Source organism: Anser cygnoides, chromosome 3 (assembly GCF_040182565.1).
Source record: "Anser cygnoides isolate HZ-2024a breed goose chromosome 3, Taihu_goose_T2T_genome, whole genome shotgun sequence".
Lineage (NCBI taxonomy): Eukaryota > Metazoa > Chordata > Aves > Anseriformes > Anatidae > Anser > Anser cygnoides.
This window is the reverse complement of record NC_089875.1, coordinates 24,917,859-25,159,797: the sequence shown is the minus strand read 5'-3', so window position 1 is coordinate 25,159,797 and position 241,939 is coordinate 24,917,859. Positions and strand designations below refer to the sequence as shown.

The 241,939-nt window shown below is 42.5% G+C and overlaps 6 protein-coding genes and 1 long non-coding RNA gene across 19 annotated transcripts; 3 read left to right on the top strand and 4 right to left on the bottom strand.

The window, feature by feature from the left end:
- Nucleotides 1-31,129: 31,129 nt before the first annotated feature.
- Nucleotides 31,130-40,186, bottom strand: SLC30A1 (solute carrier family 30 member 1). The gene is made up of 2 exons (XM_013174086.3): nucleotides 38,981-40,186; nucleotides 31,130-35,525 (listed from the first exon to the last, which is right to left on the bottom strand). Exons 1-2 carry the CDS (start codon nucleotides 39,624-39,626, stop codon nucleotides 34,609-34,611), a joined length of 1,563 nt encoding a protein of 520 aa, XP_013029540.3. The 5' UTR covers nucleotides 39,627-40,186; the 3' UTR covers nucleotides 31,130-34,608.
- Nucleotides 40,187-59,021: 18,835 nt separating this feature from the next.
- On the bottom strand, nucleotides 59,022-68,269 carry NEK2 (NIMA related kinase 2). The gene is made up of 9 exons (XM_013173921.3): nucleotides 68,095-68,269; nucleotides 67,754-67,971; nucleotides 66,797-67,034; nucleotides 66,008-66,090; nucleotides 65,647-65,773; nucleotides 64,779-64,998; nucleotides 63,742-63,796; nucleotides 63,589-63,659; nucleotides 59,022-61,079 (listed from the first exon to the last, which is right to left on the bottom strand). Exons 1-9 carry the CDS (start codon nucleotides 68,188-68,190, stop codon nucleotides 60,853-60,855), a joined length of 1,335 nt encoding a protein of 444 aa, XP_013029375.3. The 5' UTR covers nucleotides 68,191-68,269; the 3' UTR covers nucleotides 59,022-60,852.
- A 72-nt stretch (nucleotides 68,270-68,341) lies between these two features.
- On the top strand, nucleotides 68,342-105,662 carry LOC106031531 (uncharacterized). 2 transcript variants are annotated; one of them, XR_010830126.1, is made up of 5 exons: nucleotides 68,342-68,679; nucleotides 70,501-70,585; nucleotides 81,660-81,763; nucleotides 102,677-102,812; nucleotides 105,539-105,662. It is a non-coding gene; the product is annotated as an uncharacterized lncRNA (long non-coding RNA). The 2 variants fall into 2 exon arrangements; XR_007160866.2 differs by lacking the exon at nucleotides 105,539-105,662 and having other exon boundaries at nucleotides 68,345-68,679; nucleotides 102,677-103,272.
- On the bottom strand, nucleotides 94,917-161,050 carry LPGAT1 (lysophosphatidylglycerol acyltransferase 1). Of its 4 annotated transcripts, none has more exons than XM_066993727.1 (8): nucleotides 160,916-161,050; nucleotides 160,360-160,618; nucleotides 134,352-134,470; nucleotides 128,100-128,195; nucleotides 124,458-124,731; nucleotides 116,696-116,822; nucleotides 103,282-103,388; nucleotides 94,917-99,090 (listed from the first exon to the last, which is right to left on the bottom strand). In XM_066993727.1, exons 2-8 carry the CDS (start codon nucleotides 160,595-160,597, stop codon nucleotides 98,939-98,941), a joined length of 1,113 nt encoding a protein of 370 aa, XP_066849828.1. In that variant the 5' UTR covers nucleotides 160,598-160,618; nucleotides 160,916-161,050; the 3' UTR covers nucleotides 94,917-98,938. The 4 variants fall into 4 exon arrangements, with proteins under 4 accessions (XP_066849828.1, XP_066849830.1, XP_066849831.1 ...); XM_066993729.1 differs by lacking the exon at nucleotides 160,916-161,050 and adding an exon at nucleotides 159,200-159,420 and having other exon boundaries at nucleotides 160,360-160,498; XM_066993730.1 differs by lacking the exons at nucleotides 160,360-160,618; nucleotides 160,916-161,050 and adding exons at nucleotides 159,200-159,420; nucleotides 159,516-160,199.
- On the top strand, nucleotides 160,625-161,900 carry LOC125182031 (serine/arginine repetitive matrix protein 3-like). Its single transcript, XM_066993732.1, has 2 exons — nucleotides 160,625-161,363; nucleotides 161,575-161,900. Exons 1-2 carry the CDS (start codon nucleotides 161,018-161,020, stop codon nucleotides 161,898-161,900), a joined length of 672 nt encoding a protein of 223 aa, XP_066849833.1. The 5' UTR covers nucleotides 160,625-161,017.
- A 562-nt stretch (nucleotides 161,901-162,462) lies between these two features.
- On the bottom strand, nucleotides 162,463-205,366 carry INTS7 (integrator complex subunit 7). 9 transcript variants are annotated; one of them, XM_066993719.1, is made up of 23 exons: nucleotides 205,242-205,366; nucleotides 205,036-205,165; nucleotides 204,432-204,578; nucleotides 203,723-203,860; nucleotides 203,173-203,219; nucleotides 202,464-202,663; nucleotides 200,807-200,929; nucleotides 198,283-198,400; nucleotides 197,437-197,571; nucleotides 196,803-196,900; nucleotides 195,844-196,083; nucleotides 195,097-195,234; nucleotides 193,990-194,196; nucleotides 190,196-190,390; nucleotides 189,383-189,486; nucleotides 188,920-188,988; nucleotides 187,666-187,798; nucleotides 186,270-186,368; nucleotides 185,235-185,420; nucleotides 177,271-184,335; nucleotides 163,394-163,597; nucleotides 162,918-163,080; nucleotides 162,463-162,531 (listed from the first exon to the last, which is right to left on the bottom strand). In XM_066993719.1, exons 1-20 carry the CDS (start codon nucleotides 205,333-205,335, stop codon nucleotides 184,048-184,050), a joined length of 2,889 nt encoding a protein of 962 aa, XP_066849820.1. In that variant the 5' UTR covers nucleotides 205,336-205,366; the 3' UTR covers nucleotides 162,463-162,531; nucleotides 162,918-163,080; nucleotides 163,394-163,597; nucleotides 177,271-184,047. The 9 variants fall into 9 exon arrangements, with proteins under 9 accessions (XP_066849820.1, XP_066849821.1, XP_066849824.1 ...); XM_066993720.1 differs by having other exon boundaries at nucleotides 163,508-163,597; XM_066993723.1 differs by having other exon boundaries at nucleotides 163,508-163,597; nucleotides 178,021-184,335.
- Nucleotides 205,367-215,195: 9,829 nt separating this feature from the next.
- On the top strand, nucleotides 215,196-232,134 carry DTL (denticleless E3 ubiquitin protein ligase homolog; the record flags this gene model as incomplete). Its single annotated transcript, XM_066993731.1, has 6 exons — nucleotides 215,196-215,214; nucleotides 215,439-215,551; nucleotides 219,930-220,019; nucleotides 221,807-221,942; nucleotides 225,958-226,802; nucleotides 228,339-232,134. Coding segments are annotated over 6 exons (1,272 nt in total), but the record flags the coding sequence as incomplete, so codon positions are not given.
- Nucleotides 232,135-241,939: the final 9,805 nt, after the last annotated feature.

Here is a 241,939-nt window from a genome sequence, read left to right as displayed (position 1 = left end):
CTGAGCAAATATTAGTTCCATGTTTTTAGCGGAATGAGTGAAAATGATGAAGTGTCATGAAATATTCAGCCAAAAAACAGACGTAGAAAGGCAAGCTGAGCAGCAAAAATTACAACACAGATGGTCATGGTAAATTAATTGAAGACACCAGGCTGCAGGGTGGGAAATGCAAAAAAAAAAAATTAAAAAATGCCATGGAGCCTACAAGTAGACAGATGTCAAAAATATCTGCGATTATGTGCTTAATTGCACTCTGTCTGATTGCTTGGTTCTTAATGTAAACTATTAACATATAATAATCTCCAAAGGACATTATCAAGGTTGTTAGCTTTTAAAATGACCATGTCTGAAAAGTTGACGCAGTCCATAATGTCACACTTATATGCGTAGTAGTTTTCTGAGCAATGATTTTTGTTACATGATGAAAATTCTTCCAGTACAAAAGACATTAACTCCTTTCACACCATATTTGCAGATTTCTCCTTTGTCTTACTGAAATGCACATTATTTTATCTTACACTGTTTGAAGCAGATCTGACAGCAATTGACAAATTTTTCAGTAGCCGCAATGGGCTTTGAATCATTCTCTTTAGGAACTGCTCAGTACAAGAGGAATTTCGCCATTCAATTCTACAGGACCAAGACCTTGCCCTTACTCTGAGCTTGTTCCAAAATCTGCTGAAATCAATGGATGGATTTGAGATGACTTGGAAGGGAGTCTGACAAAATAAAGAAAAGAAAAAAAAAAGGAAAAAGATGATAAGTTTCTTTTAATCCAAATGCAAAGCATATAGGGATTCTAACTTTTGCTCCACACAGTGTTTGAACTAATTATATCTCTGAAATGTTAGGGGATGTATTGTGTAAGAAATATTAACCTTCTCAGATACATGTCCTGCAGGAGGGACCAGTAGGAGGAAAGAAGACAAGGATCCTTACAAAACTGTTTTAGGGATTTGAGACTGGAGGACACAACAGTGGAAAGGTCCTCTGGAGGCAAGAACTGAAAATCTGAACAAGCCCCAGCAGGATGACACTCTGTGCAGTGCCTCCTAGAGAGAGATGTGCACACTCTTCTGAGCTCCAGAGCATGCCCGTGTGCTTGTGGGTTTAGCAGGTGCCTCTTTTAAATGTTTAGGAAAAGATACCGAGTATAAAGTCTCCCTGTCACTACATCCTAAGATCTTAAAGCCTACATCCCACAGTTAGGGAAGTAGGACCACCACTTTCCAATGCCAACAGCCACTTAAGAATAACTTTTCTGAAATGGTGATGCTCCAGAGAGGAGTACCCGGTGTGCATTTGAATTAAGCCCCCATTCCATGGGATATTTGTTATATCCACAGTCCCAGGTCATCCGTGGTATCAACACAGATTTCAACCCACCATTTGAGGTGCCCCTTGTGCTGCTCCACTGACCTGCCAAGCACTTGAACACTGGCCAAGCACACCAAATACCTTTTGGCTCAGCCCTGAGAAGGCCTTTCCTTTCGGGGCACTGCTCCCTGCTCTCCCCATATTTTCACTAATTTCACCAGGAGACAGAGGAGTCTGCTGCTGCAGAAGCTGCAAGAACTGCTCCAGCTCGGCTGGGCTGGGAAAAACAGAGCACAACCACAACAATTTACGCGTTTCTGCACATCAGGTTTTTGACAAGTGAACTGAGTGCGTTGCATCTGCTGCCTCCTGACTGCATGTTTAAGGCCGGGAGAGACTGAGTGTTGCAGGGGTGAGGGGGGACCTCAGTTGCCACTTGTGGGTCACCAACAAGCCTTATTGATTACACAATGAGGGTAGGAACTGGGGAACCCCAGTGCTAGTTCAGTTTTTCAGATCATGGCAAACTTGATCTCTTCAGAATATGAATTCTTACGGGTAAATCCTAAGATAAATGTCCTGAGCATTATTCCTTCAGTTAAACACCCATTTTCCAAAGGAAATGTAGCATTACCCACCCACGGACCTGTATTTCTTTCAGTGTGGGAGGTCAACATTTGAAACTCTAATCCCACAAATGATGAGATTTATTCTAAATCTGGAGCCTGTGATTTCTTTTTCTGTTTTCTTCCTTTTCCTTTTCTTTTTCTTTTTCCTTTTCTTTTTCTTTTTCTTTTTCTTTTTCTTTTTCTTTTTCTTTTTCTTTTTCTTTTTCTTTTTCTTTTTCTTTTTCTTTTTTTTCTTTTTTTTCTTTTTTTTCTTTTTTCTTTTTTTTCTTTTTCTTTTTCTTTTTCTTTTTTTTCTTTTTCTTTTTCTTTTTCTTTTTCTTTTTCTTTTTCTTTTTCTTTTTCTTTTCCTTTTCCTTTTTCCTTTTCCTTTTCCTTTTCCTTTTCCTTTTTCCTTTTCCTTTTCCTTTTCCTTTTCCTTTTCCTTTTCCTTTTCCTTTTCCTTTTCCTTTTTTTTTCTTTTTTTCTTTTCCTTTTTCTTTTTTTCTTTTCCTTTTTCTTTTTCTTTCTTTTCCTTCTCCTTCTCCTTCTCCTTCTCCTTCTCCTTCTCCTTCTCCTTCTCCTTCTCCTTCTCCTTCTCCTTCTCCTTCTCCTTCTCCTTCTCCTTCTCCTTCTCCTTCTCCTTCTCCTTCTCCTTCTCCTTCTCCTTCTCCTTCTCCTTCTCCTTCTCCTTCTCCTTCTCCTTCTCCTTCTCCTTCTCCTTCTCCTTCTCCTTCTCCTTTTCCTTTTCCTTTTCCTTTTCCTTTTCCTTTTCCTTTCTTTTTTGTCCCATTTAAATTCAACTGAACATTTGCTCTTTCCTTATGGCCAGCCCCAGGCCACCCCAACTACCCATTACCCAGCACTACGCTGAGACTATCAGCAACCAAAGACTGCACATGCTGCAGGGGAGCTTCACTAGGGAAAGTGTTAAATGCAGTGATTTAGCAACAGCACATGTTTTCAGTCTCCTAAACAGACGGTGATCTATGGAAGCAGATGCATCTAGTAAATTGTATTCACAACACGTAGACATTCAGCTCAACCAGTCCCAAGCCTCTGAGTTGCAGTATCTCACTGCAGCATGGTCCTGTACACCACTGGAAGGCAAAACTTCATACCTGTGGCATGAGGCAGCAAGTGCAAGAGCACGCACAGAGGCTGGCGGGCAGCAGCTATCAAGATGTATTTGAAATAACTCAGGCTCAGCCCAGATGAGATCTTCTAGTTTGATGGTTATCCACCACCCCTCCCTTCTGTATGACAGAAGTGCTTTTGAGCCTGCCAATAAATGTTCTACATCATAACTCAAAATATTAATTATTTGACAAGCTACCAGTGCTCATTTTCGTATCGCTGCAGCCATCAGTTTTCTGTTGTGATTCTAAATGGTTAAGCAAGCTGTATGCCAGGAGGAGTAATCTGCTGTAATACGCCGTGGTCTGATGCACGCACCTAGATTGGAGTGTTACTTAAGCCTTAATCCCCGAGAAATCAGTGATTACCCACAGGAGACAAATGGAGGGCTGTTTATAGTAGAGTTGCTAGACAACAGCGCGCTGTTTAAAGTCTATTTGTCCGAAGATTAACCACATTTTGGAGGCTAACAACTTTTCCAACAACCTGCTTATGGAAAAAAAAAAAGAAGTTTAAAACATGTACTTTTTAAAAGAGAAGAGAGTATCACCATTGTTACTTGGCATTTGCAATGACACGAGGGAAGGGTGAGTGTGCTGCAGAATGCAGAGGAAGGGGCTCTTCGGGCTCAGTGTGCAGAGAGGAAATGAAGGAGCAGCACGGCGGGGACTGCGCGCAGGTCCCTGCCACCCCCCTGCACACACAGTGTCTGCACGTCCCCAGCATTTACATGGCAGTGCCAGGCAGCTGCTTGAAAGCCTTTCATTCACTGGCTCCCTCAGAGAAATAAGTGGAACAAAAAATAGCAAAAAAAATGACAAAAAGTATCCTATTAAATCCATCTCTTTTTTAAACCGTATTGTTTTCTCCTTTGTACCCAATACAGAAAATGAAGCCGGGGAAGTGTGGGGGCAGGAGAGGGGTCCTGTGTGAGAGGAGAAGCAGGATGAAAAACCCAACAGAGGATCAGAAAAGCAAGATGTTCCTGATCTGGCCCTCAGATCCCTTTTTCATTTTTTAAGGAGCAAGTGTCTGGATTATATAGACTTTACAATATATGGCCCCTCTGTTGCTTGGCAACTTTCTGAAATAATCTTGGTTTTAGCAGAGAAGGAGCTGTTCAAAGTGTACATGAGTGCTTCAAAATCCAATCCTCTTAAATTATTTTCTCAAAGTCTGGTCAGCTCTCCTTTTTCTCTTCTTAGCATATGTCAACAAGACTGTCACTTTCCCTTTTCTTTTTGCAAAGTCCACACAGGACTTCAGGAGCACGTGGTTACTGAAATGCCCTCTTATGACCTCTTCTTCCACGTGGAGAAATTCAGCAACTTTGCGCAATTGTCCCACAATTTGTGCAGAACAAAAATCCTGTCCCTCCGGGCCTTATTCTTGCTGCCCGTAGACATTAGGGGACTATTTCTGTGGTGGAAGTATATTCCCTCAAACGAGGATTTCAGGATAAGGTCCATGGTGCTTCCAAATGAAGGCAGGAGCAGCTCCAGGCCTAGCAGCAAAGCAGCAAGGAGGGACCAGCAAAACAGTGACCGAGGTGGTCATGTCAACAACCACCCGTGCTGAGGCAGCATGAAGCACGTGGAGGATGTCCCTGACACATCTTCATCTAATCTGTTCTTAAATTGCCAGTGTCGGGGTCCTGTGGCCTCCCTTGGCTACTAGCTGTGCTTCACGGGTTTCACAATAACAGCATTTTTCTTCATATCTAGGAAAAGTTCCCCTCAACTTAAACAAAGTCAACGGGGAGAACAGCTGCCACAGTATCATACCAGTGACTTGTATTTATCTCGTGACCTGCTGTGGCCTCCAGGTCTTATTTTGCAGTACTTCTGCTGCTTTTATAGTTGTGCATTCCTAAATATACCATTTTGCCTTCAACATTATTGAATTTCATTCTGGTCAGTTTCCCCTGTTAGTCCAGAGCATTTCTATCTCAGGCCCTCACTCCAGGTGCTTTCAGTCTTTCCTGGCAAGAAAGTAATTGCAAAATGATATAAATATATTCTCCAGTCAGTCCCACTGGATGCTAATAAAAATATCCAGCCAAGCCAGGCTAGTAGCAAATCCCCGTGAGGCCTTATTTGAATTATGCTGAGATAAAGGAACCAGAGAGAGCTCTGAGAGTGGTTTTTCAGCCAGCACTTCTTTGTTACAGTACTCCATCTACACCACAGTGTCCCTTGTGCACCATTAGCTTACAAGTAGCTGCACAGAAGTCTGTGCCACTAAGAGCAGGATTTGGCCTGCACATTACTATGATTTGCTGATCTGGTCCATGCAGTTTCAACAGCCATCAAGATGAAGGCAAGCTATTCTTAGATTGAGGAACAGCATTAGTGCTCAGAGTTGCAAGAAAAGCAGATAAATATGTCCCCAAACACGGCCTTTTTGTGAGACGAAGGCAGTCAGGGCCAACCCCAACTATCAGGCCAGCCATTTAGACATCTATACACAAAGCCTCCGAGGCACACGACACGTGTCTTCTCAAGACAAAGCTATAACCTGCTTTCAAATTCAGAGGAAGATTTGATCCTGGATTTTCTTCAGGAACTTGAAGGGAAAAAGGGGAACCAATGTTAACGTCACTGAAGATTTCTTCCCTATAAGTGGGCCAGGCAAATCACAGCCACTGTACCAGAGAAGTCTAGTCTCAGGAAGAAAATTCATAAAACGCAGACTCTGATTCTGAGATGTGCTGAGCTCCCTGTGCACCTTACCTATGAGGAAATCCCATAACCTGAGGGATCTCTGTACCTTTTTCCCCACTGTAGAAAATAACAGTTTGGTAGGTGGGATCATTTATTGAGATAAGGGGGTTGAACCTGCCGAAAACCTGAGGACTGGGTGATAGGAGCTCTGCAAGCAAGAGCAGAGGCAGTCTGGAGAGAAAATGCAGAAGCAAGACATTCTTTTCACATGCAAAAGCTGTCCACCCCCTTATATCAAAAAAAAGACAAGCCATTCCCTCGTGCAAGTTAGCAAAAGAAATACTGAACATCTCTGTTCAATGTTGCACTCAAGTAATTCTCTGTGAAAAGACAGTCTCTGTCCCAATGTACTCAGCCTCTCCAGACTTACAGAGGAAAAACGTTCGAAGTGCAGCAGTGGGTGCCATTCCCAGCCCAGTCTCTGAGGGGGACACGCTTTGTACCCCCTGTTTATAGTGCAGGGACTTGCCTTGTTTGTGGTCTGCAGAGAAAGGCTACCTGCTGGGTTGGGCATGAAGACTGAGCCATGCTCCAGGGTGGGACCTGCGAGGAAAGCAGGACTTCACCAGTCTGGGCAGGATGCTGCTGAGCAAAGCCCTGAGGCAAGGAATGGTTTTAAAAAGAAAGCCCCCCTTTCCTTCCTGGCATTGCAGTGACATGGTAGTCTGCTCAGAGTTCGCCTACCAGAAGGAAGAGACTGTCTCATTTCAGAGCAGCCTCTGTGAGAACACTTTTTCTGCTGTAAGACTGCTTTTTCCTAAATAATTCTCCTAAATAATATATTCCATAATACTCAATGCTTGCTTATTTATTATTATTTTTGTGTGTGTAGATAACCCTCAAGTGCTAGCAAAAGATGAAATGGAAACCTCTGTGACCAAGCTAGTGTCTTGAAGAGGGACTGCCAGATGCTGCTGCTGCTGAAGGACCCCCGCTTTAGCAGCAGGTAGCACAATTAGAAAGATCATCCTGGAAAATTACAGACAAAAAGCAAAATGCAAAAGAAATAATCCATTCCACCTTCAGCTATATATTGCTAAAGCAAAATTGCAGCGGGCCTGACTGCCATCTTACCTTTCCCTCCTGCCGCTGTCAGGCCTCAAACCCTCCTGGTGGTGGTCTCCAGAGGAGCTGTGCAAACTCTGAGGAGTGGGCTGCATTTTGGTAGTGGCAGATCAACTTCTTGGGTTTTGATGTGCAGCAGCTGGCAGTCTGCCTTCTTGGAAAGTGGCATGTCTTCCTCACTGCCCCAGAACATGCTCACCATACAGCTTGCGAAGCTGGCCTTCCTCCTCTTCCTGGGGGTGTAAGCATACATCCTCCTACCCAGGCCCCCAACAGGTTCCTGAGCTGGAGAAATGGGACTTTGATCTGCCTGTCTTGCCCTGTTTTTCTGATACGCTTATGAACTTATGGCTGTCACAAGTGGCAGTCTTGGTGGCTTGTATAGAAACCCAACCTCTTCAACATTTTTATGGGGACAGTGCTCCTCAGTCGCTGTGCCTTCCTCCGTCATGGTCTTTCATAGACTAAGACTCATGAAAGGCTTCCAAGCCCAGAGAGTGACCACAGTGACCTTGGGATCTGCACTGAGTTAATATGTGCATGGCTCTGGTTCCTCCTCAGAGCTCAGCCCAACATGAACCATGGTGTGGAGAGGCTCTGGGGCTGGACTGTGGTGCCCACACAGGCCGTCCACCTCATGGGATCAACGGGCCTGTACAGCTATGAAGCTGCCCCATTTCACAAAGGGCTGTGCTGCCCTCCACAGAAGAAGCAGGTGGAGAAACGGTCTTCTTAATGTTTTGTTGCTGATCTAGTGATTGTGGAGCAGCAGACTGGCTAAAAGAAACAGCACAGTAGTAGTTAACACTGTGTCATGAAAGCCAGCTTGTGTGCATGTGAGAGAGACTGAGCCCCGCTCTAGCAGATCTGGTGCCTTAACAGCTCACTTGTTTATTTTACCTTTTAATGAAGTAAATTTCTGATGGCTGCAGTTAAGTAACTTCTATCCTGAAAGACTTGATATTCAGCTTAAGGTAAGTCACCACAGTTGTGTTGACTCCACTCTCCTCACACCACCATGGGATATAACACATGGGTACATCAGAGCAATCTCTGGCTTGGGATGCCTTCCCCACATCTTTACTCTCATTCCAGCCCTGCTTGGAGCAAATCATCTGTGTCTGTCATACAGTCTGGCTTTTGACTGGAACTGGGCTCTGAGCAAAAGGTCAGATTTTAATTCTGCTCAGCCACAGGGGGCTTGAGGCCTAGACAGGAATTTAGACTTGCCTCTTTCTGCTACAAATATTTACCCAGCACATTCCTGATGCTTTGGGAGATAATGGCAGAAGATTAGAATGATTATCATCTCTGCAAAGGGCAGCTTGCCATGATTCATGAAACACAGCTCTGTCAGAATGAGCCCGGTCCCATACCAGTAGCTCAAAGGCAAAGAAGCTGAAGGGGAGAAATGCTGATGTGTTTTCGTTGACGGAGCTACAGGTGGATTAGCTCTGTAATGTCTGAGTCCAGCGTTCCAGAAACTGCAGAATAATTCATTGGCTCTAGTGAAAGGCTTTGTAAGGGTTTGAAAAGGGCCCCAGAGAGTGGCCAAAACATCGCACTGACACATGGGGCCCAATCCTTGGTATTGAACTGATGCGCTTTATGTGCTATCAGGAGAAAGCTGGAAGGTGGGGGAAAATAGGCAAGGAACGAGTGCTGGTGCTCCTCAGCGTGGTAACAGAAGGTCTCATTTCATGTGGCACCCCATAGCCGTCCAGAGCATGTCTTTGGTGACTGAAACTCATGTGTAGGGAGCAATCAGGGAAAACATCTGTGTGCTTCTCTCCTCTGGACTGGGAAAGCTTTCCTGTTGACTCCAGCAGGCATTAGTACAGGCTCTTCCAGTTCTGTAACTGGAGCAGAACCAGCTCATGACAACCGCAGCACTGCGAGTCTTGGCTTCAAAACCCTCTGGGCCCATGCCAGGCCGATGACCCGCTCAGGGCCTCATGGGCACGTACAGCAAGTCCTTCAGCCCAACGCAGCGCCTGCTGGGCCTCAACGCCAGCCGTGAGGCCCTGTGTCGCCCTGGTAGGTGATGCTGTTGGGAACGTGGGCAACACGAGCCCAAGAGACCTGGGAATGGGGTGGTGGAGGGGGTGCTGGCTCCGCGAGCAGCTTCCGCAGGACTCCTTGCTCCGGCACCACTGCCAGCTGTGTGATAGCTACGGGCGTTACAGCGCTTTAGAAAGTAGTAGGGGCAGCTCTCAAAAACAGCTGAGGCAGTAACGTGAAGGAAAGGAGACGAAGGAAACACTGAGTTGTGGTAAGCTGAAGCTTGTACAACAGCACTTTGTTTGTTTGTTTTAGCTCTTATGCGTAGTGGTGCCTGATGAACAAAGACAAACAAATGTGTTTTTGAGTTATGATACCAAAATGACAGCATAACACCAGCCAGGAATGCTGTTTTCAACAGAAACACTGGTCAGCCCCTACAGGGGTTCGCAGCATCCTCATTCAGATGACTGTCAGGATTTACCTGCACATTTATTCCTTATGGTGTTCCCTGGCTATTGGAGCTATTATTCGGGTCCGTGGGTGGCTTATTTATTCTTAATAGAAGCTGTAAGCATCCTGAAGACCTGCTTTCCTTTCAGTGTCAGATCAGGGAGAGCTTCACGCCTGCCATCTGCTCTGCCCTGGCTGGGGGGGGATCAGCTGTGCAGGCACTGGTCATTCGATTTCCAGTGACACTTAGTCCTCGAGGTCTCTGCTGGTTGCCAGCAGTGGCCCAGTAAGCCTTACTTGTGTAGTAAGAGTGTAGTCTCATCACTGCAGATTGCACTTTATAGCTGTGAAACACCTCGTTTTAGAGGTATCTGAAAGCAACAGAAATAGCAGGAAACTGCGAGCTCCTGCTGTCCTCTATTACCAGGTCTCACTCCTGCCTGCCCTTCCATGCAGAAAGCTGCACACCTGGGTCTTTCTGAGCACATATTTAGCAGTCATCTTGAAGGAGATGGAATATAAGGGCCGCAGGCAGGTGAGTTTAATAAGCGTGCAAATAGGAAACTTAAAAAGAGGAAGCTACTGACTGCAGTAAAAGATGCTCAGCTAGAAGATGGCCCAATGCCATAAAGTTCAGAAACAGTGCTCCTGCTGTTTTAGCAACAGGTTTTGGATCAGGCATCTCCTCCTGTGTTGCCCCAGGGGAGCGTGTGGCCACACACTGCCCCAGGCACCGCTGCCGCAGAGAAGTGTGATGCTGCACAGCTGGTCAGAGCAGGGCTTGGTAACCTGCAAGTCACAGGCCTGCAAATTCCAGCTCCTGCCGCATCAAGCCACAAAAAAAAATCACACTATTTATTTCTTCAAAATATTTCTGACAGCGTATCAAAACAGTTTCACCTAACGTTGGAAAATGCTGGTGCCACATTCATCAGTAGCATAGCCATCCGGAGCTTTGTGCAGCACCAGTAATGCTGCCTTCACTGAGTCAACAAACTGTTATTCCCACTGGAGCGTAATTCTAAAAACACCGGCAGATGTGTGGAGGTGTACAAAGCTGAACGAGGAGGGGTGAGTCACGGCTGGGGCACCCCAGACCAACTGCAGCAATAGATGAAGCGTTTTTCATGCATTTGGAACATCGCCGCGTCTGCTTCCTGTGACTCCAGCAGGAGTTTCAAGGCTCACCGAGGAAGAGCTAATAACTGGAAAATATAGGAATGTTTTCAAAAAGGGGCGGGGGGGGGGGGGTATTTGGACACCAGGTCCTTTCAATTGCAGTCACTGCTGTCTCTGCAAGGAAAGTAGCTTTCAAACCAAAGAGGAGCAGATCTCCTACACTCCGAAGGAGTTTGGGATCAGTGTGGGCTGGTGTCTGAAAGCAGAGGTGGGCTGCTGGCAGACCGACATCTCTTCTGGATACGAGCCTGGAGGGGCCCAGGAGAGAGCAGCCTTTCCTGAGCTGGTTAGAGGTGACAATAAGCAGAACAGCTCCCAGATCTGGATGATCTTTGCTTATCAGTAGAGCACATGTCATTCACGTTGCTTAATGTGACTGAGGGTTTCTGCTGAAAAAAGCCCACCAAATACTACAGGTCAAAAGCAAACCACCACATGTTGCTGGAGAAAGGATTTGGCTTCAGCCAGCATTCACTGGAGGCAGCACCAAAGGCACACAACAGCTTTTAAGTAACTGGGAACATTTACTGCATTTTTAATGGGCAGTTTTACTGCGAGATGGTGCACCCCCACACAATCGACAGTCTTCAACCTGGGGAGGAAAAGCAAGGCCAAGCCAGGTCTAGAAGCTACAGGTGACATCTTAAAGTTAGCAGTAAGCAGAGGGGCTGTCTGAAAAAGCAGAATGGCAGCTGGTGGGTTTAGGACAAAGCTGAAAGTCCAAGAATTTCTATCAGATGGAGTACTTCATCTGGCTTTGGGCAGGACTGAGCATCAGCTGCACGCCAGATGACACATGCACTGATTTCTCCAGCTAAAACTAGAAGTGAAGTCACTTCCAGACTCTCCTTAGGCTTTTAAAATTCCTCCCTTTGATCCTGGTGGCTTGAAGTTAAAACTGAGATGTTCAGGACAAGCAAAGCACCAAAGCAACAAAATCTCTGAGGAGTTTTGCTGCTCTGCCTGCCTGGTCAGTCGGTGGCACTCACTGTTTGAACAGATAGGAGCAGTACAAGCCTCTTCATGAATCATTAGAGACAAAATTTCCTCCAGCACCAAAATAGCCCGATCACATGTGAATGGGAAGACTCCCAGCTGCCTTAATGCAGAGGTACTCGCTGCCTATCACAAAGGGGCCAGCTTCTCGCATTTTCTCAGGTGATGGTGAATGATGTTGTGCTGGGCCATGACGACTTTAGCTCACCCCTTCTTTTCCACTGTTCTCTCAGCCCTTTATAGTCTCCTAGAAGCGATGTGGAGCTAATTCCTCCTACCCACACAAGGCCTCCATCACATCCACCACAGTCGGGCCTCCCTGCCCATTCCCTCTTGCCTGCTGTGATCTTCACACTGCCTCACTCCAGTCTATGCCATTGCTGAGTTAGGTTCAACATTCACTAATATGTCCTCAGCTTTTTCTCAGATCCTTTTTGCCAACCTAACTGGCTACTTGGGTTTTGGAGCCTGTATTGCCACCCAAATAACACTGCCTCCCATCCATTAGATAAGGCACGCTGTGCTGCAAAATCCTGTAGGACTCTGCCCACAGCTGAAATCCCAGCGGTGTGTCTCCGGAGGCTGGTGCTGCTTTAACTGGCCTGAAGAAGCAGCTTTTGCTGGAAGAAGCAGCCAAATTTCAAGAAGTGGTGAGCAGGACGGCCCTCGCCAGGCAGGGCGTGCTTGGAGGTGGCGAGAGGCCGGACCAGTATGGAGTTGGTTGCTGCTGCTGAAAATCCTTGCACCCACCCACTGCCAAGGTGTTTTAATGGAAATTAAAAGCTTTGCAGAAGGGCAGCTCGAATCTCATGTGAGCGACAGCACAATGACAGGCTAATTTTATGTTTCATTTTTAGCAGCATTATTCTGAAGTGTAGGATAATAGTTAACTGATTTAACCAGGTTCTTGCTTCGGGTAAGAAAAGCAGAACAAAGAGAGAGGTGTTATTTTTTTTTTAAATTTATCATTATAGTCAAGAAGCAAAATTCATATTTTTAGCTAGATCCTATATATAAACTTTTAATTGTCAATGTGATTATAAGAATAACTCCTCTTGAACACAATACATAGCACAACAAATGCAATTTTAGTGAGGTTTGTGTGGTAACACATCATTTTACTTTTAAATCCCATGCAATTTCAGTCACCCTCAGAAGGGGTGAACACGCTGGCGTGCGGTCCTGAAGGATGCCCAAAAATGTGTAGAGGGGTCCCCGAAGCGGGCAGGAGTGCAGGAAGGTGGCTCCTGCTCGGGTCGTGGAGCTGTCCTCTGTGTGGAGGGGAGCTGAGCTCTGTGTGAGGAATAACCCTGTGTATGGGGTCAGGCTGTGCTTCTCTTGCTCAGAGATTCATGCTCGGAGCAGGAACGCCCAGTGACCCAGGGACTTGTTGTCCTTAGCCCCAGTCAGGGCGGAGGCGCAGCTGCAGGGTGGCAGTCCCCTCCCATCCCCTCCAGCCACCTCAGGGTGCGGAAGGCAGGCCTCCGCAGTCCCTGCGGCCCCTCCTCAGCTGGGAAAGCCCCGGAGAGCTCTCAGGGTGCGAAGATGCTCCTTTCCTGCCACCCCACGTCTATACCCCGTCAGGGTCTCTGCTCGACTCGTGACACAGGCCTGACTTCCGTAATTCCTCTCAGCGGGGCCGTTCCCCTTGGGCACGAGGGGCCGGTGCGGCCCACAGCCCTGGCAGGAGCTGGGCCCTGTCGCTCTTTGGTCACCTCAGGGATGCCGACAGCTCTCCGAACAACATTTTAAACCTCTGAAAATCTGTGGTGGTGATGTTGCTCACCTGTTCTGCTTTCCTTCCCTCTCCTCCGTGGGTGTGGTCTCACTGCTTGCAGAGAGCAGTGGGTTTAGGACGTTGTTCAATAACATTTGTTCTTTTACACCAGCATGGTCTTTATTAGTGTGCCAGCGAGTGATGATTATTATCCCGACTACCACTTTTTGTCCTTCCTGGCCGCCTTGCCCCGAGTGCTAATCCGAAGCAGACGTTTATTAGCCACATGAGCAAACCAGCACTGTGTGGGCTGCGCTGGGCAGGAACGTCACCTGCTGAATTACAAGGGCAGGGGGATCTAATACGGATACTCGAGCCTGTGTGACCTCCACAGGCAGGTCTGCCGGGGCGAGGAGCACACCCCTGTGAGCTCCGTTGTGGTGGCACCGCGATGGCTGGGCGATTGGCAGCGAGGGCAGCATCCCTCCCTCCGCTGATCCCCCGTAATCCTGCCGCTCGCCTCCTGCAGCAATCTCCTCCCGGCCCACCAGGCACAGCGTGCCCGCACTGCCCTGGGCCCGCTTAACCGGAGTTACATAAATTACTTACCCGCTAATGACGCCTCTCTTAAGTAAGCAAATGGGATGACATCACCCCCCCGCAGCATGCCGGCTGCTCGGGGTGGGAGGGAAGGGGTGAGCGGGTGTCTGTGGGGGTGTGCAAGGTGCTGAGCCCTGTCCTTCCAGGAAGGGAGATGGGAACAGGGACAGCCCAGGTGGGAAGGGGCCGTGGAGTCTTGGCCCCTGCTCACAGCAGGGCCAGCAGTGAGGCCGCGTTGTGCAGGGCTTTGGACAGCTGGGTCTCGGATGCTCCTGAGGATGGAGGCTGCACAGCGTCTCTGGACACCCTGCCCCACCGCTCACCTGTCCTCACCTGGAAAAGCTGTTTCCCTACATCCAGCCTGACTTCTTTTTCCAACTTAAGGCAACGCTGCCAATTACAAAGCTGGTTTAAAATACCCCTGTACACAAAAATATCACGTAGAGGCATTCAAATCAATCCACATCTCTACCCACATCTTTGTTCATCGCAGCCCAAGCTTTCTCCAGCCTTTATTAAGCTCGTTATACAATATTTGTTGTATGCAGCATCATGTAATTTATCTGTGGGAGTGCAGGAATTCGTTCCTCTTTTCCATACAGAAGCAAGTAGGACCATACACCTGAATGCAGCTAGAGTGACTGCGTAGCCTGTGTTTTGCCCGGGTGCTGTGTTACTCCCTTCATGCTACAGAAACCCAGCTGGTGACAGAGGTGTCACCTGTGTTAGACGCCACCCAAAATCTCCTGAGCTCTCGGGGCCAGGTGCTGGCCTCAAGCACGTATGGGCTGTGTTCCGGCAGGCAGATGCTCAGTCCCCTCAAAGCCACTGCTGCTCTGCAGGACTGTGCCCACCAGTGCCTGATTTCACACCTCCCGAAGGGGAGGTAAGCAGGTATAAATACACCCGTATTTTCCTTGAGGGCTGGGTTTCCACCACATCTGCCTAAGAGGTGAGGCTGAGGACAGCATGGAGCCCCCCTGACGTGACTTGGTGGCACTGTGCACAGCCAGGACCGTGCCACATCGCATCTCTGGGCCCAAATGTCTCCGGAAAAAATTCAGGTGAGAGGGGCCCTGCCCCACCTCGGCTCTGGTCAGTGCCTGAGTGGTTTCGCACAGGGGCCAGATCCACAATAGGTGTGTGGTGGGAGCAAATCCCTCCACCTGCTCTGAGACTGCTATGCCCAACCCCAGAGTCAAGGAGTGAATCCAAATCCCGTCATTCCCCACCCCTGCACACGCAACGAGCTTTCAAAGTTGTCAGATTTAAAATAAAATTGGATGTGGGATACTTTAATTTCCCTTCACATTTTCAGCCTCTTGGGTGCATGCCAGTTACGCTGGGAAGCTTCCTTCCAGAAAGACGAGTGCTGGGACTTATTTTTTCCACCCGAAAGGCAAGGCTGCCACACGGCTCCCTAATTTCAGCATGAGACCGGGGACACACCTGTACCTGGGCTGGGAAAGGACCGGTGGAGGAAGCAAAAACCAAGAAGCTGGAGGAACGGTGAAACCAGAGGAGGCAGGGACAGCTGCTGAAAGCTGCTCTAGGGACAATGAACTGGAGCTTGCTTGAAAACGGAGCCCGGTTCAGCGCACCGGGAGGGCCGGCTGGCCGCCTCGGGCTCCCCATCCCTCCCGGGGGGCGGCCGGGGGCTGGCCCCGCTCCCTGCTCGCCCCGGTCCCGCACCCGGGCCGGGCAGGGCCCTCCCTCTGCTGCCTGCGGGACCGCAGTGACACCGCGCGGCGGCCGCCCGCACCCGCACCCGCACGCCGTGGCGTTTCCCGGAGGACATTTCCCCCGGACACCCCACGCGCCGGATTTCTCCCGGTTCTACCGTCACTGAGCACGCTGTCTCTCCGCTGGGAGACAGGGCGGTGGAGAAGTCTCCCCTCTGCCTCCAGGTGAGCATACGTCGAGCCAAGCTGGTCGCGCCAGCCCTACAGAACAGACACGCCGGCACTTCCCAAACTGCCGATTTGCGGCCACGGATCCCTACCTGTGGCCAGGCTGCCCCACAGGAGTGATGCTCCGGGACCACCAGCGTCCCTGATGAGCACACGGGGGCCTGCAGGCACAGGGAGCTGCACCACGGACACAAATGTCTGCAGAGATCGGGAGCTCAGGTTTTCCCCAGAGTGATCTGGTTAAAAGGCTTTAGCTGTGGAGAGAGGACCAAAAATGTCCCCATCTGCTCATGAGCCGTTGGCAGCTCACTCAGGGAAGGCCTGGGGACCCTGGCCCGTGCAGAGGGAGGACAGCCCTCCTTGGCAGTCCCTGTCAGAGCACCGAGACCAATGGGGCTGCACATCCCGGCGCCTGAGCCCCCTTGGTGTGGTCACCCCAAGCCTGGAGGTGGGTCACCGTCACACATCCAGAGCAAAAACTCAAGACAACATCCCTTCCTTCTGCCTGCTCTTCTGAAAGCTAACATTTTCTTCCTAACTCTCTGCAGGGACCTCAGATGCTCATCCTCAGTTCCCCTCAAACTCATGGCTTGGATAAATGCAGAGCACGCCCACACCTGGCATCACGCAGGTGCCCACCTGGGTGCTGGAGACAGCTGCAGGAGAGGCTGTTCCCTGAGCATCACCAAGATCAGAGGGAGCTGGGCCTCTCAGCTGCTGAGCAAACAGCAGTTGCATAAATTGAAACTGCCTCGGGCTCGCTGGAGTAAACTCGCACGCCCAGTGCGTCCTGGAGTTCAGGTGCTTTAGAGAAGAAAAGCGTGGAAATCTCCTTGTCTGCTAGGGCCAGTTCACTGCTCCACCTTGCTCGTCCCTGCCCTGGCAGGCTGTCATCACTCCCTGCCTCTCGCGCCGTCCTCCCCGGGCAGGTTTCCAGGCTCCAGCTGGAGAACACTGACTTGATTAGATTTGATTCACAAAGGCGTTTCACAACACTTGTTCACCTAAACAAAATAAAAGTCCTGGATCTAAGCATCATAATTAAGGGCAGGGTAGAGCCTTTTGAAGCAAACTTTTGGTAAGTCACCAAATTTTAAATAGCATGGTTTCCTGCCAGAGTCCCCCGCTGAGGAAAAAGTTCATAGAAGTTCAGCTGCTCAACCCACGACTTCCTGAAATAGCAGGTGACATCTTTTTGGCTTTTGTATCCCTTAAACATAAAGGCTCCTGTTCCGATTTTATTGAACTGAGTACTCGTGAGGTATGCAGGAGGCTTTTGCCATCTCCTCAGGCTTCAGACAAACGCAGCAATACGTTACAGAGGATGCCACTGAGGATGAGGAGGACTTTGTGTCTCCAACTACTTTGCTTCTGGTTCTCTTTGCTTGGACTCCCAGTTAAAAAGCCAGCAAAACTGTGCAGTGGTGAAGACTGGGGAGTGCTGTTTGCAGGCCACTGGCTGTCCTGTGGAGGGGTTACGTCTCCCACCACAGTGGCTCAGCCTCGAATCCCTCCTTCAGCACCCATGGGTGCCAAGTCCAGGCCAGAGTTGGCTCAAGCACTTCTGGCAGCGCCACGCTGAAAGGAAATTGCTGAGGGGACATGTTCAGTTTCCTCTCACATGCCCACCCGAACCGTTCCCAGAAATAATCTCTACCAAGTGTACTTTCCTCAGAAACAGCACTAAGCCCGCTCTGTGAATCTGAACAACATTGTGCCATCTAAAAACTTCTGTCCTGCTGTGCTGCAATGAAAGTGCTCTTGAGGAACGGGGCAGCAAAAGGAGGTAGAGTCAGGAGCACGAATATATGTTGATGGAGAAACCACTCCGCAGGCAGACACGCCACTCCTTCAGGGGATGGAGGTGTTTCGGTCTTGCTGGAAAATGTGCGAAGGCAAAGAGGCAGAAGAGGAAAGAGCTCAGGCATATACATTTCACCAGCCTGTGGACACTCCTCATGTAATGGAAAGGCAGCCCAAGAGCCGCATGATGTGTCCGCAGGAGAAGACCAAGGCTGGGCACCTCTGGGAAGCAGGGAGCCTGGGCAGAAGCCCAGCCCAGCTCCTGTCCGTTTCCACCATTGCCGAAGGCAGAGGTACTTCACTCAGCGCCACACGCAACACAGTGGCTGCCAGGTAGGTCCAGTGCACCACGCTGCAATGCCAGGCCTGAGGAAGCGCTTTGAATGTGGCAAAATGAGGCACTTTGACCAGTACGTTAACTGGAAATATAAGCAAGATCGAGACCACTGTACGTAGTGTTTCCATGAATCAGCTTCTTCCAAAGGGAAAGCTGTGCCACGTGAAATAGGTTAGCCCGTTACACACACCGAGCCCTTCCCCAGAGACCTCGCAGGTCAGGGCCGAGACAAGCTGAAGCAGGCAGGCAAAATAAACCCCGGGTGTGGAGGTGCCCATAAAGAGAGCAGAGCAGAAATTGAATTTGCCACAGGGCTGACTGATGCCAGAGGAGAAGAGTTTGTTGGCAAATTTCAAAATGAGACTTAAAAGAAGAAGTGCTGGTTCATACAAACTAAGCAGCCTTGCTAGGCTGAAAAAATGATGAAATAGCCCTTTGTGTGTTCCTGCCTTCCCCTTTATGCGTATGTCATAAATAATTAACTGGCTCTTTGTCTTCAGCCCTTGATGAACCTGGGGTGTAATAACAGGAGTAGACGATGGTATCTCGGCTGTCCTCCCTTCAGACAACACCAGGCTCTCGCATGCAATCCTGCGGCGGCACCGAGCATCTTCTCCTTATCCTCCCGATCAGGTTTCCGTCCTGTCCTCCCGCTGTGCACGTAGCCGCCCTCCAGAGCCACCTCCAGCAGGCACAAAGGCCCGGCAGCGCCGCGCAGACAGGCGGGCCTGCTCCTGCTGGGCTGTAATTACGGAGCGGGTGGCCTCCAGCAGCAGCCACCAGGCCTGGACAGCAGCGGTGAGCAAGTAACGCCCACCGGCCAGCCTCCCCGTGACTGGTTTTTGTTGTGTTTGTGGTCGTGAGTCAGATGGGAGCACCTAGCAGCTTGCGTGACACGTGTAGGAGCCGGGCCTGCAGAGCAGCACCTGACAGAGCAGACAAAAACACCTTTCCTGTGCCTGCGCCCTGAGCCACCTGCGAGAGACCAAGCAAGGTGTCAGGCCTGTGGTAGGTAGCCATCCCGGTTGGAGATGCCAACCCTGCATATCCCTGGGCATCACGAGCCCGTATTTGAGAGAGAAAAATGGCTCCATGGGCTTTCATTGGAGAAAGCTGTGGCTCAGGGGCCTGCAGCAGGTCGGTGCCCCCTGACTGCAGGCGCGTGTCCCAGCTCCACATGGGGCCGGGCGCCCATGGGGTGGCCGGAGGTTTGAGGTCTCGCCCTGTGCCATGAATCAGCAAGGCCACAGCTGGCTGAGGAGCCCCATCCTGCCATGCCCAGCGTGGCTGCTGGGGCCAGACGTGTTCCTGCCTGAAGTGAGGGACACCACCAGTTCCCGCTGAGTGCCTTTCCCCTGTGCCCCGGTGCCCCATCCTCTGTCCTTAGGGGCATTACACCTGTGAGATGCCTGGGGGTGATCTCCATGTGTCCCAGCAGTGGTGGTGCCCCAACAGGGGTCCAAGAGCTGCCAAAGCTGCCCCAACATGAGACAGGAGACATGGGGCTAAGCCCAACCCACCACCACCATGGGCAAGCACATCCCTGCTGAGAACAACAGGGAATGAGGGACACCACAACAACCCACTGAGGGGTTGTCTGGGCCCCCATGAGCAGCAGCTCCCTTCTGGAGGACAAGAACATCTAGTCCTTCCTTCCGACACCCCCGTTTGCTCTGGATACACGCAGCACCAACACATATGTGATTTTACACGGCTGCCCTGAGTCTCCGAGGACACACAGAGCGCTCACCTGTGCAGGCGAGTTTACGGGAGATCTCGGGGCTGATTAAAAACTGCAGCACACAGGAAGACCTGACGAGCTGCCCGAGCAGTCACAGGTGAAGCAGCACGAAACAGGTATCTCCGGTCCGCAGCTCCCTCTCTCTCACACCCCTCGTCCTTCCCCCAGCGCCGGCTCCGCCACGCTTTCCTCCCCCTGCCACCGCTCCCATCTGCGCCGGGCGGGCGTCCGTCCCCCCGCGTGCCTCTCAGCGTCCTCCCAGCGCCAGCCTGGCTCCTCCTGAGCCCTGAGGTTGCTGCGGGGCGGGCACCCACCTCCCAGCCCTGCTGGCTGCAGGCGTGCCAAGAACTGTGTCACCTCTGTGGAGAGACGTGTACCTAGCGATGTCTGATTCAGATCGCTGTTAATCCCTCTGGCGGAGTCGTTAGTGCTTTCTGCCTCGGAGCGCCAAGGACCACTGGAGAGGCGGGATGCGCCCCGCGGTGATTTCTGCTGCTCACCCCAGCATGGGTGCTTCGGTTCGTCATTGCCTTTCCTCTCGAAAGGGGTACAGCTCCTACCAGCCCCGAGCACCCCCAGCCGGGTATTCACTGCTCCCCCATCAACCTCTTAATGAAAACGTCGAAAGCTAGCGGGTCTGTGATACTGAGCCGTGCATTGCTGCTCTTGGAGCATGGGTTTTCTCCCCGTTGCGCGGCTGCCTGACAGCAAATTCATCCGGGAGCCGAGGGAAAGCCATGATGTGAGCTGTGCACTGAGGAAGGAAGAGGCAGGATGCCAGCTCTGCCCCTCTGTCCATGCAGAGCGGCTCCATGCAAGACAAAGCAAGGAAGAGCAGGCCAAGAAGCACTGATGGACGTGAAAGGCAAATACTGCTAAATACCAGGGGGAAAACACGGTATTGATGTTTTCGAGTTGGCACCTTAGCATTGCGTTGCATCCCTCAGCACCGGTATTTGCAGCGGCAGGAGGTCCAAGCCAAGCCATTCAACCAAAATAGGGTCACTAGGACAAAGCACTTACTGTCACCAAAACCCACCCCATGACTGCCCAGCAAAAGGCCCTGAACTCAAAGTTAACAAGGGATGAAGTGCTGGAGGCCGCAGCGTGCATTTCTCACGAGCTGCCCCACGGACCCCGCTGCCCAGCAGCCCCGACAATTCCCACTCCACCAGGCTCTCCTCTTTCTCCTCCACCCCAGTGCAAGGCTCCCACAGCCTGCCAGCCTCACAAGGGGCTGGAAAAGCTGGTGTCAGCTCTGGAAGTGAAATATTCCTGGTTAAGAGATGATCAGCAGCAGTTCAGACCGATATGGGATTTGGCATTTCAGCTGCAGAAGCCACACTAAGGCAGTGTTCTCCCATCCCATCACTCACATATCTGTTTTCAAACCTTTTTTCCTAGAAGGAAAGCAGAATTTATTTTTTCCCTTAGGTTTTCTTTTAAAAAAAAAAAAAAGGAAAAAAAAAAAGCATCTTAGTGTTACTTGTGACAGAAGTAACCATTTGGGACCTTGAAAAGAAACCCACAGGTTGGAGTGAGAGAGAAAGGAAAATCCTTTGGGCACCTCAAAGCTGTCCCAGACCTCTGAGCTGGACTCTCGCCAGCTGTTTTTCTGGGGCAGGTGATGCCACAGGTGCACTGAAAGCTGGAAAACGGAGGTTCAGGGCAGGACAGTTCACCCGTGATAAATCATGATGTCATGTGTCTTTGCGCAAGACCAGGAAGTTTTTCTTTCTCGAGTGTACCTAGGTCTTCAGGAGGAAATGGTTGCACACACAGCCTCTGAGTCTGTCACAGATGATTACATCTGTCTCTCTTCTCAGCTAATCTCCTGCTCCTCCTCAGCTCGGCGGGACCCACGGCTTTCCACACCCCCTCACCTCCATCACCAGGAGCGCCCAAAGCCCTGCAGGGGCAGGAGAGGTGAGCGTGGGGCCGGGGCCCGATCCTGCCTGCCAGCACCGCTGGCGCCCGGTGGGAGACGCCTGGCGCCCGGCCCGGCCTGGGGCAGCATTTGGGAAGCCCCAGCCCGCACACGCGCCCGAGCGCCGGCCGGGCGAAGCTGCCAGGTGCCTCGGGGAAGCGAGGAGGCATTTCTCTGGCACTGCCAGCCCCGCGTGTTTCCCTCCACATCCAGCCCCTGCCTTCCTCTCTGGCTGGCAGCGCTCATCTCGCGCCGTAGCAGAGTGTCGCCAGCATCTAAGAAAAGCAAACAGCAATGTTTTCTCACCTGTCAACGGAAAGCAGCCCAGATTCAAAGAGAATGGTGTTTTGCATCCTACTTACTCAAACATAAAATCCTATTTTCCCTCCAATATGAAAGCAGGAAAGCTACGGACAAAGGGTTTCTCGCTTCAGGAAGAGGAAATACCAAAGAGAGTTCTCCAAAGACCATTTGCAGGCTGAACTTTGTAATTAAAAAAATAGGGCACAGGTAGGAATTGATACGCCCTAACAAACGCTTCAGCTGCGACCGCGTCTGGATACTTCAGGCAGGCGATCCGTCGAGTTTGGGCACCCTGGCACTTCTGCAGCCGCGTGCGGATGAACGCCATAGGCGGCACCGCCAGCTGGGCGGTGCGGGCAGAGCCGTGTACCTGACCCGAAAGCAGCCAGGACAAGGAGGTGCTGCAAGGAGTGACCCAGCCAGAGGCATACGGGGTGGGGTGGGTGCAAAGCACACAAAGCTCTGTCAGGGGCCCACCACCAAGGGTGCCACCAGGGCGGCAGCACAGCAGGCAGCGGGAGTGCTCAAGGAAAATGGTTCAGTTGTCTAAACACACCCAGACACACAAAACCCTGTGAAGATGCCAGCAGAGGAGAGACAGGCTTGCAGCCATGAACGCGAAGATGCTGGCTCTGTCAGCCTGTTGTTGCACATCATCATTTAAAAGCCAGGAATATTTATTGCTGGCAAGCGGATATCGATCGCCTGACCACAGTCATCGACACGTGGTTTTTGGCACCTCCTGAGCAATTTGTCCCCCTCCTGCCACGGGACATAACATGCGGCCCCGGGCCCAAACCCACACGGGCAGACCCCAGGCACAGAACAGTGCTCGCTGAGGGCTGCCCAACGGGAGAACTGCTCCCCTAGAAAACAGCTAAGTGCCCGCTGTGCGGCTTGGAAAAGATGAATTTCCGCGCTAGCAGCAGCCGCTCGGGCACTTCCATCAGGTGCATGTGGCGGCAGCGGTTTCATTTGCCCAAAGTGCATTTTACAACACGAGGGCAATTCCTCGATTAGTCATCCACCGGCAGCAGCGTGCGGCCGGCTCCTGGCAGCTCTTCCCCGGCCTGTGCCGGCATCAAACCGTGAGCAACGCCCTGGGGCAGCTGCAACCCCGCCACCCTGAAAGCAGCCCCTCTGCAGGAGGGACAGGGAGGTGAACCAGCACCCCCCGGGCTTTCTGCAGCCAGCCTTTGGAAGCGGGTAGGCGCTCCTCAAGGTCTTGGTTAGTCTCATTTTTGCCCGGCTTGAAAGGGAAGAGCGCACAGCGTGCCACCTGTACGGCAAAGAGAAGCAGTGTTGCTTAACCTGGCCATTCAGTCGCAGGGAACAATTTGGTGTGTTTTCAGCAAGCTGTAGTCTTATTTGTACTTTGCAGAAGAAAAGCGTTGTATTTCACCAGCCTAGCCTTAATGTTTGTCCCTTCCCAGAAGCTTTAGATAATTATTTGGTTCGATGTTTATCATTTAAAGAGTAATTCATGTGCTAATATGCATAATCCTACAGCACAGTTTAATTGCAAGATTTTAGCGCTACCATTGAGCTGCATTGTTGGGATTCACTTCTCTCGTTCTTGGATGGGCTCTAATTAGCGCAGTGCCAGGAACTGATTTTCTTGCCTGTTCACAGCTTGGAAAGTCTTTAGCAAAAGCTACCAGGGGCAAAATGTTTTGTTCCTCTCAAAATGCTGAGAGAATTTGATCCTGGAATTTCACTGATGAAAGGGGGGAAAAATGCAAAATGAAACGTGGTTCGGAGGCAGGTTTTCAGGAAATATTTCTGAAAGTTAAAGCATTTTCCACACACACACACACACACACACACACACAAAGCCCCCCCCCCCCCCCCCAGAGTCATCACTTCAGTGAAAGCACCACAAGCTAGCGACATGTTTGCACTGGGAATTTCAAAATTTGGGGGAGGATGCAGATTCCCTTTCTTGCTCTTGCTTTAATGACATTAAAGGGAACAGAATTTGAAAGCACGCAAAGCAAAGCGGCTGCTTATTCACGGCCTGAGACAGGGCTTTGTACACCCAAGATCACGGCTGCGCTTTCCAGTCATGCCACAGAAGATGCGATCTCCCTAAAAACCCGGCCTTACTTGTTTTTAAGTTGTTGGGTTTTTCTCCCAAGCAGAGACATGGCCAGGACAGTCCCCATCCTGCCCGAAGCAAGCAGACACAGGCATATGAAGGAGCCTACCTACACCACAGCCCTCCCTTGCACCTCACGTGGCGGGGGTCTCTCCTTCCACCACCCGACACGCAAAAGCAAAAAATAACAGAGTCAGAAACATTATCGCCACCGAGCCATTTTGGACGAGCTTCGTCCGAGACCAGAACCAAACCAGGAGCATTTTCAGCGTGGCAGACATTTTCCTTAGCTTCCAGAAAAGAAAAATATGAGTCAACAGGCTAAAGAAATCACAGAAACAGGTGGTGGGACATGCTGTGTGGGGTTCAGTATTCGTGCAGTTGCTGTGCTCCTCACATAGGCCTGTTTTAAAATGAACCAAAATACCGCTGGCTGCTTGCGGTTCGTGTAAGCTCACTGCCTTAAAGACAGTGGAAATCTGTAGGTTTTCCCCCGTGATTTTTACTCATTTTGAGACAGTCACTTAAATCTCCTCTCTACAGCCAGTAGATAGCCAGTAGTGGTTCTCTAACCAAAGCATGGCCAAATAAAATAAAATAAAATAAAATTTATATTTTTTCCTGTCTTTTGGGCCTCACAGACAACAAAATGAGGAAGACTTCTGTAGCCCTCCTCGCTGACCCACACAAGAGCCTCTCGGTATCACTTTCAGCCTGCTTTAGCGGAAGAGCTGCAGGATAGAAGAGGTTAAAGCATCCTGCCACGTGGAAGGCTTTTGCTTGAAAGGTCCAGCAGCCTCTCCCTTAATCTGCAGCGCGTAGCTGCCATCATACAGCAGCTAAAGGCATGAGCTTGTTAATGCTAAAATGACAGATGTTGTAACAACGGGGTATTTATTAAGTTTCCCATTGCCCTGCTGTGTTCTCGGACCCCGGGTTTTTTCCAGGACTGCTCTTTGGATTCATAGTAATCAAAAGTTAATGGAAGCTCGTTTCCAGCTGCCTAATGAGAAGTCATGTAAAGCGGGAAAGGAAAACAACTAAACAGCAAACATGTAAACTCTCCCTCTGCATCTCGGCCTGGCTCCTGCTAAAGAAGGAAGCCGTATAATTCTCTTATTGCAGGGCACAGCGTTTTCTGTCTTTCTGCTTGCATGTGTAGGTTTGGTTAATAGAAAGTATATCACTTAGCTAGCGAAGTGCCACTTTGGGTAGGGTGTTCTCCTTCGGAACCAATCCGTCAGCACTAAGGTGTTCAAAACCCAGGATGATCAGATCTGGGTAAAACCCCAAGCACACTTTCATGAAAAAAAAAGTAATAATAAAAAAATGCCTGTGCTCCAGAAATGCATCTATCATGCTCTCCACTCCTCTCTACCACATTTTCACCACCTGGACAAACCATCGATGGGACTGACCTGGTATTTCTGGAATAAAGTGATGAGCACACAGTCAGCACCATGGCAGGTTACTTTTGCAGGATGTATAACAGAAGCAAAAATGCCACTTAGGATCAGCTGAGCAGTTACCTTCATAACTCTGCAGTGGTTTCTTCTTTGTAAAACTAAGGAAAACGTTTTCCAAGCCTGTTTTGTTGCTCTGGTCCCTGGTCTCACGACATGCTCCGCAGCCACTCGGAGCTCTGCACGCTGCTGAAGCGCTTGTTAGTGGCGAGTGACCTCCTGCCGAGGTTGTGGAGTTGCCTCAGGTGTTATGACCCAAACCTACTTTCTTTACAGCTGACGTTTAAAGAAATACTGTGCTCACAAAAGTTGGACAGGTTTTTGAAAACGAAGTTTATTTCTGTGTTTTGTGAACTACTTGGATTAGAAACAAGGATACAGAATTTGTGAATCATTTTCTGGTTGATTATGAAACGCTGTATCAGGAGAAATAATTATTTAATTTGAAAACATTCTTAGTAATACATAAAATATTTGCATTTGAACTTTAAAAGCTTGGAAGCATTTCTGTCAGCTAGAGAACCTTACAAGCCTTCATCATTGTTGTAGTAAGTAAGATCTATTAAAATTTAGCTGGTTTTGGAGTTGCAGATGCACTGCACTGAGTAAACCTCAGATTTGTAATTTAAGGTTAAGGTTTAGAGATAAAGGGGAAGGGAAAGATGGCAGCAGTCCACCCTTGTTTATCTTGTGTAAGCAATTTTTGTCCTAGCCCCGACCAATGGGCTTCTCTCTCCAAACCACTCTTTCGAAAGGGGAACTTCACATTGCATAAGGAGTCTCTGCATTTTACTTTACCTTAAGTTATGTGGAGAAATACTGCTTCGTCAGGATTTTAAGTGTTGCCAGCAAGAAGACATCAGCACGAAGACATCGCTTTTGCCAGGCTGCCATCTCTTCACGGAGGCTACTTCCCACACAGCGAGGTGTGACACCAGACTTCTGCTACCTGATTTTCTGCACCATTTGTAGAGCAGGGTGCTGAGGTCGGTGCACCGCGCTATCCTTTCCTGATGCAGCAGCTGAGGCCATGCTGGCTGCCTTCTCAGTCCTGCAAAGCTGAAGGTCTTGGTTTCACCTGTGATCAGTTTAAGGATTTTTCCCCTACTGGCCACGATCTTTGATTTCCGCAGACACCACCTGTAGGTCTCACAGAGAGAAGCCGTGGGCACTGCAGAGCTAGAGGGGAAGAGCAGAGAACATCGCTTCTTCACCAAAACAGCTGCAGGGAAAAACAAAAACAAAACAAATAAACAAAAAAGATAGCTGGTCCAAAAGGAAAATCCACACACACGGAGTTGCTCATTTTTCTCCACTGATGCCACAATTTCCTTTGCTCCCCCTAACCACAGTCACCACTCCAGTGAAGCGTTCTGCCTCCATTCCTTAAAAAAAAAGGCTAAAAAAAAGGCTCAAACCTCCAGTCCCTCTCCCCTTCTCGTTCTGGGTGATGCTGGTTATGGTAACACCATCCCAGCAGAAGCTGGCCATCAGGAGCACCGGAGATGGTGGTCTCACTGCGCTCCTGCAAGCAGAGCAGCTGGCAGCATGCTGGCAGCAGCCGCTGCACGGGCCCTGGGCTTCATTATCCCCACAGCTTCCAGCAGATGGACGTTATTTTGACATTACCTGGCATCCACAGATAATTTTGGAAAGGTCGCACAAGGACAACGGCATTCAGCTCTGGGTTCAATGGGACGTTTTCAGCTCGAGCTGCTGACCGTGGTCTAAAGCCCTCTGGCTACCCTTGTGCATCGTTAGTCAGGTGTTTAAGTGGCACAGCTAAACCCCTCCAAATACATCAAGGAAAATCCAAACCTGCGAGTCTTCAGCAAATACCGTCGAGGTTTCCAGCAATGTGTCTGCCTTCGGGGCACCACCAGCACCGCCCCGCAGCCAGCCCGACGTAAGCGGTCCCCACGCAGGGGCTCTGCCCACGGAGTTTGCCTCAATATTTGCCTCTGCCGCTTTCCTGGTGCTTGGGAAAAGAAAACTGGGACGTTGTGGTGCCGGGTGTCACTCCACCCCCGGGCTGCAGCATATGGACCAAACACCTCCTTTTTCGTGATAGCTTGCCAGCTAACTCGTCTAAGTCTCTGCTGTGCGCTTACCGTGTGCGGGGAGATTTTCAGGGAAACCAAACCCACGGCTACTGAGGCTGGCTAATAGCGCTCGTGATAATTAAACACAATCCTTTATTTTTTTTAACAGTGTGAGAAGAAGAGCAAATTCCCTCCCATGGCATAAAAGTGCAAGACCCGCCCCCCACGATGAGTATTTAGAACAGGAACTGCTGGAGCCTGGATTTTACCTGGTGTTTTAACCCAGACCCTGTGCTCAGCAGGAAGCAATCCCATTCATTTGGGTCAGAACCTTCCCACGTGGCCACAAAAATACAAGCAGAAATTATCACCCCAATTTTGTTAATTCCCGTAATCCCTTTCTCAAGGGAAAACAGGCTCATCTGCAGCGGGCTGGGGAGGAGTCCTGGAACGTCCCGGGACACAGATGCTGTGCCTCTAGTCGATGCTGGCTAACGCCAAAATCTCGAGGCTCTAGCGACACGTGCAGCACTTCTCTTCGGGAGCCCCGTCCCCAGGGCACGAGCTGCGGGGTCAGGTAAGCGCCGAAGGCCCCGTGGCTTGCTCAGGCTTCCCGGGCGGCACTCGCGGTATGCGCCACTACTGCGCTGCACCCTCCGCTGGGAGGGCGACACGGCCATCAAACAAACGAGCAGAGCCAAATCCAGGCCCTAACGAATTCACCCAGCGGCTCCAGCAGGGCAGAGGGAGCCGCACGGGCCAGCAACACAAGTACAAACGCAGGAAACCCAGCAGGTTGCACGTCCTGTTCCACAGCATCACCGCGGCTATTCTTAGCTGCGCGGGCTGGCGTGAGGAAAGCCGTGGGGGGCCTACAGCGCGGCGACCAGAAACGGGGCTGCCTTGAGGTGAGGGGGGAATAAACCGCAGCCACACACGGTCCCCTGGGGCATCAGCTCCTCGGGTGGGAAAGCAGCAAGGGGGAGATGTTCTGGGAGCTGCGTCTGGTCCCCGAGGTGGCCATGAAACCATCCAGGGGAGCAGGTTACGGTCTAGGAGCGGCGCGGGTAAAGGCAAACGTAAGCTATAGGCCTGAGGCTTCCCTTCCCATCCTATTAATTAAAAATCCCCTCATTAGCATGTCTTACAGGGGATGTTCGTATTAAGGCTAAATCGCTTCTCATGGCGAGGTAGAAATAGCTGTGGAAAATGGCAAAATTCATACTCATGTGCAATGCTTACAGTACGAGCAAACACACCTTGCTGGTGCGTGACGAGTAACAGGGAAACACATACTGAGGAGAGGAGAGGAGAGGAGAGGAGAGGAGAGGAGAGGAGAGGAGAGGAGAGGAGAGGAGAGGAGAGGAGAGGAGAGGAGAGGAGAGGAGAGGAGAGGAGAGGAGAGGAGAGGAGAGGAGAGGAGAGGAGAGGAGAGGAGAGGAGAGGAGAGGAGAGGAGAGGAGAGGAGAGGAGAGGAGAGGAGAGGAGAGGAGAGGAGAGGAGAGGAGAGGAGAGGAGAGGAGAGGAGAGGAGAGGAGAGGAGAGGAGAGGAGAGGAGAGGAGAGGAGAGGAGAGGAGAGGAGAGGAGAGGAGAGGAGAGGAGAGGAGAGGAGAGGAGAGGAGAGGAGAGGAGAGAGGAGAGTTGCTGAAGTTGCACCAAGCTCTCGAGCAGCTCACGGCAGATAGAACGGTCCTGCCCCCCTCAGTAGTATTACTGGCAGCTGCATTTTTCTGCAGTCGGTACTTTTCCCCCAACAAATGTGATCAAGCTGCAGTGTTTCCAAACTGAAGCAAATGAAGCCGAAAAACACCAAAGCATCTTCTGTCCTTGGGCAGCTATGTCCCAAAGATTTTGAAATCAAATAAAGCAGGACAGGCACCTGTTAGCAAAGCTGCTTTATTGACCTGTGTGTTAGGTAATTAACAACTGCCAACTAACAGGACAGGACGATTTTTTCATTCCTTTCAAAGGCTATTCTTCTTAGGAAAAAAGTGCATTTTGCATAATTGCAATTAACTCTTCACGTATCAGAACTCAGCAATTATTCATTTAATTGCACCTGGAATCCAGACAGTTGGAGGGCACCATCTGACATCCAATTTTTTAATTCCTCTTCTACTCGTGCTCCTTGTACTTGTTTCTGAGATTTCGGGTGACCATGAAAGTGCACTGTGACTTGTCAAATTTCTTCCTAGGGACTGAGCTAAGAAAGAAACCCCAACTAACAGTACTTGCCATTCAAGAGCTCCATTTATTTTCTCAGGACTTCCAGTACTTCATAAAGTTAGAACATTAGCATTTATTTAAAAGGAAGCCAAAATGTAATTTCAGCAATGAAATACGGCTACGCCAATTATGTTTCAGCATTGTTCAGAAACAAGATCCAGGACATGGAAAAAAAAAAAAAGCGAAATTAATCCCACGTGCTTTTGGGAGACATGGATGAAATGTATTTTTCAGTGTTGTGGTTTTGCTGTTAAACCACTGAGATAACGTAGCGAATGCGAAAAAATCTAAACGTGAGCCTGCTAAAACATGGTGCTGTACCTCAAAGGCAGTTAACTGCACAGAGCAAAGGTCACAGGGAATCAGACCTCCTGTTATCAGCAGAGCCGCATTTGATTTGGAAAATTGTCAAGACTGGCTTTAGCTCAGGCAAACGGAGCATCCGCCTCTTTCCGTCCAGCAAGGAAAAAGCCAAAATTAATACAGAGCCGAACAACTAAAACACATATCTGAAAAGGGAGTAACTGACGCCTTGCTATGAAACTAAAATAGTCTGAGCATATTTATCTGCCTTTAAAAATAGTTGGCAGTGCTCCCCATGCCGTCCGCGTGGAACTTGGAACATCTAGCTGCACGGCTCGCCCCCTCGGTCCCCCGGGCTCTCCATAGCTGAAGAGATTAGAAGGTGCAGCCCAAGAGGGGGCAGGGGAAGGAGAATGGCAAGAATCTTTATCCCTCCTCCCCAACCCCACCAGCCGGCGTTTAATAAACCCAGACGGCCGGATTGCAGAAGCACAAAGCAGCATCAGTTTAGCTCAACTTGTTAACTAGCCTTGGGACACTCGGTGGGTTTTTTCTTTCTTTTGGGAGAGTGGGTGAAAGGAATAAGCCCTGGTACAACCCTGGAAGTTAAAACGAAGTGAGTTCAGCACTTTCAGAAACACCAAAATGCTGTTGATTGTAAAATACCCATAAAATCCAGGTACTTCCAGTCGTTCTTCAAAAGACGGGCTGTACTGGCAGAGGAGCTTTGGACTCATTCCTGCGAGTAATTCCTTGCATGCAAGTAACTACTCGTCAGCCCAATGAAACGATTCATGAAAGCAGAAATTTGCAGGACTGAGCCCTTGCCATGACTTTTGGGGAGTCACAAGTTGGAGCTAGTCTTGCGTTTTACATAACTACGTGTGCACCCGTGCTGAATACCATGAGGCAGCAATAAAAGATATTACCAAAAGCCTAGAGTGGATGCTGCACGCCGTTGAGCCTAAAATTATAAGGAGCTCCACAGAAGCGAGTTACTCTGCTGAAAAGAGTAAGTTTCACAGAACTGTGACGAGCACAGTCAGTGCCCAAATTAGTTCTGCCCCACAGGCAGCAGGTTTCCGGATGAGACATGAACTAAACACAAAATATTTCACCCGGTGATGTTTGGCACATCTCCGACACATTTAATCAGAAGCATAAACAATCTAGACACCGAAATACAAACTGATTTTTCCTTAAAATCAGCGTTCCATTTCTTTTTATTTTAAAAATTCAGGAATGTGATACACAATATAATCAGCTCCCCACCGCTGCAGTGTTCACTTACATGAGATTCACTAGTTTCATGCTTTGTGGAAAAAAAAAGACAGATTGCGCAGTGGTTTTGAACGCTCCCGGTACGCTGGAACCACGATCTTCGGGATAAATCCGGTCTGTGTAACCACACACAGGTCAGGTTAAAAAATCAAGCTGTACTGCAAGGTAGGAGGCTGAGGCTGGGTCAAATACAGCCAGGACGAACCCCAACATTGCGTTGCTGCTGCTGCACAGCCACCTGACCTGACTATTTGCCTTCGGTGCATTGACCATTGAGGGCTGAGGAGGCTGGAGGGCCCCGTTAACACCAGCTGGTGCTGCGCTCGCAACACGCCGCAGGACAAAGAGGCCGCACGGCTCCCCCTCCTGCCCCCCTCATCGGCATCATCACCATCACCACCACCATCATCACATTCGTATCCTGTCCCGATAATAAAAATAACGCGGGGGAGAGCTTCTTGTCTTTTAAGCTAGCCATTGCCTGCAATGGACACAGTAATAGAAAAATATGACTTCTGGCACAAAAAAGATTAAATAGTTACAGTGGAATTCGTGAGCACAATTCCATCTATGCAGACGCATTTACAGAGACTGTCAGCCAATGGTGGCAACTGCCACGACTTAAGGGTTGCTCTCTTTTTGTAAAAGCAACAGGAGAGAAGTAAGTCAGGCTTGTCAGTGCTACAATGGGGATTTTTGGTAATTTTTTTTTTTAAATAAACTAAAGAGCAGTAGTATTTATATGGCGCATTAGTGATATACAGCAGGACCTCAAAGATTCATACTAATGACTGAGACCAATTTTAAACTAGCAAGCAAAATAATTAGTGAAAGTTTACCATAAAAAGCAAGGACACATTTCAAAAAAAAAAAAATAGTACTTTGTTCATTTCAAAATTTACTTGGATAATACTTTGTAGTATACTAGCAGTGGTAGCATATTTTGCAAATGTAGTCTCATACAAGATCTCAGTTAACAGTCAACTCTAGATCATATACAGGTAACAGGAGAAAGAGTTAAGGTAATTCAGACAAAACAAACCCACATATAAATAGCATATTAACACATTTAAGTTAGTTCAGGAGACTGTACAACGAGCGTGACCACGGAAGCGGCTCCGCAACGCTGATGCTGGCGGGGCACAGCGCTGAGCCGAGGGGACGCAGTCGCGCGCCCTGCGGATGCACCTCTCCAGTGAGAGGTGGGGGGCACCTCAACAGCACCAGCCCCGAGCTAACAAAGCCCCCGAGAGCCCGCTGGGGCCGAGCCCCGCAGGGCTCAGCCCCGCTATTCCTCCCCCTTGGCACGCAGTGCTTGGCCAACGCGTCGGCATAGGGCACGGAGCGAGGCCGGGCAGCCCGCACGGTTAACGCACAACACTGGTAATCCACCCATGGATAATCGAGAGTTGACTGCAATGCTCTGCTGAGAAGTTAGGTAAGACTACTGACACAACCCAGGCCAACCCGGGTCCGATGAGCAGCAGGCTATTCTGAACTACGTGTGAGCAATTATCATACAAGATGCGTAGTAGAAATGCAAACTAGCAAGGTGTTCTGTATCTGGAGGTGAAGCTACATTCCCTTCACTAGCAAAACATTCTTTTAAAAAATCTACATTTAAATACTGTTGAAAACCTGAAAACCACAGCATCAAAGAATTTTGTAAGGCCAAGACTATCCTCAGTTCCCTCTGTTGTGCCAAGGTATTGCAATGCATTTGCAGGAGTAAACACAATGTAATTTAGTATCTCGTACTCCTTCCAGCGCCCTCCAGTAACAGATCTCAGTGTTCCTCACACAAGAGTTAAGCCTCACAACACCCCTGTGAGGTAGGTATTATCCCCGTTTTAAGACAGGGAAACTGAGGCAGAGTGTTTATCTGACACGTCCAGAGTCATACAGCAAACAGTGGAAGAAGTGAGCTGCTTTCCAGTTTGGAGCACAGGAGCAGTCGATTCATCACAAGACATTATTTCCCATACACAACTTCCAGGTGGATCAGAAGGGTCAGGGTTTTAGACCAGGTTCCTTTCATCTTCGACTCTCATCTAGTCTCTGCCAAACTCACAGAGTCCGCAGATCAGCTTCTCTTCTGTTAAGGTGTAAGTTGGCAGCACACTGTAACAGCTTCTTTAGAGCCAGTTGTCAGTTAACTGATTTAACATCTTAAACCATAGAATCAGACACCTGTAAGTGAAAATTCGTGATACACGTCTCAAAATGTACAATACAGTGAGTGAAATCCTACTCCCCCAAACACTTCAGCAGAAGTCAGTGGGGCGCTCCCGTGGGTGCGGCGGAGACCAGGACTGCAGTCACTGCAAGTGCTCACAGACACTCAGCGACAAGCAAAATGCATCACCGAGTCACTTCGCACGGAGGCTACCGTCCATGCTTTTGAAAAACATGAGTTACGCTGTCAGTGCTCGACAAACTTTCCCCCCGATAGAGCTGACATAATCAAGGGATTCTTTATTACCAACAGAGCATCAGTTAAAGTTGAAGCTCCAGCTCTTCATTCCTAGCACTGAGCCAAATATTCTTTAAAGTCGAAGACTTCTATGATGAGACAACGTGGAAATAATGAAAAACACCAGAAAATACATAAAATATTAAAGTATGCGTTACTTTATCTGCCAGTCTCACGTCTTGATCACAGAGCAGTATACAGTAGCTTGAACTTCCATTTCAATAAAAACCCTTTCACATCTGATATTTTCACAGGCAGTTATTTTCTTTACCTCGCTACCTTACCAGAAAAAGCGGGGACAGCTTCTAATGATCATATGATGCTTCCTTTAAAATATGCTATACGATAAATTCATTAGAAAAACCTTCACATTTTTTATTATATAGGTTTAAGAAAAATATGTGAAACTGACAAAGTGGTTTCCAGTTTTAAGTAGTTATATCTTTAAAAACGTTCTATCAACTTTGGTTTCCTTAGGGCTTCTAAATAAACAATATATTAAAATATCTACAAATCAAATATTAAAGGAAAGAGCAGGTCCAAGAAATCTGCAATACAATCGAGTTCCTATATGCTTATCCCTCAGATGTCTTTTCACTGGAAAGAAAAAAGTAGTTTGAAGAACAACAAAAAGTGTCTCGGCTGAAATGTTGGAACTGGTTTTCTGAAGTTGTTACAGCATCGGTGCACTTTCTGTCTGTCTCAGTACAAAGTCAACACAAATATTGTATCATGACAGTGACATTATGTTCTTTGAAACAAGCATTCTAGGTTTAGCAATATGACAAGAACAAGGACTTCAGCAATTACACTACTTGGCAAAATTGCATCTCCAACATCTGTCTCTTCCTCCTGCAATGCAGCTGTTGTCAAAGTCACCACAACTCAGGCAGCACCACCCCCGGAGTTACAACGACGATTCAAACTGCTCATTTTGATCGGTGTTTGCCTCTAGCTTAACCGAAGGAACGCTCTCCGATTTAGTCCTTCTGGTTTTGTTATGCGGAAATTCAATGACAACCTCTGAGCAAGAAATACTAAGCGAAGAAGATTTTTCTGTCTTCTTTCCAGTACTATCTTCCACTGTTCCACAGCACTGCTTCAAAGCACACTGAGTTCTGCAAGGAAACTCGCATTTCCCTCTCCCTGATTCAGAGCCAACGCTGGCAAACTCAGGCTGAATGGTAGTCGCATGAATCCCTTCGTCGTGAAAGATCTCCTTTATGCGCTTTGCCACCATCATGTATGTGGAAGGGTCGGGACACTTGATGTGAGCAGTGCCAATGATCCGACTCCCCGCTAGCTGCCAAATGTGTAATTCGTGGACTGCTTCGACTCCTTCGAGGGTGCGTAACTTTGAGTTCAAAGAATGAACATCTATTTGCTTGGGAACAGTCTGCAGAAGTATAAGGGCCGACTCCCTAAGTAACGGGTAGGTTGTGTAAAGGAGTATACAAACCATAATCAAACAAAGGACAGGATCTAAGTATAGCAACCAGCATGGACCTGCCACCGTAACGCTCTCTTGCTCAGACGTGTTGGCTCTGCCAAGTGTTGGGGCTAAAGTAGCATTCTCCATGCAGTGGTTATTGACGCATGGATTAATGCAGGGCCCATCTTTGGGGCACGGATTCCACAAGCCATAGAAGAGCAAGGCATTCACTACCACAATTACCGAACCTAAGGCATCTCCAAAAACATGCAGAAATACTCCACGCATGTTAAGCTGCGCGCTAGAGTCTTCTTCAACCTCCTCTACGTCCAGAGGATAATGGCCAGCATTCCCATTCACTTGTAGGTCAGTCGTGTCGTCTTTCATATCACCTGACAAGAAAGCAGTGCAACGATTAGGCACATGATCTCACACCACACGTTACCACAATTCTGTATAAAATAAGAACCAATGTGAAGCTTGCCACGTTCCGTACAAAACCGAAAAACAAGCATCTCGACCCATAACATTCAGCAACGTTTCCTCTGGCTGAGAAACGTTCAGTTGTTCCAATAAGCGATCTACACAGCCTGAAAGGTAATCATTCGTACACGGCGTTTAAAGATGTCAACTGGCCAAGTATGAAGATGAATGCACTTTAATTTGTTTTACCAAAAGGCTGTTTTCACATTTTCCAGTTGTTTAATCATCGCTGTTCATTTCTTAAACAAAACACAGACTTGCAGAGCATATGCATACAAGCAGGTTAGGTAGCTAACTAACTGATACTTGCTTCCTCTTCCGAAAAGCCAGGAGAATACCGGCTGAGAATTACATTACTAAAATCTCTCTTGAACCATAGGAGTGCATTTCTATTTTATATCACATTTTATGAGGCCGGAAGCTCAAAAGCAGCATGGATACTACTTTATAGTCACTTCTTCTCTTCTCAGGTTGAGTAGTTCATTTCCAAAAGACTTCTGAAGTCAAGGAAGAGGGAGCTTTTCTGAGATGGCGCATGCAGCCAGCCGAACTGTGAGATACAACGAGCTGAGCTTTTAGGTCTAGAAGGCAGAATTTAGCAGCAGCATTAACTACAGGACAGCATAAGTCATCACTTACACTCTCAGAGGCTACAAACTAGCGTTATTTGTATTCTAGTGTACCTGAAAACATATTTTTAGTACTTTTTTTCAAGCAACGTATAGCTGTTGAGTGGCATATAGCTGCTGATGCCCAAAGCCATGCGTCACAAACCACACAATTAGTAAATGAACATTTTAGTGCCCTCCTTTGTCAAAACTGGCTGTGATATTACCACTGCACCACACCTAACTAGCTATGTAAGAGCAAAGGTACACCCCATTATAAAGAGGTAGCATGAAATTTTTGAAAAAAAAAAAAAAAAATACATTTTCCAAACTTCACAATTGAAATTAGTTTACAAGTTGAACCTCTTGTGTTTCTTTAGAAGATCTTTGGACAGCAAACTTCCCGTGTTAAAGAAATGTAATGAGCATTGGCCACGGGCCTGACCAAGTAAAACAAGGAGCGCTTAGTGCTTCCATGGTCATTCAGTTCAGAGCTTTGTAAACATTAACATGTTAGTATGACCTCCGGCTTTTGCCACTCTGCTCTCATGACTGTAATTCTACCATCATAAAAGTGTCTGCAGGTTCTCTCCTCCCCAGAGAAGAGGTAGGCTCGTACAAAGGCAGCTGAGCAGGGCAGTCCCGAGCCCCAGGCTTGTTATGTTGGGCACCACAAGTCGTCCTCAGGCTCCAGCTATGTTTTCCACACAACCTCTAGGAGTTATGAAGTATGGAAATGTCACCGGGGCCAGTAATTTTCCAGAGAAATTAATAAATTAGAGGAAAACAGCTCAGGTTACAGAGTTCAGACCTCAGGGTCCACAATGAGAGCAAGGAAAGAGGACCTTTCCTGGAAGCGCTGCGAACAGAGGAGATCTGGAGAGTCAGCAGCCTCATCTACAAGGGGCAGAAAACGGGAAGCGTGGCTCCAGAAAGCGCCAGTCTTTTTAAGGGTAAATGGCTAAATGTGCCGATCTGAATTTTGATTCATTTAAATCTCTCTGTAATACTGTGCAAGCCCAGCCCCTAAGGCTATCGCTAGGTTTCCACGTCAGCCCCGGGAGAAGAGGCTCTACCCCGCCCCGGTTCCAGCAGAGGCACAGCACCCCGCTCCGTCGCCTCCCCGCTCCTCACGCGCGCATCCCACTGCTTCTTCCAAGCCTCCCAGCACCTTCACCTCTAACTCGTCCACCGGGCAGCGGTGAATAACTCCAGCCATTACATAATCATGACATGGCAGAGAAGCAAACATAAACTTACTTAAAAGTTTCACTGTGACCAAAATTACGCCCCATTACTTCCTAAGTACCCACAACAAATTATCCTTTGTTGCCAGGACATCCACGGGATGTTCCAGACAAGCTACCCCCAAACAGGAGGTATTTTAATCCATGCTACAAGTCAGCCTCTTAGCCTTCAACCAGACAAGAATGTAGCTAAAAGCACAATTTATGCTTCAACAAGCCAAGAAGATATCAATTAGATCAGCGGCTAAATGAATTTTACATTGTTTGAAACTAATTATTAAGATACCTTTGTTGGGACTAACACAACATTAAGAGCTTATTATGTGGTCAAGAAAATAGTGTAATATATTCAGGGGAACTTTCCTATCCTCTTGCAAAACCTATCTTTTCTAAACCAGCAGAACGCTAGAGGAAAAAAAAAAGAAGATAAAGAGAAATAAATAGAGAAACTGCAAGTTTCTCACATATGGACTGGAACATCTGAAATACCGAAACTGTAGCAAAGTTCACTCCAAGGAAGAAAGTGCAGTATAAGCTAAACCAGTGGTGTCCTCATGCTGCCCTGGAAATAAAGGAGAGACGCGGGTCTGAAGACTGAAATGCTTTCCTCCCTGTCACAGGGATGCCACACGACCGAGGCTGAGAAGTGGCAAACACACCCTCTCCGTGCTGCGAGCACACAGGACTTGGCTTAGACCAAGTGACTTCCAAATAAAGCACCCAGGCTTCTGGATCCGTTAAAAACAACCACCCAAGGAATTCCCTCCCACAAAAAGAGACAGTTTAATCAGCATTGGGAAGGGAAGCTTTAATTTTTCGCTCTGCATACAAGACAGTGGGAAGCTGCCTGCTACGGAAAGCTGAAGGAAACTAACTCAAAGAAACCACGTGCGTGCTCTGAAACCTGCTCTGCATTCAGCAACTATCGCACCACTTCCCCAGCTCTGATTGGCAATTTCCAAGAATTTCTCCTTCTAATACGCACGTCACGAAGAAGTACAACACCACAGCAACAGAACGTACTTCGGTGTGCTGCGTCCAGAGGGAGAAAGCCCCTCGGGCAGCTCACAAGCGACCCAGCGGAGAGGTCTGGCTGTCAGGACCACGGTGCTGAGCCGCGCTCGGGCTGAGGCGCGGCCAGTTCGGAAGGCGTCAGGGCAACACCGTGTGACAGCTCGTGTCGCTAGGCAAAAAACGCTCGTCACGTGCCTTCGCGGCCAGCCCCAACTTCTCCCAAGGGAGACCGCTTTACCCTAAGACTCCTTCACACTCCCACCTGTCCGCACGACAAAAGCACGATGCGAGGTGCTCCTTCTAGCGCCCAGAGAAAAGGTTTTGGGTAGCGCTGCCACCGCTCGCTGCCCCTTCCCAAGGAGAAGGATGGGTGGTCCCCACGGAGCTCGTGCCGGGGGCCACCGGGACACCCACCGCCACCCTCGGGGAAGGGACCTCTGCCACCCTCACGCCGCCTCCCTCCTGGGCTGCGCCGTGGGCACCCCGGGGGCTTACCCAGCTTCTCCTGGCCGACCCCGTTGGAGCTGCTGCAGTTCTCCACCAAGGTGCTGGTCTCCTCCCGGTGCAGCGCGGCCTCCCCGTCCCCCGGGGGCTGCTCGGGCTTGGCTCCGCCGCCGAGCCGGGGGTGCCGGCCGCCGCCGTGCGAGTGGCCGTGGCCGTGGGCATGGCCGTGTCCCCCGACGCCGTGGTGGTTGAAGAGGCAGAGCCCCAGCAGGTTGACGACGAGCCCCGCCACCCCCACGGCGATGACCACCAGCGGCTGCTGGATCTCGTGGGGCTCGGTGAAGCGCTCGATGGCCTCCAGCAGGATGGTGAAGCAGAGGGCGGTGAGGAAGACGGCGTTGACCAGGGCGCCCATCACCTCGGCGCGCACCCAGCCGAAGGTGTTCTTCTTGGTGGCGCGGGTGCGCTGGGCGAAGCGCACGGCCACCAGCGCCACGACCAGGGCCATGACGTCGGACAGCATGTGGAACGAGTCGGACAGCATGGCCAGCGACGCCGTCACCCGGCTCACCACCACCTCCACCACGAAGAAGAGGAAGGTGAGCGCCAGCATGCACAGCAGCCGCGCGCGCCGGTTCTGCCACCACCACCGCCGCCCGCGACGCGGCCCCGACGCCGCCGACGCCGCCGCCGCCATCCCGCCGGGGGGCTCCCGGCCCGAGGGGAGGACGCCGAGCTGAGCCGCGCCGAGCCGAGCCGAGCCGAGCCGCGCCGAGCGCGGCGGAGCCCCGAGGGCGAGCGCGGCCCCGGCCCCGAGCGCGGCCCCGGCCCCGGCCCCGGCCCCGCCGCCGCTCCCTGCCGCGGCGCCGGGCGAGCAAACTTTGCACCCGAGCCCCCTCACTCTTTCCACACGGAACCCGAGCCGGCCCGGCCACGCCCCCCCGCCCGCTCCCCATTGGCTGCCGGCGACGCCCCCTCCCGCCCCCGCCGCCCGCCTCGCCCGCCATTGGCCGGCGCCGCCTCGCGACGGGCCGGCCCCGCCCTGCCGGCACCGCCCGCCGCACAGCCTCGCCCGGGGGAGGCGGGGGGGGAGGGCGGGGCGCCGCGTGACGTCCCCCCCGCGGCGGCCGAGCCCATTGGCGGCGGCGCCTCGGCCCCGGCCCCCTCGCGCCGCCGGCCCCGCCCCGCGGCGAGCGGGACTCGTGCAAAAGGTGCGCGTCTCCACACGGCCCGGCTGGCGGGCGGGGCGGGGGGCTCCGTGACGTCACGCGCGGCCGTTACCCGCCCGCCGGCTCCCCTCACGGGTGCCGGGGCGAGGCGGCCCCCTCACAGCCAGCCCTGTCATGTGCGTGGCGTATAACGTGTGTAACATAACGTGTTATGCGCATGTTATACATAACATACATAACGTGTACATAACGTGTGTGACGTATAACACCTATAACACCTAACACATGTAACATCTGTAGCCTATAACATCCATAACACATACAACATCCATAACACATATAACACCCGTAACGTATGTAACTGGCAATTCACAGTTAACAAATTTCCTGAGAAGAAGGGGGTAATTTTGCCTGAGGAAGTTTGAGAAAGCTGTAATGTAGCAAAAGCATTTGGGCACTAATAAATCACTCCGTAGATGCTATTCGTTTTATTGGATTTGCTGTAGTCAAGGAAAGACAAGGGAAAATGATCTCCTGAGATATCTGGAAAAATTAGAAAAATGTAATTACAAAAAGGCAGAGTTGAGTCCTTCCTTCACCAGTAGCATTCCAGGGGGCCCGTAAACGTGGCAGCAAGAGACAGGGTGCCCCAGAGTATCCACAGGTGGAAAATGAAGAGAGAGGAAACAAGTAGCCGCTGCTGTGTGTAACGTAGCTGTGTGTGTGGAGGCAGTAACAAAACCGGTGCTCTGAAAAGAAGATGGAGCAAGACTGCCAGAGCCTGTTGCTGTACAGAGATATTCAGGGTCTGCGCAAAGGTTTCTGACAGCTGGAGTTGGAAAGCACGACAAGGCGGTCACGCTTCTGCAAGGGAGGAGTGTCAACAGGCCTAACAGACCGGTAGTTCAGGACCGGCTTACGCTGGACTCAGCAGAGTCCCAGCAAGTCCACATCTGTCCACCATGTCTTTCTGATCTTTGTGCACTGTCTCCTCTTCACTTACAACGCAGCGTCGTGTTCTTTACATTACAGACCCAGTTCGGGCACCACAGGCTCTGCTCTACTGCCCTATGACCCTGAACTGTATCTTCTGTGAGATTGTTCGTGTGTCAAAATCTAGGTCTGCTCTGTTTTTAGTTCAGCTTAGGAAACCATATGGAATGCTTTAATGACAACCAGTACTTTAAGGGTACTGTAGGAGTGTCAGCAGTTAGATTGCTATAATGTTCTCCTCATCTACTTGACTTCCCATATGCCATAATATCATTTAATAGGGTGTTACACATAATCAGGCAGCTGACCAGCCATTATACTATAGTGGAACATGTGTCCTCTCCTCACCACCACCACTGCCACAGCCATTAGTTGATGAGGAAGAGTTATCCAAATTTAAGATATACGGGTCAAGAAAACTAATACAGCTCAAACCGTTCTTAGTTCCTGCAGGTGGGGTGGGTTATCATTTCACAGGGATCAGTGTTAATCCAGAGGAGTTCAGGTAGCAGTGAAGGACAACTGAGCATAAGCTGGTTCCCCCATGATGTTTCCGTGGTTTTCTAGATGACTGGAAGTACTCAGTCCCCTCCTCACCAAAATAAGGATGGTACTGATATTGATACTCTACTTACTAATAAAACTTAATCAACATTGAACATAAACTGTGTAAAGAGCTTTCTCGGCTTCTTTCTGAGGATGTAAACAATGTCTAGGTCAATTTGGGATCCTTTTAAAATTTCTTCACCATAAGACCTCCTAATCTCTTCAAAGATACCATACAACTGGTCAAATTGCCACTGTCTTCCCCTTCAGGGACAGCACATTCTTGATCCTGCCCTTGTCCAGCAATAGCTCTTCTTCCTGCTATGCCAGGCTGAATACCGAATTCCTTGGGCCCAAAAGTCGTGAGACATGGACCGTACACCTCAGGAGACTGGAAGGCCATGACTGTTTGCCAGGCTGGAAGTGGTAATGGTTCCTCAGGCCTTCTACTGCTCCCTGATGAAGAGGGATGGGCATCTAGCTTTGTCCTAGGGGACCCGGCAGCCACCGTTATATTCATTTACTTCAAATATAGGGCCGTGGGCTAATAGTCCCCAGTGGGATCCCACTCCCACTGCTGGTCCTGTCAGACACAGAGCAGCAGCTGAGCTCCCATCACTACCTCTGCCCCAGAGTCCTTCTTGTTAACCAATGTGCTCTGCACTGCCGTTCCCAGGCTTTTCTATTGTTTTAGCATATATCAGCATCCAAGAGGAACAGGGATAGTTCCTAAATTTAGGGCTGTGCATGTGGCAACATTATGAATTTTAAGATTAATAGCAAGATGACTGCTAAAGGTACCTAATCAAGCCGTAAGATGATGTGCTTACAGGAGAACATTTTGTTCCTGCTTATGTGTTTGAAGAGAATACTATATCTTCAAAGCGGGGAGGACTGGTGTTGTTTTTGTGTGTGTGTGTGTTGGTTGGGGTTTTTTTTTAGGTTTCCAGGCATTGTGACTAACCCAATTCTTCTCTCGGCGCTGCTTCCGGTCCACACATGTGGAATGAACAGTTTCCAAATCTGCTTGCTTACTGAAAATGCCCCGTGTCGTGAGGGGAGAAGTAACTCTGAATCTCCGGCGTGCAGCTACACACCACCCCAGATCTGGGTGACAAGATAGGAGAAAGCTAGAAAGACAGCTGCTGCTTGTTGCCTGGTCTTGGGCAAAATTTTGTGCACTGGGTGCTGGCGAACTCTCAAAGTCTGCTCTAAGCGCTGTGGGAAGATTTAGGACTTTGGTTGGGAGATTCACTATTACTCACATGTTTGCTGAGTAAATAAAGTCACTGCTTTTTCCTTTGAATCTCTGTGCGAGTTTGCATGCGGAGAGAGGTCAGCCACAGAAGGCTCTTCGTCGCTACATGTCTTTCCACTTGGAAATGACTGTCTGTAGGCCTCCAGTGCGGTCACATATTACAGAGCACACGGCCTCCTTTTAACACCTAACTTGTTCCCTTTCTGTGCAGTCATCAGACCTGTCTGCTTTTAATAAGGGCTTGTGGGACTCTGACAAACATGACTCCATCTGTCTGTTCCACTTCAAGGCTGTCAGTGTTCATTGTAGGCTGCGTTTCTTGCAGGCAGTGTGTCTCTGTTAACTGTCCTTACAAGGTTTCTTCAAATTAGATCCGGTCAGCAGCACCAAAGAGAACAAAAGCGTTCACTGCCCAGTTACCTGTACTGCCAAGCTGATCTTCTGTAATGAAAAACGATACAAATGAAAAGCAAGTATTACTGTTCACGCAGCTCTGTGTCAAAATCACTATTGCATCCTGATGCAGGAAATCAGCTTTATCATGGCGAGGACTTAAACATGTGTTTGCAGTTAATTAAAAGGCCTTCTTTGAATAGAAGCAAGTTCAGCATGTGCTTAAATGCTTTCACTTGTGGTCTGTGAAGAGAGTCTATAAGCTGTAATTGGCCTAAAGATAGGGGATGAAGAGCATCTTGCTCTGTAAAGAGATTTCTTCTTCCAGTTGGTTCCTGTGGCTGCAAAATCTGGGCCCTTTATAAGTCAGCAGCAGAATTCCAGACAAGTTGAGGGGTCAGGATAACATTCTTTATACTTCTTCTGAACCTTGTAGAGCAGATGAAAAAAAAAATAATTTCCCTTTTGATTTTTTTTCTCTCTAATAAAGAAAATGGTTTTAAAATGTGCCTCTTATGTTCAGTTTTGACCTTTCCTTTGTATGTTGGTTGTTTTGCTTTCTTGCTGTCAGTCCATTTATTTGATCCAATAGCATTTGGCAGCCTGCAGCTGCATCATAATTTCTGCCACGATTAACTGCACAGCCGATCTATAACTGGTTTTAATCAACATGCATTTTTCAATGGACTTGAGAGCATTTCCTGACTGGTTTGGTTATCACTCGCTCTGCTTATGGTACAATTAGTATTTTCTTAAAATTCACAGGTAAGCAGATAAAATTCTTGCTCTAATCAGCTGTGAACAGACATTGTGGTTTTAGAGCTAATAACTTATTCAACCAATGTTCAAGTTTACCCTACTAGAAAAATCATCACTATATTAATCATTAAAGGAAAAAAAAAAAAGCCAGGAAAAAATGTGGCGTTATTCACTTTTCCACACAATGCAGCTTCCCACTGGAAAGATAAGTAACAATGATTCAACAGGGATGGGAAAATTCTATAAATATAGAATTCATCAAATGAAAAAAAAAAAGTCTTTACACCTTTCAGTAACATTTTTTATTATTATTGAAATAAATTATCCTTCATATGACGTTTGAAATCATATTTGTTAAGCTCTGCCTTTTATTATTTTTAGAAAGAACATAAGTTCTCTAGCTGTAATCTACGCATTATCTGAATCTAAATATTCTTAATTAATCTAATCAAAGTATTTGTTATTGATACAAATATTCTTGCTTCTAACATTTACACACGTCATAGTCTCACAAGTGGCTGGAGGCCCGGCACACTCATCTCAGCTCTTTGTTGTTTGGAACAACTGTGGGACAAACAGAGTATCTATTATATGCTCTGAAGCTCACTTTCAGAAGAGATCCTCTTGGACCTCCAGCCAATGCACTCAGACTGTGGTGGTTAAACTTTGGAGCCGCCTGTCACGTTCAGGTTTAGGACCCCAAGGTGCTGGGCACCCAGCATTCCCCCACGACAGCTGGCAGAGGCGCAAGCTGCATATACAAGAAATGCAACCGCACTCCTAGGCGGCTGACTGTGGAATGTGTCTAACCTAAAAAACAGGTTTGGGAAATTTTGCTCTTTAGGCTCCTGTCTTGGGCATCACATTGGTGGTGGTTTTATTTATTTGTTTGTTTGTTTATTTGGATAAGTGCAGTTTTCTCTACCGTTCTGCAGTTGCTATGTGAGGACCAAGTGACAGGTGGGAGGTGGAGGCTGATCGCTCACGTCAGGCGGTAACTCCAGCATTCCTACACTGGTGTCATTAACAGCCTACTTCTGGGACACCCCTCTTGTCAGCAATGCTAGTGAAGCCAGGTGGTTTTGAACTCCAATGCTCATTTTCCTCCGTACTGGGACTTGCACCCTTCAGGCAGAGAATCAATGGGTATTTACTGAGCACAGACGCTGAGAGAGATGTGCACTTATCACTGTTGTGCTGCTTCCAGCAGCTGCCTGTCCCACCTACCTACAAAGTCTGTCAGTGACTACACAAAGTTTTCTGGCATTAAAATTGGTCATTTGGGGGCAGGAGTTTCCACTGTTGCTATAGGATGCTGGATTTCATTGATGTAGGACTTTTAAAAGTTGCTTGCAGGAAGAAAGACACTCAGGTCCCTCCAGATAAGTCCTGAGAAGTCCCTACAAGACGAGTGAATATTGTAGGGAAATCATAAATGTGCATGTTCTGGCACCTGAAAAGTCATTTCAAAACTAGTTCAACAAGTGCAATTTTGAATCATGTGAGACTGCAAAACACCTCCGTGTAGTGCTACGAAAGAAGAAATGCCCTATGGTGGCACGTTTTGCCCTAACAAATGGAGTCATGTTGGTACACCTCCACATCTCCTGGGAGCCCGGTGACATCAAGGGCACACCATGCAAATATTTTATTTCAGTCCCAGGGACTGAACTAGCCAATGTCAGAACTTCGTACAGGAACGGTATTGGCTCAGAAGAGGAAAATCCCCAGGCAAATTGGAACGAAAGCCATCACGCTGGCTTTGTGTACAGAGTTTAAAGGATGGTTCCTGGAAGGGCCATGAGCACAGGATGTGGCACATCGTATCGTTTCTGCTCTGCGAGACCAGCCTGCCAAGCAGCCTGGTGGCACAGGAGTTGCAGGGCGTGCTCGGGCACGGGGACCCCTGTGAAACGCTCACAGGCTCCCGCTCTGACCCAGCACCAACAGGTCTGATCTTGAGGGCGGCCTCAGGCTCATCCTCGGCAGGCAACCCAGGTTCACCTGGTGTTTCCAGTCAGCTCGTCTACCCACCCAGCTCTGCTGCACTTGGTGCCACAACACGCATCAGGTCAGAACTGCATCCAGCCGTCTTGATGACACAGGTTTTTTCATGTAAAGTCTTTTAAGCAGCTGGGATCTTCATTTTACCATTTATATTTTAGATATTAATCGTATCAGCTTGAGAAGGACAAATTTCCCTTTATTACACAATGGATATATCCATGGAAAATCATCATTTATTTTGCCACTCAGAGTGTTTTTGTAATAATTCCTTTCCCTTCCCCATTTAGGTCTGTAGGTGCTGTGGATAGCTGTTCCTCAGCCACTAAACAAGCTCATGACAAAGACTGTCCTTTCTAAGCTGCAGATATTTAGAAAGGTGCCATTTTAGCAAATGGTGTCAAATGATCAATGCCTTCTGCTAAAAGCAAGCCTGCGAACACTATAAATGTTCTGTGCAGGTAACCATTTCAGGACCTGTTTGAAAAGCAGCTTTGTCCAGAGCAAAAGTGACATTTTCTCAGTCCTGATCATTTTAAATTTCTCCTCCCCAGAGCCAGTGTGATTTGGAACATGCTGCGAACCTGACTCTGAGACCTTCTGGACACTGCTCCTCTCTTCAGGCATGAAAAGTGGCCTTCACTTAAGGAGGGAGACATGAAGGTTTGTGCTTGTAGGTCTCATCACCTCTTTTCTTTCCAAGGACCAGTTGTATTTGATGTTTGTCAAATCATATCCCAAGACAGTGAGCATAAGCATGTTGACTTCATATTCTGTAACTCAATCTATTAATACTTGTAACTGCCTTTCATGGAGGCCATTTTGTGGTCAGCTTAAGCCAGTCTAATTAAAAGCTGGTGCCAAAAAGGGCAGTCATATTTCCACACCGGAAATTTCATTCCCGTCCCCAACCAGGCCTCAGATCTAGCAGTTGCTAGATGCCCCACGAGGGGCACCAGCTCTGCCTGGTAGTGCAACCAACACCCAGTTCTTTTTCTTCAGCATGAGTTTTCAGCCAGTTCAGCAAGTTAATCCTATTTACCAAGGGCTGCGGGATTGCTAGAGCTGACACATAGGACAATGTGATTAGGGCAGGGAAAAGTGTGTGACCATAAACTAGCAACAGCCCGTAGCTGTTTACGCTGATCGTGAAACCACAGTTCCAAATGGACAGTAAGGGAGGGATTCATGCCTGGGAATCGGTAGCTGACACACAAACATCTTCAGATCACGAGTCTCCCTGTAGACTCAGTGTAGATCTAATCAGCTTTGTCAGTGGAGCCTACAGTGTGATTTATCTCCTCCTAGAGTTGTATGTACTTGATGAGATGAATCCCACCCTCGGAGCACCCATTTCTGTCCATGACTATAAAGAAAGCCTGGTATGAAGAGCTCAGAGATGAAGTCAACAGCTAATGAGGTGACTCCTGCCCCCAAGTGTTAGTTCTGCCTATTGTAAGGGAATCTGTTTATTTATTTATTATTTGTACACTAAAATGTGAGTTAGGTGAATTCTTTAATGACCCAAACTGAATAATGTCAGAACGAAGAGTAGTACCTGGTGGCACTTCCTGCTAATATTGATGCTCATACCAACATACTAGAAATGTGATGTTCAAAGCTGTGTCTCCGAGCCAAAATTCACATGCATAGAGGAAGTATTTAGATATGGTCAGTCCTGGGTAGCCAACAGTTCCCTCAGAAGCAAACAAGAGTGGTGGCAACTTTTGGAAAGCACGACATTTATGTAGGTGATTAAGCATGGAAGATCCTCACTTCAGGCACTTTTCTAAAATGTTCTTCTAAATTTCTTACAAGCTAATTCTGTACAGTTCATTACAAATGGCTATTCACATAAAGCAACTGTGAATATTGCTTCTTGAAAGCCTTATTTGTGTTGACCTGCTTAGTACCTACCCAGATGTTTCTGTCATAATGTTTGGGAAAACCAAGTTCACATCAGCATGGGTAGATGAAATGATGTGCCACAGTATTCACAGAGCCAATGGAAGGAACCCATTTCTATCGCTGCTGAGGTGGCAAAACAAATATTAAATACAGCAGTTACTGAAGCTGTCCTAGGAAGGGCTCGTCCATCAAGTTTCCAAGTAATCTTTTCACAAAGTATCTGCTCCATCTCCCTTATTGACTAACAGTGTATATCATCTAGTTAGTTAACAGTGGGGTAAAGGTCTTTTTCCTGCTGTATGTCAAGCTCTTGTGCAAAAAAAACTACTGTTAAACTCCATATAACCTTAGAATTGTCCACTGTTCCAACTGAACTGGAGTTCTAGGAATATGCTTATTCATTTTGTTATTAGTCACATATGATGGACATACTTTGTGCCTTTGATAATTAGATAAGCCAAAGCCTATCTCTTTCTTGGAAATTTCCCCGTAGGAAGATATTCTCCATGTAAAAAAGGGAATAATAAAAAAAGCAAAATATATACTTATTTGATGAGCACCATCACAACATCCCACTGTTGTTAATGCACTGGTATTTGCCGTTTATACCACTATACTGATATAAAATCACTATAAGTACTATCAATATGCACATATATCAACACCAGTTGTTAAAAATCAATGAATGAGTAGGTCTTTGTCTATCTGGTATTCAGAGCTTCTATGCTTGTTAATAATGAGAGCCAACAACTTTATGTCTAATCCTAAATGGGAAGAACGTTTCCCACTTGATCTTTTGGATTTCTGTAGGCTTGACAGTAGCCTACAAGCACACAGAAAGGCAACTGATAGCGTTCGCATGTTCATGTTTCCCCAAGGAGTTGCAACAGGCTGACCTGACACAGTCCTCTGTGGGAGGTGAGCACAGCTGTGAATTGCCCTCCGGGACACTCCATGTAGGTGAACATGGAATCAGGTGTGTACATGCATGGCCCCTCCCGAAATGTTCAGTACGGCAGCATGCAGGCAGCACGTAGGTTAGGAAATGTTAGAGGAGGGAGAGGAGGTGCTGCTTGATCGCTGTCATTACAGTTCACCCTGGTCGTATGTAATGGTTTCCTGGCATTGACTCTGGCCTGATCTAGCGATTGCAGCAACTGGGTCACTTTTGCAGCACTACATGGCCCAGCAGCTCCTGCTGGGACATATAGCTTGGCGAAGTCTTCTTGCTGAGGTGACTCATCCTAGCCCCACATACCGTACTGTCCTCCTGACCTTCTTAGTCTCTCTCTCACCTGCTGTAGCTGTGTCACACAGCCTGCTTGTGCTGCTTGGTTTGGTAACACGGGTCCGTGCAGGCAGGCCATACAGGCAGCCAAAACTCAACAGTTTGCATGCTACCAAATACAGTCTCTGTGGATCCCACATCATGTTCAGACTATCTAAAACCTCCTCGGGGCTGTCCAAAAGGCAGGACAGACCACAGCCAGCAAAGGGGGCTGAATGACTGTGCCATTCTCAGCTCCAGCCAGGTGCTGCAGCCTTCAGTACCCCTTGCCCCAGGCAGAGCACAGCCACTGGCCACAGAGCTTAAAGCTCGGCTCAGTCATCCTGTGACTGACGTGCTGCAGCATAACGCCAGACTTGGAGGCAGCTCAGCTTCATGTTTCTGTATTATCTGCTCCACCCAGCACGGGAACCTTGCATGGGTCCGTCCCTCTGGGCCAGCAGGATAGCACAGACGCATGGAGACCCTCCTGCCTGCAGCAAGCTGACTAGCAGGAGCAGCAGCACTCAGACCAGCTCCTTGACCTCAGGCTCACTCCTGTGCAGCTGTTTGTCTGGGATAGATGGAGCCTGTAGGGGGGAATGGTCACCTCCAGCTTTTTCTTTCAAGACTGCCTGTGCAGCCTTTGGGTGTGCCTGAGTGCCATTATCTGCAAAGACTGAATGCAGCCTGCTGAAGCCACCAAGATGGCAAAGCAGCTAATAATTAAACCTGCTTTTTCGGTTTTACTGCTGGAGAAATGCTTCTGCAGCAAAGCGCTAAGGAGAATACAATACTCCTTTACATCAAGAGATTATTCAGATACCCGAGGTAAATACTGGCCTGCATTTAGCATGCTAATGTCTGTGCTGCTATCTATTTCCCCTGACGGTTTCAGCAAGACCAGTGAGTTCCTCAGCCTTCTTAAAAATTCTCGGGACTGCTGCTTTTGAAGTGAAATGGGAAAATAGTTGCGTTTCCAAGATGGTTTAGAACCTTAGAACAAATCTTAGTTTGTGAAATTTCAGATGATCACAATTGTAACATAAAGTGTACACAGGCGTCTGTCTGCACACAGTCTTACAAATATGGTCATCTTCCTGCTGAGTGTTGGTTAGAGGTAAAGAGCAAGGATTCCTGGTGTCCAAAGACTTGGGAAAACACTGCTGGCTGCCTGGTGCTGGAGACTAGAATAGTGGTCAAAGTGTGCCATCTGGGGCTTCACTTGTCCCAGTTAAAAAAAAAAAAAAAAAAAAAGGCGTCTGAAAAATATAAAGAAAATGGCACAAGCAGACAAGGCGGAGCAAAGGCAGCAAGAGGAGAAAAAATCAAAAGCAAGTAACAGGCAGAGTTGCCTCCTTCTGCCAGCCTCACCTGATTATTGGACGGTGGGGCAGTTTCTGCAGGTTTCTCTTTAGCTAAATTGGCTTATTAATAAGACATTATTATTTGTATTAGACATAAGGGTGTCACTTAATGAAAACATTCTTCTTCAGCAAGTAATAAAACACTTTCTCAGTTTAAAGTCTGTCCTCAAGTGTTTTTGCTGGATGGGCGTTAAACTCATGTGGCTTTATTCCACTGAATCATCCCCAGGGAGAGCAGCAGTGAGGGTTGGTGGGGGAAAAGGATTGGAAACAAATAAACATTCTAAATCAAAAAGGCAGGCCTTTATATGCAACCCAGGCCAGAACTGAATCAATGATTCCCCTGGGGCCAGGATTCCTCCTGCATTTACAATCGAAGGACAAGCCTTATAATCTTCCCCTAGGCTTTGTAAACTTCAGCAACTTTCCTTGGTTTGCAAACCTTGGTTCATCAGTGTCTGATATGGGGCAGATGTCTGCCAGAGCTGTGAGCACCCACACTTTCACACATCTGGTATCACCCAGACCTTAAAACTTAAAAGAGTTGCCAGCTGGGGAAAGAGGGAAATACTCAGCATTTATCTGGATAGTGGGATAGTTTTTAGTTGGATATATTTTGCCAAAAAGAAAGGACAAGTTTCTTTGGGAAAGAAAGACATGCCTTTCACAGATGCTCTAAAGAATGAGGAAGAAAAACATGTAATCTCAAAGAAAAGTTCTGAAGTTACTGCTCAAAGGCTCATCCTTAGGAGCTGTAGCATTGAAGTAACCTTAAAGCCTGACTCAGAGAATCTCACATCAAAGATTACTGCCTGAACTGCGTAGTACCTTTCTGAAATCCAGCCAGCAGTGGTAAGAAGGTTTCAGGTCATGGGGAAGCCGTCTCATTCCCCAGTACATCCAGCTCTGCAGTCTGGCTGTCCCCTGGCTGCCAGTGTGTTCTGGCAAGAGCAGCAACAATCACTCACATCCAGATGGTGGGAATGTTTCAGGAGTGGATAAATAAAACATTAACAATCACAGAATCATAGAATATCCTGAGTTGGAAGGGACCCACAAGGATCATCAAGTTCAACTCGTGGCTCCGCACAGGACCACCCAAAAATCAGACCCTGTGTCTGAGAGCGTTGTCCAAATGCTTCCCATGCTATGGCAGCTCGGTGCCGTGACCACTTCCCTGAGGAGCCTGTCCCAGTGCCCGACCCCCCTCTGGGTGCAGAACCTTTCCCTAACCCCCAGCCTGACCCTCCCCTGTCCCAGCTCCATGCCGTTCCCTCGGGTCCTGTCGCTGTCCCCAGAGAGCAGAGCTCAGCGCCTGCCCCTCCGCTCCCCTCGTGAGGGAGCTGCAGGCCGCCATGAGGCCTCCCCTCGGCCTGCTCTGCTCTGGGCTGAACAAACCAACAGACCTCAGCCTCTCCTCATGCATCTTCCCCTCCTGACCCTTCACCATCTTCATGGCCATCCCTCCTTTGGATGCTCTCTAACAGTTTCATGTCCTTTTTATACTGTAGTGCCCAAACCTGCACACAGTACTTCAGGTAAGGCCGCAGTAGCGCAGAGCAGAGCAGGACAATCCCTTCCCCAGCCAGCTAGCAAAGCCAGGCTTGGTGTACCCCAGGACATGGTTGGCCCTTTTGGCTGCCAGGGCACACCGCTGGCTCATATTCAACTTGCCATTGACCAAAACCCCCAGCTCCCTTTCTGTGGTGCAGCTCTCCAGCCTCTCATCCCGTAGGCTGTATGTGCAGCCAGGTAACAGGATTCAGTGCTAGAGAACACCTCTGAAGTAACACGCTGCAAAGAGATGGCCTTAAAACAACTAAAGGGATCAGTGGACTTTTTGGCCCCAATGATTCTTGGTCAATTTTGTGAAAAATTCTCCCAAAACCCATAGAAGAAGAAGAGATTGTGAAATGGTCATAAATGAGAATTCTCCTTTAGAACATGCACCTTGCAAAAGCAGTTACATGGAAAGCCTTTGCTTCCTACAACGCTTATGTAGGGTTAATGTTTCTACCACCCCAGACATAAGACAATGAAACCCCAAGGAGCTGTAAATAAACTACTGTTGTTTAAACAGCCACTCCTGCTCCCATGCCAAAGGAGGATTAGCTCAGACAAAATAAAAAGAGGGGAAAGGATACCAAATATTATTATCATTTGATACCTTCTCAGTAATCAGTGTAAAATTACCTAAGACTATCCTCCCTCTTTTTTGAAGTAACCACTTTCTAAAACAAATAAGCAAAAGTGACACAAATCTGAGGAACCTTGATGAGAAGACAGAGCACTGAGTGCATGTGGTGACGGTCTCACCCTGTTAATTCAGAGTGAATTCCCCTCCTGTGAAGGTAGGAAGTCAGGCTACTGGGCTGTCAACCCAAAGACTGGTATTAAATTAATTAAGAAAATTAGAAGGGTGGATGTTGCTATAGAGGGATTTCCAGTTTACCTAGTAGCCCACATTGGTAAGTTATGAATGACCCAGTAGCTGCGTAAAGACAACATATTAGCATGTTTTTTTTTTCCTACTAGCAACATGCTTAAAACAAAACAAAAACCTTACTGACAGGTGATGGAAGTCCCAAATATAAGATTCCCTAGAATAACTGACAGGTTGAGAATTGTCTGTTGTTCTTTTCATACATTTTTTTTATTATTTATCGAGTGCAGGAAAGTACCTCAGCAGTAGCCAGGGGTCTTAAAGGTGTTACATGCAGTTAGGGGCAGGTGGTGATAACACTGCATACACGTCATGTTTCTCAGCACTGCTGAGGGTGAAACATGACAGGATGATTTAGAGCATGATAAGGAGTTGCCCTGGCATTAAAAAAGTGAGCAGCTACCATTCTTCCAGGGCTGAGTCACCAGGAAGAATGAGGCTGTAAACTGGGGAAGAGGCTAATTGTTTTGTGTTTGGCTAGTCAAAAGAAGAGTAGAAGACAGGTCTGTGTTTGCATATGATGAAAGCTGTCCTTACCACTGCAAAGATTTGGTTTGATTCAGTTTTTCTTGTTGATGCTTCTGTTTTTCTGTAAGGGAACAATTGGTGATTTTACCGTAGGATCACTAAAAATATTTGTTCACAGCCTGGTACTGTGGGATACTGGATTAGGACTAAAGCTGGCAGTGTCTTTGGCAGTATACATTTATATGATAATAACAATAATAAACCCATGCAGAACATACACAGTTTTTCCCCAACTTTGTACCAATGCCAATTGGTTACATACGAGATAGCTTTACATGTCCAGTAACTCCAAAGTTCTGAACAGTTAAATAGCATTATTCAGCATGTACTGTTCTCAAAATACTTCACCATGGCCTAGGAATTGCTTCAGTCCCACCTTATTAAGGCGAAATTTTTTTAAGAAAGTTGTCTGTTTGCCCAAGCTGAAGATGTGGAGAAACATCTTGGTAAGCAGGACTTTAGAAACAGTTCCCATTTCAGACAGGGAGTTTTGCATGCAACTGAGGCACTGCAGATATGGCAGGCCACTTGCAAATGCTGCAAAACATTGCAATAACGCTTAGAATCGACCCTTGTAGCAAGTGCTACTTCACTTCCAGAAAATGGCCTTGCAGCTGGAATCCAAACCGTCAAAAATGGAATTTAAAAAAAGCAAGTGACCATTAGAACATCTGGTCAACTTAAGCCAAGCTTCTAGGGTTTTATATAAGAAGTTCCCGCAGAGCCAGATTTGAAAACAAAACTCATGGTTATTGCCTGGCACGAACCCAAGGCTGAGTTCCTTGGCTGGGCTCTGCTGTTCAGTTGAGCTCATTCCCTGGAGCACAAGCAGAGGACCAGGCTTCCAAGACCATGATTAACCCACCGCTTCTTGCCAACACTTAACTGTTTTGTTTGCACCCGCAGCCATGCCAGCAGCATGTGCAAATTAGCAGCAGCTACAAGATTAGTCTGCTGTGGATTCCTTTAGTCTGAACGTGAGACAGCAAAATGAACAGGGAAAGAGGTTAAAAACATGCACAAGTGAAGGCTGTGGTTGTTCATACACAAATTCCCTTCCAAGCTTCTGAAGTAAGGTTTTCAGGGCTCTGCCCGGACAAATTCCCTGAACTTAGGCAATGCAGGGTCTCGTTTTCAGTACCTTAGTTAAGATCAGTAACTAGAAAAAAATTTTCCATGCCCTTTTGCTTTTTGATAATGGAGGTCCATTGAACATGGTTTTGCACAGAGGTGAAGTTCCCGTTTCCAGTTTCATTTTTGAGGCATCAAGCCCTGAGTCAGGAATTTAGCTCTGAAGAAGAGTGGGAAATTTAAAGTAGGGAGCTTTACTTGTTGCATCTTCTGCAGAGACTGAGCGACACATTCTTGGCTGCTCGCCTGTATTCACCACGCTGTTGATCTGTGCCCAACACATGGCTGAGGGTGACTGAAGGAAAATAGGTGAAAAGTGACCTTATGTATGAGGGTGAGGCCCCAGCCTGCCTTACAGGCAGACAGATCCCTTTGAGCACATCACACAACTGTTTTCTGAACACACTGGTCTCTCTGGAAACTAACCTAATGGTGAGAAGGTTTTCCTAGCTTTCAGTTCACCTGGGGAGAGAAATTCAAAATGTGCCCTAAAGGTAAGTCCGTAATAATTCTTACAGAACTAGGTTATTTTTTCCAATCAACCAAATACTTCCTTGATTATATCATTTTCTTTAATGCTAATGCTTCCTCCTGCTTTTAGTTGCAACCACAAAGTACTTACAATCCAGTTCACGCTAATTACGTGGATCATTGCCATAGGAGGTATTTGCTTCACCTCCCAGGAAATCATTATCTGTCATGATCTGCCATTTGCCCTGATGGCTTTGTTTATGTTATCATCCAAGTCTCAGAAAGTCTATATTATCTTTCCCTAGTGGCAACTAAAGATTGATTAGCAGTAGTCAGGAAAGACTTTAAATGGCAATTAGCGCTCAAGTTGGTCCGTGACTTTAACACTGGTGTTTGTCAGGCAGGATTTTCTAAACTTCCTGGATGACCTAAATAGGCACCTAGCTCTGGGGTCACTGGAATATTCCCCGATGGTCTGTGAAGAGCTGAGAGGTCAGGTATATAATATTGCTTCTATTTGCAATTGGATGATAAAATGCATTATGAGCAGGAAAAAAATATGCATTCACTGTTCCCTAAATACTACATACAACTCCAGAGAGGTCTGTAGTGCCCCAGCTTGCCAGAGGGCTATTGATGTGACTTCTTGTCAAGGAAAGTCCTATTTGGTGGAAGCCAAGATTAAGAGCTCTACCTAAAGTGGCTTGTCTTCACTGCTGTTGAATAAGATGGATGCATCGTTCCTGCTGTGCCTGTGGCAATGCACGTTGTCCACGTATCGCAGACAAGAGTAAGTATTTACAGACATCTAATGCTAATGAAGTTGAAGTCCAGCCAAGGTTTCACTGAATTTGAAGGGAAGTTTGTCATCTGCTTTACTGGGCTTCTGTTGTGTCCTTGGGACTTAGACTGATACATACGTGCAAAAAATTGTCTTATGCATAAGCTTGCTTCTGTTGACCTTACAAGAGCAGGACCTGCTGAAAGAGCTGATTAATCAGTAAAAAAGTTTTTAGCAGCTATCTTTGCAAACGAAAAGTTTTTCAGATTAGTATGAATAATTGAAAAAATTACTAGCTCTAGCCAAATATTCAAGCACCTGTTAAGTTCCTGCCATATTCCTCAGAAATCTGCATGTTGCATGTTTTATGACAAAAAAATGCATGTGGAGGTTGGTAGTAGAAACTGCATTGTTTAGTAATTATCAGTTGCTGCATGTCACATCCTAGCCACAGTTTCAGCTGCCAAGTGAAATAGACATCATGCATTGAGACCAATAACATAGATATTTATAATTCTCAGTAGAAAACAATGCAGTAATAACTGGGCCCATGAATTACCTCTGCTCAAACCAGGTGAAGCAGCAAGAAGTCATACATCAGTCACGATAGGAACCAGTCAAAAAATGAAAGTTAATTAGTGAGATTTTTTCATAAATACCTTATGTTTCTTATCCAGAAAGAGCTTACATTAAAAAATAAGACAATTTGTAGCTAGATAATGCTAGGTACCTCTGTGACCTTTCTTCTCCTTTTGTATCATAAAACTGACTCATATCATTGGCAGCAACTTGAGTTATGTACTTTCATTTTGACAGAGTAAAAATGCATGTTGTATAAGTCACTAAATGACCGCAGATTTCTGTATCTCGGACCTAATAATTGAGCGTGGGTGCAGCCTGAAAGTGAGATCCAAATGGCAGGAGTCCATTTTGCAGAATATAGAGGATTTTTCTTCCGATAAAACTTCATCCTTTCATGGCAGCTAAGCCTCAGAAGTGCACTTTGCCTTCAAAGGAAGATGTCAGATAAAGGCGTCGCTGCCTCAAGTATAGTCACTTCCCAGTATTGCTGATCTAGCTGAAAGCAAGATTAAATGACAAAGCACTATAACAACATGTGGCACAACACTATCAGTCTGTGGAGCCTTTTAAAGTTGTAAAGACTAATATTTAACTTTCAGCTAACTTCTAAAGTAAATATACAAATAAAACTCACTTCTTATATCTGAGGTGGATTATATTATATGTAGCCTTAATTATGCCAAAGTCTTCCCCGGCTTTATGGTTATCAGGATTCTTCTGGCTTCACGAGTTACACAAGGGAAGAACATGACACAGACATGGCCCGAAGGCTGTCACTGTACCATCACTAGGTCCGACTGTATTTTGGATTATGATTGCTATGCTTACTGGGAAATAGACATTGTCCTTATCAGCACAGCAAGTGCACACAGACACTAAGATGATGAACAGCATAAGTGAGAGCAACCTCTCTTTTTTGGACAAAGAGAACTTGCAGCAGGGAGCTTCTGCTCTGCACGTTTTTGTGCTTGTGGGAAACTGCAGATGGACTCTTGCAGTGAGCACCTGTGAACCAGTTTGTGTCATTATTAGGATCAGATTGCCTCCTCCTGGCTTATTTGCTGAGTAAAGGTAAAAATGTGAATTTTCCTGGTGAAAAGTATTTTGTAATTAGTTGTTACAGAGGATTTATCCTTCCTTCTATTCAATAATACAGAACAGATTAAAGGACTTTGTGATATTTATGTTTAGGAATAGGATTGATGGTCTTCTACTTTTAAACCTGATTTCCTTTAAAAATCTGCCAGAAGTGCAGACCTGTACGAGATCCCAGCGCTGTCTCTGAGCTCCCCCCTGTGACAAGCCTGTTACAGATGGAACCTAAGGCACAGGGCAGGGTCTTGAGCAAGATCTCACACAAAGGCTGAAGACGAGGGATCTGGTCCACATTTTTCCAAAAGTGATGCAACTTTCCTTCTAATCTATCTGAGCCAAAGTGTGTTCCATGCACAGAAACCTTCTGTAACTTCAGAGGTGACGCTTGTATATCCTTCGAGTACCCACAACTATAGACATTTCTAACATTCCTGGTACTAATATTAAACAGTAGCGAGTATCTCACAACATCCAACAGTGAACACTGTTATCATCAATCTGTATGCCATGCAAGAGGAAGGTTTAAGCTGTACTGTCTATATATGTACAAATTCACCCTTACTCTTAGGAGATGAGTATACCCCTCAGCATGATGGCAATGTTTGGCAAGCAGTATATAAGCAATCTCTATTCCCATACACATTCTATTTATTTCTTTGTACGTATTTGGAAACCTGAATGTGACTCCCATGCATGCTATGGGAAAAACAATTATGCATTTGTAGAAAAATGTAAATTTCAGTATTCCAAAGGAAAAATCCCAAGACATAATGAAGACAATCCGCAGGATGTCTTCCCCTACGTTTGACATACGCTGGTAAGAAGCTCTTATTCCAAAAAAGAAACTCCAGAAAGACTACATTTGTCATACTAGAACAATAATACTTCAAGAGGACATTGTTGGTAATGCATCTCAAGTAGCTCAATGCTACAGACGTATCTTAAGCTAAGTTCTCATTTATTTCTGCCAACATGATTGATAGTTTGCACACACTGTAGCATTTTCTATTCATAATAGTGTAATTGTTAACTAGGATTTTGATTCAACTATTTTTATAAAACACGCATAAAGATGCAAAATGGCAAATTACAGATAATTACAATTAAATGCACCAGCAAGTACAAAAGCAACTGTAACCTAAAAAACCCATCCTGCAGCAACGCACTTATGATTTTCTGAAACAAAACAGGCAAAAACATATTTCAACCAGATTTTGTGTTAATGAATGTATCAATAGGCTACAGGAGAGTCCCGTCGATTAAAGGGCAACAGTGCCATCTTGAGGTCAGTAGAGAACCAAGTAAGAAGGGAAGGTGCAGGTATTAATTATTACTCTGAAGGTATTTGACTTTTAAATGTAGAAATTATTTACATATGGTCCACGAGAAAAAAATAATAATATCAAGACTTTTTATTAGTTTGATCTTGTTAAAATCAAAGCATTTTATCAGCCATTTCACAATACAGTCTTTCCTGAATCACAAATTATTCATTTACTTTCTTGGTTGCTTGGTTTCCTCCTTTGGCTAATTGGTACCTGTATTCTGCAGATGACAAAGCTTACATCAACAATGCTCGCATCCCACATTTTTTCAGGTTAGAAGAATATTACCACATATTCTACCCTCTGCTGTTGTATGGGCTACACAATAAAGATCCACATGAAGGCCAGAAGAACTGCATTGCAGATTTTCTGGTTGAGGCACAGGACAGAAAAATCTGAGTATACAGACATGTTAAGGAAGTAGGGATTCAGCCTCCAAATATGTGTAAGATTCTTAAAGCAATATTTAAGAATGCAAAAGGAAAGTTGCGCTGGGCCACATGGCACAGCTACTTTGGCTATACACACCTGACAGATACTTCCCACCACACCTAGTGCTAGGTTGTGACCACCAGAGTACTGGTAGTTTTAGACTAGGAAACAAAATGATTATCTTTTAATTCTTTTAAGCAAAGGTAGCAAAAACAGTAAACACTTTGCAACTAGATACCATAAGCTCTGCTGGGTTCTTGAGGCCTTGCTGGAGCAGAACTATTGTTTGGTGATACTAATTTTATTTTATTTTTTATTAATATTGTTTGGTGATACTAATATCAGCAAATATGCCAAAATATTTTTTTTCCAAATTAGATTCTTTTCCATATAGAAGACATTTAGAATAATACCTCTTTATATAAGATTCATGGCCCAAGAAGAAAACAAGTGTTTTAAAGATCAGCTGTTTTCTGTGAATGCTTTATAGCACTTCTACCTAGAAATAATAAATCTTTGTATGCAATATATTACAGACATTGCAGTTCCAAAGGATTTATTTTGAATCTTGAGGCAGAGTTCATTCATGAAGCTTACAGCACCCTATGCAACACCCACTCTAGAAAAGAACAGTGAGAGCTAAGAGGGAAGCTTCTAGAAAATACAGACTTGCTATTCCAAGTAGAATTGCCCCTCCCCGAAACACAGGTGCTAATACCCTGGATGGTGTCCTGTCCAGGAGAGCAGAGCCAGGGGATCAGTCTACGTCTCAGTTTCAAGACAAACTGGTGATACTATACCCCAAAGCGAATCTTTTAGGAGCTGACAAAAAGCCCTGCAGCTGTCCAGGCAGCAAGGATGATAAACTCATCACTTATGCTAAGCTGACAATCATTAGTCAAAGACATTAAACTAGAAGTAGCCTGCTTTGATAGGTCACCTAGTTAGTAAGAGGAAATACAAAAATCTTTTTGCTCTTTTGAGAGTTAAAAAAATATTTACAAGCAGATAAAAAGCCACTACTTTTCCACATATACAAAATATCAATACTTTTATCAAGTATTGTACATTATGTACAGCATCATTTTAACCTAGAGACTGTGAATCTCTGTATTTTTTTCAGCTGAATGTTTTTTAAACCAGATCTGTAAAAATCTGTTTTATTATATTCATTATTTACTTTTTTTCAGAGATGTATGGTAAACAAAGAAAAACAAAAGTTTTTTTTTTTTTTAAGTAATACAATTCAGCTGGGTATCAAACTACTTATTTTTGTAACATAATCTCTTATGTCCTTATTATGTCTACTATGTCTAGACTTACTATGTCTACCCATAGTAGACTAAAAAATTCGTATAAGGACCGTTAAACTCTATTTTCAGTAGGTTCCAGCTTAAAAGAAGGCATAAATATCTTCCTAAATGTTTAATCAACTCCAAAAAGATAAATACCATATACCTATGTTACAGTTTCAGCGCATGCCCAAGATTTGCCTGCTCTTCAGTTGATAGTTTTTTTCCAGTTCACACAGTGCTTGAGCACGCAGATTTGCAGCATACAGGCGTCTTTTGAGATCCGCGCATTTCCCTTTGGGAAGGGGGTAGTTTTCCACATTAGCAGGAGGCATAGCATTCTCTTCGCTTCCACCGAAGTGGACTTTCTTCTTGGTTGTAGAAAGGGGGAACAGAAGCTCATTGTCTTAAGAAACAAACAAACAAAAACTGAATTAGTGCATCTCAGCATTTATTGCTTAACTGATGTCCTTTAAACCTGTCACCCATTTTGCTGCCTACCTATGGATTTCAATGATCTAACTGAATACGCTTCAGTTCATAGCAAGAGTTCTTTCCCATTTTTGGAGAAACATTTGAAAGCAAAGTTTTAAAATCATTGTGGTAAAAGGATATATACCACTGCAGCTTCTAGAGAGTATCTAAGGAAATATTACTACTTGAGACAAGAAAAAAACACTGAGTTTCTCCTGCAGGAGAAAAAATAGGCAGTAACAATCCAGTTCAAAAGGGAAATGTAGAATTAAACTCTCAGCTACTTAAAAACCTTCTCTCTCCTTCGTAGCAGGGGCAACCCCAAGTTGCCTGTGGTGGTCCTTCTGTCCTACCCACAATGTTCCAACCCTTATCCTATTAAGTCAGTGGTGTACAAACTAGGCTCCAACTCAATGAACGTGTTCAGGTGCATCAATAATTAACAAGCTGCTTTCACTGCAGCCTTCAAAACAGGAATTTTCATAGTATAGCTGTGCCTCACCCACACAATAGCCGCGATCAAGAGGCAGTTTGGTATTTTCAGTGACTTACTGTACAAAAACTACCATCAAACAATATTGTAACAGCTGAGCTGTCTCTCAAAAGAGCCAACTTTATACGACTTATCTTGAATAAGAAATACAGAAGAAGACCTTATTAGCAGTCCAACTGTCCTCATCATAACTCTGCTGAAACCCTAATTCTCAGTTTGTTAGGCTAGAGCAAGGAGGCAATAAGCACAGAAAGGTGAAAAGGATCAAACTGAAAAGGCCAGTGAATGTTTCAGAGCAGTGTAATTTCATACCAGTAAGTGATACATTTTTTAAACATTAAAACATCTCCCGGGAAGCTGAAAAATCTCTGCAGAGATCGGGGAGTGTCTAGGACATGGTCATAGAAACTTGGATTTTTGGTATTCCTTTTTACTGTGAAGTGAACCACACAACTAACTGAGGAAGAAATTAGGCATATGGGTGAGAAAGATGGTAACATTAGAGCAACTAAAGATAAAAGTAGCAAGTGATCTTGATAATATATTTCAAGAACACTTAACACCATCTGTGTCAGGACTAGAGGCATTTTAGAAATAGTATTACAAGAATATTGTGGAACGAACTAGAAGATTAGCAAATATTGATACAGAAGTGTTTAATCAAATGATCTACAGCTTAGAACATAGCAAGAGCTGGTCACTCTTTTATGTTCGCTTTTCTGCATTATCTATCTAGACACATTAGTTACTCAAAGTGGCTTTGCTCCTCTTAAAAAATTCATGTACTTGTGAAGATCAAAATATAGTATGAAGGAGTTAGGGATCAAAAGAGAACAGAAGCATGTGCTGTAGCTTGTTTAGCTTCAGTCATCCACTACTAGAGGCAGCAACAGAAAGCCCAAGACAAATTTATTTAATGTTGTGTTCTTTAACATATCAAATAGAGAGGGGCGGAATTGTCAAAGTAGACAGGTGTGTTAGAGATGCTCAGGTACCACTAACTTCCAGGGATATTTTACTTGTGTTCTTTCCTGCCATGTATAAGCACTCCATGGGGGGGGGACAAAAAAAAGTTTTTGTTTGTAGTGGTGACAGTGACATATGTTTATTTCACTTTATTTCTGACCAAAACTAAATGAAGAGATGTTTTGCTACATGTTAAGTGTGTTCACCTTTCACTGTTCTAGAATTACTACCAAGACACAGCCATTTAATACCCCCTCTCTGTCTTACTTTTCCTTTCTCCTAGGGAAAGCAAGAGTATTTAGTCATCTATACTGTTAAAGATATCTAAGTTGCAACAAACAGTAGATACTACCACTCTTATTATAGAGAGGACTTCAATGTTACCAAGGCCAAAGTGAGCGTCAAATACTCATGAGCTAGTAAAACAGACTGGACTCGAGGTGGTCAAGTACTGTAGCACCTTTTCAAAGCTATTCTTGGTTCTTGTGAATTAAGCTGAAGTAAGTGAATAGCATTTTGTATTCTTCAGAGCTTACATGATGCTTTGATCACAGTTGGGGGGCTGGTAACAAATATTAGTCCCCCCTTTGAGGGCTTCAGAAGTTGAACTAAAGCTGAAGTGATTAAGAACGTAAAAATTTATTAACTAAATCAAATGTCTGTAAGAAATCAGCTAAAATAAGTACAGCTCTGAGGAAGTTTAAATTACAAGTCAATACTTTGGTATTTCATCATAAAAAAAAGTTTTAGAAGAAAAAAATTGCAGTGCTGACAGTGGTAACTCATACTCATGAGCAAACATCGTTCATCAAGTCCTTCTGTACAGTAGGAAGTCAGAAGTCTCTTCCCAGCCATGCAGAGATAACTGGGGTTTGTATTGCTACACTGGGACTAGGTACAGCACGCTGGGCACCACAGGCATTCTTCTGGTCATACCAGCCTATGTTTATCAGTGCAACTGGCTTCTCGTATACTTGCATACCTGGACCATCTGCAGAAGCTAATGTCCTCTGCTGTTTGTAGAGATTGTAGTTCCTCATCAAGTTCTCAGCTCTGTTTTGAAAAAAATAAGTTTAAGCTTTTTGTTGTAAGATTAGAAACTCTACGATCTAGGCAATTATAGGTTAGTAGATACCTAGCAAGTTTGTCCTCTGCCAGTCTCTCTCGAACACAGAGTTCTCGTTCTCTCTCTGGAAGTAGAAATATGGCAGTATGTAGTGTTAGAATGTAAGTGTTAAAGGGATTATGCATGATGGATTTTCTTGCAGAAAAATACAGTGGTAACAGCCTGCCAAATGCACCAATGTTTCTACTCCTGTGGTTCTAAACAAAGCAGCGTAGCTGCTGTGTGGACACAAGCTTTAACGGAACATTAATAAAGCACTGGACAAGAGCTCCAAAATGCTAGTCTTTTTTTAAAAGTCTGCCACACCTACAACAATGAAGCTATAGAAGCTTTCTACTCTGCACATTATATCATGGCACACATGACACCAGGTCTGAATAATCACTTAGATGCCAGCTAACAAGTCAGCTATGACTGAACACCATGTTTTACAGCAGCAGCTGTTATTCAGGCTCAGAAAGCTGAACATACATAGTTAAAAACCTGTTTTCAGAGCCTACTACATACGCAAAGTAGTATTTTATCTAGTCAAGATAAGTGACTAGATGAAACAGCCATCTGTGTTGTTTCACAGGTAAGCTACCTGTAGGGTACAGCTGCTATAGAAGCAGCTAACCATTCATTCAGGTATATTTTATTTTGCTCCAACATTATGCTCACCTTAGGCTATACATTAAGGTAGCTAATGTTAATGTACACAGAGTAGGTGAAAAGCAACCTACACTGCACAGTGCAGGGCAGTATATTCAGACTTTTTCTGCATACTTTGCAGATTATTGCTCATTTTTAATAATCTTCACAGACCAGACTTCCATTTCTGAACTGTCACCTACATCCTAGTAACTGAAACCCAGAACAAACTAGTATTGGTGATCAAGCATTTTTGTTTTAGCCTTTAGACAGAGTTCTACTAGCAACAACAGGAATATGACAGCCTAGGGCACTAAGATGAGGGGTTTGAAAATAGTCAACCTTCTCTTCCTCAGCACTTAATCTTTTCAATCAGAATCCTATTGCCACCCCCTTCCCAAAGGGAAATATCATACGCTCCAAACGTTGCTCTCTGTCTTTAATGGCTTGCTCTCTTTCTTTTAATTGTCGCTCCTTCAATTTCAGCTCATTCACTGGAGCATCCAGATGCTGCAGCCTTTCTGGCTCCCCGGATCTCCGGCCTCTTTTATCAGAGTTTTTTTTCAGCTCTTCTGTCACCAAGTCTGCTATCAAGGGGTGCTGCAGAATATCTTCAACAGAAGGTCGGCAATAATCCTAGAGGAAAGAAATTACCAACACGTCACTTCTACAGCCAAGAAACATTATGGCCAGGGATTCCCTAGCAAGACCTACCTCAGGTGGGAACCAGCTATGTGCCATACAGTGAAAGAAAAACTCAGAGCATGGTGGGAGCAGCCTGCAGAGGCCAGAAGATTCTGGCGCCAACACTCTGCATCTCCCACTGTAACTTAAGTCCTAAAGGATACACACCTGTTAGAGACTCAGGTTCTTGTTACAGCTTTGTTGTCCCATGCAAAGCTCTTTTCAACACCCCCATCCCACTTGTGTGGGGCAAGCTATACATTAGCCATATAAAACACAAGTGAAGACAAAACCTCTTCAAAGTTCCAAACACACTGGGAACCATTTTAACCCCAAAGTTAGACTACAAAATTCCACATTGGCCAGTACTGAGACACCATCTCATATCTTATTATGATGGCGTAATGCTTGAGTTGCTTCTTTTATTTATTTAAGTGGCCTGAAAGCACCATTTCCCCCACTTCCCCATGCAAATGATATTGCTGGTGAAAAGATGATGGCATCACTACTTCAGATCAGTTTGTTCCGTAATTTAAAAGGAAAACTAGTACTTCAGTACTAGTTCATATCATGGGTGGAAAAATAATAGTTGGTTCTTACCTTTAAATTCAGCATCTCTTTGAGAAGTTCATTCAACTGCTCTGAGTAACGATATGGTATTCGTCTAAATTTTCCTTCCCTTATCTTCTCTGCCAACTCCTTTTGGTTGTAAGCTCTAAATGGAGGCCTAAAGAAGAGTATTTTTCTTGAAGTCTCCCACTAGTTTTACAGGATTTATTTTCATTCAAATGTCAGACTAAGAAAAAAGCAGCAAGATTAGTTACCTCATGTCAAGACCAATATAGAAATAAAAATCCTAGGACTGGTCTTTGAAACCTTTAAGCTTTCATTTATACAAAATGTAATCGCTTACACATTAAAAGTTACTCTTCTACATTTATTACCATGCTACTATACTTACGAGAGCGCACATAACTCATACAGGAGACATCCTAAAGACCAGATGTCAGATTTTTCATTGTATGACATGTGGTTCATTTGTTCCTAGAGAGAGAGAACAATCTTTAATATTAGAGACATTGTTCTCATATTGCAAGATCAGCTGCTGTTTGAACCTGAATTAAACCATTGGTTGCTGGGGGTACTTTTAAGGTTCTTTCTTAATTAACCTCCACAGGTATCTTACTAGTAAGGTCTTAACACATAATAGCAATGCCACGCTACAGAAGCCTGAAGTGTTGCACCAGTTTTCAACTGATAAAACCCCATATTTCAGGCAACATTAATCTTCCCCCTGCCAAAAGGCACTATCAGTGGAAACACATTCTTGTTCATTTCTAATACAAATTAGAATCTTACCCTCAGTGTGTAATTTAATAACTTCTTTACCTTGACATTGTGAAACAGAACTCTCTAGCTTCTCTGTTCCTTTTACAGAAAGATACTCCAACATAATTACTTTACATCTATAATATTCCAAGCATGTAAAACTCATACAGTGAAAAGTAACCTTGATTAGAAGGTAGTAATGGTGTGAGGAAGAAAGGAGATGAAGGTATCTGCAAGCTAACCATCTGCAAAATAACCTTGTCTCCAGAACATACACACACTTTATCAAAGAGTCACCTGCATTTAAGACTAGCAACCCTTAATTAAATCCTCCTAGGTATTAATGGACTGAGACCAACACTGCAGAAAACAGTTCTTAGAGCGACAAAAGGGAAGATAAGGCACAGAAGAGAGGTCTTACCGGAGACATATAATACGGAGTTCCAACAAATGTTTTGGCAAAGCTGGTGTCATGGTGCAATATTCTAGCCAGTCCAAAATCTCCGAGTTTAACATTCTGCTTGCTATCTAGGAAGACATTTGCTGGTTTTAGGTCACGATGCACAGTGACTGCACCATCACTCCGTCTATGACATTCCTTCAAGGCCAACGTCAATTGAGTCAACACTCGGAGAACAAAGCTTTCTTCCAAGTAATGCCTGAAAGACAAAAACATTTAACGAATGCTAATAGATGCTTTATAGCATGCACCAACTTCAGTAGTTGCTGCCAGTCTTAGTCCTATATTTTTAAAAGTTACTAATTTTATAACTCACTGAATCAAGCTCATCATCTTTAAAGATAAGCTATCAGCAGACATCTACATTATTTTAAGAGCAGAAATTGAAAAAAACATGTTGTAAGGTGTAGATTTTTGTTGTCCACATAATATTCCCTTCCTCCCTCAAAGGGTCTAACAGGTATGCAGCATTTCCATTACTAATAACACAAATATCAAATTGTAATTGACAAGTTGAGAGCTAAGACACCTGATTTTCAATATAGCCCTCCTTAAATGAAAGCACCAATTCGGTTCATACAGCTCCAACGCCACCTTGGACTGCTCTCACAGAGCAACACAGGCAGCACTATGTACTTATTCGATCTAAGACTGTGAAGATTAACATTATACTTCAGAAGCAGAGGAGTTTTTATCCTTTGGACAGAGAAGCATCTGATCAGCTGGTGCATCCTTTAGCAGATCTCTCAGCAGCATTTCACACAACGCTTTGCACATTTCAGAGCAGTTGCTGGGTCCAGAGGGATGGACTCAGAGGCACAAGTTCAGAGACACATTTCACTTTAATCTCACTCTTTTGACTGCCCAAGATGCCTCATGCTACGCAGCCCCAAATTGCCCCAGAGGTACTTCACATGCCTTTCCTTCGTGCAGCGGGCGATGAGGCTGGCCAGGTCCCCGCCGTCGCAGTACTCCATGACGATGTACAGCGTCGTGCTGCTCCTGTCGATGATGCGGTCGTGGTAGCGGACGATGTTGGGGTGCCTCAGCTCACGGAGCAGGTTCACCTCCGAAACGAGCATCTGCTTCTCCGCCTCCGTCATGGAGCCGTAGTCCAGCTCCTTCCACACCAGGATCTACAAGGGGACGGACACCAGCGCTGAGCTCACCCAGCCCCAACCCGACCTCGCTGAGGAGGAGCCCCCAAAACCCTCCGCCGCCCCCACCACGACGATAACGACGCCCGCCGCCCGCCTCACCTTGCCGTCGGCCTTGCGCCGCACCTTGCGGCACTTGCCGTAGGAGCCGGCGCCGATGGTGAGCAGCACCTCATAGTCCTCGGGCCGCCCGGGCATGGCGCTAATGGCGGCCGCGCCCAAAATGGCGGCCTCGCCGCCACCACCAGCTGCCCGCAGCCCCCCGCCCCGACGCCGTTTGAACGCGCCGCCCCGCCCTCCCATTGGCCGAGCGGCCCCGCCCTGCCGGGGATCCCCGCTTTCCATTGGCTGTCGCGGTAAACAGCGCCCGCCCACTAACGGCCGTTGCAACCGCCGGGAGGCGGCGCGCGGCAGCCATGGCGAGAGCCGCAGCGGGGCCGGCCTGAGGGGGCGGCCTGAGGTGGGGCGTTACAAACACCACGCTGTTTAAAACGATAGGAAAGCGGTCTGGAAAATAATCCTCCGAGACCAGCGGGGAAAAATGGTTCTTCAAGAAATCTTTGTTAAAAACTCCACAAAAGTGACAGTTAAACCATATGAGAACAGCTGTCCTACTACAGACAAACAGCTTCTGAAAATAAACCGAAGGGTGCAAAGGCTCAAATGTAAATTTGACAGCAGGAATGTGTGGGTCCATATCCAAATGTTGAACCAGTAATTATTATGAGTATTATTCTTAAATCACATTGTATAACACTACAGTACACTGAATAGCATTACAGAGATTTTAAGTATGTGATGTATGATTTAGCATCATTTAAGATAATTTTGGGGTGATACTGGAGTCCGGTTCTGGATTCAGTTTAATTTAATCTCTCTTAATTGCGTGGAAATGGCTATGACTGAAGCAGGAACTCCTTCAGCAAGGAATGGTAACACACTTGTATAGTTCCTGAATCAAGTACAAAAATGAACAGTTTTAAGACTTTAAAAATGGTTTGGGGGGCATAGATGTCATGCTCTCACTGAACATTTATGAAATATTCTTATATTCTGAAGGGTTAGAAAAAATTAAGCCTTTATGTTAATCATCAGAAAGCACAAAAGCTCCTGTTTTTTCATTATAAGAATTCTATAACTTTCGATCTGTAGATGCCTACTCATTACAGGAAAAAATGAACAATTGAGTATAAAGACATATATAGTATATAATTATGTTGTTAATGAGTAACAAGGTACTCTAAATAGTTCATTTTTATCACTACTTTTAATTATTACCTTAAAAGAAAATTCCCATATACAGTATTAGCTTCGTAAATAAATTATGGCATTATGCGATAAAAATGACACAAATTGCAGTATGCATTATGCAGGCTGTAAGCTTCATTTCTGGTTTCAAGTCTCTCTCTGTTTCAAACCTCTGTACTTTTAAATTAGCAAAAGGTCATCATGCATCCCCACTGGTATCAATGGGAGCCTTTCTATTTATATTCCAAAAGAAACAGAGTAGATTTTGAATACTGCGTTTCGTCTAGGCTCTGTCTTAAAAGTTTCTTTAGAAACGTTGGTTTGAATCATAGAAATGTCAAAAGGTCATGCTCCAAAAACCAGTAGCACAGTCATTTTTGTTCTGATTATACTTATTTTTAAGATCTTGATAAAGTGAGAAAAACGCATTTCTAAAAATTAGTATTAAAATTTTCAGTAGGTGCCCAATTTTCTTTTTCTTTCTCATTCTTACCATATAAGAGAACCCAGAGTCCAAAGATTCCAAAAATATATTTCAAGTTTGAAGTGGAGACCACTTTTGTCGGGTGTTGTATTTTCAACTCTGATCTCTAATTCAGAAGCAACTCTTAGATTTCTAGTCCTGAAAATACATGTCCTGACTTCAGGTCTTTGAAAGCTACAAAACATTTTTTATAATCTATTTTATCTATTTTTAATATTGCTTGTAATATTTTATTCTATTTTTTTTAACATCAATTTTCACCAATTGTTTCCTAAAACTTGGTAAAAAAATAAAATTCTTCTATAGTTCATTGCCAAATTTTGGTAATTTTTGTGGTATCTGCCATTTTTGCTATAAGGGGTACCATTTTCCTTATTCCAGGGCCTAGTTACCTGACAAAGTATTAAACACTAAAGATAGATAATATGGTAGACAAAGTTCTATTTCTCTTAGATGTTTTCTCTTTTGTGCATGGAAATAAGTAACATAAATGGCTAACACTTGCTGTGGGAGTCCAACTGAGTATATTTATACAGACTGATAGCAAAAATAAAGTATTCTAAAATACAGTAGGAAGTTAAATTATTTTTGTGACAAATTTTTGTTAGCCACTCAGAGAAAACTGCATGGAAGTAGAGGTTCAGAAACAGAAAACATGTCCAACTGGAAAAGTACTCAAAATAAACACAGACAGAGTTTTCTAATGAAAAATAAATGCACTTTGTAAAAAATAATTACAAAAATATCTGAAGAAAATGTTGTCTTTTCTCTTCAAGACTCATGAAATCATATTCCAGGATCTCAGAAATACATCGAAGCCTACCAGCAAAAAGGAGGAATTGAGTACATGGCATTAGCAAGGTAAGAGATTTTAAAGAATTCCTTTAAATGACAAAAAGAGAAATTATAAAAATTGGAGTGACTGAGACATTGGTGTGTTATTTTAGTTCATTTTCACCACATAAGTAGATTGTTTTTTATTTGATTAGCAAACGTGTGTTTGTTTGGTTGTTTTTTCTTCCAACTTTTCTCATTCAGTCTCATGAACACAAATTTTACATCTACCAAGGCTTATAATACACAGATTTTATCATCAAAATTCACATCTACAACTAAAACAAAACCAAATCATAAAAATGCTGGGATATTACATCATAGCACTTTTCTCCTTTTAGAAACACCCCAGTGTGGAAAACCTTCTGTATCTAAACAGATGACTGGGTAAGCAAAGATTAATGAAGCATCCAGAACTGTTTATTTGATTTCAAACAAACAAAAAAAAAAAACGACACACATTCAGAAACAGTTTTCTAGAATAATTTAATGTAGTGAAACAAAGTTCAGTATAATCACTATCAACTTTGAGATGTAATAATGCTTTCCATGGAAATATTCCAGTTTACTGGAAATTCCAGTTTAATGCTTTCTGGAATATTCCAGTTTACAGTACTTAGAATTGGAGAATTTTAGATGGTTACACCTTTGTCAGACATCCACGTTCAACAAACTTACATATGAAAGATGAGGATAATAGCTCCATAATAATAGAAAAATTCCAATATATTTATTCATGGCATGTGATTAAATGTCAGAAAAAAAAGTACCACAGTAAAATTTCCTAGTATTTTTCCTCTACTGGTTTGAAGGGGGAAACAAAGAACATGTTCATTGATGAAATTCTGCACAACACAGCTGTGGATAGGGCTGAAAGGAACAAAATTTAGAAGCATCAATTATAGAGCTTAAGTACAGTCTACATTTCATTTTTTGTAATGTTAGGATTCAATGCCAGCTTAGACTCCAAAAGAAATACATGCAGCAAGCAAGCTTCAATAGAGGAGTTTGTTGCAGCAGCCACACCTTTACAGTTTTGTAAAACAAACTTTTAAAATCAGGAAAAACATAAAAACACATGAAATAAATACAAATTCAGCAGCAAGTTAAGTTTCTGCATGTAGCACTGAAAAAAAAGAAAAAGCTAACTGTGGGAATTAATGAGGAAGAGACTGAAGAAAATAAAAATACATTTTTGCATTCAGAGAGGGCAGCATGTGAATTCTACTAACTCCAGATTTGCTTTATGTGTTTCTTAAATTCTGTAAGGGAATATTTAAATACATGGCTGGACATTTTGAAAGTATATAATTACCTAGCTCTGAGTCTTGAAGTGAAACTAACAGCCCTATCTGCTATATGTGTCTCCATGTATATGCTGACAGCATTCATTTACTTCATCAACAGAAGGTGCTTGAATCGATCTTTAAGAGTACTATTTAAATTGAGTAAGACACCAATTTTTTGAGGTGCTTTGAGATGTTTTTTTGAACTTTAAATGTGAAATTCCTGAGTAACATCAAACCCTGAACTCATCAAAATCTGAAGAACTGGAATTGTCTCCAAGCAAAAAAAATATTATGGCAATTTCTGATGTCTTTTCTGGTCTCTCTTGCTAACTCATCTCTACAGAAATAGACAGGTTTATAATTTATGCCTCAATTTCTTCTCTTTTGAAAGAGAAGTAGTATAGTAACCTTCCAGATTGACATTTATAGGTAGTATACATTAAAATGTTTGACAAAAATGCTTTAAATAAAAGAATAAGTGAGTATTTTGCTGATCAGAGCTGCACATTTTTATTTTTAAATAAAATAAACTATTTTAGGGCTTATTATGTGTAACAGTCTGTCTCAAATATTTTTTCCATTTATTTATTGTAGTCCCTTCAGACATACTGGGAGAAATGTTTTCAAGTAAAGCCATCACCAGGTTTGCATGCACTGCACCATTGTTGTCACAGATGGTTTTGTTGCCAGGCCACTCATTATTTCTCTAATCTCCATGATTATGGACCCATGCTATCCACAAAAACAATATTATTTCCTCTACCTTCTGTCTCCTGTAGGAGAAAAAGGCTCAAGAATCACATTAGATGTTAAAGCAAAATCACAAATAGTGACAGCAAAATTTCTTCCACATTTTCTCTGAGGTCTTTGCACCTGGGCAATGTCATGCAGTTCAGACCTGTTCTGTATGGATCCAGCACCTTTCTGTACACTCAGGAGGTAGTAAGGCAGTAAGGTAGTGTGGAGCTGCCAAATATCTCCTGCCTCACGAGTCACCATGCCTGGAAAGACAGGCAGCAAAGCCTTCAAATGGAAGGCTTTATGTAATTTGGAACTCTTGTTAATGACACAACGGCTTCTGCAAAGTCTTGATATCTCAGCTTTTAGGCTTGGAGGACAGCCAAACCCTGTCCAGCTTCATTCACACTGCACATTTCTTTGGCTGAAGCATGCACCGACTGACCAAACTTTTAAAACTGACTGAGAGCAGAGACTGAGAGTACTACCCCTATTCTATTCTACTTAGGTAAAGGCAGAGTTTAATCCTCAGCAGCCCTACATTTGCTTATTTAGTAGCAAAAGGAGAAGGAGAAAAGTTTAGTTATCTATTACAAGTAAATACCTGTTTCGGAGATATTTTGTAGCATATACCAAAGGAATCAATTTCTCTAACATAATGATCTCAAATTAGAATGCCTAGTCTTATTCAGGCACTGCCCATAACATGCATTCAGATGTTGTAATGTTACAGGTTACGTTAGATAGATGGGCTAGAGACTGCATTTTCCATTATGCAAGATCCACAAACAGTTGTAGCAGTGGCACAGGTAACAGCTGCCCCTTTTGGGACTCTTGGCAGTACATGTACATGTACATGACATACTGTAGGCACATGTAGAAGCAAGCAGAAACCCCGAAACAATCATTTGCTTTCAGGAGACAAATAAACTGTTGTGCCAAGAATACCAGTTATGTCTGATTTAATTGACTTAAGGAAAATAGGCCATGTGGTTGGAGCAGAGGATGAGGAGACAGAAATTTTTGGTAGAAGACATATTCTGGTACCCTATGGTACAGAACTCCCTGGAGTCACTAAGTTCAAATTACTAGAAACAAGTTGCCTGATTTTAAAGAGGAAAGAATTGAATTTTGGTGCTGCTGTACCCCTGTAACACCCATCACCTTACAGGAATCCCTTTTGTTGTTGTTGTTGTTTTTCCCAATGACGATACCAAAAAAAGATTTTAAAAACAAGAAAGTCCACATACAACCACCTGGAGTGGCATTTTCCACTGTAAAAGTTCAGAAAACGCTGTTTACTTTGCACACAACTGATTTTTATTTATTTATTTATTTTTGTCTGGTTCCCTATGGAAATGGAACTGAACCGATCATCTCACATATATGTTTCTATTAGTCGCTATCCCTTCCCCATGAAGTTATTCCTAAAGATACTACATTCCTACAAGTTCCAAGAAAATAACTCGAAAAAATAAAGGAGAAACATCCTAAAGAGCTCAACTATATTATTAAACCAGAGAATCCACGTGGATGATGATGGTGATGATGATGATGAATGCGTTTATACTAATATTGACTGGCTTGGGGGAAAATATTTGACTAATGTGTGTACCCTGGACACCAGAGAGTGTAACTATGAGCTATCCACAGGAAAGTAAGCTTCCTTTCTACTTAACTATATATATTTTTTTGATCTGTCATGTATTATTCTGAAACCAAATTGAAACCCAGTCGTACTTATGTTACAGTAAGGTGATTACAGTGAATAAGTGCTTTCATGTGGAGAAAATGCCTGGTACTTACAAGCTCTTTAGACTAATGGAGAAAGGCATAATATGAACTGATTTTTGGGAGACGAAGTCAGACAAATTAGAGGAAAAAGCACAGATTTTTAGCCAAGAGAGTAAGTAACCTTCAGAGCAGACAGCTAAGGCAAGCAGAGATTCTCTTTTTTTTTTAAGTTTACAGATCAAGACAATGCCTTTTTTTGAAAGACAAACTTTAACCATATGCAGATTATTAAGCTCTATCCGTAACAATCAGCGTGAAATCTTCTATTCAGGTAGTCAGACCAGATGAGAGCATGTTTCCTTCTTGCTTAAATTTTATGCTGCAAGCAAGGGGTACGCAGTCAGGCTTGTAGAAGAGGCCCACTTTCATCAGCGGAAATAACAAAAGGAAAATAACATGTCTGAATATAAAAACATACAAGTATAAAGTGATTTCTTTCTTTAAAGAAGCCCTTTTGTTAAGTCAGGGGCCCATCTATTTTAGATGCCTTTAGGTTATTTGGCACCTCACAACTGCAGTTTAGCAAATTTTGATTTCATGCTCAAATAAGTTTAAATATTTTCATCTGTCCTCATTTGAAACAATCAGCAAATAGAGTGGTGAGGCCTAAGCCGTAAAGAGCAAGGTGGCCGCCTTACTTTTTTCCCTCACAATTCTTAAGCCTCATTACTGTAGGAAGCTTCCAGGAAGAGACTTAATAAGATTAAGATGACCTCTTGCCTAGGGAGCACCAAGTTTAATTGTAATATCTGAGCAGAAGTCATTATGGAAAAGACAGACATAATACATACAGATTAACTGGAAAAAAAAAAAAAAAAAAAAAACAGGAAGACATCTACTGCAGGACTGATGTGGCCGATGCTGACATGAAATCTTGTTCTATTCTTCAGATTTTGCTCATAGAGAAGGAAGAAATGGGAAGGAATGCTTCAAACAGAAGTGTATGCATTTCTTGTCCAGTCAAAAATGTGGCTGCTTTCAGTGGCTGTTGGTCGGGCTGTTTCCTAAAACCAGCACAGTCCTTTAATGCGGGATTCCCCAGTACGATATAGTGGGCTTTTCTGTACCTCAGCCATGCTCCTGAATGCCATTCTGCAGCAACAACCTGATTTATCCTCTCAGAGTCTACACTGATTTGTTGCCTAGGTGTACATTAAGCTGACTGCAGAGAAGATGTCTGAGGCCAGTGCTGGGAAGTCAGGCTGAGAACACAGTCTTCCTTCAGTGAGAGAGCTAAGGACACCTATGACCATAGGTGGGAGAACGTTTGCAGTTTTGATATGGCCACAGGCATCAAGCAGGCTCAGCGCTAAGGTCGTAGCGCTGTGACTCATGCCACCCACCGCACCTTGGCAATCAGTGAGACTTAGCTGCTGGTAGCAAGCGTCAGAAGTTCAAGGTTAATTTTCCAAGTGGAAGAGAAAAAAACAGGTCACAATTTTCCAGGTCAATGAAGCTGTTCCTGTCATGTTCAGAGGAGAGTTATCTTGGCACTCGGCAAATCCAACAACAGAAAATGTCGAAATCTACCTGGACGTGTCTTGCACTACGGGGGGAACCTGCTGCATGAAATCAGGGCTGATATCACTTTCTGGGGGATTGCCTGTTCGATACAATTATTTGTTCTCAGCCCCGTGACAGAGCAGAAGGGGAAAAAAAGACCCACTGCATCTCAAGGTAGCTTTGTGTCTATATAAAAAATACCTACAGTCATAGACTCCTGGAAAGGCTGGACCACAAGGTCAGAGTTTAGAGGCAGCTCAGAGTGTTTAAGTAAAAAGGGTAATAGGGATATATTGACTATAACTGGCAGGTGGTTGTACCTTATCTGTCTGCACATGGAGTGGGCCCTCAAGCAAAGCAAGGACACCTATAACAAGAGCAGAACTGTGTAAAGAGGCTAAATACGTCAGGAATGGCTATGTGAATTTTGGAGCTAGGACCAGCTCCCAAACCAACTTTGGTCCTTGTCATTTGTTGCTTAATGTTTGAGAACATTATCTCAGAATCATGTCAGGTTGTACTATCACATGCTAAAGCCATTGCTAAGGATTACTGGGGAAAAAAAAATGGCTCAGCAGTGCTCAGCTCCCACTCCAGACACTTGGCCAAGGCTTTAACGTTGTCTCAAAGCTCAGTGATCATTTTTGGGGAAGAACTCCTCCATCTCCCAAGACACATGAGAGCTGATGGAATGACTTGCCAACCTGAAAGCCTCTGAGCTGTAAAAGATGCTGGCTACCTAGTATTTTTTGGTGGGCGGCAGGCTCCAAGCTTCTGAAAGGCCCAACTGCCTAAAAAACCTCTGCTGGATGGCAGGCTTTTGGAGGCAGAGCAACAGTAACCCGTTCATTGTTTTAGGACACCTTAATGTTCAGAAACCTCTCATCCTTCAATCTGACAGTCATCTTGCCAACCTGCTAATGGGGTTACGGGGAAGGCAATAGCCTCAGATATGTTGAGGTACAAGAGAAAGTCTCCTCTGACCACTGCTAATCAGACCCTAGGTTCTCATGCTGAAGTTATACATACTTTTTTTCCCTCCACAGATACCCAATACTGAAACCATACTTATCTTTCATGACAACTGCCCGATCATACATCCAATTATTTGGGATAGTTTGGGATACTTTGGCATGCCCACACGGTACCTGGCCTCCTCCTTACACTGTTGGCATGCATTGCAGCAGTAAATGGGAGGGTTGTGTGGCTAAGCTTTTAAATGTGGTAGTGTTTGGGCACTGAAAGGTAGCAAAAAGGTGCCATCTGCAGGCTCAGACCTATGTAACACCTCCCAGAGGACTCGGAGGAACCACAGGTCCTCCACGGGCAGCCTGCTGCGTGTGCCAGGATGCCTTGGGCGCTGCTCTCAGCTGCTGGGCACGCTCAGGTGTTGCCGCTCCGTGGGGCTGACTGACTGGTCCTGGACCCAGGAACACTCCTGGGTAGGAACGGTGTCAAAAGTCAGCTTGGTAGGAGCTACGGTTATTGCTTGTTACAACCTGAGCTCTTTCCTACAAGACACTGCACATACCACATTACAACAGAAGGTAATTCTGTAGTTGTTCACAGCAGCACACATCGAGTAGCTTGCGCAAGACACCTGAGAGGTTTCTGTTCCTAGGGTCATATTTTCTGACATACTTAATGCACAGCACGGTTTTAAACGGTCCTTTTAAAAATAAATAAATAAAGGAGAGAGAGCTGTCCCTGTCTTTTGGAGGAATTTATTCTCATTTAAGAAATCTCAGTGCTGGAAAAATTTCTGAAGCATTTCTTCCATCGGGACTGTTTTGTGACCTGGCAGAGTCCCTTTAAATGCTGGTAGTAATTCTTCTTTGCCCTTTCAGTCTGTCACCTACAAAACAGTCATCAACAACCACAGCTACCTATCGGCTGTTACAGAACCATCTGTGCAGCCTTTGATCATGCACTTTTTTTTTTTTCTTCCAGATTGTTATCATCTTCTGGAAACTAAGAATGGGACAAAATGTTGCAGCACTCTTACACAGTAGGGTGATATGTTGTTGGTTGCTACAGTATAAAATAAACAGTTTAGGGTAGCAGCTGCTGACACCTCAGGCAGCCCAGAAACCCCAGGTCTGCAAAACTAAGATGATAACAATTGTTGTAGAACACAACAAACAAATATTTAAGGCCACTGAGACTTTCTCGGAATGTGAAATCCGATTTCTATACTTCATTCAGTTTTGGAGTGGCCAAAACTCAGAATCTGATAATATTTTTGTTTCAATTTTGGTGATTTTAGTGTCGTCTCAAACTCAGCCTGAACCCTGGGAGATCTGAAATCAAAATCTAAATTGGAATGTAATTTGGGGGTCATGTTGATCTGTAATTTCCATCTCTTTTTCTACTTGAAAACAGAAAGAAAACTTTACTTGTACCTGTATTGTTGGCTACAACTTGTTTCAAAGAACCTGATTACAATTGCCTATTATCACTAAAAAGGAAGAATAGACATCATGTGCTCTGAAATTCAAAATTCAAGAGCAGCCACACAGGTTACTGAGGATTTAAATCAGAAAAACAGGGGAATTATGTAGAAAATTGATGCAGAGTTTCAGTAAAAAAAAAATAAGCAACCCTGATGCAGGTTTGCAATGCTAGCTAAAAATAACATAACATTTTGTGGTCAAACGCACATTTAGTTGATTAGATCATTTGATTCACAGAATATCAGTTTGAATAAAAACAGGGCTCCAGAGCTTATTCCCTTCTTGTCCTCGGGGACATGCCTACATGGTGTAATCCCAGAGAAGACAGTGGCTTTGCCTGGGTCCCCGGGGCATGGTGCTCCTCCCTTACCACACATGAGAGCATGAAGTCCCTTACTGTCTGCCAGCCTGAGAATCTGCTAATTCAATTTCTCAGCGTCTTCCAACTTGTTCTCTCTCATCTTTTAAGTCCTGAGCGTTCAGGCAGTTAATGTGTTCTCTGCTAGAGGTGATTATTATATTAATTAGTCATACTCCAAAGCTTTATATGGAATAGACTGGAGCACTTAACAGCCAAAAGTTATAATGCCACCTCTTAGAATCATTTCAAAGTGACCCCGCAAACAAGGTCTTCGCAAAAGCTTCTCACCACAGAAGTGATTCTCCCTCTGGCCACAGGGAGCCACACAGCCACCATTACGAATCCAGGGGAGAAGGCAAGGGAGAGAGCAAAATCCCTGGTCTCTAACTCCCTGCCAGGAGTTACAGGGGTTGCTCTGCCCTTGAGGTGACTGTACGGGTTGCACCTGGGCTTCTGTTAGCTGTTTTCTCGCCAGCTCCTGCTGAGAGTCTCGCACTGTTTTTAGCCAGGCGTATAGAATGCATATGTAGGAAACTACTTGTACCTACTTGCAGGCAAACGGGGTAATTAGTGCAGCCTGTCATCATAATTTCTATGTTTGTTTTTGACTGCAATGTTCAGGTCACTTTGCAAGATGTAGGATGACTGTTAATCTCTGAAGCCTTAAGCAACATCATGAGGTGCTTGACCCCACAGAATAATCCAGTTTTTGTGTAATCACCCCAAGGTGTGTGACTCAAACATTTAATTGTCTCAATACAGTACAAATTCCACACCAGCAGCAGCACCATACACCAGAAGGCCTAATCGTTATCTCACAATCCATACATCTAAATAATTCTGGTATTAGTGTACAGGTCCAGTAGCATTCAGCTTTCTAGTGCTTTCTGGACAAGACTATCACAGGAAGCTCATTCAGCACCATCAGCCTCTTTACCAAGACCCCTAACTGGCTTTTAGAGACAGAACTTGTGGTGCACTTTCTTGTTTTCTTCTTTAAAATGTTGCCACCAAATTTCAATTTGGTAAACTGAAGGATTCAAGAAGAGGGAGGAGAAAGCTTAAAAGAACCAGCAACTTGATAGAGCGGCATCCAGGGATCAAACTGATTAAGGTAGACCACAGAGGGATCAGTTTTCCTTATTTATTTTCTTTTCAGCATGTGATCATCTTTTCATTTCTCCAAATGTATGTACAGTATGAAGGTAGAAACAAATCTCTTTGGTGATTTTAATTCTAGCTAGGCATCTGATTAGATGTTCTTTCATTTACTGAGATACTTAACAGTCATTCTTGTTCAATCTCATTTATCAGAGCAACTGAGCAGTTGCCTAGGCTTTATCTAAGAGTTTAAAGATTGAGGTAGTTATCTTGGATGAAAGGGGCTGCTGCACTGAGATTCTTACTGTGCTGGATTAGAAAGGGAGTGGTGATAGTGTCATAGACTTGCCTAAGGCCACAAGACAAGCTATTTGTTGAGTGAGAAATCGAGCTTGATTATCCTGAATTACTTCAGTCTGTTGTCCCATCTACCAGCTCATTTCTGATCTCAAGTCAAAGTATATCTGCTTGAAGGTGCCTATTTGGTCTGTAAATGTTAAGTCTCAGTCTAAATGTAGTCACAACTGTAAATGTCCCCAGCTTTGTCCGAGAGCTGATAATTCCTAAATAAAAAGCAGCTTCTATTTCTTTGTTCTATATATGTAGTAGAGATAAGTGTATGGAGCAAGGACTGCTCGTCAGAGGACTTTAAAAACACTCTTTGACCAAATGCTATTTGACATTTCCTTTGCCACTCTGCAAGGCTCCTCAGAGGGCTTAGCTACTGTTATTTTTGCCAAGGAAGCAAAGACATCATTTCATTTCCCTCAAGCTAAACAGTGTATGATGTGCAGCAATTCAGAATTAATTTGACAGTAATGGAGACGGCAACTATTACTGTGAGGTATCTCTGCTCTGAACATTGCCATCCCGTCCTCATTTCACCCCCGCTCCCCAAGTTTTGGTGTTACAAGAAGTTGCTGAACAGCAGGCAGGCCCATGGACAAGGCACACTCATGTACGCTGCTCTGTCTTGGCAGAGCAGCAGCTTTGGCCTTGACGGCCTCTGTGTACAGGAGTCCTCAAGTCCCACAGAAGTGCAGCTCTCACTTGCAGGAAGAGAACTGTCACAATAACACACACAGGTCCACGGGATGTAGCAATTCCTTCTAAACAGGAGGCTGGCGTAGAGTTAGAACAATTTTGGTCAGTTGGGATTTTTGGAGAACATATGGCCCAACACCTTGCTCAACTCGTAGGAAATCAAAGGCTGTTTTCATCAAGAAACAGTTAGGAAGACTTTCTGTTTTCTAGCTGGCTCTTTTTCCACTACCAGTGCCCAAAGCAAACTGACGATGAAAGGATGCATTCTGTGTACGTGGCTAAGAAAAACAGGACATGTTAAATTTAAAATACACACAACTCCTTTCTTTCTAACACTGGTATCAATGCAGAATGAACAGCACTGAGGCCAATATAGTTATAAAAGCAGATACTACTGGCTACAGTCCCACAATACACAGCATCAGGGGATCCTCTCTTTATTGATTTGATTTATTAATGTACACACTGTAATTTAGGCCTTGCAATGTTGAGAATGAGGGCAAAGTCCTGAAATAATGAATGGCCTAGGGTGAAGAAAACCGATCTGTATTCTCTTTATATTCTCCTCAAAACTGCCTCACTTCCCTTTGTCATCTCTCCCCTTTCTAAAAAGAAATGGAATTTCAACCTACCTTGTCTGAGCATGGGTCCTGCCAGGCTAGACACCTGTACTCAGTAGAGATTTATTTCACCCACTCTTGTACAAATGCCCACAGAAAGTGTCGCACAGAGCTGCTCTAGGCTCACTGCCAGGTTCCCAGATGTGGCCTCTCCCTGATCCCAACCTGACCTAATCATTTTGCAACCTTCCCGTGTAGATGCAAGCTAAAGACTGTTGCTGAAGCTGGTCGCTGAAGAAACCCAAACATGGCAAGAATACGAAGATGTGGGAGGACAGGCATTACGTGCAAGGGAGAGGCAGGTGAAAGGGTTGGGGAGGGTTGGGAATAGGGCTCAGTCCAATCTGTTCCTAACTCAGCACCCCAACAGTCTCCCATTCATGCTCACAAAATACTTTGGGGCTATTCATGTTTTTACACACAGCACGGACAGGTTCCTCTCCAGCTGATAAAAGGCATTTCCTTAGTTTTTAATATCTTCACAACTGAATTTGTAAAATCAAAACTTAACGTTGTACTAAGGTATTAACATGAAGTCTCAGCTCTGTTCAAGTCAACAGGTGCCTCATCTCTATCTTCACTCTGAATAGCTAGATTAGTACTATTTTAGCAACTAGCCCTGTGATGATAAAATAAGTGCATCATTTATAAAAACCACTTTAAGTCATATAAGTGAAAAACTTCAGAAAACAAGACCATTTCAAGGGGTTTCCATAAACTTAACTTCTACAAGAATGACAGAATCACCTGGTTGGTCCAACAAGCAACATACTTGCTACTTCCAAGTAGCAAATTATTTCAGTGGATTAAAACCAGAACACACTCATCTTCAGATAGTAAGTGAATAAGCCTTTTCCTTCCTTTAAACAAGGACAACAGGAAGGTCAGTTATCTACATGCTGCTGTTGAAAATGGTGAGGTTGTTTTTTACTGAAACCCTCCCTGCTGGTGTTCCTGTGTGGACGCAGTGGCTGTGAGTCACTTCTGTAGCTCTGGAATGAAATGAGCACTGCTACAAACTTCACAGGAGACAGGTAATGATCAAAATTTTGATCTTTTGATGGGTTGCAGTGTAGAAAAGTAGGATGCTTTCATTATCAACATTCTCATGCATTTATTCTGTGATAATTTATTGCATAAACCAAGAATTATTCCTCAAAGAAATGTAGAAAACAAACTCTTTCAAGCTGTTGTATGAGCAATGAACGCTGGGCTCCTACAGATTTTTCTTTCTTGCCTGAACGCTGTTTCCCACCACATTATAGTAGCTCTGCTGCATGTTCCCCTGAGATGCCCACTGGGCACAGGAGGCACATGCTGCAATTACTGTGCAGCCACCCACATATTGGCCAGCTGACCAAATTCTTTGAAATGCGTGTATTCTACCTGTATTTTGTTTTGTTTTCTTATGGGACTCACTAAAATGGTGAGCCTGTCCTCCATGCAGCTATCAAATTTTCAATGAAAATCCCTCTTAGGATCACACTTGAGATTTCTACCTGATTTAAATGTAGCTGAGTATGGCCAATAGGCCTGAACGCTATGGGGCAGGGTAACAACAGATGGACCAACCACAAAGATCATATTCCCTTAGGAAACTGGGGATGCTTCTCCCATCCCTAATGCATGGGATGGAAATGCAATATTAAGACTCCCAGAAAACCTTCTGTTTTATGGCAATTAAATGTAATACAATACTCTAAAGGCATATTGATGTTTTAAAGGTAATTTTCCTATACTGCCATGACAAAGCTGAATCCTTTTTATGTCCTAGATAAACATTTAATAATTACATATCTTAATTTGATAATTCCACATTTGAAAACCTTTTGGGTTTGGGATAATCCAATATTCCTATAGCATATTTCACTGTAAATCGCTAATATGACTGAGTGGATGGACAGCATAATTTTGCCTATAAGTTTTATAAATAAAAATGTCATATACAGATAAGGTGCTTTTCTAATGCCTTGTAAATGTATTCAGCCTAATTTTAGAGCTGTCCTTTGTTACAGTTGAATCCAGATATTCAGTCTTAAAATGAGTTTCCCATTAAGTCGCAGTCTGATCAAAAAAAAAGTAGGTAGAAGAAAAAGCCTGGTTTTTGGCCCAACTAACTGCAGACAATCCAAATACAGTCATTTTAATGCATCTCAATGTTTATGAGAATGACAGCATACTGCACTTGTGCTTACAATGTTAGCATCAACGTGAAGGTCATAGGTAAGTTCAGTTTTGTTCTGACGTTGACCCCCAGTCCTATTAACAGCATTTTAACACCAAGAGTATGCTTTTGCTTAAACTAACAGGGAGACCCAAGACAGCTGTATGTAGTCCAAAAGAGAGTGGTGTTACTGTGAAAGTGCCTTAACAATAAATATGTTGATTAGCTCAAATGAACATCAGTCAATGTATAAATGTTCGTGGAGGTTAAGTAAGTGACAGGTTAGTGTGTGTGACTGGCTGTGACCAGTAACTCAGCTCAGAAACACATGAGTAAGGGTATAATTTAAGCTGAGGTTAGACTTTTCTCATGAGCTTTTGTACTCACTTCTCTCTCTTACATTAATGCATCTATTAAAAATTACCTTTCTATGACTTCTTTATCTGTTCAGCTTAGACATACCCTGCAGCACAGTTCCTTGAAGCCCCATTCTTGCCTGCTATACACCGTGTCAAAGAATCTAAAAATGGATTCTGAACTTTCTGTACATCATTGCAACTACAAGGATATGACTCAGGCAAGATTGTAGGAAGAGGCAGTATCTTTTATTACTTGATCTAGTAAAATACATTTGTAAAATACATTTCTTCTCCCAATAGTCTTTTCCTAATGCCTTTAATAGAAAAATATACCGTACAGTCATTATGTGATTCCTAATTAACAAGAACTGGCTCCAAATTGTTCTGCTTAAGATGTATTGGCCTGCACTGCACTAAGCTGAAATCTTTCATTCAGTAACTTTAGTAACAGCATGACCATTTGCTGTCTGCTTCTCAGAGGTACAGATCACTGAATTCTGCGCTGTTGCCATGAAATCAATCAATCCTGTCACCTGCTGGATCATTCTGCCAGCTTAGTCAGTTCCCTGAAAAGGTTTCATTTCTGAAATGGAAAATTCAGGTGAAGATTGCTGCTTTAGCTGTCTGTGATTAAACTACTTGTAAAAAATAGCAGTGTCCTCCAGTATTTGTGTTTTGCACAGAAGGCATTCCTGAGGATGTTTCCAAACAGAAAAGAAATACCTTTCTGAAAAGATGTGGTTTTGCAAAATTCCTCCTTATTTCTAGGGAGAAATCTGCCTCTACGTAGGGAACATTAGACAGTATTCAAGAAGATAAAAAGGTTAAACATTAAAAAAAAAGACTTGGAAATAAAAAAAAAAAAATCCTCTCCCATTCTCTCATGAAGGTATTTCATGGGTATACCATAAGTATCCAGAACATACCTAGATCAATATTGCAATATTAGTACTGGGGTGCTGCAATGGTAGTTAAAGCACAAAAACATGTAATGTTTAGTGAGCCTGAGGTATCGTTGTCCAGAAGACCTGGGGACACAGTGTACGGGGACATGGGACGTGCAACATGGAGAGAGGAGGCCCAGAAGACATCCTACAGAGTGTAGGGCCCCATTTTAATCCTCACCTGAAATGGTGTCCTTAGTCCTGCGTTTCTGAGGTGAAAGGCAAGTTGGTCACATCCCAGGAGAAACGCCGACCTGTTACCTAACCTCTGCAGCTTCACTTCAGCCAGAATCACGGATTCTGCTGTTTAATCTCTCCACAAGCTAGCTCTGAAAATTGTGCTGGCAGGAAGCAATCGGTTGGTTTGAGTGGACATAAATTTTTTGTCAGGATTATTCAGCGCAGAAAATGAAAGCACAGTGAGGCAAAGTCACTTGGTAGGCCAGAGGGGTATGGCTTCTAAATCTCTCCCAATGACAGTCCAAAGGCTTTGTGTATTGCTTTACATATTTGAAACAGTCTCCAAGATTTCACTGTCAAAATCTATAGTATTCTGATGAATTAGGCCTTTCCTCCCACGGTCCCCCACCTTCAAATTTTTGCCCGCTCTCTCTCTCTCTCTCTCTCTCTCTCTCTCTCTCTGAAGGTATACTAAATATGCTTTGAGGTTTCAGATAAATTTGGAACGTTTTTATTTATAATTGTAATTAGTAGACATCAGAGGACCTGACCCCTTTTATAATAACTGGAAGGGTTGAATAATTGAGGTCAGAGTAGTCAAGGTCAAAATATGTTGCTTAATGTACGTCTTACAATTATCTAGTACTGACTTTATAACGTCACAGATGTTAAACTACAAAATGTTCAGAACTCAAAGATCTATTTTTTTCTCTATAAAGAAATTAAACTTTTTTTTATTTTTTTTTAACTGAAAATTATTAACATCATAGTGACATAACATTTCATGTAGTTGCAGTACATCTGCTCCTGTTTAGGTCTATTCACATGAGCAATAATACTTAGGATAAAGCTGCTTCTGTCTTTAATACAGGATCTGTTATGCCATGAGAGGTTCAATGCCTGCAACAAGCACAATTACATAACGGTGCTTCATCCACAGTATCTACTGGTATGCATTAGTCAACAAGAGGCATGCACTCATAGGAATCAATGTTCCTCTTAACATCGTGCATCAGAGAGATGAACAGACAGACACCCCCATGAAAATGGGTCCAAGGAGCAGGTGACATGTCTTAAGACAATTTAAGACATTTTTTCTCATTCCCTCTGAAAGGAAGAACGAGAACATCTCTGTTTCCTTATGCTGTTTTCAAATGTTAATATATAGAACAGGCTATTATACCATTATAAAAGCTCTTAAATCATGGTGTTACTTCTGCAGTGATAAATGCAGGAAAGAAGAAGGAGAAACTGGTCTGCCTGCAGTCCTGTTCAGTAGCACTGGTTCCAGCAAAGATGTACTACTGACAGCAATATAGCTAGTGCGGCTGGGGACTTACCAGAAACAGCTTAAGATATGTTTCAGAGCAGAAGATGAGTACTTACACATGCTTGAGCCAATCTAACTAAACCACTGCATGCTTGTACATAATTATTTCTACAAAGCTGTTTCCTATCTCTTACATTCAAATTAGCTGCTTCAGTCAAGTAATTATTTTTCTTCAGATTTGTGGAAAGAACAAGCTAGAAGTAAGGTGCTTCTATCAGAAAAGGGTAAAAGGCAGCAAGAGACAAATTGTACTACGAACACTATAGGCCCCCTAGCAAGGAACAGTTCAAAAGAGGGCAGGGCAGAACATTAAATTTGCTTCTGAATGGGCCACAAACCTGATAAAAGTGAATATTGAGTACTTGTCCCATAACCTTGTTAACCACATCAGTGAGCACTCCAGACCCCTGTCCTGTAGTCTGCTTAGATTTTCTTCTCTGCACTTTTCTTCTGCTGATTTTTGGCACAATTCTACCAGTGTCAGTGGCGATGGGAGCACAGGTATGAACAAGACTACTGGCATTTTAATTGTCGTGTGGCCAAGACCTGAGCAGAGTTAGGTGAAAAAGTGGTTAAACCATCATATCAAGGTGTTGTTTCATGAGCCCACCTGGATTTAATCAGGACACCAGAGGAAGTTCCCTCCAACTCTGTGGGTGGTAACCTCTTCCACCAGTGTGGTTAGGTCTGGCAAGTGTCATCAGCCAGCTCCTGCTGCCTTCGTTCTCAGCCTGGTGTATTCACACCAACTGAAATCAGGGCCTGATTCAGTCCACAAGCACACTTACTGCTGTCTCTTAGTCTAGTCCTATGTAACAACCATCATCACAATAACAGGACGTATCTTCAGTCCTGATTCTGGAAGATATGGGTGTTAAAGGATTTCAGATGAACAACATTTAGCCCTCTCACAAAAGCACAACGCTGCTATTGTGACTATAGTTAGTTTAACAAGAATCATAATTAAGGTCAATGCAACCTGAAGCATGATAGGACACATTACAAGGAGCCAGAAATGAACTCCAAGTCATAGCACAACCTATTCAATTGTCAGGTGTAACAACAGGAGCCTTATTGTATGGGCTTGTTCTAATTCACTTTGAGCCTGTAGTCTGTCAAACTGCTATGTGGTGCTGCCTTAGAGCATTCTTTAATTAGTACCACGTACAGTAATTGCAATGCAATTGAATAACTTACAGACTGAGCATCCTTACAACCTTATTTACAACTATGAGCTGTCTCTAAAGAATCGCTGAAGAAGCTAAAGCTTTAAGCTGATACCCCTTTTGCTAGATTGTGATGTGCATGAAAGACTGGACTGTTGAAAAGCAGCAATTCTCTACAGTTCCTTTTTTTTTTTTTTTTTAGTACTTTTAGCCTTCTTTACCTTCTACAGGAAGTAATGCAGCAATTAGAAGGAACAAGTATATCTGTTAGCAAAATGTATTTTCTTTTTCCTCCTGACTTGCAGATGCTGAAGCATTTTTAAAATAATCTTGCACTAAATTTCCTAGGTAGGCACCACACTGCATTTTGTCATCATAATATGTACTTCCAGTACCAAGTAAGGGTTATTGCTATAACCTCAAGGTTTCCTACTACTCATACAGTGCTGCAAAGCAAAGAATTTTTTGCTTCTGCAGTTTTGTTCATTTAGCTGTGGCTCTCGCCTTTCTTAGTATACAGCTTATTTCTGACTCATCTTCTGAGCTTACAAAATACAAGATAAAAATAGGTTATTGTTCCATCTAAATTCCCATAATCCTTGTACGCATTAAAAATAAAGTCATGTAACTGTTCTTAGTCAGGATTGCACTAATCAGTGCAATTGGCACTTCTGACCTTGTGATATCTACCCTTAATACACTCAGGTTTGCTGTGCTGCCTGAACTACCGTACGCAGCATATATAATACCTCCTTACACAACAAAGTGCTAGAGAGAGACATGCAAGCCAGAAAACAAGTGTCAATAACTTTTTGCATAGTAATAAGAATTTTTTTCCACATTTTCACTCTTTGGCTTAGCTGAATATTTTGGATTTATTTTCATATAGTAAATTAAATGGCCACATAAAAATCAGAGACCAAATTTCATAGATGCTTTAGAGAGCCAGGACTATTGCTCAGTCAGTGACCGATTTAGGGTATTCAGGGTAGCTGCGCATTGGTTTCTATAAACATCAGCTCGTGCCTCAAAGATTTCAGGGGGATGCAAGCAGAAGCTTAGAATTAACCTTGAGCGGTTTGTTAAAGGTTTTTTTTTTATTTTTTATTTTTTTTTTACATAGACAAAGATTAGGATGAAGGAAGTAAATACTCTTAAATTCTCTGATTGCTTAAAAACTACCTTATGGAACCATTTTATCTTTTTAGGATTCTTCCTTATGCAAGGAAGCTAAATGTGTATTTCTGTGCAGGGGATAAAGAACCGTTGGCAGTAGTCTATTAGTAGCTAGTAGTAGCTGCTAACGTATTTACTGTTTGATTTATATATGTTTCACTGGAGTCAGGATATCGCTAATGGTAAATCCATTAATAAATCTAACCTTGCCATCAAGATGTATTTAAATTAATATTTAAATGAATTACACTGACAGGACGATCACTTCTCTGAATGTTATAATAACAAGCAGAAGGAGGTTAACTGTGCAGGTGATAAAGCTACAGGAATGAGAGCAGAAGTTTAAATAGTTGGCTCAGAGTAATCCCAGTCATTGTAGACTTGACAGAGGTATATAAACCTAGGAAAGGTAAACAGAAAGAAAAAACAAATTGGGGATTTTTTATTTTTTAAACTGCTCATTAACACAAGAGGGAAGGAATAACCAATGCAAAGACAGAACACTTAGATCTAATGAAGCTTTTTATGAAACACAGTGGACTCTTGAAAGAGCCTGTAAGTGGCCTGCAGGACTCATTAACCTCCCCAAGCACAAAAATGTATCAGGACTACAAAACAGAACAGACAGTGAGGAGGCAAACTAAAAAGAAAACAAAATTGGGATATAAATTCCAGTGGGCCAGGACACAAGCCAGCTTCTAATGGAAAGGTTAGGAAGAAAAATCCTATATATAGCAAGGTTATTTGACACTTGTCTACTCCAGGGATCCTTACAATTTTCCCTGAGGCACCAGCACTGGCTATTCCTGGTGAGCAGATAATGGCTCAGGCATATCTGGGGGCTGATTCACCGTGCAGCTGCTATGAGCTGTGTTTACATAATGAATGAAGGCATTACAATAGTGCCAATATGAAAAATCATTGAATAGCCTGAAAAAAATAGTATTTTATTTGTTGCTATCTCCTGCAGGATCAGAGTCATTGTAAGCCTGTTGTGTTGAGAATTTGTCCAGAGAAGCTGTGGATGCCCCATCCCTGGAGGTGTCCAAGGCCAGGTTGGATGAGCCCCTGGGCAACCTGATCTAGTGGGAAGTGTCCCTGCCCATAGCAGGGGGTTGGAACTGGATGGGCTTTAAAGTCCCTTCCAACCCAAACCATTCTGTGATCCTATGAATTTAAAAGCCTTAAAAGAGAATTGATAATCTAGTTACAAGCAAAATAGTAAGTTCCATAGACTTTCAGACCAAAAACTAATCATGATAACGTCTAGTCTAGTAACCTGCATAATGTAGGTCACAACCTCCTGGTGTAGTAATTAGGGTAAACAGTACCTACTCCTATTTCAGCTCTGTAGTAAAATATTTAAGTTGACAGTTTTAACTTCAAGACTGAAGAACCGAATACATACCTGTCAGGATAGCTTCTTCCGCACAGAACTGCTGCACCTTATGGCTTTTCTTCTCAGACTATGTAGTCCATGAGTGAAAGTACCTACAGAGGACTTGTACATAATACAATTTTATTTTACTTTCCATGGGATAAAATAAACAGGCTAGACTTCGTTCTTCCACTAACTTTTTCCAGATTACCTTCGTAGCTTTAACTAGCTGTCTGGGGTCTTTTTTGGATTTTGGTACAATTTCATTTCAGCTTCTTGGAGGGAAAAAAAGCCAAAATGTATTCAATGACTAATGCTAAACTCTACCTTGGACAACAGAACTTGTGCATGTGCCACATGGCTATAGGTGTCACAGGCAACCTTTGGAGACTGTCCTCCCGTGCGTGTTCTTCTGTCCACTTTTAGCAAATACCTACTTGTCTACAAAACGTACTACTTTTCTCAAGGTTAAATAATTATAGTGTAAACACAAAGCACATACCAAACCTCATTAGTATTACTGGAAGGCAATGGTTGGAGAAACAAAATCTATCTGCTTCAAGTGACACAGGAATCAATACTCAGTATTGGAATAAGCAGGAGAACATTTATTTGCCAGAGATTAATCCAGCACTGGTTAATCCATGTTGTTTCAGCAACTATTACTGCAGACTTGTGGGCAATAAATAGAACTTAGTTGTAAGCAATGACTCTACTGGCCTATTAAAATAATATTAATATTTTGTCATCAGTTTTGACTACAAAACTTCCTGGAAAAACAGCCCCACCCTAATTATAGCCTATGAGGTTCAACTCTGAAGTCTCTGAATTTGTGCTTGTCAAGTGTAGACCCCATAATTCACTGGTTGTGGTGTAACAGAGCAGAGCACTGCACATACAACAATGTTCCACTTTTTATTTTTTATTTTTTAACCAGTTGTCAGGGAGGACTTGGTCAAAAATAGCGGACAAATAAAACCAAATCCCAGAGCCAACAATTCTGTTCCACGAGTTTAAGTTTGCCGCAGTGAAGTTGTCTCATCCAGTGGAAAGCACTCTTTCCTTTTTCAGAGGATGCACAACTCCACGACCGTGTGCACTTCAAGCCACAAGTGCAGAGAGACAGTCCCAGTCTGCTAGGTATGGGTTTCTCCACTTCAGGTACTTGCTGACAAGCACAATCCCCACGTGTCAGCTTAAGAGAAACACAGAGATGAAGGAACACAACAGCAGCAGGAAAAACAAAAACAAACAAAACACAAACAAAACCAAAACCCACCAAACCCAACGAAACAACCAAAAAATACAACAACTACGTGAATACAACCAACCAACAGCTTCAGCGTTCTCAAGGGTATAAAAAGCCTGTAGGGAAAAGAAAACCCAGCGACTTCACCTTAGAGAACAGTAGTGGCAGGTTTGGGGTTTCCCAGTGCTGCTGTACCTATCACCCTCACCTCGCTAAAGGAGATGTGTGCAAGGAGAGGGAACCAGGTCAGCTGTCTGGATACGGTGGTGGGAGGTGAGGATGTGACAGACGGGAGTTAGGCAGCAGCGTTTACACCTTCGCATCTGAATCTGAAGTTTCAGCCTCTAACCTCGTTTGATAGAGTCTCCTGAAGGGGGAGCCAGTGGATGAAGAGGAATGAGTGATTCTTCCTTAAAACCAAGACTGGGGCAAAAGGAAAGAAAACTTCAGAAGGCCCCAGGGTGTGGCAAGCAGACAAGTTAGAGAGCCACTGCTCAGAGCAGGGAGCATGCAGTTTCAGCAAAGAGACAGCTGCAAGGAACAGCGAGCATCCCGAGGAGGAGGAGACAAATTTTCTAAGGGAGTGGGCAGCATGTTTTATCTCAAGTCAGCCTGCCAGCCATACCTAGTCCAGAAAGGAAAACAGATAGGGCAGAAAAAACGGTTTATTAACTTTTCTGTTCTGTCTTGCTTTTGAGTCAATATTCAACATATGGTCCCATTAATGCCATAGACAGAAATCCTACCGCGCTCTGCTGCTACTTGGCCTATCTACCTGAAGAGCCAAGTCTGCCCTTTTATTTATTTATATTTATTTACAATGGAAACTTGCATTCAGTCATTGGTTGCCAATGTCTCCATTCTTTCTGCTGTCACTGCCTCCTGGGATGACTCCTCTTCCTGATGAACTCTTCCACGATCTCTCGTGGCTAGATATATAACCTTCCTTTTGCCTCTGTTACGATGCTTACTGTCAAACACACATTTTACAAAGTGATTTGGACTACTCAATGACTTATCCTCATAAACAACAAATTGATAGAATAAAAAATGTTCATTTAATCTCATTTATGAAGATATATTGTATATCACTGATCTGCAGAGCATTATACTAGTTAACTGCAAATCGAAAATTTCTCTTCAAAATGCAGTCTTTTATCAAACCAGCCACTTAACTTAGTACAAAACCAGTCTGACACTTGAAAGGACAACCAAAGAGAACTTTTCCTTATTCCCCAGAGAATCTAAGGATGCATTGAAAATGTAAGTATTAATGAAGTCTATCTATACAAAGAAATTAATATAAACTTTTTATTTATTTATTTATTGCCAGAAAATTGAGATACTGTGATCGCAAAATTTAAAAAAAATAATAAAGTGACTACAGATGTAACACACCTGACCACCTCAGCTGCCCGTTTTTACCCACAGGGCACACTGCTGTACCCCACGAGCATCACTCTACAGCCAGAGCTGTTACTGCACCCTCTGTGTAAGAAGGTGGCTGCTTTTAAATCGGCTGGAAAGGTGCGCGCACACTCTGCATGCCAGACAGGCTAAGTGCGCCATTTCACAGGAGCCAAAGCTCTCAGAGAGGATGGAAGGGAAGGAGAGAGGCAGGAAGGGAAGGAGGGAGAAAAGCACCTGGAAGTGGAAGCTAATTGCAGCAATTCCCCTTTGCTGTGAACTGGCAAGCCTCTGAATACATTCCACATGGTGATTTTATTTTAGGATCAGCAAGAGATGTTTCTTTGTACACAGGCGTACGCGCATGTGACATGACATTCACATACCTTTTTATTTGCTGCCTCAGCTGAAATTAAGAATATTTTCAAAAACAAAACAAGCAAAAACCCGCATGACAGTTACCAGAAAAGTAAAAATACAAGATAGAGTCCTGAGAGATAAAAATTTATTTATATCTGATCAGCATGTCATGATATGGTCACAACTCATACAGCTGACATTCTCATAGCCAAAAGAAGGATTTTTTATGTTTTTTAAAAATACATTTTTCTTTCCAGCAGGAAAGATTTTTAAAACATTTCATACTAGGCAGGAATTAAAAACAATGGCTTTTTCAATATGACAACACAGCTGGTAAGCAGTGGATCTCCCACCAGTGCCTTATATTTAGATTTCAAATTTTCCCTCCCCGATTCCCCCCACCCCTCACAAAAAACACCACACAGGAAAACAGGACGAAACCCAGAAGGGAAACAAAGAGGTAGACATAACTACAACCACTGCGCAGTTTCACGAGATGCCTTACTGTGCTCCAAGGAGTTCCTTTTCTTGGTACTCTGAGAGCTATCCTTAGCGAGCTGTCCCAGGCCACAGAACGAAGGGTGCCGTCCCGCTCTATATTGCTTTGCCTAGCTGAACTTGTTTAAAAGCAGACTGCTCCGTTAAAAAAAAAAAAAGATGCATCTACAAAACAATTACAGCCTTGCTCACAAAAAGGTTGGATTCGTTTCTTTCTTGGATGGCAGCAGTCCAGGCATGATGGGGGCCCAGGTCCTGCTGTTGGTGCTGCCTGAACTCTCACAGACTTCAAGGGGAATCATTGCCACGCAGTGCCCTGCGCAGAAACTCTGCGGTCTTGGTGCCGGAGAAGTTTCCAGCAGGTGCTTGAGCAGGCAAGGACAGCAGAAGCTGCTTCTGCCCTACTGCTCCGCTCCTCCCCTTAAACCACTTCTGGCACAGAAGGATTTCTCTGTATCCTTCCTGAGAGCTCTACAAGCAACATTATCACTTAAATTAACACTCAGGCTGTATGGTGAACTAAAGTGTTATCCTACTATTTGTAGTGCTCATGGCAAGCACAATGGAGACTGTGCATCTATTAGATACAACCACAATAAATACAACCCTCAAACAAAATCATCTCCGCTGTTAAGGATTAGAAGCACATGAAATAATCTTGAAAAAAAATCAACTTTATTTTGCGACACACAAAAAATGGGAAAAAACACCTAATAATCTCTGTGGAGAAATGCTTCTTCTGGTATTCTACATTTGTGAAAGACATCTTGGCTGCTGGAAAGACTTGGTAAAAAATGCAATGAAATAAATTCAGTAAAATAAATCCAAACACAACCATCCCTTTGCAGAATCACAGAGACTCACTAGAGGCTTCTGCATCCATTTTATCATACAGAACAAAATGCAAGTAACACAGGAGGGAAGGAGAAAATTGGAGGCTAAAATAAATGGTATCAAGAAAACTAATTGTTATCATACAAAACAAACAATATTGTAGAGTAACTTTAAAGGAACTAACTTTAACAGGACAGTTGCTCAGTGTATGATTACTTCATTATCCAATGATAAAAGATTTAGCTTTAAAATGTATAGAATTCTTTTAAAGACTTGGTTTGTATCACAGCCAAGTAGTCTACAGTTTTTACACAGAAAAAATAAAGTTGCTCAGAACTGTTCATAATGTATGCAGACTTTTAAAATCAGAGTATGGTTTCAATTTTGCTCTTCCAATTGTCTTTTCTTAAAAAAAAAAGTGTAAAAGCTATCATATATGCAATTTTGCAAAATAACCCTTTATTTCATATGGCTCCATTATTTCCAAACAATACAGTACCCCAGATGTATAATTACTTTGTGTGATTGTATCAGATCAACAACCGAACCTCCAGCTGACTATCACAGAACGCACCCATTCCCAGACTCATGATTTGGAAATCCCAGTTTTAAGTACCTTTGGTCCCAACATTTTATGACAAGGCAAAGTGGAGCAGTTGAATCCTGTCACACACAGTGATCGGTATATCTGTATTAACTTGTACAAACAAGTGAAAAAGTTAACAGCACTTTATGGCAATGTCAGACAGGAAAAAAACAACAATTACATCATTTGCAAAACAACTGAATAATGAACAGTACCACAGTGGTTGCTGGATTCTTAATGCAGTAAGATGCATCTTATTTTTGATGCTGAGCATGTAAGAGGGAGAAGGAAGCTTTTAGTTTTCTGGTGAGCAAGGTAAATTGCAATCTTTCTTCTCAAAATCTGATGAGAGCAACTTAAAAAAAAAAGTCCCTCCTGCAAGAGACATTGTTGAAATACTTGCTACAACCATACATAAAATACAAGAGAATCTGTAAGGAAGGTACACTCAAAGGGCACTGAAATAAAAACACTGCTCTTTTTGAAGGGGCAGATATTCTTCATATAACGGGATTCAAAGAGCTAAACTATTAGGACTTGCATTGTTTCACTTTTAACCTGTTTATGAAAAATTAAACATAGAAACTTACAAATGTTGTGTGCAACCCCAGCAGAGAAACGTCTTTATTCACAATAAACTTAACTATCTTCTCGCTTGTGCGCGCAACAATTATTTCTCTTTACCTTTCTCATCCTGTCACTTTATACATTCTTCCATAATATTTCTCCTAATACAAATTCAAAGATACAGTAATTAACCATTTTGTGATCAACTGTACGGTTCATTAACATCACTTTTATAAAATGCATCGTGAGCTCTTCAGAAGAGGAAACCCACGGATGCTGCAGCAAAATGCTCGCTACAACTCCACCACCAGCCAACTCCCAGCAGGCAGAACCGAACTGCAACCAACAGGAATTTATGTTCTACAAACCAGCCTGCTAAGCTCCAGTCTTCACCAGCATGGTATTTTTAGCACAGAATCTCTCAGATATTGTATACATTTTATGTTTTTCCCTTAATAGAACAACTTCTCTGTAACAAAGTAGCATCCAAATTCGTGCTGGGAGGGTGCTTTGGGTTTTGTTAACAACAGTTTCATTCCACTGTCATCTACAGTGACTCAGCCGCAGAGAGAGACAACATCAGGCTCTCTTCACATTTTCCAGTGCAGGCAGGAAAAGAAGCCTAGGACCTAACACTATGTACTCACCCTATCAAAACAACAATCAGTGCTTGCAAACAAATGTCTTGCAATAGTAAGAAGTATAAAGGAACTAACTGAAAATGCACAGGACCAGATAAATCAAAGGATTATCTGAAACATTATTGCGCATTACTAATTTCTTCAGGCAGCATGTGAACGCTCACTATTGACTGTAATCCACTGGAAGAAAAAAAAAACAACAACAAAAAACTGCATTTGAAAAAACAGTATGATCTTACATGGAGTTTACTGGGTCTATAAAGAACCTCCTGATGCAAGTTACTGCTGTGCAATCTGCTTATATAAACTTCCCTTTTTATATCACTCTAGTCCGTCCTAGCTCAAAATAAAACCAGCTGTATCATGGGCATCTCTGCGGTTCTGATCAAACCACCTGGTGGAGGACAGAAATAATTAGCTCACCATCTGCATTTTGCAGTTTTGAGAGTCTACTTATGCCCACGTGCTGCAGACATAACCACTTACACAGTAATGGCACCGGCTGCCTCAGCACCTGCCTGTAAAACGGCAGATTAAATACATTCATTTTGCCAGCTGTACTTTAGCAAGAGCAACAGGAAAAAAAAGTATACTCCCAAGTCTGCCTCCCTCTTCAGGGCTTTTTAACTCTTTTTAAGTGGATTTTATGTTACACTAGAATTCAGGTGTGTGACTGGGTGTAAATAGGTGGGATTTAGAGACACCTTAAATAAAATAAAATATTAAGCTGTAGGCAAACACTGTCCTTTGTCTTTCAGCTAGAGGTACTTTTAAGTCCATGAGGGGACTCTGGGTTCAGGGAAACTTACTATGGTCTAGCATTTTGCAACCATCCTAGTTTTTTGCAACTAGGATAAAACTACTGCTTTTGGGGAGAGATAAGAGGTGGCATATTTGACAAGATTTGACAATCTTTCAATTAAACCAGGAGAATCAGCATTGCCTCATTTTAGTATGCTCTTCGCTCCCCTCTTCCTGACCCCCAGAGGAAACACTTTAAATTTTATTATTTATTTATTTATTTAAATTCAGCACACCACCTACTGATTTCTGTTGCAGGAGAGAGAGAGAGAAGGGGGGGGATCAATATTGCTGATTCAGAGCCAAAACTACTGAGGGCTTACTATGTTCTCAGTAAAATTAGAGTATGAAGTTCTGGCTATCCTGCTAGTATTTAGAGAGATTAATTTTATTTTAGGAACAGCTCTTTCAAATCTGTGTATAATCACATAAACACAATGCCAACTAGACCTGCCAGAAGTAAGCCCGTACATCATAGACACCTTTTCAGAAGTATCCTGTATTACACATCTGAAAACGGGACTGGAACTTCTGTTCCAGCTTGCCTTTAAATTCAACTCATTCTTCCACCGTGATTTCTAGCACACTGGTGAGCTAATTAGTACTGCCCTCCATGTAGTTACTCAGAATATTTTGCGTACCTTTTGTTTTTGCAGTAGTATCTTTTTATAATTTATGACAGCTATTATACCTATTTTTTTTTCTTTTTAAGAAACTAGTTTTCCTTCTATTATTCCTTAGCAAAACATTAAGATGGTTGGCATTGAATTATTTAAACTCTCCCACAAGTATATTTAGCACTGTTGCAACTAGCAGGGAGAAAAAGGCCTCTAGAAACCACTCAAAGGTCACCTTGGTGGGACCGCAGTATACAAAATACAAAGGTGGCTAAAAATCACCAGCAGCACCAGCAGACCTTCAGAAACAGCTAGAATTGCTCTGGCTTCCAATGCATGACAGATAAAGCTTTCTCCTACTCCCTAAGATGTGTGTCTTTCCTTCACTGTATTTTCACCTTTAAAAGTGCATTTTGAAAAGTGATAATGATCAATGGGATGCATTCTGAACACAACGGGGAAACAGACCAAGTGACTTTAAGACTTTAATATTCTCCAAGTTTCCTCCTAATACGAGATACTGGTAGCACACAGAATTCGGATGGCTGATGGTAAAACCACAGCAGGGATGGGCTGATTCATCACATGTGGGTAACTTTTAATCACATTATGATGCTGCAATGCTTTTTTTGAGGACTGATTCCTCACAAAGCACACCTGACGCTGAACCTTGCTTGGGTCCTGGTTTTAGATCAACGTGTCTAATACAACAGCTGCTGACTGGGTAGCCTCAAAGTTACCGCCATCAGCTCCGCAGAGTATCTCAGACTCCAGCACAATGAGCTGCAATAAAGTACAAGTTTGTGCAAATGAGGAATCTCTACCACACCAATGCTGTACACACTACTGAAGAGACAAGTTGCTGAATTTTCTGAGCTCTAACTACAATGCCAAGAAATACTTGCGGTGACAGTTTTCTTGTCGCAGACATTCTTCTACGGTGGTTGTACGATTGCACCTTTTGTCCAAATGCTGAATTTGCTTAAGTGTGGGTGAGAGTATACACTTTTTAAAAATACAGACAATTCTTAAAATAATACATCATCAGGTCACTATGTTACTGATCTTCACTTTCAGTGGAGTTTAAAATTTCCCCAGAGAGAGGTAAGAGTCCATCCAGTATTTTCCTTTACTCTTGTATATTCACATTTGCACATACAATATGATATTCATTTGCAAGAGCCTGGATTCCCACTGTGTCCTCAGGTCCCATTCGACTTTTAAAATAGGCAATGATAAAAATACTGTAAGATGCAGTACCACATACCGCCTGACAAAAATGCAAGTGATTGTATGCCAACTAGCCACAGATTACTGAGGGTCATCGCCCGAGAAACAGCTTTTGTTTGACCCTGCAGTGGAGGGAAAGCTCCTGAAAAAGAAAAGAACACACAGGTAATGCTTTCACAGCAGGAATGACAGGCTTAATGCATTAGTCTTTACCATTGCTACCCGACCCACAACAATGTATTGGTTAGTTTTGTATTATGCTGTACATTTTCAAAATAATCTCCACTATTACCAGTCATCTTCGAGAAAATAAAATAAGTTTTATTATTAAGAGTAACATGCATTTCATTTGGATATAAACTTAAACTTTCCTTAAAAGCAACCATCTTGACAGTATTCAACCTTTGCAAGGAGATCTGACTGACAACTAAAGTCTTCTGGGTTATTTTTATAGTTGCGTTAGTGTCCATATGATCAAACTGAATGGATGCTGCGTAAAGCTTCGCAGCTGTTTGGTAATGATTTGGTATACTGTGAGCAACTAAACTCTCAAATTTCCTCTTGAATATGAAGATATACACAAAACCACATATATATATAATATGTATATATACTTTTTTTTCCCCTTACAATAATTTTTATATGTTGTTTGAACATTCATTAGCCAGTCAGGTCACATAGACTAAGGAAGTGCTCTGATTTGCTACTCTGTTTTCTAGAAATAACTTTTGAGATGTCTGTTTGTATGAGAAAGATTGGCAGGAGTTACAGCTGACAATTTAAAAATACATTTTTCCCTATTTTGACTTTTTATGACTTACAACACTAAACTGTGTCCAAATACACCAGAACTTTATGATCATAAGCACACTGTTTGCATATATTTACTTCTGTATATTAAATTATTTGTGTTACATGTTGCTGAGATGCACAAAACCTAGATGATATGAACCACTTTTTTTTGGTTAATTATTTACAGTGGATACAAAAACTAAATATACTAGATGAAGATGTTCTTGCTACAGCATTATAGAGTCCCAGCTACTCAGAGAAGAACAAGAGATGAATGATTCAAACAGAACAGATACAGCATCGTCAATTTTGAATCTTAGAAACCACACAATTTGGGCAATTAGATACCATCAGCAACTTATCTCTGTGCTTCACATTTGCAGTCATTGGAGGAATGGCAATCAAGTACTTAAGACAAAGCTTTTCTTTTTGTATGAATGATCTCACATTTAAAAAAATCTTGATGAGTCCCATCCTCCTCTCATTGACACATATTTTCACACATGGGCAGATTTGCCACACCGTTTATTCACCAGTAATTCTCACTGCTGATCTCTTATTTGCCCACTCTACACTACATTTCTTCTTCCATGGCTCATCTGTTTTTCTGTACCAACACTGACCTTTGGTTTAAATAACTCCTTGCTCCTCAGACCTGACAGCAACTGCCTCTTCCCCTTCCTCCTCTCCCAAGCCAACTTGTGTCTTACAGGGAAAACGATCCTTCACTTTGCTAGACGAGCACTTTCAGTTGTCCTTCCCAGAAACAACTCCTCCTTCCCCTCTGTCATCTTAGCACCTATTACCTTCCCCTCTTCCCGGTTCAACTCATGTTTCTTGACAGATCTATATGCAGAATTTCCAGATGAGGTTTCAGATCTGGTACAGTGGAAAAAGTATTTCTGTACCACTACTGAAAATACCCTCCTGCTGCCCTGTAGGATGACATTGCTTACTTTTTTTAGTTACATCAGATCAGTTGGCTTATGATCAGAATGAACAAGGAGTGTGATGTCTTCAGTATACAATTATTCGTTTCCAGTGTTTTTTGTTTTAAAACTAGTCTCCAAGTGCTAAGTAATCCCATTTGTGTAACTGCTTTATTCAAGGTTATCCCACTCAAGAGAAATCATGCAATTGCCAATATAAGTTTTCCATTAACTGCTAGGAATATTTGTGTTGTTCATACCTACAGACATTTACTGTAAATAGTTTTAATTTCATAAATGAAATTTGTAAAATGTACCTATAAGAAAGAATGGGACAGAATGAAGAATTCATCTTCAAATTTTAAGACTTTTCTTTTAAAGACATCAAATATTACAGGTTTTCCCTAGATCAACTGAAGTCCTTACTAGTTAGCAATACTGCAAAAAGGGAAAAAGTGTTTTAGGCACAGATTCTTCTTCTTCCCAAATAAAAATACTCCAAAAGAATGTATTCCTATTGATGATAAGAGATTATATATTATATATTTATATATAATTATATATTATATATACCAGTAACAAGCTCTTGACATTTCAAGTAGCCTTAAATGTTACTCGGGCTTAAAACAAATAGTTCACCAAATAAAAATATTTTAATTTCATAATTAAAGTTACTACCTGAAGTAAACCTTACGAACTCAGACAAGTTCTCAAGCAGCATGTATTACAAAGTCAAAATGCTGCCACATCCCCACGTCTTAAAAATGCACTAACTTGAGACAATGCAACGCGCCCCTAAAAAAGCCTAAAAAGCAAGTTGCCGGGCAGCTTCAGGGATTCCCTTCATATTAGTCCTTGGGACTGGTGGGGTTTTCCAAAAACTGCAATAGCACGTTTGCAGTAAACCACGACAACAAAAGCAAATGCAAGTAAGTTCTCAACTGGCTTAATTAGTAGTAACTTTAAATTATGCTAATTTATGCCTAATAAGGTTCTGTGTCATAGCATTTACATTTATAGCGCCTTATTAATTCATGCTCATTACCCAGTAAATTACAACCAATCATCCTATTTTTGAAGCACATTCCAAGGAGTATGTCTGATTATATTCATTATACTGTTTGAAATTCTGGTCTAGTTAGGTTTTTAGGCATGACCATGTTATTGGAATAGTATTCGTGAAATAATGTCTCAATAACAACAATTCCTTACATCCTATTGACTATACTTTTAGGCAAATTCACAAAGTTATTTGTCTAATATATGCATCTGGATGCAAGTTACACAGCAGAGTCTGACTTTGGCTATCAATTCTGGTTGAATGACAGCAGTATTTCATACAGCACAGTACAACGCTGGGTTGCTAACGAATTCAATTAAGCAATCATTTTAAGCAGTAGAATTGATAAATTAAGCACTCAAAATGGAATCAAAACAGTTATTGCAGTAAATCATCTAACAGAAGTAACATCTTTGATTAGTCACTCTGGAATATTAAACTCAGTTGATTCAACAGACTGTATTTTTCCTCAGCAGTTGTTGTAATCACTAAGGGATTTATTTTTCTTCAAAAACACATTGCATTATTTCATCTGGAGTCTTTCTACTCAGTCTGTTTGACAAACTTCCTTTCCTGTATGTTTAAACAAAACTGTATTTTTTACTCTCTGGAATTTCTTTTTTATTGTAATAAGTTCCTCTGGTCTGTGCTCTGAAAGCACGCCCACAGCCATTAACTGGATGGGAAAAAAAAAAAAAAGAGCCTTGGGGAAACACCTCCCCAGTTAAGCATTTACCTGGTATTTTAAATCACATTATTTGCCAGTATCCCTTCAGTAATGTTATTAATGGCCCAAATCTATTTAGATCTCTCTGATCTATTAACACTGAAAGTATGTTATGATAGAAGTGACCCAGAGTATGTCATGGCAAGGAGACCAGTGCTCACAGCAGAGGGCTGCGGGCAGACAAGGACTCCAAAGGCATTATGCTTTATTGTTCTTACAGATCCTTCCAATCAGAGCATCTTTCTGTTCAACTTAGCTGGAAACAGAAGAGAGCTACGATTTTGGATTACGCCTACAGACTACCTTGGCCATTTTTTTTCTGTTTGTACAAGTGCCTGAGGAAGATGCTATATAAGGTAACTACGATAAAACAAAACCTGCCTCACATAAGAGCTTTATTTATTCTCTTTTTTTCAAGAACTTGCTCATTTTTAAACCCTGAAGATTTTATATCCCCTCCAAACTTAAACTCTGAATACTTTTTACGGGTGCACGTAAACATTCACTACCTCTTTGAATCTTGTTAAATTATTCCCCTTTGGCAGCAAGTTTCCCAGCTGAACTATATGTTACTGATGAAACAAGGGGATTTCCTTAGCTCTGTTTCAATTGTGACAGCTTCCAAATGCTACCCAATGATAATCACAGCCAGGCAAACTGTTTTCTACATCACTTCTTAGCATACATTCTTTTGCCACATAAAAAGTGTTAGTACCTATTTATTTGTATTGTATTGATGTGAAAAACATATACTTCTTAAATCATTTTGAGATCCTTATAAAAAAAGACATAAAGCACAATTCTCCTAGCTAGACACCGTCCTACCTGTTTCATAGAAATGTGTCAGGAGATCCTCCTTTTCAATGAATCGTTGATATAGCCAGTGTGTAAGAGCTTCAGGCTCTGCAGGTACGTCTTTAATTGGAAAAATCCTACCAAAGAAAAAACATAATTCATTCTCTCTGTTTCACAGACCACAAGTATTAAGAATACAAAACAAAACTACCAGCCCAATGCACACAGAAGACATAGGCATTATTAGCTTCTATCAAATACAATAGTACAGCATTTGAGAGAAGCTAATAAGTTGTGGTTTTATTTTTAATGGAAAAATACCACACTGTATTACCATCCTTAAAAGAAATTACCAATCAAGAAGCAATGACATTCATTCACTGAAACCATCAAATACAAAATACTGAGAAAGTTCAACCACAATTTTGAAGAACCAGTATTTTAAAAGCCCAAGGGAAGAATTACGTACTAGGCTATTTAGAAAAATCAGATGTCCATGACAGAATTCACTAAGATATATACAGAGAGAAACCCCCAAAACACCCCACCATACCTCAGTGGATTTTTTTCAAAGTAAAATTTCAAGTCTTACGGTAAGTGTGAAATTTCCTCAGTGGAGTGAGTGCCTTTTGATATATACAAGAGGCTATATATCTGCTGTGGTTCACAGGGAAGCCAACAAAAGAGATCTGCGTATCAGGCTAGCCTGAAAAATTTACACTCAGAAATGTAAGACCTTTACTGTAGGTCTCTCTTCTCAGGTGAGCTCCCATTTACCTTGTCATCTATGCTATGGGTTTTTGTTTATTTGTTTGTTTTTAAACACAGTCTTACTGATTATACTGAAAAGAATTTGCAGTGATAATTTTATCACATGGGAAGCGTCTGAGCAGATACTGGCAGACTACAGAAATAAGGGACACGTCTGAAGAATGCTTTTGTTGCTGTTCCTGTTTTCAACATCCTGGCTTTGTTGCTAAGTCGTTTGTACCTCCCTCCTTTCATAGTTCTACACATGACAAAATAAGCTATAAGTGGAAAAGAAAAGAAGCAAAAAAATGATCTAATGAATGAATAAAAACCAATGGTGCTTTGGTAGATAGAAAAGACTTCAATATAAAGAAGTGAACAATTTTATTTACTCACTATGGCGTCAGTGTTAACTCAGATAGTTCTGTAGCCTTTGTAGCAGCTCTACCTGCACCTTTCTCAAAGCACAGAGTTCTTTGTACCAAAAGTCTTTGTCCAGAGTACAAGACAGTTGGTAGTGTAGTAAGCTCAAGTCCTTAGCATGCACATTAAGAAAATGAAAAAGACAGGTAGTAAAGAACTATCTCATCTTGAAGCCCAGATGCTATACCACAGATCAATATTAAATGGTATTGCATGTAAAGTCGAGTGAAAACACACTGATGAACCGTTTCTATTGAGGGTTTAACATTAAGGCTGACTGACTCCCTGTCCACAAACACAACCAAGTTGCCAAGCACTATTTTTACGCTCTTCTGCCTATCTGGTGTGAAGAGATAAAAGGACTCAGCAACTGAATATTGTGTTTCACAGTATATTTTTGAAGGACAGATGCTTGCTGACGCAAGTTTGAAGATGGTTCAGAACTAACAGAATGCGTGCGTGGGCTCAGGACAGAAGTCTAGGATTACCTGGCTTCACATGCATTTTCCACTGTAAGCTGCAGGCATTCTTCACCTCCACTTGTCAGTTACTGAATGGACCGACTACTCAATGACCTAATCAAGCCTGATGTTTTTCCAAGAATGTACTCACTAGTCTGAAAACGTTATCACAAGAGCTAACAAGATATTCATTAGAAACTACTTATCAGCTGGCACTTTAATGGAGTAGCGAAGTAGCATAAAGGATGCTAATATTTTGAGAGACTAATGGAGTGCAACATAGCAGTTTCATGCCTGAATCCATTCAGGTTCTTGTATGAATCAATACGGTATCAGAATACTCCAATCTCCCAAACTTCTACTCAAACTTTTAAAGAGGCAATCATAGTCACACCCTTTTTGAATGAATATTAATTTCAATGAATATTAATGTAGAGTGGAAAACAACTGGTTTCCCAATAATGCTACATTGACTGTCACGTTATCAATGATAACTGATAGTGTATTTAGAAGTACGTTCAAACAGTTTTAGATTATCTAGGTTTATATTTTACATGCAGAGTATGAACTTAATTAGAGATGAAATGTTTAAAAGAATCCTTAAACACTGGAAACTACACTCACTGCCACTATCCTCATTCTCTGCTCATCAGACGGCTAAAAGGAGATTGGGTCCAGGAAAGGCAACCGAGAAGCCTGATGTTACAGAACTCTACAGAGACAATCCAAAACCAAAGGATGAAAGCACCACACTGACTGGAACAGGTTCATCACCAGGCATCAGCTGCGAGGTCTGCCAGCTCTGCTGTTCAAAGATTCTGGGAACAGTTCTGTCTTTTCAATGATACACAAACGCTGGTCAGCGTGGTCACAGCCTAAGCATCAGCTTGGCTCCAACCCACTGCTGTGCTTCCAGCATCAGGAATGCCAAGAAAGGAGGAACTCCTCAAGAAAATAAAATGTATCGACATACAGAACTGTGCTGACAGGGAACAGTGGGTCAATACTTAGTATCTGACACCTCTGGAGTCTCTCGGGCACCTGAATCCTGCCAGTTTTTGAGCAACACTGGCCTCATCCTGCATGAAAATACAAACATCTCATTCCTGATGTGGCAAACACAGAAATTAATAGCACCAGGTAAGATGACTTGACCAGGAAAGTCAAGCAGAATGGAAATTCTTTCATTTCTTATCAAGGGCACTGCTGCTTCAGTACCATCAGGGGTGGTGGCAAACCCCAGTAATGACCGTGCTGCCACTGGCTGTGACCCGAGGCACTGGAAGCGGCAATGGCAGCAAGGCCGCACCGTGATGGAAGGCTGCGAGGCCTGTCTTCTCCTTCCACCATTAACAAGTCAGTAATTACATCCATGATGAAGACTAGAACAAACATTTTGTACGTCCTTCTCTCTCAGCATACAAAGAGGTGTGTACACATACAGACTCCTACATGTGTAACTCCCTCACCCATGAAACATGAACCGAAGAAAGCAGCTTCAGTTCTCTTCTTGCCGGAACTCTGGAGAGATCCTCACTTCAGCTCAGGCACAATTTCATTCTATAAAGTTTTCAGAATACTTCCCAGACTGAACAAGGAAAAGTATTTATTTTAGCATTTTTCTTTGAGATTCAGCAAACAGAAAAGCTTTTTTCCATCTGCGAGACTGCAAGTGAAACCAACGGTCATAAAGCTTTCACCAGACATACAGCAAGAGAGCAATGCATATTTGGGCAAATAAATAAGCGATCCTCTTTCAGAATATCAGATAAACAATAAAACGTTTTCAAGAACTGGTTCAACACAACCATCTGAACCTGTCGGTTTCTTGAGGTAACATCTGAGGCACCGGCTCAGCAGCCTCTCCACAGCACCTGCGGGCCTGCACCCTGAGGCAGCGTTAGAGCTGGCATCCAACCGCCCAGCCCCACAGCTGGAAGCAGAGCACACTGCGCTTGTCCCTCTGCAGGGATTTCCCCGGCTCTCCCCAAAGTCAGGGACTGCCTGGTTGTAACAAGCCTGGAAGAGGGGAGGGTATTTTGTAAGTGACGCTGTGAGCGGATGTTTTTTCTGGTTTCCAAAACACACAACAGCTAATCAGCCTCATCTTGTTAGCACTACCGTGATAAACAACAACCTACACTCTTCTTGCTGCGTGCAGCATTGTTTTCTCAAAGCCCTGTGGCATTACATGCGCGCACTCACAAGCCTACCACAAAAATTGTTTTGCCACCAATTATAAAGCATTAATATTGCCCTCACAAGGACCAAACATACTCTGGAAGAGCCCCAGCCCACCACATGTGAACATTTTGCTCTTCATACCTCATTGTCAGTTACTGTAACTTCAGTCCCAAAGTTAACAAAAGAATGGCTCACAGGGAAGCTGGGGCCATCCACTTCTGAAGCGCTGAACAAAAATTGTATTTTACTGTCCTTGGGTTTAGTTTTAATAAAGGAAACTTACTCTGAGTGCCTACCCCATCTGACTGCCGCACTTCAAGCTCGTGATGAAGCATGTGCAGCAGTACACGTAACGAAATGAATGCTAGAACTCTTGCTAGATTCCTCCCTACCCTGTGACGCAGAAGCAAAGGATACGTACAGAATTATTTTTAGTCAGTTTAATCTGCATTCTTCTGTTCCTCACATCTAAAATGATCCATGCAACAAGAATGCAAGACTCAAAAGGTAGCTGTCCCACATTTGAACAGCACATGCCCCTCGGAAGTGACTCCATACCCTTCAGAAGTGACTCCTTCATCCCAAGCAGCAGCCTACGAGCAGTGCTCTCACCTGCCACGACACTGCACAGCGCCTGCAGCCACGCCAAGCCTCCATCCCCTCCAGATGGGAAGGGGTTTGCTTTCAGTCACAGAGGAAAGAGTAAAACCAAAGAGAAGGCAGAAGCCCACCTTGAACTGACAGATTTATCACTAACGCCAGCAGTATCTGCACGTGCCAATAGATATATGAAGACTGCAAACCAACTAAAACAATTAATTCGGTATTTTTACACCTGGAGAGGCGGAAGAGCAAGAGGAATTTTGTGGAAAAAGAACTAGCCAGAACACCTTTGTAAAACTGTGCAGTAGAGAAAGGAATGGCAAAGCACCTTTGTAAAACTGTGCAGTAGAGAAAGGAATGGCAAAGCACAGGAAGAGAGAACGAGGATAATTATCTTAAAATCTACAACTGCAGAACAATTTAAATGATACACTTCAAGATACATTACACCTCCTCTTTTCTCAAAAGCTAACAAATAATTTTCAGAAATGTGGCATTCTCAGGAACAATTAATCCTTTTAAACAGCCCTTATTGGAGAAACCACCACTAATTCTGTATGAAAATTCTGAAGTTCATAGATACCACCTGTAAGTACTAATCGCCTTTCATCCTCTGTCCTATCCTGAATTCTTTATTACCCCCTCCTCTTTCTACATCTTATTTGCCATTCCAATGACTCTTTAAATAAACTCAGCATGATGGAGGTCATTGGTAGATCTCAGGCACATCCAGAAATAAGTTACTTGCATAAAAAAAGCATATTAAAATGTATTGCCGCGCTGGATGCCCTTCAGAGACGCTTCTGCAAAACTCATTCAGCAGCCACAAAATATTCCATTTTATTTATAGCTAAGAGTCTAGTTTATTTTAATAAATCTGTATTCACGCAGACACAGAAAACAAACTTCCTCAGTAGCTAGAAGCTTGCTTCAAAAGCAGCACGGGGCAAAAACTGGTATGACGAAGGAAGGTGACACAGTTCTTATCTGCACTGTGGCAGCGGGATGGCTGAGGTAGCTTCATAAAATGTGGTCCTTCCGTGCAGCACAGCCACGGCTCTCCTCTCAGCTGTGGAGGGGGCTATGGCTCGCTCTGACTTCCGGGGCTCTACACTACCCTCAGTACTGCCCAAAGCAAACCGGGGACATGATTGTACGCGGAGGCGAAGTTTAGTGCAAAACAAACCTTACAACACCAAGCCATTCCTAACTGAGTGGAGTCTAGATGTCAAAAAAACTTCACAGACAGGTTGTTTCGTTTTTTGTTGTTGTTTTTTTGTTTGTTTGTTTGTTTTAACTAAATCAATTTTAAACTCCTGGGTTTTGACAGCAAACGGCAGCACTAGGGAAATCTTTCTGTTAAAGTCAGAGACCAGCTGAGAAATGCCAAGCCAGACTGAAGAGTGACTGGTGTAAAAAATAAAAATAAAATCTCCCCCCAAACAACAAAACCCAGCTCAGTGTGGATGAAAAGTAGAAGCTGAGGAGGGTTGCCAGTATGCTGTCTTGTTACACAGACACCAAATCACTCAACTTATTTCTACAGAGTGTAAATGTCGTGAGTCTGGATTTACGTTTAATGCACATCACACAGGATGACCCCTGCACAAAGCTAAACTACTCTGAGGGGTAGACCAACCTTTCTGACAGATCTTACAGCGATTCCTCTAGCTAAAGATACCCTGCACCTCCTAGCATGTAACCTTTTCTTTCGCTTAGTGCTCTAACAGACAGCCACCCTAATTTCCCCCCAAAACACCGGCACCGTTTGACCTGGACAAAGTTAATTGGATATTCTCCTTGCTTCTTATGTTTCTGAGAGCAAAAATGGTTTTTCAGCACTTTCCAGAGAGTTTTGAGGAAAGTCTGTGAGGGTCAAAAATTTATTTTATAGTTCAAAGGGTAAGCTTTCACACCTCTGTGTTTTGAAGAATGTGAAATTTGGTAATTGCCCATTTTTCCAAGAAAGTTCTTTTAAAATCTTGAGGAAAAGTGAGGCCATAGCTGAGCCTAAACATGAGCTTCTGAAAACCATGTGATTTGTACAGAAAATGGTATTTTGAAAAGCAAGCTTTAACTCACCTATCAAAACTGAGCTTTCAACCAAAAATGATTGCTGGATTAAACTGAACCCTCTCTGACATTTCCATCAGCAAAAAAAAAAACCTTCTAAAAATGAAAAAATAAGGCTGGTCACTGTGTCCTCTACACTCCTCCTGCTGCTCTCTAAGTAGGATGAAAGAAACAATCCTGCATTAAAAGGACAGGCTGTGAGAAAAGGAAAACATCAGATTTGGAAGACAGTATGGCAGAGACAGATTGTGACCAAGGGGGATGGCAGGGAGGTCTGGCTGAACGACTGAAACAAAGGAGGCTCTGCAATCTCTTCCTCTACTTCAGAGCAAGGAAGTAGCACAGAAAATGAACAGCAGCAGTGGAAAAAAGCTACATCTCTCTCTGGATTGCTTTAAACAAAGAAAAAGCATTTTCAAGTCCCCAGTCTCCTTTCTTACATTAGAGATTGCATCTGGTGAAATTACTGTTTACTTTTTCCAAATACTTTTTTTTAAAAATGATTTTTTCTAGACCTAGAACTCAGTTCAAACAACAGAAGATGAGAAACTGGTGTGCTAAAGCGCAGGCTGACACAGACCTTCCTCTCTCCCCAGTCATTTAAAATAACCTCCCTAAAAATATTTTAAATGTAAACTCCCAAAGCATTCAAAATTAGGAAAAGTAATGAGCAAAATTTCATTGTATCAAACAAAGTAAAAAGGTGGGTAACAACAATCCAGACATATTCTATACACATTTCATGGCAATTTCAGAGATCTCCTGTGTCAGCCCCCCCCCCCCCCCCCAACAGAAACAATCCTGACATTTCCATTGTTTTAGGAATTATATGAAAAGATAAAACTCACTTTCCTTCAGTATCTCCTTTTGCAAACTGAGTCTGTTTCAAAAAGTTAACAAAGAAACGTACTAATCTTTTTCAAAGGGACATCTCAGGTCTTAATGGAGCATAGGACCTTTCAGACTTCAGTCACTGGTTTGATACTTGCCCATGCAGCTGGGGACCAGCAGTAGTTAATGTTCAGTGGTTCTCAGAATTAAGAATCACTGAGGAACCATCACAGATTTATGATCTGCAAAATAAGCAGCTGTGCTCCACGCTGACAGCCCCAGACACTCCGGTTGTTCTGTTAGAGTAATATTTTGGTTTCCGTGCAGAAGACAAATTGGAAGAAGCTCATGTTTCCAGGTCAAGACATGCAGCTTAACCAGCATACAAGGTTTTGTGTTTTTTTTTCCACCACAGAACCATTCCTGATTAAGATCTGACAAGGCAATGGAATCAAGTCATCGCTGTACGTTTGGACATGTGAGGACACTACCTGGGAGGCTCTAAAGAGAGTTTTCCATTGGTCATGCTGATAACTTCAAAAATAAGCTCTAAGAAATTGCTGTCAGTCCGCTGGGCTTCAATTATCTGGCTTCCCATTGCTGGAGAAGGTTTGATCAAGTGCCAGCCGAGCTGTAAGGTTTTCTTTCCCACCAGTAACTCTCAGGGAGAGAACAGTTGTTCCTTACTCTTCCCTACCCGACACCCTGTTTCCCAAGCTCATACTCCATCTTTACAGGTTCTTAGTGGTACCAGCAACCTGGTTCAAACCATCAGTACATGATTTGAAATTATTAAAACCCTGAAGGTGTCCATGACATCGCAGCATTCTGTTAAAAAATAACCCTTGATGAGTAAAGCCAGGTGATCTAGGAAAAAAAAAAAAAAAAGAAAGAAAGAAGCACTTGCTGTAATGCCCTGAATGGAATCCAACAGAAAATGTCTGTGTAAGCAACAGAAAAAGATGATGCAACATGAGTGAACTCATGCACACACAAAATTCAATTGCCCTCTGCCAATGCTGCCATGGATAAACATGGATACATTTATCCACATAAATGTTAAATATATATTTAAAGCTACATGGAAATATCTAAAAATAAATTTGATTATCATAAACACTGAAGGCGAAAATTCACTGCGCTCATTCCAAACCACAGCTCTAGTCCCAGATACTTTAGTTCTTCACATCTCTTTCATAAATGATATGGTAAGCCTGAAAAAAAGGACAGCAAAATGGTATGACAGTTCTGGTATAGAATTCTTCTGGGTAGTCAAAGAGATGAGAAGAGCTGCAGAAGGACCTGACAATAGTTACAGACCAAATTCAAATACCAGTACGTGCAAGGCAATGAACACCAGGGAAGGAACAAGCACGAGCAGCTACACGCACACAGACAGCCCCAGGCTCTGAGATGAGCTGTTCTTGCTAAGTGATCCCAAAATCACTGTGGGGAATTGGGGACATCGGTCATCTCCCAAACTGGTTACAGCAGAACCAGGAAAGGCACAAAGATAACCTGAGAGGTTTTTGGGGTAGGGAGACACCAAATGCACGAAGACTCGTCAGGCTGGAAGGGGCACGGCGAGGCAGGATATGAGACAGCGCTGCAAAGCCATGGGTCGGTCGCAGAGCGAGTGATTCATCCGTAACTGGCAGGACACGGGAAACAGGGTGCACCCGCTGAAGTCATCGGTGGAAAGTTTAATGCAAAAGGGAAGCAACTCCCTACTGCCACCCTCCAGAACAATTACATGTAGTAAATCCCACGGGATGTTGTAAAAGTCTAAAGTGTAAGCAGTTTAAAAAGGGTATCAGACAAGTCCATAGAATCACAGAATGATTTGGGTTGGACGGGACCTTAAGGATCAATTTGTTCCAACCCCCTGCCATGGGCAGGGACACCTCCCACCAGACCAGGCTGCCCAAAGCCCCGTCCAGCCTGGCCTTTTACAGCCACCAAGCATCGATGTGCAGAGGGATCTCGCACGGTTTCCCTCCCCACGCTCTTGTTGCTGCCATCTGCTCCCAGAGATCTGCAGGAGTCACTGTCCTGGGTGTAACTGCAGCTCTTATGGTCCAGAGGACACGTACCTCAAGCTGGCATGCCAAGCAAGAACGACCCCGACTGGAAAGTCAGCCACAGCACCAGGCAGAACCAAGACCCTCCATTCTCATTTTAGAGGCATGGTACACAGCGCTCAGCCTCAGAGATGTGCTGCTGCCGTAGTTTCCATTTGGGGGATACTTCAAAAAGTTTTATAGGGTCAGTCACGAGAACTAGAAGTTATTTTTAAAAATTAAACCAAGAGGCCCTGCCCTCCAAATCAGTGACTTTGACCCTCTGGAAAAAACAAACCCACACGCAGCAATAAACAATTTCTTACAGTTTTAAAAATTTTAGTATTACAAGCACTGTAATGTTCAAGTTCAGTACAAGGAAGGTAACAACATCTTTATGCTCATGTTAAAAATTATGTTTTCAATGTACATGTTTGGAAGCAGGAAGTTAATTCAACCGCAGATTTATTCTTTTTTAAAGAAAAAAACTTTAAGTAGTCTTGGAAATCTCTTTAGTGAAATTCTAAATACATTCAACTTGCAATTATCCCAGAGATCTGAGGGAGTACTAAGATGACCTGAATAAGGCATATTAGGTAAATGATGTCCTATACAAATTATAAGTACATTCACCTTCGAGAAACCTGAAGGCAGATTTCTATAAAAAGCAGGAACAGATTTAAACATGGCTGTAGAAAAGAACTCCAGTGAGCATCCTGTACTGTGCTTCACACAAGGTCATTCCCAGTTAAAATACCATCTAAGGGGACCCACATAAGGAGATCCGAAACCTTACTGCAAGAGGCCAGAAGCTCAGTAAACAGCAAAAGAGAATTAAGACAAAACCACACAATTTTGTTATCCAAACGTGATCAACTTATTTGACATAGCAAGAGCATTAAAATATTCCTGCAGATTTCAGACTTGCAATTAAATGCAAATCAAAACCAAACAGCAGTTAGGAAAATAAGAATAAAATATCTTTGGGGTTGCGTGTATGTTTTTCTCCCTGTAGCTGCAGCTTTCACATCACCTGCTGCAGAATATTTTAAGTGGTAATCAGTCAGATCTACTCGCTTGAAGAAAAAAATCCCTAGACTAGAAAAAAACAGTACATTGCCTCTATTATGAGTTTCTGATAGCTATGTCGAGATACAGCTTCCCCAGATGCACACCAGCCAAGCTCCTGAAAGCAGGGGCTGGGGTGACTTCTTGCCCTCATTACCAGATTTTAACTCTTCTGGAGAGAAAATCATCTTGGTACTATCTGTAACAGGACAGTGAATTACTTCTCTTCCAAAAAGATTCAATGTGTACAGTGATTAAAAGCAAAAAGTGCACTAAACAAAACTGCAGGGTGAATTTTAAAAAAGTAATCCACTGGGAGATCAAAGAGCTCTGTGGGAGAAGCATCTTCCTCTCATCCCCAAGATACACTGTGTGCTGGTACTTGCACTCCTAATGAGGACAGGTAGTCTTTGGATTGCTGGTGGTTTCACAATATGCAGGCAGGCATATTATATATCATTAACCCAAATGCGTAATTTAAGTATCATACTTTTACGAAACATCAGCGATAGGATTACTTTATTTGCTTTGACAATGGTTACTAGCAAATGCTTAAGGGAAGTTGATAAGAAGAAGAGTGGTCTCATCTTAGATGGACCTGATCTTTGATGTACGAGCATCAGCTGTTTTATTTTAGGATGAAGAGGAGCCCCAGCCTAGTACACTCTATAACAAACTAGACCTAAATTGTTCTGCAAGGCCTTCTTCTTGCTAGAGAGCAGCAGACTTCCAAACCAGGAATCTATTGTAAAAGCACATAATGACTCACTGAACTTAAAGGGCACAATCAATATAGAAGATTTCTGTTATCTTTATTTTCTTTAGTTTGTTCTACTTCCAAGTATGTAGCAAACACGAGTTTCTTTTTTTTACTGAATCACACAACTGCACTGTTGAAATTACCAAGCAGAAGCAGAGAGCTGGAATACGTGACATTCAAAAGACTGTTTTTTATAAAGAAGTGAGAAATGATAAATCCTTTCTGGTCATGGAAAGGTAGCATTTTTTTATTTTATTTTTTTCAGAAACAGTGCCATCCTCCTTGATCAAGGTCTCCTACTCTGTCAAAGCTGCTCCCAACACTAAGGAGCAAGGCAGCCTCAGGTTTCCCTTAGACAGCTGCAAGTTGCTTTTCCCAGGTGATAAAGCCTGTAGCACTGCTGTGAAAAAAGTTCCCATATTATCACCCCCAGACTCTGTGTAGGGCCTACGCAAAACAAGGATTTCTCTGGAAAAAAATGACCTCTTCAGCTGGTGGTTGAACTCCTGAGTGTATGGGATGGGAATAGGGAGACGCTTGAGAGGAAGCGTTGCAGGAGCTAGAAGTAACAGTAAAGGAAGAAAGTGTCTGTCAGCTACTTCCTAGGGCACCAATCACTAAAAAATGCCTAAGAACATCCAGAAAATGATGGTGGGGAATAATATTGATCAAGACCAGCACCACTAACATAAAAACAACTAAACATGCAACCACCAGACATATCAGAAATACTAATTAAAGTATTTGTGCTTGAGGCCTCACACCCTTTTCCTGACCCAAGAATTCTATTATATATACACATGCATTTGCAGCACGAGAAGAAATACAGCAGAGTTTAATAGATCATGAAGTACTATTAATATGCTCCAAATAAGATTTTTTCAAGAAATTTAATCTTTAATCAAGTTCTTACCCCAAGAGTATGCATGATGACAACTTCCTAGCAACCAAGGTAATTATTTCTCAGCCAGCATTCACTTAAAACATCACTGGCATCTTCATACCAATGAGTGATACACAGCCCAGGAGATACACCCTGCCTTAATGAAATACCCTTGCTTGCTTCATTGATTAAAGAAGAAAACGTTTGTATGCCAAAATTTGGTTTTACCCACGTCCAGGGACAAAGACCTCTTAAAAAAAAAAAAAAAACTCCAAGAAAATATTTAATTTCTGAGCAGTCAATATCAAATCCAATCAATTGTGGGCAGATGAAAAACAAGTGAAAGCAAAGCAAGTAACAGCTGTGTTACAACAATCAGGTATGTGGTGCTGCTTTTTCTTTTTTAATCAACTTCCTAGAAGCAGTTTAGATCTGCATATTTATGTGTTTTAACTCTGTGCATCCAGATGTAGATATATAAAAAGACAGAACCACAAAGCAGATGGTTATATATATATATATATATGCACAACTTCTCTCTCCATTAGTGTAGGCCCTGAGACAAAGAACTGCTGAGGATTAAGATTTTAAATGGTAACCCATTCTAAGTTTCAATTAGATTTGCTATTGCAAGAATATTGCTCTGCTCAACAATTAAGAGTGTGCTTTTTGCAAAAAAAGCTGAAATTTGTCAGAAAGTTAAATTCTATACATAGTAATCTTTCAGAAGCCCTATTATTTAAAAACAAAGTGATTTTTTTTGTCTGTTGTTATTATAGGAAAAAGAAAAACACTAAGCTGGGTTTAGCATCAACTTAACACTGAAGTGGAAAAGATGACATAGCCTTCAAATATACTCTGCAAAACTACGTTAAACCATTAGGCATTAGTCAAAAATTTCACAGAATCACAGAGTAGTTTGGGTTGGAACCACCCAGTTCCAACCCCCCTGCCATGGGCAGGGACACCTCCCACTAGACCAGGCTGCCCAAAGCCCCATCCAGCCTGGCCTTGAGCACCTCCTGTGCCTGTGCCTCACCACCCTCTGAGTAAAGAATTTCTTCCTTATATCTAATCTAAATCTACCCTTTTTTAGTTTAAAACCATAACTCCTTGTCCTAACAACTCTAACATGCTAAGCCATAGAATGGTCACTGAACTTTTCAAAAGAAAATCGTTAAATAATGAGTTGCCTACCTGTGTGAGACTCACATATACACAAGACATTGCTATTGATTTCCCATATCCTGAAACATGCTGCTAGTAACTTCTGAGTAATTTTTATATATATATATATATATACACACACACTTTAATTCAATGTGCGACTAGAAGGTTTATTTCCTACCTGTAATGTACATGTGTAACTGTTGGTTGCCGGTAGCCAAGAATCCAGGTTTGGATGTCTATAGGTTCACCTTTGGGATACGCAATGGTTGTATCTATCACCCACTGGAGGCCTTTTGATTTGCTCTCTAGGAGTAAAAAGAAATGCTGTATTAAAATTAATCAGAAAGTGCATGACACTGATTTGATAGTTATTCCATTTTTAGATTACTTTAGGAGTTATGAAGCTCAAATATAGCTTAAAAATTTGAAAACATAAGACAGCCAAAAATCAAATCTAGATTTCATTTCAGAGCACAGAAATACTCTTTACAAACTCTGGCAAGACCAACATTTTACGACAGAGCAACTCCAGTTTTTGAGTATAGTCATATACCACCTTGGCCCAAATCTTAGGTGCTTCCCCCCATTCCACAAAAGGAAAACTTCAAAAAACAAAGATCCAATTTTCTTTGCACTTTAAGGACATTTACAGATGGGCCTTTGTAAGAACTCTCAGCACCTATTTCATTTGCAGCTCGCTGATGAAGGAATAGCCATGCAGATCCCTTTGGGCAACCCACCTCACTGCCGGAGTAAGGCAAGGAGATAAAGGTGATTTGTGTCATAAAATACAGTTGGATTTTCAAAGTTTTTTTGGTTGGTTGTTTAAATAAAAAAAAAAAAAAAGCCCTTACTGGTTCTTAAAAATCTGAGGATAAAGCGGAAAAATTGGTCACTTTTTGTGTGAAAGACAGGAAAGCAATGAAGAGGAAAAGATGGTCGGTTTTCACAATGGAGATTCCATCCACAAGGTCTCTGGAAGGCCGACAGCAGGGCATGCTCTTACGCTTCTCACCATATACAGAAAATGAAAAAGGGTCAAAGGAGGTGAACATGCTTGCTGTGAAAATTATTCAGCGGAGTCATATCTAAACCTCAATGTAAGTTACTACCAGCAATAGTCAAGAACAGGTAGCAGCTTAGCCAAGCCCTCTTTCTGCTCTTGCTTCAGCCCATCTGGCCCATCTTCAGTCCCCAGGTTCACCAAGGGGGAGAGCAGCAGACCTGGAAAGCGAGCCAAGAAGGGGCACACTGCCAGATGGCACTTTTGAGCTGAGTTTGTCAATTTTATTTCCACTCCGTGGGAACTGCAGTTGTCTTGTGTCTGAGGTCATGTCACATTTGGGCTAGTAGAGTAATAGCATACAGTTACATCATAGCCAGCAGTATATCTCACAGAATTTTAAAAGGTGTCTATTATAAATAACCACCTGTTGGCAAAAGTAAGAGGTGTTACAGCTTAGTACCACGTTCAAGACTCTTCAAGCCTGCAACTGAGATACTTAAATATGATAGAGGTTGAGACAAAAAACAGCATGGAGACAGTGAAAGACTGTTCACCAACCTTTCCAATACAAGTATAGGTAGAGGTATTCAAACTGAAGCCAAGAGAGAAAGGTTTCGAGACAGAGGAGAATGATTCTTCATGCAAAGGGAAATAAAACCACAGGGAACTCCTTGCCAAAGGATGCTAAGGATGCCAAGACTGGGTTTCATGAGGAAACTGGACATGTACAAGGGAAATGTCCACTGGAGGAATAAATAAATAAGCAGAAACCCCCACCTGGCTCACGAAACGTGCCACACTGAAAATAATCATAAACTAGGAGAATGTAAGGGAGAAATGTGACGGGAGGAGTGTGATGTGTATTTGCTCTGTTCATACTTTTCCTCTGGTATGCATTTGGAACCACAGAGATTTGGGGTTAAACAAATGTCTGGTCTTGTCCAAAACTGCCACCCAAATTTTACTGAGGAGCTACCGCAGACATGAAGAAATCTGCAATGCAGTCTGAGGCGCACTCTGAAAGCCACACCAACTAGAACATACCTGACTGACTCACAGGTTTCCACCTGCATTTCATTTAATTTGTACTTAATTTAATTAAGTGTGTGAAGACATTTACAGCAACCCTATCACATCTATCTGTCATCTTAAAAAAGCACCTAATGTTGTCGCGGTGTCTACCTGTACCACTTCATTACCATTGCAAATGCACTACCTGCGTGGGGCGAGACGGTGTTTCATACCATTTAGTTCATGAATGCAGCCTGCAGTGTTCCAAAATCTGACAACGTGCAAGCTACACAGGTCAAGCTGAAATATCCACAGTGTCACCTCCTGGAAATACTGTATTTCAAAATGCTGACAGACACGTGAAATGAGAACACAAGGCTCCAGGCCTGCCAGGATCATGACAGAGTGCTTGTCAAGGCGCTCTCAAGAAAAGCACTAATTGCAGAGCCCTTCATTTTAAAAGTAGCAATGTATTAGAGAAAAGCCAATATGAAATTAATAGTAAATCCACATGAGTATTCATTTAGAAATGGATTTCGAAACAAGGCCATTCGATTTATTATTTTCCCAGATGTAAAGTGGGAATGGACAAAGACAAGTAAATTGTCTGAGTAAGCAACAAAGATCATTAATTGTAATTAAAAAGCGCCAGATAAATATGGGCACATTATCTTATTATTTACAGTAAAATGTTTTAAAATCATTTATTAAATATTTAGCTAGAATTTCAAACTGTTCTTTCAGTGGATAATGCTTCAAACTTCATTATGGGAAGACTGCTGCAGTCCTCCTCATTGATGATTTCTTACCTTCTGCTTTTGTGGGGCAGATTTGTGCGTGGATTCCTCAGATCAGCTCCAACCCCTTCTAGGGCAGCGTGGGGAGAAAGACCTGCCTCTGGCAGTCCACCAGGAACCCCAAGTTAAAGAAAAAAAAGTTCTAAAGGCAACTTCACCCTCTATAGGCCTTCCTTTGAGCAACTAGGTCTTGGTGCAGCTACCTCCACAGGCAATTACAAAAGCACCATCAAATCAAAACCAGACATCTTTCTGCATACTCTGGTTTAAAATAAGCCTTATATAATCGTCCAAGATCTCATGCTGACAAAAAAAAAAAAAAGCGCCAAAGTCACCAAGGATTTTTTAAAAATTAATTGTGAAATAAATCTTACTGTCCTTTTTGAGGGGTTATATTGTGCTGTGTCCTATGAGGCATGCTTATTTTTAAAGCCACGAAGCTCTAGCAGATCCTGATGGACAACTGCACACAACACAAGGGGGTAGGACCTCCACATCTCCGAGGATGCTGCTTTCAGGTGTAGGGAGACCTTTGAACAAGCAGCAACTCAGAAGAGGCTACTACGACAGTTATAATATGGTGTGAATCTCAGGTCTGGTATTTGTAACAGAAAAAGAGGGCATCAAGTATACCTGTTCAAGAACTCTTGCCAAGTTTGGCTTGGCCAACGCAGGTACAGATGTTTCTGGCAGCTAAACCCTCTTGAACATTCTACCTCCGCTAAAAGACACCCTCATCCTTCATTTCTAGCACCTGCTGAAAGACTGAGCAGCCTGGCTGCCAGAGACTTCAGCAGCAGGAACAGCTGCAGAGGCCAAATTTAAGCTGATCTCTCCGAGGACTAGTTTTTCCTGTCCTCAGCATCGGACTGCTTGCCACTTTCAGCCCAGGTGGATGATTTTAATTTCTCAAATTGCCTCAAAATGCCAGCAGTCCGATTCTTTTTAAACTGTACATAAACGTTCACAACAGGCCTGCGGGGATCTGTCCTACACAGCTGTACTCAAACCACATGGTAAAAATATACCTCAGTATCAATGGTACTCACTTGCCTTGTGAGTGCTAAGACATGCACACGTGCACAAAGACAAGACTGAGCAATCAGAGGTTACGGCAGTTTTCTGATCTAGACAAAAATCAAAAGAAAACAAAGTCTCCTACTTTTTTTTTTTTGAATCACCAGCAGAGACAAATCTTCATAACTATTTTGTCTTATTTTTTGTCTAACTGCATTCAGCGATGGTACGTTGTTTTTTATTTAGTTCAGGCAGATTCTTCAAGACAGTCAGTGCTCTCTCATTTTCTGTGGTGCTCACACAGCAGACACTTGACCATCTCCAACTGGAAATTTACTTAGGCTCAGAGCTTCTGAGCCTCAGAGCTTCTCATTGTCCCCTCCATTTATTCCCTGGTGTTACTCCCACCCAATGCTGCCATCCAGGTTCGACTAGGAGCAGGACCCTTCAGAGCCACCAGCAAACCACCAGTAGTCACCACTGAGAAAAAGAATAAGCTATAAAGAGAGGCTTAGCTGGAAACCTTGCCTCCAGCCAAGCTCTGGAACACTGTCAAATTGCACTTGGAATAGGAAAGAAATCATCAACCGACAGTGAACCTGGGGACTCCAGCTTCCACTTGTGAAAGAAAATATTTGCTAGCATTCACTAGGATTCAGGTGTGGCTTCCTGAACAGCTTACGCTGCTCTACATGTAGCCAAAAGAGGCCCACTGCCTCCCCTGCAACACATTCTGGCCTGCCCTCACCCTCTACTTGTCCTCTTGTGATCAGCTGCAGCACTGACCTCAAAACCAACTCCTTCCTCGAAGATTAGCGCTCAGACGGAACATCTTACTCATCATCCCAAGATCTCTCTGCAAGAAATCACCTGGGAACAAAACCAGAAGCCCCCTTTCCAGGATTAAAACAAACAGCCAAGACCACCTTCCCACATGTTATTCAAGTCACATTCCACCACAAAAAGTGAATCAAAACGTGAGCTAAAAAAAACAAGTCCAGAGTCCAGCTCTGCAGAAAGGAAAATTGAACTTCTCCGAGAAAAAGCAACAAAACTGAGTGTGTGCTACCTCTGAAAATAGTCAGGTAACATTTTAATATGGCTGTGACCAAGCTCATAGCACCCTCTTATCAGACAGAAATTACTGCACAGTAAAAAAAAAAAAAACAAAAAAAAAGGAAAAAAAATGTACTAGAGCACAGCTGATCAAAAATAAGCTCTGTAATGCATATCTTCAGTCAGCAACTGCTCCAAACCCCTTTGAATTGCCAACTGTTCCTTCTTAAGAGTTGGATCTACATACAACTCAACCAAAGAACAACAACAAAAAAAAACAGACTAGTTGATTTTTGCCAGAAGATTTGGCTAGTTCTTGCAAAGAGAACTCTCAAACTTTCAAGACTATCAATTCTTTCCAACTCAGGAAACACTTCACTTGCAACTGTGGCCTAAGTGCCCTGTAAAAAGAAAAAAAAAAAAAAAGGGAAAAAAAACACCAAAGAAAAACAGCCCAACCATCAGTCCCCACAGGGTTAGGGTGATGATGGACAGATACCAAGTATTTTTATGCTGTCCTGTTTCTATTCTGCACTAACACCCAGGAAACTCAACAGGAAAGGGATATTATTTTTGATCAGAAGGAGTTAATGTATAAAGCACTTTAACAAAAATCAGGTGAGGGGGGAGATGAACTCTAATCATTATTAATAAAACTCGGAAGTAACAAAAAGATTGGGAGAATGATAAATAACGGAGCAGAAAGCTTACTATAATAAGTTGAATAACTTGGGAACCCAGGACAGTGGAACACCAGGGACACTGTTAAATAACACAGTGCAGAGAACACGAACAAGTAGTGCAGAGGAAAAATGTTTTCACTGAACAGTGAAATTCAAATGCGATGCTACTAAAACAAAAAAGTCACTTCCCAAGCAAGGGAGTGCTGTAAGGAAGGACAAAGTTTACGCACAATTTCTATGCAAGGCACTGGTGAAAACAAAACCGTACACGCAGCTAGTTCTGGCATCCACAACTCAATGATGGTAAACCAAAGAAGATACACCCAAGTTTGATTTCACTGAGATAGGTTTCTTCAAGTGGTTAAAAAAGGGAAAAATAAAACAGATAAAAAGGAAAGATGACCACTAACCTGTTACACTTTAAAATTGTATAAGCTTGCAATGTTTTATTTCCTTCAGCTGAACAAATATTCCTCAATTTTCTCAAGTGGCAAGAGTAAAGTAAAAGCATTTGGAAGGCAGAAGATTAAAGCAAGAGTCTTCCATGCAAGGTATAGATCAAGAACTAAACTTTCATACATTTCTGGAAGAGAAATTTTACAATGGTAAATTTTACCATGGTAAAAACATTTTGGTGAGCTTAAGAGAGGAGAGGACTTAAAATAAATAGCTCGGTTTCACGTGTCAAATATTACTCTTTCCTAGCCTACAAAATTTATTTTTACTTCTCTTTTCCTTCCCTTTTATTATGTTTTCATGTCCAGTGCTCTTTTACTCTGAAAGAATAATAGCTAAAAACAAATATTTCTCTCCTATTTTTCCCCAATTCTGTCTTTTCAGAAGGATGGGTAGATGTACTTCTATTATATTTCTGAGATGAGTCATTTATTTTGTTACCCAACTAAGTCAACTGTTATCAGATATCCATTTCTCAAGGGTCTGAATCACGCCACTCAGACAAACAAACAAAAACTAGCAGAGCTTGATGTTCAGAGAAGTTGCACTCTAAGATAGAAATCTGAGATTATGAAAACAAAGTGTGTTTGGTTCCCTTCCAGCACCAGAAGACCTGCAATTCGTTTGGGGAACTTACTTTTCATACTGTTCTGCCTTTGAGAGAAGAAGAAATGGAACAGGCTGAACTTTTCCTTCTTCTCATTTTTTAGAACCTAGACTTTTCTAAGAAAATTAAGGCTTTCTTGAGTCCTTCTTTTCTGAACGTAGCCTGAAAGGAAACATTCTAATGCATTTCACAGCTTGATTTCAGTTCATTTAAAATATTCCTTCCACTCCTGCAAGAGCATCATCTCCATTCATTTCCAATGTTGACAAAAGTAACTTTGAAACTAAAAATCTGGAAGTAATTTCTGTGTGAGGCTTCCTCTTAACCCTGAAATTTGAACTTCAGCACAAAAAAAAAAAGTTATCTGTGAATGTGGCTTCACTAGGTTGTGTATTTGGTTCCAAATGAGTAAAACTGCTAAATGATTATAATAATTTTGGTATGGAAATACCAGCACCACCCACCAATAAGAGAACAACACAAATCCCCTATCCATTGTAAGTAAAAGAAATCCACAACTAGGTTAAATAGGATCCAACTCCACTGTCTGAAAGTGCCAAGAAGTTCATTTTTAAAACTGAGAGACTAAAAGCACCAAGTCCCGTAACTACAGGCATTATTTATATCCCAGCTGTACTCTCCCCTACAGCCCAGGCATCCCAGAACAATAATGCTGCAGGAATAGTCTTGATCCCTCATAACTCTTCCAATACAAGAGACCCAAACCAATCTTTCAAGTCCTGTCAGTGACAGCACAACTCCCAGTAACAAAAGGACAGTCATCATAAAAATCTGGAGAGAATAAAGGAAACTGAACTCAACAGAAAATAGTTCAAGAAGAATGAAATACACAGCACTGGATGCAAAATTACTTTTAAAGCCAGAAATAAAGACTTAAACGTAGCTTATTCCATATTCCAGAAATACTTTTACTGCAGTTCCATAGTACTGTAAAGCAGCATAAACCATTGGTTTTGCAGAAAGGAGCTGTCCCACTTCCTCGCCCCTGCCAGGTGCTCATTCCAGTATCTGCTCTGCCCATCACGTGTGCTGAGACAAGCATTCATGCAGTCACAGTGCAGACTAAATCAAATTAAAATTAAGGTTTTCTTTTTCTTTTTGTCTCAACATCAAAAATAGAGGAAATAAAAGCAAATATGAAAACATTTATATAAATGAGTGTGCATTATGGGTGTATTTGACGTGTAGACAGACCAACTCAATATACATAAAAGGTTTTGCTTAACAATGCAAACATCTTGGACATTCAATTTGCTTTTTATCCCCAAGAGTTAAGTGATCTTTACCTTTTATCACAGCGTCTCTACCTGCAGGAGTTCCGTTTTCTTGCGGAGCAACAAGCGTTTTCAGGATTACTTGTGTTGCCCCAAGTCTTGGCAGGGTGACATGTTTAAGAAATGGCAAATTGTTTTTCTTGGCAAATGCCTGGCTTGTTTCCCTCCTTTTCCTAAGAAAGCCACCCTCTGGAAATAAAACAATCCATTTCCGATTACGGCTCCTGTAATATTTTTCTAGATGCTCCTGGAGTAACACAAGCTGCTGGTCACGGTGTGCTTTTCCCTATAAGAATAAAACATTGCCTGAATAAAATGAATGCTTAAAAGAGACAACATCAGACCAATAATTAATACATTTCAAAGATTTCTCTCCCCTTTCAGAGACTCAAACAAGCCTCTATGAGGCATAAAACAATATACTTCTCAGAGTACCCACTGGTGGCTTCTCCTCAGAGTACCCACTGGTGCTTCACAAACAGGCTGAAAAGAAAATCTTTGCTAGCAAGGATGAAACTCCCTATTTGGTGACTTCTCTGCAGGAGTCATGTCTGGACGGTGAATGAGCACTCCACCTAACAGGGGGATGTCATCACAGAGTTCCTTATTGAACTCCTCAAGCTGAAATTACTGAACTGAATTCTGCAATACAGCCTGGGGGTCAAGCTGTGTTTCTGAGGTTCACGTAGCACCAGTAATTTCTACTAGCCGAACACTAACTTTCCTTGCATCATCTTCCACACACCTCTTCCCTTCAGCCCCAGCCGGGACGAGAGCTGCACGGGCACCAGAAGCCACTGCCGGACCTCACAGCCAGGCCCAGGTTCCCCACCCCAGCAGAACGGCGGATTTCTCCCCAAACCGGGCCGCTTGGTGCTTCCCCTCAGCTGAAATCAGCACCCTGACGGGCACACTTAGGGACTGGATCTCTTCCATACCACATACGAAAGGAAAAAAGCCTCATTTGAAAAATGAAAGGCTGGGCTGCAATGTTTACAGGTTTTCTTCCTCTAGGAGAAACTGTTGAGTGGGAAGCATTTTTTGCTTTGCGTAAACTTCAAAAAAAAAAAAAAAAGCCCACAGCAATGAAAGTGAGAGACAGCCTAGCCAACTAGATGTATGACACCAACTCCTAGTTTGATAATTAGCTGTATATGGACTATAGCCAGGTGATAATTAAACCCAAAGGACCAAGGGTAGGGAAAAAGACTCATTAATTTCTCCTCTTTAACATATTAGGACAACTTTTTCCACTTAAGACAGTAAAATTTGTCTTTAATTACTGCAGAAATATCTACATCATCTTCAACAACAATCTTGCCTCTTCCCACCTCCACACAAAGCAAGAGCAAGCCACCCAAATTTTCACAGGCATGAATTTACATGAATTAGCATTTTAAGGGTTCTCTAAGTTCAAGGTATTGTCACAAACCTTCCACTGTACTTTTTTTTTTTTTTTCCCCTGGCAGGAAGAGGGAAGTAGTGGTGTTAAGTGGAAAACAAGAAGAAACAGTATTTTATTAAATACAAGTTTTGTGAAAGTCTGTATCCTAAATTTTAAAATCTCACCACTGCAATTATTTCAAACTTACCTCATGAAAAGGAAGGGAAATGCTCTGCCTGCTCATATTAATGCAATTAAAGAGCAATATAAGAGTTCCTCAGTTAAAACGGTCTTTTGACACCAGACCACAGGGCTCCAGGATAGCACAGTACTTAAGAAAAGAGCAGTGAACAATGAACTGTATGCAAGTTAAATATCAGAACTTTCCAAAACCTAAACATACCTGGCAAATACGACAGGTGGATAACTGAAATTTAGCAAACACTGGCAGGTTTAAGATGTGGCTGTAATTAAGGTGAAAAGCAACCATAACAGCTAGTGGAACACTGAAGAACCCTGGAGGATAAATGCACTTATACTACCAAGCACAAAGAGAAAGTAAGTCATACAGACACAGGAGAAACTCCTTAATACAACCAGTTCTGGAAAGCCATGGCTACTGGATCAGCATCAGAGGGAACAGGCTCAGCTTTCTTTCCTTTAGAGGAAAGAAAACAGGTAGCAGCAAAGCACTGACAAATTCTTTAGGGTGCCATGCTATTTGCTCCATCAATATGGCAAGTTACTGACTGTCTCCGTTACCTGTCAATTTCTCAATGGGAGAAGAGAAAGCACCATTCTCCTTCTAGTACACGCCAAAAGCATTCCTAAAACTGCCATTGTTGCTGCTCATGAAAGTGAGGCTAACGTACCTTTTTAACCAAATCGGTTATATTGCACCATCATCAAATTGCTTATTATTTCTGTAAAATAATGTCTTAGCTCATCCAAATATTAGTAGGGCCTTTCTACAGTTAGGTAAAAGATCATTACTCTCTCACCCTAAGCATGTCTGCTACACCCATTGATAAGAAGCTATCAAACGACTCAGAAACATTTTATTTTCAATATGTTTGTATGTAGACTTAGGATGATATTTTGTTTTTGATGTTGCAGACCTCAGTCACTTGAAGAGGAATGTGGAAAACTATTTTTTGCAGCTCAGTAATAGTTCAGCTTTGTAACTGGAATTGCAACAACACATTCAGAAATTATAATTAACAAACTGACAGCCACGTGTACCTCAAAATGTGTATTTTGTGAATTTTAACCACTGAAATATATTATGAAGTATCAAACCTGTTCTTTTCAATACTCTCACAGTACACTGTCGTGTATCTCAAGACCTTAGCTTTATTATCTAATTTTGCCTGATGTTTTCTAAACAGGACTCTGGTTTTAGTTAAAATCTCACTGTAGATGTTTATCGCTGTATTTCTTTCTGAGTAAATTAGCTTATCCTCCTCTGTAAATGCAAAATACGTGGATTTTCTCTGGTTGCTGACAGAACTCAAGTCCAGACAAAAATAAAGAGGAAAGAAACGTGTATGCTAGATACTACAGTTCATAGCACCAGATCCATACTTATCACTGTACTGTTACGTTTCTACTTTTACAGTGTAGTTTTATCAACACCTAACAAACTCCCCCAAAAAGAACAAAAACAAAACAAAAGCCCAGGGAAAAAAAATAAATAAAGAAAAATAGTAAATCATTTTTTCACTTATTAACATTTAGGATGCTGGGCCCAACACATTCTTTCCTGATGCTCAAATACTAATTGATCCTCAAGAATCCATTCACTGCTATTAATGCAGGTCCACCACTGCCTTAAACTGGTACCGTGTCACTGTCAGAAGGAATGGTCCTGCCTTTCTCTATCTGAAATGCTGACAGTCAGAGCAGTGAATTAACCAGGCTGACTGCACAGCTTCAAGGTCACTAAGGAAAGAAGAGAGAGGACCATAATGGGCAGTCAAAAGTGGAGAGACAAAGAGGACTACCCACGTACTTTGCTTGTCCAGCTCTCACAAAAGACTCATCATAATCAAGTCCTGTAGACATTCACGTCTATGCAAGTAAGAAAATAAGCTTTAAAATAACAAATTTCAGAATATACTGAATTAACTCTACCAAAATACAAACACATTTCAACATAGTTATTCCATCCTGCAAAGCAGCCTTGGAGGACTTGCACAAGTAAGTCCTGTAACACCAAAACATCCCAAATATAAGGATAAATCAAAGCACTGTTACATGTTTCCATTTACCTGTCTTATAAAGAAGTCTCCATGGATTAGAGACACAATGCCAAAGTTTGTATACTTAAAAATATGATCCATCAGCCACATCATCTGACGGACAACCTGAAAAGTTAAAAAAAAAAAAAAAAAAGGCTTAGTAAATATAACGTGTAGAGACTTATGCATATACCAGTCACCCTCATAACAGCAATAAAACTAGCAAACATATGGAATAAAGTCCTTTTGCATCAAAGTATAAAGCTACACAAATGCTATGCTTCTCCCTCAAGAACAGAATCAAATACAGACTGCCTTTTTGTAACATAACATACAGTTGTACTCTATTAGCTTTATGCTACAGTCATTTCTACTCAGTCTTTTTGCACAGGAGGTATAATGCTTCTTATTGACATACCATCACAATTTTAAGTCATCTGCAAACTAAAACCATTTCTGGTGTCTGTTAAAGGTCACAAACCAACACAGGTTTGTGTTTGAAATCTCCAAGTGTTTTATATCTACCACAAAAATGTTTCCTTACATTTTTTGTACTTGATTATTTCGGGGTGAGATCACTTTGTTCTCCTGTTTCTGACGCGCACATGCTCCCCACATGCTCACTACAATCTCTGAACAGTGGCGTTCACTGAGACCTATGCACAGCCCGCATACCATTATGGATTTCTCTCGTGGCAGAGCAGCCACATGCGTCCCTGAGAATTTCATTAAGTCATGCTCCTTGTCCTGGCCAAGCAGCGTGGTGAGAAAGCAGAAACAGAGTGGAGCCATTAAATTCCCCCTGACCATCACTTCTGTAGGACAGCGAAAGCAGATACTACATGTGCTCAGTCCTCAGAGATTTAAAATAAGAGAATTATTCCAGAAGTAGATAACAGAAGGCAAAAGCTTCTGCTCCCAAGGTCCTTCCCCACTATAGCTCGTATATGTACATATATGTATACGTACATATATATGTACGTATATTTTAAGAGGAGTAGGAGTTGGCTCTCCAACACTAGAAGATCCAATGTCTCATCCATGCTGTCAATAATACGTTAGGCTAGCTGCCTTCTACTCTTTCCTGTGTTAGAAGGCTGCACAGACTGCTCCAAGTTCAGCGAAACTCATTCATGTAACATAATACTCTTCCATTTATTACAATCCAAAAAGTATGGAGAACCACTGTAATTCTCTGACGGTCCGAAGATCATGTTTTGTGGGAATTTTGTTTCGCGAAAAGAAAAATAAAAAGCTTGGTAATTTGCAGTACCTGTCTAGAATTGCATGCATCAGTAAGTCTTCCTTCCAAATAAATCTAATCCTCTCTTGGAGTGTTCTGATTACCTATTCTCCCTTTTGACCACAGAAGCTATAAATGAATCCTAGGTTATATATTTGGAGAAAGCTAACTGTTACATACCCTGCTTCTTTTACTTATCCTTAAACAACTGCGGCCAGATGCTTAGCAAAGTGGAATTTTTACACACTTAGGAGAACATAACTGCCAAAGAACATTTAAGATGTTTTATTGCCTTATACATATACCTGATACCTCAGCTAAATCTAAATGTCACAGAATGCATTAAGAACACTGTAACTTTTCTGGGTTTTTCGTATCAGCAAACTTTCTATTCGAAGATTTTGAATAACGCTAGAGCACCGGTTTCTGGACTTTCTAGCATCACTGGAAGTGGAAGGGGAAACCACGTCTGAGAGAAAAGGACAGCTCTGAAAGACATGAAACACTTTGCTCTAGAAGCAAGCATCCATTTCTTTTCTATGACATGCTAGTATCCTCTCCTGTCTGCCAGTGACATTTCTTACTAGATGTTAAATATGTAAGGGAACAATGAGGGATAAAAAACAAAATTAGTTCCTGGATACAACTGCCCACTTGAGACTAATATAGGTGAAACATTTTTTTATTGTTTTTTTTTCAGAGCTTCTCATTCTCTTCATTTCAGTAAAAGAGAAAGCCTTAGGGAAGTAAAAAAGAAATAAAAGGTGTGCCCTAAGGGCAAGAATACAAAACACAGCATTACTGAGAGGTGTTACTGCTCTTCAAGGCAGCATAATACCACCTCTTCATGTCCATGCACCAGCCTAGAGAAGACATGTTGTAGAGAACTGCATCCTTTGTCATCATCAAGTTAAAAATACTGCTCAAATTCCACTGACGATGCTTTGGTCTGCAGCAGCACCCACATGACCCTCAGCATTCATCTATTACTTTGGCTTTTTTACAAATATTTTTCTATTCTATCAAGTAGAAGCTAAGCCAACATAATCTGCTTGGCCAGAGGAGATAAACAAGCATAATAATCTACTTCCCTGAAAAGAAACAGTTTGGGTCTTTTGAGGAGTCAGCCTTGGTCCCCAGATGTACTGGGGCAATCCAAGAGGAAGAATTCCCGCCCAGCAATGCTGGGGCTTCCCTCCTCCCAAACCACTTTTTGTGGCTGTGTGCCAGCTGGGCATTTAGATCACAAATTCAGACGACTGTAGTTTTATCTTGAAGGTTGATCATTGATCTGCAGGGTCTGAAGTCCCATCTCACCATGTTTTAGGTGACACAAGAGTTTCTAACTACCATCCCTGGACTTCCTCAGTCTTGCTGAGGAGTGATGCCACTGTGTCAAAGACTGGTGTAACTCAAGTTTTAACTAGGACAAAACATACATACTGCTGCCAAGTGGGCTACAGAAAGGCAAATCTCAGAGCTCGGTGATTACAAATCTGCCTGTAGGCCTGTGTAGGTGTACTATAAAGTACAAAAAGGAAATATAAATAATTTATGTATGTTAATTGATGAATACACACAAGCACATAAAATCAAAAAGGGGGAGTCAAGAGGGTAAAACACAATCATCTTGTTTGCAATCAGAAAGCAAACTAGATTAATGGGTATTCCTTCTGTTCTGCTACTAAGGGCAGAGCAGAGCAAACTGCAGGATAATGGTGGTGGCTCTTTCTTTTAGTGTCCTCAGGAACAAAACAACACATATCACGTAAGTCTCTAATCACACGTATTTCAAGTAGGTTAAGCAAAGACACTCAACATTTTTGAATGCAGGCTCACAGGTGCTCATGAACAGAGAGTTTTTGGATGCTGTTTCAGGTTCTTTTTTCTACACTAGTCCCACTTAAGCGAAGTTCAGGATGCAGAAAATAGTTTTTAATGAGTTAATAGGAAATGTAGGTGTCTCCTATTCACAGGCCCATTTTCATTTCACCCTGCTTAGATTTCATAACAAAGCAACCTGAATAGACTGACTTTCATTTTTAAAGCACCTGTCCATAACAACAATGAAAGCCAGGTATGCATGTCTTGAAATTTGTACTACAACAGCTGCAAGCTGCATTTTTTTTTTCCTCTCCATTGTACTGTTTCTGTTTTTAATGAAAAAAGTAATCAAATTTATCAGTCCTAACCCAGCCAGAATGCAGTAATAGCAGTATTTTAATCTACTTCTTTAACACAGGCATTAAAGATTATGAGACCTCAACCAACTTACTAAGAGTTTGTTTAAACACTTTCATAAATTGGAACAAATTTCTTGAGCTATATAAAAAGTGTAATAAGGTCACGTCTGATTCAGCAGAAACCTTGCTCTCTGTGACTTGTCTTATGGCATTAGTCAAACAACACCAGACCAGCCCTTCCATTAAAGCATAACTTTTTGCTAAGTTCCACTTCAGTAATAAAAGATTAAGTTTTCTTTATCCACCTAAGTTAATCTGAAAGAGAATAAATGTCTTAACAAATGCATTTTAACTTAGTGTTTGATAAGATTAAGTCTGCTTAAAACAGATAAGATATGCTATCATCTGTATATAAGAATTTATAGAACACTAGAAAAAAAAAGTCACAGTTCCTGACCTGGCCCTTAGGAAATCTATCTTCAAGCTAGAAGAAAATTTTTGTATTCTACTTTGCTACACAGAAAAACAGAACTTAGTCTTAAATTGAATACTTCTGACTTCTTAAATTAACAATTAAAAAGGCAGCAGCAAATGGATACATGGTTGTTGCTTAAATCTGGATTCAGTCCATATTGCCTTGCAAAGGACAATAAAGAAAAACACTTTGGACCGCCACAGGAGGAAGCTCTTCCTAGTTCTGCCACTGCCTTATCACTGAGAGGCCACCTTTGGTACGTTATTTTACTTCTCTATACACTCTTCTGTGTGAGATGGAAATGAGCCTTTCACTTTCACAAATACTTTGAGCTGAAAAGTGTCTCCCAAGTGGTAAGAAGTGTTTAGGAACTAACACAACTTAACCGTTGTAATAAAGGCGATTCTTGGAAATTACTATCTTGTCACTTACAGACAAATATCAGAGTTACAAAAGACTCCACGTTAAGTTTAAACTCTATTTAAAAAGAAAAAAAAAACTGCCTCATTTAAATAGCAGTTTATTATATAATGATTTCTTTTGGAAAGGTTTTCCCCTCTCTCCCCCAGTGGTTTCACATTCTCTCAAAGAGAAGAGAATTCTCCTGGTCAGAAATATGAAGCATGCTATTTAAAAGTGCCTGATTCAGCAAGTTCTATCAAGGATAAACTATCTTGATCTTTCTCATTATTTTTAGCCAGTTGTACCACTCATGCAATATTTTAAGAATGTGTTGAAGTTTGTACTTATTTTTTTTATTAGCTAAAAAAATATTAAAGCCACTCTAGGCTCTGGACATGTATATTCCAAGAGCAACAACAGCAACTCTAAGGGAAAAATGCTGATTTTTAAGGCTGCTTTGCTCTTCTAAAAACCCACAAACCTAACATTCTCCACAGTGAAGGTTATTTGCCACCTCAACACCTTCCTCCATTTTTAGGATCTTCTGCACTCACTGAAACTTGCTCTGTCCTAAACTGAAGCTTTTTAGCTAAGGAGTCAAATAGGATAAACATGGCTTAAATTATACATATGGATGCGCACACTAGGAAACACACATGAGTCAACGAACCTCTGTGATATTTAAAGCACATGAGACTTCTATAGTCAAGATTATATGATATACACATCCATAGGACTGTATCTTCACAGTCACATCTTGATCACAAAAGACTGTCCTATGCATAATTTTGATGAGTACTATGACAGAATAAATGTTTCCCTTCATTTGGGTATAGTACAGAATACCATACAAGCCTAACTTCCTCAATTCCCAAAGGTATTAAAGGCAACTAAAAGTACTTCTAGAACATTTTCTTCTCTAGGTTATAGTAGAAAGGAAGAAGTAATTCTCTTTCTTCAGCCTTGAGTGGCATTTTCATACTTTCCAATTCAAATCTTTGAGGGGGTTTGTTTTTCTTTTGTCTTTTAAATCGGCTCTGCTGGCATAAGTAACATCTGGGAAAAATTCTACAAAAAATGTTAAATGACTGGTAGAGATATAGTGGATACATAATCTATATTAATGTACACTAAGAAAAACAGTGTCAGTTACAAGCTGTGCAAAGAGCAGCTGTGTTTTTTTTTTTTTTCCCTTGTTTCCCCACAGTATGAGGGCATGAAAACCAACAACACTAAGACAGACACAGCTGATGGAGCTTTTCAACCTGCCAGGTATGTCCCTCACCATTTGTACCCTAATCATACTTACCCTTTTCCCTTATTTCCTCATTGATTTAATTTTCAATTTAGATCCATTACTCTAGTTTCTAGCGCTACACTCTTAGACATGAATTTTCTGAACAGCAATGTGTGAAGTGACTGACATTAATTGCACTTCTCACCGAGAAATGCTTAAGAGTCTGTGAAATAAGAGCTTAAGCAATTTTGACCTTAGCTAGCCTGGATGTGCTGTCCTATGCGAGTCACGTCCACTTTCTGAACTCCAACCAAAATCCCATACAGACCTTGCTTCTGACTTCATGAGGAAAATTCTACACTGGAATAAAGTCATAGCCAAGAAGCTGTGTTGGTTTGAACAAAGTTGGTATGAATTGCAGAAGGACATGTGGTGAGAGGAAAGAGTGGAGGACATGATTACCTGCAAGGATATCTGCTTCCCTCCACATTAACCTAGACCTGCACACTGAGTCAGCTTGTATCTGACATTCCCTAAAGGCAACGTTTATGGTCTAAAAACCTGCTCCAAGGTGATGTTACATTAAATGAAATCTAAACAAAAAGCTTCCTATATTCAGAGCCTTGGGATTATTTGATGGATTAACAGACAAAAGAAAGTAAGTCATCAGCACTGCACACAGCCACACACCCAAGGTTACAACTTGCAAACAGAAGCTACCCGTTCCCCAGTTGTAGCCTACCGTGCCTTTATCCTGAAGGCACATCATCAGAGTGCAGACATCCCCTGTTGCTTGATGGTTCACCAGCACCATGGCTTCATCTTCCGATACTGCTTTAACATCATCACCCCATTCCACTACTATTGAAAAAGAAAAATAAAAGGTAAACTTTGTAATGACCACATTGCTAATTTCACTATAAACAAAAAAAAGACCTCCACACCCAAACACTTATAACAAGGAAAACCTACATGCTACATGTCAATTTAAATTGGCACATAGCATAAGATGTGCTATATTAGCAAGACCGTTTCTCCAAGCAAAGGGTATCCAGCTTAGTTTTAAATTGCATGCATAGAATAAGAACAAAACAAAAATACTCTATCAGGACATATGCAGAGATTGATCTTTTTGTCATTACACCATTCTATATCTAGGGTCTCAAAATTACATAAGGTTTTGACCCAGCTTTCAAATTCAACCATCTTGCCTCATTAGATTTATTTTTTTAATCATGTTGTAAAAAAAAGCTTTTTTTTATTGTTTTTTTTTTTTTTTTTTAAAAAAAAAAAACTTGGCAAGTTTGCTTCATTTCTACACTTACAACTATTAAGCTACTCGGGTAAAAGAAAAAAAAAAACTTTAGTTGGAACATTCTGTTTAAAACACTACATTAAACAAACTCAGTAATTCAAATCAAGTTAGCTGTAAGCAAGAAAGTGGGTTCAGAAAATGAGCTGCTCAGATGACAAACTATTAGGTCACTATTTTGTAGACCAGAGACCAGATACTCCAGTGGCAAGAATGACATCAGGAGGAAGCCACAGCTGTTGATCATCCAACATCTACACTCACTAACAAAACTATGCTGAGGTGAGGAGGAGGAGTTAAAATCACTAGTTGCATCATTACAGAGAAAATAAATAGAGAGTAGAAGGCCTCCTGCAGAAGAACACAGGATAGAAAACAAAAACGCCTGCCATAAATCAAAGACCAGCATGCACCTAATGCTCTTACTGGGGCAAAGAGACCAAAGAGCAGAGTCTGACCCTCGTCAACAAAAGAGATGGTTACTGCAGCTCGAGGGAAAGGGGAAGGATGGAAAGGCTGAGCAGTTCTGTGAAGCTCAAAAGGAAAAGTAAGATGCATTGCCCATGCACGTAGGACACGAGTATTTTTCTGTATTCGTTCAGGACCTCAAGTGGTTCTCACTGGCTATTATCTCCATTTCTGACCTCAAAGGCGATATGTCAGCTCCACTACTGGATCTTTAGGACCGTTAAGAAAGGTTTTGTTAACAGGTCTCCTGGCAGCAACCAGCCCTCCCTGCAGGACAAGTCAAGGGTTATACTTGTGCTGTGTTCTCAGCTGTAGTTTAACTGAGGAGAAACCCATAGGCTACGCACTGAAGGCAAGGAGCAATAACCCGTGCATAGCTTCCCTGTCCTCGCAGAAATCCGATTAGCATCATATATTTGAAACTTGCTGCTTATTTTCCATCAGCTCCAAAAGCAGTATGATCTGAGACTTAAGCACAAAGTAAAATAAAAAAATAAAATAAAACACTCTACTTGGTCACAAGTAGAGGGAATCAGACTACAAATACAGAGAGGGGAAGCCTGTTCATCCCGTAATGCCCGACCTTCCTTCTTCTCCCTGGCAAACTAAGCACAGGTCCTTCCTAATTCTTCTCAATGTGAACTTTGAAGATCATCTTTGTTCCTCCTCCTTGATTACAAGCAAATTCCCTCCGATGTCCTCTCTAACTCCATGGAAGGTACGAAACACCTGAATGCCGCAATCTTAGCTGATGAGGCAGGTGCACGGTCAAGTATTTCACATTCCTGGGCATGGCAGTACCCAACAATGCAAAAAAGTCAGACGAAAGAAAAACCGTCTTAAAGGAAATGTATCAAGCCCACTTTGGAATTATTACTTCAGCAACTTTACTAAGGAGCCAATACACAAATAGTCATACTTAACTGTAGCTTTCCAACAAAAACTGAAGTACTAAAGCACCAAAAACTAAGCACTAAATACACTGAGCATTTGCAAAATAAGGTGGCTCACAAATGTCTAATTATTACCAAATAAAACCATTTTACTTCTAGATCTGTCATTGGGGGTGGGGGAATCTTTACCAAAGAGACTTCCTTGGAATACATCAGTTTATATTATTAATCACTTCTACCACAGAACAGTTTAAAAAAAGCAATTGAAAAAGAAACTATTTTTAATCTTGGAATGCGTTTCACAGATCCAGCTTTCTGAAGGATTAAAGTAAAGTTCATAACAAAGTCATGAGAAGTAACACACAACTGAAAACAACTGAAGAGGAGAACTTATAAAGCTTGTTTTGCCAAAAAAAAAAAAAAAATATATATATATATATATATACATAAAAGAGTAACATACTAGGCAAAGACTAAGAGGTGACCTTGACATTTTCAGATAGGTCCCAGTCAAGTGAAAATAGGGAAAAATAAGCTTCTGCTGCTGCCTAGAGTATTTTACCTGTTCTTGTTAGATATAATATGGGGCAAACACTCAACCAGCTCACTATGCACTAACGAGTTTCAGCAGAGATGTAGTACCAAGGTGAGTTCTGTGGCAAGGTTAACAAAAGTTTCATTTAATCCTTTAGTTGACAGACAAAATGAATTGAGTAAATCAAGTGGTAAGACTAATAGCTCAACCTCTGCAGCTCAGCTGACAGGTAGTAAGTTATTAAATCACAGTGATTCAGCTGTACATCCCCTAGCTTCTTTTCCCTCTGTCATTTCTCCTCAGGCAACCTGACTGTCTCTTGTGCTTAATATCGTTTTATGGTCAATTGATTGAGCTGATTATCAAGGAGAAAAGAAGCAGTTTGTACGAGCCCTTCACATAGCATTTCTGGATGGGAAACAGAACAGCAAACCACAAAAGTGTGCAGAAGAACCATTGTCATTACCACGTTTTTTTAAAGAAGAAAAAAAAAAAAAAGCCATCTAGCTTAAATTCACAGTGCCCTTTAAACTCAGTGGAGGAATAAATGTCCCTCTCAGACTTTCCCACTGCTCTCAAGTTTTCAAAATGAGCATTTTTCTTTCAGAAATACTTGTGCCATTACATTCCTCCATTCCAATTGGAAACACTCAAATCAAAGCCTCAGATGCATGGCAGCAGAACGAGGAACAGTGCTTTGCTCCACTGTAACAAGACAAAAACAGTTCAAAGACAAATATTTGTTGCTCAGGGTGCCCGAAAACCAGCAAGCATTCCTCCACAACTTGCTTGTATTGCCAGGACACATTTTATAACGATACCAGCTCTGTGTCTACAGCCCTGTAACAAATTTCTGTAAATGTGGTGTAACATAGTGAAATAATATAAAGAGAGGGAGGAGCAGGAAATCAGTTTAACCTGGTAATTTGAAGCCATGGTAAATTCAGTACTGAACAAATCTAGTAATCCTGATGAGTAATGAAATCTTTTACCAGCAGGAGCGACACAAAAATGGCTTAGCTGTAAGAGAGACTTCATTTGTGACTTAGTTTTGTAAGCAAAAGGTTTCTCCAGGAAAGGATGAAGACACAGCATGCAACTGCAAGTAAATGCAAGACAGAAAGACTTTTCCTTCCAAGTCCAAGATGTACACAAGTCTCTAAAACCAAGAAAATATTTCATAAAATGAGCTGCAAGCTGAGCTTTTTATGATCTAATTCTTGCAAAGCTTACAGAAGAAAATAAAAGCAATAAAAGATTTTTTTTTTCACATTTTAACTCAACTATTGCACATCTAAATGCAGCTATGGAGAGCTGTCAGAAGACTTGGCTGCTTTGTAATCATGTCCTTAACATAACTGCATGCATGTAAGTGATGCTATGAATAAATATTCAAGCACTCTAATTGCAACATGTCATTAGGCTGTGCAAATCACTACTCAGCTAGCTAGCAATTCAGCAGGTTTATGTCGTACTTCAGAACATACCTGGCAAGAATGACAGCCTAGTATTCTGCACGTTGTCTACAGGTGAAGCAGTCCTTTGATTTGCATAGCAATTAATATGAACAACTTCACTTTGCACACTGCACTTTAAAACGTCAAAAGTGTTTAAGATTTTCTATCCCTGCCTCTTCATTATAGTTAATAGTTGCACTACAGTTTGTGCAGTAAGAACCAGCATTAATTTTATTGGCAAATTAATGACTTAAGTTCGAGTGAACACTTGGGCTTATTATTAAGAAATCACATTGGGTTTCAACTTCTTTCTCCACAGAGTTGGAAAGCAGAAAAAGGAAAACCTCCTTCCAGAAATTTCAACAGCCATTAGGAAATGTGAAGGAACCAGACGCAATTCTCTTACCAGCATCATCCAAATCTGAAAGCTCCCACATTAATTCCATAAATAAAAAACATGAAAAGACCAATGCTTATGGCAAGGTCAGGGAAACTCGAAGTGTCCTAATTGCATTATTAAAAACCCAAACGCCATAAACACTTCTTTATCAGCGAGTGTAATGATAGGACAAGGGGTAACAGCTTTAAACTAAAACAATGTAGATTTAAGGTTATATATTTGGAAGAGATTCTTCACTCAGAGGGTGGTGAGGCACTGGCACAGGCTGCCCAGAGAAGCTGTGGATGCCCCATCCCTGGAGGTGCTCAAGGCCAGGCTGGATGGGGCTTTGGGCAGCCTGGTCTGGTGGGAGGTGTCCCTGCCCATGGCGTGGGTTGGAACTGGGTGGGCTTTAAGGTCCCTTCCAACCCAAACAATTCTGTGATTCTATGATAGAACAGTTAGATATATCATCTGAACATTATGATATACATAAATGTGTAATTGATTTGGGTATCCACTTTATTTACCTTTTAGATTTTCTTACACACAGTATTCACAACCTTCTCCACAAATCAGAGAAGCTAAGAACTTCTTACTCCAGAACTCCCCACCCCGTGGTTTATTTTTCTTCCGATCACCTGTAATCACATACATCCATGAAGCAAGACTTCAAGAAAAACAATTCAAAGAAGCTGCAGGTTGGCAACGCTTAGAACTGAACAGTACCAACTTTTGTGGTTTTTGCAAAGCTTTAGTCACAAACAAATGGCGTTATTAATGGACAGTCTCCTTTGCTTCCTCAAAAGTCACCCTGCTTTCAAAAATAAGGGACCTTATTATCATCTGCTCAGTAGTAATTGTAACTCATGACAACCGGGTTTCTACATGTTAAACATCCTTCCTCATGCTCCAGCATTTGTATTTGGCAAGCTTTTTACTTTACTGTTGTTCACAAATGTCCAGTCAAAGCATGTTTCAGCTAGAGTTGTCAAAGTCATTTGTGTCTCCTTTACAGATGGGATTCCTTGATAGCTGGCATTAAGAAATTGCACTCCTGGCCCCGTTAAAAAAAAAAAAAAAAAAAAAAAAAAAAGTGGATAAAGACATGCTAAGGGTGTTTTTTTTTCACTTCCTTAACTAAAAGGCTAAAGGCATTTGTCTCTGCAAATTGATATACCTGCCTATGGTAGAAGAAAGAAAACCAACAATGGGCTAAGCAAATTAGCACACAATTAGTTTTGTTTTATTTTTAAATAAATATTTTAGGGTTAGAAGGCATTTTAAAACCTCTATATAAAATCAGACACATAATATAGGAAAGAGGAAAAAAGCTCTTCCTACCCTACCCTTTCTTTTCCAGATTCACTTTTACTGCCAAGACCACCTTCGTATATTGTCTATGTACACACAAGGCACACAGTAGATTAATAAAAGTACTATCCAGAAAAGGAAGGAAAGGATGTGCATACGACATCAGATATCATTAAACTCAGCTTCACTCATCATCTTGTTTTTCTTATTAAAGAATGTGTCTTTACTAACAAAAGTATTTTAAATATTAATGTCATTACAATACATACACCTTAAGGTTGTAAAAATAGTTTCAAACAAGATTTTGATACCCGAAAAAAAGTGTCTTTTACAGCTAACTCAATTCAGGCCTCCACTGAGAAATTTTTCTTATTTCCCCTCAAGAAAAACACTTATCAGAGAGAAGCAAGAGAAGAACAAGCTGGGGAAGAGAAACCCACAAATAAAAGGAGCCTGTTGTACAGCTTGTGTTAATATACTGAGTCGGGCTCTTAGACGTCCCAGTCACCACCGTAATTTTCCTGTAGCAAACTATTTCACGCTCCTCCACATTTCCCTTTAGGAGCATTTCCTTTTGCTTTCAGTTCCATTCTTTTCAGCTTCTACCTTTTAGGACTGAAATTTACAAACTGCTGCTTTGTGGAGAAGAGGACTGGTGGCCACAATATTTATGCTGTAAGTCCATCCGTCCTCTTATTGCAATTAACTGTTAATAAGAGGTGGTAAAAACAAGTGACAATTAGAACAGAGATGCCCTGTCTTGTATCTCACGAACCCAAGAACCATCCTTTTCCTAAAGCACAGCAGTTCCATTTGGAAAGAGCCCCTGGTGATGACTACTTTTGAGCATTGACTTCATTTTCCTGGAATGCACATTCAAGACCTCATGGGCACAGTTTTCTTGAGTTCTGTAATTCACTGGCACAAGAGATGATGTTTGCGGCTGAAGAGAGGGCTCATTCTTCCCACGTGTGACTGAGAATCAATAGAAATGAAACCTTAGCTCACCTTCAGTGAAGCGAAATCTTTCACTGACTTCAGTACAGACAGCATCATTCCAAGAGCTGCTTCTCTTCGTAATTACACAAGGCAATCAGTTAGCACGGTAAGAGAACTTGTAAAGTCAAATTCTGTCAGGACAGATGAGCTGTGCGGCTCCAGATGCTTAAGGCATAGTTCCAATGTATCACCCGTCTTACGAGGATGCATCTTTCACTCGACATACCCTCCGTACTTGCTGGAGGTCTCCAAAAGCAACCTTACACCACTCCCACAACTCTGCTTGAACTACAAGGCACTGAAGCCCTACTACTTCTCCTTCTGACCACAGAAACTGGAACCCTGGTCGTATACAGCGGTTACCACTTCCAAGTGGAGGCAGAAGATGGTCAGTGCTCACAGCCTCGCCATCCACATTCCCCTGCACAACTTGCACACTGCCGTTGATGTCGGTTTTCAGGGCTATGCTGGTAACAAACCGCAGCAGCCGAGAAGCAATTCTGCTGCCTGCTTTGCTGCCTCTATTATTAGAAAAGCAACTCCAAGACTGAAGAATGGGATGGAGCACTGAAATCCTTTTGAAGTACCTCGAAGCTCATGAGTCAGACCACTTGCAGACAGAGCCAGCTGTACAGCACGTTCCTCCCCAGTGACAGATAAAATGCATTAAACATTAACTACCCAGAGGAACATCAATGCATTCGTGAAATAATATAATATCTTAAAGCCCTAATACCTAACATATTGCAGATGATACAGTGGCCAGAAGAATCATTATTTGTTTAAAGCCTAGAACAACAAGAAGAAAAACAATGGGGCACTGTCCCAATTTTTTCTTGCTGTGGAAGAATAATTTTTCATAATTTTAAACACATGAAATGAAACATCAGAACAACAAGTAAAGGTTATAAAGGCAAACTGAAAAAAAAAAAAAACAACTAGGCCAGAATATTAAAAGAATCACAAGGAGTTTCAAAGGACAGACAAAAAATGATTTAATTAGAAGCACATGACTCAGATCCTTCTAAGACCTTGGTGACAAAGAGTAAATACACTACAGATGAACAGCTATCGCTTCAGTTCATATTTAAAGCTGACAGTAACATGCTGATCATTCCTAGTTATATTGTGGAAAAGAAACAATTCATGTTCAAAAATGTGGATTTTTAACATTATCAAAGACACACAATTTATGGGACTGCCTTTGAGATTACTGTAAACCAAAAGGAGAAACGTAGGCTAGCTAAAGATGGCTTTTGCTTTTTGCTGGCTAAATATTTGAAGGATGGCCAACAAGCTGTAACACCATAATGATGGAAGTAAAGAAACATATTTATGTAACACAAACACCAAAGAGGCTCTGAATAGATGGACCTCCGTTAAGTTCTTAAACTGACAGGAACTGACTTAAAAGACAGGATTTGCAGTTTACCAAGACTATACAACGTTACATATCAAAAAAGAAACCTGCCACAAGTCGCAGGGCCCACAAGACTGCTTGTACGGAAAAAATGTTGTTTTGAAAAATGTTAGTCCATGTGTTCTTTTGCTTCCCAGAAAGATATTAAGGATATGAAAATTTTAAACAAAAAACAAGACATAGGAGGTTTTTCTACCAGTTTGCACTTTGTATCTTTCAACTCCACAGCACAGACCACGATGGGAACACCACAGTCAATCCCTTAACTCAGGATATCTTCATACACATTTCCAACTGCTGCATGAGCTGGAGAACTTGCTCCCTCCTGGATTCTCGTCAGAATAATTCAGAGGCAGGCCCCCTGTACACACAATCTCAAAAGAACGTGAAATAAAAAAGAAGGAAGGGGGAAGTGTCGTTTACAACACAGAAAAGGGATATGGCACTCTGAAATTCAGTATGATGACACTAGGACTTGAGCTTTAGGATGGAAAGTTGCAGGAGAAAGAATCATCACATCCAGCACAAAGTCCAGCTGGAGGCCCGTGACCAGAGGTGCACGCTATGGGTCAGTACCAGCACAGGCACTGCTCAACATCTCCGTCAGCAACCCGAACGACAGGACAGAGAGCACCCTCTGCAAGTTCGCTGCAAGCCTGCAGACAACGCAGAGCCGGGAGGAGCGTCTGGTACGCCAGATGGCTGTGCTGCCATTCGGGGGGATCTGGGCAGGCTGGAGAAATAAACCAGCAGGAAATTCACCGTGTTCAACAGGGGGAAATGCCAAGCCCTACACCTGGGGAACAGCTTTGCAGAAAAAGGCCTGGTGTCCTGGCAGACAAGCTGACCCTGAGCCAGAAGGGTCCTCCCCTCAGCACTGGGGAGGCCACACCTGGAGTGCTGGGCCCAGTTCATCCTGCAGCAGGAACAGCCTTTAGTCACAAAGCACATTTCAAATAAGAACTGGCACGGTTGTTCTGTCTTATTGCTGACACTACTGCTGCAGAACTGCAAAGATGTAAATGCATTTGAAGGACAGTTCAACTCTCACTGATGTAAGATGCAGAATATGATTCACCTGGCACCACCAGACCAAGGCAAAAAGTGGGGTCAGTAAGCAACAACACTATCTTGAGGCAGCAATGCATTTTGGCCACAACAAGACATTGTGTTCACTGTTGTAATATCTTCAGATAGTTATCCAAAGATGAAGAACTTCAGATCTTCATCTGTATCTTTATCTATATTACAAAATATGGCAAAACAAGCTACTTCACTGAGACTGTTTTGTCTGCATGTCAAACACTAAGCATGCAGGCAGTTACATCTGAATTAAGCAATTTTTACTTACTCAAATACCAAGACATTCAGATTACTACTTAACATTCAGATTTAGCCATCTACCACCTACTTAAACACAAGACTTAAAGATTAGAGTAGTAGTAAGCAAACAAAAAAGCACGCACATATTCTTCTGCACTGTAAAATGGGAGGGCCTCAATTATTTCCCCTATTCTTTTTCCATCGTCCCTTATTTTCCCTGTTAGGCAAGTTGCAATGGCTTTCTTTTGCTTCCCAAATATTAGAGCAGTATAACGTGAGCATCTGTGCTGGAAATTAAAAGGAAAAAAAAGGGGGTGGGGGGGGGACAGCACTATCAGAGGTATCAAGAAGATGGGATGACAGCAGCACCAGCTGAACCAGAATGAATCCTTATGGAACTGTGCTCTGCTAGGCTGAAGTCCCATCAACCCAACATACTGAGCATAACCTGCACAAGCCACCCAAGTTGCTAGGAGTTACTTTAAAAACAATAAATCCTTGCTATAAATGTGTGTAAGCATGTGCCACACACACTGCAGAACCGCTGTTTAGGCAGGGATAGGGCGACAGCTGTTTGGTTTGCTGTTTGTTTAGGGAAAGCAGATTTTAAAGAAAATAAAAATTATTTTCTAAGAGAGCGCCCTGAGAGCACGCCCTCTGTCACAACTAAACTACTGCATCATTACAATAACCTGAGCTGTCTTTGCAGAGTCAACTGCTACACGGCTGAATCTACCCAGGGGCATTATCACAAACTACAATGCTATTACTACAGTTTCCTTTTGAGTCACTGGCAATGGTATGCATTACTAATTTGATGCTGTTGCTTGTCTTTCCAGATGTGAAATTCCCTGTGAGGCCAGAGCAGAGTCATTCATAAGGTACTTTATTTCCATCAGCTGTTAAGGTGGCTCCACAAGCACAGCTACTGTACCAGTAGGTGTAGGCAATGCCAGGGGTTCATGGCCTTAACTGAAGGGACACTTCTCAGAGCGTGTAATCAGCACCAAAACTCAGTGCATCCAAACCAACCATGTGAAAAATGCCTTCAGGGAAATGGCGTGTGCAAAGCAAATGACTTGTGAAATATCAGTCCTGTTTCCTCCAGAGAGACAGCTACCTTCTTAAAAGCAGGGGGGTGGCTGAAACCTGCTTCACAGCCTCAACTGTTAAATCCAAGGATATTGATTAAGAGAAAGAGAAGAAAGCCAACTAGCTGGCCTAGTGCAAGCTGGCTAAAGCAAATAATCAACAGGCCATCCTGCAGGACCGCAGCACTCCCATGGTTTCCATCCAACTGTCTGGCTGCTTACACAGACTTGTGCAATGCAATGCCACTGGATTTGCCATGAGGAATCAGAAATTCTCCCTATCACAGAAACAGTCTGCATTGCACAGTCCAGAAAAATACAAATACTGGGGAAACTGGACAAAGATTCCCCTGGAAAAAAATGCAGCCACAAGACAGAAGCAGCCTTCAAACAAGCAGTTGGAGAAGAACTGCAATTCTGCTTCAAGAAGAAAAAAAAAAAAAAAAAGACAATAGCAGAGTCCAGTGGCTATAAATAAAGAATAATCTACCATCATTAATAGGAAGGTAGGCAGATGTCACCAGCAGGTTTAATCAGTTTTTCTTTTTTCCCCATACTGGCACATAAAAGCAAGTGCTCACATCAAAGCGGCTCCAAGAGCAGAGTAAGGGAGAAGGCCTGTGGCAATCAGAAGGGGTGGCTGCAGCTCGTGCACGGCAGTTATTCCATTAGCTCCACTGAGATAACGCTACGCAGCGTGCCCAATAGTTAAGGCTGCTATTAATCAAGGGTAATCTGCAGCACGTTCAGAGGTATACATCTCATAGGGGATTTTTTGCTTTTAAAGCAGACAGATTCGAGGCCTTACTGCTTGTTGACAGCAGACCCAGAAGATCTGACGAAGGAACTTGTTATAAAAAGTTTAAGTATGTTCTGTGGTGACAGCTGCACAGCCCAAAACGAACGCCTGATAAAATCAGCACGAAGTTTTCATGGTTATTTAGGAGGGAGCAAGCTCTGTTACAGCAAAGCTTATCATCAACTGCTGCTCAGGGTGGCTTTTCGTTGGTGGTGGTTTGCTTAAATGACAAGTGAGGTATTTGGAAAGGCTCAATGCTAGGCATACAGAAGTTTATGACACCACTTAGTCCAGGCTTCCGTGTCAGGCCAGTTGAAAACATGCCTTCAAACTGCAGGTAACTGGTGGTTTACAGCAATGAACACGCTCAGGAAGAGATGGCTAACTGTTCTCTTCTCAAAATGTGCAGACTGCAAGCATCCTGTATCGTTTCAAGGAATCCAGAACAACTAGAAACTTTTCAGATGTTTTTTCTCCCGAAGAAATAACTTGATACACCCAGAAATCTTACAACAAATATCCCAATACGGTGGAATACCAGCTCTTTCTTGGGACAGCGTAAGACCTCAGCAGAAGGTAGTTATGCACACACAAGGACCTCGAGAGGCTAGCCAGAGATGGGAAGACATGAGGTGGAAACCTCATTTCCATTCTTCACTGCAAGTTTTAAAACACTGTATATTTGGGGACTGTAAGCTTTTCAGAGCACTATGAGAGTCTCCTTCAGGTACGACACACACAGAATGCGCAGTCCAGCATCACTTTTCTGCAAAGAGGGAGAGCAATTTCTCACAGGAAATCAATAAAGCACATTATTCTAGCGTGCTTCTACTGTAGCTGGAGAGCTCGCTAATGGAGGGCTTTCTGGTACCCATGAAATGCTCTGAAGCACCTTGAGGTTTATCAAATACAAAACCCAGAAAACTCTCAACAGGGCTGGAGGCAAACAACCATTACTTTTTCTTAAATAAGATGTTGAACTTGCCTAAAACTCCAAGTAAAAGCGTGCATTCATCCCTTTATATCAAATCTAGTTAAACAGCATGGTGAAAAGGTGTGATCAAACCCTGAGCAAGTGTTGGACTCTAAGACTGTTCCCCCAGGACTGGGAGCAGGCAAGTGTTACAGCCAAGACTGTACGTCCCAAGAAAAGCTGCCAGAGCAACTACAGCTAAGAATTGAGACTGCACTTCTTGAAAGATTTGCTAAGTGGGGGTTGTTGATGGTGGAAACACCACCAGAATTAAACAGCTGAGCAAGTAAATGTTTTCCAAGTGTTTAAATCCAACTGGGCTCAGAGAACCATGATTTTGCATATATTCTCTGAATAAGTCAGCTTGATTCAAAAATATGAGACTGTTGACTTTTCCTCCAAACAGAAGCAAACTACATGACTTTACTTACTGGATGAAGGTTCAAGTCAAGAAAACCAACGATACTATTACGGGGAATCAAGATTCTAAAGGCCGTACGATCACTCCTGCAACGCAGCTCTCCTTCAGCTTACCTAAATCAACTTCAGTTAGCTTGCAGTTACCTCTCTGGATTCTTCATGTCTCTGCAGGTCCAGACGGAGGGCTATGAAGATGATCAGAGGGCTGGAGTACCTCTGCTGTGAAGAAAGGCTGAGAGAGCTGGGGGTGTTTAACTTGGAGGAGGCTCTGGGGAGACCTTATAGCAGCCTTCCAGTGTTCAAAGAGGCCAGAGAAGAAGGACAGGCTTTTTACAAGGGCATGTAGTGATAGGGCAAGAGGTGATTGTTTTAAACAAAAAAAAAAAGGGGGAGATTTAGGTTAGCTCTTCAGAAGAAATTCTTCACTCAGAGGGTGGTGAGGCACTGGCACAGGCTGCCCAGAAAAGCTGTGGATGCCCCATCCCTGGAGGTGCTCAAGGCCAGGCTGGATGGGGCTTTGGGCAGCCTGGTGTGGTGGGAGGTGTCCCTGCCCATGGCAGGGGGGGGTTTTACAGTTCCTTCCAGCTCAAACCACTCTGTGATTCTATGTTACTGCAAAGTGTTGTTGATGCTGTCTTGTTATACAACTGACCTTTTTCAGCCCAGCTTATGTTGGAGTATATATAAAAAAAAAATCCAGAATGCATTCAGAACACCCTTTACTTTTTAGATTATCTCTGTTAAAAGGCCTACATGGGAAAGGCAAAAGGCCACTCTGTGCATTTATTTACTGTCCCCCTGCAGTCAACTCAGAACCAAGGAGTTTGTCTCCCCTTGAAGGGCACTGACCATTTCAAGCTCCTCAACTCAGTTGACTCCAGACAGAAAAAGAACAAATCTGTGTGCCTGAATGATCGTAAGAACAGAAATACATATTCACACAATGTATTTTGAGATTGCAGAAGTAGCATAATCTCAAAATCAATATCCACAGACTGTAAAATTGGGTGCTAATCAAGCAGCTGCAGCATTATTCTTTCCTCCCCCCACACATCTTTTTTTTTTTTTTTTGCCATCCTCCAGGTGTTAAAATGGGTTAAGATCACCAGAAAACATAATGAAGTCATTGAACATTTTCAGGTTGCAGTGTGGAGGGCAAAACTTAACAATGAAAGGCGTGCAAAGAATCAAGAAATAACTGGATACAGATGCAAGGAAGCACAAGGACAAACCTTTAAGGTTTGGAAGGCTTTTGGAAGCCTTAAATGTTTGCACTATTGGGTTTCAAGGGCTTTATTAAACTTTTCACCCATGCTACAAACAGTCTAAAACAAAGAAGTTAGAACATGAACAAGAACTACAAACATTTCCCCCTGGGCTTTTGAGATACTATGCTCGTTCTTTCAATGAATGGATTTTACAAAGGCCCAGGGAAATAAGATATTCTGTTACCACAAATGTAATAAAAGTAAACTAATCATAAAACAATAAAAAGTTAATGATACAGATTAACATAACATCAAATTCCTATATTCAGTTCTATGTTTATGCAAGGCCCACTGTTAAGAACAAAAGGCCACAAATAGCTTTGAGAAGCACGCTGGAAAGTATATATAAGTCATTTTAGTTGGAAACTTACGCTAGTACTTTTGCTGGCACGATGCAGCAAATGATCCAAGTTAAATATGTAAACATATTTAAATTTACCCCATATTATCCTATAGCAGTTCAGCGACTCTTAAGAAATAAGCGTGTAGCCACGCTTCAGGTTGCCAGTAAGCAGAAGTCCATTACCATAAAATCAGAAGAGACGTTGTGGCGCTCTCAGGCTGTCACAAATGAAGTGATTAGAAGGAAAGGCAGCCTCACTCTCATTATTCTAGCTGATGGACCTCAAAGCAGCAGCAAAAAGTGTACTGTTCCTAATTTTTAAAAAAGTTTAGCTCTCTGGCATCTGTTAGTATTACAAAACAAATAATCCTCTTATACCTGCTAACTGCAAAAAATACCTTGGATTTGCAGGTGAGTCTTACCAGGAGTTTCAGTAGTACTTTTTATAGTCTCCAACAAACTTATTCCAACACTCTGAATAGCTGGCTCTAATATCTACCCTTCGTTCTCAGCACACAGACTAATATTCAATGTACCTTTCAAAGAAATACCCAGTAAATCCCAATTTTGAAGTATGTCTCTGCAATGACAGTAATTGAGGCTTCTCTTCATATCTCTCTTCTTACTCCTAAGTAAATAAATAAAAAAATCCACATGTCTCAGATCAGAAAGTTCTTCTAAACGTTGGGAACACATGCTAAAAATGACAGCAGACAAATGTTGTGTGGGAAAAAAAAAAAAGAACAAACTTCCAAATACATCAATTAAAACCAGTACTTCACTGTAGAGCAGCTTCTCTGGAGAGCACAAGTAAAGGGATCGAACAACAAAGTTGTGAAAGAGACCGTAAAAACAGGCTTCTCAATTTCAAACACAGCAAACATGCCACAAATACAAACAGACATTGCAAATCTCAACATTCCACTTTACAATTAAATGATTAATGTGAACACTCCTAAGGCCGTGTGTATCAACAGTACTTGATAGGTAACTTGTCATATCCTGTGGCTACAAGCATCTTTACTTACTCAGGAAGCACATGATGCAAGTTTCACAAATTACTCTTTCCTCTGACAAATGATCAAAAATGTGGGCAAAAAAGTGGGCAAAAATAAGTTTATTCAGCCACAAAAGTCTAGCACTTGCACAGCGTAAGAGTTTGGTCAATACATTCAAACATCAAACTCTACCTATCCAACTAAACCCTCCACGATTTGCTCAAAGAAACCCTGCCTCGAAACAAACCTAGTGAGCAACCAGACATTGCTTTTGCATCAGAAAAGGGTGGTAATGGGACTGAAAAAGGAAGGAGTGTGCCACCTGGAATAGCTTGTTCCTTACCGCCAGCCACCCAAATTAGCCTGCCTTTGGTGACGCACTGTGACACCACTCGTGGTTAGATGAACTCAGCAGTGCAATTTAGTTCTTAAGTTTCAGTAGGCTGTTAAAATATGTGCAAAGAATGGGAGCAATAATGGGGAAAAAAAAATAAAAAGGTACTTCAATGTTTTCTCTCATGGAAGTGCTTCTTTCAGCCTACAGAAGTCTCGTTAAACTTCAAAGCCCAAGGTGGGCATCAGATGATCCTTTAAATATATCCAAGGCAACAGAACTATCTGGATAAAGACTTTGCTGTTGTACCACTCCCTTCCCATATTATTGGGTTAGGAGACCAAAGTGCTAGATTTGGTGACACGAATAGAAATCTCCAATACTGAAAATACTCCTCCATTAGTTTTTCATGTAATCCAATGCATGCAAGAGGCTTAACAGACATTCACATTAACCATACCTTCATCTGAAAACCCTTTTACAAATGTAAACTAAATGTCTTGTGTTTGGTGTATGGTGTATCAGCACATACACAGACTATGGTTATATTTGTTTCCAAGTAAAAGCTGTTGCTAGGAGGAACAAAAACTGAATTTGATGCCAGAGGCAAGCGCAGGAAATAAAAATGGGTACGTTATCCAAATGAAACGAATGCATTTGGAAAGAAAGCTGGCAGCTACCAGACCTGGAGTTTTGCCAGGCCATCTATATGTATTTATGCATATCAAAATAGACCAGACAGGTACAAATTTCAAGAGGTCACCTTACTAATGCGGTGCCTTCACGCATGCTGCGTGACGGTACAGAGCCCTGCTTGACAGATCGTCACGCTGCTCACCGCCCACACGGTTGCTCCCTCCCAGGTCTCTTCAAACACTCTCAAATGCACCTCAAGCCTCATGTTTCCACGTAACCCTGGGTCAGATTTCTGACTGACTTCCTCTGGCTCTGCCCTGCCTGCGGTAATCGAAGCATCACTGCTCTGCCCCAAGAGCTGCAGTTGGGCTGACGTCCTTCACGCCTTCCTTTTAGAGATGCTATGCCAACTCTTTTATATATATATGTATATACACAACAAAGTGAGTAGAAAGTCTTAAACCCACAATACTTTAAGTTCTTTTACCACCTTATTCTTTTCCTTATATTAACACTAAACAGCTACCCATGTATACCTTTGGGATCTAAAAGGCCATGATAAACGAGGTGAACTAAACATGTTCCAGAGGAAAGGACGCTGCATGTGACGCCATCTGCCGCTGCCAGATTAACGAGTTGTTCTGGAAGCTGCAAAAGTAACAAAGCCTCGTTTCCCAAAGATTTGTTGCCTAACCTCCTTTCCCACAACGTGCTGGACAAGATATGCCAGCGGTGGGACAAACCCAGAAGCACCTATGCACTAGCTGGCAGTGCAGCTGATGTCCCGCGAGATAGACGATGGCCAAATTCCGCCTGCTCTGCCCTCAGCTGAGGCACTGGCTCGGGTCTCTCTCTTCTCTGCTCAGCTGCCAGTTTTCACAAAACTCCCGAGAACATCATTCTCTCTGAACCATCTGGTCAACTGCAGACAAATTTGTGAGGAGGCAAATCAGAAATGTGGGAGGGATGACAAAAAGAAGAGCTGTTAAACAAGGGGCTTAATCCCAAAAGGAAACTATACTACAAACACTAAAAACATTTATCTACATGTATGATAAATTAACCAAGTCACCAAATTACATCAAAAAGGTGTTCAATGGCCTATCCCAAATACCACATTCAAACATAACTGATGCTTATACTAACCAAAAATACATATTCTGAAGGTTGGTGGTTGTTTTTTCCCCCCATTCTGGCAAGCAAGCACAGACGCAACAGACATTCACAGAAACTGCACATGCTTGGAATGTCAGGATGCTAGAAAACAAATGAAACTAAATAAACAGGATGACCAAAAAAAAGACACAGTCAGTCAAAATCCTCCCTTTTGCCACCAAAAAAACACACCCCCACAAGCATTATGTTATTGTCCTACCGATTCAACTTTCCAGAACCCGCGTCCTCTCAGACAGCAGCACGCTGGCCCTGGCTTGCAGAACACTTTCTACTTTTAGTTCTACATAAGTGAGAAGCAGTAATAAAGCTGTTAATCCTTCCTCTCCTCCTTTACTTATATTACAAAGGTAGTGACACTCTAAACTAGCTTAAACTATTAGATCCCTTACACAGGGACAATTCCTTTTAGAAGGTTTTGAGATCATATTGTATGACACCACCTAGCCTGCGAAGTAAGTATTTGTGAAAAGCCATAAGGAAAATAAAACCCAAAAAATCGTCACTGCTGACTTATTAAATCTTAAAAGATTTAAATTTATTACCTTCCAATGATATTTAAAGTCCCCTTCTTTTTTACATACAGGTGGGGAGATTGCATCTCTTCTACGTTATTCTCCCCAGGAAAAAGAACCATAAAGTTGTCTAGTTCAGTTCTGATTCAAGTTTAGCCGTGAATGAAATGGTTCTCATTTGATTTCAGCTTGCGTTAATAAAACTGTTGACCCTCATAGAGCCCCTTCTTAATTCTCAAATAGCTTTAAAATAACTGAGACAAGAACAGCAAAGCGTGAAGCCAGTACTTTTATTAAAATATGTAGAGAACAAGGAGAGTAATAACAGAACATGCAGTCATGCATTGAGCCAAAATTTTCCCTAAGCTCTCCATCGTGATACTGACCTCTTTCCTAAGTTGCTACTTTGCTTAAATGTTCATTATTTTGGACTGTTCAACACTGAACAACTTCTGCAATTTGTTGGCTATTCATATAGCTTAGCTACTTTCAAAGTTCTTTACAATTGTCTCTGCAGCTGACAAACTCAAACAGCCAAGTATACAAAACTTCCGAGGAACCCCACTGCTAAGCTTTCATTAAAACGAACACTGGCCTTTTTATTCCCTAATCAACCCGTTCTCAGTTCATGATAGCCCCTCGATCTCACCCTATGTTTGATTTTCTTCTCTAAAGCAACTTTGCAAAAGGCACTTTTACAGCCCAAATAACAATAATCGCTTCACAAGACAGCAGAAGGAGGTGAAGAAGTTCACCTCAGTGACACCTCGACCACATACCGGAGCCCTGTCCAGCACAGGACTGCTCTCTCGAACTGGGGCCACGTGCAGTAGTTCAACGACTACGGCAAAGCTGGCTGTGCCACCGAAAGATGCAGTTCCTCTTTGCCTTTGCTGTCTGCTCCCATCTTCTTTCGCCCCACCTGTACAGTGAACTGGTTTAGGGACCTGGTGGGGTTTGTCCGTCAGTACTCCAGCGAGAAAGGCGGTGGGGAGTTTTTAGCGTGGCTCAGGGCTGTGATGCAGATCACCACACAATCATTGCAGTACTTGGCGATAACACTGACGCAGTGGTGCAACCCTGAGACTGAAAGCCTGGGACCGGCCTTCTTCAGGGGCACTCCCTGCTCGAAATGCTTGTGGGGAGAAAAGATACAGCCTTGTATGCAAAATCCCTCACTGGTGTCATGGAGCATTTTTAGGAATGCAAACATGTTGGTCTTATTTATTTCGGTAATTGCACATACGAATGGATGGACTATTATCTCCAGCGTGGCAACTGCAAGAGCAGTGCAATTACGTGCCTACGCAATCCTGCATTTGACGTGTCATCTTAAGCATTAGTTTATATTCCGCTGTAATAAACACAAGCAGATTACATATCTTGGAGCTGTATTTTGGCTCAGTTCACGCCGGAAAGTTACACCGCTAAGCTTATATTCCATAAAGGATTTACTAACTGCCCTGTCTAATTAAGGTTGCACAACTCTTCAATTTTTAAAGTCCTGTTTTCAACGGCTTAAAACCTTGCCAAACTAACCTTTGGCAAGGCTTCTCCGTCCCTCACACACCCAACAGAGAAAGGGAAAGTAATACATCTATTCGTTTGAGCTGCATTCTAAAAAAGTAATTTCTCAGAACAAAATGACAGAGAAAAATAGGTTTTATTCCTGTCATACAATTGTTTTCTCTAGTTTTCTTGAAAAGCTCTAAGATTTTATTTTTTTTTTTGCTTTAATGCAGTTATACTAAACACACGTGAGAAGGAGAAATCACATCTCTGGCATCAAGGCATTATCCCTGACATATTCCAAATCCCCCTTCACACATGCTGCAGAGAATTGGCGCATAAAGAGTTCAATGCCCTAAGATTCTGTTCCTCCTCCAAACCAGAGCTGGACAAAACCTTTCCTACAATTACTTCACGTGGTTCCTAAAACCCTACCATCAAGGAAAAAAAAAAAAAAAAAGAAGGTACAGAGAACGGAGAGACATCTCTCAGGTATTCTTAGTCATATCCTTCCAGGCATTTAACCAGCAATGAAGGGAGAAGTAAGATGACTAGCATGAATAGATACACTAAAAACAATGTCAGGCCCAGAACTAGGAGGGATGAAAACATGTCCTAAAAATAGAAATCTTGGCCGTAAGCAGGAATGGAACTCCAGTTCAGAAGCATTCCACAGGCATTCCCAGAGTAAGTAATTTCCCCTTCACACCTTTCTGTACGAGTGCTCCTCAATAACTCCAGTCTTACTTTCCTTAGGTCTACCTGACAGATTTGGTATGCTTGCAACATACTGTTTTATCCAGATCAGGTGAAATGCAGGAGCATAGACTAACCCACCTTCAAAAAGAGGAAGCAAATAGCAACAAACAACACAAATACTGCTAGCAAAAAAATAACAGCATGTGCTTGTGCTTTAAGTTCTGTGCCAGCAGGCAGTAGCTTTCTAAAAATAAAATTTTGAGAGCATTTCAATAGCTAATCTTTCAGAATGACCACTTATAGTTAAATGATACAATAGGAAAATAAAAGATGAGCATTACTGCTTTTGACACGCTGCTGACACTAGATGAAGTACAAAGCAAGAAATATGGCAAAGCCCGTGTTGCAAAAAGGCGAGATGGGAATTTCCTGGTGTGATTTTAGATGTGATTAAAATAGGTCAAGGGTCACTACATAGCACCCTTTACAAACACACACATCCCTTGCACAAAGAAGGGGACAGTGAGTTCACTGTACTGCTCACCGCCTCTTACGCAAAGACACAATGAGCCTTTGCTCTGAGGCCGCAGCAGAACCAGCTCCAATGTCCCTCACTCATTCAACTCCGACCTTTCCTTATCAAGGCAGCTCACTAGTTACACACAAACTTCCTCTTACAACATAAATTCAAAGATCCCAGCTTGTTCTAACCCTAGCCTACGCAGAAGTTAGACACATCGGGGAGAGCTGCACTCAAGTCAGGGACTGCCTAGAAGCCCAACGTCAGTCTCTGCCTGGTACGTTGCTTTCCAAATCCATCGAGGCACATCAGGTATCGTCGCACATTCAGACAAAACCACAAAGCAAGAACAATCTCTTTTCTTCATTTCCACAACTCAAAAACACGACTATTTCCCCCAGCCAACTGTGCAGTCCTCGCAGTGGTGAACAATCCCCAAATATTACCAATTAGAAATCATACTGCAGGAACAAAATGGGGTAGAAGACAATGGCAGGGCTCAATGCATAGATATGTCTCCTGAAATAACACCCCCTGCCTTATTTGGTGCCAAAAACGTACTTTTATCTCATCTGCTGTTTTCCAACTCGTGTTGCACTTCCTGCCTGACAAGAGGGGCCCTCGCCATGCCAAGCGGCGCTGACAGCACGCTTGGCCTGTGCCAGTGAAATGTTATCAGAACCCCACCTGGGTCTTACCAAAACATTCTCATTTGTAAAGGGTTTAAGGAGTTGAGTCTGTTGACTGATGAAACAAAGAATGTTTTGAATTAGGGAAAAAAATGAAAAGAGTGATTGCTGAACAAGTTATACAGAAGAAGTTAAATACTGGTCACTACTTGATTTTACGTAAGTGTCTTACAATAGATTTCAAATTACTTGAGGGGAGAGACAACTGAAAACCCAAATCTCAGTTTTACTCTTGTTGGCTGAATAATCAAAAGGGAGGAAACAAAAACTCTCCTCGTTTGACAAAAACAGAATATTCTTAGATACTACTTAAACGTCCTTGCTAGCTGGTACAGAACGGTAACAGGCAATGCCATTTGATTAGTTCAGCTTTTTACCTGCATCACGATACCAGCAAGCATCCTCACGCCACTAAGATGCTTTCTGCATGGTGGCCGAGGTTTATCACTCTTCCTTTCACCAACCTGTCCAACTTTATCGAGAGACTTTGTGTGTGCTGGCAAGAGGCTGAAATGGAAGGTAGCACCGAGTTACCCTCTACCTTCTTCACCGCTGGAGTACAAAATGCTGCAAGCACCACTCTGATGCAAAGCCCCTCCGAGACTGACCCCATGCGACGTGCCTCTCCCCTGGGGCCCTGAGAGGCAGAAGCACTGCTGCAGACGGAGGACACTTGCCCATCGCCAGCTCCTCGTCGCCACGGGTAAGGGCGAGGCACACGGTGCTACTCCCCGAGCAGGACTGAGCTGAGCAGAGAGGAATGAAGCATGAGATCAGCATCACGATTATCAGGACTGCTGATGACTATCGTGGAGACTTATAATTGCAATTCTGCAACAGCAATATCACCGGCTAATGATAAGTGCTGCATAGATGGCAGGAGAAGACAAGAAAACAGTGCATCTAAGCATTTTTAAGCCAAGCGAGGTTTAATTCTCCCAGCCCCAACTATTTTTAGAGATTTGATTAGACACAGGGATATTAAACTTAACTCAGTAGTAGCTACTGACCCGAAGAAGTTCCAATTTAGAAGATGGCTGCTTTAAAAGGAGTTTTGTAGGTGAGCAGGAACTCATCAGAAATTCACCTCTGCAGATATGCTCCATCTCCCTCCCATTACATCTGCTGTACTATTTAGGGGCTTCTGTTCTACTTGTATGTTAAATGACAAATTATAGCATAGAAGAAAGGTACTTGCCAACAAAAGATCAAGCATTCTCAAGTTCACTTTCTTTCAGGCTGCGTCTTCCAACAAATGCAGGAAAAATATTGAGAAGTGTTACTCAAAGGTGCCTTTCAAACCACACTAATACGCAGATTCTGAGTGCCCTAACTGAACTGCTCCTGCAAGGGCAATACATTTACACAAAAAGCCTTCAAAAAAATGGCTTACAAGAGTTCCAAGAAGGTCTTTCTGAAAACAGCTAAAAATCAAATAACACCGTTAGGTATCTGAACATTCTTCATAAGAAGATACTCAGTTTTCCCTTTCTTAAATACTATAAAGTTCATGGGAACAACATATCATCCTCTGCCCTTGAAAAATCAAAGTTCCAAGTTCTCTCTCATATTTTCAACTTAAAAGGAAAAATTAGGGAAAGCGGAAGGATCTTGACAACCTCTCTTCCCATTCCTTTCCCTATTTTGCTAGTCCAGTTATCCACTACCTCTTTACGTAAGATCAAGTGCATTGGCAAACAGAGACACCTACGTTTATCAAAAAGCACAGATTAGAGACACAGATCATGCACTTTTCTCTAACAAATCCTCTGGGATCCTAGCACAAAAGTACAGGTTTATGCGGGGGTGGGGAGGAGAAGGGCAGACCTAGTTCATGAGTTTTCCTCAGCTGTTCCAGCGTGATTCAATGAAGTGTACCAACAATTATGCAACAAGAGCAAAGCCCAGAAGGAAAAACTAACACTCGCCATATTTTCTTCATTCGGTGTTGAGCTGTCTCCTACATATTACATACAAACTTACATGGGGGATTAAAAAAAAAAAAAGTCTGCCCTGAATCTAGCTTGCAGGCTGAGTTTAAGTCCCTAATTATAGTTTAATGTCACTTCTTACTCAACAGATGACCCAAGCCTGGAAGGGGAAAAAATAAGTAAAAAATAAAAATAGAAACACACCTACAACGCAAGCAAAACATAACATTACCTCCAATTAAAAGACAGGTAAACTTATTTAGCTGGCAACCCTCTGAACTGAGAGGAAAAAAAAAATAAAAAAATCCAACTCACCAACCACTCCACCACACCAAAAAAAGAAAAATCCTTAATCTTCTGGATGAACCCATACATACCTATGATCTTCTGTTTACTTTCACGAAGATGGAATATATTGCAGCTTATCTTTGGCTTAGTCTTGGAATTGAAAACAGAAAAGTTCTAGAGCGATGTCTCTTTCAGATACACCACTGTAAGTCTTAGGCACCAGCTCTAATAAAGTAGTATTTCAGTCCTGAATTAATGTATGTCATACTCTATATGAAGAGGGGACCACAGCAACAACCTTTTATAAATCTACCCATCTGGAAACAGACGCACAAATTTACCCCGTCTACATGTACTGCAGCCAGCAAGGTATCCTGTCCTTTCCAGGTCTGTTCTGGGTGTGGTACCGAACACTGATGAGGGTAAAGGAAGGAAGGACAAAGAAACAAGCTATTTTTGCTATTTTGTAGCTTTCAGCATAAAACATGTTCATGTCTTCATACCAAATAAGAAAATATATTCAAACTGAGACTTCGTACTAGCGCTTGCTTAAAATCCTCCCCAAGTCAAAAGCCATGCTTTATAGTGAGAAGCGAAGAGAAGGGCCTCCTTACCCATACATCATCCCAGCAAACACTTCTGTGTAGCTGTTTGTAAATGATACGTCACATAAACATACTAGGACATTTCAAGACTGCAAAACAAAGGATTTCAAATCGTCAAGATACAGCAGCAACACCAATGAACAGATGCTTCAGGAAGTCTCTACGATATGCAGATCATGCTAAGACCACTTTCCAAGCAATAGGCAAAAGAAACCACACAGTTCTGCAGTCAGCAGTAAAACTGTCCCAAAGAAACTGCCTTCAAAATTGACAACCGTATCGTCATGGGACAACGGCTTGAATTTTAACTAGCATGTTCAATATACGCAGCGTATCCTCAGGGTCATATGCTGTACGAGTTTAACGTTCCCATTATGCCCATGAACTTTCCCATTTCCAATTAATAATAATACACACAACACCTTGAAAATTAACCCTCCCTTCCGGAAGGACTTTTTGCTTAAAGGCATAAAGCAGACTTTTAAAAATGTACCTGCCACTGCAAATACTATGTGGACTTCTTTTAATGAGCAAATATAAACATATAAAAAGATTTTTAAAACAGCATATCTGGAAAAGCTTGAGCTGTACCAGGCAAGGCAATTTCGAAGCAGTGCAACGCTGCGACAGTTCTAGCCCGACAGACCAGAATCTAGCTTGCTGCTGCCACCATCTCCTTAAGAAGAACTGGAAGCTCACCTAGAGTATCCACAGAAACTTTGTGCATCTCGGAAAGGCACATGACAGGGTACCAAAAGGCATATTATCACAGAGGCTTCAGCTCTTGTAGCCTAACAAAAAGCGCTCCGTCTGGGTCAATACTGACATTCTGACTAATCGGGAGTCTGACCAGACTCCAGAGCTGTGTGTTGCCATTCCTTTTTTTCCTTGTTTACATGGACAAGACCTGCGGATGCAGCCTGGGCAGAAGAGAGGGAAAGAATTTTAGGAGGGCTGTTCATATTTTGCACTCAGTAGATTCATTTCCTCCCCTTTCCAAGGTCTAAGCACATACAAAGATCTGACGGCTGTTTTCTTGCAGAAAGTGCAGTAGCCAGGATGAAAATCAGTGTATTCAAGGACAAGACTAGAGCTTTCCTTAATATTTCAGTTCAGTCCTTCATCTTGATCAGCCTATGAATACTAACAAGTAAAAATAAGTTCAATAATCACTGCAAAGCAAGCATGCAGAGGGGGGGAAAAAACCTACAGGTTCTGTAATTAGCTTTGCTAACAGTAAATGAAGAGCCATATAATCAAGAAACACCAGGCATCGCTATTTCTGTGAAAAAGGTTGCTTCTGTTTCCCTCCCTTCTCAGGCAGCAGAGAAGACAGTTGCTGTTTCAAGGACCAGAAGACCTATTCTTTTGAGATGACCTTCATGCCAAACTTCTTAGCTTTGTGTCCTGACAGTTTTAAGTGGAGATGATTTAGAGATGCATGCACTTTACAAAGGAAGTTTGTTCACACTCAGAGTTTGGCTCTAGCAGCTATATTCACAGTACAAATCAACACTGTTTTGAATAGACGTGCCTCTTTCATGTAATACTAAACCAAACCGATCAAGACACATAATGCCAAAAAGCATTGTTTCTGATAACACAAAGTATTGATTGAGAAACTCTATTGTTTAACGCACAATAAATTTGTAACTACGGTTTAAAAAACATTTTGGTACGCTCAGCATCTCTATGCAGAAATACAATGCATCCGTATACGGCACCTGAAAGAGAAACACCCCCCCATGCCCACTACGTTTAGCTATTCCCCTGCACACCCCCACACTAAAACATCTGCGTTATCATACTTGTCGACAGCTTAATATTCGTACATTGTGTAGTTAATAAGATGTGCTTACCTGTGTATCCTGCCCACCAGCCCCAGGAAGCCACCATAGCTAAAAGCCATTTAAATAACACTCCTTCGATATACCAGAAGAGCTTACTATCCAACACTCGGAGCGGCTGCAGCACAATTAAATACAAGACGTAGGACGGGATAGCAACCAGGTTATTGGCGACCATAAAAGCGAACCTGAGGAGTGCTTTCAGCAAGGTATAGCCCACCCGCTGGGCCTGCTCGAAAGTCACGGCCATCCTCTTCACAGCGGGACCGTCCTGGGGGAGAGGAAAGAGGGGGCACAGGTGAAGGCTCCGGGCAGGGCCGGGGCAGCGGGAGGCTCCTCGCCGCCCGGCCACCCCCGCTGCCAGGGGCAGCTCCCCAGCTCCGCCCGGCGGCGGCAGCCTCCCCGCCGCCCTCCCCGCCTCCCTCCCCGCCGGGGCCGGGACCCCGGCCCCCGGCCGCCCTCCATCTTCCCCCCCCTCCCCGCGAAGGTCACGGGCGGCCTCTCCCTGCCCTGCCCGGCCCGGCCCGGCGCTGCCGAGCGGAGCCGGGCCCCGCCGGCGGGGCCTCACCTCCGGCAGGGCGGCGGGGCGGCGGCGGAAGCGGCGGCGGGGCTGGGGGAGCTGGGCCCGGTGGCGGTGGCGGCAGTCCCGGCCGGCAGCTGGCGGCGGCTCATGGAGCCGGAGGCGGCGGGCTCGGCCGCGGCAGCGCCGCTCAGCCTGCGGGGAGAGAGAGAGAGGGAGAGGGAGAGACAGGGGGCGGGCGGCGGGGAGGCGGGAGCGGCGGGCCGGGCGGGCAGGCGCAGACCGCGGGATCACCTCGGTTCTCCCGAGCCGGGCCTCGGCACCCGCGCCCGCTCCTGCCCGTGCCGGTGCTGCCCTCGCCGGCCCCGCGCGGCCGGGCGCGGGGAGCCCCCTGCACCTGTTGGGGGCGGGCGGGCGCCGCTCGGCCCCCGGCCCCCCGGCACGCGGCCCCCCGAGGGAGGGGAAGGGGTTTCGCGAGCCCTGGCAGCGGGTTTAGGTACGGGGGGGTGAGGGAAAGGGGGCCGGTGTGGGAGACGGGAGCCTGCACCTCACGGTCTGGCTTGGCAGGGCTCGGTGCCATCGGTCCTGCCAAGGACAGCAGCAACGCGGTGTGTTGTGCTGGCTCTACATACATAGGCGCACAGGGCGTGCGTCGTATTGATCAAAATCTCCAGCTTTTTCTCTCATCCGTCCCCTGCTTCCTCTAGGAAAGCGCCGCAGCCGTCCCCAGGGGCTGTCACAGCAACAGCGGGCCCAAGACCCTGCTCCCCACCAGGGCAGGCTCTGCAGGCCGGGCCCCAGCGCTGGAGACTCCGCAGCACCCTCCTCACAAACTGTTCCATGCAAAGGGAGGAGTGTTGCCTTCCACGAAACAGGAGCGTCCCTTGCTGCAATCCTCTGTCCTTTCACTGTGCACGTCTGGCAAAAAATCTGCTCCCGTCTCCCACTGGTGCGCTCCTTCAGCCATCTCCAGACTGACCAGGCCCAGTTTCCTCAGCTTAGTTCAAACATTGTAATGCTTCAGCTGAGCTGAATGGTTTGTGCACGTAATTTTAACTTGGCTTGATTCTCAGGGAACAGACACAGACTGGAATAAATAAATAAATAAATAAATGTACCTCAAGAAGGAGGTGTGCTAGAACATCTTTTGCACTGAAAAATAATATTTTCAAACGGTAATATTTAGACTGAAAAACATATCGCTTTCACATAAAAACCATACTATGTGTAATGCTAGTCCACCGTTTCCCAGACACCGAGTCTTCAGAGATGACTGTACCATCAATGAAATTAAATCCAAACCTCCACTCCAGGGAGAAAACAAAGTTGTTATTGCAGATAAATCTCATTTCAGAATTTTAAAACACAAACAACCAAATAATGCCATCATGTTCTATTTGAGCAAAACAAAACAAAATTGCTGACCTTCTTGACAAAAAGGACGAGTCTTGCATAAGCGGTTCCAACTCTGGGTGTTTTGCTATGTTATTTTTATTACTAGGTTAAATCTGACAGTGCACTCAGTAATCATTATGGAGTCAACTTTAGCTGTTCTGAAGTGTTATCAACTTCCGTAGGACTTGGGTTTTTTTCTGTTTTATCACATGCAAACAACTCAGAGCATATACTTGAGTTTACTCTCAGCAAAATTTCAGTCCAAACTCCTAAAGACAAAGGACAACTGTTAGGTAATAATTACAGTTACGTTTTAATTTTTACATCTCAACAGCAAAATGAAGCCTTGTTTGTATATTATTCCAAAATAAAAATGAATTGTAATTCATGTTTTTCATATAAAATGTGGTTGCTCTTTTTGTTCTGTTTTATTCACTGCACAATTTGTAATAAAATCCTGATATATGGTGCTTCAAAATGAGAGAGTCCGCAGAATTTATGTTAGACAACTAACCAATTAGGTAATTTATACAGCTGAAAGGAATTGCACATGGGGAAGCAGGCATACAAAGCATTCTTTGTCAGCACGACGGCCTTAAAGCTTAGGAAGCTGTGGTTTAACATTTTGCTGAAAGAGCTAGTAGCAAAGACCCACCCTTAGTCCTCATTTCCTGGCCTTCATGTGGGCAACCCATGTTGTAGGAAGCTCACTCAAGGAAACAGCCCTTACAGATCCCGAGGTGCCTGTCATCCAGTCTGGGGCTCTGAAGAAACTTTCCTGTTATAAAGTAACACCTTTGTGCATGTATGTGCCGTTACTGTAAATAAAAAAGGGAAAAGAAAAAAAAAAAACAACTAAGCAGCAGTGAACTTTTTTCATTTGGTTGATAACTGTTAACGCTGAAGCTCTGCAGTTTCACAACAGGCTTGTTGTGGTTTTTCTTTCTTCTTTTTCTTGTTTTAAATTCAATTCCTCGAGGCAATTCCTCATAATTTCTAAGAGATTGTGAGTTTTCTTAATGTGTAATTTGTCATTTAAAAAGGAGTAAAGATTAATATAAGCAACTCTTGATTCGTGGCCTTTTTAACCATTTCTCTGCAGTTTACACATTTTTCAACTAAACAACTCACTGTAACTATGGCTTCTCAGCCCAGCAGACGATACTGACAAAGATGTCGATACTGATCACTGGAAAAACATGTTTTAATGTGCTTATTAACTGTTAGAAATATACAGATACCGACACTGGTAATATTAGGTGGTTAAATGATGTCAGGCATAGCTGGAGCAGATAATTCACTACTGGAAGTGTCTCCCACAACCGCCAAGAAAACCTACGGACAAAAAAAAGAGAAAAAGGTTAGCCTTATTCCTGCCTATAAGAAGGAAAAAACATGTTGTTATGGCAGTGGGAGTGTTATACAGTAATACACAAACACATCTGTTACACTCAGAGAGTTATGTTAAGAAGTTACCCCAACCAGCCTATAAATGACCGCAGGCAAGCTGCACAGCCTGCAAGGTTCTGAATTCACCAGGCTGGGTTTAATCACGGTATCTGGCTACAAGATGCAAGTCAGATTTTACTCATTAACCCCTTGAGAGACTTTTGCAGAAGATAACGTGTTTTTGTTTTTTTTTTTGTCCCTGGGTACCCTTCAAGAAGTCCCTGGCCGCCGTGATTCTCGCACGCTACCATTCGAGGGCAGGCATTTGCATTGCAACGTTGCCGTCACGTTAGAGCTGCCTCCAAGCATAGCTGCGAGGAGAGAATGCGCTGCAGACGTTCAGGCAGGCCGCATGTCACAGAGGCATAATGAAATCCAGGTTCAAAGCTGTAAACACCAAATAGACTTAAAGATGTGTTTCTGGAATTCAAAAACAGAAAGTTTTGGAATGCTTTTGAACCTCCGTCCAGGTCCAAGGCTGGGAAATAAAAAGCTGCTCCTTTGTCTTGACCAGATTCAATCAGTTCTCCCTGCTTGCTTTTCTTGTAGCAAACTGAAGTCACAGATGCCATATGGCCTGAGAAAAAAGCCTTAGGAATAGGCATTCATGTGCAGATGACACTAAAACCAAAATTGCCTTTAAAAAATCATGAAGGCCTGTCATACAGGCTACAGAGACAAGGGAACAGCCTGAGAAATCTCAGAAATTCCGCAGAGCAGGAAACGACTACTGTTTCCCACCTCCCAGAGCAAATTACTACTTGAAAAAAGAAGTATAAATTTTATTGAAAAAGTAGCATGAGTGAAGATAAAAGTAGACAAAACTGACATTGAGGAACTACAAAGATGGAAGCGTGTGCAGAGTGCAGACGGCTGGAAGATGCACAACACAAAATAGGGCATATGCTCAAGGCAGCGTAATTCTAGAAAGCATCTCAAGTGAACTGAGTAGTTGATATTGGATTTTGGAAAAATAAAAGTTTAAAGAAACACCAAGAACCTTGCAATTATGTTTTCCATGTGCTGCAGTAAGGAAAGAAAGCAGTGAAAAGAAACAGAAAAAAAAAATGAAAAAAAAAAATCTGTGGGCCTGAAAGGGAGAGAGTTAAATTTGCAGCCTCCAATTCTAAGGTGCTTTACAGGGTGTACAATACCCTGGTTTGGAGGGTTTTCATACTGCCATCCTCAGAACATTGAACATTTCATTTCTTTTCCACAATATCTGTTAAACCTTCCATAGTATTCTCCAACACTCACTGCCATTCCGGTCTCTGTAAAAGAGGTAAAACCACCGCTGTGCTCCAAGTCAATTCTTAAAGGGCAGTCTGTTGCTCCACCTCTACGAGCTGCACCTCAGGGGGAATGGGGGAAATTATGCTTGTTAAAGTCCCTTGATCTTCAGTGGCAAGAGGGTCTTACGTCCTTTCTCTTACTGATCCAGTGGTAAGGCCACCCTTTTTAAAAGCCCCACTTTCAATTATCTTTTAAGATGCACGAGTTCCTTTTGAAGACTCGCACACAAAATGAAAACAAAACAGAACGGCCATTTTCCTTTTCTGATTTTTCCCCAGGAAGTAAATACCACCAGCCTATCTGCAAATAAAAGCAGCTTTCACTGAAAGGTCATCTTCTCCTAGGGGCACCTCTGCCTAGGGACAGTTCAGGGTAATACGAAGGAGCCACTAAAATGGAGTAAATTGTGCCAATGGCTTTAGTACCTGTTACATCCCTCAAGATGAGCCAAGCTGCAGGCATGCCTGCCTTGCCAGCTCCTACAGTTCTATCATACAGCATTGTCATTTTTGCTCGTTTCTCCAATATTTTAAGCTCTTGGATGAGAGCCTAAGTTTTTTTGCATTAAAAAATTATAGGCCTCAGAGAAAATGTGTCACAAGGGTGTCCAAAATTTCAGGCTTATGATAAATGCACACTTTTTTCCCCCCCTCTCTACTATCTTGAGTTTACATCAGACCTCAGACAGTGTTCTGACAAGACTGCAGGCTGCCAAGTTAAGGCCTTAAGTTGTTCTAGGGGCATTTGTATTTTTTCTGGAGAAGGTGGCAAGGAAGACTTCCTGGTTTTAAACAAACCATATAAAACCACAACTAAATAGCCCAAAGAAATCAAAAGGCTATCGCTAGGATATGAGAGACTGAAAAACAGAAGGTATTCCTTTAGAGTACATAGAAATGGTGGTCACATATCGATGTCATGTTGCTTGAGTTTAAATATATATATTATATATATTAATCATGATTCACTAAATATTAGGCAAAACTGAATATTACATATGTCTTTGAGTTGATATTTTCTTCCAATGTTTTTGTAAACTTAAATGAATTCAAGAAAACATTTTATAAGTGGGTACATTGCATCTGTAATTTTACTTCAGGGAATTTCATATAGTTAGGCACAGACAGAACAACTTCTGGATCCAGCGAGGAAACATCCCTTCACTTCCCATTCAAGTGTGATGCTTAAAATTCTGTCCAACATAAAGTAAAAATTAAAATTCTACCCACGGCTTCTGAGGAGAACAAGAGGAGCCACAGCCAAGGAGGCCATCTGACATGGAAGACACAGCTACGCTAAATGAGTACAAGTACAAATTATCAAGTGTGCTACTAGGGAAAAGAGAGGACCACTCACATCTATTGCTGGCTCTGGCTACAATCCCATCATTCTGTCTAGCGAGTCCTGCAGCAAAAGGGATTTTCTTTATGCAGTGAGAAATCTCAAGAGCAAGGATACAACACTCCCTGCCCTGCACTGCTGATCGGACTCATCTGTTGGATCACCACTGCTCCAAGCAGTTGAGCAACTCGGACCTGAGGCAACAAATGGTATTCCTCCTGTTGATCATACCTGTTCCTGATCCTGTTGATCAGAGTTGGGCACTCTCTACAGGAATGTGTTTTAGTCCCGCCTGAGAGATAACTCTTGTTTATCATGTGTTTACCGATAGTTTCCTGAGGCCAAGGCTGTGCCAAAGTAGATTTGATGAGTACAAACACATAGAAAATGATAGTTTGTAAATTTCTTTAGGTGGAGGTAATGTTCTAAAATTTAGAAGTGCTCAGTTATTTATGATTTTTCTTTTTTTTTTTTTAACAAACAAGCAAAAAAGGGTTTTGGTCACATTACCTTTGTATTACAAAAACAGGTGTGATAACCAACACCTGTACTACTTTTACTACAAAGAATCTAACAAGACTAACTGTAAGCTACAGAGGGGGCCCAAGCCACATGACGCTTCAGTGAAGGCTACCCTGGTCTCCTAAAAGGGTTTGGGTAGATTCACATCTGAATGTACGTACTGTTTCTATAGCATAGCAAGATCAAACCCAAACACTGTCAAGAAGTTTGGCATGAAAAGTTTTGCATGAGAACAGCACACTTGTCTTTGTTCATGTCCTTTACCATTTGTGAAAAAGGTGAAAAAAAATAAATGAATCACATTTGAACAATTTGCCACTTAGTTAAGAATAGCAGAACATGAAGCAGATGTAATCATCCCTCTCTTCTATCAGCCATATGTAAATTTCATAATTTTCCACTTAAGAGCAGCTTGTTAGCCTTTACAGCAGTGCCACTCAGATTTTCCATCTCAATATTTTACATAAAATATGTAGAACACCTTCAGAATATTTTTTGTTGGTTTTGGTCTAGCGTTAGCCTCCTGTTGCATCTACATGTTCTGTAACTCAAGGAGATCTGATAAGATTACTTGTAACCTGTTTCACAGTTGCCAAATCAGTATCTCCTTTTAAAAAAAAGGAGAGGTTAGCACTCAAAAAAAGTTAGGTTTTAGACAGCTAAACCATTCAACAGATGCTTCAATCTCCTCCAAGAAGCACAAGTTAACTTAAAGTTCTCACTTCTGGCTACAATTTTCATAAAGGTATAAATGAGCAAGAACTTAGTATCAACCATAGAGGGATAATGCCTTGAGTCTCAGATCCGTGCCTTTGCTTCCACAAAGTACACGTTGTGATGCGACTCTCAACATTGCAGTAAGCATACATATGGGAAGAAAATGGTTGTTTGTACTATTACAGTGCCACCTCATACAACACTAGATTTCTCCGTACACCAACATCCATCACCACGAGCTGAATTATTCAGATGTTTTGAGGTGTTTAATTTCTCATTAAAACTAAACTGAAGACTTTGACTGAGACTACTTATTAAGGATGGATAACAGATACACCACTATGCAACCAGATGGTCAGTGAGGAACACTTTAATTTGTTACTGTAGATACTGTGTTTCTGCCATACTGTGTTTGTCAGTCAATGGGTGGCTTAAGTAAAGAGCAATGCTAGGTTTGCATCTCAGTTACACGGGCATTTTTCATCTTTTGACACTACCATCACCACGGAAAGTTTGAGCTGATGGTTTTTGTTGGTGGTGTGTTTTGTTTTTGCTTGTTTGTTTTGTTTTTTTTTGAAAGAAAGGAGCTCTAAAGTTACACTCAACCACTTACTGAATCTTTAACCTCTGTGCTGTCTTGGTTATGAAATTGTTTATTCACGACAAACTGATTTAGTTCAATCATATCTACAGAATCATATTACTTCAGGCAATTTTGATATGCTGATTACGTATAAATTTACACTTTGCAAGATTTTTATAATCCCATAGTGCTTGCTTATGCGGTCATTGTACAAATGGAAAACTAAAGCCAGCCTGTCTTCAGGCAGATGGAACTCCTCTACCACTTACTAGCTATTATCGTACTGCTTTGCGATTAGCCATTTTGAAAACATGTAGTGAAAAATGGGAAGTTGTCTGCACTGAATTAATCTCAAATATTTTTGTCCATCTGTACTGGCAGATTGTGCATTGCACTGCATGGCCCTGACTGTAAAGATCACATGCTGTGAGGTCAGTCACCAGATTAAGCTCCTGTTTTCTTAAAAACCCATTCAAGTTCAGTTCAAGTCAACATTTACCAGACTGACTGACTTGTTTTTTGGTAAACTCTTATCAACATCCAGTCAATGTTTGTAGATCAAACCGCAAATACAAGAGAACTGTATATAAATACCTACCCCCAATGGATAGCTTATTATAAAATTAAAGAGGTTTTCTAACCACTTCATCCTTCCTATGTTTGTTGGATTACCTTATCATTAAAATTAATACTGATGTTCCAGAAAAGTGTTACTTTTCTAGTTGAAAAAGAAAGTAGAGTCCAATATAACAATGACAGCCACCTTTGCAGGGGAGTGAGTATATTTGTTCATGTGAATTCCAGTGGCTTCAAACAACTCCGTGCAAAGTGCAAAGATCCATCCCAATTGAGCTGACTGAAGCACTGGGGACAAAATGATCAGGCCTGATCCAAGGTCCACTGAGCATTTCTAGGAAGTAGGTGTTGTAGAATAAATACCATCAGTGAAATTTGGTCAGGACTGGGGTCTAGAGAGAAATAAAAACAAAACTCAACTTCCCTCTCCCGGTTTAGCACAAACTAGCACAGCATTCAAGCCTTTTGTCTTATGGTGCCATATACAGATGTGCAACTCTTTTGCTTAGCTTCCTCAAGACCATGTTTGACTTGGTTGCCGAGTTAGGGTAATGATAAATATGTCTATGCTGCAAGCCAGTTACACAGTTTTTGCACAACAAGCTGAAGCTGACTGAAGAAATAGCCCTGCACTGGGAAATCCAAAAGAAGAAGTCGCATCATGATTTGCATCTAAGCTACATTCACCCACACCCTCTGCAGTCTCACTACCTGATTGTTGCATGGCTAAAAAACAGTATCGCTGCCTTTTTGCTGAATTTAGTAGAATACTGTTGTCTGTTGCTAACAGCAATTAATCATTTCCTTGGAAAAGTTCAGTTACAGCTGCTGTTGGCATTAGTTAATCAGTAATCATTAATTAAGTCAGACTATTAACACTATTAGTTAAGCATTAAAAAATAACCTTTTTCTCTTCAGGCTTTAAGATGCAGGAGGTTGAATTCCAGAAAATCCTCACGCATCTAAGTTGTCTTTTCACATTAAGCTTATTGATCTAATCTAGGGACAGACCCAATGTGAATCAGAGGAGGACAAAGGGAGGAGGCTATGTTACAACTGTCGCATTGTACGACTGGCATCACCACCAAATCCAAGCTAGACCACTTTTTCCTGATTTAGACTAACCAGCAGCAAAGGCTTATGCAACAGTCATCAGATGAAGAATTTTAATCTAAAGATGAAAGTAATGCTTTTATATACTTCTTACTACAGGACTCCAAGACTACTTTCCTCAAGTCTGTGCCACACAACAAACATGTCTATAATGGGCAAATACTTCATATTTCATGCCATAGAGTAAAGTGCTGCCCAAAAGGTCTGCAGGTTGGCATGTGCAATAAATGCTGGAAATTGTTCTTCCTAAAATACCACAATTGTTTCTCATCGGTGCTATTGATGCCTTTCAACTTAATAAAATGTTATAAAATCCATTACACCATTGTTAACTGTGGCTAAGAAAAGCAGTCCTAATGGCACGGGTGAATCCAGCCAGACCACGGGGGATTACATAGCTTGATTTGATCAGCCTAAAGCTCATAACAAAAAGGCAAAGGGAAACAAAGATTTCAAAATGATTGAGACACAACTGTAATGCTACTTTTGCTTAGATTTATTCACTTATCATATTTTATGAGGAAAAAAAAAAAAGATGAATGAACAGAAAAACCACACTCCAAATGAAAGACTTTTCCTACACAAAACAGATGCAAGGGGAAAAGAAAAATGCTTTTCTAGCATTTGCTAAACAGTTATCCCTTATTCCCTTATCTGCCCTCAATACTCCCTGTTTCTCTGAGCTGCTCTGGACACACTTTTTTAACCCCACATGGCTAATCTAGCCTAAAAACAGTGTTTTATACCTACTGTCTCAAATACCACACTTTCGCTAGGGTCCCAGCTCTCACCTCTCAGCACTCTCGAGCCCCAAGAATTAAAAGGGAAGCTGGGCCCAAAAGAGCCCAGAGAAGGAGGAAGCAGAAGATCACATCCTGGGCCAAGAGCATACTTGAGCAGGACATCGTATCTGTGGTGCACTTACCCCAGGACACTCACCAGGTAGTTCAGATGAGGATACAACCCCAGCTTTGAGGTGAAATGTGTGCATATATATGTCATATATATAAATGAAACTATGAGACTAATAAATGAGAAGTCTGGTTATTGGTATAACTCAAGTCTTTCTGCTTGCTTCCACTAATAATTGTCAAGACTGAAAACAGCAGTGAAAGCCACTATAATTAGATTTTGTGGGGGAGGAGAACAGGAAACAGGCTAATGTGTTGAGGCTCTGAAAAATTATCAAACAAAATATGCCTTGTGTTAATGCTGAGTGGTAAAATTATACATCACAGCAAATGCAATATCATAGAACCGTAACTGCTTATCACAATGAGCTGCGAGAACTTTGTACTGACTTAATTGAGGTCAAGATTTAATTGCATGTCTTTTAGATAACATTTCTAAATAGCAGCATCTATCTAAAGGGAAGACATTAATTCAAACCTTTTAGGCCAAAAAGCTACAGAAAAGCTGAAAGTTCCAGTCAGGGCAGGAACATGAAAAAAGTATGAAGATATCTTGCCATAAAATGTGTCTTGATGGGCAAACGGTAAGTAAGGATCAAACCAGCGCTATGCTGGGGGAGCAGGAAGATTCAGAAGAGGGTAGGCCTGGGTATTTAACATACTATTCAATGTTCTCTTCTCTGTACTTGTGTCTTCCAGGAGACTGTTGCCTCCAGAAAGCAGCCTGGCATCCTCTTTCCCATTATTGATACTCAGGGGGCACTGGAGTTAGACCCTTGTTGAAGCCAACTGCTAGAGAGAAACATAAAAATAAAATCCAGCAGTTGAAGAACAAATTGTACTGGGTTTGGTACAGCTCGCTCGTGTTCTCTAGCGTGAGCAGTGGAGAACTAAGTTGGTGCCTGCTTGGCTGTGGGGAGCTCACCCTGGGACAGCCCAGTCAGGAGCAACCCTGCCTAGAGAAGTGTCTTGGGCACAGGGATCTGCAGGAGCACCTACCATGTGTCATAATCTGCCTCTTTTCCTGAAGGCAGGGAGGAATGGAAACTGAGGCTTTAACACCTTGCAGTCCCACATCAGTCGGTGCTGTCTCAGGCTGAGGTGGAGGCCAGCAATTTGGGGTATGCAAACTATTGCACATTCCAGCCCCGGTAACATACACTTACTGTGGTCACTCCTCTCCCCAAGTGGAGGGAGCATTGGAGTTGCCACATACCTTAGATATTGATCACTTCTCCACTAAGGATGGAGCAGGAAAGGGTCACATGGAGGAAAAACTTTAAAAAAAAAAGGGGGGGGGGGAGGAAAAGAAACAACTCATTAGCTGAGGCCACAACAGCATTCCCTGGGCTCTGCTCGGTTAGATGGCAGGGGCAGCAGCTAGGACTGCAAGCAAGCAGAAGGTACACATGTCCCAGTCTATGGCAAGGAAGGCTCACATTCCAGCTGAGGAAATGCACTCACATCTCTGCTATTCGTTATGCTGCCAACTGCCTTAACACTCACTCCTGGCCACCGCATTTTCTCAGTGAAGAGCGAACAAGGAAGAAGGCAGCCATTGACGCAGCCTGGTCAGGTAGATGTAAAGCAGCGAGGGTGATCTCCACCTGGTAACCCACCACACGAGTGCACATTATTTCCCTCCTCCCTCTGCTCTTCCTTCTCTCTGACAAAATCTGAAATATCACAATTTTTGCAAAGATAATTTGAGAATGACAGAAGGAATCACTAGGTAGGTATATTTGAATGACCATGTGCATACCACTACTTGACTTTATGAACAATACGTAAAGATGAAAATACTGACTTGCTCACGCTGTCTCTGGTCACTGTCTTTATAAAACAGGTAATAAAAGAAATATCCATACAAAATATGAAATGTCCATGCAGAATATAAAATACTAAATACAATGGATTAACATTCTATTCTGATAGGAAAGCATCGAGTGTTGTAGAAAAGAAATATATTGTAGTCAAAGGGTGTCTGTCTCCCGTATTATCACCGCTTTTCAGTAGAATCTCTAATAACCATTTCTTTCTAGGTCTCTGCGTCCTTGTTCACAGCACTCTTCATCCTGTGAGCTATGTTGCTGAGATCCTACCAAGCCTGTAACAGCTGATCTGGTTCACGTTTAATTTCACTTGAATGGTTATAAAAATCCTACAGGGTTTCTAACAAAGGTCACCACAGTGTATACAAATGAGCAGCTCTTTGTATGCTTTCATCATGCAAGACAAACAATATGAATTGCCAATTAAAAACAGCTAATGTGAACCTAGGTATTATATATAAGCCAAAGAAGCCTTTTATATAATCTGATCCCAGCTAGTCAGTAACTTCATTATGCAGGGAAACATGAGCTGGAATACTCAGATTTTTCTGGCTAGTCTACAGTTTCACATATACAGACATTTGCATGCACTCTGTTCTGGGCTAAGTCCACTCAAGTACACTGTTATTCTGCAAACAGAATTCAACAGAGCTGCCGACATAAACACAAGAATCAAAATATGAATTGATGATACAATGATATCGGTCATTTAAAAAAAAAAAAAAAAAGGCAAGAGCAAGTAGACTCCAGAAATTTCTACCAGATAGATTAAAACAGGTGATTATAAACAAGATTCTAGTTTTAGCAATTTAGAAGTGCTTAAAAATTCAAACTTTATTCCTGATTCTAATTCCTGTTGCATTGGAGTTGATCATCAACTACACTTCAATTCCAAATGAGAATCTGAGAAGGATCTCAAGGTAGTCAAGTGTTGAGGGGGTGGGGGAATAAGGTGTTAACAGTTTATTTAGCAAATACAATCAAATATCTTATATTAATGAAACTCAACTGATTGAAAACTTATTTATCTTTTATCTTTGCTATTACAGAAGTATAAGCTTGTCTGGTCTCTTATCTTCCACATCATCCCTCTTCAGAGTAGCAGTTGCTTGCATGAACGCAAATACTTCAAAGGCTTAAACTCTCGAAGAAAAGGTAGAAAGCTTTCAGGCATCTCCAACATATTTTAACAGAAGAAATGCCCACTCAACTGTAGCTCCTTCTACTCCTAGGTAGTCAAAATAATAAAGAAAGAATCTAAATAATGACAGTATTAATCACAAGTAGCATTCTTTGCAATGATTGGATTCTTTCTCTGCCAGTCTGGATAACACAGGTAAATATTTCACTGTATCAGGTTATATGTCCTGCCAGTTTGTAATTGAAGTGGCCTGGAAGTTTTAATATTTTAGAGTTGCACAAATGAGTCATAGTCTTGACTGCCTCTGTTGAGCATAAATTATGTCTTACCTTGTCTTAACAGAAGTCCAATATAGAACTATAGCAAAGAGTTTGTGTCCTGTGTTGACCCTACTATAGTGTTAACAGGATTTGTCCTATATTCAAGGAAACTTTTGTCTATGCTCTATTGAGAAATCTGATTCCTGAGAGTTTCTTGTAAATCCATCTAGACTGAGTAACTTGAGTTGCTAAATCACTGGCAAACAAGTTATGTATTGGGCAGCATATCTGTGGATTGCTGGTCTCGTTGGACGAGGTTCTTCTCATCTTTGTCCTTGTGTAATTTCCAGACATCAATTTTTCATTATCAACAACACAATTAGTGCTCAGAAGTGGTACAAATGAATCAGTGCACAACCAGCTAAACTGCTATGAATAACAATGGCTCTGTAGTTTCCTTAGAAAACTGGACAAAATCTTTCCTTGAAGGTGAAGGACAAAGCAAGTTGGATTTTTATTCCCAGTGATATCAATATTTGAGAACTCCAGTTTACTAAGTACATATCATTCATTTACTGTAATCATTTCCATGAACACGATCAGAGAGCACTCAGTTTTTGCCCCACACAAAAGGTGGAGATGAGGCAATAAGCGATAATTGCAGTGATACATTTTTAAATTGCTAACTTCCTTCTGATCAACTTTTGTCAATTTACAAATCTCACTCACACAAGTGCCTCCCACCTCTTGCCCGAACTTCCTTTTACACAATTTTGAGTGGAAGACACTTGGCTTGTTATTTGCTATTCTGCTATTCCTTTACTCCTTGAATGGCCAAATATATCAGGCACAACCCTGTAAGAGGGGGCATTTGAAGGCCAAATCAAAGTTAATTGAATTAACAATGTTGTCAGAAGGATAGATTTTATTGTACATTTGATTGGTGGCATTTGTTCCTTTTTTGTTTTTAAAGCCACACATCCTGGAGTCAAGTACTAAAAATAAAAAGGAGGAATGAGATTATGTAAATCATTATTTACGGCCATCATGAGCGTGGAGAAGCAGCTCAGTGTAAAAGCTCAAGAGATTAAAAATTGAATAATTTCTGAAAATTTATTCAGATTGCGTAGCAGAGTATTTGAGGTTGCCAATGCCTGCCTCTCCCTGGGCTGCCTTGCAGCCCCTGGAAGCAACCCGAGATTCACAGCAGGAAGCAGACCCAGGCTCCCCGCAGTTTCTCCTGTCAAAGAGCATTCTCATAAATAAGCGGTTGGACATCGGTGAGGTGAATCAGGAGACGTACTTCGCATCACTGATAAACAGCGGCCGCCCTGACAGTAGATTATTAGCCCTTAAATGCTGTTATTAGCCATGACGATAAGGGGATTGCCCAGAAAGCACAAAGCCCAAGAGGAGCCGAAAGGCACGGCCCAGGTGATTAGGCAGACATCACAGAGGGCTCTCCCATCTGTCTTGTCACAGCAAGTGCTCGCTGTGTTTATACTACAGAATGGGCTCCATTGGAAACAGATTTCAAATTACCATATCCCTCTTGGTAAGCTGTATTCTGGTACGGCAGTGTTTACATATATGCATAAATGTAGTCAGTGAGTCATCGGCACTCTCATCTGCCATTTAGTACATTCGTAGCATGAAAGGAGAGACCTGGACACGAGTACCTGGCCTAACACTGGCTTTTTTTGAGAAAGGTTTTCCTTAAGAATTAAAAAAAAAAAAAAAAAAAAAAAGGAAATTTAATCCCCCCAACTCTGAAGAACAAAGCATTAGGAGTAAACTCAATTCTCTCTCTCTCTTTTCTTTTTAAAGTGGGAACACCAACACACAGTAGCTAAGTGCTTTACTTGTGGTCAGGCAGAAATATCAGGAAGGCAACTAATCCAACAGCTTTCAAGCTACCCTCATGTTTCACCTGTTTCCCCCCCCCACTCTCCAAAAAAATAAAAATCAAGGAGTACCTTCTTGTTTTTAACCTAGTGTACATATGCTTACAGAAATACAGATTTCTTTAGGGAAGAGATTGTGTGGGCTGTACCACCCAGATGCACCCAGAATTTCTCTTCTCGTGAATTTGTACCCAACTCACAAAGACCTTGTCCACATTACCACGCAAACCCTTCCCAAAGCCTAGCCATGGAAGGGTTCCACACCTCTCTCTCAGAAGACTCTCAGGTGAATCTTTCCCTCTGGAAAGATAAAATGCACGTCAATTCTTTATTGGTGATATATGTTAGAGGAAATAAAATGAACTTGCTGTATTGGTCTGTACATCATAGTCAGGATCAATCTACACTGCTCATGAAAAACACGTGCCAGGATGACAGCTTCACTGAATGACTTGCAACAATTAGCACTATTAATTACAATAGCTTTTGTTCTTCCTTCATGAAATGATGGAAAGAGACCTTCTGATGAGGTCAGACAACATTTTTTGGTTAATTATTAGAACTCCTGGAACTTCCTATTTGTCTGAGGTGGGTGATGAGCTCTGATACATCACAACCCATGTTGCTTTTTCACTTTACTCAGCAAGACAATGGCACAGTTTGGGCACAGTCGTTTGCATAGACCTGTTTCTGAAAATACGTACACACAAAACTAATTCCTGTGGATTTAAGATTAAGTGACAAAAGCCAGACTCCAGCTAAAATTTTACAGTGTTCACATAACACCAGTATAACTAAAAAAAACCGTGAAATCAGAACCTTAACGTCTGCACAATTTAGGATTTTTATTAAACTATGCAAGTCAGGCAGCTGTCATTGCTCACGACTGTTAGCATACATATTGCTGGCAAACTGGGACATTTTCAGTACATCTCACTCACTCCAGAGCAAAGACTGACATCTCAGCGCAGACCTGGCCTTATCGATCACTCCACAGAGGGCACTTCTTCCCTTCTGCCCTGCATTTGGGTGAGGACTTGCAGCACCAGGGAAGGCCAGACAGCTGGCTGGTGACTACTGCAGTGAAGTGAACTCTGCCCTCCAACTGGTCATGCAGAAATGCCACAGTTCAGATGTCTCCAAACAGATTGTTCCCTCCAGACTTGTGTTAAATACAGAAACACACCGCAGATGCACAGTCCGTCCAGCAGTTGATTATTACTTCTCAGATACACCGTATTTCTCTCCCAGCACCCTCCTGGTACTGGCTCCGATCAATTTGCTGCAGTCAGCCAAGACAGACCTGCTGATTCAGCTGAAAAAACACCCTAGCAAAATGAAAGCTTTAACTAGATAAACTTATTACCTGATGTAAAGAACGAAGATGGAAGCAGGAACAAGAAGCAGAGGGAGCCTGCTTGAGCAACAACACGCAGCTAGACAGCCTGAAGTGTGAAACTGTACCCTGAAGGCTCACCCATCACCTTTGGCAGAGGCCAGCCATTCACATGCCTTTCAGTTTATATTTACCAGTCTCTACTAGTTCAACTGCTACTCATTGGTTTTGCCCTGTAGTTAAAAGCTGTGCATTAAGCACCGACACTTATTGATTTCAATTTAACTGCATATCTAAATTTAGTACTGCTAGGGAGCAGGGAACAGACCTATAAGACAGAGTACCAGCAAGTGAAATACCTAAACTATCGAGAAATAAATTTGAAATCACCCAATCCAAACCTTTATCTTCTCTGGAGATATTTAGTCATCACTGATACCCATTAAAAACTCCACAAAATGGCTTTTATTAGTCAGATTTTTGAAAGACTTCATCAGTCTCAAATCTAAGGGAATATGGTTAAAAAAAAATCAAAAAAAATCAAAGGACTGTGACATGGCTATAGCCTGTTTTATTTCTATGCAATGGAAGTAATGCAGCATCTCTTGGACTGCTGTACTAGGTCAACTGTTTCATTACTGACAAAAGGGAAAAACAACAACAACAACACACCTTTTTACTACAGTTAAGCATCCAGCAGACTCAAGAGCTTAAGTGACCTCCATGGGCTCTTTCTAGCCCAAGAGATTTCCTCTTGAAGTTCAGTGACCCCCTTCTTACCTTGTCTGAGATCCTTGGATGGAGAGGTTGAGGTTAACTGGAAGTTCCATTAACAACGTGTCCTTAAATTGGACAGCATTAGAGATGGGCAAGCAAGAGGTAGATCAAGACTTTATCCTAAAAGCAAATAAGCACACCAGGGAGGTACGCCCTATTTCTCAGCACTAAGCTGACAAGCAGCAGAGTAAGGCAACTTTCTGGAAGTATGCAGGTACAGCAACAGGGATGGCTGACTCGAGACAGCTCCCTGAAATACACGCAGTCTGTGACTTCAGCGGTGAGTTTGAGCAGTAGCTGTTTGTTTGTCAGGGAGATGTCCCTGGGAGCACAAAAGAACATAAGCTATCCAGGGTCACTGCTAAGACAGATAACTTCCCTGCAACAGAAAACAGCACCTGGCTTTCAAATTCACATAGACAGAAGGTAACTGCAACACTGCGTAACATATCTTGTAAGAAAAGCAACGTAACACTTGTTTTCCACTTGCTTTCAAGAAGTGCTTTGGTCTCTATCACTCTCTATGCCTTGGAGATTAATAGGACAAGGATTTGGATAAGTCTCCTCTGGCTTAGCATCCAAGCTTGTGTCCTTGGAGGCATCTCTGTGGGTGAAGCAAGAGCAACTCTAATAGTGCTGGATCCTCGGTTACAGCAGTCAAGCACAGAGAACTACCAGTTCTCAACCCAGAACTGCTTTGTGAGCTGGCAGGGCTCCTAAATCCACTCCTTCCTCTCTCCCTTACTTCTCCTACCCCCCTGCTGGGCTTGGACAATGCAGATACCTGACTACACCTGCACTGCCACAAACGGAACAGTGTTGTAAGAAGATGCTGCTGAGAACCAAAAGGGCACGTGTATAAATATGCTGACCAAGGAGACAACAAAGCACCATAAGCCAGCAGAAAGAAGACAGAAAAAAAAAATACAGCTATTCCAAAGGCAAAATGCTTCCATACCAAGGTATCATTCCCTCCATGCACACATACGTATACCCACTTATACATACACACACCTGTGCACATTATCTTTTCAGGATGTACAAGGCAGCATATCACATGCCTTTAAGAAGCTGCTAAACTTCAAGACTACTGCTGAAACAAGTTGTCAACTAGGAGAGAAATGTGCTTAATAGGCAGAGCTAAGAAAAAAATAATATATAGACTTCAAGTTATTCTTGACAATTTTTCCAGCTGAAGGTACCTTCTGAGGACAAAACCAAAAAACATTTTTTTCCTTTAGTCATTCCAGGTATTACACTAATCCTCCTGGCCCAATCCAGCTTGAAAGACAACAGATTTCAGAAGATTACTACTACATCCTCTTGCGTTTCATATATACCTATTCCGCACCTCACCCCCCAAACCACTAATTACAGATTAACTATTTAAATCTACACATATTTCTAGTTTATTTAGCAAGAACAGACCTTGTCTGAAAACCTTAGGTGACAATTAATAGTCACGGTAGCCAGGTGTAGTAATACATCTGGTTCCATGGGCAGGACACCTCCCACCACACCAGGCTGCCCAAGGCCCCATCCAGCCTGGCCTTGAGCACCTCCAGGGATGGGGCATCCACAGCTTCTCTGGGCAGCCTGTGCCAGTGCCTCACCGCCCTCTGAGTGAAGAATTTCTTCATAATGTCGAATCTAAATCTACCCCTTTTTAGTTTAAAGCTGTTACCCCTTGCCCTATCACTACATGTCCTTATAAAAAGTCTCTCCCTGTCTTTCTAGAAGAAGCAGCCCCCCTTTAGGTACAGGAAGGCCGCTGTAAGGTCTCCCCAGAGCCTTCTCTTCTCCAGGCTGAACAACCCCAACTCCCTCAGCCTGTCTTCATAGGAGAGGTGCTCCAGCCCTCTGAACATCTTTGTGGTCCTCCTCTGGACTTGTTCCAACAGGTCCACATCCTTCTTGTGCTGGCGGCCCCAGAGCTGAACGCAGCACTGCAGGTGGGGTCTCACAAGAGCAGAGGGGGAGAATCCCCTCCCTCGCCCTGCTGGCCACGCTGCTTTTGATGAAGCACAGACACGGTTGGCTTTCTGGGCTGCAAGCACACGCTGCCAGTTCACGTTCCTTGTTTTGCACCCTCCCTTCAGGCACTTATATACATAACATTCCTGGCTGGGGCATTCAGCATAGAGCTCTAGAGCTACTGTACTTTCTATACATATTTATAGCCCACAAATGTTCATACTAACATCATTTAAAAGAGATGTTAAGAATACAATGCAATTCTTTCAGATCTTACCCATTCCTTTTATATATAAAACTAAATTTGTGGTATCAGTAAAGAAATTCACTTTAAAATTTATGTCTATATTTAAAGGACCATTAAACTTGCTTCTAGACCTGCCCAACTCCTGTACAGTTTCAGAGGATTTAAATCCAAGATATACATATACTTATTATCAAATTAAAACAAACAAACAAAAAAAACACCTTAGCTAAATTAAGGCATTTCAGTCCTCAGGTAAAATGAGTGCTTATTCAAGGAGAAAGGAAAGGGAAGTCCAAGATGCGAATTTCAGGGAAACATTTATGAAAAACACTCAAGTGATCTTGGCAAATTAAACTCTGGAGAAAGTCATAATTTTAAATGGGAAAAACTCCTTTCCTACCTCTTGTTAAGGATCCACATTGGCTTGAGCAAGAGATTGGCTGGGCATCTAGAAATGACACTTTCTGATATGCCTGAGCACAGGTTCGCAAGGATGTGTCTTCTCCAGCTTTAAGAGATTTTCTCCACGTCTGAGAAAGTCTGGTTACATCATCCCTGGGGAAGTCAGCTTAAATTCTAGCCCCTGATTACTATTGGCTTAATGCAGGACTGCATGTATTATGAATGTTTCCAAACTCATCTAAGTTTGATAATCAGCTCTACCCTTCCCCATCCCAAGAATTTATCAAAGCTAGATGAAAGTGTATCTTAATTATAAAGACTAAATAATGACATAGCTAGCATTTGCCTGCATAAGCTTTTCAGTTTGAACTCTTAGCAGCAGGCTCAAGACCAACGACTAGCCACTGAATATTTTCCTACTTTTGCCAGTGAGCAGGAGACCTGAATCATCTGCCATTATTAGTGTGCAGTACCCATAGTGATCAAGTTACTGCTTTGTTTATTGAGAAACGTTACGGAGATTTAACTTGGGCCCATATCACAGAAATACTTCATAGAAGATGTGTGACAAAGGATCAAGTACAGGCACCAGAAACAGGAGTCAAGCAAGATAACCTCTCTATTTCTATTAATAGTAAAGGATCGCATTTACCCTTGATAGTTTCAACAGCTTTCTGTACATTGCTGCAGCTCTAACACCCTTCCTCACTTCTTGTCGGGTATTTTGAGTCATTAATTTCTATGAAAAAATTTGGTTGCTGTTTGCCAAGCGTATTACACCCTGCGTTAGGAATAAAAATACATATTTAAAAACAAAAACACAGCCAAAATCAACCTCAGTATAAAACTGACATAACCTAAAACACTGTACTTGCTTAAATGGCAGTTTAGTAACAGGTTCAGGGTCCTGCCTGATCAGCATGCACATCTAACCTGCAAAGGAGCCAGAAGCAGATTTATCCTTCGTAATTTGTCGGAAATTCACATACTTTTCCAGAAAGCCATCTTATAGAAGTTAATTTCTAATAAACAGTACTTGGCACTTTCCAGAAGACATTACCCCCCTATTCCCAAGCTCCCATCCCTAGCATTCAGATTTCAGGTATTATTTATTGGCTCCAAAGTTGACACGAGTCCCTGGAGTTCTGAACGCCTCTCAAATCAGGCAAACAATTTTGTCTGGAGAAGGAACATTTATTTATTTTTTTTTGCATTGTAGCATGGTTAATCTTACTGGCTTGCAGACAGTTAAGGCTCAACCAGGGAAAGCCTCGACCTGGCCCAAGTTTATTCTACTAGCTTTCTCATAAGCTCAGCTATGCACTGTGAATAGTGTATGACTTATGAGAAAAGTCTGCTTCCAAATGTGGGAATTTCATTTTGTTTCTAAGCTGGTTTAGAATGCTGCCATCACAGGTTTCCAGCAACATATCAGTCAATAACTGAGCAAGAAACATTCTCTATGCAGTATGAAAAATTGCTTAACCTTTTAGGCTGGAGCTTTTTGCTTTATTTTTCCTCTCTTCTGTATTACAATATGAAGGGTTTTGTGGCTAAGAAAATGACCTGGGACTTTAATGAAAAAACAACCAGCCACAAATAGTTCAGGTCTCCAATATGACAGGCTGCATGTGCAAAGGGTGAATCATCTCTTTCTGGACCTTATAAGCTATTTGTAGTTATAGGCATGCGTATGCATGTATGCATATATTATATATGTATGGACACACACAGAACTAACTACATAACCACTGAAGTGGGGACAGAAAACACCACTTTCTGTAGACAGCGGTAGTTTGCCTCCTGCACAAAATAAAAATCAAATTTAAGAAGGACACTTGATTTTTTCAACAATTCTGTAATCTTCCTATTCTATTCTTGCATCCCATCGTCTTTTCTGTTTAGGATCTGACTAAGGTATTATGAAATCTTCCAAGAGCACTTCCAACTTTTTTTTCCCTGTTAGTCTCAAGCCAAGAGGAAGAAAGTTGACTTCTTAAGCAACTGTTAAGGGAAGACACAGTGAAAATGATTCTTCATCCAGCTAAGCTAAAGAAACCTAGGCTTGTAATAATTAATAACTGCACTCTCTGCATATCAAGCAAGAAGAATCTGCAAGCTCTAGTCAGCTTTTACAGTGAAATCAACTTGAAGAAATAACAGGAATTCACTTACAAAACAATGGAAATTTCTACTCCAATGACAAGGATTAAACCATTTATAAGTTGTGACGTCTGTAAGAGGTGCCATCCTTCCTCCTCCCCATTCAAGTGGGAGAGTTTCTTGCAGTGAGAAGCAAAGCTAATTTATTAGGACCAGGTGAGTGACTTGTTATGTGATCCTTGTTATGCGGTCTGGGAGTCCAGACACAGGCAGAGTTCAACCCTTTAAGTTTCAAAGGAAGCATGAAAACTATGTACGAGTCAACATATTTCCAAAATGATTCTGAATCAATTTCTAGTATTGCCCCCCCCCCCCTTTTTTTTTTCCACGTTATCCTGTAAAACTAACGATTAGGATTATTAAATCACTCAAAGAGTACACAAGACTACAAAGCTTAGACATATAATAAATTCCTTTTTTAAAAACAAAGCAGTTAAAAGAAAAAACGACTTGCAAGTTAATTTCCTCTTAAAGAACAAGCAAAAAACCAAAACGTCCCAAAACCAAATTCTTTCTGAAATACATATACATGAAGGTAAAAACATCACAGTAATCTTTGCTATGTCATCTGAGAAACAGTTATTGCTCCCACCTGTAAAATCCTGCTTCTTATAAGACTCCCCTGACATTAGTCTTCTTCCTTTGTAACAACCAGGTATGAGAAGTAAGCTGCAACTTTCTTTCATATGCATGCATCAAATAGTGCTGATGAATTGTGGTAATACAAATACAACAGCCGAATACTGAGAGTTGCTATTAAAATGTCAAAAGAAAAACCTCTGGATATTCCTGCCAATTCTTTCACATTGAAAAAAAAAAAAAAAAAAAAAACCTTGGTATGACACTCAATTCTGTATTAACTAGCCAAAGTTTTTACTGATGTCCTAACATTAGAAATCACGTGCTTAAAAAAAATAAAAATGAAACCATTAAGTACAGAAAGTACTAGTGAAACAGCTCTTATGGTGTCCCCTGCTATCAAAGTTCATGGAGCCTACTGCAGCAGGTTTGTAAACAGGAGTGAAGAGATCACAGAGAAGGTCTAATATTAAGCACAACTACAAATTTGAATTGATTCCTCTGCTGAATCAAGTTCAAATTTATTGTGGATAATCAACCTAAAAAGCAACAAATTGACATCTGAGATTTAACCTTCTAGAAAAAGTATACACCTTTCCAAAAAGGCATCAAAGAAAAACTGTCATACCGCTGACCACAAAAGAGACACTTTTAAGAATTAAAAATTAAAACCGTGAGTATGCTGTTCTTTGTTGTTGCTGCTGTGATGATGGTTGTCCTTGCTGTTGCTGAAGACGAACTTGCTGGGAGTATGGATCCTCAAGAGACTTAACAAAAATAGTTGTTTTAGGCCCCGTTTTCCAAACAATACCATTTGAATCTATTACAGAGGACTCTACTGTGATGTTATGGGTGCCAAGTATCACGAAGTTTAACAGAAACTGAGTGCTGAAGTAGTCGTTGTGTGGTTCCACCCTCTGCTCCATTTCATTGCTCATATTGTCAATAGGAATCTGAGAACACATGAAAGGTTAAAATGCCATTTTATATAACCTCTTAAAATAAGTTTTATGTTCTCTGTTTGAAGGACAGGAGGGAAAAAAAAACAACCAACTCTGTCCTCAGTTTTCCAAGACCAATGCACATGCATGCTTGAGTCAGTTTTGACATGCTTTTCATTGACAAATGTAATTTTCTTTTATCTAATATCTATCAACATTTTTTTTTAACATCTATTGACAACGATGCAGCTAACACCAAGTCTCCCCCACCCCCCAGGGTTCTGGTTTTCACAGAGTAATGCACATCAGACAAACACTACACACTTCCTAGTCCTATTTTAGAAGCAACTACCTCCCTTAAGCCCCAAAATCCCCAGATCGACCAAAACAGACCTTTCACTAAATACTATGTTAGCAGAACCTGAACTTCAGGCATGAAATCTTTGATAAAACTGTTCACTTGATTTTAACAGGCATCTTCTCAGGTGCTATTTTATTTGGACAGCCTGTCCTTCTGATTTCCATGCTCAAAAAAACCCTTAATATGAGGACTAAGAAGTTCTAGAGGCTACACAGCAGAGAAGAATTTGTTCCTGACTTTTTTCCCTCCAGAGTTTCCCTTGATATATAGCTAGACTGAATTTCCCTCATCTCAAGCAAATTTCTAATGACTGGTTCCAAACAAAGTCTCTTCAGTTTGGAAGAAAAGTTGTTACTAAAAAGCTGCAGCAAGCATAGAAATCCCAGATCCCTTCCAAGCACTATGATCAGCTCCCACTGGTGCTTGAGTGTCAACTGTCAAGAGTGAGAGGATTAGAGAAGAACCCGTTAATTTCAACCAGAGGCAAACAAAGAGAAGGGAAATAGAGCACGAAAGCTTAAGATTCCTCCTGGCCATATTCTACCCATACCTTATAGTCTTGTCCAGATTTGCTCTGCAGCACGGAAGATACATTTAGACAGACTGACTGGATTTTACGGAAAAGGCCTGGTTTAGACCCATGCTGAACCACTCCTTCCACCTTTAAGGCCAATTGCTGATTGTTCTGTACTGCAATAGGTTCTGCTGGATTCCTTGGAGATGGGGATAAAGCAAGCTGAAACACAAGACGACAGACAAATATGTAATCCTATGCCTCTTGGGAAACAAAGACAATTCCAGGATGAAATGGAACATCATCTTAGAGTAAAATTTCAAGGAGGGATTTGGTAGAGAAACCAGCAGATGTAAACATAGAATTTGTATCAGTGATTACTATAAAAATTAGTAAGCATCATCAGCAATATCAGGCATGGTCTTTGCACCTCTTTCTTTAACTAAACACCTTCAAAATGAGTAAAAGTCTTCTAGAAAACATCCACAAGTAAGCTCTAAGTATATGAAGCTAAGCATAGAAGTAAAAAGCTGTAAGAATAGATAATATATATGTATCTTAAGGCTCTCACTTTTCCCAGAAAAAGGACCATTTGAGTTAAAAATACAAAATCCACTCAACCCCCCACTCCTGAAGGTGTCATATAGCCATTCTTATTCAGTCAACCGATAAATATAACAATTTTATTTCAAGATAGTAAATGTTGCTTTTTGAAGGAAAAGGAGAAACAATACAAGCTTATAAAGGCTGCCTTTCCATAGAACATATTTAGCTCTGCAGATGCAGAATCAAGAAAAATTATAGTCAGATTTTATTTTAAGATCCTGCAATTAAAGAACTCAATCCTGTTTGGTTGATTAAGTCACAGCCTAGTGGTTCTTAACGATTACATACGTATTATTCAAGTTATGACATACATATTAAGTTATTCCTAACTACAGTACACACCTGGGTTTGCCTGTTAAGTACCTTCACTAAAGATATTGAAGCCTTGTGCCTTCAGTAAGGCTTTTTTTATGAAGTAAAGACTCTATAAAGAGAAATTTTAGGCCGCATTTTAGCAGTACTTACCTTAATGCTTGTAGACTGTAGTTTTTGAAAGAAGTACCTTTGAAAAGAAAGAGGTACCTTCAACAAGGCAATGACAGCACTGCACAGACAAGCTGTATGCTGTAAGAAACAGAAACAAAACAAATAAGATGAAATATTTCATAGAATATGGAAAAGACATGCACTCACAGTAATGAAACTGCAGTAATTTCCACTAAAAGTCAGAAATACATTGACATAATCATATGATAACAGCCACCACAATGACAGTGACTACATTCAGCCTCTGCTTATGTTCTCTCCTTTATGAAGGTTTTCTGCTCGGGGTAGCACAAGGAGGCCAAGAAAAAGAAAAATGCAAATTATTTCAGTCCTAGCGTTAGAGTCAGCAGCTTAAAACACTCATACACAAAACTCTGATACCCAAACTCTCTGAAATAAATAGTAATCCCCCCCAAGCAAACAGACTGGCATCTCCCAAAACTTAATATGGTGCAATAATATAAGTTTTAAGCCTTTTATCCACTCTTCCTTCCCCTACTGCATTGTACCATCCTTCTTGTTCAGAAGAGTGAAGTGCTACTGAAACCACTGAGCTTAGCTGGCACAGAGACAGTGACAACTAAGTTTACAGGGTTTACCTTAGCTACACTTTACACAACTCATTTTTTTTATATGCAATTTGGAATTGGTAAGGACTGTTGAATTTAGAAAAAAGGCAAATAGAAGCCAGCCATAACAAAGGAACAACCTTGTTTCCATCAACACGCACTTCAGCTTTATGATGTTCAGTAACAGTAAGAGACAACACTATATTAGCACTGTAAAGGAGTATGTTATCAGCTCACTGTTTGCATTCAGCAAGCTTTACATTGTGTTCTCTGATGACCTGCACTGATAAGAGAAACACTATACTCCAGCAACGTAGTATTAACTGCCAACAGCTCAGAAACTGAAGCCGGGCTAGTGCTGGACCCTCCAGCACTGTGTGTGGTGGGGGAAGAACTCCTTCATGACAACATCATGAGTAAACACACCATGCTTCACTATCTGAATGTGGGTGTCATTAGAGACCTGTCAGAGACTTGATGTTACTTTTAGGTATTGTGACATTTATCAACATCTGCCATATTCTTAGCATCAGAATTTTAAAAGCATTGTTTTTAATCAGGCCAATAAGGTTACAGGTATTTTAGCAAACTTTTTTTTCAAGTATTAGAGTATATCCTTAGGGACCAGGCTGTGTGTGCCACTAACAGCTTATGTTAACTAACTAAAGTGTGCTCTTCGGTTTCTTGACCACCATGGAGATATATACATACATATATATGTGTATATATATATATATATATATATATGGAGCTGATGGGTTTTTGGAACCTTCACCTACAGAAAATACGTTTAAACTATTACTTGCCAAGTAAGACACAGGAGCATACTTCCTGTTGAGGGATTCCACTTCTTCTAGTACACGATTAAATACTGACATCATTCTTCTTTCATATTCACTCTCAACATGTGCTGTTCCATTTGAAGTGTATTCCTGGAAACTAGAAAATAAAGTATTTTGTTGTACCTAGTATATTTTCCTCATCCTAATCTAGGGCGCTCAATCCCAAACATTCTCAATCAGACCATTTCTGTTACAACTCAAAGTCCATTAAGAAATAAACAGAGTAAACAGTTTGGCAGACAGATTTATTATTTTTTCACTCTAAGACTTGCACTTTACATTTAAACTCTTTCTTAACTATATCTTATCCACCATGTTGTGTCTCCATCCTTTCTCACATGAAGCAGTTACAGGTCTAAAAAGACTCAGCACACTTATTTCCCCTAGCTTTTATTTAAACCTGCAGTGTTTACAATGTTTTAAAAAGCCTCACAAGTCAAAGAAAAGGGAGAATGCCAGTCAGAGTTAAGAATAAATCTGGAAACTTAATCTCATGTTCTGAATAGAATTCCGCCTCCTAAACACCTAACTTTTTGAAGTCCACAGCTTCATACTTGTAAGGAGTATGATTAATGTATCTTCTGAACAATGCTTAGTTCATAATAAGTAGGACAGTCATCTGGGGTGTCCAATTTTATTTCTACTTAGAAGAATCACGCATTTATAAAGATATTTATCTACATTATCTTCCCTTCAATCTCTGACTCAGAGTTCAAAAGAGTGATTCAATTCACAGTTGCTTCAACATAATTTTGCTAGTGCATACGAGTCCACAGTTAAAAAAAAAGTTAAAAGTACTGGATTTACGTTAGAAAGCTTAAGCTAATCTAACACGTCTAACATGTTTCCTTCAGACATGAAGGACTAACATATACCTACTTTTTGCACTTGCAATTCTGAGAGTTAACAGAATGGCACATATTAAAATACATGGCCAGAGATTAAAAGCTGTTTATTTAAATGGAAGTCTATATCTAAGATGAGTGCGATATAGCTCTCAAGAGCAAAATAAATAATTTTAAAAATGCAGAATCTGAAACACAGTCTCTACACTGCCAGCTACAGCACAGTAACAACAGGTGTCCTCAAGCCTACCCTGAGTAAAATCACAAGGGTCCACTGGGAAACTTTCTGAACATTCCTTGAATTCTTAGACTTAAAGCCCCAAGGATTTAGAAATAAAAAGCAAAAGAGTAGGAAGTTAACTATCAAACCTACTTTGCAGATTCTGGATCCAAAATCAGAGCTTCAATCGCATGCGAAATCAACAGGCAGCTCTGCTGTTGTCTGGTATTAACAATAAGGAGTTAAGAGACTTACAAACTTGGATCCTAAAACAAGAAATGCAGTACTACTTACTGGCGCTTTTCCTTACTTCTCTGGTTTTCATGAAGTAATCCTATCACTGTTCCTTTAGGAAACAGAGCAAGCACTACCGAAATTCCAAGTTTTATACTTGGAAGTTGCAAGTTTTGAGTCATAACTTTTTCAGAAACTAATTCCAAACAATAGTACAGCAGTATCCATTTCCAAATGGATTAAAAAAACAAAGGTACCTGATTTTTAGGTAAACTGCTTCAAAATGGCTTTGTGCCAGCTTTCATAGAAGAAAGGACTGTTAAGCTTCATGCTGTCTGCATGAGAAGACAAGAGGACTAATTCTGAGCTTTTAAAAGGATACAGTTCTACATTCCTTAGAGTCGCTGAGTCCGCATCAAAAGATGATTGATAGAGATCACCATACCGTGCAGCCAGGTTTCGGAACTCCTCCATTGATAGTTTCATCTACAGAGACAAGTTACCAGTCAAAAAAAAAAATCATATATCCAGAAAACCACTATACTAGCATACACAACTGAAGGAATAAGACAACATTCAGACAGATATAGAAAGCTTTTGTTTCTTCACACAGATAATGATCATTAAAGTGACAGAGTATTATCCATGCTTTATATGCGTATTTTTCCCGTAACAAAACACAAACATATCCTTTTTTGGGTTAAAAACAAAAGCCACGAACAACCTCCACTCTCCCCCACTGATAAACCAAACTGTTCTGTCTTTCAAAGACTACCAACTGACTCCTTCTTGCAGGCTACGTGCATTTAGAAACACACGTATTCTGTATGGTACCAAGCTGCTTGCCAACACTCACCAGGAAGAATTACAGTGCGAGCCTTAAATGTGTATTTTTACTTTTAACTAATATAATCACAGTACTTGACGTGTTTCAAAGCAAGGTGGAAAGGTCTTGCTGCAATTTTGAGTGTATTGCCTGGGTTACTGCTTGCATATTCTTGGAAACTGCGTGCATGATTGTGTGAAAAAAACATCCTCTGCTTCCCTACAGTTATAGGGGAAAACCAAGGCCCACTGTTCAGTCAGACTCTTCACTGATGCTTTTCAATTCTTTCATCTGATATCTCTGCTGAGAAATAAAATTCATACCGGTTATAAAAGTAACTACACTGAAGAGTGGAACAAGAACACATGCCTGGTTAGAGATGCGTCCACACCGTTGGAGATCATTTCCTGATGTCATAGCAATTGTTGTGGCAATAGCTGGTGGTGGACTTGTTTTTAGGCTGTTGCAGGTACAAATAAGTTGAGAAAACGCTTGCAGAAGGTCAATCCTGAGTTTCACAAATCCACACTGAAAGCTCAGAGGATTAAGTGGTGTACTAGCAGCCTGAAACACAGTAATAGGAATGTTGGCAATCTGGGTCAAAAACAAACATGGTAAAATAACTTTGCAATGTCACTGAACTGTCTCATCAGGCAACTGAACTCTCCAGGTCAATTCCAAAAGCTGTTTTTCAAAACCACAGTTAACGGATTTGCTCGATGTAAATCATTCTGAATATTAAGGCCACAGAAGTTTAGATAATTATCAAGCCGTATTTCAAGTGTATCATCCTTGTGTCAAGTGTGACTTGAGCTGCTACAATACTATTAGGGCACCTATTTCCCCCTTTTCCAAAGGCGAAGCCTTTAGACTTCAAATGACTAGTCCAGGTAGTCCCTGCCATAAGGGAGAACACTCTGTGTTTGCCTTCCAATTCGCAGATGACTGAAAAAGTGATTCTCTGCATGAGCCACAAGATAAAGAACTGGCTAAAGATACCTGCACCAAAAAGGAGTAATCAACTTTGATTTTCTTGGAATTGTGAAACGGACAGGAACAAAGGCACTTGCATTTGATGAAGACAGGGACAGTTCAGTGACAACCAAGAAGAGTAAACAACAGAACCCCAGGAGGAAAGATGCTATTTTTTAGAAATTATGGCACTATGAAACTCTGTTCCTTAAGAGCTTATCTGACTCGGAGAAGCATCTGTGACAGCTTAAGAAATCTAGGAGGGGGCAAATTGCAGCACTCAAAAGATTTGATACTAGTCAGGCCAAAAATCCATTACTTATTTTTCTATACTGATGGATTTGAGAGGACCACCCTTTTTTCTCTAGCTGAGAGGAAACCTGCCTGCAAAACAAAGCACCAGGACATTATTTTACACAGAGAATGGATAAGTATTAAACTTTTGCACGTCTTACCCAGTGCTTCTCATTTCACAACAGCAGAGGCCACTTCTAGAAGCGAGAAGTTACAACCCTTCTACAATACCTTACCAAGAACCATTTTTTTTTCTGACAGGAAAACAAACAAGTTTTTCACCAAACATCCCATGTCATCTGAGAACTGGCCTACGATTGACTAAAGTGAGGAAACATCAGCCAACTGCAATCACCTTGAACTACTGGGTTAGATTTCAACCAAAGAAAATGTCTTAAACAAGACTCAAGCTGTTCTCCACTCAAGCTATTCCACCCTCCTTAGCACTTTACTTCCCCTTCTCCAAGGGCATAACCATCCCCCTGCCTCCACTTTTGAATGGAAGTTCTTCAGTTTATTCTGCAAGGGTTGTTTCAGAAAATCCTCTGAGGAAAAGACCTCACTGTACTGTAATTACTCTACAGAGAGTTCATGTTTTTATAGAGTGAAGTCTCAGCACTTTAGATCAGAAAATCCAGACATTTTTAGTAGCACAAATCGGACTTGATTTTTAAGTGGAAATACAAGCTTGTTTCATTAATACTACAATTTATATTATCTGCTCCCCATATAGCCATGGCCAATAAATGAGTTACAGTTCTTTTTGTGAAAATGACAGAGAAAGTTCTTTGGCTCAGTTAAGTTCTTCAAATGATGCCACTTATCAACGTATTTGGAGTTAGTGCTACTTAAATATACAAATGCTTTGTTCAAGTTCGGTATCTTCTCTGGATTACCAGCAGTGAAAAACAAGAAAAGTTTCCAAAGAGATGAGTGTTCTGTGTCAAAAGAAGTAAGTCTTACTTCAAAACCCTTGCTAACTGTACAAGGAAGCACACTGTGAGACAGAGGGGACTGTGGCTGACAGACTTGATGACAACTCCCGGTCCCATACACCTCTCGTCCATAAAGTAATTGGACTTTTTCCCTCAAGGGGAGAAACTTGCATGAAAAAACATTCTGCATACAGCAATGCAAGAAGGAGGGGTGCACGTATATCAAGAAGGAGTTGAGAAATTTTCCGATGAGATCAGACACTGCCTGCATATTTCATCATTGCTAAACTGGGCTGACTGAACATCTGCAACAGATTACCTGGTACAGTGTTTTCCAGCTACAAGGTGGACAACTACACAGGCTTCATCACTTGCACTAATGGTCTGCAGTGCCAACAGTGCTGAGTGATGCTCTACACTGAAAGAGAAGCGACAGTAAAGCTGGAGCCAGAGGAAAGAGAGACAGCTAAAATCTTCTGCAGTTAGACTACCATGTGCTCTTTGCGACACTTTGCTCCCCTTTGAAACACTGAGTTATGTAGATGCAAGCAGCGAGCAGCTCCTTTCACAGCTGAGAGACTCAAGTGTGGTGAGAAATTTGTAGTGGTGCAACGAGTCAGCAACAGCCAACCAGCAAACAAACAAAAAATCACAACAACAAAAAAAGACAGCTTCCTTTTCTCTAACCCTCTGAAACCTGCACTTACTCCTGCGGACCACAACAATTCAGAAGGAAGTGCTTTTCTGGGTGCAATATGCATGGCAACACAGGAAATCAAGTCAGCAGAGGAGATGAGATGAGGACAGTAATTCTTCAACAGTAAAAAAAAAAAAGAAAACTCTAGGGAAAGAGATTAAATTACTGAGCCACAGACTGACCTGTTTCAGCAACAATATTTTCCTGCCTGTATTAAATATAAACATCTAATTAGATGGGTCTCCCCATGTCTTCTAGATGTTAGAGAAATATTGAAGCATGAATTAAAAGCCTTATTCACCCAGCCAACAAATTAAAGACAGATACTTCAGGAACAATGGAGCCTTCTCTCACAGGACAAAGGCACAAAATTTATGTCCTTCCAGGTTATATAGGGGCAGTTTATTAATAAATATTAGTATCTGAGCTTTAATAAATACTGATATCTGAGCTGTCATGACACTGACAGTTCTGGTAATTGCAAAAGAAGTAAGCCATTTTATTTAGAAGATATACTGAAATCCATATGTAAAAACTTCTTCATGAAAACCAAAATATGAAGAATTACTGTAGGAAGCTGGACCATCTTTTGTTAAAGAAGACAACATGAACTGGAGGTCCATATTCATTACTGCTTTTTGTTTACATAGACACCATACACATGCACGTACTTCTTGCTATTTTCCCTACTTTAGAGAAGCAGAAAATATGTGCTTAAAGCAGGTGCCACATGAATTCTGTGGATGTGAGATTGAATTGTCCTCCCTCCTCTTACTGAATTGGTGTTGCTTTATCGTTGGGATTCCATAGGATCATATTGTCAAATACAAGGCAATGTGAACTCAGGAGGAGGAAGAAGGACAATTTAATCCTCTCTGCATCTCAACAAGCTAGGAGCCAATTCAGACAAATTCCCAGGCTAAATCATTACAACAGCATTTATTCAGCCAATATAAGGAGTGAAAAATTTCGAGTACTGTAACTTCAAGAAAAAAAATAAAATTGTCATATCGCATGATTTGATCAAGACAGGAAGTGAGGGGGTGGGAAGGCAGAAAAGAGAGATACTAGCTAGTCAGCTTAGCTACAGAACCTTGTCTCTGAAGTTACAGTGGGTTAAAACTGGCTTTTCCTTGCAGTCCTCTCAAAAAGAGGCTGGCAGATGTCAGACATCTGCAAAAACTTTTCACAGGTTTAAGAACAGGAACTAAACAGACCTACATTATACAAAACCACTATCAATAAAGTAAAAGCTCTGTGCTAACCGTCAGTGATGCTATTCCTTTGTGATATGACTTTAAAGCTTCAGCAATGCAAGAAAGCGCTGAGCTATAGTTGTCCTCTTGCAAACCTGTCAGACACTGCTCTGCATGGGAAAATTCCTTCAAACTGTTCAGCCAGAAGTAGAAGTGTTCTGAGGCCACCTGAGTCAGCAGGCTTTGATACAGCTCTCTGGCCATGTCATGGTTACCCTGTAATGACAAGGTTTAGAAGGGGTAAGAAAGAAGGCCATGGGTTTCTAAGTAACAAATACAAATAAGAAGAGTAACATCACCAGAATTAGTCATACTTCAAAAATAAATATAGTGAAACTTCTTTCAATCATTTGATCATGACAATGCTAACGATAAATAAAACCACAAAGCCTTGTTTTATGGAAAGATCAGCCTGTATGAACTACAGTACTTATTTATACAGGCCAGTACATTTCTAGATTTGTTTCTTATCTTGTCGAGCTTTTTTTTTTTTTTAAAACACAAACCAACAAAAACCTGAAAACATCTCTTTCGTCCCCACAGTAACACTGGGTTTGGAACTATCAGGTCAGCTTAGAGCTAAAACCAGGAACCCTGACTGATTTACCAAAACAGCACTATGCTCAGTTCTCTCTTCTGCATTATGTACTTTATCTATTTAAAATTATGTCAGCATCTTGTACTAGGGTTTCTATGCAATTCTAACCCCAGCTATGACTTGATGGAAGGGAACAGAAAAACTGTATCTTCTCCTTCCTTTCTTCACACTGAAGAGAAGCACACACCAGGATGGCCTGTATCACTACAGCCAGGCAATGCAGAGTCCACGTGCTCAAAACAAGGCCATTTTTGAGGCTGTTACCTTCATCCTTCTCAAATACTTCCAAAAGACAAACGGCTAGGAAAACCACCCTGATGGGATGACTGCCCTGAATGGTACATATCTGAATCAGCATTTTAGGGAGTTAAAAGGGAACACTATATATTCTTTCCCCCAACACTGGTTTCTTCCTATCATTTGACTCCTATCATTTTCTTTTCTTTCTCCAGGTCAAAGAAATCACTAGTATCCTTCCAACCACACCAAAACATTTTTCTCCAGATGTTTTCACTTACCATTCTGGAAGCCTGCCTGGCTATCCTATAGGCTGTCCATCCATTGGAGACGTTCTCAAGCTGCTGTTTGATAACAGTTTTGATTTCTGAAGATAAGGCTTTCTGACTGGAAACAAATATCACTGTGGCAAGAGAAACCTAGTGAAGAGTAGAAGGATGAAGGAAGAACAGTGGATTTCAGGAACAAAACAAAAAACAAGGAGAAAAAAAATCAAAGAAAACAAAAACAACCCAGCCCCATTTCTTAAACTAACAGAAATGATTTGCTTGATTTTGGACTCAAAACTACATAGAAGACTTAACGCATATTTTAACTGAAGAAGTCTTCTCTGTCATATGTCATATGTCATTCTTAATATTTGGGGTAACTAAAATATTTGTTGTAAATGACACGTATCAGATTACCACATGCAAATTGAGATCTGCCATCTTGTTTTTTCTGTAAGTATTATTTCACAGACTATCCCAATACTTTCTATAGCTAGCTTTGTCTAAGCACTGCCATCTGCTGGCAAATCTAATGGAACACATATGCCAGCATTCAACATTGAAATCACACCTCATAGAGTTGAGCTACATAGCCAAAGTTTAAAAGAAAACTGAAAATAAGGCTATAGGCTGGCACATCAACTTGGGCATAACCAACGGCTTAGGCCACCTTTAAAACAAAAACAAAAACTAAACAAAAATAAAATTCCATCTGTAGTAGGCTTTATCCATCAAGGGCTATTCACCAGCAGGTCTTACCAAGAGTTCCTGTTTTTTATCTGTGGCAGATCGTCCGATTACTTTGTAGAGGTCCATCAGGTCTCCTAGCATCCCATCTGCTAGGACGGGCAGCTGCATGGCAATAGCTGCCAAACAGTGGCACATGAGGATCCTAGCAGCATCCTGGGCACTGTGCAGCTGGGTCAACAGAGACTCAACCACCGACTGGCTCAGGTGAGGACGGCTCTTGACCAACTTCACCATGCAAGTTAAGGTGATCTGCAATTCACACACATCAACACGTACAATGAATACAATGTCTACTTGAAAATAAACCAAAATCAGATACTTAACTGAAAGTGTGATTACAGAAATGCGGAAGAGATAGTATTTTCAGAATCACATACCACACAGAAAAGATATCCTAAGAGCCCAAGTCTCCAGCCCTAAGCTCACAGCACAAACATACCACAAATTCAAGAAGCAATAAACTTTTTTTCTCATATCAGCCTTTACAGGTAAATAACAGCCTTTACAGGTAAATACCAGCCTTTACAGGTAAATACAGGTAAATAACTAGACAAAATTCCTGGTAGCAGCAGAAATAATAAAAAAATAATAGATCATAGGAGTGTTGTAATCATGTACACATTGCATCCCCATCTCCAAAAACCAGGTTCTCTCCAAAAATTTCTCCATCCTCCAGAGACACCTCGATCCCATATTGAAGTTTACGTTTCCTTATGAACAGCTGTTCATCAGAGGGATGCATCTTTTTAGCCTTATGACAATCAACTTACTCTAGAGCTGAGAGAGGTCATGTTACAGTTGTGTACTACCACTCTGAACTCCAACTACTGGCAAAACACAGAATTTTTTTTTTTCCCCAATATGCTATGCTTCCACCAAAATGGATATGGTGCACATTAGCCCTTCTGCTATACAAACTATTATTGTAACTTACAGCTGTGCTAATGAAAAGACAACAGTAGTGTCACCTTTAAGGTTGCTTGAGCTCCTGGACTGCCATCTTGACTGCAAAGAACAAGAAGAGACTCTAAGCCAAAAACTGCATCTTGCTCCAAAGGCAGAAGATCTAAGAAAAACAAACAGTCAGTCAGTTCCCTGTTACAATTTCTGATCATAATCAGTATAATACTTGCACTGGTGTTGCAGTGATGATAGATGAGTATTTTCCTAATAATTCTGCCTTACTTTATTTTGATTTCAAACAATTCAATCTCTCAGGTAACTATTCAGCAGTCACATCAACTGTGACATACGTAGGGTCAACATAAAAATTCTAGACTATGACTTCTAAATATCGTGTTATTCTTTTGCAACAGACTTTGTTCTAAGAGTTTTCAAAGGTTAACAAGAAATTCAGTAATTTACAGCATAGGTAAGACAAGCTTTTATTTAACAGGAGTTCTGCTGCACCTGGTAATTTTCTATAAGTTAACAGAAGATGGAATCTTACCAACCATTCATAAAATCCTACAAAACTTTTTCTACTAGATTACAGTCCCCATTCTTCCTAAGCAGGGTAAAGGATCAGACAGCCTTACATACAAGACCAGTTAACATGTGTTAAGTGCGTAAGCCTGACTCATCATCCTTGCTTTCGTTTACCTTTTTCCTGACAAGAGGCTGATATATTAGTTAGAATTCTCACGCCATGAGCTGCAATGCCACGGTTATTATGGTAACAGCACTCCTGTGCTAGTTTTACTAAATCAAATGATCTTGCAGTTGTAGCTGCTGTTCCTAAATAAAGATAAGACAGACAGGACATAAAAGAGCACATTCCTTAGTTGTACCACAAATCTTTCAAGTACATTTAAGCACAAAACCTACATTGACTTAGGGTGCTTTTTTTGTTTGTTTAATCATTTATTTTACTTCACATGTTTTCATCCTATCATTTTAACATGTATTCCAATATATACAAACACAAAAGCCTTTCATGAATGCAAGTTAACCATACACAAGAGAGTATCCAGGTCTAAAGGCTGATGTTTCAGGAACTATCATCATTTTAAGAACGAGACATCCTGAATCATTTTGAAATGTCTACTCTTTCTCACACCATAAAGCCTCCATGCTTCATTGTTCAGTTTATTCATACTAATAAACCATGCAAATCCATGGTTTCAAAGCACCTTAAACAGAATACAGGTTGACCAGTTAAGATGCATGCTGTTTCCTTAGTGTATATAGAGAAGTTTAAAACCCAACGGTAAACAAAGTTTATTAGCCACAAAATCCAGAACAGAAGCTTAGATTGTGACTGGGTCTATTGGTATATACTATCCCATTTAAGTTTTCATACAGTGAAAACAGCCTGATAATCAGCGTCCTGGACAACAAATAGACTTTAAGAATATGCCACAAAATGGTTAGTGATTGACCTGTTTATCAGTAGGTAGCCAATCCACCAAAAATGCTAAAAGTAATCATCTGATCTGTTTTTCTTACCTGTAGCACTACTGAAGTACTGTTTAATGGCAATGGTCCCCGATAACGTGGAGAGAACGGATAGCATGCCCAGTTTCAAACTATCATAAGGGGTGTGAAGAGCAGATTCACACAACGCCTACAGATTAAGAGAAGGGAGAAGATACAAAGGGAAGGAAGTCCCATGAGCTATCTGTATTAAATATTTAGTTGCACTTGCCTGCGAGAAGTTCTACGAATCAGAATTTTTCCCATTGAAAATACTTATACTGAATTCAGAAGGTAGAACTCATGTCCTGAAGCACTGGTTTTAGTAGATTGAGGACATGGCTTGCTAAAAATTGACAGTGGGTCTCATATGCTAGGAAACACCACTTACAAACCACTTTATTGACTAAAAAACAGTGACAAATGTATTACCATTTCTCATAGATCAAACATTGCAAAAGCTTTTAAAGACAATTCTCCAGTCTATTAGAGCTATATTGGGCATTTTGCCTTAAAACAATCTGCAGGACTAAGGGACAGAGGATATTTGAAATAGTACCTATGAGGAAATCTAGAGGAATTAGCAGGACAGACTGCAGGCTGCAGTCAGTTACCTTTGCAGTCAGTAGGAAGAAATGCACCTTCAGTAACTTTCAGAAAATCATGGTTTAGGAGTTGTCCCTTTCCAATCTAATTACAATGTAAACAGCCAGGATACACAGACATGCAGCACTGTACGAACTCCCCTTTTTCATTTCTATCTCATTAAACACAAGAACTTGTGTCTTCATTGGTAAGTTCTCTTAGTTAACACATCTGAAGTGCTCAGCAACAGCACTCTTGGACCAAATGCTGCTCTTACACAGTAGCGTTATTAAACAGGTATGTGTTTATATATAAACAAAAATACATTCTGGTCTGAAGTCAAAACCTCGAAAAACACCATGAGAAGGGTCTATGACCAAAACAGGCAAAACTGATGGAAAAAATGTCAAAGAATCAAAGCAGAATTTCCCTTAGCCCACCTGATAAGCATTAGAGGACAGACACATCTAGAAAATATCTTGACATATATACCCCAATGATCTGCTTTAGGCATCAAAGGCATCAGCTTCTAAAACTTAAGTCTGAAAGTCAGTAAAGCCTCCACAGTCCGAAGACAAAGCCTCCTCTCTGACCTACCCAGACCCAAAATGCTAAAAAGTTAACACTGCTGAAATGGTTCCGGAAGGAGGTTTTGCCATGAGAAAAAGAGGGTCTCTCCCAGTCCCTGCTGTATAAACATTTATCAAGTTGTTTAAATATATGGGAAAGAGTTCCCCACCTCAAAATGTTAAACTTCAGAGTTCAGAAAGATCTCTCATGACCACTGTATGTGGCTCAGCAAGTAACATTCTTCAGACAACTCATTTGGTTCTAACCTAGTCACTGGTCTACTTCCAATGACAGCAGAACTTTCTCCCGTGCATTTCAACTAGCAAAAATACTTATTTTAAGACATCATATAATGATGAAAGCCACATTACCATGTCTCTCACTTGTACTAAGACAACTAGCACCCAGATATAATGGTATAGAGCAGCATTTTGACCACAAAGAATTCATATACCATTATGCAATTCCTTAAAATTCCTAAGAGAAATAAATTTCTGATATTAAAACATTATGGAGAATGAAGCATTTCACTAAAATAAAAACCTCCACACACTAAATCATCATCTCTTTGTACTGGAGACAAAGAAAAGCATGTGTTATTTCTCATGTGACTATTAACATAAGAAAAACTACATATTTTTTCTCCCAATTGCCTTATACTCCAACAACATATAGCAAAAGTAGCTTTCCAAGAGTACTAAAATCAGATAAGCAGAGCTATAAGCCTCTGCCATTAAGCTTTTGAAATATTTACTTTTCCAATTAGAATCTAATCTAACTTGAAGTTATTTTCCACAGTCATTTCAGCAAGGGGGGAAAGAAATGTAAATGTACAACTGCAATTGAAAGACAGACGCAATCTTATTTCCAATGTAACAATGGTTTCCCCAGATAATGCAGATACGCTATAAACACCTTTTAGGAACTCATTCATACAAGAAGAGTCACAAAGACATTACTGAAAATGACCCACTGATTCTTAGTGATAAAATCAAAGTTACTTTCATCTGTTCAAGTATACCTTGGTGGATGACATGCTTTGAGACATCCCACAGACGTTCTGTGTTACATGAGGGCATTAATACATGTTCAGTATCACAGCATTAACAAAAACATTCATCTCCCATGTCTACTATCTTAAATGAGTTTGTCAGGTGCAAAAGTTATTTCCTTACGTCAAAAAGGCCTACTATGTGACAAATGCCTTTCCTCAGTTGTAACACTTCAGTTATTCATTAATATTTGGCTCCTCTGGCAGATTTTGTCTATATTAAGGATATGGAGAGGCACGTTCTTCCTTCACTTCCAAAATTATTCTTTTGGAAAGAGTTCTATAACTAATTGCAAAGTTTCATAATAAACCTTAGCTTAAAAATACACTTTAGCTTAAAAATGCATAAACCTGAATATTTTCTCTAGTCCACGTATGCGGTGTCTTGTTGGCCAGCAACTTTAAGTCTTGGATTGCAAGCCTCTTCACAGCCTTCCTGGGGTCATTCTTCAAGTACTGCAACAGAAGCTGGACCTATAACAAAGTAAATTAATTAAGAGAAAGAGATGCTACTAGAAGGAAACCTTTTCAAAAGTACTCAAGAAGGAAATTTGGGAATATCACTCTAAAACTGCTATGCCCTACCTGTCTGTTTGCTTGCTACATGGCAAAGCCTCTACTCAGTCTGTGATTCCCTGGCAAGATTCCAGCCAATTCCTGCTATTCTTCTCTCCCTCTCTGCTCATGCACCGTGTTTTTCACTGCCCTGCGTACCCAAGAAGCCCTGAGAGCTGTTTCAGCTCTTACAGAAATACTAATAAAACATTTCCAAGAACCTCAGTAAACACTTTACATTGTCATGATTATGCTATTAGCAAGTATTCCAGGCATTTGACACTAATTCAGGTGCCTACATAATCTGCAGTTAAAAGAGAGCAGTAGATATACTATGTATGTATTAGCAGCTACCAAAAAACCCCAAACAGATTAAAAAATAAAATTAAAAAAAAAACACCCACCAGCACATGAAGTATTTATCTCAAATTAATTGAAATGACACTTAACGAAGTCTCCTTTGTTGCATTAATTTTTTGGAGATTTGGAGATAGAACAACCAGCAAATGGGAGACTGCATGAACATGTCAACCGTGGTTTTGCTCTCCAACTCCATTCTGGCTACTCAACTTACATACGCAGCATAGTCTGCTGTGTTGTGGAAACACAGCCTAAAACACCATCTTCCTGCCACAAAAAAAAGCACATCAAGTGTTCTAGTGTTGTTTCAGTTGGCTTAGATTCAGCACTATCTCTGAAATACAGCCATCAGCGATTCGAAGAAGTTTCAGACAGATCAATGCTATTAGTCTAACAGTAACAGACACCAGCATTCCATAGCTGTATGGCATTAAAGGAAGGCCAATAATTTTTTTATGACTACTTTACAAGGATTAGTTAGATGGATCTCAAATGTCGCTGTGTTCAGACTTGCTGTATAAATCATATCCACAAAGCACATTAACAGAACATAGAAGCATTGTATTTTTCCATCATTGCTTTCCCACAACTTGGTTTATAGACATAAATTATAGCAACAGACTCAAATTCTTCAGAGTCCTTCAAGAAACACATTTTTGAATGCACTCTATGCAGTTGAATTATTCATTTCCTTGCATGCAGAGCAGGTGAAAGGCATACCCTCTACCCAAGACAACATACAGCAGTAAGAAGTGAAGCATGGGTTCTACATGAAAGATGGAGGTTTTCAGATTAAAAACAAAACAAAACAAAAACAACAACAAAAAAGACCTGTTTGCTTTCTTAATTCACTTGATTTCCAAGAAAGATAGTTTTATAAGCTATAAAGAAGGGTTCCCAATTTGAAGGGGTTATCTGGAAATATCGAAGTGACATCGGTTTTAGAGTACTCTTTCTCTACAGCATGTAGTGGCAATCAGCATATCCTGTAATATATTTTCAATATCATCTAGCATCTGAGGTTTTTTGGTTTGGTTTGGTTTCAAATGTGCTTTGTACTTTAATTTGAAGGAATGAATTCAGGAAGAATTACCTGCTTAGGAATGTCAACCAAAGAAGAAGCAGCAAGTAGAGTAAATGTGTGAAGAGTAACAATGACCATCTTGGTAGAAGGATATGATGTTACCAGCTGCTGAAGCAGCTGTCGGGAGCTGGAGGCCAGGCTAGCGTCATGATGCATGTGCTGTAGAATAGGGATCAACTTCAATTTCAAGTCCACAGGGGTGGCTAAACCTGTAACAGGGAACAGAGACATTGCCAGGCGATTAGTCCGTTGTACTGTCTTTTGGCAGTACTAAGACACACAACACTCTTGCATTAATTACTATCACCACTTAACGTGGATCGTGCAGACACCTGCATTAGTTTCAAGTAACTCGTCCACTGGCTACCAGCATAACCATAACAGTACCACACACTTTAAGAGTTCTTTGGAAAGGTGGCTCCTTGCCTCATTGCAGGTAATACACATATTAACTTATCTGAAGCAACCTGCAATAGTGTTATAGAATCTCATTCACCAGACTACAGATGAGCTTTTATTCTTTACTAAAGGGGCGTTATGATAACTTGGATTTTAAGAGCCAGATATTGGATTATTTCTTAGCTATTTTAATTTCAAAACTGGAATTATTTGAGAATAAGGACAACAGTATTCTGATATCTGATATTTATATACGGATAATAAAGAATTCTCAGAGTAATTAGAGCTTTTATTTTTATCATTCAATATTTGTATGTACCTTGAATCATCTCACTGATTTTGTTACATATTCCTGCAGCAAAATCCCTGTAGAGAAAAAGACAAAGTACTGGGTGAAATAAGAATAAATAGATTACTATTGTTATTAATAATAAAAATCAACAGAAGTACCAAACCTTGGATTTTAATAACAAAACCTTTTACAAGAGTGCTTGCCCAGTCATAAGGGGTTTTGGAACTCCTACACACGGGAATGATCAAATGATAAAATGGAAGCTTTTAAATATGTATCGAAGTGACAAGCAGCATTACCCATAGTTGCCAACTATAATTTCTGTAAAATAATCCTTGATTAAAGTTGCTCTATTGCCTTGCATTCCCATATTTACGAGCTTTTCATTAGTATTTTAGAAAAAAAAGATTCCTATTAAACTCGATTCAGACTTTCCTACGATACTGTTATTACACATAATTATTATAAATGACTTGGCTGGCACCAGAGGAGAAAATACTACATTTTTTGAGTGACAGTGTCAATGGAGTTCCCATTCTTTGTAATATGAAAAATGGAGAAAAAAACTACATCTTACTTTGATTGTGCAGAAAAGTTGGCAGCAGCAAATATAGCAGCTTCAACTTCCACATTATCATGGGAATCCAAACTCTGACGAATACTGTGATGTGCGTTCTTCCTTTCAGGAATAATAGATGCCATGCTGCCCAACATCCTACACAAACAGATCACAGTGAGATCAGGAAGCACAATGACTATGAAGAAACGCAAGATGAAACCAAATAGAAACAAGAAAGGACTGCTCTGAAGTTTTATTTTTTATATGTGTTCCTTTCATGCTGATTACAGAAACAAACACCTATGGTAGGCAATGTAAAAGTGTTGGCCTGAGTCTTATGTTTGTCATTCAATAAAAGCATCAATTACATTTTGGTACCTTTAGCTTGAAAGGAAAAAAGCGATAAGCTTCAAGAATTCTTATAAAACTGAGAGCATGCTTTGGCACTAGAAACACCAAGCATTTTTAAGATGCTTTTATGAAAAGAATCTGGGAGTTTTGACTGACAGCAAGTTGAACATGAGCCAGCAGCATGCCTTGGCAGCCAAGAGGGCCAACCGTGTTCTCAACCGTGTCCAGCATCAGCTCTGCTTTCACCTGTATGATAAGTGTAGAAGAAAACTCCTACGCTTCATTCATGGTAGCTGCAGATTTTCTTATTGCGGATCAGTATGCTAATAATCAGCTAGAGTGTTGAAGTACGTCACGTTCATTTATGCATACATACCGAAGTGTAATAGCCCGAGCCACTGGATCATTGCTATGAATTACTGAAAAAACTCTCTTCACAAACTCATCCACGTTGAGGATCTTCTCTAGGTGCTTCTCACTCTGCTGAGTAACTTTCAGCACACAGAGCCTCAGGAAGTTGTTTCTATCAGAAGACACGTGCTTATCTTTATCAGGCTGCTTTACAATGCAAATTCAAACACCTTAAGTACAAAGTAAGGAGTTATTATGAAAGCGACTGATACAAAGTTATTACTTCTGAGGGTTAATGAAAAAAGGTAAAGCGTATGCTTTAGAAACGGCACGTTTAAGTGGGCTGATTTAGAGAACGGGGTATTAACAGGGCGTTGTTTCGTAGCATTGTTAGTGTTACATCTGGGCCCAATTCTCTTCCGGGTAAGTCAACCCGTCGCCAGCAGCGGAGCGGAAGCAGACGCCGGAGCCCCGCACGCTTTGGGACGCGGCTCTCCCGGCGCAGCCCGGCAGGGGTGAGGCCAGAAGGTGTCACTGCTGCTGCCGGCCGTGCGCCCACCCCTCCTGCCCGCCGGCCCCGCAGCTCGGCAGCACCAAGCGGCTTCCTGCCCCGACCCGGCGCCGCTTACCCGACCCTGAAGACGTCGGCCAGCTTGAGGAAGGCGGAGTTGATGAGGATGGGGAAGGGGTACTTCTGGAACAGCCGCGGGAAGCGCACCACGGCTTCGCACTGCTCGCCGAGCTTCCCGGACCGCAGGCCTAGCGCGAGAGCCGAGGTTACGGCGCGGGCAGCCCTGCGCCCACCCCCCAGGCACCGCCTGCCTCCCTCACCCACCCTTGTCGAGCTCCATGAGGGCGGAGTTGGCGTCCAGCTCCTGCTCGCCGTACCCCGCCTCGGCCAGGAACGACTTCCCGCCGCCACCCGCCATCGCCGCCGCCACCGCGCATGCGCACCCGCCCCCCCCCGGCACCTACCCCGGGGTGAATGGGCGGCGGGTGGGCGTGGCCCGCGCGGGGCTCGCCTCCCGCCGGCGCCGCCCAATCGCAACGCGGAGGGGCGTTCCCGCCCGCGCGGCCGCTGCCCAATGAGGGGGGCGGAGGAGGTTTTGGCGCGGCGCTTGGTGGCGGGAGTCGGTGCCGCTTGGCGGGAGGGCGTGCGCGCCTGGGCGCTGCTGGCCATGCTGTGCCGGGCGCTGCTCCGCCGCGCCGCCGCCACCCCCTCCGTGCCGCCCCGTGAGTACCGCCGGACCCCCGCACCGGGAACCCCCGGTCCGCGTTCGCCGTGCCCCGTGTGGTCACGGGTCCGTCCGTCTCGTTTGTAGGTCAGCCCTCGGCGCTCCCCCTCCAGCATCTCCTCGACAGCTACCGGTGCCGCCGGGAAGATGACCACCTGTCCTACGGGGAAACGGGCATGCCGGTCCCTCCTTTCGGCTGCCGCTTCTCTGCAGGTACAGCTGCCTCCTGGGAGGCCGTTCTCGGGTGTGGGATCTGCTGCGTGCCGTGCTTATCTTTAATGCTTCAAGGCTTGGCGTTGGAGTTTCGTGTTTCTGTGAGGGTGTAACTGTGTTTGCTCCTACATCCTATATATACTGCATCACAGTGCTCCTAGGTGTGCTAGTGGAAACATTTCCTTACAGAAATGACTGAAGAGCATTTATTCCAATGGCTTTTGCGTTTCAGCTTTGTCTGTTTCAAGGTACATCCTCTTGATGCAATATTTGCAAATATGGCTTTGTTCAAAATATATAAAAGATGTAACAGGATGGAGAATAGTAAGTACAAATCAAACAGATGGATGTATGCCCCTGGCATGTGTGGAAGCTCCTAGATCTTTAGGACAAAGATCTTTAGATCTCCCATGTGTACTACTCTAGTTCTCATGCCTCTCTCTAAGGCAGCTTCCTGCTTTTCCAGCCCACATCCAAGGAAACTACTGGATGTTGTGGAGGGCAGGCCATAAAGATGGAGGAAAGGAGCTATCATAACTGGTGAAAGATGCATTACTATAGAAGTTGCTCCTTGCCACTTGATTTCCCACTTAGAGTTCTTGAATAGAACATCCAGAAAGAAATACGTGACAATATTCCTGCATTTTTAACTTTTAAATTTTTATGTGAATACTATTTCTCCTTAGAGCTGTCCGTTAGGTGTGCACCTTGTTTAAGGTGCTTGTACTCCCATCACGAAGGAAGGGGAGTAATTCTGAGTCAGCCAAATAATAGACAAATAAACTTCGATTTCTTTTCAGCGCCAAATTTTGAGCATATACTGGCAGTTGCAAATGAAGAAGGATTTGTTAGACTGTATGATACCGAAGCTCAAACTACCAGCAAAGTGATCTTTAAGGGTAAGTTCTATAACAGAATGTGATCTTCATTTGATGTGACAAGTATGTGACTTACTGGAATCCAAGCAAGCTTTTTGAAAGTTGATTAAAAACACAATTGTGGGCATTACTTGTATCCTTTCATATACATTGCTGAATCCTGTTTACAAAGCAGCCGTGTGAGTGTGCTCTTAGAAAAAGCACTAATAGGTGAATTGTTCTGTGTTGTTTTCCTTGCCTAGGGCAAGCTGCTGACAAATAATGATATTTCTGATTTAAATGTCTGATGTTCTTTATCCATCTGCAAAATATCATCATGCTGCAACGCACTGAACTAATCCTGGCTTTTGTTCTCTTGTTAGAATGGCAGGCTCACTCAAATGCTGTATTTGACCTTGCCTGGGTACCAGGAGAATACAGGATTGTAAGAAGTCTTTTCCCATCTACCTTTATTCTTAATGCTTTGGCAACTGCATGCAGAAAATGACTAAAGCTTTTTATTCTTTCCTCTGAAGGTCACTGCTTCAGGAGACCAGACAGCCAAGGTGTGGGATGTGAGAGCTGGGGAGCTTCTTGGCATATGCAAAGGTCACCAGTGTAGCCTCAAGTCAGTTGCTTTCTCTAGATTTGAGAAAGGTAAATGTTGATGTTCCCCGTTGTCTTTTTCCTTCTTCTATCCCCCTAGCGCATCTATACTTATGGGGCTAAAAGGGGATTTTGGAACATGACAGTGACAAATAGCATGGGCAGGCTGAACAGTGACCTAGCCAGTGAAGCAAAAGCAACTTGTTGGAACCTCACAGTGGTCTGATGCTGTCTGCCCTTTTCTGATCTTGGACAAGTTAGACGTGATGTCAAGACGTGATATTGAAGTCACTTGGTCCTTATTTACATACATAAGCATGGAAATATTCTTTATAAGCAGTTGGTTTTTTTTCTAGAATAGTAGTAAGGAAAGGTCATGAAGAATAAGGAAACTAATCAAAAAGCACAGCAGACCAATGGCCTGATCTTTCTATTTCTAGGGCCAGGGGCACATAGATGGCATTCAGATCATTAAATTATCACATTTTGGAAGCTAATAGCTCTCTATTTCTCTCTCAGCTGTCTTCTGTACTGGAGGCAGAGACGGAAACATCATGGTTTGGGATACCAGATGCAACAAGAAAGGTAACTGAACTTTCAGATACGTGTCAGAAAAGCTCCGTATCACATGCTAAACAGTTATCAAATATAATTATTGAACTAACATTTTCAATTACAATGTAGGCAACACTTTAGTAAGAGGGAGAAGATTATCGGATAATAGGGGACTGCTTTAGTACACTAAAAGGATGGAATAAGTATTTCTTCTCTGTCTAATATGTTGTTCCACTCTGTCTCAGATTTGCAGCTTGATCTACGCACTGTCCCGTTAATACCCTATGTCTCAGTAAAGAGATAAGAGGGTACAGAACATATCCTTGTGTACCTATAATCAGAATATATTAGCACTAAAATGGGCTGGCTGAGAGGGGTTTTGGCCAGAGCCATCTAGAGGGATGAAGCAAAGCTGGGAAGTCTCCTACCAGAGTAGGAAGGATGGCAGAAAGAGCAGAGCAGAGGACCTTGTGAGTTTGAGGAGCAACTGAATGTATCGTGGGAACACCTAAATGCAGGCTGAGCTGATTCTGCTCCTCTCTTTCTGCTTCTTAGAGCTTCTTCCCTGCCAGGTCATGCCCTTATACTTCTCCTCAGCTCCCTGCTCTGTCACTAGCAGTTTCCCGGCATGTGCTGCCAGAACATCTCACTGTGCTGTCTGTCTCAGGTTCCCTAGTTCTTGAGCCTGGTAACTGGGGGAAAAGGGAGGCTGCACCTGACTGGAGTGGAAGGTTTGGTGGGGGGGGGGAAAGGAGAAAAGTAACCTTATGAAAATTATACTGCTTTACTATTATAAAGTGAGAACTAGAGGACAAAAGGCTAAATAGAATATCAAGAAATAAATTAGAAGGCACTGGAAGCCTTCCTGTAAGTGCAGTTTTGCTCAGGATGAAATCAGCTGAACATTCAAGATCAGGAGGCCTGTTGAAGAACAGACTGCGGGGTAATGATTTCCAAGGGCAGCCTTCCCATACTAGTCTTGGCTTCAGTGCCTGTGCTACATTGACCTCTGCAATTTTTTGCAGTATATGCTCCTGTTTTCTACTATGTTCTCATTAGTTTAGTATGTAACTAACAATTACTGTCTTTGGATATATTACTGATTTTAAAGGCTAGTCTCAGCCACTTTTTAGGATTTATTCCCAGGTCCTGCTTGTTTTATTAAAGTGGTGGCAAAATTGTGTAGACATAGAAACTATTAACTGAAGTGTCTTTTTGATTTCTTTCAGATGGATTTTATAGGCAGGTGAATCAAATCAGTGGAGCACACAATGTGGTTGACAAGCAGACTCCTTCCAAGCCCAAGAAGAAGAGGCAGAACTTAAGAGGTCTTGCTCCCCTGGTGGTAGGTATCTGGTATACAAGTGAAATGGGGGCCTCTGTTCTGAGAACAAGATTATACATAGTAGACTTCCTAAGCAAACACAGAATGGTTTGGGTTGGAAGGGACCTTAAAGATCACCTAATGCCAACCCCCCTGCCATAGGCAGGGATGCCACCACTAGATCAGGTTGCTCAGGGCCTCATCTAACCTGGCCTTGAACACCTCCAGGGATGGGGCATCCACAGCTTCTCTGGGTGACCTGTGCCAGTGCCTCACTACCCTCTGAGTGAAGAATTTCTTTTGTACATCTAATCTAAACCTACTTTTTTTTTTTTAAATGCTATGACCACTCTCCCATCACTACAATCCCTGACAAAGAGTCCTTCTCAAACTTTTTTGTAGGCTCCCTTTAGGCACAGGAAGGTGGCTGTAAGGTCTCCCCAGTGCCTTCTTTTCTCCAGGCTGAACAACCCCAACTCCCTCAGCCTGTCTTCATAGGAGAGGTGCTCCAGCCCCTTGGTCATCCTTGTGGTCCTCCTCTGGACTTGTTCCAACAGGTCCCTGTCCTTCTTGTGCTGGCGGCCCCAGAGCTGAACGCAGCACTCCAGGTGGGGTCTCACAAGAGCAGAGGGGGAGAATCCCCTCCCTCGCCCTGCTGGCCATGCTGCTTTTGATGAAGCACAGACACGGTTGGCTTTCTGGGCTGCAAGCACACATTGCTGGCTTGTGTTGAGCTTCTCATCAAACAACACCCTTAAGTCCTTCTGAATGGTGAGAAGTATTTGGCTTGTTTTTGGTAAATGCTCCAATTTATCTATGCAGGTTTTTGTGTCATGGTCACTGGTCACTTGATATGGCTAATTTTAGATGTTGTGTATCTGTCTAACAACCCACATGCCATCAAAGCCATCTTTGTGTGAATACCATGTGAAATTACTTCTTATTTTCCAGAGAGGAAAGGAGTGGCCAGCATTTTTTTTTTTTTGGGGGGGGGGGAAGATAGGTAGCATTCCAATATTTTTTTTCTTCCCCCCCTTAAGTCTGACCACATAAATGACTGCCTCACCAGACTAAGAACTGGTCTTATTTAATCTATCAAAATCTATTAAATCTTCATTGATGAAGACAACTATCTTATCTCTGACCTGAAAGGTGTAATCCTAAACTGCTGTCCAAATACTTAGAATTCACTGGCAATTTCACTGATGGGGTGGGGGAGTGTTGAAAGGATGGTTGTGTCTGAAATGGCATCTGGTATTCCAGGTTCTCCTGCCTGTGGGGACCAGCTTGCTAGAAAGCACAAAGCTAATTCTGTTAGGAGAGAGCCCAAGAAGCTCAAGCTAGTTCTAGAGCAAAACTCAGGCTGGCCTACAGCCAAGAGGAACAAGATTGTCTGGCTAAAAGGAGGTGTCCTCAATAATGTTCACTTGGCCTTGAAAGCAGCAAGATTTTGCTGACCTTGATAACAAACAAAATTTTCTTTTTTTTTCTTAAGGATTTCCAACAGAGTGTAACTGTGGTGCTGCTTCAGGATGAGCATACTCTTATCTCTGCAGGAGCTGTTGATGGGTAAGGAAGGAGGATGCCTGCTTTCCCATGCTATTCTGTGTGCTCTTAGTGGCATAAAAAGATTGGAAGATATTTTTTTTTCCAAAGATCACACAGTGGCCCACAAAGCTACAATTACCTTTAGTTATAGTCAGCTGAGCTTGCTGCCAGCTTGCATTGCCAGAGCTGAATGCTGCTTTTCTTCCTTATTCAAGATTGCAGCACTGGGACAAACTGCATATGTGGTAAATGTTCATTTTAGTGTTTTAGCTATGGGGCAGAATGAGAACAGTTCTTATCTCTGTCTGTTCTCATGGACCTATAGGACCACAAGTAAACAGACTATTGTTAGATAGGGAGCTGTTTTGGGATGTGAGTGGGTGGTTGGTGCCTGGATATGTGTGGGCATTTGAGAAAATGTTGCCTTGAGTTATAAAGGATGCATTCTTTTAGCTGCCAGATCTGTTGCAGCATCTTGGAGCGCAAGCAAAACATCCCACCGATTATCATGGAGATTACACTTTCAGGTCTTGCTTCTTTAGGATGCACCATGTGGAGGTGTATTCTCCAGAGTCTTTCCGAGACAGATAATACTCTTGCCTATGGCTCAAGAAGAGGCTTGCTCCTGAAGAGCAAGAAAAACCTTAAAAGACTTGATTTTTAAAAACATAACTGTCAGGAGTATAAAGGCATCCTTGTTCTTTCCTTTTACTAGTTGAGGAAACTTGACTTGTGAGCTCATGTTGTAGGTTGTGTTAGTTACAGAAGACAATACTGCTTCCTCATCCGTACCCGGCAGAATAATTGCTTTGCTTTCAGCACATCTCTGCTCTGTTTTTGCTCTGCTGTACTCCTTATCGCTGGGCACTCCTCAATAAGCAACCTGTCTTCCTGTGTTTATTGAAGGCTCTATCTGCATTGCAAAAGAAGTTTTTGAGCTTTGACAAGCTAGAGACATTTGTGCTTTTATATTTCAGCGTGATCAAAGTTTGGGACTTGCGCAAGAACTATGCTGCTTACCGTCAGGAGCCGTTGCCTTTCAAGTCTTTCTGCTACCCTGGCACCAGTACTCGCAAACTGGGTAAGTTATTGGATAAGGTATTTACTAAATTTGCAAGGTGATTTTAAGAAGTACTGACAATGCCATCTCTTGTATTTTTAGCCAAATATTGTTAAGACTGAGTTCAGCAGGATATTTTGATCACCAATACCAAATTTTCAAGTTGACAACCGAAAGTGCTCCACTTTTGTATCATTGTACCAATGATACAAATTTGCATAAGCTTCAGCAGTGTGTTCTCAGAACTGGAGATGAGGGAATAATAGAGCTCTGTAGGTGGAATTTAGCTAGCACTTTTGATGCATGAGTTGAATCTAGATTGAACTCTGTTTGCATTGTATCTTTCAAAGACAACAGAAGGGGCTGTTTTTTAACATCATAACCTTTGAGAGTCGAACAATAATTGAAGCTGTTTCTCATCAAAAACAATAGTGTCTTTGTTCATGTTGCTCTGTACTTAGCACCTTATGATGCTCTGATGCAACACAGTAATTGCTGATGACTTGTCAACCGTCTTGATGTGTCAGTATAAGTAACGGTCAGTATAAGTCCCAAGAACGAGGGAAGTCTTTGAGGAGCTGGCTATAAAATAACTTGCCTGCAGGAAAAGATTCTGCTTAAAGCTAAGTCACTAGCATATCAAAGGATGGCTTAAGCCACCAAAGCATGAGGACTTCTATTCACTTTTAACCTTTGTTTCTACAATTGGATGTTCCTGCTATCCATTTGAAACTATCAGATAAATTGCTTGCCTGCTCTGAAGGTGGGAATTCTCTCTAAATAGTACCCTGAATCCTCATGAGAAAATGTAGACGTTGTTCTAGGCACTTTATTTCTCCAGCAAGTGCTCTGTCAAACAAGTAAACTTTCCAATGACAATCTATCTTGCGTAATAGATATCACTTCCAAATTTCCCTCTCTTCTCATTTCTTTGAGAATGCCTGTTGTCCAAAATGTTTTCTGGAGTTACTTCTTAGAAAGAAATTCTTTTTTTTTTTTTTAAGGATATTCTAGTCTGGTTTTGGATTCCACTGGTGCTAATCTCTTTGCTAACTGCACTGACGACAGTATCTACATGTTCAATATGACAAGTTTAAAGACCATTCCAGGTAAGAGTGATATCTGTGATAAATACCTGTTAAAAATAGTGCTGTGTACAGTAAGTTTTGAGGTCATCCATAAGAGCAAGCATCTACTAAAATCAAACAGCTGGCTGGTTTGCTGTTGTGTTGCATGGATACAGACTTCTGCTGCAAACTTGTTCTTGATCAGCCATGAAAACAACACTGTTAGAGCTGCAGCTGATGTGATGGAATAGGTGCAAAGAGCTCACCCCTAGCCCTTGGTATCCCCAGCCCTCGGTGCTCACGGCACTTGCTGGAACCCTGGTGTAGCAGTTTTGTGGGGCAGTCGAGAGACAAGGAGCATGTTATGGACTGACATCTGGCAGCGTTAGCCAGATGTTACAGAGCATAGAAAGACAGGTTTCTACCTCATGCACTGTGACTTAGAGAGACCAGCTTGAAGGCATAGAAAACCTATTTGATTCTCTTATGTCTGAAAGTACCTGGGAAAGAAGGCACCTGTTGAATATTATACTTTTATATATTAATATTACAAAGACTTCATATTTAGTTTTAAACCATCATAAATAAAGGTAATAGCACAAAAACATATGTAAGTGCAGGTGCTGCTTCAGCTAGACTGACACTAAGAGTAGTTTGCAAATTGACTCTGGTTATCTTGCGAGGAATGGTTAGTGTCCACCTGCTGCCCGCCTGAAGCAATCTTGAATCTTCTGCTTACCGTCAATCTCTGATCTTTCAACTTTTAGGGTCTGAATCCATGTGAAGTGATCACCTATTATGTCATACTCAGATATTCTAAGGTGTCTGTTAAATTTAGCTTCTGCAGCAGCTTCTGGGAGAAAATATCCCCAGCATATCGTGGAGATGCTTCTTTTTTTCTCTCATTTTTTTCTCAACTTTTTAGATTCCTTCAGCTCAGCATCTGTGACCTTTTTGTTGACAAGATGGGTCACAGACTTTGGTGCACTAAGCTTCTTTGTCATAGGCCAATGGCCACTTCTCAGAAAGCGGCAAATCTTATTAGATGCATTCCAGACAGACATATGATTTAGTTTCCATTGCCTTTTCTTAGTCTTTCAGTTAATTGAAACTAAATGAACAATGTGTCCTTCTGTATGCTCTTCAGCAAGGCAGTCTGTTGGGTGGGAATGCTTCCAAAGCTGAGAAGTAGTGCAAGGATTAAATATTAATAGGTCAGTTGTTGATTTTAATCCTGGGTGCCACCACTGAGCTGTGGAAATTCTCCCACCGGCCTGTCCCCCTGCAAGAACGGGACAAAGCCCAAGACACTCCGCTACCTGCCTCTGCACATAGCTATTGCCTTCCGTTGACTCGTGTGTAGCAGATAAAACCTGGAGAGAAATCTTGATTCATCCAGCCGGCTGAAAAATGTGCGTGCCTTTTGGGGAACTGGCCGGGGAATGGTGTGCCGTGCCTCCCGCAGAGGGCAGCACGGGCCTGTGGTTGGCGTGAGGTGCCGGCGGGGACGCAGGGCCTCCAGCCTCGCTGGTCTTTATCCAGACGGCAGCAGCTCCGATCTAATACCGGGACAGCGTTAGCTGGAAGGGAGCTGTGAGGAAATCCTTCTGTAATAGGATTTGCCTGTAACCACTGTGCAGAAGGAGCCGCAGGTTAAAATCAAAGCATCTTGTGGGGTCTCACCACATTTCAAAGAAAGCCAGAGGCAACCACGTCCTCTGGTCTGTGGGTTACCTTCTTTGCCAAAAACACGACGGAAAAGAGTCTGAAAGCCCTCTAACTGACTGCTGACTGCCATTTTCCTGCTGCGCTCTTGTGGATCCTGCAACGTTCACAGTGTCGCTACTTCCGAGGGCCGGGCGAGGGTGTGCCAGCCCCACGTGGTGCTAAATCAGGAAACTTGCCCTTTCCACCCCGATAACGAGGCTGGGGTGCTCCACATCCATGTTCAGCTCCTGTGTTGGCCGTTGGCTCTTCCAGTGCTTGCAATAGGAAGAGCAGCAGCTATTCAGGGCCTCGAGGTGAAGCTTTACGGGGACGTTAAATATAGATGTCTGACGAGCGTAGCTGACACAGAGGACGTCTTGCTGACGAAATGGAGATGCTGGCAGCCAGAGAAAGGAGTAGCAAATGCCTTGGTTGCTTCAGCGGAAGCGTTCTGTGCGACTGTCCTTGTTAATGTAGTGGGACTGGTGGCCGCGGCACTGGGAAGAAGGGATGAGGGGCCATAACCAGAGCTTTGGGGTAGCCCACGTGATGTCTGGGCTCTGCTTGTATCACAACCAGGTCAAAGCTTTAATAAACCTGCCACTGCTTTCTAATGCTGTGGAGACAGCCGTTCAGGTAAACCTGCTTTGTATCAGGGGCTATGAGGGCTGCTGTTGAATGATGCTTCCTGCTACCTGCCGGCTGGAGCTCCGAGCCCTAGAGCAAGGGAGCAGTACAACCACTTTCTCTAGAGGATACGTGGCTGGGCAGGAAAAGCCTGTAAGATCAGCCCTGCTTATGCACCCAACCCCACAGCTGTGCGCTGAGTGGTGTTTTTACTTTCATTGTTTTTCTCACAGTGGCGGTTTTCAGCGGACACCAGAACTCTAGCTTTTACATCAAATCCAGTACTAGCCCAGATGACCAGTTTCTGGTGAGCGGCTCGAGTGACTGCAACGCGTACATCTGGAAGGTGAGACGCTTGGGAGAAACCCAAGGGAGCGGGCCTGCCCAGGCTGGCTGCCCAGAAGTGCTCTGCTCTTTCGTTTCATTTGCTTTTCATGTTCACGTAGGACACTCCCTGCCTCCCACTCCTACTTAAAGCAGCGTGGGGTTAGCTCCTGGCATGTTGTGCCCAGAGCGTGTTGCTGTCCGGGCTAGATGTAACTAATGTAAAACAGAGCTACTCTCCTGCCATCAATACATCTATCATCACTGCTGCTTATTGCAAGTTGCTGATTGTAATCTGGTTTTAATGGGCATTACAGTCCTCTTTCAATCCTGTTGATTCAAGCAACTATGACAAGTAGAGAGTTCTTGGTTCATGTTTAGCAATGGAGCATGTTAGGGAAAAAAAAAAACAACTTAATTGTTTTAAAGGGCGCTCTTCCCCACCTCCACTTTTCTAGCTCTTGGTGCAGACTTAGCTTTTTCTCATACTTAATTTGCAGTAGTTAAAGCCTTTGTATTATAGCGAGGGCTCAGCCAGAGCCTTCAGCAAAAATTCCAAAGCACTGTCTGACAGCTGAGAGGCTTAGTCACTTGGCATCTTGTGCTGACGTGTAGGAAATGCAAATGTCACAAAGTTAATAGCAGGGACCTCAGAATAAGGCGTGCTTCAAGTTCTGTTCTCCATAGTTTACAGCTGTACAGGAATAGAGTAGACTTCCTACCTGAAGTAGAGCAGACAGAAGCTGCAGATGACTGCTCGTTTCAGGTTCTGGGTAATCTTAGGGACTGTTGAATTGTTTGCCCTGTTCAGAATGAGTTTGAAAGTAAAATAGAAAGCTCTGAGGGAAGAGGGTCACCCTTCTTTTGTTGTAGTTTGAGCATGTAGTCCCTTTGATTGTGAGAACGCTTCTTGTAAGCAGCTAGGTTGCTTACTCAGAAGTAGCAGGAGTGCAGTAGCATGGCCAGTTCCATGTCAAGCAGTGTAATTTTAGCCTTCCTTAGTTCTTTGCAAGTTCAGCAAAAATACCTGTGGAAACTTGGGCTGCGCATCCTGCATTCACGTGTTCTGGCTTTTTCGTGGAAAAGTGGCTGGAACTGGGTCAAGAGCATTCAAGGACGTCATAACATCTCAATGTTTATGCAAATACATTTTAAAGGTATTTGCATACAGGAGGCTTCTATTGCTGTCACATGTGGGTGACAGATCATATTGCATACTTATTAAATAAGTAATCAGGTAATCACTTTTCTTTTATTCCCACAGTCATGTTAGAAAGAGGGACCTTCAGTAAAACTTGGTCTCTTTTTTCAGATCTGTCATATGCAGAGGCTTCTTAATTTGTCTTAAATGTTGGAAGACTTTACTGACATTGAAACACATGTATCTTTTCCTGGGATGAGGATTTAGAGTGCTGTGAAAATATGTGCTTAGATATTTCATGAACAGTTAACAGGTAATGTTGGAAAGAACCTAATGAAGAGTGCTAGCTTTCCACATCTAGAGAGGAATAAAAGGCAGACCAAGACCTTATCAAGGAATAAAAGACAGAGTAAGACGTTGTCCACCCAGATTATTTCTTTGAGGAACTTTGGAAGCACTGCCAAGCTGTGCTTGGGTCAGCAGTTCCCAGGGAATACTGTGGCTAGAAGGTATTGCTGACGAGGGCGCTGTTTCAGTCTGCTTCTGTGTATAACATCACTTTCAGACAATGAACATTCACTTTATTGTGTTGGGTTGTTTTTTTAATTATTAATCTGTCAGTTAATGAACTGACTCAAACAACCCTAAGATCATAAAAGCCAGAGAGCAGAGACGTTTCTGTCTGCAGAAATGGTACCTAGCTGAGCTACTTCCCTCGTAATAAAAAACGTACTTTATAGGTGTACACTTCCATAGTTCCATTATCCTTCAATATAACTATATTAAGCTACCCTTTGGTCTGTCTGTCCCAGTGTTGGAATGTATGTGCTTCTGTATCATTAAGCATAAAACTATACACACCATTTTATGCTGAATCCTGATAATGGATACAACAGCTGTTCAATGAGTAGAATAACTAATAAAGTCTCATTTCCTAAGTTTCTCTGTTTTTTAACCTTTCCACAATAGCTCTGACTTCCAACAATATCCTGTCAAATCAGGCAAAAAGCAGCATGGGCTGTGGCTAATCTTGACGTGAAATGCACAGGCTGGCCTACTGTCTTTTGCCAAATGCAACGGACAGGGCTGCAGTTCTGCCTGCCTTGCTCCACGGGAAACACTGGCTGCATGCTCTGTCTCATCAGCACGAAGCTGTTTCAAGATCACTGCCCTCTTTTGGGTGTGGACCTGCTGAACAATTTCAGCCAAAGGTTGAAGTAGACAGATGGGTCCCCTTGCTGCAGAAGCCTCCCTTCCTTAGGAAGCAAGGCTTAAAATAAGGGTTTCTGGACTCTGAATACTTCAGCATTCCAGGGAAATAAGGAAATACAAAACTCTTGCTAATGCTTTTTTTTTTCTAGCGCCCTAGTATGGGTAGTGTAGGTTGGCCTCCTCCTTGTTCATATTCTAATGAATGCATCCTATCCTACTTTAGTACACAAACCAATTAAACCCAATTTACATTATTAATTTACACCACTGCAGTGTAAAACCAGTTTGGCCCAGCAAGAGTTATTTTCTTCCTCTGCTTTCCTTTCAGCAGTCAGCGACTACTAGTGACTACTCAGTCTGTTATGTGTGCATTGCAAGGTTATTAGTAAATGAAGGTGTTCTCTGCACCTCTGATTATTCCCTAAATAGGGATTTAGTTTCCATGACGTTGCATGTTTTGGCAGAGAAGGAATAATCTGAACAAGGCATTTAGTGGATATTTAGTCAGTGATTGCCTTTGCTATGTCAGGGGAAAAAAGTGGCCTGTTACGAAGAACCTGATTTTTCTCACAATATCAGAACAAGTTACTAGATTCAGAAGCTGGGTATTCGATTACAATTCCACAGGCTGCTATAGGAGGTGATCCACAAGGAAAAAAAATAATAAAAACGTAACCAAAAAACTTCTGTGTAGATCAGAAGTCTTCCCAGATGTTTTGCATCTTTCTTTGAAACCTGTATGTAACATCTACTCCTTTTCCCACACAGTAAAGGATCAGTTCATTCACTTAGTCATATATGCAAATCCTCCTTATAATCCCCCTTATAATATCACGTCAATAATGGTGACTCATAGATCTGGAACGGATTGTCTGCTGAAAGCATGCAAAGCTTGGATGTAATCTGTGTGTGCATGCGTGTATGTTTGTGTGTTTTCTTCCTTGGGCCACCTAATGCTAACTTCAGCTGTATCTGTCACATGAGCTGTGATTGAAGAGTAATAATAATATGGATTAATAATAAAAATGAGAAAGATTTATGAACGGTTAAAGAGAAACGGGGTTCGAGTTTAATGGGTGTGTGTGCTATAGGGAGCATTTTTGTGAACTCTTAAGAGGCTTTGTGGTCCAGTTGGTTGGCTGGAAGACGTTCAGACATTTGGCAGCCATACAAATACCGGTTCTGAAGCCAGTGAAGATTCATCTATTGAACTTTGGTGGTGGTGGTGGTTTTGTTTTTTTTAATAAACCATTTGTGGTAGGGATGTTTGCAAAACAGCAGCAGAACATATTTACCTATTCTCATTCAAAGTATGAGCTTCCCAAACTTTTAAGCATCTTACCTAGAACAGATAGTTACTTAATGTAGCAAAACGCTTGTGTAGTGTGTTGGGTTGACAGCTCTGGCAGAAATCCCACGTGCAGCAGGAATTAAGCAAGTGTTTCCAGGCAAGTCTGTACCTCTCAGTGCTGGCCAGCTGCTTCAGCTCTAGAGATGAAATACGAACTGATTCTCAGAGCTCCGTCAGTCCGTGTCTCTCAGAAGAGATTGTCAGCAGTACGTGATGTGGGGATGCTTTGTGGGGAAGGAAGAGCGTTAAGACATCTCTGGCTAGTCCATGAGGTGGTGAAGTAAACTCTGGTCTTACTCTACGTGGTCCACTGAACAGCTGCCATGGAATAGCCATCTTTATTAACATCATCCCTGTGAAATTGTTCCCTTGCTTTGAGACATTCAGTCCTCCAGAGAACACTGCTTTTATACAACTGCAGAGCTGCGGTGTCTTCAGGGAGGGTGCGACAGCTCCTCAGGCAGCCAGTGCCAAAAAGAAGTCTTGGAAGTAAGGAACAGGGATTTAGGTTTGGGTTTGCCTCTCAGCTGCAATGGACTATGGTTACAGGCAGGAAGCATTTAACTTGCCTGTCTCATATGGAAAAGACAAAGTATTTGCATGCTTCACAGGTGGGCTGCGGAGGCCCTTCTCAGTGGTGTATATTAGGCTCTGGGTCTTGTGATTTTATACTTATTTTTCTATGGAATTTTTAAGGTTTCTGAACCCAGCCTGCCTCCAAGGATACTTGTTGGTCACTCTCAAGAGGTTACCTCCATTGCTTGGTGTCCTTCAGACTTCACAAAGGTTTGTTTTCTGAAAAATTGTCTTCCCTATGAAACAATAGATGTAATGTGACAATATTTGCTTTTCAAAATTGCAGCAATATTTGTTGATTTGGAAGGAAGTTCTTAGTTAATAATTTCCAAAAATGTTCATTCAGGAGGAGGGGGTGGGCAGTAAACCAAGCTTGTTACATGAGTAAAAAATAACGAAAAGGTTCTGATATTTGTAATAATTTGAGCTGTTTGATAAGACCTAGCAAACTGTAAATGAACAAAGACTTCTCCTGATGAGAGCTTGTTACACTACCTGTGAGAGACAAAATTGTGAAACTATGTCATCAGGGCTTTCAAAAGCCAAAAGCTTGCTTAGTGGTTCCATACTTAACTGTCTGACCACTGATACATCTGCCAGTCTTGTACAGAGTGGTAAGAAGTTTTGAATGCCCTCTAAAAGACACATGGACTCTTTCATTGTGACTTTTTTCAAGATCTGAGCTGTTTTTTGACAAATATTTGTGTGTAGACTCCAAAACCTGCAGTTTATGCTTATGTCAGTTATTATGCCCCAAGTATCGCTAGAAGGAAGAGAATTAACAGAGGAAACTGGTTTAAATGACTGGCCTAGCTCAAACTGAGAAATAACTCCGAAAAATCCTAGACAGTATCCTAATAATAGCTAAAGTTTCTTGCATCCCATAGGTATGCAAGTCAGCCACTTTACCTAGCTTTCACTGCAGCACCAGGTGTTCAAAAAAACTTTACAATATAGGAGAGTGGGAGTCTTGCAGACAGACAGGGAGAATTGTTCTAGCTGTGTAAGACGCAGAAGAATATGTGAACTGGTATTTTTGATAAAATCTCTGGTCTCTGTGGCCCAGCATCCTGATCGTTATGATTTGGAAATGCAGAGCAATACAGCCTTTAAAATCTATATCAACTCAGGTAAAAAATAGTTACCCACCTTACAGACTCTGAAGCATGGAGAAAAGAGAAAATGTGGTGCTAAGAAAGGTCAGTAAGCTGCTTGAAGTGATTTGAGAGGCCAAGTTGCTTTCTGGGGGGGCAATATTGGTGTCACAGGTCACAGTATAGACACTTTCCCATCCACATTACTATGAACTTTGGCTACAGCATTTCCTTCTTGCTGGTGATTCCCATGTGAGTCACCAGATAACCTGTCCAAACAGAGCCATAAAAGCGTGGCTTAGGTAGGTGCTGCTGCTTGTTTGAAATAACTTCCGCAGATCATTTCGGAACAGCAGGAATCTAGGTGAATGTTTCTAGCAGAATTGGTTTCTCTGCCAGACATCTGAGTCTGCAGAGATAGCACTTAAGGCTGGTGCAACAGCCTTCCAGTGTCACCTTCTCAGTGTGCTGAGAATGTCTGTCCCCAAGCAGAAAAGGTCCTGAGTAACAGAGACAGACCTCGATGCAGGTGCAAGAAGCAGCATGTCTGCTTTTGGCTACTGAGTGATGGAAATTGCAAAATATGTGCTGGCCCTTCCTGAGCAGGCTGTCCTCTGTTACAGAGCTGTGCAAGGCCAAGGGTTACTGGTGGCTGGGATTTCTCTAGCAAAAAGAATTGAAGGCTTTTTGCCTGAGAGGCAGCCTTCCCCTTTAAAGCAAACACTTGTCAATGGTACAACAATGAAATAGAGTTGAGTTGTTTCTTTTGCTTTAAGGGTAAATCTTGTCCCCTTGCCAACCAGATTTCACCCTGCATTCATACTGGCTTGGTGTGTTGGGTGTAGCTGTCCTAGGTCATGTTGCAGTGCCCCAGGTACTGCAACAAACACGCTTATATTGCAGATTGCCACGTGCTCTGATGACAACACTGTGAGAATTTGGCGCCTACAACATTGTCCTGAGGAGGAGAAGTCAGCGTTCAGTAAAACCAACTTGGTGGGCTGGGTCACACAGAAGAAAACAGAACAACGTGGAGCAGGTAAGGCCCCTGTGATATCTTACTCTCCAGCAGGGCTTCTGAAATTTGGCTGTTCACCAACAAAAGACCTTGGCTTGTCTTACTCTTCTATTTTTTTTTGTGTTAGGCAATAGTTTATATAGCCAGCCAAACACTTCTTCTTATAAATACTTCTACCGCCACCAAGATGAGCTGGCTGAAGTAGCTTACAGTATGATGAAGTTTGCATGACCAGCCTGCAAAGTAAATATTAATATAGCTTGTCAGGCAGCCAGGTCTTCAGTGGGCATCAGCAGGTTATGATAAGTGAACAGCCAAAGGAGATGCCGTGTGCATGGACTTCAACTGGCAGCGCTGGAACCCAGAATCACTTGCTTCAGAGCTGCTTTCTTACATCTCCAGCTAAAGAGGGTTTGGTTATTAGCTGTAGCAACAAGTCATATTTTTTTTCATGTCAAATAGTAACAGAGAGCAGTAAGATCTAATGTTTTTTTCAGTTCCTATTTTACCAAGTAAAGGGCTGATGGCACAGCCTGGAAACTCTGAATTGTTTCCTTCTGCCCAGCAGCTGAACTCTGGTCAGTCTTCTTTGCTGATATTAATATTACATCTCTTTCTTTAGCTTTGTGCAGTGGGACTGACTGTCCATACAGACAAATGGCACTTGGTGAAAGGACTTCAAGAATGCCTTTAGACAATCACAACATGATCATATTGTTCCAAAATTAATCAGTAGCGTTCATCAATTCAAATACAATACCTGTCTACAAAGCCTAGGTGATCAAACAAACTATGCAGCATGCTTTCAAAGCTAGCAGACAGGTCTGGACTATATCACACCCAAGAATGCCTAAGGTTGCCTAATGATGCCTAAATGATTATAATATGTACATTTGAAGAATTGGCAGCAGGAAAAATCAGTTCAATGTCTCTAGCGTAGCCTTGATTGTGAATTGCTGCTCCTCTGGTGGAGAAGCTACTCACTGGACAGTACCTAGAACAAAAAGAAAGGAGCCCTGGGTCATAGCATTGCTTTGACTTGCGTGAAATTTGCATTTTGTTACAGCAGAGTGGGTGAAAGGAGAATAACACACCCCCCTCCCCTGAGTGAAATAGGATGAGCTTCTCTGTAGCGTAGCTCTGGAACTAAGAATAAAATAGCTTTTTAGCAGCTGTTGGTGTGACTTCCTGTGTTCCACCTATCTTTTCTAGCCACTTTCCAAATGAATTTCACCTTGGCTAACGTAAATAAAGGCTGAAGGTCTCCAAATCCCACTAATGGGATAACATTACATCTAACCTTTTGCCAGTGAGTAACTCTTGCAGGAAGTTTGCAGGACAATAGTAGGGAGAGTGCCAGATCTGCTCTGTAGCTGGTAAACGGTTTGTGTGTACATGCACACAGAGAGGGCTGAAAAATACACTTCGTGTATTTCACAGAAGTAAGCATGAGTCTAGTGTAGAAGCCTAAAACCTGAAGTAATTTGTACACTAAAATTTTACAAGTCAGCTTTGGCAATTTTACTGGAAAAATAGCTTATTTCTCCTTGTTCTTACTGCATTAAAGCAACACAGGAGGGAAAAGGAAGTACACAGACACTGCAAGCACAACAGCAGGCTTCCTGCTGACCTTGGCTGTTGAGCACAAAGCACGTGCTGTTGGAATATGGGAGTTATCTGCAGAGATTGATTCAGCATTGGCAATTAAGTACTATTTCAGACTTGCTGGGATGAGATCTGTGTAATTCTCCACCTATTTATGTGGAACAAGTTGTGAGGCTGAGGTTGGGTATTAACCGTTGACCTATATCATGAAGTGTAGCAAGCAATTTCCTTTTCTTTGGAAACTACTTTTGTGGTTTCCCGAAGTTGCACTACTTTCTCTTCGCTTTTGTGAAACCAAATTTGTGGAGTGGGCCTGTGCCTGAAAAATTCATGAGTCTTAAATCTGGAGATTTGTACTACCACTTTAGAGCGTTTGTAGCAGAGAAGGTGGAAAACATCTCAAATACCTGCATTGGTGTTATGCAAATTGACTGCAGGTATTTAAAGTATGCACAAGCATGCAACACTATGTGGAGCAGCAGCATGAATGGAAACAGCCTGGAACTGAGTAGAAGCCTGAATAATGCATGCAGTCTTACTAAAAAGCCTCGTGTTGATTTTCTTTATCTCAAGTTCAGGGATGTAGCTAGTTTGCTTCCCGTCCGACTCTCAGGATAGCTTTTTTTGCTTATTCACTGTCTCCACAGTATAACTCTCAGATTGGTTTGAGACTGAGAATACTCATACCCAGGTAATCATGCCACATTTATATCTGCTGTATGAATTTGTAGGTGGTCATTATGGATTGAGAACTGCTGAGCTTGCTTCTTCTCTTCTAGTAGCTTAAATTTTTAAATATAACAAATTCCCCAGCTTAAATATTATTGTTTTGTAAGTGCTCATTAAAGTAAAGGTTAAGAGAACCAATCTTGGCAGTCACTTTCTCCTAGTCCAGGCTGAAGTAAATTATTATGAGGTAGCACACTTTATCAGGAAAGCCTTTAATTCTGTTTATGCTTTAAGGTGGTTTGTAGTGGGATCTGTTAATATGGGGTCCTGATATGGTGCACCAGTACTTGTATTTTAAAGGGCTAGATAATGCAGTAAAAGGAAAGATCAAAAGAGGTTTATTAGGGTATGTAATCAAAGAGTTGTGTAGGTGATCGCTTGACGTGTTATTTGTCAGACAGCCTAGAGACCTAAAGAAAATGGCAGGTTATTCACAGTAGACTTCTCATTGTCCTAATGAAGTGCTTTACAGTACAGCAGCTAATGTTGAGAATTAGGAGTTCAGATTAAACCCCTGGAATACAGAAAACATTTAGAGCTCTTGTGCTCGGTAGTGGAAATGCCTGGGGTAACTCATGTGCTATCCTACTTAATTGCATCACCTCAAGTTACATGAATGAGAAATCAGGCATCTAAGAGACCTGCTAATGTGGTCTCTGGAGGGTGCCATAAAAAAAAAATTTCCAATGTTGCTGCAGATTGAGATCTTTTCTATATATTATTCCCACTGTCATTACTGAGATCCTTATGAGGTTCTGGGTGTAAACCTACCTATGACTACTGTTTTAATAAACTGGGTATTCAGAAACTTAAGCTAGGGATTCAGGAAAAAAGAGCAGGGGATTTTTACATCTTGACTAGTGAGCTCAAATAGCATTGTGACATATTTGTCTGGGGATCATTTATTTTAAAGAAATTACTGAACTACAGTGACAGATTTTATTTTCTTTGGAACTGAAGTCCTTGTTCAGGAGGTGAAGAACTTATCACATTTCCCTGGGTGTGGTAAAAATCTACCAACTTCATACTAATACAGCACTGCAGAAAGTTCTCTCAAAAGGACAAGAGGAGGACGTCCTTTCCCATTCTCACATTTTTTTTTTTTTATCTTAAAAATATGCAACTGTTAACACCTGACTATCAGCATTATTCATTTGGGAAGGTATTGTAGCATAAAGTTTCTGTGGTACTATAATTACCTATGGGACCTTCTTACGGTACCTTTGCTCCTCAATTCAATCATGGCCCCATTAAAGACTGTGCAGATGACCAGCTGCAGGTAAGGACCCAACCTTGTTCTCAGACAGTTTCCCAAAACAGAGCTGTCTGGACCGAGCCATTGCAAAGCTGCCAGCAAGGCTAGATAAACTTAGAAAATTCAAGATCTGTTTTGCCTATCCATCAGTCCCTCAGCTGTAGCTTAAGTAAGGGTTCTAGTTTTAGAAGGAATATGAATAGAAGTCAGACATTAAAACAATGTACTGTATTATACTTAGCCATATGATAAAGGATTTTAAATAGGATTTGTATCAGTTTAACTGAAATAAGAAGCATCTATGCAATCTGTAGTTCAGCAGAGTATGTTTGAGAAGCAGGGTGAGTGCTGAATCCATCTCCTGCCTGGAAGGGGCCTTTATGAAAGGTCTGCCTTTCATCTGCTGTTCTATGTTCCTCATTAAACTACTTATTTCTCCTCTACCAGGATCACCAGCCAGCCTACAGAATACTCCTGCCAAGGCTGTTACAGCGGGCAATCCGTGCGTTTCCTCGCCACGTCCGGCTGCCTGTGCTCCCAGTTATTCTGGAGACCTTCCTCTTTCTACAAACACTCTAACGGTCTCTCTCAAAACCCAAACTGCTGCAGCCTGCACACCAGCAAAGCGGAGTGGAGCCAGCCCATGCGCTTCTCCCAAACCTGTGCCTTCCTCCAAAATGTCCATTAAACACTGGGTAACCAGGACTCCGTCCTCTTCTCCTCCAGAAGTGGGGAAAAAGGCTCTTTCTCCTAGAAAAGCCCTGGCAGAAGTCACACAAGGTCTCCTGGAAGCATCTAGCACTCCTAAAGCACCACACTCACAGGTTGAAAAGCGTGCCAAGAGGAGGCTTGACTGCAGCAAGGAAGGCGACGTGAGACAGAAGTGTCTGCAGGCCTGCAGCTGTGTGACTGAACTGGACCATGTGGCTAAGAAGTCCAAGCTGAATTTATGTCACTTGGCTGCAGAGCAGAAAGCTTGCGATGAAGGCTCTCTAAGTCTGGCTGACATGGATAATGAGCACGAAGGCTCTAGCCACAGCCCAAAAGAGCCTTCTCTTTCTGGAAGCCGTATTAATCCATCCGACATTCAAACTCCCCCTCTTCTTTTCCAATCTCCTTGTGGAAAAGGCACGGATGTAGTAGATAAAGAGAATAGTTCACCTGAACGAAAAAACTGGCTGTCTGCTCTGGGAGAGAAGCTACGGACTGGCAAAGCTGGCAGCCCCCCGTCATCTCACAGTCCCAGTGCAAAACGACAGGATGCTGCGGCAGTGGCCACCTCACCGAAAAATGTAAGTGGGACGGTCAGGGACAGTGGCAACGAAAGAAGTTTTCCCTAGCTAGCACACTCCGCTTTCTGTGCATGGTTAGCTCTCTCCCACCGAGGCATTCAAAGAATTATCTGATTACAGACAAAAGAGATGATTTCTGGCCTAATAAGTTAGATACATTAATGCTGTTATCTACTAATCCCCTCTGTGCAGGAAGAGAATTCTTAGGATGGTGTTGTCCATCCTTTGAAAGGAACTTAGAGCATACAGGAGCTCAGAAATCCTCGTAGTCCCCAGCTGGATGTTTGAAGGATGTAGCTGTCATCTGTAATACAGCTCTTCTCTAAGAAGCACAGTAATGACAGCACCTTTCCTGGCAGATCTATTGTTTATGAGTTCACAGTCACATCTGCCTGTTTACGTTACTGGAAAGACATGTTAGCATTGGAAGAAAGAGCTAAATTTTATTCTAGCCCAGGTAGCAAAAGAATTTGTTACTTATCTTAAAACTCTGGGCTAAATAATGCCTTCAGTTCATTCTATCGAAAACTGTCAGAAAACAAAGAAATTGCAAAAGAGATAGAGGACAGGATTTGACCTACATAATCCTACTTTTGATGTACAAGAAGCCTGGCACTGAGCTCATCCTAGGATCTGAAAGTTAAGCTTATAAAGCAGCTAAAAAAGTTGGTGTGAGGGCTTGAGGATTTAGCATGCATACTGAAAAATGATAATTACATTTTTTAAAAACAAACCAAACTCGTCTCTTCTCTGAAACTGGACTTGACGTCCAACAGTTTCTTTGACTGAGTCTTATTTCAGTAAATGTCAGGTAAATTTTCAGTTGTCACAGTTTAGTTGTGCTCTCAACTGAACATCTGATGCTAGAAGTTGTTGCCGAGTTTAAGGCTTATTTTGGTGAAGTATCTCATGTCTTAATTGATTTCACCTCTTCCAGCATTTCTAGCAGATGTGAAGTGGGCAAGCCACCACTCCTTAGGTTATGCGTAGCAGTTGAGCTATTCATGTTATTGTTGTGCCAAGAAAACTTGGTTATAGTAAACCTACAAGTACTTATAGTGTGGGTTTAAAGACAAGATGTAAAGATTTGCCCTGGAGAGAGATTACTGTTCAGCAATCATCTGTCCTGCCCATTATGCTCTAGTTCAGATTTTGTGATGCTCATGGCCTGTGCTATGCCCAAGGCTTGCCAAGGTGCCTAGAGTAGCAGCAGCGCTCATTGATCTGTTACATCTCGGGGATCTGCAGCCCTGTAATCTGCAGTAGGGAAGCTGGAGCTGCAGCCAGAGTGCATTTCCTACAGCAGTAAGACAACCCCAGCTTTTCGCCAGTGTTTCCTGTAGGTGGTAAGCTTCTTATCTGTGAGACAAACAGATTACAGTAAAGAACCTTTCATTTCCTATCTTATTTGGGAAGCTAAACAAAGTGGAGTAATGACGGAGGGGAGACTTTAAGACTCCTGCAGCATGAGAACTGTTAACCAAGAAACGTTTCTTATTGGTTTTGTGGTTTGTTTGTTGTTGATTTTTTTTCTAGGCTGTAACCACTCCATCTTCCATGAGGAAGATCTGCACATACTTCCACAGAAAGCCACAGAATGACTGAAGCAGTGTGTAGCAGTTGCACCTGATGGATGTTGACACTGTGGTATTGAGACCAGATTTAGCAGCACTGCCAGAGCAATGTGCCGGGATTACACAGTTTGTTTTCAGACCTCAGTAAACTTGGGTTTTTACTCTCCTCTTTTTAAACCATTAACATTTGAAATCGGCCGAGTATGGAAAATTATCATAACACTTAGAGACTCATGGTTTCTTAATCACTTCAGCTGATGGATCTTATTTTGTAAAGAAAACAGAGTATTTTTTACACGGCAACTGTTATATCCCAAATTGAGCAACAGCTCTGCTGTGCATTGTTGACAGGTACATGAAGCTTGTCTTTTAATGTTACTAATCTGCTGTTGAAATTTCCTCTGCTTAAGAGTACTGCGTGAAGCATTGCACCCTCCAGAAAAGCAAGTGTTGTGTGTCAAGAAGCCTGTGCTGGAGGTAGAGCTGAGCCACTTCATGGTGAATGGCATTTCCAGTTATTCCTCTCATACAGTAACAACAACCGAGCAAGGAAGTCATGAAAGTGTAAATAAATACAGAAGACTTTCAAATGCCCTTGTATCCACCTCCATCCAATGGCACAGCTGATTATATTCCAAGAGGAGAGAGAGTATAATCATGTACTTAATACCTGTACTCCTCTTGCCACCCCCTTCCTTCTCCAAGTCTGAAAACTTCTGTATTTACCAACTTAGCTGGCTTTTGGACCATCAGCACTACAGCTGTTGAGACCAAAAGCTTGTCACTTCTCCAACATAAAATATTGGCAAGGTGTGTTACAAAAGTTACTTTAATCTATCCCAAATAGTGCTCCATAACAGCTGGTTGCTCAGAAACTTCTTACAGATTCAGCCTGCAGCAAAGGCATTAATAACTGCTTGTAAAATACCTTTATAACACTTATAATACAGTATTTATAAAATAATACCTTGTAAATTAGGGGGCACTTCGCATCTTAGAAAGCACTTCACAACGTTTACATATTAATGTTTTACATGCTTTGCCATCTGTAAGTCATCACTGATGCTGATAGAACAAGGTCACCAGCTGAAATGAGATCACTGTCCTGCTGGCTAATGATAATAACTCTGTGGTCATGGTTTCCAGAGGAGTGGTTAGTAAAAGATCTGTATCTTAGATTGGAGCATTTACTCTGTCTTCTGGTATGATAGTTCCTATGAACTGAAATAAATAAATAGTACCTCAGAATCCCTATTAAGTCTTTATATTGCAAAAGTATTGAGGTATTTGATGGGGATGTGCTCCAACTAACTCATGTTTTCTGTCTGAAAATTTCAGACTTACTTTACAGCATCATTGAATTACTATGGTAGCTGAAAGGGATTAGAAGAAAACATGCTGGTTTGTGTTTTGCTGTGGATTGTATTTTGCAAGGAAGTAAAATACATGAAAGAACTGGCTTCTATGAAAGGTCTCTTATAGTTACAAAGCAAAAATAAATGGGTAATGTAATTTAAAGAAAAAAAAAACACAACAGTAGTCATCATCAAGTTGAAGCTTTTAGCAGGAGCACTCAGGTATGTGTAGGGACCAGAACAACTTCCTCTTCTTTATTGAATTACAAGCCATCATCCCATGACCTTTGAGGAGATGTCATTAAGTTAGAAGAAAGTGGGGAAGGTAATGTAGTGCTTTGGGCATTTTTTTGTAGTGCTCTTTTTAAAAAAAAAAAAAAGGATTTTAAAATTGATTATTTGAATTGATAATATCTTGAGTGAAACAGGAATAAAAAATCTGTTAGTTTAATATTAACCTACTTCTGGATATTGAGCTGTATAGGTGGAAGTAGCAGAAATGTAACAAGGCAATCTGGTAGTTTTGTGATTGAATTCTGTCTTAACTGTAATTAATAAGAGCGACTGCTTAGGGTTCAAACTGCCTTGCCTACAGCCAGTTTTCCATAACAGGTTGCAGAATAAGGAGATAAGGACCGTCTTAAAGTATATGAGTGTCTTGTCAGCTATTTCAACAGCAATAGGATTTCACGTTCCACCATATATTTCACAATATTTTCCTCCTCCAGGAATGTTCTACACTCAAAGTATTATCTCCTGTATCTTGTAAATGACTACCTAGAGATGATTTACACTAAAGATTGTTCATCCCAGTGGTAACCATTAGTGGGGATGGGAGATTTTCACCTCCTAAATAGTACCTGTTTAGCAGGATAACTTGTTTTCTGGAACATAGGCTGTAATTCCTGTCACCTTAGGGTGCGGAAGCCTGGTTCAGAGCCTAGGAGAAGTAACTGAAGCTTATTATTCTTCCATGTCAAAGTGCCTTGATCTTGTGACAGAGTCATGATTGCAGGAGCACCAAATCACTGATACAAATCATATGTCAAGTGGTTTAAGGTAACAGGTGCTGTCTTTACCTGAGACACTTGCTGAACTAAGCACCAGGGGCTATGCCTTCAAGGAACTGAGCTCTTATTTTCAGCTAGCAAGCTATATCTCTGAATCATCTTTCCTTCTAAAGGACTGACAGAATTTCTGTACTACATGGTTGCGAGAGATGATCTTTTGAGTTATTATTCCCCAAACCCCATATGTATGTCGAGCCCACCTTATGCAGGTTTTATTTTGCAGGCTTTTCCACACAGAAGATACTGCTTACTGATGTCTTTCTCCTCAGTGTTTAACTTCTAATTGCCAAGTGGGATTTGGGAATGGCCAGGGCTGCTTATGACAGTACCCTTTCCAATAGGGTTACCAATAGGGTTTCCAATAGGTGTTACTAATGCTGTGTTGAAAGTTATGCCGTGCACTGCTCAGCCCTGAGCAGTCAACTAGTTTAGCTTACTAGCAGTTTTACAGGCTGGCAGTGGCTTTCAGCTAGCCTGACTTGGCAAAAGTAAAGAGGTACTCCTGGCTTCTGTAGAGATGCCTGGTCAGCTGGCTTTGGCAAGCATTTCTTCTGGTAACAGCACCTACTTAAGAATCTCTTGGGGAAGCTAACTACAAAGAAAACCAAAAATTGAATTGCCACAGTTCCCTGACTCGGTAGACAGTTGTACCAAAACCATTGAGGGGATGGAAGTGAGGATCTGGGGACACCAATGCCCACTAAGGGGACTGTTCCACCAAACTACTTCTTGAAGCGTAGAATTGGTAACTTCTTGTCGGCCAGGGATTGCTAAAGTCTTCCTTTGGCACAGCTGACCATGGCTGAAATCTGGATTTCTTACCTTCATACCACCCTGTAGACTGATCTACAAAGGTTGATGGAAAATACACTGTTGTGCCATAGAAAAAAGGTTCTAGGTGCTCTCTGTATGTGGTATACAATTTCTTAATAAGCTTTGTTTAGAAATAGATGTTTTTCAGCTAGGAATTTACCAAAAGCGTTTGGTAGCTGGCTAGAACTGTCCCAATACTCAAGGGTTTATATGTAGGCCTTGCATCCAGAATGTCTTTTAAAGACATCCCTCAAGGTCAAGTATTAAGACTTTTTTTGTAGCCAATGCTGGTTTGGCAGTAAATGGAAAAACAGTGTTTGGACCATCTTCAGGTCCATGACAATCAAATTTCATTCTTCCTTTCCGAAGCTGACCTAAACAGTTTTCCAAGTGAGTTGAAATTATCACACTTTGTTTCTCTACATTTTGCTGGTAACAGTTAACCCAATGGCTTGCATTTTTTTATTCTCTGATTCATCTGTGACCCAGTCTACAATAAATAAAATACATTCTGCTCCTATGTGGTATCCTTCTTGGGTTGACTTTCAAAAACCATCTTTAACCACCACCAAGTGCTCCATCTGCACTGCACAAAATACCAAACATGATGGAAAGCAAGGAAATGGAGAAAGCAACCATGAAGTGCAGCAAGGAGCCCATGTATAATTTATTATAAAATACCTTAACAAGAAACATTTCATGTCAATTATTTCATAGGAATATGCGCTATGTTATTAGGAAAGCTTTGTCCTGAAAGGACAAAGCAAAATTAAAGCCAAGGATTACTTTTCATTTTTAAGCCTCAAATTGGTTTATTTGTTTTTAAATCAGAGCAAGTAACTTTCCACCCTAATTTGAGCCTTATAAGAAAATTTTAGGAACTACAAGTATAGCAGGGTTACAACATGAAGACCCACTACTCCAGGCTTGTACAACTAGGCTTGGACTTAAAGTCGAGAAAGGATTATGTATAATGAAGTTCAAATATCCTGTTTCAGTAATTTCAACATCATGCCTTTAACTGTGTTGAAGCTACAGCAGTTATTTTTTTTTTGAAGCAGTTCACCCTTGATTTAAAGAATTCAAATGATCACAAGTCTGTTACAGTTGTATATAAATTATTCTAAAGGTGAAATACTGTGAAAAGATTCTGACTCATTTTGCTTTGCCTTTCAATTATTAGCTCAGGTTATTTGTTTTTGGTCTCTGTTAAAGGTAGTTCTACTGCTATTGGTATTTTATCCAATATGTAGGAAATTCAGAAGTGAGATTGAAACACCTATCAGTCTTTCATGAGCTAAATAGATTCTTCATACAAAAGACCAAAATATTTCCACAGCTAGGGAAGCGCTGCATTCCTTCGCATCAAGGTGCCACTGCAGTAGCTCTACCGGTATTAACACAAAGCCACTCTGTCTTTCATTTACCTCAAGGACTCACCTTTATGATTTATTTCTCCCCTCTTGTCTAAGGAAGAATGGCTGAATTGTTCTGTAAAGTATCTTCAATCATCCACTTCTGTAACCATGCCTTTTTTTTTTTTATTTGTCCCGTAAATTATACAACTGCCTGGTTGCCCCGTGAGTGTGTTCTCAGGTGCTGTTGCTGAGAGCGCAGCAGAGGAGGAGATGGACTCAAATCCAAGCACCAAAGACCAAGCTGGGTACAGCCGGTCAGTCATTCTTACATCGACCTACCTGTAACTGTGGCAAAATAAGAGAGCACGCTTGTTGGTTTGGGATTTTATCCTTCTAACGTTAACACCAATGTGATATAACCTCAGTCTGTTGTTATATTCCTGCAAAAGGTGTTAGGTATCTAAAAAAAACAGACCAATAATAGTCCATAGGACTGTTACACTGCGTGCTGGTGCAAGAGCCAAGTAGGCTGTGTTGACAGGAGCTTAGCAAATATTGTCAGGGTGTATTACTGAATTATTCAGTGTTACCATTATTTCTGTTCTGCTAATTTTCATGGATTTACTGACAGAGGAAATGGCAGCATGTGTATGGTGAGATTAAGGAATCCATCAGATTCTTGAAACAACATGTGACTGAAATAAATGAAACAAGCTCTGATTTGCCTTCAGAGACTGATTTGCTGTAGATAGTTGATGGCAAGGTGGTCATGTGAAAATTGGGAGTGTTGCATCACAACAAGTCAGTTGTTTGTACACACACGGCTATTCTAAGAAGTGAGACGAATGATAAAGAGAAAGCTGATGTTTGGAGAAGTAAGCAGAGGTACAAATAATCGATGTAAGAACAAAACTGAAAGGACAAAGTACGTTGCATAAGAGATGCCATTGGCAGGAGAAACCAAACCTCTCACAGTTGTTAGGTACATAAAAGAAAGATTAGGGCTTGGGAGGCCTGCTCTGTGCCTCCATATCAGACTGCTGTCTGTATCCTCTCGCTTTTTTCCTCTGTGCAATGGGACAGTTGTCCACACTTGCCAGTCCAACCTGATTAAGAGCAAATGCAAGTTGAAAGGCTGCTCTTACTCCAGGGTAGGGAGTGCCTGCTCTGATTTAACCTAATCTGCCCTCGGAAAGGGTCAGTTTTGGCTGAGTGTTTCAGAAAGGGATGCAAGGCCGCTGGGTGACTGGTGCTACGTAAAAACAGAAATGCTTCCTAGCCAGAAGGCAACAGGGAAGTGTTTCCACATGAAAGCAAGTTCTGAATGTCCTCGTCCCAGCACCCCCAGCTACGTCAGGTGGAAAACAGCGACTATGAGAGCGACAAGCACGGCACGGCCTGTGTGCACAGCAGCAGCTCGTAGCACTGTTAGCATTCATGCCTTGGCCAGGCTGGCATCAAGGCACCTAACTGGATGTTAACTGTGGCACAATGACTGGTTTTTACAGACCTTTTCTTCACATATATCACAGGAAGCCAACCAGGTGGTTCTTCATCCTAATTTCCTTGGGTATCTGCTCTCCAACTCGCTCCAGCAGCGGGCTTCGGGCTTTACTCACAGCAGCGGCAGCTTTATTAAGAGCCGCAGGCAGGTTCCGTGCCTGGCTCGTCTGCTGTCATGTTGTAATACGCTGTCGGTTTATTTTTCAGCTGACCAAAGTTCCTGTTAAACTCAATTCATCTGTGTTTACAAATACTTCACTGTGTAATATACGAAAGCTTTTTCCCAGTGTTTGAGCAGGACCGAAGATTTACAGCTGAGAAATTTCCACATTATATTCATTAGAAAAGTGTTACCCTAAATGAGTAATGGAATTTCTTTTCTGCTCCAGGAAGCGAATTGATGCTGAATGAAAGGGAGACGAAGGTTTATCCTTTCTCCCTTGTTGTGTGTCTCACCACAGCACAAGGCTGTGCCAGAACATGTTCCCACAACCTTTCAACCCATTCAGCAGAGTCTGCAACTTTCCTGGCTATTTTTGTGTATTGCACTCAATGATTAAGTGCTGGGGACAGTGCTAATACATCCTTTCACCAAACACACACAGCAGAATGCCATCTCAGCTGCTCACACTGTTTTTCCAGTTACTCTTCCTAAAAACTGGATTATCAATAGATTATCCTTCCGATCGTACAGGCGTAAACTTGGAGATGTATTGTTCCTGGCTAGGACTCCATCTCTTAGTAATCAAGCGTTATTCGTCTTGACAATACAATCTCTGCATCTAAACGAAGCCCGTTGCAGGCTGCCTTTGCGTATTACACAAACAAAGTGGCTCAACAACTGCTGCAGATTAACCACGGCTGGGGTGAAGCAGAGCAGCTATTTAATTATACAAAGCTAGGGAACACGGTTTTCTTTAACGCCTCCTGTTGTATAGTGGCTTGCTAGCTTCGCTTCGCCTTCTTAGTCTATTTACCAAATATGCTATAGCTCTGCTAATGGTTTATGCTGGGCAGAAAATCCCCTTTCTGCTGTGAGAGCTGCCAGTATTTCCATCGCTCAGCGAAACTGGGGTGCTGCAAACCCCACTACCACAGCAGAGAGAGCAGTTCAGTCTCACACGGACCACGTACAAGAGTTAGCCTCATATCACTGTGGTTTGCCAAACTCGTCGATACTGGAAGAGAGCCTCCTTTTTTGAGTTTAGGCACAGCAATGCAGCACGAATAAACCATCACAGCAGCTCCCGTAATACCAGCTGACAGCAACCAAGGCACAACATCCTCCGTGACCGATGGGAAGCCAAGTGGGAGCTCACAATGCAAATCGCCTCCATTTCATGTTGCAACCTGGTACAGAAAGAAAAGCAACCCCAAAAAGACCATTACCATCGAACAGAGTAGAGGAGCATCTGGCACAGCTACATGGGCAGGAAGGGGCAGGATCAGAAATCCTTACCCGCACAGAAGAACATCTTCGGGAGTGCTTGAACCCTTGAGAAGCCTCCATCCCGTGGACTTTCAGGCAGGTTCTGCAGTGACATTTGAAAGCAGGAGGCAGTCTTTCAAGGATACCCAGCACCAGGGAACATTTCAAGATTAAGGCTGAAGTTGCTAAACAGAGCGGGTGTCATTGTAGCTAGCCAAACTCTGGATCTGACCCCACGCAGGGGGAGAGCCTCTGCCGAGGGGCAGAACATGGGGCTGTCTGGGGAGTTTTCCATACGTGTATTTCCAAACAGGTTCAGCTCATGGAGCCACCACATTCTCACCGGGTCTTTGCAAGCCCAAATGCTGCCTGATGGCAGTTTTGGGGCTAGCTGTAGCTGGGTTTCCACTCCTGCCCTCCCAGCTGGGTGTCCCATTCGGGCACCGTCATCATCACACTGGAAACGTTTTCGCTGGAGGTTTCACTACGGAGGTTGAGTTGACAAGAACAAAAATCTCAACTCATTTCAGCCCCAGGAAAGGAAAGACTAGTATCTTCAAACTGAAGCCTCGGATGCTTTTCTAGTGTGTTTTAAAGGCAGAACTCACTGGTTTATCAACTCATCAGACAGATCAATGCATGAAAACATTTGCTGTTCTCTCCATGTCCCGTGTCGCAGCACTTGCACATTGCTCATTTTCCATCAGTCATGCTGTGGTAAATCAGACATTAATATGGAAGTCTCTGCAGCATCCTATTGTGGCAAAGTAACGATACCTTAGAAGCACTTTTTCCAACTCAACTGTAAGTACCAATGTATTTTCTATACCTCTGTGATCAATATTCCTCTTTAAACACAAGAGACCCACAGCACTTCATATGAAAGCATTTCAAAGGGCAAGAGCACGGGGAAGTAGAAAGCCCCTCTTATGGAGAGGGGGAGTGATGCCAAAAAGAGGGATGCAGACAGTGTTGTGTGAACCCAATGGAAAGGCAGAAAAGCAGTAGATACATTTATTTATCTTGTTTCTTGTCTGACTTAAACATCAAGCCATTTGTACCACATCAGCATCAAGAATGCGATCTGCTGCCAGTACAGTTTGAATGGTATTTTACTGGACCACGTTTGTGTGTGTGCTCCTAAATGAAATCTCCTTTGCAGCAGACTGCAGCAGCCAGCTTCACACTTTTTGAGGGCAAAAAGCTTCACCTTTGTCCTTTCTTGCCAGTATGCCTCACTTAAATTAAGCCTGGCTTTCCGATGACTGCCCGGGGCGGTTTCTGTGTGCATGAGGGGAATCATGGCGCAGGGCTGGCTTGTGCTAAAGCACGCCAGAGGGGCACGGGGAAGCGTGCTGGCAGGGGAACAGATAAACAGTGCGAACAAAGCGAGCAGCCCGATCTCGCTGGGCTGTATCTCACATCAGCCGCAGCTTTGCTGTCCCCGTGGAGCTTTCACACCATCAGGGTGCAGGCAGGCAGATAGGAAACGCAGCTTGCAGCAGCGCACCTCGAAGCAGCGAGACTGAAACACCCGCAGAAAAAGAAAAGGTGTGCTCACTGGGCTGTAGCACACACCAACAGTTTCCTCTACCACTTCTGCGATTTTTTTGGAAGCCTCTTGTTTTTCTTTATCTGTCACGTACAGCAGGAAGCCACGGTCTGTGTGCAGGCTTATCACAGATGATGATTTTTGCTTAGCAAGGCTGGAGATGAGTCACTTGCCACACCAGAAGTGCCATGCCAGGGACACCCCAAGGAGCCAAGGCTGCTCAGGTACCTGCGGATGTCCACGGGGCAAGAGGCTTGAGGGACACCCTCCTCTCCGCACAGCTCTACGCAGGTTATCTGACACGTTTGTGCTTGTTTCTCCTCCCTTACACTGGGGCTGCTCCTCTCCTTTTCACGTCATGTGCTGGTGGAGCCTGCCCCTTGCAAAATGCTTTAAAATCATTGCGGAAAGAGGGGTGCCCTTTGCTGCTCCAGGGTAACTGACGGAGAGAGGAGTTTAAGTGCATTGCCCCCCAAATCCAGAGAGTTAATATAACCACAGGCTTCCTGCCTTGGAGCTGGGGATGCCAAAAAAATTGCTTAACAGACACCTCTCGCTCTTTCTGGCACCTCCCTGGGGGTGAGGGGGGAACCCAGGAAAGGATCACTGCAAAAAGACCCTGTAATTAATAATTCATCCGATCAGGGTCTTAAGACGGTAAAAAAGAGTCTCTTTTACAGTACGATTTCTTTATGGTGGACATTTTATTACACTGTTTCAAGTTCAGTGAAGCCGCCCAAAATTAGTCATAAGGTCCAAATGTGCAGGTGCTTCATCCCTAAAAAAAACCTCTCGCTCTTTGCATACTCTTGTGGTGCTGCCACCCGAAAAACGCATGCAAGGGAATATCATCTGGACCATCCGCTCCCCTCAGGCATCGCCCAGCCTCTCACAGCCTGTAGCCTGGCAGCGTGGCACAGCAGCTGCTCTGGTGGCCACTGGGTGCTTGCTCCAAAAGCTCTCCCATCCCTAGCGCAGGCCCTGAAACCACCGAGCACTGCTGTGCCTGCAAGCTACGCGACCTGCTTCTGCTCTGCTTTCATCCTCACTGCTGTAATGAGAACTACACTTGGAAATGTTCGGAAAAGCACGGGCTTCTTGCAAAGGAAGCCCACGGAGGTGAACGATTCGAGGTGTGTCGCAGCCTGATTAACAAAATCCTTAAATCCTTAAGCCTCTCCTTTGAGCCACTGTGAAATAACCTTTAGCATAGATGTTGCTGAGGGCTCAGGTTCTCCAAATGCAGAGCTGACAGGTCTCAAGGTCTCTCTCCTGCTTGTTTACCTCCTATATTCCTTTCTTATGTTGGTTTTGCATTTAAAAGCAACAGAAGTGGAAAAATTACACCTTGTGGGAGGTTTAGCTCTGTCTACATGAGCTTGTCTATATTTTGTAGGGTGCTGCTTGCTGTATGCTGAGGGAGATCCCTCACTGTTGCTGGCAAAGGACATTCCCAGAAGAGAGGGGCAGGTGAGGGAAGGGCCAGATGGGGAGAGGGCAGCACAAGGCAGCATCTGTATGGGGAGCTGGGCAGCCCCTGTCAGCGTGAGAGCAGATCTGGACCTGTAGGGAAGATTTTTGCACCACCCCGTGCATTTCGGCTCTGCTGGCAGTGGCCGTGCTTGTTCTTTCCACTCTATAAATACAGGAGCAGGGTTTGCATGAGGTCAGGCTGGGGATGGATTGCACTGCTCTAATAGCAGGGAGCGACGCTTCATTCACTCGTCCCAGCGCTGTGTCAGCCCCATGTGGGGAGGTGACCCACGGCAGGTGACCTAGAGGCTGCCCTGAAAACCTGTCACCTACTGTCCAACTCCCTTGCAAAGCTTGCAAAAGTGCCTGGCGTACAGCTGGTGCCCGAGCACACCAGGGCAGCCAGGAGGACACAGTGCGCTCAGGACCAGCAGGATGATGACATGGGGACAAGCAGGGCACCGAGGCCATGGACTCAGATGCCTGACTGTTAAATATGCATGTTAAATATGGTGATCACATGTTGAAGGAACGATGATCTCTCTCTGCAACTCTTTTTTTTTTTTCTTTTTTTTTTTTTCCCCCAGACCATACAGAAAAGACATTTTGGAACACTTGACATATGCTGGCATTGTCCAGGTTCACAAATTATGGGCAAGCCGACTGTCTATATGCACAACGGCTGTTTGCTGAACATTGGTGTGAAGGAAGGGGAGAGAAAAATGTCTCCTCTAACCATAGTTGATAGTCCCTACACAATTCTGAGAATCACAGAATCGTCTAGGTTGGAAAAAAACCTTCAGCATCACCAAGTCCAATCATCAACCTGACCTACCAAGTGCCATCCCTAAACCATGTCCCTCAGTGCCATGTCCACACATCTCTTAAATGACTCCAGGGATGGGGACTCCACCACTTCCCTGGGCAGCATATTCCGCTGCTTGGCCACCCTTTCTGTGAGCAAATTCTTCCCAATGTCCAATCTAAACCTCCCCTGGTGCAATTTGAGGCTGTTAAACGAAGTTACCTAGCAGACACACATTTTATTTGAATGATGATCTGCGCACAGTCTGTGATCCGCCAGGATAGCCCTGCAGTTGGAGTTAAATGAGTATTTCTACACATGTATTTCTGGCTGAACAGCTGAGAGTGTCATTTCAGGTAATGATGGCTTGACTCAGGGGAATACACTGCAGAATTATAAAACTGCTCTCCTGGACAATGTGAATTCTGTGCATGCTGGACAATGTGAATTCAAAATTTTAAGGCTGTATCGAGGGAAAGTGAATTAAGTTGCTTCACTCTCATGCTGGTTTGGATACTCAAAAAATACATTTTCTGTCTTTGCTATCAAGAAGCCTGGACAAGGTAAAATTTACATCACTCCTTCCTGAACTGTTCCTGCTCAACACTTTAATTTTGAGAATTCAGAGAATGATGTCATTTTTGTGCTTTGATATATGAGTGAAGAGGGAGATTATATATGGATGAAGAGGGAGATTTTGTTTTGGGGATGGAAGGTGGTTTAACTTACAGTAGGAAACTCTAACATTGAAAACTGACCTCTGAAATCTGATAGCTCGCTCCGTACAAACGTAGAGCTACTCTAGTCTGAGTCTGCAGAAGCAAGTTTCAAGGCTCTTCAGAAACACTGAGGCAATTACAGTCATTTCCAGTTCTCACATACATTGCTAAATTTTTAATTGTCATCCATATGCACGCTGCAACGAAAGATAATTCCTGCCCTAAGGAATTGTCAAATCTAGGCAAAGGCTGATGGAAGCATAATGTATTACAGGTAAACCACTTCCATATTTTAAAAACATCCAATTAAGTATTAAAACGTACCTGCAGAATCGCCCAGTACCTCGCATGTACACAGATACTTCTCCGACTGCGTTGGAGGAGAAACCACATACACCCAGCAGGCAGCAGCGATGCCTGCTGATCGGTTTGCGCACCTTTCCCTCAATCTCTCTCTGGGGACCCTCGGGCCAATGTGAAATCTGTATGCTGTTTATTTTCATCTCGGTCTGCCCCAGCGACCACATCGTTGGTTCTCTGGCAGCACACCTGCAGGGCTCTATCGCCATCCGTGTTTTTATTTGCAGGCTATCCAAGACCTTCTCAGGCGCCAGGACGATAAGCAGCAGAGCGGGCTTGTGCTAAGGCTACCTCGGTAGAGCGTAAACAACGTTATCTTCAGGACAAATCCATGTAGCAATCTCTTGGCATGCAGGAAGAGTGGGGATTGTGGCTGAACTAACTTTCCCTCTTTGCATCACAGTGGACTTAATGTGTTTGTAGAAGTAGTTTAAAGAGACGCTCGGATGTTTGCGGAGATTTTGCTTCTATTTTCTGTTCTAAATGCAGTCTCCTTTGAAATATCAAGTCTTGAGCCAATCCCTTAAGTCTTTAATGAGAATTTTGCCTAAGTAATAAAATGAATAATGGCTTTGGGTTTTGGCCCTGGATAAAAACAACTGTTCTCCCTGTGACAGAAAAAAAGTACTCCATTGGCAAGAAGTATCTCCGTGGTCACCGACACAATAAATCATTTCATAAATCCCTGACCACTGATCTTTCAGTTGCTTTGTAGTTTGAAATGGGTATAATGCGTGCTTCAGAAAGCCCTTCATTACGCAGTTTTCCCGACGCAGCCGTTCAACCCCCTCACGCGACTGAGGCTTGTTTTTAAGGCAAAGCCCCCATGGGGAGCCGCTGCTCTGAGGCGCCCGTGACCAGGCCGCAGGGGAGGCCTGCAGCGATGCTCACCCGCGGGGGAAGCAGGAGGGGAGAAGGAGGCAAAGTGCTCCTGAACGGGAAAACGGAGAAATGGGGATGGTGCTCTGCTCCCGAGGGAACATCGCTCTGCTGGGTGAAGCGGGGTTCTGGTCAGGAAGCGTGGCCACCGGTGTTTCTGTGGCCCAGCAGAGCAGTGTCCTGCTTGGCGAGGGGGCCAGGCCAGCTGGCCTGCAGCGTGCCGCCTGCCTCCTGGGCAGGAGCACGG

Excerpts from the sequence above, each read along its gene's own strand:
- SLC30A1 (XM_013174086.3), bottom strand. The coding sequence starts at position 39,626 with ATGGCGGCGGCGGCGTCGGCGGCGTCGGGGCCGCGTCGCGGGCGGCGG. Across the intron at positions 35,526-38,980 it reads GGTCGGCCAGGAGAAGCTGG|GTGATATGAAAGACGACACG; the intron begins GTAAGCCCCCGG and ends CTTTCTTGTCAG.
- NEK2 (XM_013173921.3), bottom strand. The coding sequence starts at position 68,190 with ATGCCCGGGCGGCCCGAGGACTATGAGGTGCTGCTCACCATCGGCGCC. Across the intron at positions 66,091-66,796 it reads CTCCGTATTATATGTCTCCG|GAACAAATGAACCACATGTC; the intron begins GTAAGACCTCTC and ends CTCTCTCTCTAG. Across the intron at positions 65,774-66,007 it reads TATGAGTTATGTGCGCTCTC|GCCTCCATTTAGAGCTTACA; the intron begins GTAAGTATAGTA and ends ACTCTTCTTTAG.
- LPGAT1 (XM_066993727.1), bottom strand. The coding sequence starts at position 160,597 with ATGGCCGTGACTTTCGAGCAGGCCCAGCGGGTGGGCTATACCTTGCTG. Across the intron at positions 134,471-160,359 it reads CTGGTGGGCAGGATACACAG|TAGTGGAATGGGGTGATGAT; the intron begins GTAAGCACATCT and ends CTTTTTCAATAG. Across the intron at positions 103,389-116,695 it reads GTTACACATGTACATTACAG|GATTTTTCCAATTAAAGACG; the intron begins GTAGGAAATAAA and ends TTTCTTTGGTAG.
- LOC125182031 (XM_066993732.1), top strand. The coding sequence starts at position 161,018 with ATGGAGCCGGAGGCGGCGGGCTCGGCCGCGGCAGCGCCGCTCAGCCTG. Across the intron at positions 161,364-161,574 it reads AGCCCTGGCAGCGGGTTTAG|GAAAGCGCCGCAGCCGTCCC; the intron begins GTACGGGGGGGT and ends TGCTTCCTCTAG.
- INTS7 (XM_066993718.1), bottom strand. The coding sequence starts at position 205,335 with ATGGCGGGTGGCGGCGGGAAGTCGTTCCTGGCCGAGGCGGGGTACGGC. Across the intron at positions 203,861-204,431 it reads GCTCGGGCTATTACACTTCG|GATGTTGGGCAGCATGGCAT; the intron begins GTATGTATGCAT and ends CTGTTTGTGTAG. Across the intron at positions 188,989-189,382 it reads ACTCTAAGGAATGTAGAACT|ACAACAGCAGAGCTGCCTGT; the intron begins GTATCCTTTTAA and ends TGTTAATACCAG.